Genomic DNA, 270,817 nt, shown 5'->3' with positions numbered 1-270,817 from the left:
GTGTGTTCAAAGCCCTGCAACGGATGGATTCCCTCTCTGAAATTTGACCTTTCCTTGCCTGAAACCTTTTGACTGCCAGATGGAAAAGGAGAAGGCACAGGAGACACGTGGCAGTGGGGAATGCCTGCCTTTTTGCTTGATACAGGACCCAACTGTCATGTACAGTCTTAGTAGCATAAGCTAACCTGAGAGAGAGAAATGCCAGCAGTAGCTGTAACACAGCATTTTGCTGGATTCAGTTCAAGAACTGTATCTGAAGAACTGCACAGCCTAGAAGGAGGCACACACTTTCCCCATCCTGAAGCCTGTTTCTGCTGCAAATGGAATGTTTTTGTCTGTGCCACATGTATATGTTTAAAAGGAGAAAAATAAATTCATCTCTCCTCTAGGAACAAGTACTATCTCTCCCACCCTTTTTGAATAGCACAGGGTCAAGAGGAAAACCTCTGTTGTTTCGAAGATGAAGAAGGGCACATTTGAGGCTACTCAGCCTTGCAGCAGTGGGTGTTTGTCCAGATGTCATGGATTAGGCAAGGAGCAGGTGAGACTGCTAGGATGAGATGAGCAATAAACTATCCTTGGTTATACTGTGGCTGCTGCTGGCCAGATCGGGACTTCCCCTTCCACATCTTGTTTGGGAAGGTTTTAGATTGTGGCTAGGGAAGTCTTGTGCTGAGCTGATAACATCAGAGGTCACTGAAAGTCTGGAGGCCCGGTTACCACGTTTCCTGCTCAGCCTTCTTAGAGATTCTCCAAGAGGAATCGAGTTGCCTTTCAGGATTTCCTTGTGAACCTACCACTCCTCAGAGAGCTCTGTGTATGCCTTAAATTGGCTTTCATTCTTCACCCCCCCCAGCCTCCCTCTCCTCTTGCACAGAAGCTTCCAAAGGGGTCTTTATGACCTCGATCTATCTCTTAAGGTGAAAACTGTGTTTTGGGATTTTAATTAGGTTTTGAATTGGTCTTTTTTTCTTCTTTTTTTCTTTTTTTTTTTTTTTTAATAAAAGTGTCAGGAGACATTTAAATACCCTAATTTCTCCTTCCATTAGAATTGTCGGCAACCCTTTAAAGTAAGTGGCAAATCACTGTTAATTCCTTCGGAATTCACTGATAAAACATTTATAGTAATGAATTCCTGTAGAAAAAAAAAAAAGGGGGGGGGGGGGGATATTCCTGATAAAAACGCAGCCGGTGGAGGATGTCCTTGGGGAGGCTGCTCCATCTGGTGGCAGCTCAGGCAGCCTGTCGCTTGGGGGGCACTCCTGCTTGCATAAGTCAGGTGAGGTTTCTTTCTTGTTTAAACCTATTGGGCATCACCCTCTCCTCGGTAGAAGGGCATACGTATGTGCACGTGGTGGATATTGGAACGCAGGGTTTGCATCTGCCACAGAGTATTTTCACATTCCCATTGCTCCTGGTGCAAAAGACACTCATTGCCCAAAGCCAGCTCTGAACCCAGCTCACCAAGCATGCAGGAGGTCTGCAACCCAGTGGTGGCATTGGAGCTCTGGGCTGAAATAAGCCTTGTCTCAAGGAGTTCAGCAAGCTCTTGAAGGGAGCAGTGCTAGAGGAGCTTCACAGGACTCCTGTGATGCCAGGTAAGCGTGCTCACATGAGCACGGGGATGTTGCAAGATTGCAGGTAAAGTGGCGCCTGGTCAACCTAAACTGCATTATAGTACAGGTTGTGTAGTCCACTCTATCTCAATGTGCCTGGACACATCTCACCTAGAAATGATATCACTGAGGAAACAGGATTACGATCAAGTTTGGTTTCCAACAGAAAGAAATGATGGTGTTAACCAGCAAACTGTAGACAATGACCTCCTCCACCCCTCAGTAATGGTGTGCAGTCAATGCGAGTGCTCAAGGAAAAGGGCAAGGAAGTCAAGCACCTTGCAAGAACTACCTTGCTGTCCCAAAATAGCACAGTGCAGGGGAGAACAGAACAAGCTTGTAGTAACATCATTCAGCAGAAGCCGGGGAAGCAGTGCCGCCACCAGTGCTGGGTTTTGCACAGCCCAAGGAGCCGGGTGGATCTGTGCTGCATAGTTCCAACTCCTACTCATTTCACACCAGCTACTGAGCACCTGCTCACTAGAAGCATCCTTATGGAAGAGAAACATAAGCCTAAACTTGATTTTTAGTTTTATTTTCCTTTTTATCCCCCATTCTCTACCAAGCCAGGAAATCAATTTTGGAATAGAAGAGTGAGCAGCAAACAGTGGAGCACAGAGAGATCAAATCATGAGACAGCTGAAACGAGCAGCAAACAGGTGAGCCCACGAACCCAGAGGCATCCTGAATTTGAAACTCTCTTCCCTGCCCTGCAAGTCACATCACCACCACACCGGGGGGGTAAAGAGGGGGTTATATTTGCAGAGGAAAGGGAAATGGAAGAGGCATATAGTGTGTACATAAAAGACAATCTAACATACATAATTTAGCTCATACTCTAATACAAAATACTAGACGTAGAATATATAGTATGCAGTGTATGTAGTATAATTGCAGGGAATGAGATAGAAAAGAAAGGAATGGCAGGGGATTACAAGGAAAGGCAGGAAATGGTGGAGAATGGTGGGGAATGCTTGTGAATTGCCTGGATATACACTACATAATACATGATGTGGTATATGTGCTGTATCTACTATCTGTCAGAAATGTATAGTCAATGTATTTTAGATGGTATAGTTTAAATAATTATATACTTGACATACCCTATCTAATTCAGTTACCTAACCTTTGTACTCTATAGAAAACTTGGTTTAGATCAAATTTGGTTCTACACACCCTGAAGGCTGTAGCATAGAGTAAATATATAGTATCCTGTATGTAAATACATGTAACCTATACCCTACAGGTACCATCTAGTATGGAGTTAATATGAATCAGCAATCTACTACAAATGCTATGTTCTAGACCACATATTATAGATAACATAGATACCATGTATTGTTTAACAGTCAGTGTATGATATAATAGTGGCATTTTATGTAGTATGTATGTAACTGGTGCTATGTCTGTACAGAACAGTCTATGTTATGTAGCATATTATCTCTTTTCTATAGTATTCTGAGATGTGTACTATTCCTATATATTTTACTGGTTTCATTCAATGCAGTAATTATATCATCATACTACATATGATAGATATTATATATACTGCACATATGTAGTCTGTGGTAAATGCATACAGCCTGTACTGGATGCATAAACATGGTATATATGTGTAGTAGGTAAGTCTATTGAAATTGATAGCTGAGAGCGTACACAAGATACAGGCTAGCTGTAATTCTTGATGTATGTATATAGACACTCCATACATACACTCTACACCATATACATATGTACATAAGGTGTATGTATACAGGATTCTGTGTGTGTACCTACTATGGAGATACATACTGTGTACATATATGTGTACCTGTCCCAAGAGGTCAGCGACTGTCTGTGCATCCTGATATCTGGCTGACATTGAGGGGTGGAAGAGAGACCCTCAGGCTTGGGTAATGAGGGGGGAGTAATGGTGGGGAATGAAAAGAGAGGAATGCGGGGAATCACAGGGAATGGTGCAGAGTTGTACAGAATGGCAGGGAATGATGGGGAATGGTGCAGAGTTCCAGGGAATGGCAGAGAATGGTTGGGATTGGCAGGAAATTTCAGGGCATGGATGAGAGGAGAATAGCAGGGAATGACAGGGAATGGCACACTACAGTGGGGAATTGAACAGAATGGTGAGGAATTGCAGGGAACGAGATGGAAAAAAAGGAATGGCAAGGGATTACAAGGAAAGGCAGGAAATGGTGAAGAATGGCGGGGAATGTTTGTGAATTGGGTGGAATTGTGGGGAATGCCAGGAAATAGCTCAGAACAGTGGGAAATATAAGGGATTGGCAGGGAATAGGACAGAATTCAGAAGATGGCAGGAGACAGTGGTGGGGAGGGTAAGATTCCCCCTCTTCCCTCTTCATCCTCCTTAAGTACTCTGATTTTACAGTCTTCAAAATCTAAACATTAAGCCCAGATTTCATTGTATGATTTTACAGTTCATTACTACACTTGTGAGTATCATTGACAGCAGCTTAGGACTGAATTACATCCATAGCCATAGGTTCCTTATGGCAGAGGTCATAACCACAATGGGTGGATCTTGCTGTTTCTCTTGGGTGCCCAGCACTCCTGCTCCAGAGACCATACCCCACTGTTAGAGCCATCTCTGATCATGCAGAGACAGCCCAGGCAGGGCTCTAGAAACAGTTTGCTTGGACACCTTGTTTATTTTCCCATCTCAAGGGCTCTTTGGGAGATGAGCTGCTTGAACCCTGAACCAGGACTTGAGCAATAAAGATTTTCACGTTGTTACAATTACTCATCAGTAGCCCTCAAGCCATAGCACACAGCACTAACACTCTGGGAATCAATTGTGCACCTTTGCAGGATCACCAGTGTTACAGATCCAGCCTCCCGCTGAACACATTCAACTGCTGATACAGGTCTTCAGTCCAAGGATCCTCGGTTCTCCAGTACTGCTGGAAACTGGAATGAAGACATTTCCTTCTGAAAGGATATAATCTGATATTTATTAGCAGTTTCGAATACATAGAAAGTTCCGAGAAGCATCACATGCTATAGTTTCACCACATCATGTATTCTGTGGTGTATATCCAGACAATTCACAAGCATTTCCCACCATTCTCCACCATTTCCTGCCTTTCCTTGTAATCCCTTGCCATTCCTTTCTTTTCTATCTCATTCCCTGCAATTATACTACATACACTGCATACTATGTATTTCACATCTAATATTCTGTATTAGAGTACGACCTAAATTATGTATGTTAGATGAATAGTTCTATGATTCTATGTAACCCATGGTTTTAGAGAACCAGCAATAAGATCCTACTCTGCCCTGGAGGCCTGAGGAACTTGTTCATGCTCCTCTGTCAGGAGGTGAGAGCCCTGAACCCCACTGGGACCCATTGAGCAGCCCTTATCCATGGCCCAAGTGCCTCCTCTCTCTGCCCACAGAAAACCTAGGGTGGAAAAACCCCACTCCAAACCCAAAGCAAAACACTCCAGCAATTTGACACAAGAGCATTTTCCTTTTTATGTGTGGGCTCGTGGGTTGCAGGCCTGTTTTGCTGGATGAACCAGTGCTTCTGATGAAACCTCAACATCCCTCTCCATCAACCCACAGATATAATGCATTGGGAAGCAGACAGCGCTGTACAGAGTAGTTACAAGATAGTGACAGAAAGAGAAAGGATCGTACAAATGGAGAGCTCTGGGCTCTACAGCAATTCCACAGTCTAAGGGAGAAAGGGAGAAATAAACTGCCTTGCAATCAGGTCAGTTCTTTGCACAAAATGGAGGGGAAAGCAGGCTCTGCTGCTGCATTTCAGCATCCTCTTCACAAAGCAGAAAGCAGCAACAAAAATCTGCCTCTGAATTGATGTGTCTCCAGTGCAGACCCAACAGGAACAGGGGGAGCAACCTCTTGCTGTGGCTGAGGGCTACCCTATTTCATTCCTGCAGTGATGTGCCTCCTGCAGTAATACAGAAGTGGCACAGTCAGTGCTGATGGGCACCTACTTATCCTGCACAAGGCACCCTGCACCAAGGGCAAGGTGATAAGAGCCAGGTATGAGGCCTCCTGGTCCTGCACACTGTTCAGGGAGTGTTGAGGCCAAGAGGCTTTTGGAAGCAGCCCCTCAGCTGAGAGCAGGGAGGCAGAAGACTGTTCCCCAAGCAGCTCAGTTGGCATATTCTCCATAATCAAAAGGGAAGGACTGAGAAGGGGCCATGCCACCTCACACATCCCCATACCACCACCTGGATTTTCAGACCAATGCATGCATGCCATCTGTCAACTACAGTGACTGGCCACCATAATGAAGTCCTTGCGATTAATATCTAGCCCAATAAGTACCGAGCACACACTGCAGAGCAAGTGTGCATGCACACATGAGTCTGTGGAACCACTCCTGCGAAGTCATTCAGTGTGTTTGGTCCTTGCTGTCTAGACATCAAGACTTACCCAATCATAACATATTGCTGCATGTGTCCACTCCACTGCCACATGCAGAAATAAGCTGCACAGAATGGCAGCCCTCCTACCAGGCAAGTAATAAGCAAGACTGTTGATGCCTACCTGGAAGAAACTTACTCTTCAGCCTCACATCAGCCAAAACACCCCTGTGGATCCTGGTGCTTCACCATGGACACAGAGGGGGGGAGTTGCAGTGACAAATCCCTCATTCCCCACCTCACAAGACCTGATTCAAACTGCAAAACTCACCAGAACATCTCAAGGTGCTGCACTCCACTGCTGCCAAGTGTCTCACCACAGTCCTCAGAGCCCCGGCCATCACTACAGGCACTTTGCTCTGGACAGCAGATGAACTCCAGTCCCCAGCCAATGGTCTCTGCACCATAGAATCATAGAACAGTTAGGGTTGGAAAGGACCTTCAGATTATCCAGTTCCAACCCCCTGCCATGGGCAGGGACACCTCACACTAAACCATGCCACCCAAGGCTCTGTCCAACCTGGCTTTGAACACCACCAGGGATGGAGCATTCACAGCCTCCCTGGGCAGCCCATTCCAGTGCCTCACCACCCTCACAGTAAAGAACTTTTTCCTTATATCCAATCTATACTTCCCCTGTTTAAGTTTTAACCCGTTACCCCTTGTCCTATCACTACAGTCCCTAACGAAGAGTCCCTCCCCAGCATCCCTAGAGGCCCCCTTCAGATACTGGAAGGCTGCTATGAGGTCTCCACGCAGCCTTCTTTTCTCCAGGCTGAACAGCCCCAACTTTCTCAGCCTGTCTTCATACAGGAGGTGCTCCAGTCCCCTGATCATCCTCGTGGCCTCCTCTGGACTTGTTCCAACAGATCCATGTCCTTTTTATGTTGAGGACACCAGAACTTGAATAGTGGGTATTTATTTGAGCTAAAGCTATAGGCATTGTGGGTTTGTTGCTTCACATCTCTGGAAGTGAGATCCATGTCTGCCTCAGTGTGGTTAAGTTGATTCGTGCCATCATCTACAGACAGAAAACAAAGCTTAAAAAACCTGGATAACAAGAAACACTTTTTGTTTGTTTCCAGTCAAATGTAAAAGAGAAAAATACAAAACTCTTGCTGACAAATGTAAAAGATAAATGTAAAGTTTAATTTAAAAACAAACTAATAAAAAAGGCTGCAATCCCCTCTGGCTTTACCCTGTCACACAGAGCGAGTATGACAAAACCTGTGATAAAGAGAAAATTGTCTGGCAAAGCTGCACACTTGTTTCTTCCCCTGCTGCAAAGGGGAGGCTGTGGAGTGCCCTTTTTTCCCCTGGGCTGTGTTTGTTAATACACAGTTGGACACGGGGACAGCAAAAAATTATATAGGCTGGTGGGTGCCACAGCAGCCCTTGAGCTCCAGGCAGCCAGCCACGAACCCCATCCCAGAGCCAAGGGCTCCCAGACAGCAGCCCTTGCCCAAAATTCAGGCCAAAGGCCCATCAGGAGCCTGGCAAATCTGAGCAGGAGGCGGATGTGAATGGCTGCGTGCCTGGGAAGAAGGGATGGTGGAAACATGACAGCGGCAGGAACATCGATCCGGCCGTGGAGCTCGCATGGCAGCCCAGCAGCGTGACCCAAGGAAAAGCAGAGTGCTTTTCATTACCTGTTAGCTGAAAAGAGATTTGGAGCTGTGAGCAATGGAGGTGCCTCCTGCTGTTTTAGCCTCGCTGTGGATGGAGAAAATAGGACTGAGATGAATCGCTGCTTCCTTCCCTACAAAGGAAGAGCCCGGCTCGCCAGCGATTCCTGCTGCTGGTGGAGACACTCTGCAAGACCCCCCCCTGCACTGGCTGACCTCTGGTGTCAAGCAAGAGCAATGCCATAACTGCAATTATTCCTGCTAAAGCTCCAGCTTGCACTGCCGAACCGCCCGGAAAGGGAGGCTTAGGGATGGGTTATGTTGCCAGTGCCTGAGCCAAGGCTGACTCCAGCCTTCCTGAAACAGGGGGGGACATCCTGTGCCGTTCCCACATAGCTGCTGTTTTATCACCATTAACCCCAAAACTACAGCTAAAATTCAGGAGCTCTGTGTGTTTCACCAAGTTGGATTTGGCTGTATTGCTTCTATCCAAACGTGCTTAGCAGACTGAGCAGGTATTTCAGTTTTAGCCCCATTGACTTACAAAAGTGTCTAAAAAGAGAATAGAATCACAGAAGTTCTCAGCATCTCTCAAGAAGTGTTAGGAAGGGGCTGAAAGCAGAAAATGCCAGTTTTGGTCTAGAATTGCTGCAGAGCAGATCCCTGTAGTCAAGCTCCCTATCCCTAAAGACCTGCTGGGTGAGGTGATGTCCCCAAACCATCTGCAAATGCTGGGATGCCCCAGTTATGCTGAGCTCCTGTGATCCTCTCTTCCTCATCTTGAACCTGAACCTCAGGGGACAGGGGGTGCTCTTGTTTAAGCCAGCACAAAATGAACAAAGAGCTTGTCTTGCAGCCACTCATATGGCACAACCTAATACTGTCTGCAGTCAGCTTCAACGTAAACCTGTTGTTCTCAGTGAAGCCCCAGCACCTTACACCAAAATAAGACACAGCCCCGTATTTACCTGGTGCTGTCTTTACATCCTTTCTCTAAAGCAGCTTGTTTCAAGGGCATGAAATATTTGTTAAAGAGAGGTATCAGGAGCACCTTCTGGTCCCCAAAAATACCATAAAAAAAAGATTGTTGAAGCACTGTGATAATTATTAAACAAACCACCCAAAGGCAGCCTTGTTATGGGCAGGATAAGCACAAGCAGGAAGTGTACTTGACAGCTGTGAAAAGGCATATACTCAAGCAAGACTGGAAGGCAAAGATGCAGGGGTTTGCAGCCCCATTATTAAACAAAGAGGGATAGAACTGAGCAAGCTGCATACACAGCCCCTTCTGACAGGACAGGCTTGATGAGTACCACTACAACTGAGACTGAAAGCAGCACCAGGGCCAAAGACACCCCTTGATAGCCACATAAGAGGGAAGCAGCAAACAACAGCTCCAGATCTGGCTGAAATGGATCCAATGCACAACACTGACCCTGGGCCCTCTAAGGACAGAAGCTGAGTTGCTGTCACAGAAAGTGATGTATTTCACCTGAAAGAGAGAAATAACAATGTGCTTATGGATGTAAAACAGTGAATTAACAAAGTTTGTTAGCAAATGCAGTAGTGACTTAACAGATCAGTTAACCTGAGGTTGGCAGAAGAGGATGCATCATCACAGCTCCCATCTTAAACACAGATCCTACACCAGACCCTGGCCTAACTCAGCAAGATAGAGGTCCAGGTCCTCCCCTAAGCCTTGTACCAAAGGGACCACACTCAACCCCAGTTATACTCCACTGCAGCTGAGCATGCTCGACTTAACCCCACAGGCCTTTTAAGGATGCTGAAGGTACAATTAGCACCACGCTGGTGCTAAATCTCCCCCAGCTGTGGCCATCTGGCCCCACCCTGCCTTGCCACATGCTACCTTGTTTGAGGCAACCACTTACACATGTGGGGCATGAGCTTTCCCAGTTCAAACATAGGGGTTGGCTGGTTTGTCTTCTCCAGGAGATAACTGTTCCTTTTATGGATTACCCAACAGCAGCTGCAAGTGCATCCTTGGGGCTGAGAGACCCCATGCTCCTCTACAGATGCCACGCTGCTCCAGGCAGGACTGAAATCCTGCAGGAAACCTTCCTCTAGACTAATAAAAGGGACCTGCAGAAAGATGGGGCTGAAAGGTTTGGCCTGTAGCTGCACAAGGGACAACTAGAAGCAAAGCAAACAAGCTGGCATGGCTTTAACGCACACCCCAGAGTTAAGTCCCACCTTACTACCCCCAAGGGCACCCCTGTGCCTTGTCCCTGCTGCCTGGCAGGGTAATTACAGGGAATCAATGGAGCCACCATCATCAAAGGTACCAGGGAGGAGGAAGAGGCAGGACCAACAGATGTGGATTACAGTCTCGGTGGCTCCTGTATGGGGCCAAGGGCAGACAAGGGTGTGCAGAGCTGGGAGCTTGCTTCATAATTATATGCCAGATCCCATTGATCCATAATGGCCTGTGCTGGCATTTCATCTCTCGTAAGAAAAACCCCACACACAAAAAAAAGCCTTTTCCCTGGCAAGTCTGTTGTTAGGAATGTATCCAAAATAAATACTAAAATAGCACATTTTCTTCCATAAAATTGCCTCTGAGGCCATGCAAAGCCAAGTGCATTTGTGGAATAGGAAGGGGAAAAAGATACTGCAGTAATTACAGCTTTCTTTGAGTGGCTCCGCTTAACAGGAGATTAAAATAAAGGCATATTGAAATAAATCCTCTTGACTCTAACCTCTGTTAGAGCCCATCTGCTGCTTAGTTAACCCACCCTGCCCTGTGCAGGGGAGCTGTGGTGGCAGTGCCACTGTAGAGGATTACTCGGTCAGGGTGACAGGATGGATCTGATGTCCCCACAGCATTCCTGGCTGCTCCTCCTGGTCCTGGTGCCCTCTCCCCCCAGTCTCACACTGAATGCATTAAAATACCCCTTTAGAGTTAAAACTGGTGTTTATCCAAAAGGAATAGTTTCAGTAGGAGACTTCTGTGCAGAGGAATCCCAAATGCTTTGTTTCAGGCACACGAAAAGAACTCTTTATAGGTGGTTTGTTTCTCAGTTTGCTTGGTTTGTGCTTTAACTTGTCTCGGGCCACTAACTACGTCAGACCCCATCCACAGGCAGCCTCAAGTGATCTGGGGTCACGCTGTAGGGCCAATGTCCCATGCATAACCCCCAACCCAGGAGCATCTACCTGGCTTGCCTTGGGTCCCTCCGGTTCACATCAGCTTCCACTCACAGCTAAACCTCCTCTGGTCCCCCTCTGGGACATGGGCTGCAGTAGCCCAGGACACCAGAGAGTATGGACCTCCACCAAACCCATCCTCTGATCAGATTGTGCTGCCAAGGAGGCTGGTGGGACAGAAGAGCATGTGGAGGACTTACTTAGGTTCTCTAGGGAATGAGCCCAAAATTACAGACCAGGTGTAGCAAGCACCTCCTTACTCACATGGATCACAATACCAGAGTCACTCTCACCTCTCCTATTACGGCAATACAACAGTTGCATCACTTATGAAAGCCTTTACACATTTCCCATGCATGTGTGTGTCCAAGTGTTTCATACATCCAACCTTGAAGGGTGAGGGTGTGCAATAAGAGGTGCAGGCAGCTTTTCGTGTCCCTGCATACCAGGGACATGCGCCAGCTCTCAGCAGCAATGCAAGAGCTGGTGGTTTGTTTGTTGCCTGGATCTTGACACACTTTGAACGTATTTACTCATGATTTTCAGTTGACCTTTTCATTTTTTCCAGGAGTGTGGAGGGACCCAGAGGGGATTAAGAAAGGATGTGCCACAGAGGAAACACATCTTGAGCCAGTTCACCATCTGCCACCCGTTATGGTACCACAAAACCTCTGTTCCCCACAGAGCTACGTGGCTTTGCAAGACATCCCCCAACTCCACTGCAACAGACACATCCCCATGCTTATCCCGGTTTTTCCAAATTTATTTATCCCAAATTATGAACAAACAGGGAGGATGTGCTCCTTTTTTTGCTGAGCATAAGGGTGTGTGGGGTGGGTGACCCTGTGACAAAACATGTCTGCCTGAGAAGGAAGCTAAAATTTCCCATCCCAAACACCGAGAGGGGAATTCAGTGGGATGAAGCCATGAATGGAGTCAGTTTTTACCCTGGTCCATTCCTCGTGCCTTCCCACAGCTTTTCATCCAGGACAAGGAGGGGAAAATAGTGGGTGGCTGATTTTATTAACATCAAACTTCATTAATAAAAGCAACTGATAGGAATTGGAGCTGAATTGTTTTAATCTGAAAGGTAATTTATCAAACAACTGGTGCCTTGGCATGCTTCGAAGGAACCACACATTCCCCCATTTCTTACCTCAAGCCCTTTGTGTTATATTCCCCACCTGTGAGCCCAAATCTTTTTAGGTCCCATCCCACCTCTGGTACCCAGGCTCACCCTGGCTCACCAGCTTAGCAGATGCAGTCTTAATTCCATGAATTGATGAGGAATGTTCCAACCAGACACAGAGCATGAGGAAGATACAGGCAGGTTACAGGTACTCCACTGGAGGGTCTGTATCATCACATGCCCGTTGCGTCCACAAAAGGCTTCTGGGAAGTTAAATTATCATCTAAGTGACATTGCACAGGAGACAGCAAGGCACAGTCGGACTCCATTTCTACCCGGTGTGGGATCATAGAATCATAGAATAGTTAGGGTTGGGAAGGACCTTCAGATCATCAAGTTCCAACCCCTCTGCCATGGGCAGGGACACCTTGCACTAAACCATGCCACCCAAGGCCTCATCCAACCTGGCCTTGAACACTGCCAGGGATGGAGCATTCACAACCTCCCTGGGCAACCCATTCCAGTGCCTCACCACCCTTACAGTAACTAACTTCTTCCTTATATCCAATCTAAACTTCCCCTGTTTAAGTTTTAACCTGTTACCCTTTGTCCTATCACTACAGTCCCTAATGAAGAGTCCCTCCCCAGCATCCTTACAGGCCCCTGAAGAGGGAAAATGTAATGCTCTGGAGCACACTTCTGAGGAGGTTTGCAGTCTGACAGATACCAGGATTAAGATCTGGTAGGCAGATACCAGGATTCCTGCAGCATGGTCCAGGAGGATAATGGCTGCCCAACCAGCACCAGCAAAGAACCATCTCCCAAATCATCACAGGGGTGATGATAGCTGAAGATCAATGGCAAGAACAAATAGAGGGGCTGGGAAATAAATATTTGAATGTTATTAATACAGTCAAGCTATAGACAACATTCATCTGAAACAATTAATGGGGATCTGGGGAAAACTTTAGCTATTCCTTTCTAACCCTAACTATTCTGTGATTCTATGATTCTATGAATATGCCTCAGATTGCACACTGTCGATGCGATAGCAAGGTGGTTCTTAACGCTGCTGCACTGAGGAGCTGTGCGAGCAGCAGACTTCAGCGCTGCATCCTTCCTTCCTTATGTAGGATGCCCTTTTTCTGTGATGGATGATTTACCTCCTTGCCCCGGGGTAAGAAAAACCTATATGTGTTCTTTGGTTTCTGGAAGGGAAAGGAAACATTTTCAAACTGTGGAAATCCAGAGAAGTTTCAGGCATTTCTTGAGTCTGCAGAGCCTGCGCTCCAGTGTGGTATGCCAGTGCTTATGTATGCAATTAATTTACATAGTACAATCTTAATGCCTGATGAGTGATCAGCTGTGCTTTGCCCACACGAAACTGGGGAATCTGTGGCTAAACATCCAGTGCTAAGCAGTGCAGGCATTAAACCAACTCCACCAGGACCAAGCACAGGCTCAGACCCAGCGCTGGGCTCAGGCCTGGGCTTTCCTTGCATCACCTTGGGCAAAAGTGGGGATGCCAGCACCCAGGAAGCTCCTCTGGAGGTGGAGACCAACAGGTGCCTGTGCCAGGGCAGGAATAGATGGGAAACCTGGTCCCTCACTTAGAGATGGGGCAGCAGCACCAAGGTCCCCCAGACCCCTCTGCCTCAGGGACCACTGTGTTTCAGGGCACTGGGAGCATTTATCATGCTGTGGAGATGAAGCTCCTGGACTTATTCCCCTACCATTAATAATCCTCAGAGCACAAGGATGAGGAAAGGGAACATTCGTAAATACTGTCAAATAGACCAAGTTAAAATAAACATACAAATGGGCATCTTACCTTTATTCTATCTCTTCTTTTTTTTTTTTTTTTTAGTTGGTTTTTGTTTTGTTTCATTTTTTCACTTAAAAAAGTGATTTCAGTGCAGGTCAAATAAATGTTTGTTTCATTGAGAAATGCACCGTCTTCTCCTGCAGCCATTCACAAGGACACATGAGGCAGAGGTCTACTCACTGATTACATCACTATCAGACCATAGCATGGAGAATGTAGTCCAGGACCTGAATCCACTCTCCCCTCCTGCCTAAGGGCCTCTCCTACATCCTCCCTTCTACATTTCTGTTGCTCTCTCTCTCACCCGCTTTTATACATCTATGGGCAAACCAGAACCACCCTCTGGGCATGTTCGCCCTTGCAGTGAGCTGAACAGCTACATTGGGTACCTGTCCTGACATGAAATGCTCAGTGAAATAACCAAGTCATCTCTAATTAAGTACAAGATGACTGTATTCATATAAAGGGGCCACATCGATCAGAGCTAACGCTGCGCCGGTCAACCACTCCAATTTAAACTTCCTGCCTCTCCTGGAATCAATACATGCAAATAAAACCACCAGAGAATTTAGATTATTTGATTCTTAACAAAACCACTGTGATCAGGAAGACCTCGAGGGGAAAGCCAGGCACAGGCCTGACACCCACACTCCAGAGGAGTGTTTCATGATGCTTCTGGTGATGGCAGCTTAGGTTTTATGGTTTTGGGAAGGGAGGTTAGGGGGGGATGCAAAGCTGGTTTTCACTCGACTTTGTATGATCTCCACCAGCCTCAGGAGGAGCTGTGCCTTGGGAGCTGTGTAATCTGCTCGTGATGGTCTCCTGAGGGACAGCCAGAGAGGTCTGGTCCTACTGGTGGGCAATGCCTTGCAACCGTTGCCCTCAAAAAGACCCATGCTCTCTCTTCTCTGTTGCCTTCTGGACAGCATGTGGTGTGGGAAATACGACTCGCTGGTGGATAATACAGGCAGAGCAGAGAGGTTATAGCGGGGAAGAGAGAGAGAGGAGAAGGGATGAAAAGAGGAAGAATTGTATAAAAATACCTCTTAGAAAAGGCTGGTTTGAAGTCCAAAACAGCCGGGGAAAAAAGCTTTTATAACTTCACAGGGTTTTCAAGCCATTACAATGAAAGAAACATTCGGAAGTCGCCACCGTCTCATCATCACTCATCTCCACTGCTCATCACTTTCAGGCTCGGTGCTGGTAACCTGTGGGTGAAGGAATCCCATTTTGAAACAAAGAATGGTCTAATTTGATCTCTTTCTTCTTGGAGAATGATGGCAGCCCCATTCTGATGGCAAGCCTCTCTCTTTGCTTACCTCAATGATTGTTCTGGTCTCAGAGATCACTGCATTTTGGGACAACATCCTCACAATTAGACAGCCCCTAATTAGATCCCCCACCACCCTGATGCACATTTAAATACCAACAGGAGCCACTTGAAATCTCCAGCGTGGTGCTGAGAGGCAATTGGAGGTTTCAAATTCTGACATGTCAGCAATTAAACCCAGACCAAAACAGGGAAAAGCTTTTTGTCCTTTTCTTTCCCACTTTTCTGAGTTTTCTCACAGAAACATGGGTGCAATTTAGGGAAGACTGGAAGCTTCAGCTGTGAAACCAGAAGCAGAAGTAGTCAGCAGGCAGCTCAGGCTGCTTTCTTAGACGTTTCATGCTGGCTGCTGCCCAGTACCCCCAGACAGGCTTCTGCTACAGCTTAGCCATGGATTGTTGCCCTTTTTATATTCTCTTTGGAGGAAATATGCCTTTGTGGGGGTTTGGTGACACTGGGGGAGGCTCTGAGAGCACTCACAGCCAGGGATGGCTGAACAGACTCAGCTGCTGAGAGGGGTTAAGGCTGTATTTAGTATAAATATATATATAGCACCTATATATATAAAAAAGGCTCCTTCAACCAACAACCAAATGTCCTGTTTTGAACTGCTTCTTCAGGCAGCAGACTGGCAACTAATTGCCAGGCATCAAGCTTAAATAGCCTTGTGACAGGAAACAAACCTTGTGGCTAGGTGTGCTAACAGCCTAAGCGATAGGCTGTCTCAGCATGCTCGGGTTGCTGCTGGAGACATTTGATGCAGATTAACCTCGTCTGGGGTGTTATTAAAGACTAGAGGAGTGGACAAAGCCAAGGGTTATGGAGCTCATTTATCTTTGCATGCCTCTCTGGATCCATTCATCAGTTGCTCTCTTGCAGACAGTGTTTCTGCAAATGCTCCCTGCACTTGAGCACGGCAAAGCCATATCTATGAGCCAGACCTCACTCTTCCCCCATGTGAAATCTAGCATCTCAGTTTCTATACCTACCAGAGAGATAGGCCTTCTACTTTTTCTCCCAGATGCATCCTTAGAAGAGAACAACAATTAGGAAGAACCCACTATTGCTCATGTGCTGTTCGGAGGGTCAAAGACATTGCTTTGTCCTGATTCTGGATCAGATTGTCCTGATCTGGATTTTATTGGGTTTAGACACCTGAATCAGAGAATTGTAGAACCATGGAATGGTTTGGGTTGCAAAGGACCTTACATATCATCTAATTGCAATGGTCAGGGACACCTTCCACTAAAGCAGGTTGCTCAATGCCCCATCCAACCTGGCCTTGAACACTGCCAGGGATGTTAAAGTTCTGGTCTGGGGCACCTAAGACTCCCTCAACCCTGTGACAGCAAGGTCCTTTGCTCCTCCTTTGTACCCAAGTACTTCAATCCTGCGTGATTAATTCATTAGCACATCTCCCTGCAGGGACAGCAGATGGCCTTAGCAAGCAGAAACCCCCTTCAGGCACCTCTGGCGTGTGCTGGAGAGCTGGCTAATTGGAGAGGCTGCGAGAACCCCACAAGACATGTGTTCATCAATCACGCTGCTGTAGGGCATTGCTTGGCATTTTATAGTGACATTAAAACACCACGGTACAAATGGAGCCCTAAGAAAGGGTTAGCCTGGATTTTGAGATGTTGTCTCTGTAACGCTGTGCATGGTGACAGCCGGTGGAGTGCTGGAGGCTCTGCGGATGCTTGCAAAGTTGCTGCTGAAAGCCATCTCGCAGCGCCTCTTGCTGACCACTGGTGATGGAGCACTGGAGCACAATGACCATGCTCTGTGCACTCTGTTCATTTACGCCCCTATGAAGAAAAAGAAAAGTGTTTTGGCTGCAGATTAAGCTTTTATGTCAAGCTTTGCCCAAAGGCAAATTCTGCTCAATCTTAGCCCACAAAAACACTAAAGCATATTCACTAAAGCAAACAGCATAAGCAAATACAGAGATGAGGATGCATATGCATAAAACAAAGTAAAGACCAAACAGGTCAGTATTTCCCTTCTTAAGAAATTACAGCATTGACACGAGCATTTTACTGATTTGAAATACTAAACAACCGAGTCACCTCTAATTAGGTGGAAAGCTGCAATATTCATCCAAACGTGCTGTATCGATTATGGCGTGCTCTGAAACCAATCAATCGTTCCATTTTAAGTACCGAGCCAGGAGTGAAGCAGCAAACACAGGCAATGCTTCCTGACAGCTATTGATAACTTCACACCCCATTTCAAACCCCTTTCAGGCATCCAGTGACCAAAAAATTGTTGATTCCATCTTTCCAGTCCTCCATCGCCGTATGTTCCTTCCAGTTTCAACATCCCTCTGCCCGCCCTCCTCATTCCCCTTATTTGGGGGGATTTGCAATGAACCCAACACTGAATCAGCCTCAAATGTGGTGAGAAAACTCAAGTATGACTGCTGTGCTGTGTGGATGCTTGAATGGCACTTATATGCTTTTTTCAATACTGGAAGAAAAGCTACAGCTGTAAACAGCTCTCAAAAGAGGATTTGTTTTTTGATCTGCTTTGTGCAGTGTGTGCCTCCTCACCAACAGCACTAAGCAGAGGTGGTGCAGTGCTTCCCTGGAGGACACCCCAGCTTATGGGATAGGCCTGTCATGAAGGGTTGACCTTTCCAAACTTGGCTAATTTGAGCAGGTTCGGGATTTTCCTGGAGCAAGGAAAGGACTATCTCATTTGCTGTTGGTGGTCTAGTCCTTACTTGTTTTGCCTGTGACACTTGGCTTTCAGGAAAACGAAGGAGAGTCTTAAATAGTCAATAAAAGTGAGTTTCCATTTCAATCTGTTTGGCTCTATTTCCTGGAGAGCTATGATCTCAGACTCATGGGGAAAAGACAGGCTGATAAGCCAAATCTACACTAATAGATTTCCCCCTTCCCAAATCTCTGTTCTTTAAAAATATATACTAGGCACTAGGAAAAAGCACACATATGGTCTTTCCGTTCTATCTGAAGTTTAAGTAAGAAGGCAGACCACAGCATTTCTTGGACACAGGCTAGAGAAGGTCCCACTGCACATGATGAGCATTTTATGGCTGTGCGCTACATGCTGGCACTGTCCTAATGCCACCCAAGTGTGCAGTGTGCTAGGCAGGAACAGCATCTTTCAGACTTCAGGATAGCTTTTGTCACCCATGCTGGTGGAGTGGACACAAAGGTTTTTCCTTTGTGCTTTGAACTGTTCCAGATCTGCAGATGTCAGACAGTGGAAAAACAAACATAAAAAGCCAAATGCTCTCATATACATCTTTACCGCTTTAGGCCAGTTGCCCTGATTTGGTGGGGAGGTGAATTAACATCTTAGTCTGAAAATGTGGGAGTGTTAATAACAAAAATATCACCGTCTCCCATCAAGAAATAATTTACCATTTGGAACTTTTCTCTAGCTCTTTTCCCAAGAATCCCGAATCTTACCAATTGCAAGTACATGTTACACTGCCCCAGCATTGCGCAAGCCTTGACGTCCGGAAAAAAGAGTGACACGTTATGATTTAACTTAATGAATGCAGTTCCCTCAAAAATTATTTTCTCAGTTGCAGACTTCAGTGAGAAACTTGCAGCAATTGTTTAGGAGTGCCAGACAATAAAGCAAAACACTGTGATTAACCACACAGAGAAGCAGCGAATGTTTCGCTCAGAACGAGTAAGGCACGTTATCTCCCATTCATGAAAAGCTGGGAACTAAAGAGAGGAATTACTTTTCATTTTTTGTAAGAGTCATGTTTGCTGTCAGAGATGAAATATAAAAAAATCAATATTAATGAGAAGCAGAGAGTGGAAATGCTATAAATCTGATTGTGCTGTCTGCACCATCTTCCTGAAATGCTGTTACCTCCTTTGAAAAATGACAATGAAGGAGAAGGAAAAAAATAACAACCAAAGAAAAAGACAGGGAAGAGGAGAAGAGCCCCCAGCACAAGGACTCTGCTCACAGATGGGCTGGTCTCTTTGCTGCTAGCTTGGATGAGAGCGACAGGGCTCCATTTGCCAGGCTATGAACTTCTCAAACACTTGCACCATATGTGTACTGCTGATTGGGTGCCCTCTTCCAACAAAATGAATTACAGAGACTCCCCATGGTGCAAATTGGATGCGTTCTTAGGTTTCTTTAACTTTCAAGCCTTGTGTTTTCAGCCAAAGCTGGTCCTCAAATACTTGGTGTGTTGAGCTTGTAGCAGAACAAAGAAGCAAGAAGTCCAAATGGTGAAATGGCAGCTCCCCAAAGAGGCTCCTCCCTGAAGAGCTCTTCTGCTTGCATTAGCCAGTGTCTGCAGGGAGCAAAGCTGATAGCTGGAGAAGTGGGGAGTGAAGAGACCAGAGGCCCTTGATGCTAACCAAGCCCGCATTCCAAGTGATGCCCATTCAAGAAACCTATAGGAAACTGAAAATTGGTAAATTTGCTTAGTCTGGAAGAAAGCTTTTGCATGTATTGCCTATGGAGACAAGATGCAGATAAAAGTATCCTGCAAGACAGACCTAATTCAGACCTAATTCAGAACATTTTAAAAGCAACTGGCAGATTTATCTGGACTTCACCCATTCTAGATAAAGTCCCTGAGAAAACTTCTTTAAAATGCCAGTTAGTTCCAGACAAGTTCTTAGAAAACCCTTCTAGATGATTCATTTGGAAAATGAGAAGCTATTGGTATGCTGAAATGAGACACCCTGAAAAGATTTAATGAACCTCCTGATGGAAAAGTCAATCTTCAAATAAAAATACGAAATAGCAAAAAAAAAAAGTTGGGATCACATTTAAAATGCTCTGTTTTTCATGGTCTTTACAAAGACATTCCAATTTCATTGCTAATCCTTCCATTAACTGCCTGATTTTAGACAAGCTATAATAACTTGCTACACAAGAAAACATGCTGAATTATTAATATAGCAAAAGCCTTGAGGAGCCTTTCCTAATGGAGATTTTGAGTTGTCAGGTTCCTCTGAACCCCAAAGACACATGAGTTATTATAAACATGTCAATCCTCAGACTAGAAACTGTCTCTTCTGGTTCTACAGAAAGCTATTGAAGCATTACAAGAACTATTTAGTGATCCAGTTTGGATTAATTGTAGCAATTGAATCTTGTCTCTACTGCTGTATTCTGTGCAAAGTACATCAGATCTAACAATGTAGTCCCTTTGGACATCCTGAATTGGTACAGGTCCTTTGGAGACAATAATCGTACAAACCAATATACACCAACCAATGGTAGATTTGTGATGTTTTCCTCCAGATTTGGAGGAAACTGGAGTAAAGAGATCTGAGAATAAACAATTTGGTCAAGCAAGTACCTGCTTCAGGCACGTGCCATCCCAAGTCAGAGGAGAAACCCTGACTCTGTTGACGCTGACTGCAAAGCAACTCCTGACATCAGTGAGGCCAGACATCCTGCAAGAGATCCCTGGATTTTTGGAGTCTAAGGAATGAATAACCACTCTATTAGCCATTTCCCAGGATCCTCTTGTATCTGACAGCTGCCAGTTTGCCTGGGATTCATTTGCCACTTCTCTGCTCAGCTCTCCAACAGTCCCAATGGCACCCTCCCTGGGTTCTGTTTCTTGTGTGCTGTAGGATCTCAGATCTTCTTTTACCTTTATTTATCCCTGTCTTTGTTCCATCCCCTACTTCAATAATCCTTATCAAACATTGACGTTTCTTTATTTCCCCACTGCAGCCCATTTCATCATTTCCACTCTGCTATGTTTTATATCTGTAGCCCCCTTCCTTCTATTTTCTTAATTGCTACAAAAAATAGTCAATTACTTACTTCACTCACACAGATATATCTTTTTATTCCCACTATATTCCTTTCTGACCCACATGATCAGTGTAGTGCTTAAGGATGAAGACATTGCTCCTAAGACACCCTTCCTTTCCTTCATGTTTTTGCCGTTCAGAGTATCTCATCTACACATCTGCCTCTCTTTATTTTCCACCTGTGTATATTGAGCTCTGGATCACAACAGTATGGACTTTTCTTCACTCTAGCTGATATTATTGTTTGCTGCATAACCCACCTGGCAAATCATACAGGAATCATTTCGGAGGGTTGGACTCCATTTGCATTGATTATTGAGAGCACAATGACCAAACAAGATAATTCATAAAATGGTAATTGTGGCCCAAATGCCATCCCTTGCTCAGACTGTCACTGTGCATCAACACATCAACAAGAAGCCAGTTCTCACAGATCTACTTCTGGGTAAGGTGCCACCTTGTCAACAAAATAAATAAGGTAAATCTTGGAAGCAAGTCTTCATAAACTGTGTCATGGTTGTACACGGATGAAAGTTTTCCAGTGACTTGGTAATACTTCAAATCAGGTCCTAGCTCTTTTCTTTTTTCACTATTTTCCTACATCCTTTCAAGTGGCTAATTCATTCTGAAGTGCTAGAGCAATGCTTAGTGGTACATAATAGCCGATACCTTCAGAAGGCAAATGGTGTAGTGCATCCACTAGCATGACAGCTTTCTGAAGGGAAGAGATTTTAATGAACATAAAATATACCCATTTCCAGCAGGCTTATAAAGAGAATTCAGAGGTTTTGAAAACACGGGACTTCCCAGAAAATAAATGAAGAGGTTTTTGTATCTTGGAAAGTGCTTTACCCCCCTTTCATGTGGAAAACTGCAGAGAAGAAACCGCAGTGGGCCACAATGCAGTGCTTCCTGCAGGCAGCACCACGAAATGAAATCGCTGCAGAAAGACAGAGGAAGGAAGTGCCCAAGGACTGTAATAAGTAACTTTTCTGCAGATGTAATGAACAAAAGATGACAGAAAATCCCCCACTTTTATCAACTGTTGTGATTACTGCAGGTTGTGAGGTAAGAGCTTCAGCCAAAGGGAAATTTCCAGAGGTAAAATTTGGGCAAATTGAATTTCTTCACCTTCCCAACAGGAAGATCAAGGATTGGGGATGTAGAATTGCATATTTCTCCTATTTCCCTTGGTTTCAACTTTCATATCATGTTTATAAAGTCAGTTTTAACAGTGTCACATTTAGGCAAGCATGCTAACACAAGCCAGAGAGACAACAGAAGTGCGGCAGAAACGTAGAGGCAAGAGGTCCCGTGAGGACGCACTGCCTGATCAATACCCCAGCAAGTTAGCAGTTATTAAGATAAATGATTATCATGAGATTGGTCTGAAAGTTTGTGATACCTGCAGAAATTTAAAGGCCTGCTTAATTATGGTGTCAAGATATTACTGTTTCAGAAAGATTCTTCTAACAGAAGGAACATAAGAAGGAGGATATATAGGGAAAATCAATAGATACCTGTGACCTAAAGCTGGGTTTTCAAATTAGTTTTAATGAGGGCTTTTTTAAGGCATTTGAATCTTCAGCTTCTGTTGAATTGCAGCTGTTAAAGCATTAATGTAGTGATAACCTGGTTCTACAAGGAGCTACAGGCACAGGGCAAAGCTAAGATGTATTTGATAGGAAATGAATCCCTATGAAAAGGGTAAAAAGGTGCTGGAGGTTTAAACCTTTTCTATGTAAGGAAGTAGGTTTTAGCTTAAAGAGATGGGGGGGGGGGTGCAAATTCATGAAGCCCAATAGCCTTTACTGTCCTTGTGATGCTTTGTGCTGTCATTACAATGCCATTGACAATTAACTATTTTAAGTCCCCAAATTATTTGAATTGGAAAAAAAAGTCATAATTCTGTGTCTGATGAGACACAGGTCAGATTCGTCTGAGTCTGTTAATCCCTTTTTATTCCAGAGATAAAGTACACAGCTATTGAACTGCATTGCCACATGCAGTTCTCCCTTTGTTTTGATGAAGAGTATTTGTCCGTAACATACTTAAAGTGGGACCTTGCTTCTGAGCAGCCTCTCAGTGCTAACACAAGTCCTGACAGTACAGATTCTCGTGCTGACTGGATATCAACCACTACCTGAAGCTTGGTTTGGTCTAAACAAATCCCTAGCATGGTAAACCACTGCATTTTGATGTACTGTTAAAGAAAGGGTATCACAACTTCCACTGCGCAACAGAAATACCCCACTTCTTTGTAACCTGGAATGTGATGTAGCCTGAAGGTTTAAGGTCAGACTGGAAGCCATCGGGTTAACTGGGTTTGAGTTGCTTTCTCTTTTAGAGCTGGGTTTTCAACACAAATCACTTCTCCCTTGTTTTGGTGGCTTGGTACCTCCTGACAAAGGAAACCCCTTCAGATAACTCCTTTCTTGTGGCTCATGCACAAGTGGCTTCTTAACATTTAATTAGCTTGGGGTACAGTGTTTGGAGCAGGAGTTTTCTCCCCAGCCTTCCCTTCAACAGGTTTGTAAATGGGGGCATGGAAGGACATCTCTAGAATCAGCTTTAAAGCGTGCATAGTGGCGTCTCCTGCACTCTCTGGGATGTCTCAGGATGTCTTTTCCAGGATGTCCTATAGACCCTATCCACCAAAATAGATCTCTCCATAGAGAGGAGACACAGAAGAGAACCTGATAAAACTTTTGGAGATAAATACTGTCCCATGTTTTCAGCTGAACAACAATAGTTTAAAACAGTATCAGATGTGGTTGTCACAAATGTTAGAGAGGGCAATTTAGGGAAAGGAGAACATCACAAAGGGATCCCCCTCAGGTAACCAAGCAGTGTACAGGCTGCATCTTGCAGAAGAAAGAGTGTTTAATGAAAATGGTTTTGTGGCATACAGAGCAGGCATTCACACTATAACACTGCCACAAAACCCCTGACATTTAAGTAAGGTTGCAGGAAGGAACAGCAGGTTTCTCATGGTGCAAGAGCTGCTATTCAAGGTCAGTGAGAAATAACTCCTGTGTTTAGGATATCAAAGAACATGCAGGACTAGAGATAAAATGAAATTCTGTGGAAAGTGGATCTCAAGCTCCTGTGGATATTACAAACCGATGATAACAACAAGGACTATACTCATGCATCTTCCTGGGGAAAGCAATTGGAGAGAAAACCAAAAAGCCCCAGGATATTTCTTTGTACTGGCAGAGCCTCTATTTTATATCCTCTGCCATCAAGAGGATGTTCTTTCTTTCAGCAGAAGACCACCAGGACTCACCATAGAAACATTGTTCCTACCTGATTAATCTGTCCAGAGGATCATTTACTCAGCTATCAAATGTATGAGAGACTGACAGGAGGTTCTTCAGGACTTCAGATGAGAGGTAGACTATCTACAACTGAAGGGAGGACTGTCAGGGTGAGCATTGACCTGAAGATGGTGTAAGAACGTGAGACATTAGCACATGAAAACAAATGGTGAAAGTTAAAATAACTTTGAAAACAAATGTTTGAAAAAGATTGGGAAGATCAAGTAGAGAAGACAGAGTGAAAAATGCAACTGTCAAGGAGATAATGAGGCATAAATGGCTGTCAGAGGATAGAAAGCTCCAATGGGTGGATCAGATGCTCTGGCAGAAAAGTGAAAACAGCCAAAACAACTGATGAAGGGGGAGCTTAGATCTTCAAAGAGTGCCAGGCTATTCACTGGAGAACTGAGATGCTTTGAAGCAAAGGATACAGTCAGGAAGGTATTCAGAAAGGGGAGGGAGCAAGTGGGAAGGAGACAGAGATGAAGTCAGGGGCCAAAGACAAATGACGCATGGCACAGGCAGAGACCAAAGGGAGCCTAGGTTTCGTGTGCAGGAGCGGGAAGTGCCACCAAAGCAAAGGGTGCAGCATTGGCTTGTCAATGTCAGATACCAGACCACAGGGAATGTGAGCTTCAGAGCAGCAATAAAACAGACCCTCTGACTGGCAGCAAAGTTTAATGGATCAGTGTCCAGCCAGGAAGGGGGAACGAGTGACACCAGAAGTCTTGAATTTAACATCCACTTGCCTCCTCTGTTCCCCTGCTTTCCCAAGTGGCCACAGCAGGAGTACCAGGAGGCCCGGCATCACTACAGCCTTTATGGCTGGTGTAGTAAAAACTCGCTGGAGTTCTCAGGAAGCTGTCCCGCCATCATCCTGTAATGAGACATTTTTACAAGTGTTGATTTTCTGTCCGCTAATTTTACCCAGGCTTAATTAAAAGCAACTAGAGAGAGCAAGAGAGACAGAGGGAGGAGGAGAAGGGGGGAAAATGAAGTCATTGGACTTCCCGTTCCAGGGACCCAAGCACGATCTGGCAACAAAGTGAGGCTCTGGAGAGGTTTTTCCTATTTTTTTTAGCTATTTTTTTAATGATATGTGCTAAGTTTATAATTATAGAGCTGCAGCTCCCTGGCACTGTCATTTCCAGCTAGTCTCATTACAGCTCTCTCAGTACATGGCCGTTGATACTAATTCCATAATGACAGTGGAGCACTGAAGTAAAATTTAACAGTTCCTCAGTTAATCATTAAAATTAGCCTATCTCAGTGGATGCTGGATCTTCTAATATTTCGGTGCAAAGCAATTTCAGGTAATAAATGAGGTGGCAAAAGAGGGTTTTTAATGTGTTATCACCCCACGGAGGGCAATAAGATCCTGGCTCGGAAATGCTGGAGAGTGCTGCATGAACTGATTCCTTTCCGTAGTGGTTCACCGGGCAATATCTAGTTGGACACGGCCATGAGGGTTGGAAAGGTCAAAGATGGTTAAGCAAATCAAAGCTAGCCAGAGCATATGGCAAGCAAACAACTGTGCCACGTTTTTCTAATGTACTTTCAGTAATGATGTTGGGGAAAGGGAAAAGAAAAGGCAGGCACAATGCTGGTCAGGTTGATCTGCACTGTGATTAACCTCACCAGGCACAGATTCTTGGGTCTTTTCTCTGGTTTCAGTCAGAACTTTTTGTATTATCAATGTTTGTTATTTTTTATTGTATTATTCCCGAATTAGATGGTCTTGCCTAGGAGATGAAATGCAGTGGCGTGACCTAGGAGTGAAGCTGCCTCAGAACCTGGAGGGGGACATTTGAAATGGTTCAGGAAAGGGACAGCTGTCTTATCAGGTTAATGAGGAATTCTTGTCAATGAAGGCTTTTCACTAGGAGGGAGAAAAGAAAAAATAATTGAAAAGACAAGATTGGCAACAATAAAAGATGAAAATTTTGTTCTTGTTCACACATGGGTGACTGGTAGGAAATAATTATTAGAGATACTTTAGACATAATCACCATCGTCTCTTCTCAGATGTTTCTTGAAAGCTGCAGACGGGTTTCCTTAAATAATGGCCTCAAAATCTTTGTTCCTTTCTAGAAGAAAAACACTGAGCTAAATCACTGCCATTCTAATAAGTGCTTTAACTTTTGGTCTAGTTGCTCCTTTAAGAGCTACCAGCTTTGATACTGTTGTCTTGAGTGCTGTGGCCACACAAATCTGTCCAATGCTCCATGGGGGATGATTTTATGTTGGAAAATCTTAAGTTAGCTCACCCTGTGGGGCTGGGGCCCATCTCTGCATCCTAACTGTGGGTGTTGCTTGTGCTAGTGATGGGCACTGTTTGAAGGCAGCCCTCATAAGTAAGTGTAAGTTGGTGCAAGCCAGTACCACTGAACCCATTTTGATCTTTGAAGACGATTTTAGGCTGAGAAAGTTGAGGCTGTTCAGCCTGGAGAAGAGAAGGCTGCGTGGAGACCTCATAGCAGCCTTCCAGTATCTGAAGGGGGTATATAGGGATGCTGGGGAGGGACTCTTCATTAGGGACTGTAGTGATAGGACAAGGGGTAATGGGTTAAAACTTAAACAAGGGAAGTTTAGATTGGATATAAGGAAGAAATTCGTTACTGTGAGGCACTGGAATGGGTTGCCCAGGGAAGCTGTGAATGCTCCATCCCTGGCGGTGTTCAAGGCCAGGTTGGACGAGGTCTTAGGTGACATGGTTTAATGTGAGGTGCCCCTGCCCATGGCAGAGGGGTTGGAACAGGATGATCTTAAGGTCCTTTCAAACCCTAACTATTCTATGATTCTGTGATTCTATGATTTGTGAGACAATCATGGTCCTGCTGCTGCCCTGTGCATCCTTTTCTTCCTCCTCTTCCTCCCTCTCTGCCTCCTGCCAGTAACAGCCCAGTACTGCTGGCCAAGCAAGGGATTTCTTCTAACAACTGCTGTGAGTTCGTGACCAAAAACAAAGATCAAATATTTTGAGCAGACAGATGCTGGTACATGTTGACAGAGGTTTTGAGTGACTGATAATACCACATGCTGTGCCCATGTTTATTCAGCAATGAAGCTACAAGGAAAAGACAGCATCAGAACAAAAGCTGCATCTTCTGGTGCTGGTGTTCTTGCCTCTTCTCCTCAGCGTTTGCAGATACTGTTTTGTCTTCAAGAAAATAAGATCCGCTCTTCATCACAAAAGGGACTGCAAGAGCTCAAGAAGAGCTTTGCCCTTCTGTCCTCCAGGAGACACTCGGGCCCTCTCTTTTTCTGAACAGAGTGCTGAACTGGAGGCATCTCCTTTTCTTAAAAATGAAGAAAGGAAAAATAACATTTTAATACCTGTGAGTGTCTATGAGAGGTCAAGGCCAAACACAGACCTTGTTTAGCTGCGCGGCATTGCTCAGTGCCAAAGCCTAGTTGCCACCTGATATTCCATGTAGCTATTTATTCCGTACCATTAACAGGGCAGAAAAAGCAAGTGGTGAATGGCATCACTGCAGTTTTAAGCAGGCTGCAGGCAGGGAGCGGCTGTACCTGCTCCATGGCACAGCTTCACCAGGGACTCATCCTCTGTGGCTCCTGTACTGCCTGTGCACAGCCTGCCTTGCTGCCCAGATTGCAGTAATAAATGCTAATCCCCAGCACGACCCAGCTTTGCTTCCCATCGGCTTGTCCACTTCTGTGCTGTGTTTTATCCAAGGTCACAGCTCCAGGCGAGCGAGTCTTTGCAACACTTCCATAGCTATTTGCAAGAGATCTTTTATTACTGGAAATAAATCTTGTCAGGGTGTTAATTGACCTCCATTCTAGTGTTTATTATCTTATCCTTCTTAGCAGTTTACAGAAAGGAGGTGTTTGATGTAATAGATATTGCTTGCTTTGCTTTTGAGTTTCTGGAGGCAAATCCAGCATTATCTTTAAGCCTTCCCTATAGCATCTGCTCGTAACAAATCCGAGCAACATGCAGACTGAAGCCAACCTCCCCAGCAAGGCAGAGGGTTGCTCTCTCCCTTCCAGGTGGCTGCTGCTGTCTGGCAGCAATCGATAGACACAAAGCCATGAAATGAAGCTTTGTGGAGGGGCTGGAGAATTGCCTGCGAGTGGGACTGGATGCTTGGTGGTTGGATTTGCTGCTGCAGATATCAAGGGAGATTTCCTCATTCTGCTCCCCCTTCTCCCCTGCCTCCCACTGCTCTTTCCCTCTGAGTGCCAGACATCCAAAATGATGCTACACCACCAGCAATGGTGGTAAAACGGTAATGAATCAGTGTATTTAATGAGAAAGGAACAAGATCAGAGATGATGGTGTAGCTGTGAGGCCTTCTTTAGGCAGCAAGAAGAAAACAAAAATATACTGAATAAGGTTAGTTAACTTTGTCCACCTAAATGAACATTATAAGGACAAATATTCTGTTCACATGTACCCTTTCAGCAGTATGTTTAATTTGTTAAGCCCAAGTGGATTCATAAAGTGAGCCCCTTTATCTTCATTAAAACTGATGAGAATGAATTACAAGATGTGGCATTATTATTCTGGCATGATTCACTCCTTGTGCAAGCCTCCAAAGCATTAAAGAGTGCAAACAGGCACAGCCATGTTGGGATTTGCCATTGCTGCCCTTGCAAACCTGAGCCGTTCTCTCCCTCACCTCAAGATACACAAAAGTAATGCAGTCCAGCAGCAGAGGCAAATAAAGAAAGGCAGGAAGCTCTCTCTTTTAAGGGTGAATCAGACGAATCAGTTCTCTCTTTTCAAAGAGAGACTGCCACAAACACAGCAAACAGATGCCAAAACAGCTCTTCAGCCTTTGCAAAAGAATTGTTTCATGTCCCTCATTATATGACAAAATAGGTACTTAATTTTTGAAACTGCTCTTTCTGGGCTTACAAGGGTTTTAATTAACATTTTCTTCATTATAAAGAAAGAGCTGTGTCACTTCCTGCTCTAGGATTGTCTGTACTATGTACTTTTCTTCTGGTCTCTCTCCATGGCACTGACATCGCTTCGGAGTTCTTCAAGGCTTTCAGAGAAAGCTCATTATTTGGGCCATCAGTCTAAATTAGGCCAAAAAGAAAAGAAATGTAAGAGTAAGCAAAGCATGTAGACAGACTACTCCAGCTACCGGTGCCTACGGGCTCGGCAAAGGATCCTTGACTCATAACCATGAGCCTTTCTTTGTATTGCAGAAGATAGAGGAAAGGACTTACAGGAAATGGTAATTCCTGTCAACAATGATGCTATGCATCATGGCTTCAGGAAAAGGCATATAGGGACTGTTCAGGAATTTACATTATGCAGACACAAAAGCAAAATGCTATAGCTGAAGCAGGAGACAGCTCTAGCAAACCCTTGCTTTCCTGATGAAACCCTTTGGTGAAACCCTACATGAATGCTGAAGTCCTTAAACAGAAAGAGTCCACCAGGCAGCACTGTGAGTGATTTCAGGTAGGCATCAGGAGCTCACTGCAGGAGGGCAGCCTTCCCTTGCCAAGTATGCAGCTGCAGCAGTACATTATTTTCGCCTTCTAGGGCACTGCTATGGCCTTGTCACCTGAAGCAGCTTGAAAGTGTTTGGTCTGATATCTCATCAGGACAACAGACTTACCACTATTAGTCCAGTGTCACAGCTACAACCTCTGGCTTTCTCAAGATGAGCTTGAGTTCATGAACAGATGTCCCAGAAACAGTCAGTACCAAATGCAATGCACCTATAGATTAGATCTACTATATTACAGTTTCATTACATCAAATCCATATTCTCATATGGGCACAAACAGAATGATTGTCTTTTAAGAAAGACTTCTTCTCTTGGCCAAAAATACATCTTATCCCCAGACTCTCAACCAGACCACAATCCTGACACCTTGAATCAAACTGTGAACCCCTAATCAATACCTCTATGTGCTTTCTAGCTAAGGCTTCACTCTTGATTATACATTCATTCACCAATCATCTCCTTTTGTTAGACTTGTTGCTTTGAGATCCTCTGGGGGAGTTGAGGCCTTTGTTGAGCTTTGAACATGATCCATACATACCAAATTCCCAGAAGAAGCTTTCACCCAGCACCACTGCTACTGCAATTCAACAAGCTATTGCCATCCCTCCTACCCTGGATTTGGGTCTAGGGAGGGTTAATTCCTCTCACATCAGGGAAGCCATAATCCAGCTTGCTTCACAGGTTAAATTCAAGACCCTGCACTGCAGTAGGAGCAGCACTGAGCATAGGGCCCTCACCTGATGTATTTTCAGCCCATCTTGGCTCCTTCAGCTGCTCACAGACACAGCATGAAACAAAGCCACAGCAGGCTTTGGGCAGAAGTCTGAGGACAATGCTGCTGTAAGGGAAATGCAGTAGTGGAGAGCCTGGAGACGTGTCTATACCCAATGCTTCCTCGAGAGACATGCAGACATTACTGCATTACAGCTGCTCCGGCGGGCATGTAACTGTCAGTGAGCAGAAATGAATCCAGTTCCTCTGAGGCTCTGCTTCATTTTGCTGCTGAGAGGGCAGGCGTCCCACCAGATCCCGACAGTCAGATCCTGACTAGCTCCTCCATGTGTTTCTTTTCCCTTCTCCCTCAGTTCTGTTAAACTCCAGACAGTCGTTGCTTATCCACGTGTGTCTCGCTGGTGCAGGCTGTGACATCTGTTTAATGTGCTGTTGAGGAAGGATGGGATGCGAAACAACCCCAGTATATTGGTTATTAGTTTTTCAGGAGCTAAAGGCTCTTTCTGGCATTCCGATGACAGAAGGAGACAGCTCTGTTCTTCTTCAGTGGGACTTATAAATATGGATATGAGGAAAACTTCAGAAACAAGAGGTGGGGAGAAGCAAACAGGCTGGCTTTGACTTCGGGGCAGACACTTGCTCACTTTGCTGGGTGTATTATCTGTAAATAGATTTACATAACCAGGGCAAGGCTTTTCCTTCATGTATTTGCTTTTTAAAACAACAGGTAGACAAACCAAATTATTGTTTGGGTGTTTGTTCAGCCACCGCATGACTCCTTAGGAGATTTGCACATTAAAATCTGTTCTTTCTGTGGGAAAACTTGGCTGTAGCTTCCCCACCAGCACCTCTGGGCAAAGCTGGGTGCAGCCCTCAGGCACCAAGTAACAGATGAAGGTTTGACAATGCCATGTCCATCCACAGAGGGATAGTGAGCGGCTGACGGGACAACAGGAAGCACAGAAACCTCCCATCCCCTGAGGCAAAAGAGCAGGCAGGCACGCAGATTAACTTCCAGGAATTAATAGCTCACTGAAAGACCTAAAGGCAGCATTTAGTACATGCAGGGAGAAGCTCATGCTGGGGAGCTTTAATTAAACCAAGCAGCTTGCAGAATAACGTTGCTAAAAACTGGATGAAAAGTGCACCGTGCCAACGAGTTATTACCATAAACCCTCACCTGACATCCCACCAGGGATGCCCTCCTTTCCCCTCTTTGCAGAAGGCACAGCTCCTAATCCCCCCAAAGAGCAGATTTAGGATGCAAAAAATTCCATGCCAGCTGATGGATGAGAAGAGGGCTGCCAGAAGGGATCCCTGTTCGGGGCTGAGAGCAGGAGCACAACACAGTCAGGCAGCCAGCTTTCCTCTCATTACTCCATCAGCGCTGGCTGATGGCCAGGGCTTTCGGCACTGTCTTGCCCCTGGCTGGGAGCAAAGAGCCAGAATCATTCCATCTTGGGTTTCCAAACCGTCTCCTCTCAGCACAGCTCAGCTCTCTCCAGACAGTATAATTCTGTCCCCAGGTTTTTCTGGGCAATGTTGTGGCATTTGCTTAGCATCAGCATTTTTGATGCCCTTGCCTTGCCAGCTCGCTGGAGACGGGTGCTCTTGCTCTGATCCAACCTGGAGCCCCAGTCTGAAAACTTTAAGCTCTGGCTTTGCTGTTATTTCATTAAGTTTTATGGTCTCTGCTCAAAAGGAGATTTTCATTCAGAAGCTGACTCCTTTTCTTATATAAACAGGGGGAGAAAACCCCACATTTCTTACAAATAGAACCCCATGGTGTAAAATAAACACATGCATTCACACGTAGTACACTTGAATGTACCCTCTTTAGTACACAATATCTATAATTTAGCAGTGAACTTGGTGCTTTATACTACAGCTCCTGAGTGAGCCTGTGGATTACATGAGTCTTCATAGGTGGGAATGGACACATGAATATTTGACACAAGCCTCTAAACTGATGGATGGATCAATACAAGTGAATATTTTACCTCTGCCACAGCCACAGAGTATCATCCATTCCAGCTCATGATGCCCTGACTGCTTGGGTTTGTGAGCCGGGGTACTGGCAGAGATATCTGGCGTGAGGGTTTGTAGAGTGTTCAAAATTCATTTCAGGGTTTTCACTGGTATTGATGGTCACAGGGGGAGGAGTTCAGACACAGCTGGTTCAGAACCAGCATGCGAATGCTGCTGCTTTCCGCTCCTCTGTCCTGCAGCAGGGTTGACATGTCACGCTTTTCAGGGTTGAATTGCTCTATAGCACCAGTGAGCAGATGGCAAAACACTGGCAGCAGTGTTCCTGCCCCATGAAAGCACTCATGCAAGAGATGCCAAGCATCAAAACCATCTCCTCCATTAGACCCTGCCACGCCATGTCTGAAGGCAGAGACCATAGAGGATGCAGATCATGCTGCTGAAAGCCCTTGGTGTTGGGTGTTGTGATGTGTGGTGTGAAATTTCTTCCCACAGCATGTGGACCTCTGACATGATAGAACCATAGAATCACATAACAGTTTGGGTTGGAAAAGACCTTAATATAACCCAGTTCCAGCCCCCCGCCATGGGCAGGGACAGCTTCCACTAGGCCCTGCTCACCCTGGCCTTGAACACTGCTGGGGATGGAACATTCACAGGCTCTTTGGGCAGCCTGTTCCAGTGCATCACCACTCCCACAGTAAAGAATTTCTTCCTTATATCTAGCCTAAATCTCTCCCGTTTAAATTTGAACCTATTACCCCTTGTCCTATCACTACAGTCCCTGATGAAGATTCCCTGTCTGACTGTGGGCCTCTGATGTGATTGATAGAATGACAGAATGATAGAATGGTTTGGGTTGGAAAGGACCTTCAAAGCTCAACTAGCCCAACCCCCCTGCAGTGAGCAGGGACATCTTGAACTAGATCAGGTTGCCCTGCACCACATCCAGCCTGGCCTTGAATGTCTCCAGGGATGGAGCATCCACCTCCTCTCTGGACAACCTGTGCCAGTATGTTTCACCATTCTCCCTCATCGTACAGATTTTTTTCCTCACATCCAGCCTGAATCTCCCCTCTTTCAGTTTAAAACCATCACCCCTCCTCCTATTGCAACAGGCCCTGCTAAAGGGTCTTTCCCCATCTTTCTTGTAGGTCTCTGTGAAGAACTGAAGGGACACAGTAAGTTCTCCCTGGAGTCTCCCCTCAACTCTCTCAGCCTTTGCTCATAAGAGGTATATTCCATCACATGCATGATGTAGAATAGATGTTGCTTTGGTTGCAATGGGGCATGTCAGACACAAGGGACCACGCCAGGCGCCCTCTCCTCTGCTGCTGGCTTCCACATGGTCCATGCACCACATGTTGTCAATCCATGGGAAATGTTAAATAATCAATGTTGGAGGGAGGGATAATTACCAGCTTTTAGCTTGCCCACTGACATCAATGCTATCAGAGAAGCCTAAATGCATGCTCTCTTTTCTGAGGAATTATCACCCTGTTAAGCAATACCTTTGGCTGGTATTGATCCACCCGTGGCGGATTATGCACAGCTGTTGACTGATAAGACTGAAAATATGAAACAGCCCCCTCAAAGTGCTGGTGCCATACAAAGCCCTTATTGAATAGCAATCTAAACATTCAGGCTGCTCTTCTCAGATAACCTAATCTTTTCCTGCGTTAACACCTCCATGCTGAAAGGAATCAATTATGTCTATCAGTCCATATAGATTGGGTGCTGCGTTTTTGGAAGCTTAGTCTTGTTCCTTCATTATTTGGTGATCAATAAACCCTTTCAGTCAGTGCTTTCTATGGTTACGTAATGAAAACCATCATATAAGTCTGGCTTCAGCTGATCCTCTATGTTGTTCTCTTTTTGAGGGTTGGATTTATTTTTTGTGTTGCTTTGTTTTATGACTATGAGTTAATTACATAAAGCAGTCCTGAAACAGAAATCCAATCTGTCCTTTCACAAGCTGGGCTTATAAAGGGGAATAAAAAAAAGAAAACTAGCAATAACAAAACAGAAGTCAGCCATAAATATTTTATGTTTTCATTTTCCCTGAATTAAATGTTACTCTTCCCTTATTAATAAGCTACAGAAGAATTATCATAGCAACAGTGGCAGCTCATGGAACAAACTACAAGTGAAATGTATCCCTGGTCATGCACAGGTGGCTTCAGCAGTGCCCAGTGCAGGTGGGACCGGAGCAATGGTCCAGCTTCTAAGGATGCTCCGTGAAAGTCTGTGCTCGAGAAGAAAGGTACAGCAAGCTCATTACACACGTGTTTGGGGCAGTAGATGCTGCTTCTTGTTCTCTGGGGGATTCTTACCTTGCTCCCCTTCTCTTCGGGGAGGTCTGTCTCTTTCACTGCTTGTTATTCTGTGATTCTATGCCCCTGCAAAACTTCTCCAGCACTTAGCTGCAAAAAAAAAAAAAAGTGAAGACAGTGAATTTAAGTGAGAATCTTCAATAACACATACTCTATTTTAAAAAATCATTGGAAAGTGAGTTTCCAGATTCCCCTGATAATTTTCCATATTTCCCCAAGGTCAGCACAAAGCAAGTTGGTTTTTTACCTTTAAAACCAAAATATGCTGCAACATGTCATGGGTTTATCTGGTTTTCAGAAGGATGTTCTCCGTTTATGAAGAAACTTTAAGTGATAGAAAATTGTGCCTGGAGTTTGGATTGGAAAATTCAGCATTCAAATTTCGTTTGAAAACCAATTACTGGGTGGGTTATGGTATGGTTTTTTCACAAATATTTTCTGCAGAAAGAGTCTAACCAGTTCCGTGTGGGTTGCTTTTACATTGTGTCCACCGAAGCACTTCCAATCCCAAAAACACACACGAACCCATGAGTCAGACATTCGAACCATCATAAAACTAGCTAAAAAAAGAGTTTGCTTGAGACTAGGGCTGCCACAAGGTTTCTGACTTTCAGGGTTTATTTCAGCGATGTTTTAAAGCTTTTCTATGCAAACATGAAGAGTACAAACCTGAAAGATGCGGGAGATGTGGCCACTTTTATTTTGGTGGCCAGTCATTGATTACACGGATTTTGTGGGGTCAGCTAGCCACTGTTTCCTGGGGTTTGAAGACATTTCTGTGCCACCCTTCTTCCCCTTTCAGCTGATCACCTCTGTTAGGAGAGGAGATGCAAAACCTGGGACGATTTCCAGACTGTTTTTTCACATAGGTGAGATGCTTAGTGATGGCAACACCGAATCCATGCCCTCTGCCTTCAGCAAGGCCACCAGCAGCACTGAGGATGCTCACTTAAGACAAGCCAGCTCAGGTGCTGTGCAGAGGAGCCATTTATTTTTCCAGAGCTTTTCTCAGTTTCAGATAAGCCAAGGGAATATCTGCACACCTGCAGAAAGCAGTCTGTGGGAAGCATCCTGTCAAGCACACCACTTAGCCAGGTGGTCTGTATCCCTGGTCTCCATTACTCAGTATACATTTGTGGGCCAGATTCAGTGGAGGCGGAATACCCTCACCTCCAGTTTCACCTGATTTGGCTGCTTTAGGTTTACATTTGGTGACATGTAGAAGATGCACTTTGCAAAAGTTTCTGTTGTTTCTTGTAGTACAACTGCTCTGAAGGGCTTCAGCCCAGTGCCAGCTCTAGCTGCATGCACCCCTAAGGGTCTTTCACCATCAGACCCAGCACCACGTTGTGCCCCAGCACAGCCTGCCCAGCACTACTTTTTCACACACATGTTGCTAATTGCTTGTTTGCTCCCAACCTATTCATAAAGTTTTACAGACCATTCTGCCTCCCTTCAGAGGCTGAAAATAGAGGACCCCATTCAGATTTCCAAGTGTATCTTAAAGTGCTTTCAGGCTTCATGTTCTGAAATAAGCCTGTGAACACCTGGATGTACGAAGCTGTTGTTGCCAGCAACACACCTACTCGTAAGATGACGGCGACTGCATGCAGGTGAACATTAAGGTGTAGAACAGCCACGTGAAAGGATGAATATCAAACGAACACATGCAGCCATAATAATTACATCACACTAAAGAAAAGGTCAGGAAGACTCAATGAAGTGTTAACGAAAATGGGTTTCCAGGCTTTACTGCACTAAAGCAAAAAAGAGACTGAAAATGTGGCCCAGGAGTAATCAATGCCATAATAATTTTCTAATTCTCCCAGAGACCCTGAAAGAATGGGTCTGGAAAGGACTCTGCATCCCAAAGGTTTTCAATGAGCGGTGACACAATGCCCTACATTCCTCCAAATGGGAAACCTGAGGCACTCGTGCACCAAGTTAGGAACTGATATTGATATTATATGTACACTATTTGGAAACACCACAATAGAGCTTGAATAGAGAGATGGGGAAAAGGTTGTGTAAATAATGCTCTTCCATAACACCATCCACAGCAGGTCATGCACAGTAGCAGGCTGTGCTTGAAGTAACAAGCCTGTTGCAAGTCATGTTTTCCAGGAAGGGTTAAATTACTACATGATGCTTTTCGGGCATCTAGCTTCATAATGTGCCATAAGGGATGGATAGGATAGGATAGGATACGATATGATATAATATTTCCAGTTGAAAATGACCTACAATGATCATCCAGTCCAACTGCGTTACCACTTCAGGACTGAATACAAGCTATAGGATGTTATTGTCCAAATGTTTCTTAAAAAATGATAGGCCTGGGCATTGACCACCTCCCTAGGGACCCCGTTCCAGTGCTTGACCAACTTCTCAGTAAAGAAATGCTTCCTGATCTCCAGCCTAAACCTCTCCAGTTTATGCCTACAGCTCTGCATTCCTCAGGATCCCTCTTTGGTAATGAAAGTATTACTCATGTATGCCCAGAAGTGTCTTCAACATCTTGAAGATGCCTGTATCCAAAAGGAAAACATGATTAGGGAAAGAGAACCTGAATCAGGTGATAAAGATGTGTGTGAAACATGGCAACAACCCTGAAGAAGCAAGTGAATTCCAAATACAAATGGAAGTGAGGAGCCCACAGACGGAGTTCTCTGCCACACACTGTGGGGCCATGGCATGAAATTGGTATTGGGGGGCCACAGGGTAAAATCTCAGGTGTTGTTGCAACTTGGGTTGTTTTCCTGATTTTCTCCTATACAGTTTCTGTTTTCTTATATTTTCCAATTCTACAATCGGATGCCCAATGCTTTACTCTAAAGAAAATAAATGTAATGAACCTAAAGGGCTGCTTGCAGAAGGATCTCAGACATCTCTGGGAGCATCTGCTCCCAACCCAGACCAGGACAGCCCTGGAGCACTTGGCCAACAGGGATTTGCAGCAGAGTCTCATTCCTTCACTTTTAATAATGGTTTACATATCTTCTAGCCAGCTACAGCAGCATGTGGAAGGGCAATTGATGAGAAACACTATGGCAGAGGAGAAAATTCTCCTTAGGTGTAGAGAAGCAGGACCTCAGGTAATTGACAGAAAGAAATGCAAACCTCAAAGAGACAGCCTGTCATTTTTAGGTTAAATGCTTAAATTAGACTCTCCCTCTACACACCCTCAAAGCACCAAGGTGTGTCTCCAACAGGTGCTTCAAATAGCAAGTTAGATGCATCAGATCCAGTTCATAGTATTCCCCGACTCCAGCACATTTATCAATCTCCTCTTTTCTACTGCTCATGATGTAATTATGGCTAAATAATGAAATACATAAGTATGTGATAAGCTAAATGCATACATCTAAACCAGAAATATATAAAACTTAATAAATACAAACACTGTATTATGGAATCACGGTATTATATAGGAAATAACAACATCCTGAACACAAAACAAAGTGACACAGTGGCTTCTCTGTAGTTCATAGAATCATAGAATAGTTAGGGTTGGAAAGGACCTTAAGATCATCAAATTCCAACTAGTCTGTCCATGGGCAGGGACACCTCACACTAAACCATATCACCCAAGGCTTTGTCCAACCTGGCCTTGAACACGGCCAGGGATGGAGCATTCACAACCTCCCTGGACAACCCATTCCAGTGCCTCACCACCCTAACAGGAAAAAATTTCCTCCTTATATCCAATCTAAACTTCCCCTGTTTAAGTTTTAACCCATTACCCCTTGTCCCATCACTACAGTCCCTAATGAAGAGTCCATCCCCAGCATCCCTATAGGCCCCCTTCAGATACTGGAAGGCTGCTATGAGGTCTCCATGCAGCCTTCTCTTCTCCAGGCTGAACAGTCCCAACTTTCTCAGCCTGTCTTCATACAGGAGGTGCTCCAGTCCCCTGATCATCCTCGTGGCCCTCCTCTGGACTTGTTCCAACAGTTCCATGTCCTTTTTATGTTGAGGACACCAGAACTGCACACAGTACTCCAAGTGAGGTCTCACGAGAGCAGAGGGGCAGGATCACCTCCTTCGACCTGCTGGTCACGCTCCTCTTGATGCAGCCCAGGATACGGTTGGCTTTCTGGGCTGTGAGCGCACACTGAAGCCGGCTCATGTTCATTTTCTCATCGACCAGCACCCCCAAGTCCTTCTCCGCAGGGCTGCTCTGAATCTCTTCTCTGCCCAGCCTGTAGCTGTGCCTGGGATTGCTCCGACCCAGGTGTAGGACCTTGCACTTGGCATGGTTAAACTCCATGAGGTTGGCATCAGCCCACCTCACAAGCGTGTCAAGGTCCCTCTGGATGGCATTCCTTCCCTCCAGCGTATCAACCGAACCACACAGCTTGGTGTCATCGGCAAACTTGCTGAGGGCGCACTCAATCCCACTGCCCATGTCAGCGATGAAGATGTTAAGACCGGTCCCAACACCGATCCCTGAGGTACACCACTCATTACTGATATCCAGCTGGACATTCAGCCATTGACCACAACTCTTTGTGTGCATAACATACAGAATCCTACACTGCTTCACTGAACTGCCCTTCAATCCAGAGTGATTTCGTGCTTTTTGCCCCATACTGGGTTACTAGTTTGCTTGTAACAGCTGAGTAGCTGTGGCATGAAATACCTACAAACCATTAGCCTTCATAAAGTGCTTGCAAATGCACTCTAGTAATTTGTAGTCACTTTGTTGGAGAAAACCTTACCATGTCTACTAGGAGCATTTCTGGCTCATATTTGAAGTTCATAAATATTTGAGTGCTGAAATGTTCTCTTCCCAAACTCAATTGCTCCAATGCTCATAGTAAGTGAACTCCAAAACACTGGAAGCATTTATTTTTACCTTAGGCAATAAGACAATGTCCAGCTATATACACCTAACTCAACCTCATAAAGATGAAGTCCTTCTTCCCCAGGCTTTGATCACAGTAAATGTATCCTTCCCGGGGTTGCTGTCAGGGAATGTTAACTTACAAACCCTTGCCTCTGCAATTCACTCTGAGGCTGGGCATGCATACAATCAGGAAAATGAAGTCATTAATATGAACTTAATGTGTCTGATTGTGTTTGCAACGTAGCTTGCAGGTAGGAAATTCATTATACAAAATAAAATGGAGGAATTGGTTATGCTGCTGCAACATTTGTTCAGAAAGCTTCAATCACAAACAAGCCTGACCCCATTATAGCCTGAAGTATTTCTCAGTGCACGAGGAAACTCAAGTACTGGCAGAGTGATGGTTATAGCTGTTGCTGCCATTGGTGTACACTTGTCAAAGAGGAAGGGCTAAATCAAATTATTAAACAAGTCAACAAGCTGAAAATTAACCTTTTCCTCGAATGCTTCTGGCAATGGCTAAATGAACTCCTAAATCAAACACATCATAGCAAATTAGCAAAGTATGTTACAGCAGAAATGAAGTTTAATGGCATGCAGCAATTGCCAAGATTTTTAATCAATTCTTTGCAGCCTGGGTCCTTAAATGTTAAACAATGGAGGCACAATATAAAGAAGATTAGCTCTGAAAACAACAGGAAATTCCCCACTGAAGGTAGCAACACGGAAAGGATTTCTCCCCCCTTCAGGACTATCTCTGCAATGCTACTCCATTTTCACACTGATTTCAATTTGAGCTCCAGTACTGCTTAAATTAAGCCACCAAAACAAAACATAGCTGCAAACGAACATGTTAGCACACATCCCCCTACATCTTTAAAGGTATGAAATGAAAGGCAAGGAAATTACTAGGAGATAATCAAATTACGGGCTCCCCTTTCACACCAATAAGTGCTCCTCTTTAGAAGAAAAACAGCATATTGTGAGGTTCCTAAAATTGCTACAGCTGTTTGCAAATTTTATGTGCTTTTTTATGTCTCTATAGAATATGCAATTTCTTTTAGATGCAGTGTGCTTTGAAAAATACTGACTTTCCTGAACCATTGGGGTTCTCCATTGAAAGAAAAGGGATTTCTGGTGCCCATTTGGCTCATCTGAAACCATCAAACACGAACGTAGACTTTAGGGGAGCAGGTAAAACACAACACCAGACAACAGGACAGTCTGTAAAAGCTGTGTTCGGTGCACTTCAGGTCCTTGGTCTCATTTCATGCTGCTACAGAGCAGAGGACATTAACAATGCCTCCAGCAATTAATGCAGTTACATTGGAGAGAGCAAAAGGTGGAACTAAACAAAGTGAAGAGAAACAAGAGAAGTACAGGGCTGGGGGCAGAGGTATTTGTGACCAATTGGGCAAAGGAGAGAGATTATAAGACACATATTTGCAAGGATGGAAACACAGAGGTGACTGCCGGGACCACTGCTGAATGCCTAAAGACAAAAGCATCCCTCGTAGTGAGACAGGGCTCCAAGTGCTGCCCTCCTGCACCTGCTGAACTTTGCAATCTGCCTAAAAAGCCGAAATTACTATAGTGTCCATGTGACCAAAAGCTGCTATCCCAATTTGAGTACTGGCAAAACAAAAACATGGGATGAGATTCAGCTGTTAGCTTACGTAATGTAGCTCCATTAAGGTCATGATAACATCAACATTGGTCAGTAACATTTGGCACTTGCCTGTTTGTCCTGGGATTCGTTTTTGGTAGATCTATGTTTGTTTCCGCACAAAAGTGGCTCTGTGCTATGGCAGAGGTGAGCCACGACCTGCCTTGTGTCCGGGGAGCAGAGGGTGGGATGTCCAGGCAGGCTGATGCTTTGCTTTAAGTTCACCCCACAGCCCCAGAGGCAGTGTTGACTCCTCTGCAGATGAGCTTTGCCCATGTGGTGCTGGACACTGAAGTTTTGCATCTCAGCCACCATGCTGGGCCCTGGAGTGTCCCCGGTCTGCTGAGCACCCTCCTTATGAGGCCTGTGTTTGCTCATCCTCATGCATGCACCAGCTGGGGTATGAATATTGCATTGGGTTCACTGAAGAGTGATTAAATACAGACAACAACTGTAAGTGTTCTTCTAAAGAGGGGAAATGAGGTTGCCTGACTTCACCCACTGATGCTTGCAGGGATGCTACCTGGCACTGGGCTGTACTACAAGGCAAGGGAGGAAACCAGCAAGCAGCTACATGATGGGGCTGCCATAACATGTCCAGAAACACCAGACAAGGAGAGGAGCAAGAGATCTGAGACCTGCACCTAGCACAGCACCCTGTGGTGGGAGACAAACCCCAGTGCTGTGGGTACAGTGCAGGATGCAATGGGACCATAGAGAGGGTCAGAGCTGCTGGGCAGAAGCTACAAACCGTGGCACCCAGGCTTGCAATAATTCATTTCACAGTATCGCAGTATCACAGTATGTTAGAGATTGGAAGGGACCTCAAAAGATCATCTAGTCTAATCCCCCTGCCGGAGCAGGAACACCTAGATAAGGTTACACAGGAACGTGTCCAGGCGGGTTTTGAATGTCTCCAAAGAAGGAGATTCCACAACCTCCCTGGGCAGCCTGTTCCAGTGTTCCGTCACCCTCACTGAGAAGAAGTTTCTTCTCAGGTTTAAGTGGAACCTCTTGTGCTCCAATCTGTACCCATTACCCCTTGTCCTTTCATTGTTTGCCACTGAGAAGAGCCTGGCTCCATCCTCGTGACACTCCCCCTTTATATATTTATATACACTAATAAGGTCACTCAAATTTCACACTGCCTTTCTCCATGATGGGACCATGAAACAGCAGGAGCATTTCTCACAGGGATCCTTAATTACTCATTATTTGTTGTATTTGTATTATCTCAGTATCACCAAGCCCTGAGGGGTAGGACTCTGTTATGTGACACTGTCCTGAATACAAAACAAAGCATTATCCCAGCTGCAAGGAGCTTATAGCCTGTGGGGGAGATGCTGCCCAAATACTTTAACACCTTGGAGTAAGGATAAGTTTTGCTATCAGGCATGCTTCTCCTAAAGCACAAACCAATGCTTTAATCAGCAAACGCTCAACTGAAATGCAAAGAGAGTATTAAGCTCAGCATCCTCCAAGAGATCCAGAGGGAAAGCACTGTGAAGTGCAGGCACCAGGTCTACCTAGCTGATGTACTGTGATTACATACTTTCTCACTTTCTTCTGGAGACATCAACCAGGGGATGTGGCCCTGATGATCCAGCAGATCAGCCCAGCTGAGCCCCACGGTAGCCCTGGGGCTCCTAGACACCAGCAGGCAGAGTCTGGGACTGAAGAAGACCGATGTCTCCATCTTGGAGCTCTATTGTCCTGAGGAAAAAGCGACAAAGATGCAGCCCGCGACAGTGATTGTCTGGCTGTAGGTCAAGAAGCAGGTCGCCCTGTGCTGGACCACACATGAGGATGTGCTGGAGCCACCAAAGAACATGTTTGGACATGAAGGCCTTCAGCCACAGAGACATTTACATAAAACTGAGCCAAAAGCTCTGGGTTGCTATGCTGAGGTGCATTTATCTCACCTTGGCTTGTGGGGAGGAGCACTGGGATGATGTTTTGTTCATCCCTTGACTCTTCACCATGCACTGCAACCCTGCTGGCATTTGAATTCCCAACCAAGGCAAGGAAGAAATGGGAAACATAGGAGAAACATCTTGGTGAAGCCCATCTGATGATACCTCCTCACTTCCCAACTAACCTGCACCCTGGAATGGGAGCTTCATCTCACCCATCTTTCACTTGCTCATTTTGTCTCCTGTTTTGCTTTTCCCCCGTACTCTCCCTCCATTTAACCAGTTCACACTGTTTTAAAGCTAGTATCAGAGAACAGAGTTTAAATTAATATTTAAGAAGAAAAAAAAAAAAGCCATTTTGAAACAATTGATTGTTTTAAGTGAAAAAAAAAAACTTTTCTTCATCTCAAACTACTTTCCAATTGTATTCAGAACGTGAATATTTTCTGTGTTCCTGAAAATATTCCAACTTCTCCATCAAAAATCCCCCTGAGGATAAAAAGATTCCCAAACCAAACAACAAACAAAACACCACCAACAAGAAAACTGTCTGTTTGAATTGCTAATTTTAACATCTCTTTTACATTTGTAGCATTACTGACCACAGTGTGCCCGGCACATGGGAGCAGCGCTACACCATCAGCGGCACCTGGGGACATCCCAGCTGTGTACAGGCAAAACCTAAAGGGCTGGGCTGGTCCAGAGCAGCTAAAACCCCAAAAGAAAAGCTGCGAACTGCCTATATCTCCCTCTCTTTGCCTGCCTCCTTCCAACGTATCCACACATGCCTCAAGGCCCTGGGGTGGGCTTTGACAGGAGCTCAGGGCACACTTCAGCACAGGGATGCTCCTTCTTCATCATGCAGCTGAAACCTTTTTTGTGTATTCATTTCCCCCACTGCTAATAGCTTCTTTTTATTTAAGCAGATCCTCAGTTATGCATTCTAAAGACGAGCCATGATTCACGAGCAACAGATGCCGGCACTGGCGCGAACAGAGTGGCATTACTCGCTGCATAGTTTCAGGTGCCAAAATAACAACAGTTATTAACCATCTCTACTGAGGCCTTAGGAGCTTAGAGGTAGGTTTTATTGCTGGCACACTGAAGGAGAAACAACGACAAAAGCAGTGAAGGTATCATTAATAAAACATTTACAAAATGTATGTCAAAGCTTAACTTCCCCTCAATGCACAAAATAACAGAGGTGGGTTGTTTGGGTGGGCTGCCTGGGTGTTTATTTCGTGTTGATTTGTTTGGATTTAAAGACTTATTATGGGACTGGAGATAGCTTTAATTCACTAAGAAATGCTTTGGTGCTTTTTGTTTATTAATTTTAAGGCAATTCTAAAGGTATAATGACAGGTTTTAATCTTATTCCAGAGGTGTAATTAAAAAAAATCTCTGCTTCTAAGAAGGCCAATATGGGCTGCTGAACAACATTGATTTTTGGAATATTACTGATGCACACAGTGATTTCTTTTTTTAAGATAACTTCCATCCCTTCAAGAACTGTGTCAGATATAATTTGATTGGTAAATACCTCGTCTAAATTAAACTCATGCAGTAATTACAGGTGCCTCATCACAAGTTATTGGAAAATGATTTAAAGTGTTGAAGCAAATCTGAGGACAACATAACAGATTTTCCTCTCCTTCACGTTTTGAGCTATTTCCCTGTGAGGGTTACTGGGCACAGGAGGTCCCTGAAGTGGAAACTTGATGCTACTGAACATCACAGGTCTCTGAACATGGATTTGCACAGTACAAGGATTTTTGCTCTGTTTTTTAGTTTAGGATCTTTGACCAAACTGGGGCTGACAACACGCTGTCTGTCTCATGTAGCATCACTGCAGTTAATGCTTAGCGAGCACTTTAGAAACTTTAGTTGAAAGGGTTGGGGTGCTTTAATTAATCATCATTGCATTGCCTGCAGAGAATACCAAGCTTGGAGGGGGGACCACTGTTATGGATTAGCTGTCTGGTAAATCTGTCCCATTGATTTCAGTTTTCCTTAGCAGGCAAAAACTCAAAAGACTTGGGATTAGTGTTCTGCAGGGGTGGGTGTGAGGACAAGCTTGCAGCCAGTGTGGAGAGCTCACTCAAACGGAGCACTTGGGTATCATTCAAACACCTTTAGTTTCAGCCTATTCTGATACAGGTGGGGATAGAAGGTCTGACTTGACTAAGCCCTGCTTTGCAACCAGAACAAGCAATTATCCAATGGTAAAACAACTCTACCAACACAGGAGCCTACCTACTGCATCTCTGCCTTAGCCCTTTCATTTTACGGCTTATTTAAACAATTCCATAGGAAACACGTTTGTGGCCATACCTTTGAGAGGAAGGAGAGATGAAAGCATCATTCCACCAAGGTGAGGGATTCCCAGCAGTAGAGCAGCCGTCATGCAATGGGGACACCTTGTTAGCAGCTTTCATTAAAGAATAAAGCACAGCTTTGTCTCCCTTCAGTGATGTTGTGCCAATGGATATGGATCTGGAACATCTTTATTTACTCATGGTAAATAACACATATGGTTGCAATGATCCTAAAATAAACATCTGCCCAAAGGATGTGGCCTTCAGGAATGCTGCCTGAGAGATGAGGCCCAGCTGCTGTGCACAAGCATCAACCCCTGTTTTCAGGGAACAAGTCTGCTTTCAGCTCTCTTTGCATGATCAAGGATTACCAAGGATGCTCCATTAGCTTAAGAAGTAGACTCAAAGGGATTCATTCCAGTGCAGCAAATTCATAACCATAACCTTCACTTTACAAAGGTGTTAACAAGCACTGAATCAGGTTAAGAAGCTACCTTGTGGCTTTATACAGCAAATGAGGTGCCAATTATTGCTCCAGTTTTCCAGCCGAACACAGCTGCTTTTTCTCATTTCAGTGAAGCTGGCTTTTCTTTTTACACTGTTTTTTTTTCAGCACACAAGTAACAACAGCTCCAAAGACAACTCCCAGCACGCTTGCAAACATATCTGACCTGCAAAGATCTCCTGGCTACCGTGTCCAGTGCCGGGAATAGCTCTTTACCTGAAAAGGCTTGCAGGAGAGAAGGGAGCTCAGGCACAGATGTGTACATGGGTCCTCTCTTCTGGGCTCCATGGGGATGCCCCAGGATGGGGACACCTGGAGTCCCTGGAGATGGGGACTCGAATGGGGCTTTCCCAAAGGAGTATTCAATGGTGGGGCTACTCCTGGGCTCACGGGCATCTGCTTACACTCTCATCCCTTGAAACATGCTTTCAAGGGTGCTGAGGCACTGGCAGAGGGTGCCCAGAGAACCTGTGGCTGCCCCATCCCTGGCAGTGTACAAGGCCAGGTTGGACGGGGCTTGAAGCAATCTGGTCTAGTGGAAGGTGTCCCTGCCCATTGCAGGAGGTTGGAACTGGATGAGCTTTAAGGTCCCTTCCAGCCCAAACCAGTCTGACTCTATGATTCTATGTTTGCTTAGGAAACCCCCATGCCCAAGGGGCTGCCTGTCCTCCCCATGCACCAAAAGCTGCAGAGCACCCAGGGTCTCACCTCAAGGGACCCCCGCGACAGACCCACGTGCACATGAGCACCAGGGGAGCCCTCACATGGGTTGTGCTTGCAGAAGCTGCTATTCCTGCAAGAGACCAGTAACAGCCTTTACTGCCAACAGCAAAATTAAATCATCGCTCGAGACACATGGGAAATGAGGCTGCGGCATTGCCTCCGGGCCACTGAATCTCCATGGACGTGCAGCTGTGTACCATCCCTCTCCTACATGCAGCCTCAAAGCAAGGCCTGGGGCAGAGTTTGAGTGTGGCATTTCACAGTCAAAAATCACCCCCCCCCTCCAGTCATACACTGGGAAATATTAGAGAAGCATCGGAGGTGTTGCTTTGCTGCAAATGGAAACCACTAATAGCTGTGTGCTCTTTGAGGTTCACGAGGGGGAGATGAAGCTCACCAGAAACAACACCACAAATGATAGTCCACATTGGGTAACTCCTGCCATTCCCACAATAAATTTGGAATAATTCATATTCCACTCATAACATGCATAAAGGTGTAAAAATGTAGCTTGTTATCTGGCATTTCAGCCTGCTGTACAAGCACCTGTCTATTTGAATTGGAGCATCTCCACAAAATACAAGGCAGGAAGCTAGGAGAAAACCTGCCAATATCTGGTTTTACCTCATGAAGGGGAAAACATATTGTCACTGTTTGTACAATGCTTCTTTCTGCTCGTAAAATGTAAGTATTTTTAACCACCTTGAATACTAAGTCTCAACCAGAGGGATGCATATAGGAGTGGTGGGTGTGTGCACACACACATTTGGTCCTGGAGTGCATCCCAGGGAAAAAAGGTTATTCCCTCTCACATAGCAAACTCGATTCATCCCTGTTAATAGAAGAGGGATGAATTAACTTTCGATTGGCTTCAAGATTTGAGGCACAACATAGGATATGGCTGTGAGAAGTAACACTGCATTAGACAAAACTTTTCCATGTCACCCTGAGATACCTGCAACTCTCTTGCACTGCTGCGTATGCTCGAGCTCCCATTTTCCCCAAAGTGCTCAGGTGTCATATAATTCTAATCACTCCAGCTAACAGGTATATGGATAACTGAGAAGGACTTCAGGAGCAAAGCCAAGCTCTGTGTTATGTGATAGGGGCAGAATCAGGGTGACCTGAACATGCCCCCTTTTCCCAGGGGGAAAATAGGACCAGCATACGAGTCTGACACAGTGAGGGAAAGCAGCAGTCAAGCCTGGTCCTAGGTTTATCTAGTAATTACACGTCTTCTATTCTACCTGTTCAGCCTTTCATTCACACTGAGAAAAGAGGTTTCTGTCAAACAGTTTGCAGCACTTTTTTATTCCCTGTTTTTGATAAATGAGTTCAAAGAAAACTTAATCTTTTAAAAGACGGTTAATTCCCTAATTAAGCATTCGTCTCCCTCTCTCATCAGTAACACCGAAAACATACCAAGACAAATTACCCATACGCAGATGCCTGGCAATGGCATCTTTTCTTCCTAAATCCCCTGGACAAACTCAGTTAACTGCAGCACGAAGTACGAGAGAGAACACCTGAGCCCCCTCCTGACTTGCAGCAGGGAGCAGAGATGTCTGTTCTCTTTGCAAAGATTTCCATCTGCTCTCTTTGATCACAGAGAGAAGACAGAGAGGGAAATGCATAGTGCAGATGAACTGTAACTTACATCCTTGCATGAGGCTCCACTTTCAAATTGGGGTGAAAGGAGAGAAAAGAATAGGACCACACACCAGAAATACAGATGCCCTGGCGGCACAAAGGTGCTGGGTGGTTTTGTCCTGGAGGAGGGGAGAGCTTGAGTGGTTTGAGTTTCCCTTGCCTCAGTTTTGCTTTACAGTGGGCAGGGGCTGCTTTTGCCTTGTGCACCAGACTGGGACAATAAATGGGGCTGAATCCATGCATAAGGCATCAGTGGTTTTGCAGGTACAGGCCACATAAGAAACCCCACCCTTGTTAAATTTTGCTGCATAATTGAGTGAGACATTTCATACAACCATAAACAAGATGTTTGGTTTTGAGACTTCAGGAAACATCGTGGAAAATATTCACCAGGACTGGGAGCCTGATACCTCCATGCAAAGGCTCCTGTCCAATCCCTCCTGGCTGGCCATTCCTAAGCCATCACTCAATGAAGGTGAGTGATGGCTTGGGATACAGGAGATGCTGCTGTCCTGTCACTACCAGGGTTTGGGGGGTTTCTCTGGTGAGACATTCAGCCCCTGGAAGACCTTTCTGACCCCTTCACCCTCAAATGGTCCCTAATACCCCTCACCGTGGCCTGGGAAGGCCACTCTGGGCACTGAGGGTATATCCTGGTTCTCCAGCCCTGTGCACAGTGTCAGGGCAATGTGCTTGCCTTGTCATCACGAAGCTGAGCATTGTGCATGGGGTCCTGGATTGCCAAGGAAACACACTCATCAGCCTGCAGATCCTTCCCAGCAACACTTTTATATCCCAAGCCATGCTTTTATTTAGAACCATGAATTAATCCCCTCCCAAATGCCTTTCCCCACTGCAGAAGCCAAAGTTCATCCAAAGGGCCATAAGATACAGCTACACAACAGAGGAAACACCATAAAGGAGTATGCTTGAGCAACAGGATAGTCAGTGAATACTCCCTAATTATGTCGACAAAAGGGACAAAAAGCACACACCAGCTGACACTTGGCTGCATCTCCACTGTGCTAACTGGCTGCGATTAATGAGATGGCAGCACTAAAGCTAGATGGAACCCAAGCCAGAAAGAACCTCACTGATTAATTAAAAATTAAGAGAGACCCATAAGAAAATCTGCCCCCACACACTCTCATTCTGCTCAGAAAAGCTTTAAAGGGGAGGGGCAGGAGAAGACTGAAAGGAAAAACAACACCAAAATTCAAAGTGATGCTTCAAAACTGGTCGGAGCACTCACAAGTTGTCCATCAACTTCAGACACATTATAAAACTCAGTGGCAGGTGGCCAGTGATGGCCGGAAAATGAATAGCACATCTGTGCTGTTAACATCATGGGAGACAACTTGCATAGATTTATGCTCTGCTAATGTAAGTAAGGTGTTGCAAAGTGGTGAGGATAGATAATACCTTTGATGAGCCAAGAGCTGGAGCAGGGTGGGACCAGCCCCAAGAGTAGGAAGGATCCATAAGGGAGAAGCAGCACACAGGCAGCATCACTTCTCAGCTTCAGCAAAACCCTTGTCCTGTGAGATGCAAACCTTTGGACAGAAGCTGGGATACAGAAGGAGAACAGCAGCCTTTGCTCAGCTCTGATCCTTATCAGGTCCTTTACTGAATCAAACCTAAAAAGAACCATAAACCAGAGAGGAATGTAACATAAATGGGATTGAACTGCCACACAAATTGTTTCCAAGAAAATATTAGGGTCTGATCCAAAGCTCAGGCGTCAGTGGTCATCTTTTCACTGTTTCTAATGGCCTTTGGATCTGATCACTGTATAACTTATCTTGTTCATTTCTTGCCAACACAGAAAGCTATAAAAAAGCCAAGAGAAATCCATTACTTTTAAACAACAATAGGGCAATAATGCTCACTGACTTCACAGCTGTTGTGGAGACTAGCAGTATCTTCAGAGCATTAAAGGACATAAACCCTGTTTTAACCACGAAGTACCGTTACTGAAAGTACATGGACATCAGAAATAATTTGCATTTGTATAACTCTAACCTGCTTCAACTCAGCCATTAAGATCCCAAACTCCTTAGTATGTCAGATTCAGACAGGAGACACATAGATGGATGTGTGTGAGTACATATGTATAAAAATATACAAATTACAAAACAAAATAAAATCCTAACTAACTAGCCAAAGCTCTTTTGTATAAAGATGATGGTTTGATTTCCTCCTCAGTTTGCACCATTACAAATGCAATTACTAATCACTCACACATTGAATGAGTTCTGATTGCATACTTACTTAGTAAGTCTTATTCCTTGTCCTGGGATACCTGTGTCACACAACTGTAGGTGTGTGTGTTTGTGAGGGCAGGGAAGCATCCAGATGGGAGCAGAACTAAACAAAGGGTACTACAACCCCTATTTTCAAGAAGGGGAAAATGGATGACCCAGGGAATTACAGACCAGTCAGTCTGGCCTCTGTGCCTGGCAAAATCTTGGAGCAGATTCTCCTGGAAGGCATGCTAAGGCACATGAAAAACAACAAGGTGCTTGGTGACAGCCAGCATGGCTTCACTAAGGGGAAGTCCTGCCTGACCAATTTGGTGGCCTTCTGTGATGGGGCTACAGAACTGACGGACAGTGGTAGAGCAGTTGATGTCATCTACCTGGATTTGTGCAAAGCATCGGAGTATTGTGTACAGTGCTGGTGTCCTCAACATAAAAAGGACATGGATCTGTTGGAACAAGTCCAGAGGAGGCCACGAGGACGATCAGGGGACTGGAGCACCTCCTGTATGAAGACAGGCTGAGAAAGTTGGCGCTGTTCAGCCCGGAGAAGAGAAGGCTGCATGGAGACCTCATAGCAGCCTTCCAGTATCTGAAGGGGGCATATAGGGATGCTGGGGATGGACTCTTCATTAGGGACTGCAGTGACAGGACAAGGGCTAATGGGTTAAAATTTAAACAGGGGAAGCTTAGGTTGGATATAAGGAGGAAATTCTTTCCTGTTAGGGTGGTGAGGCACTGGAATAGGCTGCCCAGGGAAGCTGTGAATGCCCCATCCTTGGCAGTGTTCAAGGCCAGGTTGGACGAGGTCTTGGGTGACATGGTTTAGTGTGAGGTGTCCCTGCCTATGGCAGGGGGGTTGGAGCTGACTGATCTTAAGGTCCTTTCCAACCCTAATTATTCTATGATCTTTCTATGATCTCCTAGCTCTTTTGCCTCTTTGGTACCACCTCACAGCTCTGTGCTCTGTCCTGTATTAGGCTTGGGAAAATGGAGAAGTTTGGGTGCAGTGGGAACAGAATTAGGGTAACCACACAGCAGTGGGTCACTTCAGCTCATGCAATTGTTGCCAAACATGGAGGTTCTGCAAGGCAAATATATACGGTATGCGTTGGCTGACATACACCTCAAATATGTAAAACTAAGGGGTCAGTCAGGTAAGCACCAATGCACCCATCATTCTCAGTAAGATGCCCTGCAGACCTTTGGCAGTGGGACATCTCCAAGCTGGTGTGGCAGCATATCTGGCACTACTGGCTCGCTTGATCTGCAGCCTGCAGTGCAAACGCACCGGTCACCATGAAAATGATGGACCAAGCATACTCGGACTGGAAAATAAACCAAATTCTGACATTAATGTTATTTTTTTCATAAGTGACTCAAAATTCATCCCCTGTAGGGTTCCGCTGTGCAGTCAACTTCCCGCTTCAGCTTACCATACCTGTTTCATTAGCAGAATTAGTATGAAGATTTACACAATCTTTAGAAGACTTTCTGCCATAAACTGAATTTGCCTTCTCTGTCACTCGTGGGAAATCAGGGACTGAAACAATCAATGAAGTTCACAGGAGCTCCTGAATCAAAGAAGTCTTGTGAGAACAGAGTTTCTGTGCCAGAATGCACTTAGGTGTTAATTCAGGCAAATGCATTATTTTTTTCAACCGTGTGCACTCACACATTTGGTGATAATAACCTTCATGTTAGATTGCTTTGACCCATCACCACTGCTCAGGATTTGGAGAACAATAGATTCCAGTCCTGGCTTTATGCCACATCAAATAAAATGAAAAAGCAATTTATACAGCCTCTTGGAGGAAAATGACAGTGCTCAAAGGAAAGGTGCTCAAGATATAATTTAATTTCAGTGTGATGAGCTGCACACATCTCTCCTGGGTAAGTCAGTCAATGAAGTTTCCAACTCATCCATTAGGTAGGTTAGACTATTTAAAACTCCTTTTTGTTAAACTCTTACAGAGCAGGCCAAGAGATAAGATCAAAGATATCAATAAAGGTAGTTAGAACAATGTAACACCTAAAAAAATGGAGGTACCATCAGCCTGGGACACATCCAGAGGGAATCTGTACCAGAGATCAACAAGATTTCCATATAGCTGGGAAATGCCATTGAGGCAAGAGAGCTGCATGAGGGTTCCTTCCCCACTCCCAGGATCTGCTCCCCCTTTGCTGACTCTACTGGACATCACTTCATGCTCTTGTAGCCTCCATCACCTCGGTGCAGCCCTGCCTCATGTAACCTCAGGACATAGAAGCAGATGTGCACAGCCAGCATGAGGGGAAAACCAAGGTACCAGTGCTGAGGAAACAACCTCCCTTACCTAAAAATGTCATTTTGAGAAAGATGCCTGGAGAAGCAGAGAACCAGGACGGGTATGTAAAGCCTCTGCTGCAAAAGCATACATGGGAAATTTGGGCATATGCTGCCCCGTGATAAACATCCTTCAGCATGCAGCAAACTAACTGAGGAACCCCCTGTGCCCAGATGTTTAATTATCCAACCTCTGAATGAGCCCCTGAGGGTAGAAAGCAGAGCAGAGCAGCCTAAACATGGCAGCAACCGACAGAGCATCTTCTGTGAGAGTGAGGTCACCAAACACCACAGGTCACCGATGGGCTGGCACTGCAGGCTCCTCACCATGGGTTGGAAGGCAGCAGGATTGGCAGGCGAGAGGAGGAAGGTGCTTGGGTGGTTTCTACCAGGAGGGTGCACTGCCAGAACCCTGAGCTACTTGCATCTGATTTTGAAAGTGAGCAAGCAATAAGGCTTTGGGTGCTCTGCATAATCAGAGCCCAAGCTAGAGATCACAGACTAATGTCGCTTTGGGATGAGACAGGTCAAGAAGCAGAGGTCTGAAATCACTTTCCCACAACTCTGCCAGCAAAACTGGGCTTTTTTCCTCATCCCATTCGGCCTCCAGAAACTCCCAGATCTTCCACTTGTATATTTAAGACAGCTTTTCCTCTGTCAGCCCCTTGTAAGGACCAAAGGTTGAGCAGCTCCTTTGGCTGGTCTGTGCCACAATAGGAAACCTAAACATAGTAAAGAAATAAGACTTGGTTCATAGCAAGCAAAAACTGATGTTCCCTGTTTGAATTTCAGGGCCATTATCTGACTGAATCAAAATACACTGCAGTTTAACTAATTAATTTCTTCACATCCATGGAAAACAAGAAAGAAAAGGCTACCGATATCCTGGCTTTCAGGAGGCTTGAGGTATTTGCCTGCTCTCCACGCCACTGGTTGGTGTTCAATGCTTCAGGCATAAGCTCAGTTCCTCTGTGCTCTGGGGAAGTATTACATCCTCACAAACACATTTTCCTCCTATTTATATTCTTAGAAACAACTTTAAATTGTAAAAAGCTGATTTGCCAAGTGTCCAGAGGGACAACAAGCGCCTGCCTTGAGGTTTGCAGCATTCCTCAAAGACTTTGGTAATTTCCCAGGAGACAGTGACTAAACAAATTCAGCCTTTCATCTGCAGCCTGGAGTTAAATTGCCTTCAATGTGCAAACTTGGGAAAGCAGCCTCTAGTCTTATCTCCCTTGTTTTCCCACTGCAGGCTCAGCTATGCAGCAGAGCAAAGCCCTGTTTCAGAAGCACCTGTTCTAAACCAAGAACTTGGCTTCAAAGCATCCCCGTTTCTGCAAGGGAGAGCATTCTGACCATGTTGGCTGTGGAGCTGGGTCAGCTTCTTGTAAGGTTTGTCTTCAGCTTCCAGGCTTACCTGTACTTAATGCTGCAGTTCCTCCAAGGTGTAACAAGGACAAGATGTGGGTCAAACCTTTAAGCTCCTAAATGAAAGTCATTTAGGAGCCCACAATAAACTCCTGGAGAATATCTTTAATTTTTTCAGAATTTTAAAGACAAACCTCACAGGCTAATTAAACCTCCCCTCTTGAGCTCTCTGACTCTGGATTTTTATCAGTCCCCATGCTGGATTCCTTGCTGTGCGCGTTAATGGTCTTCTTGGGAAAGTGTGCTTAATTCTCTTCACACTAATTCCAAAGCATTATTTTTGAGTTAAATGTACATACTGCAATAATGAGATGAGCTCAGAAATGTAAAGTAAGGGGGGGGAAGTTGATACAACAGGACAGAAGGAAGTATCAGTGTCTCAATGATTTCCAATCCCAGCAGTGTGAATGCCGCTGCAGTGATTTACAGTCCTGCTGCACAGAGCAAGGACACGGTTACATCCCTGGAAGTGAGCAACACAGTGCAGCCATGAAAAACCTTGGCTCCCATCCACAGGGCGGGGAAGGGATTCAGAGCATCCCAATGAACCTAAATCAGGCTCCTGACCAAATCACTAGGAAATATTAAAGGGAAAGCATTCACTTTCCTCTGCAACCTCCCAGCACCGAGGTGAGCGTGACAAGGTAGACACCAACTGCAACCCTTCACTTCTAGCAGGATAGCAAAGCCTTTTACCAGCCTCACAGCTAATAGCACTGATTCGGAATTCACACCACCTGCACAATCACTTCCCTTCTCCTTTTCTTGCCTCGGAGTCATTTGCACAAGCTTTTCAAGCACCAGCATTGCTTATTTTTCATGCCCTGCTAATTTTGCTGTTAGGTGAAAGGCTTGGCTGTGCTGTCAATCACGCTTCCATTCATATGGCCCCAGTGAGGGAAGCCTGCTGCATTTTAATAGGCTCAGGTAAATCTTTCAAAGTCTGAGGATTTTATCAACTTCTGTGCTTCATCTGCTCACTGATCTCATCCTTTCATCTGGTCCCATTCATTTGCTGGGAGGAGAACTCCAGCCTTCACAACTCTCACACTCCTATCTTTGCCGCAGCTGTGCTGCTCTCTCTGCTGTTTTCTCTAATCTGATTTGGTTAGTGATATTGTTCACCTCAGGTGTGTGGGCAAATCACAGCTTAATCTTGGCAGATAAAGGGAGGTTTGCCCAGCTCCCACCATCTCTGCCTTGTGCTTTTGTCAGGAGGAGGTTCAGAAAGGAGCAGAGAGGTAGCGATCGGAGCGCTCTGACGAGTTGATTTTGCAGGCTGAAACTGCTTTAATTATGCTCACACATGAATTAAATATCACCCATTCCCCCAAGCACACCTTGGCTCAGTTTGCCAGCTGGGTGTGGGGAGCCATGACTCACATTTAATTGCAAAGAAGAACACCTCACGTTCACGTTATTAATGGACTTACATTTCCATGGGGGAGCACACATATGAACCAACTCCTGGGAGCCTAAATAACATATTCACACATACATGCATCTTGTGCATGTCCTTATAAACCAGGTGGCTTGTTCAGGGTCTATTTATATGCTCTGAGGTGGGTTGATTCAAAGCATAATCCTAAACCTGACAAACACACTTCATACTTCTCTAACACATGCCCAGGGCATCGCTGCATAAATCCCCTGGCAGCATCCCACTGCAATTTCCTGCACTCCCTCACCAGTGCCTGTATTTGGGACACTTGAGGGACAAGTGGAGGCAATCGGGTTTGCTCAGCAGACATAATACCCATAGAGAAGTCAGATATGAACTGCAGATCAGAGGCTTTATCAGCATAAAGGTGGGTCATAGCATTAAAGGGGAAGAATGAGAAAACTTGAAGGAGAAAGAACCTCAATATTGCAAAGAGAGGGTCACGCATTTGAGGATTACTGAAATATTTGCTCAGTTACGGGAGGTAATGCAAGGCAAAAGACAACAAGACTTTGGCAAGGGATCTCTGCTGAACCCCCATCAATTCACAGCTATACAGGAGGGAAATTTCCTCCTAAATACTAGTAGAAAAAATACAGCGAAGCCAGAGGTGCCAATGTCAGTGTACAAGCAATTGGTGCTACACGTACCACACAGCAGTGAGATTTCTGGGGTGTACTGCTAAGCTCTTAGTGCTGCTGTGGTGCCCTATAAATTACCTCTTAGTGTCTGTTATTTCTGAGCAAGTGGGGAAAGGAGACCTACATGATGAGATGCTAAGTGATACTGGCCAGGGGATTAGCTGCAAGGTTGAGTTTGATCCCTTCCAAGCCTTCCTGGGCCAGTGTTAACTCACAGAGACAACCCCAACCCACCTGGAAGCAGACTGGCATTACTCAAAGCAAAGATCATTCTGAAAGTTAGCAGAAGAAAGGCGCTCTGTTTTGCTCCTAAACTCTATATTCTCAAAGACCTGTGAGCTAATTCAGCTGGAGAGTACATGGAGCTGCTCTGCTTCTGGGGGATTTCTTTGCTAGGTTTCCTTAATATCACCTCTTGTTTGTCAGTTCTTTTCTGCACACATGCCCTTCTCCAGATTACCTTTGGGGCAGGTGAAGTCCCCAGCCAGATAGTTTTGTGGTGAAATCACTGGGTACCGCAGGGTTCTATAGATCCCAGCAAGAGCAACGTGTATGCACAGCCCATCACTCATGGGTGAGTGAGACAGAATTAAGAAAAATCACCATAGAAAAATGAGACCAAATTAGCTGGAATTCACAGTCACAATCTATCACAAGTATATCACAGGGGAGAGAGTTTCACATCTGAAAGGGCTTTTCAATCCACATCTGAAGGGTAGTATATAAATGCTACAGGTTATTTAAGTCGGCCTTTCAAGTAGTATAAATCGGCGAGTCAGCCCCAATATTAATCACGAGATAAATGTGAACTCGAGTTCTTTTTGTTGGGTTTTTGAGCCTGCAGGGTTACATTTGTGACCATTTTTCTTAAGTCATGAGAACTAAACAGAAAACCAAAAATGCTTTTTTAAATGAAAGGTGATATTCACAGGGAAGGGGAGAATTCCAACACCACGAGCCATGCAGTAGGGGCTCACAACACCAAAACTGCGACAAGGCTGCACCTCCACTCACAGGCAGAGCCCTCTCACCCTGGACTAGAAACGTTCTCCTGCAACATCTCACACTGTTCCTTTTGAATGCTCACTGGTCAATGTTAGGTTGTGTGGTAAACCATGATAACCAAATGCAGTGATCTTTGTTTTCCCCTTCCCAGAAAGCTTTTTAACAAGAGCATAATGAATTATTCACACGATACAGCAAAGCAAATTCATTCTTAGAGACACATTCGAACATACAGAAAATGAACTCTGAGAGTAGTTAGTATGAATCACCCTCCTCTCCAGCCATTTAATTACTCCAGGACTAGGAGTAAATAAACAACGGTTTGTACTTTTATTAATGAAAACATCCATTATTATTCTTTTATGTGGAGCAGTGGTGCACTTGGAGGCCTTCTGCAGCTGAGCCCTTTATGCTGGCACCCTGGCTTAGCAAAAATACGCCCTCAAACACCTTTGGATCATGACAAATTCAATTGTTAGTGATCCTGGTCCAATCATAAGGCAATTCTGGAATACTATACACTAAAAAAGTTAAGTCAAGTCATGCAAGAAAGAGGCTTTGAGCATATTCAAGTGGTAGGGGTGAACACGTCTTGCTGAGAAACAGCACTCTGAAATTGCTCCCAACTGGATAATGAATGATTAAGAGAACAGATTAGTTAAGCCAAGTAAAATGCAAGGTGTGCCCACAGCACCCTTCATCTCTGGACCACACTGGCTTTGTAAGACTGTTTCAAAAGGGAGGAAGCACCTCCATGCAAAGGAGCACTACATACCAGATCTGCAGACTGCTGACAGTGCTCAAAACAGCCCGTGTCAGCTTGCAACCAAAGTGCTGCTCTGCCTGACAAACTCAATGCCAGATGGATGACATGCATCAAACATGTAGCCCTGGGGTAGGAGAGGCATTGTGTTCAGGTAGGGAAAAGGCACCTAATGACTCATATCAGCCTTGTAGGTACTATGTGGGAAGTATAAAAGCCACTCAGTACACAAGCACTTGCCTAATGGAAGAAAGGTTCAGGCCAAGCCCCTCTCCAGTCCCTCAACACCATGACAAGCTTTTCTAGTGGTGCTGAGAGCAACAAACAGGCATGATCTCTGGTTCCTGATTTAATTCTCATGTCCCCTGCAAGGCTGTCACCAATGCGGCAATTGCTGTTGCACCCTTTTTCCAGGCTGTGCATCATGCACCCAACTCTGTGCTGTGCAATGGCAGTGCTGGGAAGGCCTCTGGGCTTCTCCTTCCACCCACACAGGTAGGGCAAATTCATAGCTCATTCCCCTGGGGGTGATCTGGGAAGGGATTTCTACTTGGGAAAGCCTCCCTAAGTTACACAGCCCCTGATGGAGCAATCTAATCTGAATAGATAATTAATTACACTGGAGAGGAGACAGACACTGCCTAGACATAAGGGCTTTTCCTTTTTAAAATCAGGGGATTGCAATGAAAAAAGAAATAATGATAATAAGAACTGGGGACAGAAATGGTAGATACTGCCTGCTGAGCTCTGTGGATGTACAAGATTCCCAAGTCACCTGCAGAAACACCTGAGAGAAAAGCACATTCAAGAACCAAAAGCAAAGATGTTTAACCCAAGAGGAATTAGATGCAAGCTACAGGCACTCCAATCTGAAAAACATCCCTTGAGAAAGGATACCAATAGCTAAATCCTCTATTTCAGTTTGACATCCCAGCTTCCACATGAGAGTGTATCCAGAAAAAGCTTGCACTGATCTTAGCAACAGAGGAGCCGCAGAAGCCCATGACATCCATTTTTTAGCTTTGGACATTACTGTGTGACTGTGAGCAGCAGCAGGGGAGTTATAAGGAGATGGCATAATGCTTGTTTGCAGAACTTTTATTGCTAATTGACATCTCTGCAGGGATCCCCAGACAGCCACACGCAGTGCTGGCTGGCCAGGCCATGGAAAGCAGCCTAACGTCGCATCCTGCGTGGTACCCAAATGGGGGCTGTATTGCTGACAGAGACTCCAGCAAAGAAGGAATGGATCTAAACATACCTAGATGTGCTAAATCTGAGCAAAGGCACTTGTAACCAATCTTTCCTCAAACAATATGATTGTCTTACAAATTGCATACTTCCTTTAAATTCCACATTTTATGGAGAGATGAGCTAAATCCCTCAGGGACCATCAAAGCATCTCATTTAAGAAATACCAATATAGACAAAGGGAAGCTTCCCTTTCAACCAGCAAGAGCAGCTTCAGAAGCTCATGAAGGTCTTTTTCCTGTTTTGTTATTCTCCGTGTTTAGTGCGTGCATCCAAGGAAGCAACAAGATGTGAAGAAACTTTGGATAGCAGTGGAATGTTGTTAATAATTTCCCTTTCAACTGCCTGCTCAGCTTTACCTTTGCTAGGAAGGATTACCTGTTGCTGACAAAAGGTGTCGTCTCCTCTCAGATTGATTGCGCTCACATTTAATTACTGGCATGGACCAAGGCTGACCATGTGTAACATTATTTCAACACATTACACCTAACAAGCTTTAAGTACAGTTTGCTGTAATAAGACAGTATATGGTTCTTCCAGTTAGGTATAGAATTGCTGACCCTGTTACTCGCAGCCAAATAATCCTTTTACTGTGACTCGAATCATGATGGTTGGGTTTTCAAGCCTTTTCTCTCTCCTGTTAGTTCTCCCTTTATGTCTGCTTTTCCTTCCTTCCACCATGGTACATTCATGGCATGTTGCCCCGAGCTTTATCAGGTGACTTGTGGCAGCCCATTTCCCAGCTAAGAGCCCTGCAGGAGCAATGCTCTACTCTGCTGAAATTGCAGCCCCTAAAATACGTTACTTTCAGGATTGTATTTCCCCACAGCACACACTGAGTGCCTCAAACTCTGTAAAACATCACAGCACCACTGACTCTGACTGTGACTGAGCCCCAGCAGTAGGCACGGGCTCAGGATCTGAGCCAGCCTCAACAGTCCTGTAGAAGATGCAGTGAGGGCAACAAACCCATCCAGCTACCATATCCAAGCAAATCCATGTATGCTGTGCTGGTTGCAGCCTTTAGCTGACACACACAAGTCTTAAGAACGATAAGCCGGTGCCATGCCAAGAGGGAAGTGACCACAATTTGGTCTCCAAGGTTTCCTGTTGCTGGAATTGGGGTTAGCACCATCAGCAAATTTTTACTTGGTTCAGCACCTGCTTAATTAGCAGTGGAGATAAGAAAATTAAGAGAACCTGTACCTTAAACACTGGATTCTGTCTGTAGCCAAACTCAATACTGCAGCAATGCTGCAAGAGCTCATTTGCCACCAGCCCGAGGGAGCATGCCAGGCCTGCAGGAGATACTTCCCTTCCCAGCAAGGTTCAACCCAGAGATCAGAGGAGCAGAGACAAGGAATCTGCTTTCTTCGCCTCCAGCTGCACTCTGCTTCGAGAGGCACAGCACCGCTGAGCATGGCCAAAGCTCTTTACAGGCTAAACCAGCAGTGCTGGGCCTAACAGCAATGCTCACAGAGGGCTTTAAAGGGGCTTTTTCCGCTAAGCTCCGTGCTTGGTAGGACAAAACCAAGAGCTGAGTTCATGGCAGGCAGAGCATCCTGCGAACAGGGAGCTTGTAAACTTAAATGATTTCTCATATAGCCGGAGGGCAAGACACAGGGATTAGACCAAAAAGCTTGGCATTTTTCTCCTCTAGTTTTTCTACCTTATTGACTCATTAACTTGCAGTGGCAAAAGTACATCTGGCTTTTGCCAGACACCTCTGGGGTGTCTGATGCCTCTGGCCATACCCAGACCAGCCTCACAATCAGGAGCTCAGCATGACACAACTGCTCTGCGGAGCCCCAGGCTTCAAACACAACCTCACATGTGGATCTGAGCAAAACCCATCCACACACATCTCCTCCTGGGACCAGTCCTGGTGACTAGTTAATAGATCAAAGAGCTGAGCCTGCCGTCTTTATGCAGGGCTTAATAAGGCAAAGCTGTCTTACATACCATACGTGCTGAAAGGTCTGGGGTGTCTCATAAGTACAACCCACCCCAAAGCCCCAGAAGACATCCATGGGGTTGAAGGAAGCTGGCACCCACCATGATCCTATGTGGGCCTCTTCCCTTGGGCTGCCACCAGAAGCCCAAAGAAATCCAAATCCCACAACACCCAACTTCGCAGAACTCAGCTGCTTCATGATGTCCATGTAGCCCTGTTACAACAGGTTTTGTCAATACACTGGTAAGCAGCAAGAAGGTTGAATTAGTTCAGTTCATACATATTTAAGCACCACGACCTGCATTATCAAGCTCAGGCTCAAAATATTTGTAATGGCACAATTAGCCTCAGGCACATTATCTCACTAGTATCAGCCACTGTATGCATTTGTTTACAAATGACACAGGGGGGAATTAAATGGTGCTGTCGCTGTTGTCAGGGAAACAATCTACTTCTAAATTTTTAATATTTTAATTTAAAATGTCGTATTCTGAGCAGGGATAGTCATTAAAATTGTATGAGGAAAAGGGGAGAACAAAACCTGGTGTATCTACCTATGGTGGGATTGATGTACACTGTAATTACAGCAGGTGACAGAAGGAAGAAACGTAGCTTTCATGTGAGACCACGGTTACGACTGTTTCTGCATGTTATTTATGATTACTGTTGCTCAAGAAGGAGAAAATAATTTATTCTGCATGTGTATATCCCCAACAAAAATTGCAGGTTGGAATACATAATTTACCTTGCGTACTGCAATTTTTATGTAAATACTAGGATCATCACCATAAAACGGTTGCCCAGTAGAGAGAGATTTATAATGATATAAATGGTAATTTGTGTAGTTGAATTTAATAACTAATATCCCAATTTACTACTTTCACAGAATTGGTGGCACTGGGAAGATGCTCTCCTTGAACATATACCTTCTAAAGCCTCTGCAGTAGAGATGGACTATCAGATCTGTTGGGAAAATTGCTGCAATATCTTGCCAAAGCATTCCTGTAGAAGAAAAAAACAGGCACCAGTAAGAGGAAAGGAGCGCATTTCAAATAACATAAAGCTATCCTGCCAGTCTGCAGCCTTACAGACCACAAGGATTACTTATAATCAGTGTTTCTCCAAGGAAGAAACAATACATGTGAATCTTATTTAAGCCCACTCCTCAAAAACAAACCCTGAATGCCCAAAGATACACCATCCTCTGCAAATCCAACCTCAGTGTCCCATTTCGCTGCCCATCTCCCTGTGTTAGATCATGTTCGCTTTTTGCTTTTTAAGCTAACCTGTGATTTGTGCAGCTAGAAAACGATGCTGTATTCCCATTCTGTACCTGAGTAACGTGAGGAACAAGACAAATTGCTGTGCAGAGCTGGGAGCAGGGCGGGCAGCACTTGTCCTGGCTTTGCTTACACCCTTTGGATCCTCCTCACCATCTGGCCAGGGCTCTCGTTCCCACCCCATGCATTGTGGGGATGGAGCAGTTGGTGATGGAGTCCTACAAAAAGCTCGGTGTTTTGCTCCCTGGCCTATTTGTGTTACCTGAGCTAATAGCTGGCAAGGAGGGGCTCTCGTGGGTATCACATGCATTGCAGAAACCCTGGCTTTGATTTCTCAAACATACAAACCATCTGTCGACAGCTCCAGTGCTGGGAGCAGGGCAGGGGGGTGCCTCCTGTGTCCTGGTGTGGCCCTTTGGAGCATACAGACAACATGCACTCATTCCTGTGGTCCCACGTACACCCAGTCATGCAGCTGGACTTGGTTGCTGGGGAGAAACGTGCCTGTAGCTGGGAGATCCGTCAGATACAGCTCAGCCAAACCCAACAGCCCTCCCATGGGCAGCCACTCCAGACCAGTCTGCCCAGTCCCCTCCAGCCCCCATGGTACCACAGGTACCACATCCCTCATCCCAACAGAGCTGCACTGAGATTAGAAACCTGGAGGAACCTTTAATTACCAGTTGTTTTTGCCCCAAGGCTGTTGAGATGGGATGAACCTCATTACTGCTGCTTTCCACCCCCAGGCCCTTTATTTTCCTTTACAGCTGTGAAGTTGTTTGGTTTTTCTCCCAAGTCTATCCCTAAATAAAAAACCCTAATAACACCAGCTCTTGGACAGTTTTGTAGAGGGGTTAGTAAGTCACAGCACTAGCTGTGATTCTGTAGATTTAACCCCCCTGGTGTCAATAGGTTCCCAGCTTCACTGACTTCCATTTGATAGAGTTGGAAAACCCTTGACATTTTGCACTAAGGGGTTAATTTGAAAAGGGATGAGAGTTTGGTTTCAGTTACAAGCTTAGGTTTAATAATAAGGGAATGAAAAATTTAGGTTACCTGGAGACTAATCAGAGTGTAAAATTGTCCTTGAAGGTGTACTTCTATGTGAAGGTGAAAACGGGATTTTGAACATCATAAAGCCGGAGGAAATGAGAGGAAATACAAAAACAAATGGGGACTTCAGCTTTCTGTTTTTCCCCCATATCTCTGGCAATATGTAAGAGCACAGCAAACAGATTACACCAAGGCAGTAAAAACAGATCAACACAACATATGCATTTAATCTCCAAAATAACTGAAACTGAAACGTGATTTACCTTAAAAAGGGCTTGGGCAAAGGAACCAGAGGAACTGAATGTCACTGGAAACCCACAGAGAAACCACAGAGCAGCTCCTCTGCCATTGGGTGCAATCAGGGATGCTGAGCTTTGTCAGGCAGGTTAACCTGGGGAAAGGGCTCTTGAGGGACCTTTCCTGGTCCCCGTCTGCCTCTACCCTCCTGCCACCTATAGTAGCCTGCATTCTGAATGGGCACCTACCACAGACTGTAAAGTTTCCACCTGAGCAGAGAACATTGGCCAAAGTGTAGACAAATCACAGGCTCACAAAACAAATGAGTTATTGTAAGTTCAGCATGGTTTTGGCTAGGATAGAGTTACTCTTCTTCCTAGTAACTGGTATAGTGCTGTGTTTGGATTTAGGATTGAATGTTGATAACACACTGATGTTCCAGTTGTTGCTAAGCAGTGTTTACAATAAGTGAAGGACTTTTGAGGTTCTCTCACCATGGCACCAGCAAGGAGGCTGGGGACACAAGACACTGGGAGGAGGCACAGTGAGGACAACCGGGTCAGAGCAATCCCAGACACAGCTACAGGCTGGGCAGAGAAGAGATTCAGAGCAGCCCTGCAGAGAAGGACATGGGGGTGCTGGTCGATGAGAAAATGAACATGAACCGGCTTCAGTGTGCGCTTGCAGCCCAGAAAGCCAACCGTATCCTGGGCTGCATCAAAAGGAGCGTGACCAGCAGGTCGAAGGAGGTGATCCTGCCCCTTTATTCTGCTCTCGTGAGACCTCACTTGGAGTATTGTGTGCAGTTCTGGTGTCCTCAACATAAAAAGGACATGGAACTGTTGGAACAAGTCCAGAGGAGGCCACGAGGATGATCAGGGGACTGGAGCACCTCCTGTATGAAGATCGGCTGAGAAAGTTGGGGCTGTTCAGCCTGGAGAAGACTGCATGGAGACCTCATAGCAGCCTTCCAGTATCTGAAGGGGGCCTATAGGGATGCTGGGGATGGACTCTTCATTAGGGACTACAGTGACAGGACAAGGGGTAATATGTTAAAACTTAAACAGGGGAAGTTTAGATTGGATATAAGGAGGAAATCCTTCCCTGTTAGGGTGGTGAGGCACTGGAATAGGTTGCCCAGGGAGGTTGTGAATGCTCCATCCCTGGCAGTGCTCAAGGCTAGGTTGGACAGAGCCTTGGGTGATACGGTTTAGAGCGAGGTATCCCTGCCCATGGCAGGGGGATTGGAGCTTGATGATCTTAAGGTCCTTTCCAACCCTAACTATTCTATGATTCTATGATTCTATGAACTGACCCCAACTGGCCAGAGGGATATTCCAGACCATAGGGCATCATGCTCAGTAGGTAAACTGAAGGGAAAGCTGCTTGGGAACTGTCTTGGCACAGGCCAGTGAGTGGTGAGCAACTGCGATATACATCACTTATTTTGTATATTCTAATCCTATTTTATTATTTTTTTCTCTTCCACTTGTGTCTTTATCTCAACCCAATTTTTCTCCCCCCCCCCCCCCCCCCCCACCAGTTTTCTCCCCCATCCCACTGGGGGTGTAGGGAGAGTAAGCGAGTGGCTGTTTGGTGTTCAGCTGCCTGCCAGGTTAAACCATGACAGTATCTCCAAGGACAGAGATACTGACCATTAAATTTCCAGCAGAGCGCTCTGTGCAGCCTCAATAGCACCGTCCCAGCTCCTCTACCTGGATAATAAATCACTCAACCTAAGAAAGTCCTGTTCTTACTGATTTTCCAGGACATCACTGATGCAGTCTCATTTAGCAGCCTTGTCAAGTTCCTGCTGGAAAGGTACTACAATGACCTTCATAATGATATAGTGAAAATTATTACATGCCCTTTGTCCTGCAATGTGCAGGATGCCAGATGGGTGTTAATAAAGCAGCCGAAACTCACCCTGTAGAATTTCATCCTGAATTTAAAGGCCAGACTACTCAGTATGACTTTCAAATGCCACCCTTGATTTAATTCACGCAGAATGAAATACATGTTGCCAACACACCCTAACAGAGTCCCAGTTAAGGCTGGCAAGCTCTCAGCATTTCTCACTGACACCCTAAAACCTTGCTCCATCACTACAAGAGAACGGGGGAAGTGAAATCCCCTTGCATATGAGATAAGCTGTGATGAAGGATGCTCTCATTTGCTGGACTTGCCACAGTTGAGCAATTCTGGTACCACTCAGTAGATAATGCCATGCAAATGTTATTGTTACCACAGATAAAGAAATTAGTGATAGATGTTTTTTAGAACACTTTGCTTTGTTTCATTTGTTGTTTTTAATTTCTTTGCAATTTTGGGGGTGTATTTCCATTCTCCATTGCCTTTTCTAACAACACCCAGTGCTACTCGTACAACAGATAAAGCCAATGTCTGGCATGTAATTAAGATGTTAAGAGGTAACTTCATCTGGACACATAAACCTGAGCACCTGCTTATGAAAGCAGCTGCCAGAATCAATAAGCTCAGGCAGCCTGGAAGCTTGTCCAAGACACTGATTTCACACACTATTAAGCAATTTTTCCGTGTTGGAGCACAGAGGGCATCCACTGTAACTTCTGGAAGCTCTTGCTTCCCAGAACTAGCAATTTCTTTTATCCACACTGCACTAATGAATACTCCCATGCTCAAAACTGGACAGATTTGAAAACAGGACAAACTGAGATCTGCATCTAATTGCTCACACAGTTTTATGCTAACCTTTCAGAGGGCTGTTATGGCCCCTACATTGTCCAGCAGTTCTCCTGTTGCTCAGCTACTAAAATGATGAGAATTAGAGGTGGTTATGGATGGAAATGCGCCATGGCTTGTTTTTTCAGCAGTAGTGCATTACCTTGTCTGCTGTTAAACTGAATGGGAACAGCAGCTGATTTGCTACATAGATGTTTTCAGTTTCCATAGACAATTCTTGAAGCATTTGCTGCTGGTATGTCCATTTGCACCATGGAAAGGAACAATTTCTAACCCATGCATCTCTTAGCTATCCACATAAAAGACAATGCAAAAGTGATGTAAAAGTCCTGAAAACACATTGAGATTTCCCAGGTCACATAATTCCCCTCCTCATTTTTGAGATTTGGATTTCTCCTGTAATTCACAATACCAAAAAGCAAGAACATTGATTGTAACAGAAACATGACTAGAACCTGATTTCAATCAGTGATCTCTGATCCATATCTTAAGGAAATGGAAAAATGAGGCATTCCTAGGAATGTTTTAACATCATCTCAAGGTAATGTCAAACAAAACAGGTTAACATGGAGAAAATACACTGCTGGGCAAGAATGGTGACAAAAGGTTAAGTCCTACAAAGACCTACTGAACCTAAACAAGGAATTCAGCAGACCATTAAGTAGAAGGCTCTCTGTCCTCAAGCACATCATTTGAAGAAAGGCTGATGTCAAATGTTAATTACAATGGAAAAGAATACAGCAGTGATCATGAAGAAGTATAATAACATCCCCAAAAGCTGCAGCATGTGAGGCCTTTGAAGGCTCAGAAGTTCACAATATGTAAAAAGATCAAAAACTCGTGTTCCACTTTGCTAGATCAGAAGATGATAACTCCCTCTTTTCAGATAATAAAGAGTTTCCTTTTTCTTCAGCTCTCTTCCCAGCATATTCTTCTAAACCATCTGTAAAACAAGAAAACAGAAGGAAAATAATCGAAAACTCACAAAGAATAAGAACAAGCCATTCGGACAAAACCGCTCTGAGAAGACAGAAGCTATCAAAAGGAACTGAGGACGCTGAAAAAGTCTGTAGACTTTATTTCTTAGACCTGTTTCTTTTTCTGAGACCAGTATTCCATAAAACTCCAACAAAAACGCTGCCGAAACTCTGTGTGAGCGCACAAGCTGTGCTATGGGGAGCTGACACTTCAGCTGTCAGCATGACATTGGAGAGAAGTGGCGGTGTTTATAAAGAAAATAGATTTATAAAGAAGAAAATACAAACAGGGCTTTCCATGCTGCCACTGGCAGTTCTTGCTCCTAGGGCTTCTTATGCACCAGTCACAAGGCTAAAGCTTCTAGCTGAAAATCGCCTCCATCTTATCAAACATTAATGCGATCCCTTAATAAGGCTTCCCCCCACACACACTCCGTTTAAAACTGTTTTGAAAGTCAATCTCAAGAGCCCAAAAGAACAGTATCTTCTGTGATCTGGTATCTTCATCCAGTCGAATGAGCTCTGTTACTGATTTAACCACGGTAGACAGGATGGCATCAGGGAAGTTCACCTACTTCCTACAAAAACCATTTTCAGGCCACAGCTCATGTTCCCTACCTGTTTCTTCATCTTTATTTTCCTAAGTAACTTTGTTGTCATTGTGATGTAATTAGAAAACAAAGTGCATCTCCAATAGCATTCAGGTCTGCAACCATTATAATAAATTAGTCTAAAGTAATAAAACAACAAAAAAAAAGGTGGCAGGATCCAGTATATCGAAAATTCACTCCAGAGGTCTGACAAGAAAATAAATTTGGATTACATCCAATCCACTGGATCTCAGGGCCTATGCAACTCCATAAATCTTAATTGCTCATGAAGTCTTTCCTATGGAAACATCTTTCATTTTCCTTGACGGGGCTGGAAGCCAAATTTTTGCTTTTCAGCTTATCAAATGTTTGAGGCTTTTGTTCCCCAGGATCTAAGGAAACACGGAGAAAACAAACCCAGTGCAGCCATAAGAATCCTGCTAAGTTAAAAATACTTAATTCCTTCCATTTGGGGGGCTTTAGTGAGCTGTTAGCATACAAAATTTCAAGCTTTATCACAGTCTAGTACAAATGTGTTTCTTATTGTTATATACAATATAGGTGGCATGGACAGTAAAGAGGAAATCCGCAATAGCTTTTAAAGGCCTGCTGATGAAACTGGAAAGATTGGGTCTGATTGTCTGGAGCAACACATCTCCAACAGCAGCATCTGAGCATCAGGTTTTGGACTGACTCTGTGGTCTCTTGGGAGAGAGGGACTGTCAGTAGCAGTCCCTTTATCAGCAGGGCTTTTGGGGCTCCTTTCTTATGAGAAACAACATATTCAGAGGAAAAGCACTTTCAGTTAAAGAAGTAGAGGCTCAAGACCAAAAAGAAGGCTTTGCTCAAAAGTTTTCTTCATCTTGATCAAGTCGTCATGCAGAAAAATAGCCCAGAACCACCTCCAGTGTGCTTTCTGGCCTCTTTTATGTGTCCCCATTGATAAAAAATTGCTTTAGGGTCAGCAAGGATGTGAGCCAAGTGGTTTGGTGACTTAGATGGAGGCACAACTTCAGTTGCATAGGTAACAACAGTAGTCCCAATATATATACTATCTTACCTAAATGAACACTGCTTGAAGTATAAACAGTCCTGATACGAGTTAGGGTTTCACTGAGCTACAGAGGCACTGTGAAAAAAACCCACAAACCAACCAACCTGGACCAGCCCTGGAGATACTTTCACAATGTTTCTGGAAGTGACAATACTTGGAAAATAAAATTTATGGAGAACTTGAGAGCCTGAGGATATCTTCACAGAAACTCAGTTCGAACGTCTTGAAACTGGCTAATAATTTCTAAATGCATCCCAGCTTCTATTGAAAACTTCTCATGAAGTCTGGGTGTGAGGACCGCAGGTTATAAAGAACCATCGTATTTTTTACTGATGATATTATTAAAAGATGCCTCTTAGTTTAGCCTGATCTTGCAGTCATTGATTAAACTCCGGATATCGTTGAAGGGTAGATAAGAAGGTGGGAAAAGCTAGTAGCCTGGGGCTGTACTCCTAATTGCATGCTTACACTTGCATTTCTGTAGCTTTTAACTTGATGACATTTTAAATGGAGAGATTAATCGGCCTTTACTTTGTTATTTGCGATGTACACGTTCAACGCTGCAGGCCAGATAAACCAGGCAACATAAATTAGTCACCTTATTGGCAGGTTTATACCACCAGAGCATCTGGTCCTCCCTGAATTAATTTGTACTGCAGACAGGAGCCGAGTACAAGTGCTCTTTCAAATTCATGTGAAAAATACGAATATTCATCTTTTTCACTCAGCTCTCTGTCTGGTTGTGTTTTTCTCAAAGAGATTCTCCAAATTCACAGTGACACGAAGCATGGGACTTACCTCTGGGAGTCTTGCACGCTCAACCCTTCTCACAGACTAGATTTGCTGTGTGGCAATATGGAGTTCTGCTTGTCAGGCACTGCGCTGCTTACCATGGGAAAGTGCTTGGCACTACCGGTTGTTTTTCAGGTAGGACATCTGTGGAAACTGGGTTTGTGCAGCAGATAAAGCAGCTTGCCAATTCCTGGCCTGCCAGGTCCTTTCATAGAAGTGGCACACAAGAAAGAACGCTCTACATTGGTGTAAAATTCACATTTTAAAACTCTTGAAGCATTAATTCTTTATCATACTGAATTATAGTGATGTAAGAAGGAGAGGCAGGCCAGGGAAGAAGGAGAAATGGGAAACTCTCATTTTGAAGTGAGATTTAGGGATGGATACGAAAACTAACAATACAATGCCCATTTCCGCCCTCTGAAGCACTCATATGGGCATCAGGGCAATAACAGCCAAGTGAAGTTACTAATCTTCCATTAACATGTGCAGCAACACCAGATTCCAGTTACTCAGCTCACCATAGAAACTCAGCAAGCACCCAACCTTCGCTTTCTGATTTGGGAAGCACTAGCAAAGCCAAATGCTGGGGTGAAGGAGGAAGAGAGGACATGTCCCCCTCATCAGGGGCATGATAAGTGCACAGAAAGGCCCTGGGAGATACTATAAAGGTGTAAAATAGGTACAGGGCATGGTAAGGATCGCAGGGTCAATGATGAAGCGCAGGTGAACTCAGTTCTCTAGTACAGTAGTGTATGAGGGAGACTGGGAATGGTTTGGGAATCCACAGGTTTGGATTTCTTCACTATGAGGGTGGTGAGACACTGAAAAAGAGAAACTCTGCATGTCCCATCCCTGGAAACGTTAAAGACCAAGGTTAGATGGTGCTTTAAGCAGCCTGGTTTAGTGGAAGGTGTCCCTGCTCATGGCAGGGTGGCTGGAACTAAGTGATCTTTAAGGCCCCTTCAAACCCAAACCATTCTAAGGTTCCATGATTGGAATACTTAGCTTAAAAACCTGGCTCCCAACCAAAGCTATTAAGATGCCCAAGTTAGACAGTCAGATACAGTCAGACATATTCAGACATTAAAGTCTACCCAATAATAGGGCTCTGGTGGTTTAGAAATTTTACCCTAACATTTGCTTTTACTGAAATGAATCAAAATAATAAAAACACTCTCAAAATTTAAATGATCCAGTCTAATATTTTTTTCTTTTCTCCCCCCCTCCCCCTCCTCTTTTTCAGTCAGAAGTGCTTATAGTAGCAGACTAGACAGTAATAGAACCCAGTTATGTTTATACATCATATTAAATAGGAAACATCACTGTTCTTAAAATGTAGGTTATGAAATAAAAATGTCACCAGTGTTGTTACTTTAGGTTTTAATGATCATTTTCTACAACATGAAATAGTTTGATTACCAAGACTTGCCGGTAGTCAATGATGGCAACTCACAAATAATGCTTCTCACACCGAACAAACATCACACAAAACTTACCTTTCATTATGTGTTTTAATAACTGGAAGTAGTTTGATTCTGATTTTTATACAACCAATTATATATGAATATGTACACATATTCAGTTCCAGTCACAGTGTGTGTGTATATATATATATATATAGATATATTATATTTGGATCTGCAGCAATACAAAATGAGCTTTACCTGTATATACATGTGCAAGTCTGAATGAGTCCTGAGTAATTTTAAAGCACTGTTAGTCAAATCCTGTAAATTTCAAACCGATGCAAATGACACTCAGGTTTTACAGTGTTAAGCTATTGTGAAGATGCTATTTTTCAGGAAAAAAAAAGAAATATAGCACTTTGCATTAGCTTTATGCATAGCTCTGAGCTCTGTACAGTGAGTGCACAGTATCCACTTGCAGTCTGGGTTACTAGAAAATCTGAAAAGATGCTGACCCCATTCTTCAGTAACTATTGCTTCCTCTGCTTCTTAATTAATGGCAAGTGATTCGTTCTGCTCCAAAACAACCAAGTGTGGAAGACTTTTACAGGGTTTAAATGATATTCTTTCTGCTGCATATATTTCTGTAAACATTCAAGTTACCCAGGCCCTTTAATTATACAATTATACAGTCAAATAGTTAAAATACATGTCTGGGAGGGAAAAAGAAATATCAGTGGAGTATGAGCATTACCTCAAACATGACAGTGTGCTGTAAGGCAACAGAAGAGGAAGTGTTCTTTAAGAAACAGCTTGGACAGAAACCAAAAGGCTGCTCAGAAACCCTCTGTCAGCATGACACACCACCATGGTAAACTCGAGATGCTCTCGCACCATCAGAACAAATTGTCTGAGCAAATGGGAAGGAAGCACTCCTGCTAAGGAGCGGTTCCAAACTCAGCAAGAGAATACAGTATTAACAGAGCAACTTACACAAAAAGTCTGTATACCCCATGCCAGGAAAATGCAGGCACTGATATGAGAGCTGGTAAAGGACACAGGCTGGGCTATAGATGTCTTTAACTGGAGTTGTTCTGATGCAACTTCCCAGGTATGAAGGAAGATAACTTTTCTTCTTCTCCTCATTTCTCTTGCATGGCAAAAGTGAAGGCACCACTCCAACTGTGCTCCTCTGGCATAAAGGTCCTGGCACAAAAGTTAGCTGGTCCCATGGCTGCTATAGTCAAAAACGCCTTTCCTGAAGAAGGGTGAGAATTCGCAGATGGTGTATTTTGACAGAGTTAGCCCCACTTTATCAATGTGCAGTGGAGACGATGGAGAGTTCAGCATTGCAGAGAAAAAGCTCCTGAGGTATTTCTGTGGAACGAAATGCAAAATGTTATAAGGTTTATTTGCTCAAACTGATCATGACCTCTTTAAAGAAATAAAACAACAGTGGTATAAAACTAAAAGTGGTATAAAAATAAAAGAAGAAACAAGATCTCCATGGACTGTGAAAATTCCTTTTAATAACCATCAGCTTTTAAATCCATCCATAAAACAGGTCTACTGAAATACCTGTATTAAGCTCAGGAAAAGCAGAGAAGTAATATTTTCCACTTTCTTCCTCTGCCAAGCTTACTAACAGTTTTATTCTGTGCTTGTGTGATGTTTTCTGGTTTATTCCGTAGTCATGTAATGCTTTCTCCTAATCATGACCTGCTAATACTGCTGTCTAGCATTACCAAACACTATAGCAGGTGGAAACCTCAAATCCATTCTGCAGGAATTTCACTACATATGGACAAAAAAGGACTTCAGAAATCTTTCCCTCATCAAGCCTCCGTAAGCCTTGCATCAAAAGGGATTTGTTTTGATCAACGCCATCTGCACAAGGATTGTATGAGTTCCATATTCTCTCAGAACCTACCAGCATCTTTTCACTGAACTACCCTCTAAATTTAAGTCTTTTTTTAAAGTCACATAATAAGCATTCCTCTTCCCTGAAGTTAATACCCACCAACAGCTCTGCAACTCACATCTATTTGTACCTAGAGAACTCTGACAGATGTACATTAACACCCAGCTAGTTTTCATGAACCTGATGAGGTTTCCTTCACACCTGGGTTGAATTATTATCACTTAGCATGATTTCCTAAGTTGTATTTATAAATTTTGAATGAAACACAGTAGGTAAAGCATTGATCAGACAGGTGCTATAAAGCACACAATGTCACCCAAAGAGAGACATTTCATCTGGAGTACAGGGATAAACTCCTTTGCTCCGCTACAGACTGACCACAGGAAAAGGCAACTTGAGAAATTACTAATCTTAGATTTAGTGGGAAATATATCTGTAAGACAGAACAGCACAACCTCCTCTAGAGAACACAAAGTTTGCTTATTTCAATACAGCAGCTTTTGCATAGTGGAAGCAGTTTGTTTGGGAAGCAATCCTAATTATTCACTCTCAAGGAGAATTCCTCCATGCTCTAACAACCTGTTATCTACTGAAATACCTTGGAAACCAGCTGTATTCATACTACAGAAAGCAGGATAACAAAAAACAAGGGGAAAAAAAAGGAAAAGAGCAGCTGGCACATCAGCTTTTCTCTTGGCAGGACTGGTGGATTTTCTTTTTCATTCAGATCTCCCACAGGTTGTATTAATGCTCATGGAAAAAAAAATCATTATAATAATGCCTTCAAGATGAATTCTAATGGACCAAGAGGTAATTTAAAGTGAGCAACAGATGTCAACATTTGTCATAATTAGTTCAAAGCAGGGCCCTTTAAAAAAAGTCCCAATCCAGTAATGCCTGAAGGATGAATATGGGAGAAAATCAAATGTAAAACATGGCATCCCGTTAGATTTTAAGCATTGTGCTGAAAAGTTACTGTGGTAGCTCCAGTTTATGGTTACTGAAGACTCAAAATTACCAAAATATCTCCCCGGAGCCATTACAAGACCTATTGCATTCACCTTGGTATGTGTGGCCAGATAATTGACTGTCATGCCTTTTCTGTACAGCCATTACTCATTGTTTTGGCATGATAACTCTAATGGCAGAATGAAAGAAATCCTTCTGCTATAAGATTATACTTATCTGACAGGGAAAAACTAGGAACAGCAGGTATACTTATCTTCCCAGATCTCCACACACGAGTTGCTCAGTGAATATCACAGATTCTTTGAACATGAAAAAGATCCTTGGGAAAATGGCAACAAACAGACCCTACCAGATTATGATGGAATTAATTTTGTATGAAGGTTTCCAGCCATATGGCTTGGCATTATACACTCTTCAGCAGCCGCCTCTGAGAAAATTAGTCCTCCTATAAAATCCGTATCTGCATTTGCCCTTGTTTGCAATGCTGATGTGTTGGCCTAACACAAAGCTGATGTGCCCTTGACACAAAGAAGCTGTTGCTTCAATGAAATAAAGGCTGCTCTGCCCAAATATGCTGGCTAGGATTGAAGTCCTGTAGTGAGGGGAACAGTGACTAACAGCAGAAGTGTGTGCTTGCACCACAAGCATATGTCTCGATTAAAGAGCTGTGGCTAGGCACTAAGGGGGGAAAGATTGCTCTGTCCTGTTGGCTGCAATGTAGATGACAAAGTGGAAGGAAGAGGGAGGACAAAAGGAAGGGTGGTCCTTATCGGTGCATGGAAAGATGCTTCTCAAATTCAGATGGGATGGGAAGAGGATGAGGGTCACATCAAGCTGGAGGAAGGGCAGAAGCAGCTCAACCCCAAGTGCTAGAGACAGTGGAAAGAAAATTTGCTCATAGATCCAGACAGGACCCAACATGGATTTTGTTGCAACCCGGGAGGCCACTGCAAGCTGCTGGAGTGGGAGCGATGCTAGACGAAAGGAAGTCCCCTGTCAGGACTCAGTGGGCAGTGAAAGAGTTGTTTTTCAAAGCTTTTACACTAAATCCATTTCCAGCAGCAGATACGTTTTTTCTTTATTTACACAACAGTGTTACTGGTGCTGAGTAAAAGCTAGGTGGGAAGCACTCTAGTACTGTATCTTTTGATACGTTCCCTTAAAAAAGCAGAGACTGGCGAGCTCAGGGTGCCTCATGGAAATGAGCAAATTTTACACAAATTAGTGCTGTGGCTTCCTACCAGCACTTCACCCATAGCATCTAAATCACTGTCCCTGATATGCAAAACGCTATGATACAGCAGCCCTGCTTCTGCTGGGCTTGCATGGATAACTTGGAAAGAAAAAACTAGACAACTGCTACAACTACTCCAAAAGGCTTGGGTTTATTGTCCATTTCTGTTTGTTAGCCTTTCAAAACTCTAGCCATTTGTTCTGGATTATTTAGCCTGGTAATCAGTGTTCTTCCAAATGCACTTAGGAGTTTCATTTCACTAATAGCGCTCAACCTGCTATGTTACTGGTTTGCTGGAAAATATCCTGATTATACATGTGTAAATGTCTCAGTGTAAGGGCACAGGACCCTGGCAACAAGGATGTAAAATGGGTAGCAAACAAAAATCATGTCAGTTCCTCAGTCTAAACACATATTCAGGAATAGCATTTTAGAGAATGGAAACACTCTTTGCATGTACAAAATGCTTAAAGATAGAAAAAAGATAGAAAATATAGAAAGCCAGGGTAAAAAAACAAACAGTCTGGAATAGGAAAAGCAGTGTTTTTTCTCTTCTCTGCATGCATTGAAAACTTCAGGGCCTGTAACTTAAATTTTATGGCAGCCATACCTGAAAGTTTTAACTTTGCATTCTGCATTCAAGTGTTTGCAAATGAAATAAGACCGGAGAAGGTGTTGTGAAACCCAAAGGTTTTACTTTACTTATGAGTTTGAGTAGCTTTCCCTCCCTTTTAATTACGTAAACAGCAAAATGGAAACCATTTCAAAAGCCTATTAACAATAATTTGAACAGGGTTCACCTTTTTAGCACTAGGCCAGCGTTCATCTTATGCTCAATCCTTCACCAAAGCAAAGTCATTCTAATGATTTTTGCACTACTTCGTGACGTGGGACCTCATAATTTTATACGTTATAATATAAATCCATAACTTAATTTAGATTTATTACAGTTATTACAATTAAAAAGCTTCCTAGAATGCAAAAGTGTTCTTACCACACTTTCAATTGTGGCATAAAAGAGGAATTCAATTCAACGACATTGTTCTTCTAATCCATTACAAACAGCCACAGCCTCAGAGACCAACAGCAGAGCTTAGCAAGAATTGGATTTTTTCATTAAACTTTGGTGTGCTTAAAAACTAATCAACTCTGGGACTTCCAGAAGGCAAAGAAAACTCTGAGCTTTCTCTCTTCTGCCACTTTTTCTAGCAATTAAATAAAAAAAACCCATGTGTTTTAAATTCTTCAAATATCACACATTACAATTAGCATTATGAACATCACCTGCTCATATCTGACAGAGCTGAAAGCATCACAAACTTGAGTAAGTTAAATCTTACAAGGCTTTGGGGATTCTTGAAACAATAGCTTCTTTTCTTTGGAACAATACCTCCCTTTCAACATCTACACATCAATGTGGCAGTCAAAAGCTTTACCACAAGGGCACAGAAGGTCACTGGTGGCAGAGACAGGACTAATTGACATGCTCATCTAACTTCCAGCACCAGATCCACTCTCCCTTCAATATAGATGCTAGTTTCTCCCAGCACCAATCATATAATTATCCTGTTGACTGGTGTTAAGTGCTGCAAGCTTTAAATCAAATCTTGATTTGAATTATTCATAGAGCAAAGCATACTCAGGTATCAACAGCTGTCTTCTATAGGATAAGAATTTGATTACAAAAGAAGAGACAGATTGAAGCATATTCCCTGTCTCTGAAACACCACATCATGCTGCTATTAGGTACTTGCAAAGTAAGATCTTCCCAAGGAAGACTCTAACACAAAACAAGCAGACAGGAACGTGCTTCACTTCCAATCTGTGATCACAAAAATAAGGATCTGCTTAGAATACAAAGCACGCAAAGGAAGCCCGCTGTAATGCAGAAATGGGAGTGCATCTCCTGCCTTTGTCTCCTAGAAAGAAATTGTTAGGCATATGCAAAGAAAAATGAACATTTGGGGATCCTTTCCCAAATTAACCAACTTTCTCTATTTAGATCACTGGTATCTTAAAGAGAAAAAACAAATTACTTTCAGAGTGGTTCTTCAAATAGGAAACACTGCAGCAATGCCAGCTATCAGTACTAACTACAGTCTATGGCAAAAAATAAAAGCTCATCTGAAACGGCGCTGACAGGCAACGGTGTCCCACATGAGATTTCAGGCTGGCGAAGGGCCCTGTTTGGGGAGATGCTATACATAGAATCTGATGAGACAAGATTATGCATCTTCCAAAGAAAAACAGGATTCAAACTTCTCATTGTATCTGCTTCTTCCTTGTGGTTTTCATTGGGTTTTTCTTCCCTTACTGGCAAAAAGTCAGAGGGAATGAACACACTGTACAGGGAGGTAAACTAGGGCTGGAGTGCACAAGACAGGGACCCTTGGGAAAAGGGCTGCAAAGCTAAGCCAGCTCTGCTTCATCCAAGACACACACATCTCAAACACCACACAGGACTGGATTACCTGGGTCAGGTGTGGAGGACAAGGAAAGCCATTAGCCATGATATAGGAAGTTTTATGAACTGAATTCCAAGGGAGCGAGTTCTCTCATGCCAAATACCCCAGCATTACAAAGCAAGGGGTACTCTAGCTATCCAAACTAGATGCTTTGTCCAGGCAGGGATCCCAGCAGGCTCCTCCTGCAGCCTGCAAGAGTAGCTTGGTCCTCCAGATCACAACTTGGTTCACCCTAGCTAAGCTTCTGCCCTGTGTCTCCCACTGAAACCGTCTCCCCTTCCCTTAGGGACCACCTGAAGCTAAACTGGATAATTAGCAGTGAGTAACTGCTAGCATAATCATAGAATAGAATCATAGAATAGTTAGGGTTGGAAAGGACCTTAAGATCATCAAGTTCCAACCCCCCTGCCATGGGCAGGGACACCTCGCTCTAAACCATATTACCCAAGGCCTCATCCAACCTGGCCTTGAACACTGCCAGGGATAATGCTCTGATAGCTCTTGAAAAGTAGATTGAGATTCATTTCTGGATTTATTAAATTTGAGCAAGCAGGAAAAGAATTGGCAGACAACAAGAATATAAAATATGAGGTAACACTGCTTTGGAATACAGCAGCTCAAAAGGATGGGAGACCACATACAGACTATGACTATTAACTTCACCTCCAGCAATTCAATATTCAGAACAACTCTCCATTAACCAGATATTAACTAGCTCAGAAACATTTTGGTCTCCTGTGGAGTCGTCTTCTCCTTTTTTTTTTTTTAATAAAGAAAACACGATGCTTCAATTCTTTTCCCCAACACCTTGACATATATTACAAGTTATCATAAGGCAGATCTGAGTAAAATATGTGAGCATGACAACATGTGATATTCAACATCTCGAGATCTCAAGTGATATTTCAGCCCCTTCAGGGACCTAATGTCACTTCTGGATCCATACACATTTATCTCTTGCACTCACCCTTAGGTTATTACGTGCAGCTGTGATTTCATAGCAATGAGAAAAAGACTTACTGCCTGGGATACTACCTGGTGCCTGAAGGATCTTATTTCTGTGAAAGATTTGGAGAGAAAGCTGCTAAAATTATGACATGATCACCTGGGCCAATATCTCTTACAGAAAGGCCAGGATGACTGGGTTCTCCTTACAAAAACCTACAGTATTAGGCCACTGTCAAAGCTGTGCAAAGCTTCCTTGAGGAGCCAGGGGTAACAAATGCCTCCAGAATGTATGTATCCCACAGGAACCCAAGACCTTGCTTTAGTTGCACAGGATGTGTGTGAGCAGAGAGATTCTTCAGAAGAATAAAGACAGATTCACATGTTTGCAAATTACAAGTCACCACCACATTAGTCCTAATATTAAAGGGGGGGGGGGAGTTATTTGCTTCAGATTGGCAGACTTTAATTACACCCAAGTCTGGATTAAGTGGCTCCATGTTACACAAGCCAAGAATAAAGGACTGACTTGTTTTAATCAAACCCTTCCTGTTCACTTTGATTAGGCCTAATCAGAAGTGAGGCTGTTTACAGATAATGCCTAGGAGTCACTGAAAAAAGAGATAGAATTAAAAAAATCCAGAACTTCCCAATCAGTATCACCTCACCCAGTGTTTGCAGGTCTTCTATGTATACATACAACTGCACCCCACACCACACCACTTTCCATCCAAAACACATTTAACATACAGCCATGCACAATGTACATGGACCAGCTTTCTATAGCGTGCCTATGTCAAACTTCCAGCTGCCTCACCAACAGACTTTGCCTGCATGAACGTCCTCTTACCAAGGGTGGAAAGCAAGCCTGGCACTGTAGTAACCAGTGCTGCTGGGGATGCAGCAGCCAGGCACAGCTTTGGGGAGAGCAGAGCATTTGCTGCCTGTGCTGTGGGCTGGCTACGTTTCCTGAGAAACCAAGATGTATGGGTTTCCCTTAACAGAAGTAATACAAGCATGGCAATTTATGCTATGTTATTAATTATTAGCAAGTATCTTGCCAATTTGACTGTGATGCACATATGTGAACTCTTAACTTCTTAAACTGAACTCGTTTGCTAAGGAGCTAGATAGGAGATAAGATTGAAAGCTCCTACCAAATATATAATGAAGCTCTTTTGTTAGTGAAAGGATTTAGCTACACAGCTCCAAAATGTTTAACATGGCTGTAAATGCTGGATCTGCAATACCAGAACTTTACTTTGATAACAAAGAATTTAGCCTTTGCTATTGTTAAAGCTACAAAACTATGGAGTTAGTGGCACTAACACTGCGGCAGTCTGTGTTGGTGGTGGACTTAACCCAAAGCAGATAGAGAAGCAGCAATACCACACACATCACTCCTCTGGGCATGTTTAGAGGTACTTAAATGACTTTGGAGCTAAGTGGTTAAGAATCAAGCTCTCTAAGCAGCTGAATTCCATTGAAAAACAGGACTTACATTTTTAGCCCCCTGGGAAACTCTCCCTATGGTTTTCATGTACAGCGTAATGCCAGTTCCTCGAATCAGGGTTAGCTTCCTCCACAACTACGCAGGTGAAAGCAGATTTTACCACTACATCTCCAGAAGTGTTTGAGTGCCACTAAAATGTTAACGTTACCCAGGGTGGTACTGAAATTTACTTGAATTCAAACACCTTTCTGAATTTTCATAATGGACAAGCATTCTGAGAGATGCCAGTTATGATTCAAGGTGAAATTGCTCTCCTAGGCTTTCAAAATCCAAACTATTCATTATAGCTATTTAGAGCGTTTTTCTGTGCAAGTCTAATGGCATGAGTACATTATGTTGAATTACTATTATGCTGCATCAAATGAATTAACTTCTGAAGTCAGTCTACGTCCCAAATAACAATATTATTCTGCCTGAAATTAATTTAAAATCTACAGGACTTAATATTTCTTACAACGCCTGCATGCTAAAAGCTCATATTCATTGGCTTTAAGTAGCTTCAATGAAAACCGAACTGTTGGCTGGCAGGAAAAAAAATAACACCAGGCAGCAAGGGCTATGATTTACAGGTTCTCTATCAGTGTGAAGTCTGCTTTTGGAAGTGAACAGCCATATTAAAAAGATCAAAACAGACCTGACTAGTGAAGGAAACCAATCTTTTCTCCGGAGCACAAGTCAAAACAAAGTCCTGCCAAAATCTATTCAGAAAGAACAACAACAGGATTGAATTTACCACGCATCCCTGGGCCAGCAGCGAGAGTGTGTAGTCTGCTGGAGTGGCCTTGGCAAACAGCTACCAAAGCATTTGACATGCATCACCCTCTACTACCTGTGGTGAAATCAGATACTGGAGGATGACTGATATGTTCACTTTGAAAAGGGATAGCACCAAGTTCAACCCAGCGTCCTTGGTCGAGTGCTCCCTTTATTCATCTGCTTCCATCTGAAAGTGGAGAGCCATTACTGGAGACTGATAAAGGTACACAACTCTGAAGCTTGATTTGTAGAAGAATGTTGGGAAATTTATTCTGAACTGACAGCAAAATACATTCAGATGTGGAGCTAAACTGGAGTTCGCACTATATGCTGTCACATATTCTGAACTTACTAAATCACGATAAACATACCTCCTTATTTTCTGATACTCTGAAACCTCTCCAAGGGAAAGAAAAATAAAAGGCCTCTGCATTGCACATCTTATTTAATTCTTCAACTGTAATGGAGTAAGCATTTTATCACAAAAGATCCAATATCTAGTGACTATAATCAATAAGTAAAACTCATTTTATTTATTCACTTTTTGAAGCCAACAGGGCCCCACATGAGCAGCATCACCACCCAAAAAAGATGAAATGCTTTCCTGCTCAGAGCTGCTACAGCTCCTCTTTGAGAGTGCCTCTTTAAGAAAAGCCAGGTGCCTTGGGCAGCCCCAGTGATGCTCTGCAGGATGGGAACCTGGCATGTGAAATTGCTCTCAGATGACTAACTGCAGTTTTACTGTCTGCAGGCAAGGCAGACATCAGCTGAAAAGCAGTTATTTTTGTTCTTAATTTTTTTAAGCAGTTACTAGAGGTTATAAAAGGGACTTGGTGCAGACTAGCTAAACCTAATCCAGAAAATGATTCATGGCATGGATTTCATATAATTGGTATTCACAAAAAGGCCCAACTGTACAAGCTCTTGCCTTTGTGGATGTGTCGATGTTCTTTCCTTCTGTGTTCCCATTGCATCCAAATTCCTTTAATGGGAAATTAAAATCATCACTCCAAGACTCTGTAGTTCAGACTATGGGTATGAAACAATCTTCTTTAGGATTACCAAATACTGACATTTGCAGTGGTTTGCTTTTGCACCAGCAGTCATACCTGGTGCATATTCATATTTGTGACAAAAGGAAAAGCTTCCTTTTATCTTTCAATGATCACCAAGTGTATTCTGAATGCTCTCTGAAGTCTATATCTCACTGAGATGCTTCCAAGAACGGTATTTACAACTGCACTGTCACAAGCAAACATTCAGTCTGCAAGAGCCAGGCTAGTGAGCAGCTGGCTTTAAAGCTCTTCTTAAAATGCTTTGGTATTAGGGATGTTGTTGCAAGTTAAGAGTCTAATAATTCCCTTTTAATAATCACTTTGAACTGACACATAATCAGTAGATTTCAATAGTCTCTGTGACTGACATCAGAGCTGGGAAAATCAACCCCCATTTGACAGGGGTTTTGCAATAGAAACTCCTGTTACTAGCGTGTAGCAGGTTGTCTCCATTAAACCTATTAAAAGATGAGGCTGTGTAACAAAGGCTGGTAGGATGTACTCATGAAGTTCATACTGAATATTCAGATGATGAATCATCTGCTCATGGCAGAGGGTTGGAATTAGATGTTCATAAGGTCCTTTCCAATCCAAACCATTCTGGGATCTCCAATGTCATTAAAAATGTTTCTGCCCTCATGACTTCAAGCAAAACCTCAAGCAATGAGGTCTCAAACAGACTAAAACGTTCCCTTTGCCCAAATTTGTCAACAAATACTTTGAGATCTTTCCCCCCTCAGGTGATGCTTTCACTGTTTGCCACCGAGGTGTTAATTCTGAAACTAACTACACATTTAGATAGCAAGAATGAATTCAAGTTCAAGGAAAGATGCTATTTTTATTATTTCACGTTTTTCTTAAGAACCAGATTTTTGGAGCCATGCAAAACCACCAGAATCTTACCAGCTTTAGAACCTTTTACCCCCCGAAAAAAAATCCCCCAGAAACTACCACCTCCAAAGGACCTCAAGTGAGAATACAAACTAAATACAAAACAAAGCATTTGGCTACTAAGTTAAAGAGACTTTTTTTTGGAAGCTTAACTTTGACTGTAGGTAACAGCACTATTTCAGTCAGTTCAGTGTCTTTGATGCTCTCCCCTGCCAGTTCCACAGATTTGAGAGCAAAATTGAATTATGAAGTTCATACAAGATTTATTTCTGCCTCTTGCATTAACACCTATCATTGAAAACCTCATCAGCAGACATTAGGAAGTGAGGAGGTTAAGGACAACTGTATTATTAATTTTAAATAAATTGAGCGTGTCTACCTTTTAAAGAGGTTCAACGTACCAGAAGAATAAAAGAAGTGCAGAGACAACGCCAGGAAGATGTATGTGCTCCTACAAAACTTGACGTAAGCTTACCCTACCATACTGTTACGGTTTGACCTTTCATTCTCTGAGTGGCAGCAAAAGGAAACACACGACTCCTACCGACCACTGAGCTCTCTGATCATGCATCCCTGATCAGGGATTTTGTTTGTTCCCCTTTGCTGTCCACAAACAAGCATCAGGAAATGCAGCAGAGGGGATAGGAAACGAGAAACAGGGAACAGAGACAAGGAGACAGGCCAAGGCTTTGAGGAACTTTTTGCTTTCCTTTCAGCAACAATCTACTGGGATTCTGTCAGCATGACACTTGTTTTTTCCTAAGCATGTTAATGACAGCAGGAGCAGAAAAGAACGCCTTGTGGGTCCATGACTGCGAGGCTTCTGACCAAGGAGTCAAGAAACACAACTCGAACTGCTATGTCAGCTTAGACTCCTGCCCAGCTTTTCTGGCTGCATAATGGAAAAATGGGGCTAATAATAATCTCCATTCCTACAACAAAGTCTGAGCCTAAGAGAAGAAGAAAAATGATCAGGAGAATAATATGATACAGAGATGCAGTACCTAAAGAAGTTGGTATTTCAGGAAAACTACTTTTTACTGTCATTCACGGATCTAACAACTCACCAAGGAATAAAAGATACTCTGCAGTTAAAATGGGAACAGGTACACTCACCGAATGACGGACCTCTTGTGATATGCATTTCCTTCATAAAGTTTTTGCTTAAAAAATAAAAAAAGGAATATACACCATCTGATTTAATTTAAAAAAGAAAAAGGATCTTGTATTCTTATCTACTGATTTCTAATTGCACGAAGGGATAGATACACACTAACGTCTATTCATTAACTTTAATCAAAAGAATCCTTGGCTGTTTCATTTAAGGCGGATTTAATCAAGCAAGGTTGGCTCTGAAGTGAAATTACAGTCTTTAGACTGTGGAACAATTAATTCAGAGTTTTGCCCTGCAACAGGTCCCTGATGAAATACTGAATTAGCAGATTGCAATAGGGCATTTTGGATAGGTAATTTTAAGCACAATTTAGGTGTTTTCTCTTAAGACGTGTAGGCAAAACATTTGTGAAAACTTGCATGTAATTTTTCCAAACCTCTATGGAAATGTAATATTGCTCAAAAGTCTTTATACTACACAAAAAAAAAAAAACAAACCAAAGTGTTTGTATCACACTACAGATCAAAAAGACTTCTCCTCAGGTTAATCTCACAGAAAAACAGTACTCATACTGTGCTTTCTTACCAACAAGGACCAAGAAGGATGGGGAAGCTTTTGGTTATTAAGCATTTGTACCAGCTAGGATAAATAAAAGAACTTAATGTTTTACATGAACTTTACATTTACTGTGATTTTAAATCACAATCCTCGTAAGTTGGCGCTCTCTGGAGTGTTTTACTTCAAGTAATTTAACTTCTATTACAGTGAAATACGTCCACTTCCAATCTCAAGCTGAAATGAGGTAACTCTTCATGACAATCTTGAAACACATCCTTCAGCCAGCCCCCCTGCCTCCAGTTGCCTTGAAAGGTACCACAAACCTCACTGCTGTCCTCAGCACTTCTACTGTGGCAAGAACCTGAGAGGTGATGTGTAGGAAAAAAACAAACTCTTCCTAGAAAACTATCCCACAAAGAAGGTTTTAGACAAATCATAATTAGACACAAGGAAGATTTCCCTGACTAAAGCCGAAGTCACTCACATCAGTAACAGCTTAGATATCTGCAGCAGAACCAGATCTCTGACTGTTGTATATTTTGCTAATTGGAAGAGTAGTTTTAACCTACAGTGACTCCCAGACTATTCGCTTCATTTTCCCAGATCAGACTGGAAAGCTGCAATTTAATTCTGATGTCAAGAAAAGAGCCTGCAAGGCCATTTCAGCAACCGACTGCTAATACCAGCAAATACTCTAGGCAGGCTGTTTGACTGAAACGACAGCTTAAGCTCTTACCCCTCACACAAGCATACACTGGAGTTCGAATGTTAATTTTTATGTGAATACTTAACAAAGAAAAAGGAAACTACAAAAAGAAACTGCTGTTGCTCAGAGATGTCCTGTGGAAAGCACTGGACTATCCGAAGCTGTACTACCCTGCTTCAATCCAAAAAGTTCATGGAAAACACAACATGAAGTCACAGCCTATTCAATATGTATAAAATACCTAAAATAAAAGCTGGAAGAGCAGAGTAATTTCTTTGTCACCCACCATCAGGATAAGACTCTACTAATGAGTCTACAATACAGAACATTTGTTCAGGACACTTACTAGACTGATGTTTGTCACGCTGTCATCTATTTTTAGTCAATAAGGTCAGCTCAGACACTGGATAAGAATATACATTTTTGTTGGCCTGGAAGCTGTTTTGACTTTTCTAAAAATGCTGTATTAGCTCATTAGCTCTTTACTAACCAAGTGGAACAATAATATCAGCTTCTATACCATACTATAGCCATTACAACAAATCACCTGTGAGGCTTGAAGGAGATTACAAAGGGTTTTCAGCAAATTGAGGTACAGGATCAAGCATGAAAATCAACTGAATACAAGCCATGTTTCTGCTTGTTACCAAGGTCTAATGCCTTCACATTTTACCTGACTGAATTCCCACGTGAGAAATACACTATGGTCAAAGGCTAAGAAAACACATCTCTTACAGAGGCAATCCATCCATTTACTGCTTTCTGGTTAGTGCACTGAAGTGTGCTCAAGGTTCATACTGGACTGAAATCCATGAGGCAATAACAGCCAGTGTTTTAAACAGAACTGGTGGCTGGGCCCTCTTCCACTATCACAGTATAACTTCCATTTTCACAGTGTAATTGAAGATATGCTTTAAGCCTTCAAAGCATTACATGACTCTGGAAACCATGAATACTTAGGTGGTTTCTCTCACCCTCCACCAGGAAGGCTGCAGCTATGTTAGCTGAAACTCTCATGCTGCTGGCAAAGCCAGAGAAAACCACCGCAAAACATATAGTGAAAATAAAATACAATGATTAGGGATCCAGACATAATGGAGTACTGATCAACTTGGTGCATCAAATTCCTCATGGCAAGGATGGTAACATTTGTTTGGCTCCTTATCCTCTTTATCTAACTTTCCCTTAGGCCACAGGGTATCTTCAGTTTCTCCAACACTGACTGATTTGTCAGGATTAGTGAGTGGCATGGCCAATTGCGCTACCAGGCACATGGCAAAACACACTCATGTGAACAGTGGTCATATTATTATGTTTGCAAAATATATAGGTAATGAAGTTTTAATGACTTAAACACATATAATTTAATTTTAAGCTAAAAATCTGGCTATATAGAGAGCTGTAAGTACCATAATACCATGATTAAAGCATCGCTATACACAGCAGTTTTATCATCTAGAAACATTACAATAAAATCTGTTAGTAAATAAATTAAAGGTCAGAAAGATTAACAGATTAAATTTCTAACTGGTACAAAAATATGCAGACTGAGTACTAGACTGGAACATGGCCATGCCTTTATGCCTTCTATAAAGGACATGAAGCAAAATAGCCCAGATTACATTTTGTACGTGTAAGACAGCCTCACATCAAAAGTCAGTGGGAGGATGTTCTGTTGGCAGATCAAAGAAAAGGTGAAGTACGTAGAAAAAAATCAAAACATGCAAGAAAAGATTCCAGTTGGAAGCAATCTACTTTTATATTAATTTCTCTAAATCTCTACTTAATGCTACTTTAGCTCTACAAAGAATATGATTTGTAATGACTTGCATGATCAGGCAATCCCCATGTGGCTACAATAGAGTTGCAGGGCGTATGGCTTAGTCTTTGTTCACGCCTCTTCTTTCCCCAAACCCCACCTCCTGCCCCCCGGGCTGCAATAACACATTCATTAACATAGAAATTTGAAGACCTAATGTGTGATGGGAATTAAAATTATGTCACTCACACAGCACTGCAGAACAACCAAGAAAACTCCACAAATCCTCATTAACTCAGTAACCTTGTCCACAATAAAATTACTTTTTAAAATTAATCAAAAGGGAAAAGACACCCAAAACACTCAGAAAGCTGGGTTACAAAATAAAGCTCAAAGATGCCTAAATATTGCTTTCCTTCTGTCATATTTGGATATAGTAACTATGATAAAATAGTAAATCTTCAGCTAACAAACTGCATTTAAAGTAGCAATATTTTTTTAATCTTGTCTTTAACAGCGACCATCTGTCTACAGTGAACACTTACCTCACCCACAACCTTTCCCCCTTAAATAAACATACTTCTTATGAATATCTCTAAAGAGATGGGTTTTTTCATAGACTAGGATTAATTTCTTTTGTTAAGGCATGTTTCATTACTTTGCAACCTACTGCTGCCATCTCCTGTGTTAAACGAGGCAGCAAGTAACTTGATACTTACAAGCAGGCTATTTAGCTTTGACCATATGGAAATGGTTTCTGGTGGTCAAGCAGAGAATTCTCCACCTAAATACTCAGCAGAAGCCTGTTAAAAAGTTGGCGTTACCTCTAAGTGACTCCGTCGCTCTGCAATCACTCGCTCATCCTTGTTTCCAAAGAGCTTCTTTGGGGGGAACTCTAAAGTGGCAAGCTGGAAGACATTAAAGGATGAATCGGTATCAGAAGTGACAGGCTCAAATGAGAAAAATTCTCTTTAAACTTCGAAGCAACTGGGAAGAAGAAAATGCCAAATATTCATGAGCTACACCATACGCTATTAGCATATATCACATTACACATTTCTACTGATGTTATTACGATCTGGTCTGTAGTACTGCTAAGTATGTATTTTGTCACCAGTGAGAGACAGGAAGTGAATTTAGCAATCAGACTGCCACCGTTTGCCCTCATAAAAGATTACAAAGGTGCAAATTGAATCTGATGTGACAGCACCCACTAGGAAGTGAGAAAGATCTTAAAAGACTGCTTTCAGACTCTTAAAAACTGTGGTCTCCAACTGTACTGCTGTGCAATTTGTCTTTTCTTATGTCGTATTGCAAATGTAAGATCACTGGATCTAAGCACTATCACTGAAGTTATGGTGTGGAAGATGGCATTGCTGGACTCCAGTTGACACCTGAGCCAGACCTAAGCGACCTTCTGTTGTGTCCTGAGCTACAATTTCTTCCTTCACAACAGGCACAGGCTAAGAGCATGCACCTATGCTGAGACAACAGCTAAGATAACGTGAAGTGGGACTTCTTGAGCTGTAACGCAACTGTGGCTCAATCACATTCAAATGTGTATCCACGCTGGAAGTGATAGCTTTAATTTCTGAAGAGAATCCCCATGAGCAGGCAAAATCCCATGTATCTCACTGAAAATGAGGCAGCAGCACGACTCCTAAAAACAGCTATTCAGATCTGTCCTTTTAGGAGTTCTTCCACAAAGGTGTTCAAAGTTACCTTCTCATTTCTTTTTCATCCTGTAAGAACTGTGGCAAGTTATGGTGGTAAGAGAGAACACAAAATAACTGTCTGACTTTTTTGTACACCAACAAATAAAATGCTTGAACAAATTCCTGCCAGCTGTATCTGGAAAATACACAAAAAGAGTAAAGACTTGGTAACAATTACTGGTGAACTTGGTTTGCTAAGCCAGTGCTGCTGGGAACAATGCAGAAGAAAGCAAGTCCTCTCCACATAGTTTGTGTTAGCACTTGAAGGCACATCAAAACCTATTTCTCCCTAGCTCTCACTGTATGAGACAGAAATGTGCAGCCTCCCATTGGCATTGCTGGAGTTGTTTTGCAGGCAAAAGCCCTGTGTAGAAATGCCTCCTGCATGAATTCTCCTGGCTATTTGATGATATTGAACTAATAAACAAGATATATCATTTTCTAGTATATCAGCACATACAGGACTGTAGAGAATTTACAGCTGGTTACAAGGAGCAGCAATATACTGAATTAAATGAGGAGCTCCATTATCAACATTGAATGTAAGCATCTTTAAAATGCAGAGGAATTCTGCAATACAAATAATTTATTCCCATTCTCTGGTCCAAGTCCAACAAGGACAATTTTAAAGAAATGCCTAGACATCTTCAAATAAGTGACATAAAGTGATGTGAAGCACCAGAGGAGACAGAAGAGTTGTCTGCTCTGTGTCAGTCTCGTCAGCACACCCCAATTATATTCCTCAAACTTCTCTAACCGTGTCCTTCTCAGTGTGCCTGCTTCTTCATGTTGGCAGGACAAGCAGTCCACAACCAACCAGTTTCCTATAATTATGTCCTTGGGACTTATTTTCACTGCATTACTCACTCCTTACCCTATATAGGATTATAAGTGCTAATATCTTCAAGGAGCTCAAAACCCCATCCCTGCAGAACTTACATTTCATTAAATAGTACTGCACCATGTCATTACCAGCAACAAGCAGATGAACCAGCTACCACTCCAATCCCCTCCTGGCTCTGAGGGAATTGTTCTTACATTTATTTCCTAATAAATACTTTCATTATAAAATTTTAAAATAGGGTCTCTTAAAAAACAATTGGCACAAATAAAAAACCTACTGCTACAACGTCCTCAGACATGCTCTGTAAAGGCAAAGCAAGGGATTACAGCTAAAATCAGGACTGAATTCTTTATCTAAGTTTGATTTTAACAGGCTTATGGGGACTGACTGAACAAAACTTTGGGACAGGCCAGTTGCTTTCCTAATCTGTTAGCTTTCTGCGTACATCTTAGGAGAAAAACAGCTGCATTTTCTAAAGCCAGTAAGTTTTCCTAAACCCACTGAAACCAAAAGAGCTACTCACAGAGTTTTAATATTTCTTCACTCCCAAATCACTACAATGCACAAACCTTTGAAACCAAGCCAATGAGAGACCATTATTACAGTCATAAATTTAATATACAAGAGAAATGCCTCAGCCAGTAAGCTCAGCTCTGAAATGTTCAAAGTCACAACATGTACCTAAATGAAAATCATAATTTCATTGCTGGTCAAGACCTGGATCTGAACACTATTGACATAGAGAATGATATATAATAAAAACCTCCAACCACTTCAGCATGCCAAAGGGCCAAACCATACCTGGCCCACATATATATGTTACTTATGTTTGTAATGCACATATGTGCACACAAAATACACCTGTATGTACATACATGCAGCTTGGGAGGATTTTGCATCCTGCAGAGGGTACATTACAAAGGTCTAATCACCTGCTGCAGTCACCATCTCTACAGAGCTGGATGCAGAAGGCGCAGAACCTGTGGCCTGCTGGAACACTTCTCTGTTCCACTCTTTTACCAAGGATCCTCCGGCTGCTCTTTTCACTAAGTAACTGGCAGCTGTTCACCTCACAAATAACAAATGGAGACCATTCCTGTCACAGATGACCACCCAGCTATATGACAGAAAATCTTCCAGCCATAGATTTCATCACTTCAGCAGCTCTTGGAAACCCTGAATTATTCCAATGTGTTCTATTTCACTACATGCCAAGAGTCTAATCCCCACCAAAATGAAAAGAGAGACATTCAAAACTCTCCAGGCTTTAGTTTCAGGCTGTCCGAACACTTAATGCAGACATGACAGCAACAGTTTCCACCCAGTTCACAGCTTGAAAATCATCTTTGCAACATGAGAACTAGAACCATTCATGCGGCAATGTGACTTATGCAGTCCTCTATGTGACTGCGTAATTTCACTGTAATAGGAAGCTGATCCATTGTAGTATATTTATATAAAAATACAGTATTAGTATATTTAGCAGAGGCAGTGTGCACATATATATATATATACACACACACACGCCATTGATCTCTGTCACTCCGCTTTATAAAGGTATCCCTTTAGTGTGGGGAAAAACATGCTGGTGTAAGAGTTCCACAAATACACAGAGTGATGATAAAATGTTCTCATCCCATCACAATTCTGGTTTATAAAAGAAGAAAGAAAAGCCCAGCAATATAAATATACTGAAGTAATGATGTTACAACAGTCTATAAAGGCCCTTTGTCCTGATGTATTATTTGACATACAGACTCTGAATGTAATTATATGACTCAGAAATGCAATGATTCCCAAGAATGTTGAGGTTTATCTAAAACACTCATTTAAGTCAAATTGCAGCAGCAAATATTTCAATAAATTCAAATTTTGTTATTGCTACTGCTACACCACCTCTAAGAAACTGCACAGCAACTTCAGATGAGATTACCACCAATGCACACAACACAGTATGTGACCGAGACGCATTTGTTCCATCACCTAAATATGTAAGAGATCTGCAGGTGTAGATTTTGCATCAAGATGCTTGCTTTGGCTCAAACACTGCAAGAGAATTTCACACTATCCAGATTCAGCACTATAAATTATTCTTTTAGAGTTAAATAGCTATGTACCCTCCGGCTCAAATTACTTCTTCAAAGGTCACACCTGGACTATGAGATCAGCATTTTGCAGCAACACAAAGTGTAACGGTGGGACTCTACAGGTAACTTATTTTACTCCCCTGAAAGGCCTGAAGCGCACCCCTCCTCTCCCTGTACCCCTTGCTGCAGTAGCAATGAAAGCATTTGGCAGTCGGTCTTTTTCAGCAGGGATGTTTTGTCGTTTTCCAGGGTTGCTGATGAGGTGATGTGTTTTCTGTCAGGGGAAATTAAGAGGCATATTCCCCAGCATGGCAGGAAGAGAGAGCCTGAAAGATTTCCTGAGAACCGCCTGTATGTAGCATGCAAGATTTCTAATTCTTATTTTGGCTGCAGAAGCATTTCCCTACTATACTTCACTATAAGCATCGCTGCAATACGTATTCCATTCTATACACAGGAGCACGCACACGCATACACATACTGTGGCCAAGGCTGGGACTACTCTTAGACCCAAAATGAAAAGTCAGATAATATCTTAAAATAGTACAGAAACACCTCGAGACCACACGTCAGCACTCCTAATGTCTTTCAGACATTAAACTTTCTGCTGTTAATGATGTTTATCCTATCTGGCAATCGTTGCTAGGCAGTAGCAGTCTTAAGGAGAGGCAAACAGTCATTTGCAATTTACTCCCTAATTTCTTTATAATAAATAAAGACTGTTTTATTTCTGGGTCTTGTATTACGTGTGGGTATGTTATTTGTCTGTGTCTCAGCAGCCTTATCTGTAAGAAATGATGCTTACTTACCATAATACAGTACTTGTGAGATTAGTACAGTCAAGCTTAGACAGTACTAGCTCCAGTCCTCAAGGGAAAGGTGCTTCAAACCTAGCAAGTGTTACTCTAGTACATTTTAAACAGCTTAATGGATCCCTGTACACCTCTCACATTTCAGCCAGGGGACTGGTTTTAACACGGTTATCTGCAGGTTTTTAATGCTGGTTAAGAATAGATGGCAGAACAGGAAGTGACCCTTTCTTTAGTCCCCTCTTCTATCTTACATGCAACTTTTTGACCTTAGGATTCACCTACTTCTGGAAACAGCATATACCTAACAATATCTGTATGGAAGCATACTCTTTTACAGTGAAACCATACATCTTCATAGCCCTCAACTACTGATCCTCAGGAAGAGATGCAAATTTGGAGACCGGCCTTTTGGAAACCAAGAGAGTGCAAAAGAAGGCTCCAATACCACGAAAGGCTCAGCCTAGAACACAGTGCACCCTCACTTCAGGACCTTCAGAAAATGAAGTCATCAGTATTTGAGAAGGGTATCCTTTAGTTTCCACTATATTCAGTTGGAGACTCTTCACTGACATTAACTGAAGTTTGCTAGGGACCTGCTGGATTGAATTCAGTTCACGGGTTTTATGGTACAGCAGAATATAACATGTTAATAAAAAGTCTTGTACTGTACTTTGCAAAAGATATTTAAATATGTAGTGGACCAAAGTAAAATACCACATAATATAGTCATATAGGCTTGTCACTTCTGAAGCGTGAAATAGCTCTAAGTGTTACGCTCCCCTAAACATTAAAAAAGTGTCATTTTCTAACATCAAGTAAAAATCTACAGGATTGAAACGTCTCATTATTTCTGATGGGCAAAATCTATGTTTTAGTGCCTATAATATGGTAAAAGATTTTTTTTTTCTAAGAAGAAAAACAGGGCAGACGTTGATTGAGACTGAGTCATCTTTAATCTTTCATCCCAAATTCTCTTTGTGCTTCAGTGTTTTGATATATTTAAATGGGGGGAAAGAGGGAAAAAAAGAAAATTAAGGAAATGCTAACTATTAAAAAGTCAGTCTTCTTTAACTCTCATGTTACTTTTACAACCCTGAATTTTCTCATTTTTCAAAAGGCATGTCTGACTTTTGATCTTTTGTACCAGAAATCTCTGTCACAGATGAGAAAAATCAAAGAGAAGAATGTGGCATGGTTTTGCAGCCAGTGCGGCTGCACCTGACTTGATTTTGCAGTGAGTAATGAAAGAAAAAACTGTCCTACTTTTAGTTTTTGAAGTTTAAACAAAGTAACTTAAGCCTCAACTTCTCAAGACGTACTAAGACTCCCAGAGTTTAAAGAAATCGGACAAAAGCTGTATTCTTAACTAGGAACTTGCACTAAATATTTAGGGATTTGACAAAAAGGTGAAAGAAAAAGGAAAAAAGCTTAATTTCTATATTTTACTAAGATTTTGTCTGAAATAACCCACCTGTTCTACACAATTTCGTAAGAGACCTTTACGCAAAGGGAAAAAGTTAACACAACGAACAGATTAAATGTTACTTTATTTATAAAGTAGATAAACATCAGAGATTAAAGATAAATAATTTGAACATATACTACCCACTAAAAAAGAAATCAACAAAGTAACTTAAAAAACACCTACGTCACATTTTCAGTTAATACAGATCAAACTAAAGTTCAAATGTTGCTTTTCCAAATATGACTGAATGAAGACCTCATGGAAGCCTTCCAGTATCTGAAGGGGGCCTATAGGGATGCTAGGGAGGGACTCGTCATTAGGGACTGTAGTGATAGGACAAGGGGTAATGGGTTAAAACTTCAACAGGGGAAGTTTAGATTGGATATAAGGAAGAAGTTATTTACTGTAAGGGTGGTGAGGCACTGGAATGGGTTGCCCAGGAAAGTTGTGAATGCTCCATCCCTGGCGGTGTTCAAGGCCAGGTTAGACAGAGCCTTGGGTGACATGGTTTAGTGCGAGGTGTCTCTGCCCATGGCAAGGGGGGGTTTGGAACTGGGTGATCTTAAGGTCCTTTCCAACCCTAACTATTCTGATTTTATGATTCTAATAATCCAAACCTATTCTCCTTTAAAAATTAGCAACACAGTCCTCCATTATGTAAACCCTCCAGTGCTTCCCCAGTGTGTACCCTATAGTAAGTGTCCCCCAGAGGACAAAAAAAATTAAAGACAGTATTTTCCATTATCAACTAATCCAGGGGATTCTTTCATGGATATTCAGTTTGTCATCTACTTTTCCTCTTCAATTTCCTTGGAGAAGACTGAACAGCTTTTAACAACAATAAAAGCCACAATTTATTATAACAAACAAGGATAATTAACCTCCTAAACCAAAGAAAACCCGAGTGACCAGGAAACAGAACTGGAAAAAGGTTATACATAACCTTCCTCCTACACAGTGCCCCTGCAGAAGCTCCCCAGCCAGTTCTTCACTGTCTTTGAGTAGACTCTGCTCCAGCTTCTGTCCCCCAGGTCTTTGTAGTGTTTCTGAGACCAGAAAATCTGCTCTAGGCTCATCCCTGGTGTCCCTGTGAATCCATCAGAGGTGCAGGCTTCCAGCTTTCTGCGTTGTCTCTCCTTACTGCTACAGCCTGCAGTGCCTGGATGTCAGGCAAACACACAAAGGAAAGAGCATCTCCCTCCTTCCTTAGGAAGTCTACTCTGAAAAATCCTAAATAAATCAGCCCGCAAGTATCTCCCTTTGGACAAATACAAGAGAGGTCATATTGCAGAGTGATGCACTGGAGTTTTGTTTGGGGGGGAATTTGTTCTGTTTGGGGTTTGTGGTTGTTTTTTTTTCGTTTGTCTGTTTGTTTTGTTTCGGGTTTTCTTTTCTGGTATCTCCTGAGTGCAATTATACCACAACTTGGTTTCGCATCCCTTTACAGCACAACCTTTTCTCAGACAGGAACCTGTTTTGCTCCACGTACACCAGAATGCTCTTTTCCTCCGACTATCCATCCTTTTTGCTCTATGCCAAAGTTTAACCTGCCCACAGAACTGATTTAACATTTGCATTTCTGGCCGGCAGAAGGAACTCCTGGTTTGGATGTTGCTTCTTGTTGGCCCCTAGTGCAGGAAGCCTGGTGAGCAAAGTCTACTTGATACCCTCTAGAACACATCCCATAGAAGCCAGAGTGTACTGGAGACCCTGCTAGGGTTAACCTGCCAGGCAAACAATACTGCAACTTCATACTGTACTCAGACCAACTATAATTGCCTGACATTTTCCTACTTGATACTCTGCAGCATCACCTATATATATAAATAGGTACCTCATTAGCATCATTTCCCTGCAATACTGGCAGTAAGACACGCAACAAAGAAGTGCTTCCATCTCCTCCCATAAGTATATGCAGTTCTATTGTGAGTCCCATCAAATTCTGGATGCTGCAACTAACCCCCACAGGTCATCTCCTCCATATTCACCAGTTCTTCTCATGATGCACAAGGTCTCACAGCTCTCCTGTCTAATTCCAGGTAACTCTCTTAGAACTTTTAATATCTTCCTGGCATGCTCACCAGTCACCTTTCTCAGACAGGCATAACTGTTTCTTCAAAGAACATTTCAACTTTTTCTGTCACTGAAGAGGGATAAGAACACAAAAAAGAAATTCACCTCCTGTTAACCTCACTCTTATGATGCAAAATTACCAAGTAGCACTGGACACCAAAGATTTCTCTTTTGCATTTCACTGACTGTGGCTCACTGTCTTTGAACTGTGCCCATATGCCTATCAAGCAATCACCTGTAATTACCAAAAAGGGTTGAGAGTTCTCATATCCAAGTTTCTCCTTTTAAAAAGCGGGCTAACCTAGACTCGATAAGTATTTTTGTAGCTATGGTGAGACGTGGAGTCCACACTTTATTGCATTATTTTACCTCTATTTAGTCTGCCTCCTGCTATTGAGAAAAATCAAATTAACTGCAGCCAAAGAAGTTACCTTGCATTACAGGAGTGTTTTTCTTTTCCTTAAAGTACTTTTGAGACTAGTCGGAATAATAACATACCAAAATGGAGCCATGAACGATGGTCAAGATAATATTTGACAAATTACTTCATAGTTTTGCTCATTATAAGCAGTATGATAGCATTTAAACACAGAATAACTATAAAAATGAGCGATAGGAAATATCAAATTCATGCAAACCTTTCACAGTTCTATACAATTATGCAGGCTTGGGAGTTTAATCTCTCTTATGAAAACAGGAAACTAATATAGCCAGGGCATCTTTCTAAATATAAACCCCTACCTGCATAGTTCAGGATTATCAACCAAAGAAAGAGCAACAAAAATTGGCCCAGACAGCAAAGCAAATATATTAAGTTCTCTATGCAGGTTGCAGAAAGGCAGAATAAGATGGTGCAGAAACTGCACACCAACCCAAAGTATATAATTATCTCACATATAAACCAGACAAATCCAAATTAAAATAATTAAATACACTTGGAAAATAAGCATGAAAAAATTGTAACATACATGTCCTTGCAGCCATGATTTTGCTCCCTTGCTCACCTGTCCCTTGCCCCAGGATAGAAGTCTCTGGGGAAAGAAACCCAGTACTACATGGCAGACCATGGTCTAGGAAAAGGGCGCACGCTGACCTAGAGAGTCTATGGACAAGTTTAACACATACACTCTATGCTTTTAGCTCATGATCTTGCAAACTAAACATTAATTTTTTTTATGTAGTTTCATGTCATGGTGCTTGGTTATTTCTTTAAAGAAATGACAACAGCTGCTGGGTTTGCAAGGTCATGTCTCCAAAGCTCAACACATTAATCAGTCTTTATCAATGTGTGGCTAAATCCCACTTCTCAAAAAGAAGGTGAAAAGGGAATTTTTTGGTGCTCTTTCCAGGGTTTATTTTGCTTTCAAAAATGATTTGGGATTTGATTCATTATCTTCCACTGGGAAGATATGGAAGTGTCTCTGCAACAGAACAAGGTGGGCCACACAGCAGGCACCATTAGTACTGCATTCTTGCCGATGCCTCGTTTGCTACCATGCCACTTTGATTGCACACCAAGAACTCACAGTACCTTTTGATTTAAGCAACAGAAATAGGTTGAGAGGAGAATTCACTGTAGCACTTTCACAGCTCTTCCCCAAAAGATGTGCTTGCTGCATACAAGCTCATCTCAGTGACATCTGGCAGCATTTATGAAACATCCCCGTCTCGTGAGCCCAACTGATGCCGTAAATTTCAGCCACCCTTGCCTTTGGGAAATGCTAATAATGAAAACTCATCAAAGAGCAGCAATGATTTCTACTGCTCACTAGATGGATGCCTTTCTGATTGCTCAAAGTTAATGGCAGATCTCAGGGTTTTAAAGAACAGCTGTCAGAGAGAAATACACCTGCAAACAAACATGCAGTATGCCACTAAGTTTGATTTGTTATAGATACAAAGCAGCAACTCTCATAACAAACTGGACTGATTATATGGAGAAGTTAGCTAGCCTTCTGCATCATTTAAAATGATAAAACTAGAGAAAATGCAGTCCAAGTACACAAATGGGAAGATTAAAAGGAACTACTGAGTCCCCCTTCCAACAGTAAGAGTGATGGATAGTCACACAGGTTATATATAAATTTTCACTTACATCTAGTCTTAGAGATATTGTAGAACTAGTTACTTTATCACAGCTGTAAACCTCATACAAACTTTGGATTTTTCTCCCAGTATCACTGTTGTCCCTAAGTAAAGCTTAAACCAACAGATAACTAATTAAACTGAAAAGATACATTCTCAGGAGTTTGCTTGGCAAAGGATTTTGAATTTGCAGGACAGAAGCAACTATGGGGGACTAGAAATAACCCTGTTATGATCAGTTTCATGAGCAATACCCTATTTACTACTCTTGAGATCCTACAGTCGTTGTGGTGGTGGAGAACAGATATTCGCTTCCAAGTATAATACAATTTCTTGATCAGGCACTTGAGGGTCAATGCTTAGAAAGCAAGATCCAATTATACATATACACATACAAGGAAAACTGAAAGACACACTCCATTAAAACATCATGGTATTGAAGCCAACATCATTATTTGGGGCAAGGGAGAAAACAGGGATGTGCTTAACTATTGCAAGTATTTGAGTTTGGATTACATGTACATGACAGTAAATTTCACATTTACTGTCTGCCAGATGCATTCTAGAAGGCTAGAATATTTGTCCTCAGCAAGCACTACATCACTGAGCCTGCGTACAAGTGATGCTGCTCCTACACAAATTTTAGTAACCCAGGAAAGCAAGAAAAGCTCTAGGACCACATGAAATCTTTTTTACAGCATCCTTAGAATGAGTTATAGGACATAAGAGCCTGCAGGTACAATCAGAATGGAAATTATGCTACTCTACATACGTAAACAAAACCCTACAATACAGCAGTTTGCAATTACTTTAACAATACTGCTATTATTCGAAAATCGAACTGAGCTTAAAAGTAAAGGTATTCTTATTTATTCTCCAATTTAAAAATGAAAATAAAATTGGAGGTAGACTTGAATGTACAGTGAGTGATTTATGGATTTAAAATACTGCTAAAGCTTTGCTGCCATTTTTTTCCAAAAAGGACATAAGAAGACTAGGATATGCAGTGTTCATCATCAGTTCTATCAGTAATACATCTAAATGTATAAGGCAAACATGCAACAGGCAGCACAGCTGAAACAAGACTGGTTTTGCTACTATCTATGCTATTTGTTCAAAATTAACCTCAGTATTTTCACAATAGATTTAGAGCTGGGTCCTTGTGTCCTAAATCAACTGAAACCTAAAGGGTTCTGCTTAAAAGTCTATTTAAACTAACTGCATATCCCTGACCAACACAGTGAGAACATGCTGTTCTTCACAAAACCCTCAGAAGACGAGACTGTCAATAACAGCTAATGATTAATGAAGCACAAGTCTTCGAGTCCTCCGAAGTAAGGCAACCATGAAAAAAAGAAAGAATGAAAACTCCAGTCATCCCCTCTGCCTTTCACCAAGCAGGAACAAAATAGAGACACAGAGCTGCAGCCTAAGATGTTCCCCCAGCCTATAGATAGAAGCAGTTAAGAAGTGGCTCAATCTCAGTAAGCACCTAACTCTTGTTTCTTTGTCTAGGAATGGCTCTTCTCAGAGACATATCTCTCTCACAGATGGCTGTTACCCATCTGAAACTAGTTTACTGATGAAACAACATTAATATTTTGATATCATGCAAATTCACTGGATTATTGAGCAGAGCCTTGAAAAATCAGATTATCAAATAATAAAAGCAATCATTCTGTCAAATGGTTTGTGAATTATGAGATGCAGGCCTCACCCTTCTCCAAATGCTTCTTTCAATTTCTATATTACTAATGTGTAAGACTTTTGCACAGCACAATCAATGAAACCTGGCAATCAATGTCTGCCTGAAAGTTAATCTTGTCTCATGATGAATTTACCAGAAGACCTATAAAGCTAATGGTATTTTCCCAGAGAAATGAGTGGAAACTCACAGGTTTCACTGGGACAGACCAAAAAATCTAAGTCTCATCATTGACCAAAACACTGGAGGGAGGAAGGAGAAGGAGGACAGATAAGAGAAAAACTGTATTTCTGCAGACTTCCTTGTGCCAAGCCAAGAAAACTTTGCTGCACAAATCTAGCAGCCCAAACCAACAATAATCACAAGTTAACCCATAGCCAGGCTTTCATAAGGCTCTTACACATTCAGATTCAGTTTTACAACAAGAAAAATTCACACACTGAATTCATTTTCCCACTAGAAATACATTGGGAATTGCATATTATGCTGGAAATGTATATGCCAGGGGGGCTGCTGTGTCTCAAATGCTTCAGCCCTGGTTAGCAACTATGAATTCAGAGGGACCACATGGAGTAAATACATTTCCCCATAGTCAGACTTGCACTGAACTACATTATACCATCAGCAACTGTGTTTTTCATACTTTACTTATGGGAACAAGTTCTCCTCTTCATTTGTAGATTGTAGTGAGCAAAGTCCTAAAATTTCTTTTAAAAATAACCAGCAGACAAAACTCTCATGCTGCAGAAAGTCCAGATTAAGCATTTAAGGATCTACCTCTTAAATCACTTCTGTTGCTAGTGGCAAACTAAAGCTGATAATGGAAGTACTACATATATAAACCTGCAGGCTATCAGAATGCTCCGAATTTAATATAATTGGAATAGGAGCTGGAAATGTGTATGTGACAAAACATGCTTCCTGTGTGTGCACTTCCTGGCTGTTAGAGGTGACAAAAATACGAATGTTAAAATTATCTATACCACAATTACTGTAATCTGTACTGAATAAAGGTGAAGGCTGTTAATGACATGCTTCTATAATACTGTTATAAGGCTTACACACAGAAATGCGTTCTAAAAACTACTACTTTATTTTTCCTTCAGTATTTATGTAAAGATACATGACTAAGGCTAGCAAAGTTCCAAAGTAAAAACTAAGGTCTGCCATTAGTTTGGGATTTATGTTTCAAAACCTATCATCTAAATGCTTTCATACATACTTTTCATTCTGCCAGACATATTATTTTAATACACATCATGGCAAGCGCTATTTACAAGTACATCAATGTTGCAAACTATTTTCATTTTAATCTGTGCCCAAATATAGTTACCTCAAAAAAAAAAAAAAAGAAAAAAAAGCTTTTAGAGTGCTTATGCATTCTTGGTGCTTGCCCTGAGGTTGTTATATCAAATGCGTTATTTCTATTATGTTTTTCCATTGTGTACAAGCAAAACTACAGTACATATTCTTGATTATGAACAACAAAGTATCCAAATTTGCTAGCTAATATCCAGAAGCATCCTTCCAATCCAGGCTGAACACATCATTTACTTCTTCACTGCATCAAATTTTCAAGCACAGAAATACATCTTTAAATATTGCCATGGACTGTGCTCACCAAGGGTCGTAATGCTCCTATAGTCTGAAAGAACCTGAATGAAGTTTCCATATACAGACAAACCTAAACTTTCTACAATAATGAGACAGCAAAGTTGCAAGATTTGTACCATCAGGTTCATTACTATATGCTATACCGTTCTCTCCCTAGTGCATACAATTTTAAATTGCATCTTGGCCACAAACATCCTAAACATCAATCTCAACAATCACTGAACCTGTGAACCGACTGGGACTTCGATCACTGCAGAATGAAAGCATTACAGGTTTCAGAACAAACTCATTGTAAATATCATCTTAGAAGTTTTTAGTTACAGAACTTTACAGTATTTGCTAATTGGACACTAGAAGCATCCAAATGTACAGAATTTTGCATTCAATGTGAGCATACTACTTAAACACCATATATTAATTAAATGTACAGTTGCTCATGTCAGTAAATGAGAAAATCCAATGGTAAATCCAGCAGAGCTTCAGGCCAGCCAGCTCCGATGCAACAAGCTTTTGACTTGTGCTGCCAGAGCAGCTCCTAAGCTCCAGGAGCTCACTAGTTACATGGCAACTGGCTTGCCAGCCCTGCAAGCCAAGTACCTCAAAGTTATTGCTTCTTCATCCTTTTCCCTTTCAAAGTAATCCCAGGAGACTAACATGAATTTCCCATTTAATGAAACACTACAGCTGCACAGTTACAGACCAGAATCAGAGCAGCCAGACAGCCAAGATCCCAGACGAAATGCTGCCCTACGGGCTCTGCACATGTCTGCTGCCTTAGTGCTCTGTTCCTGGTTTAATTTCTCTGTTCCTGAGGAGGGAGAATTCTGCATCTCTGATAAGACTTTCTAAAATCATTTAATAATTACATAAATAGTCAGAAATGATCCTTGAGGCTAACTGGGAGGGGAAGGGGAGAAGAATAAAAATCCACAAACCCCCAGCAACCATGTCTTGAAAGTTAGTTAACAATTGCATTTCTCTGTCTGTCATCCTGGACACTGAACCTGGAGAGAATCTTTTCCAGAATCCAAGAATGCTCTCCTAAAATTAATGGCATCACCTCAGACTCATCCCCTCTACACTGTCTGTGCCAATGCTTCAGGTTGAAGGTTTCTTCCACTTATTACTTATCAAAAGCACCAGATGTACGGACCACTTAAAAAGGAAAAGGAGATCCTTCCCTGGCAGTCACCCAAAAGAGAAGTAGAGAGGCAAAAGGAAAGGGCAGTGAGATCAGTCAGCGGTGGTTACTTGAATAGTTCATGCCTCTTGATTCATCATTAGAGAGCTGAATTACCCCTAACCAATAAGTAGTACTAGAAAACTACCAAAACACAACTTAAAGAAAGGATATAAAAAGAACTTAAGAAAGGATTACAAACCTGGTATCTCTTCTATTTTGATAGCGAACATATACATAGTATTTTGGGTGGTTGCAGGGAGTATGGATGGATAAAACCAGACCTTGCTTTCCTGAGATATTTCTTGTCCCCCTCTTCAAGAAGCAAAATACTTCCAGTAAAAAACTGACAGACTACTTTTGAGCTTTGAAAAAACTAAAACTATTTAAAAATATTAAATAAACTTGCAAAAAATGTTTTTAAATTAATATATTTTCAAAAATATTCGCAGTTTCTGAAAACCAGAAATTTTGTGCTGAGTTTTATGCAATTCTTATAGTATGCAAAGCAAAGAGCAGCCTGCTAACTCCCAGGTGACAAGAGCCTCGAGTTCACCCAAACAGAATGATACTCTGTCAAACAAAGAGATGCCTGATAAGCAAAGGATATTATCTTCAGAAATGAAAAGAAGGAATATAACTCTCACCTCTCATTGACATTACCAATGAGAGCCTTTCCTCCAGAACACAACACTGCAGCATTATTTCCTAACAGTTATAAAATACGATCTTTACTGTCCCATACTGTGTGTACCTGAAAAATCCTGTCACCTAAGCAACAGTCCCTAATCCATGATACTGAATCCATCAAATGGATGTGTTACTGCAATACATTGTGCACACTCTTTTCCCTCTTAGGAGTAGCAGACAGAGGTACAGGCAGATGACATGGGAACTTTGGCTTGAAGGTTTAAGTTTATGTAGATGTTCCTGCTGTTTCAGATATGATTATTATACATCCATTCAGTCATGTAAGATGACAAAAACCAAACCAGCAGAAAAGGAAGCTGGACCAATTACAGCTTAAAAATCTTTAGAAAATTATAAATCATCCTTTTGTATTTTAGACTGTGAAAGACACAACTATGTGTTTATATACAGACCTCCATACATCAAATACAAACACACAAATTATTACATTCTGTTAAATATGTTATAATTCAATAGCTTTGGCACTCCTGCAGAAATCTTGCCCACATAGTATGTCCTTATCTCCACGAATGAATCTATAAATGCAAGCATACCTCTTAGCTTCTCCTTGGCAGCTCTCCATGAATTCACTGATATTTTAAGTCAAGAAGCTCTATTAGGAATAGAAATGCCTCAATTGTGTTTTCCTTAACACTATCTAGATTTTTATGCACATGGAAAGAGGTTTTAAGAAGACTGGTGGGGTCAATAAGCAGAGTCTACAGTGAAAGCCCACAAAACCTGCCTTAGATGCCTGGATGCAAGTGGGAATTAAGGACTCCCACACGAAGGAATGACTTCATAAACACTGGATTTGGGTAGGGTAAGACAGACAGACAATTGTTCCTCTGGTGTCCTTTGAAACAGGGAAAAGACAAGAAAATACTAAGAAGAGAGAACTGAACATCACAAACATGAACTGCTAAGAGAAGATTAAGAAGGAGGAAAACAGAGAATCTTACTCTCAAAGTTCTCTCTTCTCTATCAAATACACCATTTACTCCTGTTTCTGACTAATAACAAACAAAAAGTATATTCCTTTATAAAGACTGAAACTGAAAACCAAGTATGGTCTTAACTGAAGTTCCAAAACTAGTAAGAGAGTCACTAACAATCTAGCTGAGGCTGGGCAAGTGACAATCATACAGGCAGAGTTAAATGCTTCTTACTTACTTGCCACTGGCACAATCTTACCCTGCTGCAGCTTCTTCAGTCTTTCAAAATTTGCATGTGACACATTTCAGTTACGTATTCAGTTGTCAGCAGCCACTTAACTACATTAGAAGAAACGTGCAGGTATATAAAATATATGGCATATCGTAAGACTGGAAGACATGAGATAGTTTCTGCTTCTGAAAGAGATACTTTATTTTTTTTAAACCTTCCTAATAAATCAGTTTGCCAATACATTCCTTTGGGAACTCAGTGGCAGCAACACGAAATGCAAGATCAGCAAATTATTAAAATACTGATGTAGTAACTCAGAGCTGAGCAACTAATGAGCTGTAAAGTTCACTTCTAAAAGCAGGACACTCATACATTAAACACGTCCACAGTATTTTCACTGTTCATTATAAATATTAATTTAGAGTTGGATGGTGAACTATATGCAAAATGAAATCCAACTCTGATGAATTCTGATAGCATTGCTTTTAAGGATCAACTTTCTTTGGAATAATACACGGTAACTAAGGATGTAATTTTGCCAAGTTTGGTATTAAAATGCTTTTCAGTATCATGGTGATTCCCAAATTAGATCAGTGACAGATGAGCAGAAGCAGACAGATGATTTTCAATTTACCAAACAAACCGAACTCTTACTCATGTTGCAAACCCAATCAAAAAATTACCATGTATTAAGGCTACTTTAAATAAAGGTAAAAATACAGGAAGCCATCACTCACATATGTGATACTGATGACGACATTCCTTCAAAGAAAATAAACACCAAATCTTTACTACAGAACATGATACTTCATCCATCACAATGTACTCCCCTCTGATAAACAAGGACACAATCATTTGCAGAAATGCTGATGAGTAGTAGAAACCAAATGCATGTTAGGTAGGTTTCTTCTGCTCACAAACTCGCCATTTCCTTGGGGTGTCTGAAGTCTCAAATCTGAGACACAACACAACGCCCTGTACTATGTGAAACAGAGAAGACAACATCAGGGTTGCAAGGGTTTCCAGAACTGGTACTTAAGTGACAGTACCTATATATAGGCAGCAGACGACATAATCAAATGTTAATCTTACTTCTTGTGAACTTTAGTGTGCTTTGGCCCTACAAAGATACACATTCTTGAACCTTGCTAATAATTTATTGAAGGTTGTTGTGGAGGCTTGATAAAGGCTGAAGAAGATACTACTAAAGCTACCTATCGTTTCAGAAAGTAACATGACTAAGCATTTCTTTCAAGCATATTAGAAGCCAAAACACGTCACAATTCTTCTCCGAAGTGTATCTTACTGTAGGGAAAGTTATATTGACAAACTTCTAAGACTCGGTATTTGCCCTGACTTAAAAAGTTGTTGAGAATCATAGAATAGTTAGGGTTGGAAAGGACCTTAAGATCATCAAGTTCCAAACCCCCTGCCATGGGCAGGGACACCTCGCTCTAAACCATGTCACCCAAGGCCTCATCCAACCTGGCCTTGAACACTGCCAGGGATGGAGCATTCACAGCCCCCCTGGGCAACCTATTCCAGTGCCTCACCACCATAACAGGAAAGAATTTCCTCCTTATATCCAATCTAAACTTCCCCTGTTTAAGTTTTAACCCGTTACCCCTTGTCCTATCACTGAAGTCCCTAATGAACCCTCCCCAGCATCCTTATAGGACCCCTTCAGATACTGGAAGGCTGCTCTGAGGTCTCCACGCAGCCTTCTCTTCTCCAGGCTGAACAGCCCCAACTTCCTCAGCCTATCTTCATACGGGAGGTGCTCCAGTCCCCTGACCGCCCTTGTGGTCCTCCTCTGGACTTGTTCCAACAGTTCCATGTCCTTTTTATGTTGAGGACACCAGAACTGCACACAATACTCCAAGTGAGGTCTCACGAGAGCAGAATAAAGGGGCAGGATCACCTCCTTCGACCTGCTGGTCACACTCCTTTTGATGCACCCCAGGATACGGTTGGCTTTCTGGGTTGCAAGCGCACACTGAAGCTGGCTCATGTTCATTTTCTCACTGACCAACACCCCCAAGTCCTTCTCCGCAGGGCTGCTCTGAATCTCTTCTCTAAGAAAGGAACAGATAACTTAGCAAAACATACCGTAATGCATTTCCTTTGTGGAAATTAGAGATTTAAGCTGCACAGTTAAGCAGATAATTCCACTCATGTACTACATGTGAGTCTCAGTAAGTTTACCTAAGACACATGGCAATACAGAAGTGTTAACAAGAAACAAATGGGCACATTAAACTAGAGAATGTATTGACCTTGCAAAGCATGACCACAGAGAGAAGGTAATGAAAAGAAAAAAGCAGCAAAAGAAAATTACCTATATAAGCTACCTACGAAGTGAGTGTTGTAGAGAATGGAAAACATAGATAATATCCACAGGAAAAATATTAATCTATTAATTACAATGAAAACAGCTTCAGCTGGGAAGACTCCAAGATGAAGAAAACTATGTACCTTTGCTCTGTGCTGAGATTTTTTCTCAGTTATATGCTGCTCTGTCTGTTAAAGTCCCTCTGGATGACAGACTTTATTTTGACCTAGTAATAGCACTCCTATGTTCTTATGATTCTTCAAAACAAACAAGTAATCCCCCTAGAAACCCACTCCCCTCCTCTGAGACCAGAAAAGCCTGACTTTGTACTGTGAATCACAAATACTTGATTCAAAGAGGTAACCTTACTATGCTGCAGCACACGGGACGTTTTAATAGTGACTTTAAGGACATTAGATTCCTCCTGAATCTGACTACTCCATCCAAGAAAGGTAATCTCCCTCTGACGTAACTAAAAACCAAATTCAATTGTTTCTTAATGGGTTGTCAGTACTGATAACAGACTGAAAAAGTCTACACAAATACATTCTCCTAAAAAAGGGAAGATCAGTCTGCAGAGGGACTCAGGTGGTCCTTTTCTATTTCAGCTGGATGAGTGCCTAGCTGTTTTTTCAAGAGTTAGATGCAATTAGGATATTACTGTTGACAGACTATAACTCTACCGTTGAAGAGGAAATGGCAATTCATTCAAATCAAAAACACAAGACCATTCACAAGTAATATTTTTAAAAGCATTTGTGGAAAGAGAACATTTAATCTTTCCACTCAAAACTCATTTTTACCTTTAAAAATGTTCTGACAATCAGAAAAGATGACCTGATTTTCTTTTTCTTTTCTCTTTCTCTCTTTTTATTTTCCTCCAAACTTTCCTCTTAGATATTTGGGTCACGATAGTTTCAGTCTTTGCTTTTCAATTTGTTTTGGAATGGGAATGATCTTACATACCAGAATCTCCACAAAACACAGATCTACATATTTTACTCCTTAAAATTCAAGGGGTCAATTAGATTTTAGCTCAAAAAAAAAAATACATCAATGGAGACAAAGAAAGCATTTGAACACTACTGCACCTCTCTCTTTCTTGAACCATGTTAGTATTTTTCAACATGTTGCCCATGAATAGGTGACTCAGGCTTCTTTACTTGTGCAACTCTGAAATCAAGATCATTTCCATTGCTTGAATGATTTCTTTCTTTCAATATCCAAGGCAACAAGTAGAAAGGAAGCAAAATGTTAATGATTAAAAGTTAGATGTGAAACCAAGAACTGTAATTTGAAACAAAAGCTCAGTGCAATGAACTAAAGCTCTGTCAGGCACAGCTCCTCATATCCTCAATACCCAGTGTCTCTGAGGTGGTCAGAAAGATCAATTTTCCATTTTGCAGAAACCTGGAAGCCACTATTACAACAGGGTATCTGTGGAACAACGCTTTTAAATGAGGAGTTGTCAGGATGACATGATCTGACTGCAAGTATCTTGCAATGAACAAAACAGTAACCTCCAGGGAACACCAGTCAGCAGTAAAGGGAATTAATGGCTAGAAGCAACACATGGAGTCGCAGTTTCATTGCAACATCCATTCTGCACCTAGCAGCTCTGGAGTTTTAAGCTGCTGAAGGGGCTGCCAATCTTACTAGAAGCATCAAGCTGAGAGGAATCATAGAACGGTTTCAGTTGGAAGGGACCTTTAAAAGTCTAGCACAATCCTCCTGCAATAAGCAGAGACATCTTTAACTACATCAGGTTACTCAGAGACCTGTCCAACCTGATCTTGATCACTTCCAGGGACAGGCCATCCACCACCTCTCTCAGCAACCTGTTCCAGTGTTTCACCACCCTCACTGTAAAAAAATGTTTCCTTCTATCTAGACTAAATCTCCGCTCTTTTAGTTTAAAACCATCATCCTACGTCTTATCACAAGACGCCCTGCTGAAACATTTGTCCCCACCTTTTTTACAGGCCATCTTTAGGTACCGGAAGGCTGCTCTAACATGTTCCTGAAGCCTTCTCTTTTCCAGGGTGAACAAGCCTGACTCAATCTGTCTATACAGGAGAGGTGCTCCCACCCTCTAAACACCTCTGGACTGGCTCCAACAGGTCCACACCCATCAAACCCATATCTCTCCACTTCAGAGAGAAGGATGCTGTGGGGGACCATGTCAAACGTTTTACAGAAGTCCGTACAGACAGCAACTGTAGCTCTTCCCTTGTCCACTGATACAGTCATTCCGTCATAGAAAGCCACTAGTTTGGTCAGACAGGACTTGCCCTTGATGAAGCCGTGCTGGCTATCTCTAATCACCTCCCTTTTTAAGTAAACATTGTCCAAAAAACTTACTTTCAAGTCTCTACCTCCAGCCTTTTGTACAAAAGTAGTTTTACCAAAACTTACCTCTGGGTACTTCATCTTTAAAGTTTTATGCATTTCTCGAAAACGGCTGTACCGCCTGAATACCGTCCACGTCTCATCCAGGACTGTTATCTGTACCAGACAATACAAAAACAAGAAACAGAAGTAAACCCACACAACACAAAAAACCATGCAGTATACAAGCTTATCAGATTAAAAGAGGCAATTCTTAGTTCCCTTAAACCCATTAGGACTTACAAGTTCACTTAAGTTTTTATTCATTACAGTGACAGAACTGTAATTAATAAGGAGCACTGATTGCAAAGCAAAAAATACCGCACAATGAATACACATTTCTCGGACAGAGCTCATTGCTAAATAGAATGGGATTCCGATTTGTAGGGTAAATAATTATATATGCCAGCTTTCAGTAGAAGATATTCTTTTAAAATACTCCTGGTCTGTGTCATCATTATAGAATCATAGAATTATAGAAGATTATGTTGATAAACATCTCATTTATCCAAGAAGTTTCATTAAAATCAACAAAATTGCTCCTGTGAGTAAAGCATACAGCAGCAGGAGTGAAAGGGGACAGCAAGCCAACCTTAGCAACGGCTATTGACAAAATCCTCACTTGAACTGAGAAACCAACAAAAATACCACGGAAAGGAAAATTTTCAGTGTCTGAAATAAAATGAATTGAGAGAAATATGTAAGTGGGTCATAAAAATGCTGTGACTGAAGCCTTTGATTTTACAACAAAGTCCTTCTATAGCTCCAGTGATCCAAGGCTACCAAGAAGCAAAGCTGCAGGGATTTTTCTACACCACCTAGCAGCAGCCAGCATTGCCTAAACCTGGAAAAAGTGTTGCTTTTTTAGCCTAACAGGCCTAATACGTGATATCACCTCTGCCTACTTATGATTTTATGCAGGAAGATCAAAATAAGCATTTTCATAAAACACATCCCATGAAGACACAGGCTTTTTTATCTTACAATGACTTCTAAAATTAACAAGCAGTTCTTCACTACTGAGCCTATCAAAAAGTTATGGAGGTAATGGAAGTTGCAATGGAGCAGGATAACTCAGGAGGAGAAAAAGAGATCAGAGCACAAGTCCAGAGGAAACCAGCATCAATGCATCACTGTTGACAAGTGCTACTCTGTGCTTGCAACAAACTCCATCCCCACTGACTTTGCTGCTGTATACAGAACATGAAAATAGGGGAAGTGTTTTGGAAACCAGAAATTGTTCTGTATCTTATGACATCAGGAACCAGGCTTGGATTTCTTTTTCTCCTATTTTTGCCTCTATTTTTAACTAAAAGATGTAAGTAAATAAAACTGGTTTGCTCAAAACTTTCCACAAACATTAAAACACAGGTTCTTCTAGCACATGTCCACAAAGCAAATTCATTATTTCTGATAAAATTCATCTTTCCTGCCACCAGCAAGCTTAACTGCACTAGCACACTCGCATGAAAGACTATATGTTGTTAAGAGTGTCTCAAACTACAAATCTAGTGAATGGATTTAACATGCACAGGCAGGTTTAACTAAAAAAGTAACTATTCAGGAATATGCATGTTACACTGACCTCGATCAACCAATTCACCATTTTGTTCTGAATATCTACTTTGATGTAGCTTAGTGATTTCAAAGTAAACGTAAGAATGCAATGGATAATCTTAAATACGTTACTCATTCCTGCTTTCTTTTTGCTCTAATTCTGTATTTTAAATTTTCTGAGTGGTGGAATTTTGCTGCAATAATTTCATTTGTACATGACTGTTATTTTTCCCTAGGGTTGTCACAGCAGCATGCCTTTAAGGGAGCAATCTAGCGCCAAGCATTAAGGACTTTTCCAGCTGCACAGCCTGGGGAAGAGCATGTATGCCAGCTTGCCAATGATGTTGTTGGCTGTGCATCTGACAGCTGTCTAGGTGATAGCATGATACCAAAGTTACCCAAATCAAGCTGCCTGCAGCCAATTATTTATTAACTTTCTTCTACAAAGTTTAATAAACAACTTGTTAGAGACAGAAAGGAAGGGAAACACCAAAGCCATATATCTGTGCTGCCTAACTGAAGGATTTTCTCTGGAGTGTTTTCTGGTGGCTTGGTTTGATCCTACTCGGTCCCTGTTATCCTCTTTGTTTTCTTTCCTAATTCTTGTAATGGGAGGTAATGCATTGCAAAATTCTATTGTTACCACTCACATTATTGGTGAGTGAGTTTCAAAGCTAAATAAAATCTTCACTAGTCCCCAAAGCTCAGCAATAATGTTATTAGGACAGACAGATCAAACTCCACTCACATAATGAGGAGAATTACAGCACACCTGGCAGAGCAATAGCATTTCTAGAACAAGGCCTTTTATTCCTACATCAGTTTGGGCTGGGATTCTTCTCCCCATTTAAAAAGATGTACATGCTCTCTAATTGTGGGATAGGGATATATGCAGATCTATGAATACAGCATCCGAAAAGTTGCAAATTGCCTAAAAATATCCTGCAACCTTTATTTGTTGTTGAAGACATTAATCTGATAGAGTTGAGGGAAGATGGGGCTTTTTCTTTTTTCTAATTTAGGTAGATATAGGGCATGCATTGTTTTCCTTACAAACTACACATCAATGAGCACTGCTCCTGTTTCACTCCAATTCTGCAATAGTTCACTGAGCTCAGAAAGAAACTTAGACTAGAAACATGGACATTTTGAGCAGACACACCACAGCATTTGGCTGAACAGAGCTGCTACTGGATATGGAAAAGCACTGCTTTGGGGTGCATCTGCGTGGATCATCTCCTCTAGAGAACTCGCCAGAGATAACTGAAAGGCTTGAAACAAGAAATAGCCAGTTTTGAAAGAATATAAAACAGGATAAATAAAATGAGAGAACTGAGAACAACGAGGGAAAGAAGAATAAAAATGAGATGGCTTATCTACAACTTCCCCTCTTGCCAGAGGATGCCCTGCAGGGCTGTGCTTGATTCCAGGCTTTGTTTCCATCATCTGCTCTCCAGAGACCTTGCATGCCTTTATGTGAGCTGGAGTTCCCCCTTCCCTCCTGCCTCGCTGTTTCTTCTGCTGTTCTTAGGTACTCTCTGTGACCCCAGGCACTGCCTGGAACAGATACCAATGGTCTTATCGATACAAAAACTCTTCCCACATGCCATTGCTAGCACAGCAATATTCTGCATATCACAACAACATGAAAGGAAGGGGAGAATACAAGAACAGTTTTCTGGTATTCTAACTCAGCTCAAACATAAATATGTTTAGACCTGATTAAGTTACTACTGTTCCATCGTGTCTTTAAAGACAACAATAAAACTATCACTCAAATGGAAAGGGTTTTGGAAACATAATCTATTCATACTGAATACTTAACAGCAGACCAGCACAAACAGCTCCATGACATCTTTTGCTCGAAAAGGAGAAGGTGTTAACTTAACTGTTATCTTAACTGTAACACAGCATGCATTTGTTTCCATTTTGAATTCTCTCCAATAGGCTCTCCTGGGACTTGCTCAACATCTTAAAGTAGGATCTGTATCCAGTGGAAGAACCCGAGTGGACAAACCATCTTGCTGGCCTGATAACAAATGTTATGTATGTCTAGATGCTGAAGCTGCACTAAAAGAAAGTGTTTTTGGATGGCATGTTAGGGTTGAAAGACTTATGAGCTTTCTGCAATGCTGCCAAGAAAAGTGCAACTCACTCTCTTTTGGCATACAAAGGAAATAGTCTTTACTATTGCATGTCATGAGAAGAAATGTATATGTTGGTTTTATTTAGAAATTTATTAGATTTGTTCCTCTACACAGCAATATGCCAGGATTTAACTACAATGACTAGAAACATCTGCTAAAGAAAACACTTCTGAGATGCCTGGGATTCAAAAGTTTGGGAACTGTCTTACAATTCAACTCAGTCATCCCCTGTTTCTGTCAGATTTCCAAGAGCTGTTACACACAAACAGATCAGCCACCCATTTTCCCCAAGAGCAAGAGGAGCATGAATGTAGATGGCTTATCTGAGACATAGCAAAGGACATGAGATAAACCGTACCTCAGCCCTTCCCTAAGTCTGACACATTCTGGGACCACCTGAAAATAAACCTGAATAAAATAATGCTGAAACTGGGAAGTACTTCAATAACTTGACATTGTACGCTGACCCATAAGGAAGGGATGAAATAAACAGATACATGTTCTCTCCTCCCTGCATGTCTTCCTATTTTCCTGATTTTTTTGGGGGGAGAGGGGGAGGAAAAATGGGGGGGGAAATCACCATTCCATGTATTCTGATTTCTCACAGAATAACCATAGCAGCAGCTGAAGATTAATACAGATCAAGGCAGAGCCGAGAGATCTGCGGGCTAAAGGTTTAAAATACAAAAGTTTGTGGAAAGTCTGTGGATTGTAGCTTGGAGCCAAATCCAAAAGCAGCAAAAGCAGCCCACTGTGACACACAGAGACCTGGAGAGCAAGGTAAGAGCATAAACAGTTGGTCGACTTGTGTAAGGGAATAGCGATAAGAAGCAACCCAAACACTGCCAAACTAAGGTCCACAGGAGCTTCAGTAAAATATTTAGTGCTCTAATGAAGTTGACAGCAATGAAACACAATTATTAAAGCGATACCCCTTTCCCTACCCCATGTGTCATCCTTTCTTTGCTTTGAACTTCATCAAAGCAGTTATTTAAGCTGCACTTTCTTTATAAGGCAGCCTAGAGATGGCACAGGAGAGAGATAGAAGACTGTAGTGGCTAGTATGGTAGAACAGCCATTCCATACACATCGCTCTTAGCTAGAGCATCTGTCCATTCCAGGCTATTACTGAGGTTAGTTAGCAAGTCTTGCTTCTCACAGAAACAAAATACAAGCAACAGAATGCTGGTTCCTAGTTTGATATGTATTTGTATCTCTCCCTAAATATATCCTCCTGTTCCTTACTGGTTATGACTCCCACCCCCTTTCAACACTTTTCTTCCACTACATTTCCTTCCAAGTCAGTCCAAGTCTTTATGCACGTACATTTTTAAGTGTCCCTTCATCCTCAGATCTTGCAGATGCTTACATGTGTTTTAGGGATGAGGAGAGAATACTTGAAAGAGAAATCCACCAACTTACTAATAAGAGAAAATACCTTTCTACTTTTTCTACTTTCACTAAACATTATCCAGTTTAGTAAATCCCATGTGCTGAAAATAGTTGTAAAGTACAACAATCCTTGGGGAATTTTCATATGCATGTAATTCTTCTCTCAGCACCTCTTTGGCTCTGGGCTTTTGCTGGCCCAAGGAAATTCAGTTCAAGGTTCAAAAGGGAAAGGGAAGTGCTGCATCCATAACGTGTGCAGTACGTTTCAAGATGAAAATTTAATTAGCACAGAGCTAAGATCCCCCATCTTAATAAAAGCCTTTGTAAAAGAGAATGTGAGCATAGTTCAAAAATGGTCCTTCACATCACGAGGGCAGGTCACTCATACAACTTTCACCAGCTAATGAAGCATCTGGCAGCACATTCAGTGGAGGTGGCTGCCAACTGTCCCTGATGCCATGTATGTCAGTTATGCTACATGTCCACATGCACTGGGAACACATTTCCAATTAGACTTCACATCTTGCTTTAAAAAAACACTGGCTTAGTACCAGAGGAAACAAAATGAATATGTATTTTTTTCAGCATTTCCGCACAGATCAACTGAGGAAGCCACTAGAATGGAGGAGAAACAGTTTGGAGAAGTGAGACCTTGGAAATGTAGCATGGGAGGAATCAGAACAACAAAATGAGCCTGCAAGGAATCAAGTATATGTTGCGGATACGTGTAAATACTTTGATTATGCTTTCATTATTACAGGTAGCTATTTCAAGTCTAATCATTTGTATACCTGACACATCTCAATAAAGGGCTTCCCTTCAACCAATATGCATTTAATCCTCATTTCTGCAACACTTTCAACTGAATTATTTGACTTTGGATCTGGAACTGCTCACCCCAAGAATCTGACCACCAACCTCCTGTGTACAATCGATCCACTTAGACAATGGAAAGAGAACCAAAAATTGCACTTAGTGAACAAAAAATACAATTCAATGGGGTCAGTAAGGTGATTTCTGGAACCTCCAGATTCTCTGGTATGTTTCCAGCTGCTGTTTCTATCTTCACTAACTGTGATGCCGACAGTGAACACCAACAGTTGGACAGAGCAAACCAGCAATGACTAAACAAAAGGCATTCATCTAGTAATGCTGTTACTATGATGCTACCATTGTACAAATGCAAGCAATGTGTGTACAGGACTCCAAACATTAAGGAGAAGCAACTGAAAAGCACTTACCTTTATTTCAAACTCATAGTGTTCATCCTTTCCCTGCCCACACAGGACATAGCGTGGAATACTAATTTTAATAGGGTCCTTTAGGTCATCTGGATTTGCTCCCAGTGAACGACAGACCATCCGCTTTCATGTGCATACCAAATAGGGAGAACAAAGGAAAACCAAAATCACTACATAAGGAAAAAGAGAAAAGAGCTTCACTAAAAACGAGAAAATGTTCTTGGCCAGAAGAGCAGGGAATGAGAGGATGGAGGAGGCAGAAATAACTTCTAAACTGAAGGAATTATTTGAAAAAAAAGTGGTTCTCCTTTTAAAAGCCAGCCTCAGCATTGTTTTATGCATGAAAAAATGAAGGCAAAGAGTTCTCAAAAATACTGTTTCTCCTTTGAAAAGGCATTTTCAGCTTAGATATCAAAACCGAGGGAGAGCAGACTTTGTGTTAGTCTCTTAGAAAAATTATATATATATATATATATATGTATATAAATCAAGCCTTCACAGACAGATATGGGTTTTTATGTCTTTATATAAGAAACATGTTTACAGTATCATGCATACCTGCAGGGGATCTAGGCAAATCAGAAAGCTCTTAGGTTTTAAAAATCCAAACTCATTTTATAATTAAATAAGGGAAAAATAACATAGCAATCCACTGTCAGAACAGCTTCCTACTATTTCCTTGAAATCACATCTAATTAACAGAACACTCAACTATGATAAATTTGCATGGTCTGGACAAAATGATCTAAACAGGTATCTGCAACGAGGGCACATTCCATGGACTAACAGCCAGATGGAATCTGTAACTCTGAGTTAATGTCAAAACCAAAATATGTTTGCAACTGAAAAGATTAATGCTTTGCAGTGACTGTGTCCAAAAGGAGCATTAAGCATTTACAGTGAAGAAGTACAGAAATTGCCTTGTCGGAAGTCCTCCACTTTCTCGATTGAACATATTTGGTCTGAAAACCTTAATGAACTTGTACTTAAAAAATAACAGTACCATGACAAGTGTAAGTTAACAATAACAAAAAAAGATTGAATACTACCACTTCAAAGATCTAACCATGTTACATATTTGCATTTAATGAAGCTATCCATCACTTGATCTGTAACTGTATTCTCAACATTCATTTTCAGTCCTTTAGCAGCTACCATAAGACATGTTGCTTAGTCAAAACTCTTCTGCCTTGACCAACATTATCTCCAAATGTGAATACGGCTCATACTTCTGCTAATCAGTGCTTGGGTTCTTTGTAGCAATTCCTGGTGATTTCCAGTACACATGATACTGTGTAGGAGCTGGAGAAAAGTCTGAAACTCATTCATAAATGCCTCTCAATGCTGTGTGTTTCAGAGAGCTTTTTGGCATCTTCACCTGGCTCTCAAGGAGAGGCTGTTATTTCATTACCAGTCAATTACAAATGCCAATGTCAATTCCCTTAAAATGAGCATTAGTGAAAAAGAAAATACAAAGCAAGTGAATTTTAGTTCCAATCTCTAGAGGGTGTTTACCACAAACTTTCTTTTTTTTTTTTTTTTTGTGAAAAAAATAAGAAAGCTAGTGTTTGAATGGAAAAATATTTTTAGAGGCATCTATTTAGACAATAAATATTTCCGCTTCTTCATTTTGCCCTTATTTCACTTCTCCTCACTTTACTGGCTTTTCAGCAAAAACCCATTTCTGGAGCATAGAAATGTAAGCAATTCTTTCCTTGGGGGAAAAGAGTTCTTCACTGCCTTGACAACAATATCATCTGTTTTAAAACAGCAATGAAACCATAAACACACTATTATAGCCAACTCTGTCAACAAGTAATTTATTGGCAGTCATTTTCAGAGAACTCTTACAAACACCTAATAGAGAGGAAAATAAACTCAAGTGTTGTGAAAAACATGCCCTAATACATTAAATAATGGTTTGATCTTCATAAACATTGATTATTACATTATACTTAATTTACAGTAGAATAAAAGCCATTGCTGTGAAGTTTGGGTTTGGTTGTTTTTTTTTTTCCCTATAAAAGTGCAGAATATTCATGGATCTAGATTTGAAAGCAAACACGAAAGAGGAAAACCATGTTATCAGAAACACAACATTTAACTTTGGAGTATAATCTGAAAAGGAGTAAGTTGCAGTAATTGCCTTCCTTTAATAGTCTTGATTAAGACAGTCTTCCCAAATAGCACCACTCAATGTTAACTTTCAGCAAGGCTCAGAGGAATTGCCTTTGTGATTTCAATGAAAGAGCCACTCCTGAACTGGACTGACACGATATTGCACTTGAACTCATAACTAGTCTGGCTACTCCATGTTCTGAGAGGTATTTGTGTATACTTCTTTTGTTAAAAACTAAATCCATACTTCAAAATAATGTGACACATTTTGCTCATCTTTGGACTCCCTTAAGGTAATAGAAAATTTTGTTATGATCAAAAATCCCTTATAATTCTCTACCCAAACCAACATTCATCCTTTCAGACATAACTTCCTCATCTAATGCAAGTTATTTCTTTTTAAATCCCACGTGAGTTACATTATCATGTCTTAACATATGGTAAGAACAAATGGGAAATGTTCTTATACTAGTAGAGAGACTGGAGTCTAACTCTGTCTAGTAGAAGATTTCACCTCTACTGGCAATATGCTTACACAATTTAGAATTTCAGATTAGATACCACTGTTTTTTCTGCCAAGGACCATCTTCCTCAAATAAGGCAGATGGCACATTGAAGCAACAGGATTTAAAAGGTATTCAGCTCCCTTTACAAGGGAAGAAGAAAAAGATGGGCTACCACAGCTTATTTATTATTTGAACACATGACACTGATGACTGGTAAAGAATAACCTTGTACCTAAAGGCATGCCTCGACTAATGGAAATATTTTACTAATGATCGATTGTTTCATTATTTCTTGGAATGTAATATTAAAGAAACCATAAGATGCAATCTCGTGGCATCAACAACCCCATTAGTAAGCAAGCAAAAATAGAGGAAACTCATGCCAAACCCATTGTACAAAGAGAACTCTAGAGTTACTCAGGTGGTATCCCCAGTTGCTAACTATCCATTTAACCGCATGAGAAACACGCACGCGTGTGACAAACTCCAAAGCATTTGTCTTACTACAAGTATAGTGACATGACCAAAAGCTAAAATGCTATTTAAAGCACAAGTAATGTCTGTTTACACCCTTTAAAAAGTTTATTTTTCGCATCACATTTTCTCAGCATCAAGGGAATATAAAGACTTACTCTGTTGTGGATGAGTACAACTTAAATATTTGGACAAAATAAACAGGAGTTACTTAAAGCCATGTATTACTCCCTTCAAGAAAAGGAGGTAAGGGGGAAATCTAAAAGGAGTACTGGATGTTCTTGGACATTCTCTGCATATATTTTTTTTGTTCTATTTCACTGATTCCACACAGCCTGTGCTCTTTTAGCCCTGGGCAAAAAGGGCAAACCCAGGAGAAAAGAGATATGGCAAATCCATCAATTCCTGGTAACTCAGCCAACAAGCCTTTTGCACTTGTGAGAAATTTTAATGCAAGAGTGAATTAATCCTTAAATGCAAAGCTCTGAAACAGAAAAGAATTGCCAATGCTATTCTTACAAAACTGTAAGTCTAAAAGCTACAAACATCCTCAGTATTAATAGCATACAATGAATGTAAGATAAAAATAGTATTTTGAATGTTTTGAAATACTGAAATCAAGGGCGTGAAATAAGTGAGAAGCACGAAAAACAAAGACACTCAGAAAGATTAAGGAAAAGGTCACTAAGGAGGAACACGGAACACATTAATGAAGACAGATAGTACATGGAGGGAGCCAGAAAACAGAGCCAAAATGGAAATTAGGGCACCACTGTAATTATAATTTTGATCAACCTACCACGTATGATGGAAATATTTAGTTTCCTCACTTTCCCAAGGAAACTTATGTACAGTGCATCACAGACCCACAAAAAGCAAGCAGTCAAGTAATAATTATTTTTGCTAAGATGTGTGTATCCACCCTACGGTACTCCCTTCCCAGCCCAAAGGACTCTTTTGCCTATTGATTAAAAAAGAAAAATTATCAATATTCATTAGCCTCTTATTCTGAATGTATCTAAACGTATTTGGATTTCAACACCTAGTCAGATGCATAATTAGCCAAATGGCTTCTTCACTTGAACTGAATGTTAATTTCCAGACTTCCGAAGGGATATGCAAACTGCTTTGACGAATTGATGGGATGACTGTCAGTTGAGTATTTACTTCTTTTTCACAGTATTTAGAAAAATCGATTCCTGAATCAGATCCAACCTTGCTCTTTCTAGAAAACACAAGTTCAAGTTGTGTGAAGTTCTCTTTGTCTGGCAAAACTACACAACGGATATCATTCAAACTGCACAGCTGAAGCCTGTCAAATTGTGATTCCTGGCTTGAAGCATCCAAAATGTTAGGTGCAGGATAAAAGACATCACTTTCCCTTAAGAGACCTATATGAGTAGTTGTAAGAACGAGAGCTCTATACACAGTCTGCTTATCACAGTCTACTTTCACTGAGGTATACAGCAGTACATGAACATCACCTAATGCAGGTTTATTATTTCCCATATTTTCATGGAGTAAGTAAACCAGATCGACTAATTCAGTTCTAAATTTACAGGACAATCGTACTCCATTTGGAAAAACTAGGTCATTTACATCCGATGTCCAGTCAAGCGAAATCTGCATCAAATCATCTTTCAGGAGCTGGTGATTTAAATAAACAACATCATCCACTGCAGAAATCAAAACGCTCATTATGTCATGGCAAATTCTTTGAGTGAAGTGTTTGTTAAAGGTAAATATCGTGAGTAAATCATCTTCAGCAGAGCACAGAAGATTAATATTCTGTCCAGCAAAGCCAACTTGAATCTCCTTTACAGTGATGATGGGAACCTCAAGGAACATTGCCAAAGAACTGTGGCAGACGTCTTGTTCAACTGATAAAACAACAACATACAGAACAGAGCTGAACAAAAGCAAGCAAGCAGGTTCTGGTTCAGGTTTTTTACAACTGCCAACAGCAAGCCAATATATACCTTTCAACTCCTCCATTCTAGTACAAATTTGAGGTAAGGCACAGGTCAAAAATTCCATTACTTTTTCCAGGGAACAGACCTGAAGCTTCAAAAAGACATCAGGAAATTGCACAAATTTCTGCCTTAACACAAGACTGTTTTCCAGCTCTTCCTTTTCACAACAGCCTACAAGTCCTTCAGAGGGCTTTCTTGCACAGGCATCAGAGATTTCCGTTCTTGCACACACTGTGATAGCCTCTCGTACAGCGGATTCAGGCTGAGCAACATTTTCAGTATGAGATTTGGCGTCATAAGTAGAGGCGGACACATCTCGATTCACATCTGACTTGAAGAATACATTTACTTGCAAGTTTCTTATAAATGACAGATTTTTTATTAATGATACTGCTTGTGCACATCTCTCACTTCTGTCACACAAACTTCCCAACTCCTTAATTGGTTTAGAAACCACTGTAGTGTTGAGCAGCTGACTACTGGTATCTTTGTAAAGGCAGGAAAGCTTGCTGAAAAGATATCCTAAACTGTAAGTGTGCTCTGGTCTCACATCAAAACAAGAAGCTGTTGACTTAAAAGACATCAAATCAGAGGCTTCTTGTGTTGCACGCTGAGAATTACTAGACTGGTCTTCAATTGTTGGGTGCACTGTCTTAAATGGACTGTTTTCTTTACAAGTTATTATTTCTGAATGCACATTAGACTGCGAAAAGAGAAAGCATGATGTGCTGTTAAAGCCAGCGTGCTCATTAGCACCCATTAAGGATCCTACAGGAGACAGCTGTTTCAAGTGGGAACACTCAGATTCAGTTCTTGAGCTGTCACAATCCGGAGAAGTAATTATTTTATCATCAAAATGATGGAAATTTTCAACCTTGCAGCGTGAATAAGCCACATTATTTAAGTCATGACTTTGTAAAGAAGTAGATAAAACATTCTGATAAGGAACATTTTTACTCTTTAAAGTATTAATATTTTTAGAGTGAATTAAACTACTTTCAGTGTCACGATGACAAGCAAAGCTCTCTGAATTACTCCTTTCATTCTCAAATGCCTTCTCTGATGTAAAAGGGGAGGAGATTCTTCCAGAACTGGAAAATAAATCCCACATCTCTGTATATGCCTTCTGTCTTTTATGGTCTCTTACTCCTTCGTTTTCTCCAAACAAGTTGTAAGCACAAATAGCATCTTTAGAAAGAAATGGAAAGCCATAATGTGGCTGCCACTGTTGATTTTTCTGTTAAAAATTTCAAAAGAAGAAAACAGAAACGCCTTTATAAAACCTGATTTGAATATTTCTTAACTCGAGGATTGATTTTGATTAGATTTGTACAATCATTCAAAACTGATGCAATCATTGTACAATCTCTCAAAACCGGAGAAAGAAAATCCAGCAGAAATGATTGAGGTCTGATTCAGGAATGCTTGATCTTCCCAGCTCACCACTGCTTTTTCTTTTACAGTATCCATTTCACTCAGTTTATATTTTCTGTACTCGAAAAACACAGGAAAGTCAAAGGGTGACACAGAAATTTATAAACCCTTTACTGCTTTCCACACATGCACAAAAAAACTAATCCTGTACTATCCGAGATAGTGTAAGAAGTCGAACATTGTTCAAAAATAACAGTGTAAAAGCCAAAAAAAGTTCAAATTAGAGGTGTTGCAACCCTGCTACTATTAAGGTTTAAATCCATAAAGGTACCTAGGATTTACACACCAAGACAGGTAATTAACCATGTTTCAAGCAAAAGTTAGGCAACCAAATATGGTGGGAGGGGTCTAAGCCTTGGTTTAAAAATACACATATGAATCCTCCATGACAAAGGCAAACTTACCCGATGCTGCTTGCTAATATTACAGACACACTCATAGTTCATCGTGACTCAAAAATGTGAAGTGTTACTCTGAATTCAGGCAATCTCTCCTCATTAAATGCTTTTATCCTCTAAAAAATCGGGAAAGGGATACTGTTCCAAATTAAGAATTGTGTCAAAACAAGGAAGAAAGATCCACAATAACACCACACCGTCCAAACAAAGAAAAAGCTATGCCAAATCTGAAAAATTAATTCCAGCTGACAAAAAGCACTGCTGCCTCTTTAAGCCATTAATCTTGCCTATGAATTCAAAATTCTAATTATGCAGCTAAACATTAAGAAACTTAATTACAGGGCATGCCATAATTTAAGACAACCACTTCATTCTGACAAATTATGACCTACCTCATACTTCAGCTTGCGTTGAAGAGTGCCATTATTAAGCCTCTCATTATCCTAAGAACAAAAAAAGTACAGGTGATTATTAAAAAGAGTGCCTTTCTTGTGCAAGTTCATTTAAAAGTACTCATAGTAAGAGACATTCTTTTTAATAGCCACAAATAACTATTTTCTTCTTAATATTTATTAAACCACTAGCTTAGAAGTCAATCAACCCAGTCTTTGGATTGATTAGATTACCAGTTCTCAAACGAGCATTTGTTTGCAAGTACACACAATTGCTGTTCTTCTTGGATGGAATTTTATCACGGTATTTTACAGACATAAATTAAAGATATTTGTTTTATCTGCAAGCTTTCTATTGCCATTTATGCACTGTTTCCTATAAAAAAAAGAAAAAAAAAAAGGAATACAACATAAAACAGCCACTAGGGGAAATAAAAGCTATCAAATCTAAAACTGATGGGATTGGGACCAGATGATCTTTAAGGTTCCTTCCAACCCAAACCATTCTATGACTCTATGATCCCTGATTTATATGTTACTTTGTTTAGTAAATCAAATTCAAGTAAGTATAGGCAAAGATGAAAATTACTGAACAACAATATAAAACAAGTGCCTACACAAGGTTCATGGAAGACAGGATCTCCTACCCATCTCTGCTCACCTTTAAACTTTCTGTAGACCAGGATAGGCTAACATCATTATCCTCAGCTTTATGATGAATATTCCGGAGCCTTCTCTGCACTTCTTGTTCAATAAAGGCATTTATCCTTCAAGGTGTAGCAGGGAGCAGGGGGGGAAGTATATTGTTAGATAAAAATCAAGAAAGGCTAAAGGGCTCTCTGAAATGCTTATGAACCCTACATCCTGCACAAGTCTTAATTAGCAGGCTTAACATTAGACCAGGTTTATCCCTCCTTACGGAATATGGACTTTCACGCAAGTGTTCAGTTAACAGACAAAGCTTAATGATTTGTTATCACAATTTAATGAGCTACAGGTTAAGCCACTACTATGCATACAGCTGTGCATACAAGTGGCATTGAGGGTTAATGCACAGAAGAAGAAATAGAAGACTGAGGTGGCAACTTTAGTTACTTAATGGTTTGCTTTTATCACTTTTATCACGGCAACTTGGACTAACAAAGGTTTGATCTTCAAACAGAAGAAATGTTCCAAAAGTTCATACTAACAACTTCATGTATAAGTGTAAAAAGAACAGATATTAAATAGATTTTAAGCGATAAAAGGCTATTAAAAAAGGCTGAAGGCAATTTAATTTACTTTGTTGCTTTAAGTGTATATGGAGGAATACCATATAGGCAAGTAGCTAACTGTAAACATAACACAAATCTAAATACATTTTATACTAAAGTTTTCCAACCCTCTATTCTAAAACAAACGGCACAGGAGCAACAGATCAGGCTGTTGGTTATTAAAGTAAAATAGAGCAAATTAATTTTATTTCCAGACTAGTAAAGTACAATTACAGTATTTAATTAATAACCAACCCTGGCAGAACGATCTTTCAGGTTCTTTTCTAAAGCTATTGTTTGCACTCCTACCAAAGCAGTGCAGAAACGCTGGTTACCTACCTATCATCAACTAGCGGTGCAGCAGGTGGCTGTGTCCTTGTTGGAGTGGTAGGGGAGGTTGTATGGGAGAGTCTCTCTTCTAATGTGCCATGATTTCCTTTCTGACCACCATCACCCTCATATATTTTTTGCTTCAGCTGCTGGATTTCCTGGTCCAGGCTATAAAGAGATCTTAAAATGTAATTTGCTTTGATTTAGAGTTAATTCTTTGAGTTAGAGTTAGTTCTTACACAAAGTACTGTACTTACACTGGGATACATGTAAGATTGTAGGTATTCATATTTATGAACATGTAAAAATCCTAATTTTTCTTCAAGCACATTCAGACAGGAACACAGACACAGCCCAAAAAACACATTACAGCAACAGTACTATTAAATAAAACTTCAATAGCTTCCAATACAAAAGGTATCTAACTCAGCACATTAAATATTAAGACTATTAAGACTTAACCTTATTATGATCACTTGAATAAACTCTCCTCATTACAGAACTCTGTTAATGGCCTCAGTTATTAGTTTCCAGTGTGAAGTAAACAAACAAATGGGGGGATAAAATATTATAAGCTCAAAATACAGCAATAATCTGAAAAGAAAAAAGACAACCTACAACAAGGATGTGGCAAAACACATTTGTTAGAAAATCTGTGTGTACTACACATATAAATCTTATTTTTCAGTTCTTCCTTCAGTCTATATAGTTGGTTTTGAAAGTTTACTTACAGAATAAAAAATCCAGCATTTATTTTATATATACCTAATAAATCATCTTTTGAAATGAAAACCTCCTCACTTTAACAAACAAATGCCCTACCAGACAGATTTATGCACAGAATAAAATATGTAAAATTGGAGCTTGGATTTTTAAGTGAAAATGCTTGACGCACCTAGTATAAAGCAAGATGCACTTTTCGCAATATTTATCACTTAGTCAAATTCAACTGTCTTATAACGAAGTAAGCTGCAGAACACACTCTTCACTTGTAACGTCACTAAGGTTACTTTTGTAACACAGTAATAACCTTCCCCATTTCCATTACAAGCTTTGTCTCTAAAGGTAATTATTTTTCTAGAAGTTACTTGAAAACTGAAAAATAAAAGAAGTTCCTGCAAAAGCACGTGAAACTAGGCAAAGTTGGATTCTACCACTTACCCTACAACTGCATATATCTAAACTGAAGTAAAACGCTAGAATGACTTTATTCCATCCTGGAGGTTAACACAGAAAATTGAAGTGATAACAATTGCTGAGGCTTAAACTGGAGTAAAGCAGGCTGAATTGTTACTTCATTTTTAGAGTACTCTTTGCAGCAATGCCAGAAGCTATCTGTTTCTTTTGATTAGCAGCAAAACAATCTTGCATCCTGAGGGAAACTGGATGGGAGATGGCTGATGCATATAAGAGAGTGTTTGCATCAACAGAAAATCAATTTAACCACAAAAATCAGAATTACACTAAAGGAAAAAAGCTTGTATCTTGATTTGTATGTAAACATCCTACCATCAAAAGTTATCACTTCCTGTAGCTATAAACTTATCCAGCCATGTGATGCATCCACCAGTAAATACACTAAACTGCACCTTGCCATGTGTGAGTGATACATCCCATTGTTTCAAAGGCTCTAAAGTTGCTTTATTTTAATTCTATTGCCCCAAACCTCTGCCATTAAAGACAACACATATATGCATTATTCCAGTATAAGTTAACTTCAAATTATCATTTTGGGGGTCATCCCTGAAGGTGAAAGAATTTGATCTAAAATACTATTTAAACTGTAAAAAAACACCATTTTATCCAGCTATGATGTACTTATACTAATAGAGCATTTCAAATCAATATTGCATTTAAACATCTTCAGAGAGTTAACACTGTTCTGGACAAGAGCACATCATCCCATAATGGTATCTACATAAACAATAAGAAACATATAAAATTCATACGCTTACTATAAGATCAAAGACATTGTGTACTGTGAAGTGTAAATTCAAACAGAACAGTGATAAGCAGCCTGAAATGTTTAACTTACTATCATGTATCTTAAGATTTTCTTGTGCCTCAACATTCGTAAAAACATTCTGAATTGAATTTTTCAGGCCCCTGGGCAACTGACTGAAAGACTTCAAAGTTTTATTCAGTTTGTGCAAGAGGGCTTTCAAGTAAACAAGAAAAAAAATCAAAAGGGAAAGAAAAAGAGACCTTTTCACTTCCTTGGTATCTTTTCTAAATCCCAGTCCTCCAGCTGACAATGTATTTTTTTTACTTATCACAGAAGCCAGCAATCTTGTGAGGGCTCTTTTTGTGGAAACTCCAGTTGTTTACAGCTGACTTCAGTCAAGTGAGATGCTTAGAGCAGAAAACGAGGTGTTTGTGTTCAAGGCAATTTTGAAAAATAATGGCAATATCCACAACAAAATGATGAATCACTACTGAAAATGCTTAACTAAAATCCACACAATGTAGCTATGAAAAAGTGACCTCTACACAGGGCATAGAAAAGAACTATTCTGACAGTGGTTTAAAATGAAAAGGATACAGAAGAGCTCTTCAATTTGGCTATAGGCAAGTTTCTTTTTTTAGGTCGTTTTTCTAATGAAGCATCTGTTTGAAGGGCTTGTGAAAGAAGAGTCAGATAATTACTGGAATATTAAAAAAGCAAGTGACAAATGCTACCTCAAGAAAAAACATGCAATTGTTTCATCAATAATCACAGGTTTCAAAGCTCTAGTATTAGCAAACTAGATAACACATTTAAAAATGGCAATTATGCCCTTTTTCCATACTTCATGGGTTAAATGTATTGATCCCAGTGGCCGTTTGCTCAGGCTAAAATGAAAAGAAAAGGTCTCTTCTTCCTCGTAGAATGCTCCTTCCTTACCTGAATCACTTTTCTCTGAGCCTTCCATACATAGGCTGAAGGCTAAGTTACCAGATATGGGTGTAACTGATGACACTGCTTCTGTACTTAAAAGGGTTTGTCATCACATAGGGCTGTATTAAAGGCTCTGTATAGTATTCCAATGAGCTTAAAAAACACCATCAAATTTTACATGGATGTAGGATGGTTACTCTATTTATTCAGCCCTGAAACTAATACCAAAAAATTAAACACCTGTTTACTTTGAATAAGAGAAGTGTTGAGTACATCATCAGCTGAAACAGTTGGCAATCTACTGTAATAACTATCAGTCTGAACAAACATCTAGCTCGTCACTGATAAAGAAACAAAATGTAGTACATCAATATTTTAAGAGAAAAACATTCTTAAGGGCAGAACATAAAGTTGGCAGTCCCTTCTCAATAGGTAAAACCATTTAAGTACTGTGATGGCTAATGCAGATACTATACTGCTGAGGATGGGATAAATATCTGAACACAAGAGAAATTAAAGAGCGAGCAAGAATCCTTTAAGAAGCAATAAAGAGCCTCCATTCTGGGCAAACTACTTGAAACTGATCAAGAAACTCAAATACTGGGACACGGAACAAGTCACTTTCTCAACATCTACGGTAGAATCAATTTATACTTTTAGTGGATAGGTTCTAACAAACAGAAGCCACCACAATACTCACCGTTCCCGGTCTTGTTCGAGGGCTTTCTGCTCAGCTTCTAGACTAGCCTGCAGACCTGCCTGTTCACTGCAGCTATTGTTCAAGGTGGCAAGCTTCTGTTTCTGCTCTTCGATTTCGAAGTCTATCGTCGAACGACGTTGCAAAGCAGAGTGCCTCCTTTCTAACTTGGCAACAGCTTGCTCCAGTGCCTCTCTCTGCTGCTTTTCCCTTGATTCAAGGATTTCTTTTTCCTTTTTCCGTACCTTTTCTTCCTGACGAGCTATGTTGGCTGTAAATTCAAAGGTTTCTTGAAGCTGCTGCAGTTGATTTGTGCTAGCTCTATACTGGGCAAGCCGCTCTTCTTTTTCTTCTATTTCTTTCTCTATTTGATAGAGAGTATTATCTAACCCTAACAAGCCTCTATCAAGGACTTCAGAAGCTCTTTGTTTTTCTTCCAGCAGAGCTGGCAAATGACTACTCTTCAGGTACCCAAGCTGGCGCACTTTGGATTGGAGCCTGTGTTCTGCTGTCTTTATCTTTTCAACTTTTTCAGCCTTGAGTACAGCATCCACAAAATTTTCATCATCTCTCATGAGATTTAAATGGTCTTCCTGTGCAAATTTTAAGTGTTCCAGAGCTCTTCTTTCATCTGCTATTTCCTTTTCTAGGTGATCCATTTGTTGAACTAAGTCTTTCACCAAAATAGTCAACTGCTCCAGTTGTTTCCTTTTAAACTCTACAAAATCATGCTGGGCTTTTTCTAACTCTTCACATTTTTCATCACCTTCAGATCGGGCCTCCTTGACTTTCAAAAGAGATTCTCTAATATCTTCAAGATCTCTTTTCTCTTCTTCAATTCTTTGTACATCCCCTCTTTTCAAGAGCTCTATCATGACCTGCTTCTCTCGAAGCTGTTCTTCTAGATGAGCCACCAGCATCACCTGCTCCCTTTCTTGTTCTTCAAGTCTCTTTTTTTCTGATTCCAGCTTAATATACTGTTCATCTTTTTCCTTTTTAAGTCTTTCTAGTTCACGGAAAATCTGCATTTTCTCTTCCTTTTCATTATGATTAAGCTCTTGTAGTCGCTGCAATTCCTCCTTGACCCGAGCAAAAATTTCTTCCTGCTGCTTTTTCTTTTGAAGCTCTATCTCCTGTTGTTCCCGTAATCTTTCTTCTTCAAATTTTTCCTTTTCAGCCAACAAATCCTTTAACCTGCTCTCTATGTGAACACTTCTTCGTTTCAGACTCTCTTCCTGTTTTCGAATTTGCAGCTGTACTATTTCTGTCTCTTTGCGTTGTGATTCTACTTCTTGCTGCATTCTTACGAGTTCTGCTTTGTCAGATCTTTGTTTTTCTTCCATCTCTTCTATTTGCTTCCTACAGTAAAACAATTACATGCAATACTTCAAACTTTTTTTTTTTCCCAAAAAAGATAATATAACTCTTAGAAGTTAAAAAGGTTTGGATAAGGACTTTGCAGGATATATAATGCTTTTTTAATAGTTTTGTTTTGCTGCAGGTTAGGATCTTACACTGCTTAGAAGTGACTCAATGAATGAGACAAATGGTAAAGAGACTCAGTGTATTTCAACATTAAATGTTCTGGATATATGAAGTTAAAGGAAGACATGTTATATATATAGCACTAATGTTAGTAGAAAATAAGACTCTTAATTCTGTCAAATCCAATAAAAATATTCATAAAACACATAAACACATACAGTGAAGAGGAAAAATATGTATTTTTATATATAAATACTGTCTCATATAAACAAATTCGTATAAAATTACTTGATCAGAAATTTGCCTCACCAAATTCAAGCCAACAGACGAATTAAAACCACATCATTGCTTTAGATGAACCCAACTGAATTACTGATAAACAGAATTATAAGATTAGGAACAGATGCATTTGAGAGACAAATTACTTTAAGACAAACCATGATACCCTATGCAATCTCTCTTTTACAGGTTCTAGTGCATTCTAAATGAGGACAGACTGAGACATGAAGGTCACTATTACCCCTGTCATAGAATCACCTGAATACATGTAGAGACAACCTGCAAGCCAGTTGCTTGTTTTGCTTGAAGTTAAAGTCAAATAAATTAAAGCACAAGCAAAACAACTTCAGCACAATCTGAATTCAAGTCCTATAAATGTAACGAAGAGGATAAACATCAGTGATTCTGTTGCACCATTTTCTGAATAATATCTTCTAATGATTCAGATTTTCAGGGTTTTTCTGAGTTTACTTAACTTAGTCCAAGTATATAAAAGCTCTTTCAAAATGGAGCAAACAGTCTACAGCAGAGACGGCAGAAAGTGTCTTTCAGGTTATGAATCTAATCAACACTGCGATCTGCAATAAGGTGAGAGCTATTACTTCTAAAATCTTAGCAGGCATGATGAGCCAGAACAGTCAGCTCAGTTTGCCTGCTGACAACAATACCTTCTTTGTACTTCAAACTGATTTTGAAATAACGTTCTGATGAGTGTGACTGGTATACCCATACCAGAACCACAATTTGAGAAGCAGAGTTTATAACATGAACATATCCTATCAAGATTCAAACCAAAGGCAACTAAACCATAGAAAAAGATACGAATAAAGAACGTAATTTGCCATCCTGAGAGGGACTCTTCATCAGGGACTGCAGTGATAGGACAAAGGGCAACAGGGTCAAGCTTAAACAGGCTAGATGTAGGCTAGATACAAGGAAGAAATTCTTTACTGTGAGAGTGGTGAGGCTCTGGAATAGGTTCCCCAAAGAGACTGTGAATGTCCCATCCCTGGAAGTGTTCAGGTTGCACAGGCCCTTGAGCAACCTGTCCATGTGTGAGGTGCTCATGCTCATGGCAGGGGGCTGGAACTAGATGATCTTAAGGTCCTTTCCAACCCTAGCTATTCTATGATTCTATGATCTTCAGGTCCTTTCCAACCCAAACCATTCTAGGATTCTATCCTTTAAAATAACACCATCAAAATTAAGAGTGAGAGAAATATATTATATTTGTATATTCCATCCTCTTCATACCTTTATGTTTGGTATTTTCTTTGCTAAAGGTCACAGTTGGCTATCTTTCACTAATCAGTAAGAATGGACGATTCAAGAAAATAAACCAAAATCTTCATAGATGACAAAACAAAATAGAATTATTTATATTCAGATCTTCTGCTTGCTGAGTAACACTGTGCCTCCAAATTAATGATTTAAATGAGTTTATAATGCGTATATGTCCATATATGCACATATAAAGACCACAGAGAATAATGTTACCTTTTACTTTCTAATTTTTCAAGCTCCTCCCGTTGCTGTCTCTCAAATTCCAGCCTGATTTAAAAACAAATAAAGAGCACAGTTAAAACGCTATTATTTCCTGAACAAAATTGGAAGATACGGAGCATTTCTGTAACAGTGGTACAAATCAAAAGTTATATAAAACTACTTTCCACAAGAACGAAAAATATCTCCTTCATTAGGGTTACAAATTAGGTATCATGCTGACACAAGTAGAAACAAAAAGTAAATGAATTTTGGGGGGGGGGAGGCAGAGGGAAATACTTAAAAAGTTAAACAAGACAGATAAGTGATTAGCATAGCCTCTGCAAGTTAACTACATGCAGGCATAGCAATCAATACATAGAAATTGAATTTCTCTACCTTAGACAGATCGGTCCTTTTACAGGGAAAAGACTGCCATTGGAGGCAGGGGGAAACGGAGTGATCAATTAAAAAAGGAATTGATAGAAAGAACATATTAGCAGTGCAGAATATTTAAAAGTCAACAACAGTTTGCATTATTAGAAGTTAAATTCGTTAGTTCCATAGAACATTCATCACATTATAACTACCAAGTAAAATTTAAATACTTATTCTTTCTAAACAGGCATTTGGAATGCCAGTAATGGTTAAACCGATGCTCATCATCCTATGGTTTATTAACTTGGCCACTTCTGAGAAGGGAAAAAGGTATAAAATCATGCTAGGGCATGCTTGTAGTTGTTCTTCCTTTTCCTCCCAAGAAAAAGACCCAAACGTCCCCATGGTGTAATCAGGGCAACCTTTCTACAAAGTGCAACATTCAAGCACATAACACAGTTCAAACCATTTATATAATTGGAGATTTTAATGTATTTAGTTTGATGAGGTTCTGAGTAATTGCGGGAGAGTATTTTATGTCATTTTTAATATCAGCTTATTACAGTTGTACAGAATTCTATTCCTTTAATTTCCATTGCAATATTTATGAAGTTTTTTTAAGGAAGTTTTTCAAAATACATATTGAAAAAGCATACAGAACCTGTATATGGACTGAAATATTCAACGAAATATATAAATAACCACTTATTTCAGGCATCCTGAAAGGTTAGTGAGACAGGCCATACACACACTACAAAAATGCAAGACTGCACCACAAGTTAACCTCAGCTATGATGAACTGCAGTTGAAGTTGTCATGGCCACAAATATGTAGACAGGTTTTTTTAAAATAAGGTATTTTTAATATTTCTTCCTAAAATCATACACATGCATAGAGCAAAAAGGAACTGCCCTTGGAAACACGCAAAAAATACACCGATCATCTCACACTTCTAAAGCAATTTAAATGAACTTCGATTCCTACATGCTCAAGAAGCATCTTTATAACCACTGCGATTCTGAAGGCTAGTTTAACAGATTACACTTTTGCCTATTTCTCACAAATTCATTTAAAAAAAAATGCTTTCTACAATTCCTAAGAGATAAGCAAATGCAGACTTTTTATACACCACTCCAGATATTCAGTTGTCATGTAAATGTTTCACCAAGAGTCCCTTCACATTTGCATTAGGACAATGGCTAGGAAAGGTCCTATCTCAACATTACAGCACAAAAAGACATGACAACAACTTTGTACTTCTAGTATGATCACAATTTCTGCAGCAACAATGCAAAACCCACAGTGTTGAAAGAGAACAAAAAGCAATCTTAAAGGAACTCCAGAAAGCAGAAGCTTAATTCAATGGTTACCAAGAGCTCTGGTTCTCCCCTCACTCTTTTTTTAAGCTATACCTCAAAAGCTCTCTCTTTGGCTGTGGTCTGCCTGTGGAATTCAAAGCTGTTCATTATCACTTCTTACCTAGGGCTTGGCTGACAAATGCCACTATATTCATCATTACTTCTGTCCAAAATAATAGAGACCATGGGGAATACAGCTCTGTTCTGTGGAAATGCAGATGTCCATTGGGCACTGTCAGATGTAGATCATCTCTGCTTACACAGTTGGCAAAGATGATTTACAAGTATTCCCATGGTTGGTTAACCCTTAAATGAAATAAAATGTTTCAGACTGGCTAGCATAATGCACAAAACCCAGAGCAAAACTCTTCTGATATTTTGACTGTCCTATAAAACACATAATTTGGCAAGCATATTTTATATAAGCATAAAAATGGTAATGAGCTTTTGGCTTGAGATCTGATACAAGAAAAATGAGCCATCACAGCAATCGGTGACACAAAAAACAGGTCACTAGTGAAAACTCTATGTTTTTCTCTTTAAGGTCTGTAACACCTTAAACAGTGGTATCATGACAATCACGTTCACCTGACACTGAAATTAATCTTGGTGGTGCTCAAAAGGTTGCTCAGGAAAGAGGAACGAACTATGAAAAACTGGTCCTTTCTTCAGTGAAAATGGCTACTTCACAAAGCCAAATATGGATCATCAGCAACAATCCAAGAAACAGCTTCCAAACACTACCTAGCTATTTTAAAATGCACATTTAATGCATTTTACGCAACCTAATACTCCTATAAAGAGAAGGGCTAGTGCAGCCATGTGTTTTGCTGTCATGTAGATTCAACGGTGCCTAAGAAGGTCTGAGCTCCACTGAAGGCTCCGCTACCATGAGGATATTCAGTGTCTCTATTCTCTAAGGCACTCACACTGCTGCCTTTATTTCACCAGGGCCAAGAATAATGCCTGTCATCTTTAGTTGACTGCCTATTTTCTCAGTGTATTTAGGAATTCTCCACTTTTGAGACCACTACCTCTACAATATCTGCTTCAAAGTGGTTATGGGCTCAAGGTTCTTTGACAACAGGAGAGAAGTCAGGGTTAAGGAGCCAGGCCAAAAAAAATAAATCTCAGCATCACCAAAAAAATCACCGGCTATAGCAAATCACTGCCAGTTTTACAAACCACAGATGCAAGACTGGGGTTTTCCAGTTTAGTCTATCTGTAATAAAAATCTTTTTCACATAACCTCTAGTCCTTTTATTAATGTGAGCACTACTGTGAACAGACAAAAGTATAAGCTTGAAATTAAAAAGAAAGAAACACAAAGATACTAAAGACTAGAAGCCACTCTTTCTTCTTTTGTAGATCTACCACAAAGGAACTTAATCTGATCAGTGTTGAATTAAATAGACACCATTTTCCTGGAAAACCTGGCATATCTAGTGATAAAAGCAGTGTAGATAAGCTGAGAGAAAGAAAGTCAGTTCTACTAGCACAGTACTACAGTAGCTTAATTTACACAGCACAAAAGTGCGATCTGGTACTACATCTGTTAGGAAAGACTGAGGACTGGCAGGAATACAAAGATGTTACAATGCCATTCAGTAGCACAATTTATGAGATTAATTAAAAAAACAAAACAAAACCCCTATGCTAAATCCATGACAAAACCAAGGTTTCTCATGAGTGGTTTTAGAGTTATAGTATAATGTAGTTTACAAAAGGTCCATAAATCTATGCACAAAATTCTATTTTATCCAAAGCTTATTATCTGAAGCAGTGTTGCATGACACCAGATTAAAGACAAAGACTGGGAACAAGCAAAACAAAGAATTTTGCATGTTAAGCCAAAAATTTATGCAACTATATCCACATATGGGAAATCAACAGCCAAACAAAAGCCACACACACCCACCCCACAAAATTCATGCACAAAGGCCACCCATCTGAAAACACAATTAAAGGTTAACACTGATTTTCATATGGGAAAGACAGATATAGTAAGCAAGATCCATCATCCATCTTCTTTCAAAACAACCAAAAGTAATACCCCACAGGCTTTTCTACCACTGGCTGCTAAAGACATGAGATCTTTCAAGCTGCTTAGTGTAAGCTATAGAAATTGCAAACTCAGCTATGGGTCTTTAGGTTATCAATACTGAAATTGGAAAAAAAGGTGGTCTTGAAAGGGTTAAATCAACAACAGGCAGAAGGATAGTCAGCTGCGGAAGTTGCACAAAAAACCCCCAGAGAGCCAGCAACAGAATCTAAATCTACACTGCTGGTGGGCTGTACAACCTTATGTTATGAGAAACTATGATAGTATAGATACTGCAATCTATAGCAATAAAGGATCATACCAAAGGATCACATCTTGCATTGTTCATGGCTAAAAAAACAAAATACAACCCAAATTTACTATAGAATATTCTTTTCCATCTGCACCTCTCCAGGAAGCAAGGTGCTCACCCACATCTAACACCTTGGTTATAAATATCCTGCCTTTGATAGCCAGACATCAGATTTATTGAATGTTCTACCCAGCCTGAACACAATCACCACTCAGAACTACCACTGTAGCACTGGACTTGCTAAGCAGCATTCCTAGCTGGAAGTACAGAGCTCAAGTTTTCTGCAAGCCATCTAACTCTTTATGAATACAATGCCATTGGCTTTGAGTTATTACTAAAGCCTATATGCTTGGGGTCTGCTGTATTGAAAACATATTAATTTCTTTAATTTGCATTGACTCCAGCCACTTGCTCTCCTTAAAGCAACACTTTCTGCTGAATTATCCATTTTGGACAAGCTCACCATATGATCAGAAAACCTCCTGTGCTGTCACAAAGGAGATGGACAGAAAACAGTATTAGCATTAACATAAATATAAAATTGTCGACTCCAGCGTAAGCTGAAAAGCTGCTGTTGCCAAATTGCCAGCCCTAAAGATGCATCAATTACAGAAGATGCTTTCTTCTACTGATTTGTAAGATCTGGGCTCAGCTTAACTGCAATGCAAACAGCAGAGCCTACCTTCTCTTTGCAGCAATTGCAAAAGCAGTAAAAAAAGACATCTGAGGTTTGTTGGGGTTTGTTTTGTTGGGGTTTCTGGTGTTTGGGGGTTTGTTTGGGGTTTGTTTGTTTGGTTTGGTTTGGTTTTTTTTGTAAATCACTGATCTAAGGATGACACCTGCCTTTGCACTGCATGGGCAATGTGTATTATTAGGTATGGGAGCTATAGTTTTAAACATAGTTAAAGCCTCTGAAGAGAGGGGTAAAGGTTTAGATTTTGAATATGCAACCATTGGGAATAGTATTGCTTAGTATCTTCATCAATGACATAAAAAATGGAACCTGGTGCACCCTCAGCAAATTTGCAGATGACAACAAGCCAAGCGGTGCAGCTGACACGCCTGCAGGACAGGATGCCACTCAGAGGAACCTGGACAAGCTTGAGAAATGGGACCATATGAACCTCATGAGGTTCAACAAGGCCGAGTGCAAAGTCCTGCACCTAGGTCAGGACAACACCTCGTATCAATGCAGGCTGGGGATGAAGTGCTTGAGAGCACCCCCTCACCTAGAAGGACTTGGGAATATTGGTGGATGAAAAGCTGGGGTTATTGGTCGATGAGAAGCTTAACATAACACATCAGAAGAAGCACGACCAGCAAGTCAAGGAAGGTGATTCTACTCCTCTACTCTGCTCTCATGAGACCCTAACTGCAGTACTGTGTCCAGCCTTGGGGCCCCCATCATAAGAACATAGACCTGTTGGAGTAAGTCCAGAGGAGAGCTATAAAGATGCTCAGAGAACCGGAGCCCCTCTCCTGTGAAGACAGGGTAAGAGATTTGGGCTTTTTCAGCCTGGAAAAGAGAAGGCTCCAGGGAGACCTTAGAGCACCCTTCCAATATCTAAAGGGGGACTGTAAGAAAGATGGGGACGAGGCTCTGTGCTATCTGACGTAGTTGAGGATGTCCCTGCTCATTGCAGGGGGATTGGACTAGATGACCTTTAAAAGTCCTTTCCAACCCAAAAGATTCTATGCTACGATCCATAGGCTTCCTCATTTAGGAAAACATATGTAGAGCAATCGGTACAGCATCTATGGATCAACCTCAGATTTATTGATCACAAACAAATGACAGTCATGCAGACCTACATTCCTGCTTTAACATGAGCCTTAAGCATAATCCTTTCTTGTGTTTACAAATTATGCAGGACAAAGCATCTATTTCTGCAAGCCAGTTCACAAAGATTAATTGAATGCAGGCTAGCAGGAAAATATCAATAATTAACCCTCTGCTTGTAGTCTGCAGTCTAACAAAACACAGACACAAAGTGTTCAGGAATATGCAGAGTATTTCTCCTAATCTGATCCTCAATTTTAAGAGCAACCATGCTCTCATAATCACACCCAAGAACAGAAAATAAAAGTCACAAGAAGTGTTAGATAGGAAAAATGGCAGTGTTTCTAAAAAATGCTGCATACTATGATAATTTCATTTTATTATTCATACTGTTCAATTTCCAGGAAAGCAAGGCAAGATGTTTGAAGAACTGATAAGGGAAAAAGAAGCTACAGTCCACTACACTTATCAGTGAAAAAGTGGAATTTGCTGCAGTCTATCCCATCAGAGACAATCAAGCAACTCTCCAGACTCTCTTTTTTTCCCCAGATGTTATGGGAAAAGTCCTTCTCTATAAGATACAATTTGGCATTATCTGAAGAGTACGAACTCCTTGGACAGGGAAATCATTCTTAAGCCCACTTTCAACTGGGCCTTGCCCATGCAATTATATTTTGCTGCAATTTTGAAGGACCAGAAGCAAAGCAATGCTGTAACAATCTGTTCTACTCTATGCTGACTGCAAAGTCCAGGTCCATACTGTGCAGTATAATGCAATTATTAATAACAGAATTGTAGCAGAGTCACATTATTAGTCAAGGAAAAGCTCACGGTAGCTGATCAATAACCACAGGTAATAAACAACGCAAGGAACCCAGAAAATATAATACTAGAAACTGTCACTACATGTTTTTAGACAGAACTATTTGAAAAGCTAAAGAAATAGAAAAATACATATATAATTTTTTGCTCTTCTCTCTCATCTCTCTCTGAAAACAGATGTAATTTACCAGCAACTAGCTCACCATCTTGAGATCTCTGTAGGTGGATCAGCAGCAAAAGAGTAACAGTCACATTTGCAGCACTGTTATTGCACATTCACTGTATTTAAAACATTGTTTAACTTGAAGTTATTGCTTGTGCAATCTTCCTAAATTCTAATGGATAAAGAGCAACTCCACAATAAAACACGGGAATAAAGCTGCACTATCCAAGGCTATAATTCAATTTACAGCCAATTTTTCAAAAGCCCATAGGTGGTTAAAGTGCCTCATCTCATACTCAATTGAAAACACAGGCACTAGCTATTGAAAACAAAAAATTAGAACAAAGCACCATCAATTCTCTGTAAATCACTTTAAGAACACTGGTAAAAATATTAAAAACAGCCTCTCTCAATAAGCAGAGTCTATGTCATTGTAACTATAATGAAACTGTTTTCCACACCCTAACTTGGCCACATACTAGGAGGTATATAAGTGAGAACATAAGACATAAATTTCCCAGCCTTTTTATGCTTGTAGTGGGGTTGGAACTAGATGATCTTAAGGTTCTTTCCAACCCTGACTATTCTATGATTACACAAACTAAAAAAAAAAAAAATCGTAATTTTTCAGTTTAAAACGCATTTTTCTAAGGAAAAATAGTTAATTCTGGGAAAGTGTAAATGTAAAATTCGCCATGGTATTATTGTGCTGAACTGCCTTGCTACAGTGCAAATGTTGTCTCCTGGACTCCAGCTTCTACAGCTGTCTATCGGTGTCCCTTCACCCCATTTTCTAGCATGGAGTAGTTCAGATAACATTTCTGAAAAGTTCTGGCTTCGTTCAGGAGCCCATTATTTAACAAGCATAACCTGAGAACAAAATATTGTCTATTATTGACATCTGGAACAAAACAATAAAATGAAGAATGGCTGGAATTTTAACAACCACATTTGGGAATATACTCACCCTGGATTATAAAGCATAACTGCTGACAGGTTCTCACAGGATTTTGAAAGATCTGTCATAGACAAGCTGAAGGAAGACAGCAGTCCACTCTAACAACAGACCATAAAATAAATGTATTAGACATACACTGATGTGCTTACAAACTCTTCCTTTGCCTCTCTTGGTGAAATATTAACTAAATGTGAAGCAAATAATAAAACGTATTCTACAATAATCAAAGAACGTCTATATGAGCAAGAAAACTGTGAAAAGGTTTAAATTTACCAAACACTGATTTAACCTCACCTTTCTTTTCTCCCTTAGTTTAGCAGCTTCTTTGGGGTGGTTAAAGCGAAACATATTGGTTCTTCCAAGTAATATAACAGCACCTGATATAGAAAAATAAACAGCATTCACTGACAACATTGTGTACCTGAAAATGCCATGTAATTTTTCAGACAGACTATATAAGCAAAGAACTTCATTAAGCAAGAACAAAATGAAAATGCATTTTGATAATTCAAGTGTATGATGATGCATGGCCACGGCTATGCTAACCGAACTATACAATTTATTCCTTCCTTTTCCTACTTAAGAAAATAAACCACATATGTTTACACACACAAAGGTCTAGCATGTTCATGCAGTTCAGTTAGAGAATAAATATAGGTAGAAGAAGCAGTTGCCCCAGTTTGATCTATATACTCTTCAACGGTGTTACTTTGGAAGCCATCAGTAGGTACCGGATGCAACAGGAATGTCCACAAATATGACTAAGAACAAACTTGTCCACCCGCTACTTACTGCAGTCAGGTTTGAATCCACCTCCACTAAAAGCTCCAGATCTCTGTAATTTGCATGCTCATTTACCTTTTCCTTCTCTATGTGGAACAACACTGAAGTTTATTGTCACTCAAAATGGGATTATTATTATTAGACTTTTATACCCAATAGTTATTTTCTGAGAGAAGAACCTTGAATAATTCATATTGCTCAATGCACATGCATTACTGTATTTATCAGTTAAGGTACAGGTCACAAATAGAGAGATTCTGGGCAATTCTTATCATGTTTTAAAGACAATGGCACCAAAATTAATACTTTCCTACTAAGAAGTGCATTGTCAGTGATGTCTCACTACTGTCACATAACATGAAATTCTTCCAAGTTAGCAACTAGAGAATCAAGCATTTATTTGTCAGTCAGTATGAGGCATTTCTAAGAAGAAAAAGGTCTCCATTACACTCACAGTATTAAAAAACTGCACTTCAGAACACTTGTTCACTATAAACAAATTATTACCATCTGAGACTGAAATGCTGTCCTTAATAAGGAATGTTCCTCTTTAAGATTTGCTTGATTAGGAATATCAACTTAAATAAGGTCATCCAGTCTTGGCAAATAAACAGCAAAAGCCCTAAAGTTACGACATCGCTTCTTGATACACAACTCATCAACTTTGGACAATATTAACAGCCTAATCTTAAAAAGAATAACCTTTCATAAATCTGTATGTAGGTTTGTATTGCAAAGTCATTTAGAAATGACCTCTAATTCATGTGATGACCTTCCCTTCAAGTGCACTGGGCGTATTTTTTATGTGAGCATACTAAAAAGGATCCCTGATGGCCATGACTGCTATGGCAAAAGGGCTAAAACTGGTTTTAGCCTGCCACTGCTTCATATGCTCACAGTTCTCCCAAACATTTATCCTTGATGACTGCCTGGAGGGGGATTTTGCAACAGTGAGGATTTCTAAGAAACTCCTTCAGTTACTTTCAAATGAAGATTAAAAAAAAATGATTGTAAACATTTTTAACCACTTTACTAGGTAGAAGGAACTTTAATTAATTACCTAACATTTCAGATTGAATACAGTTACATATGTGTCCCTAACTACACGAATTTAAAAGAAAACAGGAGAGAGAGGCTTAACAGCAAGGACATGAGAGTCAAATCCCAATGACAGATCATACAAACAACTCCTAGGTTTCTCTTTTAGTACTGTGAACATTTTGGTATTATTCCACCATTAAAAAAAAAACTCTCCAATCTTAATTCCCACTTAGCAGAGCTTAAAAAAGCATCAGCATCAAAGCCTCTTTCAGGAAAAAAAATCTGGATGAAAGCCTGCAGTCGAATATTTCCTAAGCACCAGGTTCAACTGGCCACTGTTGTGTAATGCAGCTCTCCATCAGAATGCAAGGGTGTGAAATGCAGTGTAAATATTGTCATGGAAACATAACTGGATTTGTTATGAGGTTTGCTTTTCGTTTATTTACTGTAAACAACAATTCTTATCCTCCTTGAATGTTAAATGGCTAAGAATAAAGGTTTGTCAAATACAGATAGCACCAAGAGCAACAAAAAGTAAGCAAAAAGGACTTTATCATAGAATCATAGAATGGTTTGGGTTGGAAAGGACCTTCAGGTCATCCAGTTCCAAACACCCCCCCGCCGCCATGGGCAGGAACACCTCACACTAAACCATGTCACCCAAGGCTCTGTCCAAACTGGCCTTGAACACCACCAGGGATGGAGCATTCACAACTTCCCTGGGCAACCCATTTCAGTGCCTCACCACCCTTACAGTAAAGAGCTTCTTCCTTATATCTAACCTGATAATTTATGAAGCTCTGATCTCACAGTTTAACTGGTTGGCTCCAACACATAAACAATCAGAGAGCATAGGGGAAAAATTATATATACATACATATATATACACACATACATACATATATATACACACATACATACATACATATATATACATACATATATATAAAAAAACAATGCCTGCCGAATATTATCAAGCATCTTGACTACACAGAACAATATTTTGGAACTGCGCAAACAACCGTATCTATAATTAAGATCTTACCAATTTCTAAAAGTAACTTCTATATTTTAAAAAGTTTTTTTGGTTTTCTTTCATTAACAAACTACAAAAAACAAGCAATGGGAGGTTATATTAATACCAAAGTGTTGGCATTTTGGCCTAAAAAGCTGGAAACTTGATTTAAAGTGAGGTTATATTGAAGATAAAAGACAGACTCTAGTTGTGAATGTCAATCCAGTTACCTCTAGAAGTCCTACCACATGTTCTTAAGAGTAAATAAAATACTGTAGTAAGTCACATTTACACAAAAAGGCCACATTAGCCAGTATTCACAAATGCTGGAAGCAATCTGTAGAAGGAAGTGGTAAATTAATTACTATGCCTCTTTTTTTTGTAAACTCCATGACAGTCTAAATACTTCACACATTTTCAAATGAACAGTTATTAATGATGAACGGAAACATTTAAATATATCAGCAGTTAATCAGCATTACCTAAAGCAGACATTCAAGGAGGCTGGCACTTCCTGCTGTGTGACTAAATGCTAGCACAAGCTTAGGATACATGGATCAGGCACAAGTCGTTAAACTAGTTATTGCACCAATTTTGCCCTTCTGATGTCAGAGCTGCTGCCTTGCTCTCGGTCTCAGTCTGGGTGCACAGTCTACAGGACAGCTCACGCAGCTGTTTTCCACAATGTAGTTACTCTGAGCAACTCTTTCCCCTTCTTTTGAGTCGCAAATCTCTTTAGACAGAAATTCATGACAAAAAGAAAAAAAACATGTTTCTGCTCTTCACAGTACAAAAATCAAGTTGTTACATATGTCTGGAAGAGGGAAACTGAATCCAAACTCCTACTTTCTTCTGAGGCACACTGAGCTTCTACTGCCTTTGAAATGCAATGAAAAGTAAAGATGAGTCATTGCAACTCAGATTTATTGTTTGCAGTGTTATTTGATATCAATGTCAATGTTTCTATTGCTAATAACTTATCAGTGGGATTTACTCAAACATAAGACAAAGGGAATGGAGCTTGCTTTCCCCTCTCTCCACCCAGTATCTGCAACAAAAATGAGTGCATACACTTTTTGCTCTGCAAGAAGAAATAAGATACTTTACAAAATCAGTGTCTCCTCTCTACAACAAAACTTCTCTTCTGAAAGCAGTTTTGAAGCACTTCTTTGAGTTCAGAAAAGATGCAAGACTTCTTTTGCTCAGCACTGCAGTCTTCCTTCGGTAGAATAAGCTTACCCTGAAAGCTTCTTTTAGGGAACATAAAGTGAGATTGTTTTCACAGCCTCACTCCTGAACAGGTCTTCAGCTCATTGCTAAATGGGAAGATATTCTGGGTGCTCCTGGAAGATAAAATATCCCGCCCTCTTCTGCAGCACTTACCAGATTACTTGTCAACCAGTCCCTTCCAGGCCAACACAATACACCTTTGTTCCCAGCTGCTTTTTCATTTCCAGACTTTAAAGCTTTTATATTAAAATTCTAATTCTCTAAACTTCCTCCATAATGGTTACCCTTCCCCTTTCTGTCATTTCCCTACAGCTGCAGTGAACAGATACTCCAGCTCAATCTCCTGCTGTACAAAAGGATTTGGCAACAGAGCACTAAGTATGACAGGTCTGAAGCTCAAGGGAGGGGGTAGGGGTGTCTCTAACATTATCTTAGTCCTTTAGAAACCAATATTCTTAATACTAAAGCAACCTGAGCAACCTGGCATGGACTTCATCTTACATGTAAAAATTGAACAAAATCAAAGGGTAACTATTAAATAATGCTCAAGATTATGAAGTGGCCTAAATTAGTAAAGAATTCTTGTCACCACATGGCAATTCTTTGACAGGTAAAACTCTCTGGTTCTCCTCATGCTTTTGGGCTGTAGTTGAGAAGACATGGAATTACAATTAAATAAACAATAAGCCCTTTATATACGCACAGATTTTTTTGTGCTGCTGCCAGAAAGAAAATCAGAAATGACGTTATGCTAGGTAATACCTTGGTTTAGGTGTGTGGCCTCTGTAATCTGAATACCATTCACAGAACACTGCGCTCCATTCAGCGGTATTAGATTCACAGTACCATCAAGATTTTCAAAGATGCAATGCTCACTTTCCAAATCAAGGCCATGAAGAACTAAACACAAAGAAATAAAATAACTTAGTTAGTCCCAAACAAACAACAAGATTACCATGCTGATATTCATTTATTCAGGACACATTACACTACAGACTATTTTTTCTCTTTATCTGGACAATGTTTTCTTCTTTCCGTCATCACATTCTGCACACCTTAAAGTTGATCCTGCTTGTTGTTCTATTGTAGTGGATATAAGGGTTGGTTTTAGGTTTTTTGATGAAATGTCCTTGCCTCCTAAGTTTGGCACCTGATCAGCAAATGCTTTTTTCCTTCTGATAAAAAACAGAAAAATAAAATTTATGTATTTGTAGAGAGGGTTTTTGGACCAGTTTCACTGGGTAATAATGAAAGCTTCTTGACCTTAAAGCAACCATGCTTAAATCTGAAAAGACAGGGCATAATACACAATTGTAGACTAGCAAAAATGGCTGAAGCAAGGTTCTTACATTCTATGACATTCAGGCCTTTTATCAATCAGTTCTGCTACTTCCTATTTCTTCTTCAAACTAAGGTATGACTATCTCTACCTGTATTGTTCAATAACATAGAGCAATGCAAGTTTGCTACTTTAATGGAATCTACATAGAAATTTTAATTCAAGCATCTCTTGACCACACAAATATACCACACTTTTATACCAAACAAAATTTACCAAACTAAGTTACTTGACTCTCAGTATGTCACCTGAGAATTAAAAGAATGCAGTTTATTTAAGGAAACTGCCTTCAAGCAACATGTGACAGGGCAGTCCAGGTCTGGCAGTTGGTTACTTTGGTAAGAATTGAATAAGATAATCAGTAGAAGCAGCTACTTCCAGATTTTACCAACTTCCAGAATTTTCTTCAACTCACATCTCAAGTCAAGGACTGCTTTAGGTATAACAATATAACAATACAACAATCCTGTCATTATACAAAGGTTAAGAGAATGACTGTGCAGTAATTGTGACAGGTGCTGCATGAAAAAGGATGCTGTGTTTACAGGATGCTATTTCAAGAGAAGCAAGAAATAAATTAGTAACAAGTTTATGAATATACATAAATTTTAAGCCACAAGCTGTTAGAGAAATCATGCTCTTTGAAGCAAATCCCACATAATTCATCTCTCACATTTTCTAAACGTTAAAATACTCAAGAACACAAAGACAACTGAAAAAGGGAAGAAAACATGAAGCTTTGTTCACATATTGGGACATTAAGAGAAGGAAAAACAACTGAAGAAAAAACACTAAAAAAATGCCAAATTCCATACCAATATCCTGTTCAGTCATAGCATCTTCTCTGCCAACATGTGTTTGGCCCTCCTAATTAAGAGAGAAACATACATTATTTCCATTTAAATCTCCCTTCTGCCCCAAGACAGATATAATTTACTCTCCCTCTTTCTCAGAGTAACCTGAACAAAATATATGTTTACACATACATGAAAAAAAAATCAGGCAGCATTTTTAGAAACTTCTCACAGTCATTACTATACAATATTAGTATTAGCAAATTCAAGTTTCAACTATCCTGTGTAGAACCACCATTGTGGTTTTGAGGCAATTAATATAGATTTGGATTTCAAGTCAAGCTTTATAACAAGGTGAATAACAAACCATATACACGTGCACAAATGTTAAACATCCACCTCTGGATAACCTAAACAAGTAAATTAACAGATGTTTTAATTGAATCAGTTGCAACCTCGTAAGAGCTTTTCTCGCATAGCAAAGAAACATAATGAGCTTTTCTAACTATAGTGGAAAAATGTAAAGAGCACCAGTTTTAGATAGAAAATTAATATTACAATTTGTCTACTGAACAAAATGACAAGGCATATAAAGGCTACTTAAATACAGGTATGTATTTACCTTCAAGTGGTACAATATGATACCAGTACTGAGAAGATCATCATCAATGCCAATTAGATGAGGCAGTTCAGAATCTAACACAACACCTATCCCTTCTTTCCTCAGAGCCAACGTTTGTTCCTGTAAAGGACAAAAAACTATTTATTAGGATATGCAACAAGTAGCAATCTTCCTTCTTTTTCTAGACTACATTTAATGTAACATATTCTCTGAAATATCACAACCCCCCCCCCCCAAAAAGGCACAGATTTTTTTTTCTCCTCATTTTAAATGCGACTTTTGTAATTCCATTTAGCATTCCACACCTGCTGTTCAGGACATCTCAGTTATTTGAAAGAAACCAGATAAACAGCTGAATTATACCAGATAAGGAAGATCAATCAAGAGCATAACAAAGCAATGTTGTCTAAAAGCAAGCTATGTACCACCTCGCATAATGGTAAGGAGAATATAAAACTCAGAATTCAGTACACCTAAGGAAAACTGAAAACTCTTTGGCAGTCCTTTATGTAAACTGAACCTTGCACAGTAAACCCCCAACATCTCAAAATCTGGTAAGCCTCAGCAATTAAAACATCATCCAATGTAAATGAAGCATTGACAATAGCAAATAAATGTAAGAACTAGTTGCAGCACATAATTTAAATTCTACAAAATTCCTTTGGACCACATTGTACAGCCATGATGCTTTAGAAGCATCATTTAGAAGGACTACAAGTGTGAGACTTCAACCCTGGATAAAACATCATGTGATTAATCAGTTTATGTCATAAATAACGAATCAATTATAGCTTCAAAATTTGTTTTAGTATTTATAAAGTTTGTTTCCCAAATTGAAACAAAATCATATGCACTTCTAGGCCTGGAAGATAACAGCACTAGAGACTGTGAACGTGTACACACACCACCTTTCAAATTGAATGTGTTTTTCTATATAAAACACCTAAGCCTTTAGGAGTCAAGGAAGACTGATGACCCAGGAAGGAGAGGCAACATCAAGATGTACCACTGCTGTGTATTATAAAGATGCACACCTTTTTCCTGGAAAAAATGGAAAACAATTTTTTTGACAGTCACATGACTATTCCTTCTCCAAGTCATTGATACGCCTTCTCCAAAGCCAACCAAGACACTAAACTGTTTGCAAAAAGAGTACAACAGATAGTTAGATGTATTTTCCCAAGTACAGCAACTTGCAAATGAAGGAAGAACACAGATATAATCTCATTCCCTACACATCAGAAAACACCGTCAACACTGATTTGAAGAAGTTTGAAGTACGGATACACCTAAGCAAGGGAGACGACACAATGTACACAATGATGACACTCCAAAACAAAAATGGGAAACCCCACTTTGGTCATGGATGAATTAAAAAGTTCTCCAGCCTTCAGAAAGAAAGAAAGAAGCTGTGATTCATGTTGGCCTGCCGCCCTCTGACATTCAAACTGCACCCAACTATTCCTTGATATTATAAAACTGTCACCGCATAAAACCAAAAAATACAGCTTAAATCATTGTTCAAGTGATAAAGTAATTTTAGTCAAAAATACCTGTAATTTTAAATATTTATTGAATAGCACATACTATTATACATAATTTATAATGTTCCCATATGATGAGGTTGAAGACCTCAAACACCAGTGGCCATTTAAAGAACCACTGGCACCTCTGGTCCAAAGGAACCAATAAATTATTAAGAGCTGAACATTTTTTCTCCAGCATAACAAAGCATTTGCCAGCATCTCTGGCTGAGGGAAAAACAGACATCCCAGGAGGCAAAGAAATTACCATGGGGTAAGAAAAATCTCTCACAAATTATTGAGACTAAAGAAAGAAACTATTTTTTAATTTTCCAGCCTTTTAACATTAACACCTTTTTTGCTATATTCAGAAAAAAAGCAAGTTACAACTGTGATTTAAAATAGATGTGTTGCAGATGTAAAATTAAAGAACACAAATTAATGGAGTTTCTAAACTTGTATTTGTAAATGACTACCGTTCACACACAGAATGCATGCTGTTGATGAAAGCATTATAATAAATGCAACAGACAGTAGCTGCAATTAAGTGTAATATTTTTGTCTTTAATCCTTGCTGTAATTCAGCTTTTATCTTCAGATACAACTGACTAAAAATTTTGAATCTTAATCAAAAGCTCCTGCAAGGATGCCTCCAAATGCCAAAACGTGCCCTTTTGCCCGAAACTGAAATCACACAAACCTCATCAATAGCAAATCTTTATTACTCTGTTATCCCACAGAGGAAGAAAAAGAAGAAAAGGGACAGAAATAAGTAGGGAAATTGCTCCTCTTTCTTCCTCGAGAGCATAGGAATGATGTTTGCAAAGAAGGAAGGGCCTCTTTTGAAATAAATTGAAGGTTTATTACCTATTATAAGGCAGCAAAATGATTAGGTTTATTTCATCCTTTGAGCCATTTTCACTTGTGCAACACAATTTTAAGGAGCAGTGAATCCAAAAGTCAAATGACAAGAGCAGGAAAGGTCACTGTCCCTATTAAAAAAATATTAATTCAGGAAATTTATGTAATCCTCAAGGTACAGTTGAAGCAAGTTGAATGTATCACACGCATCTTTGCTTGAATTACCCTTGAACAGAGAAGCGTACACCGACTCCCTCAGTATTTAAGATACATTCATAACCTGTGGAAAATAAAGCCAGCCAAGTATTACCCACACGGGAGCACTCCGGTTAATATAAATGGCTACTGCATGAGCAGGACAAAAAGAAGTTGCTACATCAAATGGACTCATTTGAAGACTCATTTTCATTGACTCAGAAAATAATTGAGTCAGTACACAAGAAAACACTTCCTTGAGTCAAAGTTAAAATAAGGGGATTCTATCGTGCATCTAAATGATGGTCTCTTTGAACTTAGCTCTGATTCAGCAGTCAGAAATATGCTGATACAGTAAATTCATTAGCACTTCTGTGACAGATATAAAAGCTATTGTGAAATCTCATCCCTTTTGCACTGATAATAATTTGCTGTATTAACTGATTTGGCAGTATCTCACAGCTAAGATATGTTCTGGTAGTTTAAGAACAAAATCTTTGTTTAAAGTACTTATTTAGGCTGTAGAGTTACTCATTATATATAACTGCCCTTGATAAAGAGTACCTATAAGATACATGGGTTTTCTTTAACAGTATTTCTTTAAATGCACACACAAAAAATGGAACCACATGAGTTTACTTTTCTAGCAAACGGGATGTTGAATTAAAAAGAAAATATGCCCAAAAGACGTTGCTAATATTCCTTGACCAATCTACAAATAGACTGACACTTATGCTGTTACTGCTTCAGCAAGTATTAAAGAGTACACGTAATTAATACACTGCCATTTCAGTAACACAACCTCTTGTACCAGTTTCATTTCTATTACACTTCCCAATGCAAAACCTCAATTGTTTTAAATACTGAACAGTTAGCTGCTGGCACAGAGTCCTGAGAATACACTGTGCAGAGTCTTTCAGTAAAACATGACAATTCACTTAGCTAGCGCAATGTTCAGATGTCTACAGTTAAATTATGCAAATAACATGTAATTAAAGAAATTATGGGTAAAAATGCTCAATGGCAAAAGTCTTTTTTATTACTACTGAACCACACTATACTAGACTAGATTCCTACGCTAACAGATAATTTGGGTGCATTTGATTTCATTGGAAATAAACTATTATATTCTGAGTTCACAAAAATGTCTGAAGATACCCAGTAGCCTGGCATTAACATTAAGCTCTCTATAAAATAAGTAGATGTAAACTGTACACAAGGGAAGTTACTCATTCTTAATCTGCTCTCCTCCAGTTATGTATTCAGTACACTTTATATTCCCGTTAAATCACTGGAGACAAATATTTTACACCTGCAGAAAAAAATATTCCATACTGCTATTGAATGACAACCAAAAAGATACACCTATACCAGGTAAACCTAGTTCATGCACATGTGCTCTGAGGGCTACACTGCCTGAGCTTCCAGATTTAACCCTTTCAAAAAAGGGAAAAAGTCATAACTTCATGGCAGGCCCATGATGAATGCATATTAAAACCTGAAAGGAAGAATTCCCAAATATGCAGCGCTTGCTTGAATATTTGCAAGGGAGGAGAAAAAGATGCAGCAAGATTTCAAAACCAAAAAGCAACCCCTTGTTAAACTGAATGACACTGCAGACATCAATAATTTAACACAGATACAAGAACTTAGAGAAATTGTGAGAAAAGGAAAGGAGGTATTTGTAGACAAAGGTACAGGGCATCTAAATACCACAGACACAGAAAGCATGGTAAGGTTTCTGGGGAAGGATTCCTATCCACTTGCCCTGTTTATAGATTTGAAAATCGAGTACTGCTGTATAAACCATACTTTGCCTAAAGGGCCAGTAAATACTTTCTTTAACAGGGTCACAAAGGACACGAATGTTTGAAGTTTGATTTAAAACCACATTTCCTATTGTCTTAATGCATATTATAGGTAAATAGACCTTAGAAATCAGTGTTATCAATACAAATTCTCATTCTCTTTTGATCCTTATACTTCAAAAATTCTTAACACAATGAGTTCTTTAGATACTTTGCACAAAAATCAACGTTAAGAAAACATTTCTTATTCACATTTACTGCTTTTTTGATACAATGAATTGCTTTGACACCCTAACTAAATTATCCAATAATCGGGAACTCAGATCAACCAAATATTATCCTATTATTGTGTGCACCATCTGTGCATTCCACACAAGTCTAATATATCTTTAGAGTTGCAAGATTTTCAAAATATGACATTGGGATATGTGATGCTTTTATTATTCCTATATCAGCCTCCATACAGTGGTACATTTATGAGTTTACCTACATTAATCAAATACCCCTGTGAAATATGAAAGCTTTCAGTGCAAATGAAAAAATACTTGTTCTCATCACTTCCTGCTCTTTCCTTTTTTTTAAAACAGGGGAATATTTTTCCTACTTAGATGAGGCAGATGATCTTCTAGCATGCAACTCCCTTCTTATGGAAGCTTTGAAAATGCTGTTTGCAAAAGTATTAAATTCCATATGGCACTGGTAAACAGAAAGTTTCCTTCGTGTAAATGACTCTCTAACTGCAGTCCTGGACTCGCACACAATTCTGCACGACTCATGTAATTGCTGAGATCTAAAGTCTGCTGCAAACCCCTTGAAGCCTTTTTACAGTATGTTCTTTAATGTTTGGGCAAATGCCTGCAAAGCAGCAACCCATTACCAAGTTGAAACTTGTAGGAACTCTGACAAAAACTAGTCTTGTGAATGACTATGCAACAAGATGACCACCCTTATACAAAACAGCTGTAGACCATGGCCCAGATCAATTACTACGTTATTTCTTTACTCTTCTCCAAACAAATAATTCCATTATTTTCCATTCAAAGCTTATTCCTGTTATTTGGGTGATAGAGCCGTAACATTTTGAGAGGTTTTTAAGGGATTAAAAATAGCAGGATTTAGAATCATAGAATAGTTAGAGTTGGAAAGGACCTTAAGATCATCCAATTCCAACCCCCCTGCCATAGGCAGGGACACCTCGCTCTAAACCTTGTCACCCAAGGCCTCGTCCAACCTGGCCTTGAGCACCATCAGAGATGGAGCATTCACAGCCTCCCTGGGCAACCCATTCCAGTGCCTCACCACCCTAACAGGAAAGAATTTCCTCCTTATATCCAATCTAAACTTCACCTGTTTAAGTTTGGACCCGTTACCCCTTGTCCTATCACTACAGTCCCTAATGAAGAGTCCATCCCCAGCATCCCTATAGCCCCCCTTCAGATACTGGAAGGCTGCTATGAGGTCTCCATGCAGCCTTCTCTTCTCCAGGCTGAACAGCCCCAACTTTCTCAGCCTGTCTTCATATGGGAGGTGCTCCAGTCCCCTGATCATCCTCATGGCCTCCTCTGGACTTGTTCCAACAGTTCCATGTCCTTTTTATGTTGAGGACACCAGAACTGCACACAATACTCCAAGTGAGGTCTCACGAGAGCAGAGTAGAGGGGCAGGATCACCTCCTTCGACCTGCTGGTCACCCTCCTTTTGGTGCAGCCCAGGATACCGTTGGCTTTCTGGTCTGCAAGCGCACACTGAAGCTGGCTCATGTTCATTTTCTCATCGACCAGCACCCCCAAGTCCTTCTCCGCAGGGCTGCTCTGAATCTCTTCTCTGCCCAGCCTGTAGCTGTGCCTGGGATTGCTCCGACCCAGGTGTAGGACCTTGCACTTGGCATGGTTAAACTCCATGAGGTTGGCATCAGCCCACCTCACAAGCGTGTCAAGGTCCCTCTGGATGGCATTCCTTCCCTCCAGCGTATCAACCGAACCACACAGCTTGGTGTCATCAGCAAACTTGCTGAGGGCGCACTCAATCCCACTGTCCATGTCAGTGACGAAGATGTTGAACAAGACTGGTCCCAACACCAATCCCTGAGGGACACCGCTTGTTACTGGTCTCCAGCTGGACATGGAGCCATTGAGCACAACTCTTTGTGTGTGGCCATCCAGCCAGTTCTTTATCCACCAAGTGGTCCATTCATAAGATTGATGTCTTTTCAATTTAGAGACAAGAATGTCATGTGGGACAGTGTTGAACACTTTACACAAGTCCAGGTAGATGACATCAACTGCTCTACCCCTGTCCATCAGTTCTGTAGCCCCATCATAGAAGGCCACCAAATTGGTCAGGCAGGATTTCCCCTTAGTGAAGCCATGCTGGCTGTCACCAAGCACCTTGTTGTTTTTCATGTGCCTTAGCATGCCTTCCAGGAGAATCTGCTCCAAGATTTTGCCAGGCACAGAGGTGAGACTGACTGGTCTGTAATTCCCTGGGTCATCCATTTTCCCCTTCTTGAAAATGAGGGTTATATTCCCCTTTTTCCAGTCATCGGGAACTTCACCTGACTGCCATGATTTTTCAAATATGATGGCCAGTGGCTTAGCAACTTCATTTGCCAGCTCCTTCAGGACCCACGGATGGATTTCATCAGGTCCCATGGACTTGTGCACGTTCAGATTTTTAAGATGGTCTTGAACCAGTTCCTCTCCTACAGTGGGCCCAAGGTCTTCATTCTCACAGTCCAAGGTCTTCATTCTCACAGTGAGAATACACTGGAGAATACACTGCAGGCAGACTTCTGTTTCTATTTACAGAAATTATCTGAATAATTCTAGATATAATTCTTCTGAAAGTGCTACATAAACAGATGGACTCTTCTTTGAATTTTCAACTGCATTGAGTGTTAATTGTTATATTTATAAAGACAACAGAGCCAACTATTGAAGTTGTACTCACAGGTGAAGTTGTACTCACAGTATTAAGAGGAAAGCATACTAAAAGTACAGTAAAGTTGCCAGTAAGTTCTACACAACACCAGAAAGCTTATTTGGTTAGTTCTACAAATTAAGCAAAATTCCAGGAATTTTACTTCTGCTTAAACACTAGCAATGTTTCTCTTACCTGAGGGGAAAGACCTGAAAGTGACCTCCTATGTTACCAAGTGCAGCTCCCAAATACCGTAAGTCACTTTATAGATTACACTCAGGTTCTCATCCCTTATATAATGTGGGTTTTTTTCAAATATTTGGTCTGAACTTACTAATAATCAGTTCATACTCATGTATTTTGCATCACCATTGACACTCAGCTGAAACAATTATTGTTCTCCAGCATTTATTCATTGATGCAGTTACTGACAGCAGTCAGACTCTCTTACTACGGTTTCACCAGACCAAACTCCGAGCACCTGCTTTCATATGACCACACTCGTCATTCCCTGGTGTTTAACGCATCCTCTCTGAAGGTCACCTTCCTTGACCTTGATGAGTTACATACCATGTTTCCAGTGCATACGCAATTTTGCCAGCACCATGTACAATGGCAGCTGAATTTTCCACTTACACCATGAAGCATCTACCTGAACTTTCTGTTCTATTATTCTAAACCTCAGAGTGAACCTGTCCTCTGTCAGATGCTCTGCTAGACAAATTATAGCTCCCCGCCTTAACATCAGCAAACTTCAACACTTACGATGCTTAAAGATACCATCCAACATGATCAAGCCCAAAGATGAGCTCAAACACCATCCTCCAGAAAAAAAAAACCCACCACCACTACTAACATCCCTCCCCTCTCAGTACCACTGTTTCCATCACATCCTCTAAATAAGGAAACAGTTTCCTATGTGTCTAAAGAGTCAAATGCTTCACTAGCATCCACAGAGATGAGAACCTGTTTCTAGCATGGATCATCGATGGACAGAACCAGATCCAGAACATACTGAGCAGACAAACCACGACCAGCTACCTCTAGAAACAACCACAGACTACAGACATTATAAATATTAATTAAATAGTAAATTACTATTTAAAACCCCACAGATTTGCAGGAAATAAGGTAGTTATGATTGCTCAAATTTTTTAAAGACATATGGCAGAAATAAATATACCATTTTAAAGAAAAGCACTCCTTAAAATTAAAAGTCTCCTCACTAGTCCAGCAAATCTAAGCCATTCATAAGGCATTATTAGGCAAGGTTTTGAGTCCCTCCACAATTTACTTCAGCATAACAAACATAGGTCAGAGTAGCAGTTCTCAATTTAACATTTGCATTTAGCTTTAAATGTTTAGTTCTGCTAGGCAGTATTGCAGCAGACTATTTGTCTTTCATTACGTTTTGAGAATGGAGTTTATAATGGCTTTTCTGGTAATTAATGAAGGTATAATCACCTTTCCCCCCCCCTCGAAATAACATGCTAGATTCTACTAGGTCAATGACAGCAAACATGAGTTGTCACTTATGTGAAGTTTTTAATGCAAATTGAAGGACTATTAAAAGGTCAAAAACTGCAAAAAATATATTCCCTTTGATCTCAAAGCAAACATTTGAGGATGCTACAAAAAGACAGAATAAAGTGCCCTTTAAAAACTATCAGTTTGATTTTGTGTACCCAAAGCATAAAATAATTGGTGCTTTAAGCCGGCAGAAATGGCATTTGCAACTGGTTGCACCTCATGAAGTGACTAGGGTTGTTGATACTCTTCTTTTGTAAAGCTGGTTAACTCAGTTGAGGAAACTAAACTTTCCTTAGCAACTACACACATCTTCCCTCAATTCAAATTCCAGTGAAATAAACTCTATCTAAAACCAAACTCAAATTCTATATTAACAGTGAAAAAGATATGTATATCACAGAATTACCGAATCATAGAATAGTTAGGGTTGGAAAGGACCTTAAGATCACCTTGTTCCAACCCCCCTGCCATGGGCAGGGACACCTCACACTAAACCATGACACCCAAGGCCTCATCCAACCTGGCCTTTAACACTGCCAGGGATGGAGCATTCACAACTTCCTTGGGCAACCCATTCCAGTGCCTCACCACCCCTACAGTAAAGAACTTCTTCCTCCTTATATCCAATCTAAACTTCCCCTGTTTAAGTTTGAACCCGTTACCCCTTGTCCTACCACTACAGTCCCTAATGAAGAGTCCCTCCCCAGCATCCCTATAGGCCCTCTTCAGATACTGGAAGGCTGCTATGAGGTCTCCACGCAGCCTTCTCTTCTCCAGGCTAAACAGACCCAACTTTCTCAGCCTATCTTCATACGGGAGGTGCTCCAGTCCCCTGATCATCCTCGTGGCCCTCCTCTGGACTTCTTCTAACAGTTCCATGTCCTTTTCATGTTGAGGACACCAGAACTGCACACAGTACTCCACGTAAGGATACTCCAGAGCATGAGTATGTATCAAGATACATATACATATGTATGAACATAAATAAAAGCTGTACACATACACATAGCATACTGTCAGTTGCCTTGAATTCTCTAAATTGCAGCACTTACAGTACAAAGATTGAAAGCCAGCAGAAGGGACACAGGAAGTGTCCATGCCCTTTAACTGCACTTAATGACACTACAGTTTATTTCACAATTTTAACAATGAGGTAAAAATGAACAAAATGGAACTGGATGATCTTAAGGTCCTTTCCAACCCTAACTATTCTATGATTCTATGATAGCAATTTAACTGCTTTAAAGAACAGTATAAGAGGACATCAAATGCTTGAACTGTAATTGTAATTGTAACAGAAGGACCTCAATTTTCATTAGAAATAATAATTGCATCACATGTATAGATGCCAAACAAGATCAAACCACCCATTTTTTAAAAAAAAAGAGCAGGTCAAAGAGGATAAACACACATAAAATAAGTGGAAATGGCAAGACGACAAGAGTATGAGTCCCAAAATACAGTCATGAGAAAGAGGTACTATTTGTTTCAAAGGCAAGTGTCCTTTAAAATTAAATAAGACCAACTTATACTGAGAAATCTATAATCTGGCACCAGTCCCTCACACCGAGGCCAGAAAAAATATCATATTTAATTAAAATAAATAATAATAGTAATAAAAAAGAACACTTGAATTGTATTTCATAGCCAAGACAGATGTTCCAAATACTGAGTGAAGGTTAAAGTTCCCATCACATTTTTTATAAGTTCAACTAAAATTGAATGGGAAAAGAATCAGAAGAGGGATCTCTTGCACCATAATCTAGACTGCAGTATGTTATTATATTATGGCATCCTTGGCAGAGTGCAGTTTTGCCAGACTTGACTATTTTAAAAATGTAGGGCCCATTTATCCAGTGAGAGTAAAGTAGCGCAGCTTTGCCAACTACTAATAGCAAATAACACTTCCTTTAAAGATACGAACCTGCTGTATCCATAGGGAGAAAATGCAAAGCAACCTACTCAAACCTCAAGAAGCAATCACTGACCTCTGCGTTTTGCTGACTGACCTGAACCCTAGCTTGGAGAGCTGTCATCTTTTTTGCATTCTCAGACAGACCTCCAGGGGACTACTTTTTGCCAGCTAATACAAAACAGTAAAACAAGAAAGTCACGTTCACCAAAGGAGGTATGACATTTGTCATATTCACAATACTGTAAAAAATGAGGCAAGTTTCTCTTCTTCAGTGGCAAAGCTTTACATTATCTATATAACCTGACTGAGATTTGAGAACATGAGGGCACAAATGCTGTGTATCATGGAAGCCTTGCCTCTCACCTCAATCCTCAGCAATTCCACTACCTCAAAATTATAGATTTAGTGGACAAAATTCACCCCACTATGTAAATGAAATCAAACTAAAAGACTGATGCACTGACATACAAGCACAACGTAGCACTTTTCAATGACTTGTAATGACTGGCAACTAAATACCACCAATCAAACGAGATGGAGGGCAAATCCACTCTTTCAATCCTAAGCCTGTGAGGCAGCCAAAACACTAATAGTTTCATATTTTCATGAGGTAAATAAGACCTCGTAATGGGTCTAATTTTAACTACTTCCAATAAAAAGTAGACTAGGTGTTAGAAACATTCATTTAAATGCTTCATTAACATAAGCCGTCAGAAGCACATTAAAATTATCTCTTAAAAATGTTGCCAACCAGGGCTATGTGACATTGAAGTCAGCTTGAATTGAACATGTACAGTGTCCTTTCTTAATTGAAAGTCACTTGGCAAGTAAATTAAGACCAAAAAGATCACTAGCAAACAAAAGCTATGACTTCCGAATACTACTTGTTGAGTTCAGGACAAACTTTGATATTGCCCTACCAAAAGCAATTTATAGTATTAAATATTTAAATATGTCATTTTAAAAATAAAGAAAACTAAGATTTCCTATTTAATGCAGCCTACACTTGGACAGACATTTAAACTTAACTCCCACTATAGGATCACAGAATAGTTTGGATTGGAAGGCACCTAAAAGGTCATCCTGCAATGAGTAGGGACATCTTTATCTTGATCACGTTACCCAGAACCACAACCAGCCTGGCCTTGAATGTCTCCAGGGATGGTGCATCCACATCCTCTCTGGGCAACCTGTGCCAGTGTTTTACCACCCTCATTGCAAAGAATTTTTTCCTCATGTCCAGCCTGTATCTCCCCTCTTTTAGTTTAAAACCATCACCCTCATCCTGTTGCAACAGCCCCTGCTAAAAATTCTTTCCCTAACTTTCTTATAGGCCCCTTTGAAGAACTGAAAGGCCACAATAAGGTCTCCCCGGAGTCTCCTGTTCTTCAGGCTGAACCAAATTCTCTCTCAGGCATATTTCAATTAAAAGTATTAATGAGTGTCTTAAATTCAGCTAATCATTTCAGGCCTCAAGAGAGGGGCAACTGTAAAGGAAAATGGCCAAAAGAAAATTCCTCAGGAATAAACCCTCTTAGATTTCCCTGAGTTAGGGATACACACAGATACAATTTCCCTAGGCAAAAAGAACCTTTAACCTTAAAATATTCCTTCTTTCTGCTATGCTCACTACATAGGACCCTGAAACTCATCAAGATCCATCAGACCATAGCCTCTGTCCTCCACATCTCAGAAATCTGTGGTGGATTTTGAAGCCGTATCTCCAAAGGCTGAAACCAGAAAAAGAAATAATGAGAGACCATGAGCTGATCACATAATTAAAGACTGTGTAAATAGAGGTAAATGGCAGGGGGATTGCCGTAATTCAGCTGGGCATTTTCAACATCTACATTTCAGCTGCCCAAAAGTGTGACTTTGTATTTGCCACATTATCTGCTCCATTTCTCAATGTAAAAAGCTTTCCTTACAAACATTAAGTTGGTATACGTAACCAAGAAAGACAAATGGATGCGTGCTTTCCTATGGGGCCAATTAACAACTCAAACACCAGAAAACTATATGCTCCTCTTTAACACAGATAATTCTTGGTTATGTGATAGTCAGTCTGCCTAAGGTTTATTTAAAAATAAAATAAAATTTGAAGAAATTCAGAGTGTGCCCGTGTAATCAGTAAATAAACAAATATGGCAATGCAATTGCCATATCGATATTCCAAACTCTGGTTTTCTTTGAGTTCTCATTAAAATGCTGTCGCCACAGAAGCTACGGAAGCACAAATGACAGGTAGATCCCACTGGGGAATGAAAAAAAGAAGTAAAATAAGGCCATGCCATTCCTTCATGTGAAACATAATCCCCAATTAGGTATCCTGATTTTTTTATAAAAGCTTTTGGACAGCTTATCTTGTTCTTAGAGCTACAGAGCTTCTCATGATGACGAGGGCACGGATTTCAAATGGTTTCCTCTGACTAGAAATTATTCTTCACAGAAAAACAACCCCACGTTCGACTGCAAAAGCAGGAGGCACCAGTCATTGCTTTTCCAAAGCCTCAAATACAGTATTTTCTTGAGGCATGCCAGTACTCTTCTTGGCCCACCATCACCTTGTCAAACCTTTGCGCTGAGCATGCCACTACCCAGGTGAGATTAGAAGTCCAATACTGTAGCCTGAGTTCAGGAATGGAAATGAAGGAGGACAGTAAGAAGGTTGTAAGTGCAGGTAATAAACCAATTTCACTCCTTATAGCATCAGGCTCCTTCTTCACACAATTAAGGTCTGAGCACATTTGGAATGCTACAAAATGTAACAAGTTGAAACACAGTTCTTTCTGTTTTCAAATGTAGCCTATCTCTGGATTTGTTTCCTTATGCTGTGTGAACACAGCCATGAAATAAGAACACAAGGGGAAATGAAAAACAGTTGAAAACAAACACGAATTTCCAACCTTTGACAAGTGAAGATTTGCGGAAGTGCTCATGCAGGAAGGTACCTTTTAACAGGAATGTGCTACCCAGAAAATCCAAGAATTTAATGAAACACATTCAGAACAAATCCTTCAGCAACAGTTTCTCCAGATACTGCAGATCAGGCTTTTAAAGACATTAAATCTAAATATTTAACAAAAAGCTCTATAGAAGTTGACATTTTGAAGATAAGCAAGTCCTTAACTGGTCTGTTGTGGATTAGCTGGTCTTAATTATGCCTTCCAGATTTACCTAAGGGTAAAAACTCCAGACATAGAAATGGCGATATTCATGGATCAACTATTACTAGGTCAGAAGCTGCCTGAAATCACAAGTATATTGCTGAAAAAGTTCCTGCAAAACAATCAGACCTCTTTCACATAAAAGGAAGTTGTGATGGGGAAAATAAAAAATCAAATGCCCCATAGCATTTTGTCTAAATCCTGTGTTTATAAGGTATTCATACCGACAAATCCAACTGAAAGCACATGGGAATTAGGCGCCTAAAATACCTTCAAGGACTAACTGATGTTTCAGTACCTAAAAGAGGGATAAGCTGAAACACAAGCACATTACCCTGCAACAAATAAAACTGAACCTGCATTCTCTTTAACAAGACTATTGGATGAGTCAGTCACTGCTGACAAGATTTTACTTCCTTCTGGGAAGACTTGAGTGGAAAGAGAAGGATATTAAGTCACATCAGATTGTTAAGGCTCACACCGTTAAGAGTACTCATGCTGTTAACATTCTTTTACTATCTCACTAACATCCTCATACTCAGAGCGAAAAATACAGAAGTTTGTCAGAAAAAAAAATATATTCTGCATAATAAAGCAATGTTGCTGTGGAGTAATTGGAAAAACCTACAGTGGTATCAGAAAAGTGATTTGGAAACAACATAGGTATATTCACAGAGCTGTTTGTGTTCGCATTGATGGGTTAAACTACCCAGACTACACACTGAAGAGATGAACAGACCCACTCCTTATTTCTGAATGGTGTATTGCTTTCTGGAAGACAGGCTGACATTTCATCAACAGTTTTCCAGACAGCTAGCATACATGTAGTCCCCCTGCCAATATTAGGAAATATTGGAAATGCATGCCAGGAAACATGAGAAATACCAGCATTAGGAAAGTTACTGATACAATGGTTTAAAACATAGGAAGATTTCTCAAGGAGTAGTATTACTCAAAGAACTAAGAGGAACAAGGATCTTCTGCTGCGAAGCATGAGGAAACATTCACTTATGGATGAGATGAACAAGAGGTAGGAGATAGGAAAAAAAAGACTTCAAATGATTGTGAAATCTGACTTGGACTTAGTAGTAGTAATTCCCTAAATGATGAAGGCAGAAGCAGAGCTGAGTATTTATCTTGTAATGTTTTGTACAGAAACTGGTTATATGAACATCCACCTTGCTCTGCAGGCTGGCTCTCTTACAACATACTTATCACAAAGAGATCAGCCAAAACAAAACACTGAGCAGCAGCTGGATGAACTTCAATTGTGTATAACTGTGATTGACAAGACAATTCCAGGGTAAAAAAAACAAAACCAAAACAACCTGTTCCAAGAAAACAACTTTGAAATATTAGAGATTATTTGAGATTCCCATTAAACTGACAGCCTGCACGTTAACTAGGAAAAGCTGTTTTGCTCTGTATTGTATCAGTGACGCCACTCTTCCAACTCTGTCAAACAAGCTTTTTTTTGCATTCTATAAAGCTGCATATACAACACCGAATTTCTGTCCTATGTTTTACTATGTTCAGCTTGACACATCTATATTTTCTGAAGTAACAAAATGAATTTTGGATCACCAGGCACAAAAGCAGTATTTGGGAGGCAAAGAGAAAAAAGGAGGAAATAGAGAGGTGTATGCTTCGGAATCTATGGATATGCCATTGAGGAGGTGTATGCTTCAGAATCTGTGGACATGCCAAAGCTACATTTTGTAACATCCTAGGAATTTAATAAAATCTTTTTGAAAACTAAAAATACACTCTTCTTTTATAAGCAAGAAATTAATTATTTATATAATCATCAATTATGAAAAGGGATATTGATTCCCTCATGCATACATATGTTAGATAAGGCACATATTCCTATTACTACTTCTTCTAGTCACTGGGGCAAAGAAATAACACCATCCTTCTAGCTGCCAGAATCACTTTCAGCACAGTTAAAAAGTTTAGCACAATTAAGACACTTTAGCCTTTCAAAAGGAAGAAACTTCTACTATCCAAAGCCACAAAGAAAACCACACCTGAGAAGAATCTTCCAGATCAGATTTTTCCCCATTTCCTAGAGCATTACAGCACTATCATCGATCAAGAAAAGCTATTCAAGCCTGCAACAACCAAGATCAGAATCACAGAATAGTTTGGGCTGGAAGGGACCTTAAAAAATGGTTCCAATCCCCTTGCCCCATGGTTAGTCCATGCCCTATCCAACCTGGCCTTGAACACTGCCAGGGACGGGGCAGCCACAGCTCTTCTGGGCAACCTGTGCTAGTACCTCACCACCCTCACAGTGAAGAATTTCTTCCTTATACCTAATACAACCTACTCTCGTTCAGAAAACTGTAGCTTTACTGTGAACAGCTTACTGTGAAAGTTCAGGTGCTCCAGCAGCAGCCCACACAGGGCTCAATAATAGCTCTCTGAAATGAATGTCAAATAAAAAGGCAGATGTAGAACTGCTTAAATGAGCAACTGCTATGATAGCAAAGCTAAAATGATGGAAAATTAATGATGCTATTCCTTTAAAGAATAAGGGAATTACAGGAGCAGTCCTTAACCTCATAAGGTCATCTTACCTCTTCCATTTTTTACTGTTTCTCTTTCCCCCTCAGAACCAATTGCCACATGCTCACTGCTGACATGCAGCTGTCTAATACACAAAAACCCTATTATAGTAGCACCACCCCATAGCACTACTATTCTTAACACGCTGCAAGGAGTTCCATCAGAAGCCTTGGCAGATTCAAAGTAATTTTTCCAGTAATTTGGCCTTCATTCCTGGAATTACAAGGACAAACTTAACAAGTTGAGATGCCTGCTCCTTAATACTTCAGACTTTGTACAGACAGAACTGCACAGGATTTGGTTAACTCTAAGTAGAGGTGCCTGTTTGGCTGCTCAAGCTTCCTGGACACTAGCTTGTAAAATCCTGCTTTCCAGTGGCTTATTAAAAAAAAAAAACATCAAAACTGCCATTTTTCATGCTGGAGCATCTGCTGCAAGCTGGTTTCTGCAGCTAGTTTGGGTTTAAGGGAAAACAATCCTATTTAAAACCAAAAAAAAAAGGGGCACAGAGCATTTTGCTATGTCTCAAGTGGAGCAGGCTTCACTTCTTCACAGCTTCCTGCATGTGACCACACTGAGCATACATTAGTCTCAAAGGAAAAATAAGTTTACATATAGCAGTGTTGACATTCGGGGCAGAGAACCAGACTTCTCTTGCCATTTGATCCTTCCTAGTAGGAGGTACTATACCTTCCAGCCAAGAGACAGCAACTCTGCCTTCAGTATTCTTCTTGCTGGTATCTAAGAGGAGGAAAGGGCCTGGCTGGAAGAGAAAGAAATAGGCTATCTTAATTCATCCTCTTCCCCCATATGTACTGCAATACAGTCTTTAATTACATGATCATATATTTTCTACAGGACCTGTGAATGATTCATTCCACAGACTGGACTCTGGGAATGAATCAGAAGACTGCAGTGAACTAGACTATTATCTACAGGACTCCTACCTCATTTGCTGCTAAAGCTGGATGACAAATCAGTCTTGGAATCATACAGGGGAATACAAACACTGGTCTCATAGCTAATATATTTATTAGTTTTAAAAGCTGGTTTGATTTTTTGTGTCCTTCTTGGAAGATGGGAGAATTAAAAAGTGTTTCACTCATTTACAGTTCTGGTTTATTATTTACCTGGGAATTCACCTCTACTTCTGTAGAGATGAAACTAAAGTAATAGATTACTTTAAACCTACTAGTCCCTTCTTCAGGGCCAACATGTAACCCTTGCTATTGAAAGAAACTGAAGAAAGAAATAGGACTATGGTACTAGTAAGGAAAAGTTACCAAGGAGAAAAAAGAAACTTCAGGACTAGCAACACAACAGCAAAGTATTCTGCAGTAGAAGATGCACAGGCATGGCTGCCAGCACGTTCTTATCCCTCACAGCCCAGCTACTGAAGTACAGTGAATGAACCTGAAGAGACACACATGGCAGTCAGAAACTGGACCTGCCCTGTCCTTTGTTCAGATACTGCAACAGCAGCAGATTTGTGCTGCTATCTGCATTTCAGACATCTCTTGGTGGATTCCATTAAAAATATCATCTCTGTAGCTGGGTAGAAAGAAGAACAAGCACATCAGTCCAGTGGCACTTCTATCACAGTATGGCTTTATGAATCAAAGCTATACTCATTTGCCAATTAAAACATTAAGTCAGGTGCACAACATCACCATGTACTCAAAGGCTATCAGAAACATGTGGTAATACACTCCTAAATATGCTGGTATAAACACTTGCAGAATAGAGCCATTCTAGCATTTCATATCCAATACACATTGCCATCAGAAACAGTTCCTTTGTGAGACTCAAGATAAATTCTTTGTTTTTGTTTAAAATGTTGGAATGCTTCTTTACCCTCCCATAACTAAGTCCAATGATAAATTTACATTCTGTCCTTTCTCCTTCTCACTCTCAGCTGATCCTTTAGAAGAAACAGCTTTCGGGGTACGTTTCTTCTGTTTTCTGCAGACTAAAACAGGAGCTTCCACTGCTTTCAATTTAGTTCCCTTTCCTGCCACAAGAAAATTAATAGAAAAGCAGACCAAATGCCCAGGAGGAATTGTTGAACAAGTGGCATCTGAGCTGTAGAAAGGATTTCAAAAGCAACTCACTCTCTCTGACTCCCTCTTATTTGAAAACCGCCTATGAGCCTTAGGGATGGATTAAAGCTAAGAGTGGCCTGGATAACCTACAAATGCAGGGCCCCAGTTGTAAGGAGGATGGCAGCGAAACACTTGGGGAGTATGGTTATTCCTAGAAACCAGAGGGCTTCTTATGGAATGCACAGCCTGGATCAACCAAACTATTCAACCCTGCCTTAATCTGTGGTTGGTGAGCTCAGGAGCAGCAGCCCCCAGCTGTGCTTCTCTGATGGTTCAGGTGGTTTCAAGTTGGAAAAATGGTTTAAAACTGAAATAAAAAACAATCAGTAGCCTTAGGCATCTTCTGATTGCAACCTTCTAGCAGAAACTGAAAGTTAAAAGTGGTCAGTCCACTGCAGAGGCATCACAAGCAGCTGAAGAGGCAGCAAGAGAAAGGAGGCTTCTTAACAAGGTGAACACAGGTGGCAGACAGACCTGAAATCAGACAACCATCCCTTTTGAAATCCACTTTTGACTGCTGCACTCAGGGTTCCCCAGGTGGCTGGGATCCTTTCAATAGTGCTTCCTATTAGGAAAAAAGCTACAGTAGATCAGTAGCACCACTTCCCAATTAAGTTTTTTTTCTTCCTCTGAGAACAGCTAGCCAGTGCTGAGAGCGGACAAAGCACTGAAAAACATCACTGGTGAGTGAAGAGCAATGAGACCTGCTCTCCTGAAGAAAAAGCAATTTGTTTCTTGGGATAACCATATAACCCCTTCAAAGTCTGTGTTTGTTTGCTTTTGCAGCAAATTCTCTCCACTGTATTTACTGTCTTCTAAGTTTGCATTCACCTAGGCATACTTACCAAACTGAAGCAAGAGGGATGATGAAGTATAGTAATAATCATCACTTAGTAACAGTGTCCAGTAATACAGTATGAAAAAACAATGTCTATTAAGGTAAAATGAACCATGTTTGGACAATCTTTGACCAAACTCAAATTCCAAAGCAGAAATCTGTGTGTTGGCCAATAGCATAAAGATCCTGGGATACAAATATATTCATTTTTTACCTTAATGACAAAAAAAAAACAAAGTGCAGAGGGAGATACAATATTATGGTTTCATGGCCCTGATTCTGAACCAACCCCCAAAAGAAGAAAATGTCCATCTGTAAAGGCTTTGGAAGAGGGAAGCTGTGTGGTATTTCGTAATGACAATTTATCCCAACTTAAGTCTTGTGACCAGAACAGATGATTTAACAGACCACATCCACTGCCACGAACTGCTACACTTGGGAAATAAATAAATAAATAATGCGCAAAGCCAGGTACAAGAAAACAAACCCTAATAAAACTGAGAGCTAAACTAGATACTGCTTGCCATCGCTGAGGAGGCAGGATTAAAACTGTATAAAGATTGAGAACAGTAAACATTCCCTTGTTGACAGACAATTTCTCCAAAGAAAGATGGAAAAAACCCAATAAACTTATTAAATTTTAATGTAGTGAAATTCAATTACAAATCTACAGAAGTGATTAATGAAGAGGAAAATGTTAAACAGTTATAAATAGCAGCTGCATATCATTGCCACTGGCTTTTCAACTGCAAGATCCATTAAAAGAGAAGGCAAATAGCAGAAGTGGGCTGGTGAAAGATCTGTATGTCCAAAAGCCTGTTTGCTTTCTCAACTGTTACCTCGTCAAACAGAAGGTACTCCCTCTCCCAGAAACTGTTCTTTTATAGCCATAAAACATCAGAGCTACAAAGTTAAGAAAATAAATATGTTTTAAGGGCTATAGCTAAAATAATTTGACAAACATTACAGATACACAGGCGTTTGAAGAAGAGCACTGAAAAACGTACTGCCAAATAATTGCAATAATTTGCATGTACATAATGACTTTACACTGCAGTCCACCTGTGAATTGCTGTTCACAAGCATTCCTGTCAGAACAGTTGCTCAGGTTCTTCGGGACCTGCTCCTAAACCAACGTTTTGGCATTTTCATAAACTTATTTCAGTAGATCCGCTCAGCAATGAAAGTCAAGATACTGCAAATCATTTCGCCTTAAAATATCTGAATTAAATCTGAATTAAGCATGCAGAAGGACACGATTTTTGTATGTGCAGTGACATCTAGTGGAAGAAACCAAAACCACATATAAACGGGCTTCTAGAGAAAGAGACGCTATTACCATTTCTTGCGTGATTTCTGGCTCAGATAAAGAATTATTAACACCAGCCCTTTCAAACCTTTTTTAGTATCTTGTCTTCTGCACAACACTCACAAGCCAGCTGAAGGGAATCCTATTAAGCATAACATGTTAATAAGACTATTTAATGCGAATGTACATTTTTCCTTCCCATACAAATTCCATTTGATAATGTACATTTCGTACATAATTGTTGGAGGGCAAATGATTGTTGAGAAAGCAAACATCCCCAGGAAGACAGCTGTTATTCTATTTATTCTATCCACTTTTCTAAAGAAAAGGAATTCGGCAGCAACATCTGACTTGAATTCTTTCTGCCAGCTCCATAGATATGCAATCCAACTTTAAGTTTGCAATGATTCTTAAACCTCTTCCTTAAAAATTCAAGCAGAAGACACAGCTTGTAGAAAGGAAACAGAAATTGGAAGTATGCAATGAGTGTTGTCTAATACAGATGACAAATAGAGGAAGTTTTAAGATGACAAATAAAAGTTGTTCATATGAAAGTACAGATTTAAGTCTCCCGTTAAAAGCAGTCATGCTTCAGACACAGCCAACAACAGACATTCTAACCAAAATGCAACACCAACATGTCTAACTAGCAACAATTTTACTAAAATGATTCACTTACTGAAATGTGAAAAAACCTTAGAAACAAGTGTTATTCCTGCCAAACATACAAATAAACACATATGCCAAAGCTGAAAATGAACAGTTTAAATACAGTATCATGCATACATCGTTTTGTATATAAATGCACACCATTGCTGTAACTCCCTCTGTTCACTTGACCTGTAAATACAACCATTTTAGAACCTGTGTCAAAAGTCACATGTACCTTTTAAGGGCAGGATTAAAGCCTGTACTGGCATCTTTTGTAAAAAATTCGTAATAGGCTTTTTTCCAATACTGGTAACCAAAATGGTAAAGTTATGAGGTTGATACAAACAATTACAAATATCAAGATGTATTTTGTGTTCATCAGATAATTTTATATGATTTACATATTTCTAAATTTAAAATTTTAATAAAGCACCCATTCACTAGTGATGTAGGACTACATTATGCATTAGGTTCCTAATGTTCTAATTGTCTTACTATGGAAAAGTAACAAACCCCACAAGATTCTGTTGACTGATAATGGCATTAAATGGGGAAGTGTCACAAATACTGGTTTTTGTACATGATGCACATGTTAATGGACTACTAGCATTATTACTGATACAATAAGTACTTTTTAAAAGTTCTAAGGTTTGCTCTTCAGAAGCCCAAGAGCTTGCACAACTTCTCTACCCTACAGCCATCAAAAAGTGGATTTCGCAAACAATAATTCTATGTGTGAGCAGCAGGTGTTAATTGAGAGCACTTCTCACCTGAGGACTGAGGTTGCTAAAACAAAGACAGACATTAAAAAAACCATGAAAGAATGAAAGAAAAAAACAAATGCTCCTTAAGGGCAAGGTACTGGGGTAAAACACAAAAGTGAGAAGAGGAAAAGGAGACAAACCAGTCAACGTTAATAAGAAGTAACAAAAACGCATAAAACAGGATAACAGTGATGTATGCCCAGCCTTCAGGCAGAAGAACTGAGATAATGGTGTTTAAACGCTATTCAGCAACTGTGGTTTCAAAATTACCTGGAAATGCAAATAAATGTAGACTAATGCAGCATTTATATAGAACACAACAAACTGCTCTTGACAGAGTTCACTACGGTATTCAAGCCAGCATGGAAAGGAAATGATTAAAATCAAAATCTATTAGCTTCTGCCACCCTAATCAGAACCTCACAAAGAGCAATACAATTACTTTGAGTTTCAGTCTCCTAGTGTTTTTGCTGGGTATAGCCAAGATTTCTCAAGAAAGAAAATTCCCCTGTTTAGAGAAGTATGTCTACCAAAATAACTATTTGGTATTGGTCTGTGTTTATTCATTGTGGCGACTTAAGAGTATTTCATTTCCCCCCAAGAAGGCATCATATTAAAAAAAATTATAAATGTTAATGCTTGAAGATAGACATAGTTGTCTTCCCCAGGTAGGAACAACCAATGCTGTGGCATAAAAATGTACTATTAACCAGTACTCGAGCAAAGGGCACAAAACTCAAGATCAAACAATAAACAGAGTTCAGTAAAATATTTACACAACATACGGTAGAATGCTGCAGCAGAATTAGTATTATTGATGAAAGAGAGGCTATGTCACTAAATCCAACAGGACAAAGCCAGCTGAAGCAGCCACTAGTTAAACTATTGATCATGAGAATTAGACACACACACAGAGAAAAGATCCTGTCCTTTTAATAGACTCTGTGAAGCCAGATCTCTGCATCCTTTGACATCAGTTGAGCTCTGCCACACAAAGCTAATGACATGATTAGAATCAAAATACAGGATAACAAAATAAAAGGTAACTCTAGATCTACTTCAAACTAAAAAATAAAAAGGATCATCTAAACACCTTAACACTGGGCACAAATGAGATACATCAAAAAGGCAAAAGCTAAAAGTCAAACCAATTTCTACACAAGCAGTTAAGGGGAGAAGAAACATAAAAGAAAGTTGGGAAGAAAATACAGCAGAGAATTACATAAAGAAGTATACATTTAAAAAAGATTAATATAAAAGCTGCTAAAGGTTAGGGAAAGAAATTGGAACATGAACAAAAGATGACAAAAGTAAGATGCCAGTAAAAGAAAAAAGATCTCTAGCAGAATGACAACACATGCAGTCAAATATAGCAGCCACATCAAAAGAAGTTTTGTACCAATTAAAGCCTCAAAGGAAGAGAAAAATCGAAAGTTGGTAGGTTACCCAACATCTTAGAAAGCATCCAGAGAAATTACAGACCCCAGGATTGATCTTTAACAGAACAATACAAAAAGGACTAAACTAAGGAAAAGAGCAAACAGTTTTTCTTCCCTCCTCTTCTTTTTGGGCTTGTGTACGGAAGAACATTAACAGAAATATAAAGAAAAAAAAAAGCACAGAAAGATTCAATAGGAAGGAGATGAAAGGAAAATCCTAGAGTTAACTAAGTGCCGAGGCTGCAAGAGACCTGAAGATAGAGAAGCGATGTAAAATGGTGCTGTTTTGTAAAGTGCAATTCTTTTGACAGCTGGTGACACTTGAGGAAATAATCCAAAGCCTATGGGCTTCACATCAACCATATCACTTTGTTTTTCAATGCAGCATCATTCCACATATTTATTAGATTTATTAAGTAAGATAATATCCTCCCTCTGATTAAAAAGAGGGACATGGGAGAGACTGTAATAGTAGGTTAGTAAGGTTCGAATGTCATGTTGTATTATAGTGAGGAGGTCAAGGATGAAAACAAACATCACCACTGGAAACAATGCTTGTCACTTCAGACCACCAAGAAGAATACTTCATATAGAGTCAGCACAATTTCAAAACCCCAATGTCCTATTCTTTGTATAATGAAAACAGGAGGATTTGGGCTTTAGGTGTGAGTTGACAGGAATTCATACTTCAGAGGAACCCAGACAGCTGCTCTGCAAAAGGGCTTTATTCCAAATGTGACAAAGAAAGAGAGACACTATCAATACAACCACCACCAGTCCAAGATACGTCCAATCTGACAACAGCATCCATGAAGGGTTATACAAGATGTTCACAGCTGATAATGGCATTCAGCCATACAGGCTCTGCACCAAATTCAGAACTGATAACACATATAGATGACATAGTCCAACATAGTCTAAAATACTGAGGGAAAACCACAACTTCAGATGGACTACACAGACATAAACATCAAAGCGGATAAAAGCTACAAGCAGAAATAAGGAAGAATATAGGGATGTTCACATCAGCTGCATACATGGCACTGTGCTGTCTGAAATAACTGAATTTTAAGCTGCAAAATCAAAAACTTGCCTTCACACGGTATTCTCTTCCTTAGTATTTTCTAGCTGGATAGTATTGGATAGTAATTTCTATTCTCTATGAATTATTTTCAAGGTAGCATTTAGATGTTGCTGGTCTAATTTAAAACAAGGCTCAAAATAACTGGCAAGGGCAAACAAGTTTGAGGAATATCTTCCCTGCAAAACAGTATGCATCCTACTTTGTCAGGCCTGATGAAAGCACTGCATTCAGTAAAAGCCAGGTAACTTTCCAGCAGTATTTGTTTATCTAGCAGATGACACCAATGTGCCCTACGAATCTGGCTTCCTGTATTATACAAGGCTTATTCAAAATCCTTTCAATTATTTTGGATTTAAACATTAACAGATTTCCCATCAGCCTGTGAGAAAAATTCAAAACCATGTGACCTCTGATATGTACAGTCTGAAAAAGCATAACTACATGTAACAGTGTGAAATCCCAGTCAGCCACTAGTAAGTGCACTTGAATCTGGCAGGCATATATGAATAGGTAATAGACAGCTGTTTACATGAATTTTCAGGATCAACTGCCTAAAAGATTTGGTGCAAAAGGTGTTACAGACCTAAAAGCAAAAGGTTTTGAATTCTCCAAGCCTGCTGTAGGGCAGGAACTGAAAGGCAGCAACTATCTCAGGACTGCAAGCCCAGAGGGAGGCAAGAAGGAAGCAGGTTTTCAACATAAATACAAACATGAAGTTCTAAGTACCTGAAGGAAGAATGTCCTGAAAGTTACTGAACTTCTACCATGGCATGGAAAAAGCTGCAGCTGTGACTGCAGTGACATCCATGAGAACAGTCTCATTTCTCAAAGGGTGCAAAGACATTCTAGTTTTACAAGTGAACAATGTGTATGGTCTCTGTGTGCAAGGGGGGGTACATCAATAATGAAACAAAAAAGCCAGTGAACTTCTAGGAGTCCATTACAAGAAACACCACTGCTCTCTGTAGTAAAAATCTGCTTTCCAGCAACTCAGCCTGGCAAGCCTCCAGGTTTTTCCACTCTTACGCTGGCAGAGATTTCAGGAATTGCTAAACAAGAAGTGAATAAAAATATGGATAGCTTCAGAAAAACATGGTAAAATAAAACAGTACAACCATGAAATCTCTTGCAGATTTTCAGTTTTTCAGGGCCAAGAAAGATTTATCAACTGCGCTTAACCCAAAAGTGAAATACAAGCTATGTTCATGTACTCACATATCAGCACACAGAACTGCAAAATACAGAAGCTGTATGAATTAAACTAACAAAAGCTAAGTACCAGAAATGTAGAATTACGACTTCTGTGTTTAAGCCCTTTATATTCAGCTATTAACAAATGCAGCTTTCCCTTTATATGAACTGTTCAGTTAACACCTCATGCAATTATGTAATTTCTGTGCAAGAATAAGTGCATTTCCAACACAGAGCTTTAAAAACTTCCCATATGCTACATCATGTTCACTTTCAGAACTAACAAAAATTCAAATTCTCCATGTGACAATGAACTCCCCAATCCAGATCTGAGTGAAGCGATGTACGTGTAGATGCCTCAAAATAACGAAATAACACAGAAATTATATAACCCAAATTATATTATATTGGACCCAAAACATCTCTGAGGAATATGCAAACGCTAATTCCCAGTTCAGTATCTAGACAGACATTAAACAGTCCATTCTGTCACGCCATCTGCTCAGCAGTTACCATCCCTGCTCTGTCTCCATGCTGTTTGTGCTTTATTCTTATTTTTAAGCATGGAGCCATTCAACTTACTTGGAAGTCAGATAGAAGACACGGTGGTGAACTTAAAAAAAAATAAATAAAGTAATCAAAAAGTGATACACAGGAAAAAATTAACTACATGAATCAAGTTTCAGGCCATTGACAAGGAGAATTAAAAGATTACTTCTAAATGCTTGGCGGACTTGCACTCCAAACGTGGTTTTGCTGAGCATATACAGCAAGTCATGAAAGCTTAAGCTTCATTTTCACAATTTTTATTTAACAGAATAGTTAAAAATTTGGGGAAAAAAAAATCAGGAAAATAAATTGTGGGAATTATTCCTCTGTGTGTGTGTGCATGCACATACGTGTGCTTGTATGCATGTATGGAATCGCTTGTATGCATGTATGGAATCATAAAGAGGCCCATTAAAGTACCACCTCAGATTATGACCTTTACCACAAGCCAAATGCCAATATAAACTCTTACCAGTACAACTGGACAGCAGGAAAGCAAAGATACATGAAGAGAACACAAAAGTTTTACTCTGCTCTTGTGAGACCTCACTTGGAGTATTGTGTGCAGTTCTGGTGTCCTCAACATAAAAAGGACATGGAACTGTTGGAACAAGTCCAGAGGAGGCCACGAGGACGATCAGGGGACTGGAGCACCTCCCGTATGAAGATAGGCTGAGAAAGTTGGGGCTGTTCAGCCTGGAGAAGAGAATGCTGTGTGGAGACCTCAGAGCAGCCTTCCAGTATCTGAAGGGGGCCTATAGGGATGCTGGAGAGGGACTCTTCACTAGGGACTGTAGTGATAGGACAAGGGGTAACGGGTTCAAATTTAAACAGGGGAAGTTTAGATTGGATATAAGGAAGAAGTCCTTTACTGTGAGGGTGGTGAGGCACTGGAATAGGTTGTCCAGGGGGGTTGTGAATGCTCCATCCCTGGCAGTGTTCAAGGCTAGGCTGGACAGAGCCTTTGGTGACATGGTTTAGTGTGAGGTGTCCCTGCCCATGGCAGAGGGGGTGCAACTTGATGATCTTAAGGTCCTTTCCAACCCTAACTATTCTATGATTCTATAAGTCTCAGTCTACATCATGCAGAAAACATTATGGAAATCTCCAAGTTGCCCTCTTGGATCTGTACTAAATCTACAAAATATGAGAGAGCACTGTGTGGATTTGACTGCTGCAGAAGTAGTCTGAAGTCATCCAAAGGACACAATACGGGCCAGCTTACATGCATCAGTTGCAAAAATCCCTGTGCTTGGGGTTCCAGAGTATGCTTAGGTCAGATGCATCTGTTTGGTTTGATGAAGACCTACTAGAGGAGACTCCATTGAAATCCCTTTGGAAGTTGCTCAAGTTCACAAGCCATTTCTGACCAAAACACGAATCTGAAGGTCAATGCAAATATCTGTATTCACTCTGTACCACATTCACTGAGATACCAAGTGTAAGTTAAATGGTGATTATTCATAGGGCTTGTTAGTACAATACAAATACCAAGGAGATGAAGGATCCACTTGCCCTTGCCCCAGGTAATCTCCATTTGCAACTCAATGAAAACATTCAGTTATTTAAAGATTAGTGAGAAATAAGCTGTTTCATGCTGTGAGGTCACTACAGTGAAGAAAAAATAAAGAGTTGTGCTAACCCTGATTAATATTATTTAAAAACTTCTTCAAAAATACCACTGTGCCTGAATATTTACCCTTAAAAGCCCTCAAAAACTAATTCCCTGGAATAATCTAAAACAACACTCAGAAAAATTTGTGTTATTAAATAAAAAGCCAAAGAGGGTGACTTAGAACATGAACTTTTTTTAAGTAAGACCACTAAGGCTAGTTCAAATGCCAAGTTGAAAATTTATTTATTTGCCTTACTTTCAGAATATCCTGAGTTTCATTCCACTTGTTTGTCCACTCTTTGGTCAGTTCTTGTACCTAGAAAAGAAAACAAAGATCAGAAATGATCACATCTCTTCCAAAGTCCTTGAAAACACATTCTCAGAGAGGACTAAATGTTCATGCAGTTCTTTGTGAAGTTTAATACTTAGACATTTAGATTAAACATATTGCTCCTGGACTAAGTAGCCTGGAGAAGAGAAGGCTGCATGGAAACCTCAGAGCAGCCTTCCAGTATCTGAAGGGGGCCTACAGGGATGCTGGGGATGAACTCTTCATTAGGGACTGTAGTGATAGGACAAGGGGTAATGGGTTAAAACTTAAACAGGGGAAGTTTAGATTGGCTATAAGCAGGAAATCCTTTCCTGTTAGGGTGGTGAGGCACTGGAATGGGTTGCCCAGGGAGGTTGTGAGTGCTCCATCCCTGGCAGTGTTCAAGGCCAGGTTGGACGAGGCCTTGGATGATATGGTTTAGTGCGAAGTGTCTCTGCCCATGGTAGGGGGGTTGGAACTGGATGATCTTAAGGTCCTTTCCAACGCTAACTATTCTATGATTCTATAAGTAGCCATTCCTACAATAGCCCACAAAATTCTTATCTATAGTATGAAATGAAACAAAGGAGAAGGAGAGCCACTTCAGTGAAAAATGAAATAGCAGTCATTTTCAAAGAAATTTAATAATTCTATGAAGTGCTTCACCAGTCTTAAAAAGTCTACTGCCACAGATTGATCCCTTAGCTATAACAAGCTCCTTTCTTATGGTTCCTGAATATGCAGGCAGGCATGTTCAGGCTAAAATGCCCTCCAGAGGATGGCAGGCAGAGGAAGAAGCACACAGGCAGCCTTCAGGAGAGAACCAGAGCAAAGTTTGCTGCAACTCAGACATCACACCCCTGGGGAAAATGAGCACAGAACTGAGAAGCTGCTTGCAAAGGCCCTACAGACTGGGAGAGGGAGAGCACTGGGTGTAGTATCACAGATTCATTTAGGCTGGGAAAGACCTCTAAAATTATCAAGTCCAAACATTAACCCCAGGACTGCCAAGTCCACCAATAAACCATGTCCCTAAGCACCACATCTACGCACCTTTTAAATACCACCAGGGATGGTGATGCAGCCACTTCCCTGGAAAGCCTGTTCCAATGCCTGACAACCCTTTTGGTGAAGAAATTTTTCCTAATAACAAATCTGAACTCCCCCTAGCATATCTTAAGGCAATTTCCTCTTGTCCCTGAGAGAAGGGACTGGCCCCTACCTCGCTCCATCTTCCTTTCAGGTGTCTTTAGGGACCTATAAGGGAGGGATAAGGTCTCCCTCCTTTTCTCCAGGCTAAAAGGCTCCAGATCTCACAGCCACTCCTCACAGGACTTGTGCTCCAGGTCTTTTACCAGCTTACCAAGATTTCAACAAAGGAAGCACACTTCCCAAGGCATCATTATCTTTCCTAGTCCTATTAAGGGGAATGGTAAAACAAAAAAACGTATTGAAAAGATTAAAGAAAAATGTGAAGGTCTATCCTAAGTGTATTCACCATCCCAGAACAACTTCTATTCCTCACAAACATTTAAAAATTGCTCTTATATAAGGACAAATCAACACATTAAAGAAAGCCACCATATATTTGTCAGGTAATTTAAATATGGTGATAAAAGTCTTTAGATCTGCATCAACAAATTAATTATTGCACTCATTCGATTATAAAAAAAGCTATAACCACTGCAGTATCTACTAAGAATTTTCAGTAATTATGTCTATTGTAATTATCATGACTAGCAATCACACAACCTTCTAATGAAGCTGACAAGAGATAATAAAATATGCTCAATATACTACCCACACAGAGGGGCCAACACTTGTGTGCAGGACAAACAGTGATTACTGTCAGAGAACAGAGTATCATACTCTCATTAGCATATAGGCAGCAGAGTGTATTACTCAGCTACTCTTAGATAAAAGCCTTGCATTTGTGCAACAAAAAAAAAGAACCTGTACCAACAGCATGATGATTCACCTCTGATTCAGCTAAAAAGTTTTAAAAACCTAGTATGACTATGACAAAATCACCTTACAACTGAAAGCTCACACTGAGCTTATGTAGGTCCTACCTTAATTATGCAATACAAGAAAGTAAGGATTCCTGCGTGCACTAGAGTTGTAAAATGCATTCCTAGCAGAAACTTGGCTTATGGAGATGCCCAGAGTCCACTTTGCAGCCATAGCTCACACTAATACACATATTTTGTCCATTTTTGTCCTTAATTTTTTTTTATGTATCATTTCACTGAAAAGTATTTCAACATGCCTTATAAACTGGTATTACCAATGGGAATCCTGAAGAGCGTAGACAGATACTATGCCAATTACTTAGGTCAAAACAGGATTCTCAAAGAAATGCATTCACTCTCTAACTGTAAAGGTGTAAGCAGCACCGGTGTAAACGTTCCAATTTAAACCAGCCAAGAAGTCCCTGTTTTTTAAAGATGTCATATCTACATTTGATTGGCATCTTGTTGACAGTATTCAGAACTAAGCATTTGCTGCCATGTAGCTGAATGATTCCAAATACTTTCCTTTCTTCTTCCACAGTCTGAGTAATACTATGTTTTTAAAACAGTTTGCAGTAGCTTTAAAAACAAGCAAGTATATAGAAAAGAATTAACACAGAATGGTAGAATAAAGAATGAAAGACTAGAAATCAGATGAATTAGAGTACCATTGCATCTATAGTCTTTTGGATCCTACATCAAAACTGCCTGTGAATTCTTCTCAGACTACACTGAGCTGGGCGATTAGAACAACTTGGGATGACTACACTAGATCTTAGACCCAGAAAAGACAGCTTATTAGGCACTGAACATACTTGCAAAGATCATATTTAAAGACTGGAATTTTCTGAAAACCTACCCCCACAACACAAGTTATTGATTACTTGAAAACATAAAAGTTGACCATTTTCCCCATAAATCTTTTACTGTATTTTCTACACAAGGAATGCACTGTTACTGTGATTACTGGGTAATGATTACCCTGATTTAGTGGCTTCTTCCTCTCCATTTACAAATATACTTTTCAGTAAGGCAAGCTGGCCTGAGAACATGTATTTTCATTAAATAGAACTGGCATGAAAAGTATTAAAGAAACACTTTGTTCTTGCTTAGAATCATAGAATAGTTTGGGTTGGAAAGGACCCTAAGATCATCTAGTTCCAACCCCCCTGCTATGGGCAGGGCCACCTTCCACTAGACCAGGCTGCTCCAAGTCCCATCCAACCTGGCCTGGAACCCTGCCAGGGATGTTATAACGTTATCATACGTTAATTGTATAGCAAAATTACAAGTTCACATAGTTTGTTGTTTTGTTTTGTTGGTTTTGTGGGTTTTTTAAAAAGCACCAAACAATGCTATTTGATGGAAGAAAATTAAGTGTATAAAAAAAAAATCCTGAAAATTATCAAGTCTCACATTGAGGCACCCCTTCTTTTTTTTTGTTTCTTTGGGTTTTATTTAAAAACTACTTATGAAATTATTACTTACCCTTGCTTCATTCTGCTGAAGTTTTTCTTCCATACTTAAAGCTGTTGGAGAATCCAACAGTGCAATCTAAAATTGTAAAAAATAAACATCATCAAGTTAAAAACAAAACAAAAGAAAGTAAAAAGTAACAATTTCTAGCAGAATCAAATGAAAGAAATGTAACTTCTTTGATTGTTTCAGATGAAGTATTTTGAACTCCAGTATATGTCATTTTACCTTGAAATACTGTAAACACAGTAATCAAAATCTTGTCAAAGCAGATATTACAAATATATATGATAAGTTTAAGAGCACTATTTTCATTCCCCATGTACACACATGGTCATGCAGTTGCAATGACTGAAACATGGCATAAGTTTATAATGAGTAATTCCTCATACATCTATCTTTATATTTCTGCTAAACATGAAAATTTATTATGCACCAATAGTTTACCATTTTGCCATGATACATATTTATCTTGCTTATCTTTAATAAATATATATGAAGGTGACCGGCCTTAAAAGAGGAAAACTGCTATACAACACGTACACATAACCAACACTCATTATTATGTGACCTACACTGAACCCAGCACTGTATTTTGGTAACCAGTATCTTCAGTGACCTACAGAAGCATCTGCAATACAGTATTCTGGGAATATAAAGGAAAACTACAAAAGAAATTATACAGAGATTTATATTCTACTCTGCATATATAAAACCACCTGCTGTTTTATCAACCATCACAAATTCAATTAACTTAAGCAAGTTCTCTATTGCCTCCCACACAGCCGTGTATCACATCCTACAACTGAACCAGATTTATTTTGTGATATTCACTCTTTTACAGCCTGGAACTAGGTCAAAGCATTAGATCTTCAGAGGGGTCCAAGTTACATCTAGTTTGCTAACTCTAAATCAAATCACACTTTGACAATAAATTGCATTTTCCCCTCCTAAAGAATATGAGAGAAACACCAGTATAATAGAATAATTCAACCCCATAAAGCTTTCTAATTGTTTGTAACAAAGCAGAGCTCTCCAATCACCTGCAATACCTATTACTGCTTCCAACTATGGTCCCATCTTCTTTTTCAGCAAATGTTTTATAGCACAGAATTTAACTGAAGTACTACCCTTCTATTTAAAAAATTCTGTGCTGAACTGACATTTCACATTGCGCAGCCCATCTAAAATAAAAATAGATAGTTCTAGAAATAAATGTGAAGTATCATTTCAGATACTTCCAACTCGTATTTGCTCAAGTATGAAATACAGCAGTCCTGAGTGACATTATTTAGAAGCGACGACTGGCCTGAGCCAATTGCATATTCCTTATTATTTGGTTGGCTTCACCATCCTGGAAAAAGAGATATTAAGCCTAACAGAGCTTGTGCAGCAGATGTTTACAGCTGCTAATACCAAGAGAAAAATAGAAGTGAATTATAGAGCGACACATTTTCTTACACCACCTCTGACAATATGTTTACATACTTAGCATGTTACATGCTTTCTAATGTACAGCACAGCCAAACAAAAACAAAATGCATTGTTCAAACCTATGCATACTCCTACATTTTACATTTGCCCATCTTAAATATTTTATACCTTTCTACTTCTTTTAAGATATGAGTTAAAGTACTTCTTTATCCACCAGCTAGACCTAGGAAATATGTTACTGCTCAGCTTCCTTATGCTGTGGTGACTACCTGTTCCACAGCACACTGCAGTCAAGCTCTGATTATATTAAGAGAAAGCTCGGAGCTTTGGGATGACAATTTTTCCCCTTATGCAAAAAGAGGTAGTCTACTGGCCATATGGAAACTGATTCAATCAGGAAAATAATATTCATTCATAGCCTCATAGAGCTTGTTTACTCAAATCAATATAATGAAAGATAATTATCTCATTACATTCTAGAAATAGATGTTATAACTCAAGGAAAATTACACATAAATTTCAAGTAAAGCTAACCTGATTCCCTTGAGCAAGCAGGGCTTTTAATCGGGCTATTTCAGCTCTCAGCTCACGGATCAGTTTGACGTTAGGATCCTCATTAATAGTAGGCTTGTTGATGATGTTTTTGGCTCTATTTGCATAGCGAAGTGTACTTAAAGTTTCTCCATAATTGACATCAGCAGGTGAAATAGCTAAGGAGATGAAATCAGAAACAGTTCATCCAGCACTGTATGTTTCATTCAGTAAAGTTAGTTTATATTTTAAAAGTCAGATAAACTTAATGCAGATGAAGAGACAGAAGTACATGATTAACCAGTATGGCTACAATTTGCACCAGTGCTTCACCTAGTTCCACTGCTTCATGTTATTGTAACTCTGCTTAAATAAACACTCTATTAGAGTAGTGTATTAATCAGCTCCAACAACCAAGTATTGTAAAGTAATCTTGCTGTCAATCTACTTAACATTTACATTTCTCTGCTAAGCATCAATGTCCTATATGATACTTTACAGGCTTTCTTGCTGTTTTTATTTTACGAGTACAGTGGATAAAAACTGAGTATGTAATCATGAAATGGAAAAGTTATTCCACGTAAAACCACAGCAGGCTCAGTCCAAGTTTTGAAGGGAAATTACACAGCATTCAAACAAAAAGCTGACACAAGAACCAAAACAAGAGAAGAGCTTCAGTAATTTACAAACCTCGCTGTTCCACTGAGCTGCAAACATCTGGCAGCACACAGAACTTATCTGATGCCTCAAGAAAAACCAGTATTGTTTTTTCAGGCAACTTAACCAGGAAAAAACAATGGAGTTTAAAAAGAGAAGGGCAGCACCCACAGAGATAAGCAAAAAACACAGAAGAGAACACCACACCGAAATTATCCAGGACCAGAAATCTTAATAATCAAACTGAACAAGAGACCCAGAGAATCAGATTATGAAAACACCTGAAAAAAATGATCAGGTAACCAAAATATTCTGCGCCCTTCCTCATTATCTCAACAGTAATACTCTCTTTGTGGTAGAGACTCCCTGAATTAGGAGAGATGAACTTGGCAATAGACTATACTTCCCTTAGCTCACACTCTTACTTCCCTACTTCATCTACTGTCTCCACTCCACTACTCAATTATTCTCTTTCTGGAAAGAAGTTACAATACATTATAGACATATAAAAATACATTCAATTCTGTTTTGTCATAAAAGCCTTTCCTACAGTTTGAGATGATCTTCCTGCTTTTGTTGTGTTTAGTTAAAGAAAAGGCAGGCCAAATGTGTCCAGGCAGCTTGTCAGGCTCTGTTAGGCAATTCAGCCACATTACCAGTAGAGTTACTGTTGGAGAAAAGATCAACCATCAGGGCTCTGCCTAGGAGAAGCATCCTTAATAGACGAGGAAGCAGCTGAAAAAGTGGCTGGGTTTTGTAATCATTAGTACAGGCACTGAAAGCTCATGGTGTTTCTAAAACCTCTCTTCCCAATCCCTCTGTCAAAAAAGGCAGGTTACTCAACCATTAACTGAAAAAAAAGCATCAAGAAGAAAGACACCAGCACACTGTTACTTAAACAGACAGAAAAACGAAGCAGAGTCTGGTCCAAGATCCTCTTTTGGTACTACTATGATCAGCCTGAGGAAAAAAGTGGCACAGTTTCCAAAACCACCCCCAAAATCATGTAATAAGGGAACTGCTATCCGGAGAATTTGACTGTAAGAAAACAACTGAAGAACCAGAATTGATCCAATGTATTTTAGTCCCTTAATTCTGTTCTCCCATCTTTTCAAGAGAGGACTGTGTCAGCTGAACTGCATTTTATTTGACCGGGAGAGAGTGAGAAATTTCAGGGTTGCTTTTCTCTTCACTCCTTACATTTCCAACATCCAAAACCCTTAAACATCCCCTGGCTTCACTTTTGGGGGGAACAGAATTCCCATTCCAGTTCACTGAAAAATCTGAACTACATATGCCATAAGTAGGTTTTTAAACCAAGTAATGCTTTCAGAGCTTCCTCCACATAAGAAGGAAACTGCAAGTTTGCCTGACCATAAAATTGTAAAAAGAAAAGATGACTGATCATAAATGAATTTAGGCAAAAAGTTGAAATGTTGTGTGCATTTAAAAAGTAGGTTAAATAAAAATGACAGTCCTATATAATGAATGTCAAAAGAAACAGGTTGTTTCTGCTACTAATGCAACAAAACCAAACACAGTTTTGGAAAAATAAACCGATTCACGCATTGTTATTGACTGGATATACCAGGCTGGAATTCTTTTTTCTACTGGGGGTCAATGTCTTCAAGCCTGGGGAGGAGAAGTATGAGGGAAGAGAAGTACCTGCTTTATCTAGGTCCAGGTTTGAACATCAACAATGAGTAACAGCTGCCTGAAAAGCAAATGTACCTCAACAGTAAGCAGGAGCTATTACTTGAAGTTTAACTGGTCAAATCAGCTAATCATTACACTGTGCATGAGTCAAAGGAACACAGCAGTGAGGCACAGGTCTGAGCAAATGCAAGAAATTAGGCACACACATTCGAATGATCCTTACTTACGCAACCAAATGTCTGGCACTGTACATACACAACCTGGGTGCCTTGCTACATTTGTGACCAAAGAGCCAGCGATATATGCACCCAAACAGACAATCTGCAGATGGAAAATGAAGCTCTCAAATTCAGGAGGCATACCTGCTGTTGTTCATGACATCACTAAACAACTAGTCTGTCTCCATATACACAATGAGACCCTATATATAGTTCTACTGGTGGAGGAGATATTCTGCAGAGTGCAAAAGCAGTGTTACTAGAAAACTTAGAAAGAAAAAACCCCATTAATATGTGTAACCAATGTTCTGCCTTAAGAAAGCATCTGGAATCTAAATATTTACAGCCACTCCTATTCAGCATGAACTCTTCAGGATGCAAAGAAAAGTAATTTAAAAACACTTACTGGCAATCATTATCGTTTTAGAGTTTCCTCCTAGGCTATCCTTTAACAACCAAGTCAACACAGAGTCCCTGTAAGGCACAAATACTTGTTTCTTCTTTGAAAGAGGATTTGTTGCATCCTGAGATAAATCAGCTGTGATGTGGAGGAAGGAAAAAGAAGCTGCAATTAGGTATATTCACTCATTTTCAAAACGAGGATGCATTAGGCCATTATTTGTATAAGTAAAAATGAACAGAAGTGTAAATAAATAAACAGAAAGGTATTTAGTGACTAAAAAAAAAAAACCCCAAAACAGCCAAGCCCAAAAACCTGAGACTTACCTAAGGCAGAAATTACATTTCCCAGAGTAACTAGGGATTTGTTAATATTCCCTCCTTCCTTTAATCTAACCCCTGTGGCACCAGTGGCATCTGCTCTCTCGCTTCCAGCAAGATCTACCAAATGAATCTTGCTAACAGTTTCACAAGGCATTTCAGAATCAAATTTAGCCTAAAGAAAAATAATACAAAGAAAAGTATGTTAATCTATGAAATTCTGCAATTTTACTGAAGCCAACCTAGTGGCCTTTTCCATGTCATGACTGAATTTAACTTGTCTACAATAGCAGAGCTTCAGAAGACAGGTATAGTAGAGGTGCCACAGAAAAAGCAATCATGAATTGCTGCATAACCCCCACACAAGTAGTTATGTCTATAAATTGTAATATTTGCAACTTTCTAGCCACTTATGGACATACACCAACTGTGAATTGGTACTTACATGATGCACAGTGAACATGTGTGGCATTCGTTTTATTAAGCTTTCAACATATTATATTTATATTTAGCTTTCAACAAGCTATAATATACACAGATGCATTTACACTCACTTCCTTCCCTGCCTCCAAGTTCTAGTAAGCAGCAATTGCAATTTTATTCTACAATTTTAATGAAGGCTTCTGCCTAATATTTACCTTAATTCATATAAAACAACTCAGATTACCCTATACCAAACTTCCTTCTACTTTTACAGTACAACAGTGGAACAAAACCTTTTGCTGCCTGCCACTTGTCCTCTTCAGAAAGCCCTGCAATGAGCAACTCATCATTAGCAAACAGCACAGCATTTTGTGTCTGTATTTCTGGTAGGGGGGAGACATGAAAAGTTCCATCAGAAGAGCAAACCACCTCCACACTACCTTCCCTTCACCTAGCAGGTTACCCATGGACAGTCTAAAAGCCCTCTCCAAAACAACAATGAAGACCATGAATCATTAGAAAATGAGTTTACTCCAAACAGATCACTATTCCCTTGGAAAATGTGGTAAATCTCTCCATTATTCCATCAGTATAAAACAAGGAATATAAAGAGCTTTCCAACAATAACAGATGAAGACTCAGCAAGAAAACACTCAGAAAACATTTCTCCACTTTACGATTTGGGCCATGGAGAGAGATTTTTCCATAAACCTTGGAGAACACCAGAGTATAAAAGATAGCCCATGTTCAGACCTGGCTGGTCTCACCCAACAGGCTCCTCACTCACTCCTGTCACAGCAGTATCATGAAGCATGCCAGCGCTGGTCACTGTTACTCAGCCTAATGTCCCAATAGTTATCTCCTCAAAATCTATTAAATATTTTAAGTAATCACATTACACTGTAAATTTTAAATATTATAATCACTGATAAATGTACTTGTAACTCTCAAACCAGTATTTTTTACGTTTTCAATTTTCTCGATCACAACCACGTAGTCATTACCTACCCATACTTGCTTACTTGACCTTATTTTTTGTCATATGAATTACTGAATTTAAACACATATTAAGACAGAGGCTTTAGTTTTGTTACCTGAGTGAAGTTGATTGTGAAAATGGCATGTGACCTGCTACTGACATCGTTCATTCCAGTTGCAGCCGTCGTTCTATTTATATTTCCTGCGTCCATAAGTTCCTCTACATCACCATAGTTTTGCACTAAATGTTTAGACAAATCTAAAGAAAAGCAGAGTGTTACAGCACGCTCGGATGTGCACTTGACTGCCTTTAGAAAAAAATATTCCAATCACCCTCACTACTGCAAAGTATTGCTGCAATTAGGGTTTATTGCCATACTTCATTATCACTTACGGAAAGGAATGAGGCCTCATGTGAACAATGGACCACTTACACATTTACAGTAAACTAATAAAAAAACATGCAATCTTACTAAAGTATTTAGTGCAATAAGCATAATCCCTCAAGAGACAAACCTTCCCTGGTAGAGGACAGATTAAGACAATTAGATCTTAATAGGTACTTTCCATGCAAACATTAAAGATTTATAAATTATAGTCAACAAATTCTTAAAACCAATTGCAACTGTTAGCATTACTTAAAAATGTGTTAGAAATTTACAAATAAAAACTGTATATGTATAATAATCTTAGAATTGGGAAAGTGAGTGTGGGTACAAAGTAAGAGGCTATTCTCCTTTAATACTTTTATATCAAAGCACTGTATCCATAATCATTTCTATTTTAAATCATAAAAATACCCTGTGCAATTAGACACCACATTTTAGAACATATAAAGGTAATAAAATATCCAGTGCTAAACACTGAAAGTGTTTTTACCCTCAACATAGGGCCCTTCTTTTGGATGTTCTCGTATTCGTAGATTATTAGTTTTTGATGACTTCCGTCTCAGAAGATCTCTCACACGTTCATTATAAATTTCCAGATAACTGAAAGAAAAAGCATTAGAAAAATCACTGACTGATTCAAGAGCCTCTCAAAAAAGGAAATCCATGTTAATGCTGTGTTTGAAAGCAAGATGCCTGGAGAAGCAGAGATGTCCCTGCCCATGGCAGGGGGGGTTGGAACTAGATGATCTTAAGGTCCTTTCCAACCCTAACTATTCTATGATAATAGACCCAAAGACAGTAATGACTACAGTGTACTGGTATAAGGGAAAAGGCAAAAAAAGCAAGAAGCATGCAGAAAAGAAGCCATTAGCAAGATCAGGATCGCTTAATGTCAGCCTGAAATAAAGGATAACAATAAAGAAGACGCTGATCAGTAGCAAAGGCATCTTCACTATCATTTAAATTAAGCAAAATGCACAGCTATTGCATTGAATTTAGAACTATTGTGCATTTTTACTAGGACTGCCAGCAAAAAAATCAATTATAGGACTGAGGACAAGCATAGAAAGTTATCTCTCAGAGATAAAGTGAACAAAGTGGCTGTAACTGAAACTAGTTTGATAACCAGCAAACTATCAACATGTCAAGACCTACCTGACTTCTGTTCGAAAGGATGCCTCATTCCGCTTTGTTTTCTCACTTATTTTGCTGAATAATCCTTCACAGATTCGAGGTATTAAACCAGCATCACCCTGGAATAACAACAGTTCTTATTTCCAAGGGTATATACACACACATATATTTTAAAACAGTAAAACCCAAGATCACTAGTTGAGAGAGTTCCAATACCCAGAAAAAGGGGGAAAAATCAAAACCTTTCAGCAAATCCTCTCTTGCCCTTTATTTAACTGCAGTCACCTTGCCCCTGTAATCCTTCTGTGTGTGCTGGAATGTATATTCTAGCTCAAATTCTTTTCTATTGGGATATATTTTGCCCCTGTCATGTAGCCCAAATAATCCCAGCTGCTGAAGGCAGAAACTGGCTCGTCAGAGCAACATATGCACTGCCTTATCTCAACATTATCTTTTCTAACTTCTTCTATCTCATTTCACTATGGACTTGGCAACATCTGCAGAAAATGGGACAAGAGCCAAATACATGCACCCTTAAGCCATTCTTATTCAAAGCCCTAATCCCCAGCTCACAGTTCTTCCTGTCTTGAAAGATGCAGCAGGTCCAATGGATAAATTAGCATGCAATAACAAAATTAAAACTCCACATTCACTGTATCCCACAACGCAGCCAAATTAAATTGGATATTTAACTTCTAAATGCTCAACTCTGAAGTTAAAGAGTTTTTATGCATTAAGTGCTCAGTTGGTTTAATAAAGCAAACTGAAAAAACATATTCCTTCTCAGAGATCCCTATGGACTATGTGGTTTACTAGCAGCACTATGACTATCCATTACAGGGTTCTTGCCACTTCAGCTAACACAGCAGCCAGCAGCAGCAGGATGTCATCTTCTAGGTTAAGCTGGCACTTGAAAATTCTTGAGAATTAAGCCTCATCCCAGTGAGGCTGCTGCTCCACCACCGATGTCAAACACATCAGGCTGTGAGGCAACAGCTAACAACACTGAGATACCCAGAGACTTAGCATGCAGCTCCCCTCTTCCTTTCCAGCCAAGCAGCAAGGTGGTAAATCAAAGACAGGGTTTTCTGTAGCAGCAGAGAGGAGCAGGAGAGCGCCATGCAGCTGTGGCCTTGGCTGACAAGGGCTGCTTGCTCCCAGCGGCCCCATTCCCATAGAGTCTGAGCAGGTATATGAACAACTACCTGCTGAGCAAAGCAAACAAAGCTCCTTAAGAGCTCAGACGAGGGAACATGGCTCCCAGGAATGAAGAGAAAGGACATACACATATACAGAGGAGCTTTGGGCTCAGAGCTGCAAACTCAGAAGTAGCTGACAAAACAGTCTGTCAGATGTGATTTGCCTCCAGACCAAAACCACGGAAGATTTGATGCAACAGACTAATTCTATGCACCGCTGAGACAAGAAGTGTTCTTGCTTAGAGTTAAGGCCCTTGTAATTAAGCAGGAGGCAAATTAGGACAAACCAGACCAAACATCCAATATAAGCATAGCTCAAGACTCAAGGCACCCAAGGGTTTGCCTGGTGGGATACCAGGCAGCAAAAAAACCATGAAGACAGTAGACTGCCCTGCAGCACACTCCTCCAGCAAACATTTCTCCTCTCCTCTGAACCCCACATAAAATCTGACCCTTTCCGCCCAAGCTCATTCCATTCTGCGCCCATGCTGGTCCCCTCTGTCCCCGTTCTTCAGTTTCCCCTGCATTCTCTGTCCCAGAAATCTTCTTCCAGGTGTCATTTCTGAGCTCCTCTTCCTCTTTCCTTTGTCCAGATACAATTTCTGATTCATGGTGCTGTCTTGTCTTTTTTTAATCATACGCTATCCCTCCATTTTGCCCTTTTCCAGTTACTTCCTCCTCTTAATCAGAGCTCTCCCCAACCACGATTAGTTTGAAATAATAATCTATTCTCTCCTCCTATCACAACTAGCCCTTCACCTGAGCACAACTTGGTTTAAAAAGAATAACTCCTAGTTTAAGGGAGAAACTTGCAGTTAATGATGCTGCTTCTGAGACGGCTGGTTTAGTAACAGAGGAGCTGCCTTTCCCAATATGTATCGATCCCTACCTCTAGGTTCTCAAAATCAGTATCTTCTTTGCTTGCAAGCTGAGCATAGAAAATTCAGGGTTCAATGTTGGAAATTCCCACACACATTTTATTTCATTAAGGTTTTTTTTTTTAAACACGGGAAAAGGAAAAAGACTTTTCTTTCATCTCATGCTTGGAAACACCTGAATAGTTTTAATTAAAGCTTAAGGAAAAACCATGAAAGATCCATCACAAAGTTTTAGGCAAGTCATTAGTGTCTGACATAATCTAGCAACTGCAAAGAGAGTCTTAAAACAGGAAATACTAGCTTTAATTGAGTAACTTCAACCATAGCAATACAGTGATGAGAAAGGAAGAACACACTGTTCCAAGCATATTTTATCAGTAAAATGTACATCTTACAGAATGTACATTCTCTATTAGAAACTCTATTTAAACATTTTCACCCTTTTGACCCCCTATAGCTCCAGAGCAGGATCAACTACATCTTTGATGGTTTTTTTTCTGGGTTAGGGTTTCCAGTCATGGAAATCTATAGAACTAAAATAACTAGTTCACTCCAGAGCTGAATTTTCTCATGAAAAGCCTATGTTACTTCTGTGCTAACCAGAAATTGATATGTATTTCATATTTATATGAAATTTTATTGCAATTTATATGTACTGTTTCTTATCCATCTACCTTGGGCATAGGAAACAAATGATTCCCTTTCCTTTCTACAGCAGCCTTTCACATCTTGGAAGACTTTTGTTCCTCCAGTCTTCCCTTCTCTGCATACACAAGTCTGATTTTCCTTACAGACCATATTTTACAGATCTCTGATCATTTCAGTATCTCTGTTCAAGACTCAACTCTAACTGGTCCACATATTTCTTGGAATTATTGCTGCCCACAGTACTGCAGAAGAATGAAGAAGCCTTCAGAGCCAAGAACAGATAGGAAGTAGGGAAAAGAAAAAACGTATTTCAAATTCAAGTTTTCTTACAGCACTATAGTCTCTCTGACAGGGCCATCAATTTTCAAGCATTTAACTTGGTGGCTGAGTATATTTTATACACGTTCTGTACAAAGCCAGATTAAAGTATTTATGTATCATGGCAAGAAGATTAGACCTTTATTATTGAATAGTGTCAAACAAACTTCAGCACCTATTCATTTGCAAAATGCCTTGATGATTACAGTCATTATATATAGTGAGGCAGCCTCATAAAAATGTCACTTTTATAAATTTCTGAAACAGAAATCCACAGCTAGGTCATAAGATCTTTTCTGGTTACAAAAGTCTATTTTGTTAAGTATAAAGCTACTTATTCTGTGACAATGGAAAGGGAAAGGTTTGCAGTTAATTTACTCTCCTAAACTAAAGGAGGTGCAAAGTGGCCAATCTTACATTTCAAAAGTGATCTATCTAAGGACAGACAAGTGGCAATATTCCCCTTTTCAATTCTGCTGGAAGAAGACATGATGTATTTTTTCCCCATGATCAGAGAGTGAAACCTATAGAGGTTGCCTGGCAAACAGGCTTCACCAGCCAGCCTTTTTTGAACTGCTCTACTTCCAAGAGTTTAGTGGGATCTTTCTGTCCTTGGACAGGCATGGAGATAACTGCAAGAAACTACTCCCATCCTTTAGTCACAAAATGTCAAATACTCCTCCTGTCACATTTTTCTCTTCCAGGGTCTATACTGAAGCACTCAACAAGACTTAATCCTGAAAACTGAACTTACTGCATCATCTCACCATGGTTTGCTGAAACTTACATTTACCTGCTCTCACCCTCCTTGTACTCCTCACTTTCGCTAAAAGGGGTTAAGGACCTATTTTAATCTTCTGACCCTTCAAAAGACATCTATAAAACAGATTCTTCAGAAAGGGTTGATCATTTGCGTTCTCAAATCAGTATCTTCTTTGCTTGCAAGCTGAGCATAGAAAATCAGTAATTACATTTGAAATTCTGGGGTTGGTTTGTGAACAAAAATTATTGCTTTGTGTCTAACACCGCAGAGCGTCACTTAAACACACTTTTCCACCTAAGTATCTACCTATAAAAGAAGCATCTCCTAATTACTACTAGAAGGTATGATACATGATGGGTCAGTAGTATATGGACAGGATCAGTAATTATTCCATAAGAACATGCTCTTCTAATAGCATAATTTCAATTCATTCGTGCAGAAGGAAAAAAAACCCACCTACTCAGTTGATGTGGGGTGAGCAGCAGACACTGTATTTCTCTAAAGCTTTTGATTCTGTTTCCCACAACCTCCTCCTAGAGGAACTGATATGTTATGGTCTTAGAAAAGTGGTCCGTGTGGTGGGTGGGGAACTGGCAACAGGCTGCACCCAGGGGGTGGTGGTAAATAGCTCCTTTTTCAACTGATTACCCAGAGAGATGGTGGATGCACCATCCCTGAAGACATTCAAGACCAGGCTGGAAGTGGTTCTGGGCAACCTGATCTAATTGAAGATGCCCCTGTCCATTGGACTAGATGGCCTTTGTACGTCCCTTCCAACCCAAACTATTCTGCGATTCTAAGTTTCGGCTGGACAGAAAGTTGGGCCATCTTGTCTAACCCATGCTTCTACCAAGAAAGGTTGGATCAGATGATCCTTGAGGTCCTTCCAACCCGATATTCTATGATTCCATGACAATACAACATACCGCATTTCCCATCATGGTGTAGGACTTCCCAGATCCAGTCTGGCCATATGCAAAAACACAAGCATTATAACCTTCAAAAGCAGATTTAAGCACATCTGTACCCAGATTTTTGAAAACCTGAAAACAAAGAAAGTTTTTTAAGACAACAGAAGCTTGGGGAAAAAAGTTGCCATCAGTCCAGCATGGTAAATATTAAACAATAAACTACTGCAATATAAGCTATTGACATCAACCAATGACATTTACTAGAGAACAGGAAATTAGTACTTCAAATAAAATGCTAAATTTTACTCCCATACTTAGTTTACAGCACTGCAACGATGTATTTTCTACTCCCCTTTCTGACAGAGAGCTCCTTGACACAGAATGAAAAATGTTACCTTCTTTTTATAGCTTCAGTTTCTTTCAGCAACCTCAAGTACTTCATTCCCTTTTCCTTACTGTTAATATCTCCTCACTTTTTGTATCTTTGCCAGTTCTCCACGTTCTACAAATACCCAGCCCCTTCTCAAAGGAAATGTTTCAGTGATCTTGTCAGTTCCTTGTGGTTTTGGAGGGTTTTGGTTGGTTGGTTTTAGGGTTTTTTTGCTTCAATCAAGTGCAAGAAAATTACTCATTTTCTCCGTATTTCCTCCCTAACTGGCTTTTATATACCAATACTTCTTAGGCTGGCAAATGTGTTTTCCATATGGTAAGTGACTCTCCTTCATCAGCTAGCCCCTTCCCTTTTGCACTCAACATTTACAAACAGGTAACGATCCCTCCTCCACATCCCATTATATAGGAGTCTGTTCTCACCTAATAACTTCAGCTCTCACCAGATGCTTTCACAACCTTCCCCTGTAATATTGGTTCAAATATCCCTCCCAGATTCCTGACCTTTCGTTATCATTACCCCTCATTTCCAGTCATACCCCCACTGGCCCACTGGGCAAGGAGTAACACATTTCTCTCAATGAAAATATTAACCCGGGTCTCCAAATCCAGAGATGACTTTTAAAAACCTCATAGATGTTTCACATAATTTGGCTACTACTCTGCAGTATATGTGGTTTAAATTAACCAGGGTCTGCAAGTCACTATTAATACTGAATGGCACATACAGTATAATCATACACTCCTCCCTTGAAGGAGTGCTGGGCATTCGCTTTAATCATTAATGCTCAGTTGCAAGCGTGTCTTTGGAATACTTAACTTGACCTTCCCTTGAGCAAAGGAGTTGCAATGCTGTAATCAGTCATACTCAAAAAGGAAGAGTATAAAGATCAGCTAAAGCACAATTTCCCTTTCACTTGTCATTTGAAAAGTGGCATCTTAGTTGAATTCTCCCCCGTAAGTAACTACTCCTATATTTGCCCCCTGCCCTTTTCCCTTTCTTTATGTCCATGTTTTTATCTCACCAAATCTTTATAAACTACTGCTATGACATTTTCCCTTTAAATATTTGTCTGTACCTTGCAAAGTGATTCAAGTTAGTAGTCAGTGTTTTCTGAACACAGAGGCTTAACACACAAGGTTGGAAGAAAAGACATTGTTAGGATGGGACTCTGACAGAACCAAATGGCTGGGATACTGGTCTGTCACAAAAGGGCAGCAAATACCAAAATTCTACTAGTTTCTCTTCCAAGAATACAAAGTAAGTAGCTTGATTGTAAATTGCCACTCCCACTCTGATTTTTGAACACTAAACCACATCTTGCATCTAAAAGGCATATTAATGGGGCACAAAGTATTAGACAGACTTCCACCTATTATTTTTTTGCCTTTCAAATGGAAAACTGTAACAATCATGAACAAAGCGCACGAGGCAACCACATTAACAACAATCAAGATCAATTTTATTCCATGGCAAGATGAGTATGAATGAAAGACTCCCTTCTTCTATGCCACTGGTGCAGTAAACTGGAAATTCTGCAGCAACTTGATAAGAGCTTAACTACAGTCTTCCAATTAAATATGAAATGAATAACACCAGCAAAACAATAGCTTGTGCAGCACTTGTTTAAAAATTGCACTCCCATGGTTTGAAAACTCCTTTTGTTTTCAATGTGCTTCACCCATTGTAATTAAAGCAATGCTTGACCCAGGAGCACCAATGTTTTTGTGGCTGAGAAAGCTCACACTCTTACTAGGAAGGATGAAGGAGGCAGTCTGGGGTTGTGAGACACACTGTAGTAACAGAATATTGAAAGTGGACATCTAAACCATGTTTAGGATTTATTGTTACCATCTTATTACTACAAACCATAAAGCTCACGGCTTAAAACAAACAAACATTACTCAAGGCTGCTGCAGCAATCTCTGTATGGACATTTTAAGTTTTACTTTTTCTCTATAAGCTCCTGACATGGGCAAGTGATGTTGCCTCAGTCTGATCCACCCTGAAATAGGCAAAAGGGCACCAATATGGAAAAACTTAAAATATGAAAAAAAAAAATCACTTTTATATGCAAATCAGACATATCCAATACACGTTGGATATCCATTTATACTAATTCAAGTTTCTTCCATTCTTCCAGTGAGGTCTTGTCTAACATAGCTTTCTAGAAGCATCTGAAATCACACAAAAAGAAACTGCTATCTAAAAGATCCAAGAATCATATACTCATAAACCTAAGCCACAATTGGTACCTAAGAAGAATTTCTGTAACTACTTTAGAGTACATTTTGCAGGCTTCTCCAAACATGCAGATACATCATTAGTACTGCTTTATGGAGTTGTACTCATCTCTACCAGAAAGAACTCTGAATACAGTAATTAGTTATCATAGAACTGTATGCATTTTCATGAAACTAAGTAATATTAAACTGAGATCCTAATCAACTTGTATGAGAAAACTTAAGGCAACCTTCTGTTGCATCTGCAGAACCACAACCAAAGTCCCAAGCTTCAACAGAGCTGAAAAATACATGATCAAAACTGCTTTAATTAAAATAAATAACTCAATCTCTGCCTGGTCAGCTTCAAGCATTTGCTGAAGTTCTAGTGAAGCCACATTGCCTGAACTGCCTGCTTAAAAGCATCCACAAGAAACAAGGGTTCCAATCATTGCACTCAAATACTCTGCTTCTCGAATTATGATATTTCTACATCAATGCCCCAATAAATGCGTAATTCTTGACATTTCAGACAATACAGCAAAACCAGTGCTACTTGTAAGAACATCGTCAAGAATTAACAATCCAGAAAGTTTAAGAATATACATGATCAATTTTTTTGATTCAATTCTAACCGATAACTCAGTGAACTAAAAAAGACACTTTCAGGAAAAAAGAGAACTTAATGCTTACACTGATGGTTAAATAGAAATTTCAAGTAGAAATTCCCTATCAAACAACTATACCCATTATATATAATGGCAAAGCTTGTTCTTCTCATAAATATTTTAAAATAGCTTTAATTTATTGCTTATTACTGTTAGTTTTAAATCTGAGGCTTTTTAGGATTAGCGATACCAGTCTCCCCGATTTGCGAGCATACAGAGCACATCTGGTATATATCCAACTGCCTTACAGCATATTCAAAGCCTTGCATTATTTTAAGGGGAAAAAAAACCATTCTCACTTGAAGCTTAAAGCATCCCAAGTTCCAAAAAACAAAAAAACAAGGTAACAATCACGAAACACTTGAATTTTACTCAATAAATTTATTTGGAAATATGAAGTAGCAAAAAAAGGTTCAATGTTCACATGAAATGCAAGGTCAGGGAGGGTCTATCTGTTCACCTGAACAATGCCTATAGCTCTGAGTTTGATTTTCTGAGTGTGCAGGAAGAAAAGCAGGTTTGCCCTTCCCTAAACTGAATACTCAAAGGAGGAGACTGCACAATCTTCAATGTACACCAGGACTTTTGGACAAAAAAAAACCCACTCCTACTAGACAATAAAAATGTTTTGAAGTGAATTAAAGATATAGCCTCGTTTCTCAAAAGTGATTTCTTTCAAAAAAGCTTTTCAAAAGCAAATTTAGTGCTCAGAGAATTCTTCTAACTTGACCTTACAAGCCAAATCAAACAAGAAAACTAGAAAGAAGGCATTTAACCTGCTGTACTAGAAAACACAGCACTTCATGTTAGATAAGCTCGAAAGAAAAGAAAACAAAGCAGAATTCAAATTCTCAGGTACCTAGGGATTTTCTAAATTATACAAGAAGCACTTCCAAGGGAAGGACGTTTCAAAGACCGCTTTCAAGCCAAAGAAAAAGAAAAGGAGGGAAAAAAATCAATTATAAACATTCAGAAATCCTACCATTTCTTGACAAACAAAGCTGGGACTTTTACTGTCTGCTGAGAAATAGGAAAAATCATAGGTAAATGTCTTAGTTCTTTCTCGTCCTGTATCTCCAGTACCACCCTCTGGCACCTATTTAAAAAATAAAGAAAAAGAGCTGGTACAGTACATCCTAATGAAGTATCTAGAAACATTTTACAATAGATAATCAGAAAGCAAATTTAACAGAAGGCTATACACACTTAGAAACCTGTACAATGACAGGTTAGCCTATTATTCCCACAGTGAAAAAATTAACAACAGATACACTTCATCATAAAGGATAGTCACGTCACAGGACAGCACAGCAGGAATTACTTGGATTTAAGCTTACTGCTCCTAACGCCACAGTACATTTTTGTCACCATACTTATGTTCAGTTAAATCAGTCTTGTGTGTGCAATTCAGATTACAATAAAGGATTACTCTATGCATATAATTAATAGGAGCCAGAAAGACCTTTGCACTGTAAACAGGATTTCATCGTGGAGCCATAATTAAAATGGTATTACTTACATGCTGCTTAAGGTTATCCTCATGCTCAAGACATGACAACTAGCACTATATTTCAGCAATATGCACTGCAATCTGAATCAATCTAAACAAACTACACACCGAAACCCATTTTCACATATTTGTCATTGGAAACCATCCTGCAAAAATCTATTTGCTGTGCATGATTTCCCTTGCTGACAGAAATGTTAAAATATACCATCAAAATATGATAGCAAGTGATGGGTACTTTGGGTTTACTTCGTTATCATGGGAATTCAAGAATTCTACACATAAAGCAAAGGTTTAATAGCTACCAGGCGTGTACCTGTCTTCTATTGTTGGCTTTCATCTTCCAGCTAAGTAATGACCGGAGTGATAAACCTTAGAAAAACCTCCAAGATACAGCCTACAGAGTGGTTTTCAGAAAACTCCAGTACAGCAAGTTAACACTTTAACCTGCTTCCCTGAAGAATTACTTCAACGCTGTACTTTAAGAGCTAAGGACTGTTCTTCATGGTACAGTGAGGACCACTCTTTAGTCCAGTCTTATTTTGGCAGCCATTCAGTTCGGGCTTCCTTCTATAAATTGTGTTTACTCACCTTTAAGTTAGTGATTGTCGTTTTGTTTTTTTCCATTGAAATAATAAACTTTGCATTAAGGTCTTTCTCCCTAAACAAAACAAAAAAAAATTAGAGAGACTTGAATATGTTAAAACAAACATCACAAACATCCACAGTCACATTTCCACTTGACAGGTTGCTTGACACAGCCAACTATCAAGTGAATTCATTTTTATTTCATTTTCCTGATTGTCGTGACCAATGTTTATGTATTGCTATGGGATATAATTGAAGTACTTGGGCTTGTCTCCAAATCCCTTCAACTAGAAACAGAGCAGCAGCTTGGGGAAACCTGCTTCAGAAGTTTGACTCTGCAAGTCAGTTACATGGTTTGTTCTTAATTTGACGTACTCTGATCCAAAGCCCAATGAAGTCAATTATGTGGCTCTAAGGAACTGCGAAAGAGAATGTTGCAAGATACACCCCAGCCTCTTACCACCAGCCTTGCAGCAGGAGTTCCCATTTACCCATACAGCGTAGGTAACAGGGACTAAACATTGAAACCACAAAAGAGTATTTTAAAACTCTCTTAGAAATGAGGCACTGAACGTATTTTTTGAGCAGTGCTGTATCATAGCAGTGCAGGAGAGGACTCTGCTACCAAGGGAGTGCTACACAGGTTTGCTGCTTCCCAGAACACAGGGATTCCAGGAAGAAGTCCAGCTGTGCAGCAGTGTTTTCATGCACTCAAATCTATTTCCCATCAGTTGTGTCTGTTTTCAAAACTCTCATAAAAAAAGCTTAGTGTCTAAAACGAGCACATACCAACTTGCTTGCTAGAGATGGGATTTCATTATAGTTATAAGAGTAATACCTTCAGCATAACATCTCCTGTGTTATGAAAAAAATGCACAGGAAAAAAGAGCCAGAAGAGGAGGACTACTACACACATCACACAAAACCTTGCTCCCCAAATGCTAACACACATGCCTGTTCAAAAACCATCTGCTAAGTCACCCAACAAACTGGTGTGCCTGACTGCTGTGAAGGAGAGGAGAGGGCTTTAAAGCGATAAAGTGCTGCTCTACCATATTGCACAGTATCTCAGTGATTATTGGATATCTGCTTGCACCAACCAAAAATGAAAAGGAGAAACTTCCTAGTACTAGGAGACCCACATTCAGGATTTTAGCATGACATTTTCTTCCTTGTGGTGCACTAGATCACCCAGCTCTATACTGTGACTGTGCACCTATCCTCTATTCACACTGTTTTCCAGTAGAAATGCTAAAGAAAAGCAAAATCCATTTTAAAAACTACTTTAATGAATAAAGATTAGGCAAATAAAAGTGCTTATTTAAATATCATGGAATTATAGAATGGTTTGGGTTGGAAGAGACCTTAAAGATCACCTAGCTCCAACTCCCCTGCTAAAGGCAGGGACACCTTCCACTACAGCAGGTTGCTCCAAGCCCCATCCAACATGGCCTTGAACACTGCTGGGGATGGGGCAGACAAAGCTCCTCTGGGCAACCTGTGCCAGTGTCTCACCACCCTCACAGTGAGAAACTTCTTCCTATCAAATATCAATACATTATTTTTAAGCTAATAAAATAGTTAACTGTAATGATTTGACCATTAATTCTATGTCTGAATTTAGATTTACCATAAAAAAAATCAGAGTCATGCCTTAAGAGATGCCTCTTAGACACTTCCATGTCACCCTTATTAGCTTTTACTAGGTTTTACACTTAAGAGACTGAAATCCTAACATACAGCTATGGGTAACAGATACAGTAATGGAGAAGAAGTTTTCAATGATATTTTTAAGTAGGAAATAGATTCTGGCATCGCAGTAACACAGCCTGTAGATGGCTACTATTCATCCTGCTTCCTCAATAGTGTCTACCTACCTGTAACTATATGCTCAGCAAAGGTGTAATAGGTAATGTGGTCCAATTAAATGGTCTATCTCACTACAAAATGTGTTTCAAATGTTAATTTCTAACCTACTTCCTCTAGAAAGTTTGGGACGACTCTCAACAGGTTGAAGTTTGAGTCAGAATTACTGCTTTTTTTGTCTTGATTTCTTCATGCTTGACGGGTATGAGGGGAAACAATACCATATGTCAGTGTTTTCTTTCCCAGACATAGCCAGCTCTCCATGCTATAAAACCTAAAGCTACTAAATAATCAAAAACTGATACAAAATGTTTTAAGTCTAACACCCGTATATGAACTGAGAAGCCTAGAGTCATCACTTTGGGAGATAACACTGATAATATTACTAAATACTATTAAATAAGGATTTAAAAGTAAAAAATAGAACAAAAGGGGTGGGGGGAGGGAGAAAGCCCTTGTGAGACACCAGCCAATAAAAAAAAACCTTATGAATAGAATTTTGTTTTTTTTGTAGGGAAAGGAATAGGGAGAGGACAATCTGAAACTGGAGTACAATGATCAGAATGAATAAGCCAACCTGAGAAAAGTGAAAGGAATTAACAGGACTCAAGTGCTAAAGCTTCATTTTAATGAGACAGCTAAGTATAATGTACACATAAAGGGCTTAAGAGGATCCCATAAAAAAGTAGTTGCCTGCATGAGGCCAGTTATTTCCAGGCACTCACTCAATGCAGTTCAGCAAGGGCTGAATCCCTTTCAAGCTCCACCTTAAGCAAAGATTCAGGCTGTAAAGAGCTCTCTTGCAGCACTGGGTACCCTCCTGAGGCCTTTCAGAGCTAGCAGAACCCTACTGCAACAAACTGCTCCTCCAGCATCCATAGGAACCACTAAGCCCTACCTCAGCCCAGAGACAAGCCCCACTTGCCCCTGCAAGTTCCAGCCCCCTCCCTCATCACAAAGCAACATAAAGGGGCCGGCTGCCAAAACAAGTTCACAATTAATGTTTTCATGATTTAAGAAACATTGCTTCCCTCCCAGGCCCAATCTGCTCACACAGCAGTGTTCAGGGACAGCCTCCAGGCTGTTCTCGCTGCTGTTTCATATACCACGTGGAGTTCCAGGATCACAAGGGAAGGAAGCTCATAACCCGTGATCCTGTGGCCTCTAACCAAGCCACAAAGTGATCAAACAGGCAAGTTTCTTGGCACAGACACCAGGAAACAATGAGCTCACTGCTCTTGTTAACTCTCTACTATTGCTAAATTCAGACAGTCACACAGCAACTAATTTCAAGAAGGAGAGGGGAAAGAAGAAAATTTTAAAAAGGGGAAAAAAACTTGAAAACCTACTTTGAATAATACTGACACTTTATTTTAACATAAATAACACCAACATTAGTACCAAGACAGGCTTAAAAGAACTAGTGTCTTTGTCTTGTAATGGGACAACTTGAAAATGGCTTACTTACGCAAAGTTACAATTACTTATCTTCATCACAATGGGCATGTGGGTCCCCCAGATTGAAGAGGATTCTGCAGTTGTATTAACACACAGCAGCTTCATGGAAGAAGCTCCAATACAGATATCTCTGCGTCAAGTTTCTTTCTCTCCTTCCCTTATATTCCCTATTTTCAGGGCAAAGACCAGGGCAGTTTTTGCACCTCCATGGGCATCTAGTCAAAACCAATGGCAGCCAAATTTTGGTAGCACCTCCAGATTTCAAGGCAACTTTCAATGAGCCCTGCTCTTTATGTTACTTACCCAGTCCTCCACAAGACTTTCTGAAGATCCTCCCACAGAGAGAAAGGGAGAAGAGCACAGAAAAGCTCAAATATAAATTAACAAGGGAAGCTTTAGAAAAATCCCTATTAAGATGTGTTTGGTCTTTTGCCATGTTCATCTTTAATTCCTTCCTTTAAGGTCCTCCAATGGAAGGTTCAGTTATTTAACAAGTGGTTTTTTATTAATCCATTTTGAATTGTCCAGACACTAGAGCCTTCATTATAGCTTATCCCATTAGAAAATCATCATATTATGTTTTCCATTAATTTGGTACTATGGGAATCAGTTGTGACTATCATAATACCTGTCAGACACGACTAGGAATAGAACACAAAGAATGAGACATACTTCATCTGGGGCACAGGAGGGAGAAACCAAGACGGACAGGAGAGAAAGTGCAGTTTTCACAAACAGTGTTTCAAAAGACCACTTCAGCAAACCTCCCAGGATGGACAGACAAGGACACAGGCACCACCTGAACTGCCTGCAGAGCACCTCTGCATCAAAGCAGAAAATGGGTCTGTAAAACATACTCTTGGAAATTCACTTCACTGTAGACATCTAATGGACCTTCTATGGGAAAAGGATTATACTGAAGAGCAGATGTGTGATTTTGCTTTTCAGCTACTCAAAAACATAGCTTGAGCACTTGTAAAAGCAACTCAACCATGCTCAATGGCTTTTCTTTTCAGCAAAGTGCCTGTTACTTCTTTTGTTCACATTTTAAGCACAATGTTACAGATTTCCTGTTTTATCACTCTGCTTGTTCACTACCCAGGTGTATTTCTGGGGTCACAAAATGAAAGCATAAGGGCTGCTTAATGACCAGGAGAATTCAAGGTAGATTTAACTGAAAAATAAGCACAAAGTGTGTCAGAGAAGGAATTTGGTGTTTTCTTGTAGCGCGGTAACATACTAACTGTACCTTTGCCCCAGTGTCCCATTGACCAGGGACACCTCCTTTGTCCGAGTAACTCTTGAAAGAAGAACACTCAGTTCAAACATATGCTTTAAGAAGTCAAACGAAAATTCTCCTACACAAGAAATTCTTTGTTACTTTCTATAACAACAAGAAAAGTAAAGTTGGTGCAATGTGAAATATCACACAAATTCTCCTTCCTATCCAAAGGTTTTTCTCTAGTTTTGTGCTTTGGAGTTTGTTTTTTAACTTCTTCAGTGCTTACCAATTCATTTTGTATAAAGTACACTATTTTTAAATGTGATTCCATATCTAGCTGCAGTTAAAAACATAAATCTGGTGATTCGTATGTAAAACATATTCATTATCCTTTGGGTTAAAGTCATTTTTTCCATAAATACCAATTACAAGTAGTTTCAATGTAACGTTGGCTGAGACCTAAAACAAGAACAAGTCAAACAATCCAATTTTAACACAAGATTCTGAGAATCCACTGTGGTTTGAGTCACTTGCACTACATGATCACACTGTATAAAAATCACAGTTGTCTGCACAGCAGGGTGATTGCCCAGCATATCCTGAGCTCAGAGTGCCTGTTGCTGTTGACTGATACAGCTACAAGCCCATAAATAAATGACTGAGGCCATGTTTACACTAATTAGTCTAAAAGTTACAACTACACACTGTAAATCAAGCAGCACAACTGCAATCAGATGTCCTTCAGTCTCGGTTTGAGGGAAGGTTCCTACATGGATCCTCTGATAGCTGATAAGGGCTGCAGCCTCCCCCTCTCTCAGGGGAGCTCTGCAGGCTCTTTTACAGCCACCCATTTCTCCGAACAACATCTTCATTATCATCGAGGCCCCTATAAGCTGTCAAACCTGGCTGACATCGGCCAACAGATTCAAAGCTGCCAGATGAGGCTGGATGGGCTGACAGACGGGCTATGCCATCTCCCAAGTTTCACCTCAAGAAGACAGACAAGAAAACAGCAGAAAAACATCCTAGGGACTGAAGAGAAAAGAAACAGCTTTCTATGGATACGACTGTGATTGTGTCTGAGAGAGAGAAAGAAACTGTGCACATAATTGGTACTTTAAGAGAGAGTCATGCTGTAAAGCACATTTTTGTGTGGGAATAAGGTTTGCTGTGATAAATGTAATCTTACTGATTTTCTAATGCAGACTTATAATGATACCCACATTGCCTTTTGTCATACAGTTAAATGGGAGATTCTGCTACTCCCAGAGCTTCCTTTGTAGTGCAGCTGAAACCAGAATAATAAATCCAGTGACAGAGAATGCAGAAACAAGGGAAAATCTTGTACATCTCATCAGAAATATTCCCTAAATTTATATACCAGCACGGACACCTCAGTTCTTATATCATAGAATCACAGAATTATAGAATAGTTAGGGTTGGAAAGGACCTTAAGATCACCAAGTTCCAACCGCCCTGCCATGGGCAGGGACACCTCGCTCTAAACCATATCATATGAAGGACATACATATGAAGGACAACCTAGATTAAATGCCTTTACCTACAATACTGAAAGGCAGCAGTTTAATCTACAGCAATAAGGCTTTGCTGGAAAATAAACAAGGGTGTCCTTGTACTACCTTCTGTCAAATGATATCTAGCTTTTGCGGGGGGGGGGAAACTATGCACACCCATAGTAACACATACACACTGGTCACTACATTAAACCATGTACTTGACCTGCTTTTTAAATTTGCACCTTTAACAATATTATAGGTAGACTTCACCTCCCAACAGCTCAGATCAGGATGGTGGGCAGCCACCTAAGGCAATTTTAAACCCCTCAGCAACAGCTAACTTTAAAAAGCTACTGTATCATCCATGCATAATAACCTGAAAAATATTTACTCTTCAGTGAGCAGACCACCTCAACAGGGACTTTTCTGCTTCACCTGCACAGATGGAGCATTGAACCAGACTCAGTAAGGGTCTTACCAACAGGAACTTGTCCTGCATAGCTAAGTTTTAAGATACTTATGTGATCCCCCTCTTACACATTTCTGATATTGGCCTTTAATGTAGCATATGCCCATCTTTGGCAGAAGCAACAGAAAATACAGCTTCAGATATGACCAAGTTGATCTGAATTACAGCCTGGAGCGTTGTTGTAACTATCACGATGCTATAAGGCTTCTCTAAGACTCCTGGATTTTACTTCACATGTATTTTAATATCTTGTTTCTTCTGATCTGTTCTTTTACTCCTGCTATCGCAAGTCATAAAGATAGCATTGACTTAACATCCTGTGTACAGCAAAGTACAACTCAAAGGAATCGCACTGTTTACCCGCAGTTTCTTTGTCTTTTGGGGCACGAGGTACTCAAAATTAGAAACACAGGGAAAAAAAGAATTGTGCCTGACCTCACAGATCTATTATCCCCTCATAAGGCTGCTGTTCTGTCACCCTTTTCCTCTATTGAAACACATAGGAGCCATCTGGACTGAACAACAAACTACCTCAGTTACCTAAGTACAAGTATCTTTCAAATATATAAGTATACAGAAAAAAATGATGGGTATACTCCAAGTTTCTTTATCTCTCTATTGCTTTTTATTCACCATATAAACTCTTTGAAGAAGAGTCTTCATAAAGGCACTATTTGAAGTGTCTGAGTCTTCAACAATAGGAGCTTCTGCTCATCAGCAATTAAGATACTGAGTGCCATGTACGCCCTTTTTCTGTTAGATAACTCTGAAAAACCCTCTCTCAATAAATAACCCTGGCTTTGTGTTCATAGCTACTGCAAAACAGAGGACTTTGCTCTTCAATTCAGTCAGCTGTTCTTACCAACAATACCTGCTTTCAGATACTCAGACCTTCAAGAGTCTTCAAGTCCAAGAGCTCAGTTAGGTTAAAACAGCTGAGTGCTAATCCCATTTATTTCAAACTGGTCTTAATTTCAAATAAACAAAGCCTGAGAAACCAACAGGCTCACCTTCCTCTCACATCATTTCAGCAGGAAAGCTACTATACAAAGAAACTCATTACTTTTTTTCTCTGCTGGTTTCTGGGAGCTCTCAACAAAAAGCTGAGTTTAAAAGTATTTTCTAGTTCATCATTTTCGTGACGTAACATGCCAAGGTAACCTGACAATGTATTTGATAATACTGAAATAAAAGAACCAGGAAACGCTATTAAAAGCTAGGTTTTTAAGTCTAAATGGTTAAGACTGTACAGTTTGGGGAATTAGAAACTGTAAATGTGGCCAGTTTAATTATGCTGCCCCACACATACCCACACTGCCACTGTGCTCTGGCCCCACTGGCACTGGAAGGTCTTTGTTCTTCAACACTAGGGAGGAGGACAGACAAAACAAGGTAGTGATTGTGACAGATCCCACAGGCCTGAAAAACTTTTGAAGCATTTGCATGAAAGCACTAAAAAGGACAGAAAAATAAGCACATGTAAACTGAAGCTATATGTGGGCTTCCTGAGCTCTGCCAGTCCCACCCATTAACTCTTCAGTTAACCCAGTACACATTGCTGAAACTCCTTAGAGCTCCTTCTGCAGCAGTCAAGTCTGCTCCAAGATCTGCTGCTCATCAAGACAAGAATAAAGCTGGTGGGACTCTCTCTCCCTGTTACACCTTGCTTGGTACATGAAAATGGCAAGATCCTGCTGCATACCCTGTTTATTCTCTTTCCTGTGTATAAAGCTGTGCAAAAACCACAACAGAGGAAGTCAGAGCTAGAACCACAAGTGCAGGAGCTACTTAAAACTCACCCAGACCTGGTCTCACCTTCCCACTCAAGCCAGATTGTTTCCTGTAATGAGCTGCTTCTTCAAGCACATTAGCTCTTCCCAACTGCCTGGGTTTTCATTTCCCTGGGGAAGACTTTTCCACAACCTGCACTATCTCATTTCTACTAATTCCTTAGACACATTTAAGCTGATTCATTATAAGCTTCATCCCATTACTTCCAAGACGTTATGGAGGAGCAATAACTAAATATTTAACTCCTCTTTTCAGCATTTAAGCCCCATAAATATTTCAACATTTGTATCTCCTAATCTATTCCAGTAGTTGTAACACAGACTGCACATGTATTTTTTTTTAACCAATGATTCCCACAATTTTTCTTGATATTTTTTCAACATAATTCAGATAATGATGTTCCAGAAACAGAACTTTAGAAGATATTGACTAAGGGGCTTGATGGAGGAAACACAAGCCACAGCTTCAGTGTTCAGCTCAACAATGTATTTGTGAACAAGAACGGCACTGTGATTGTAGCACGCTTCTAAGTTCAAATTCATCAGTTTTAAGCAGAAAAACTGCAAAGATTAACCACAGAGGAAAATGGCAGAACAAAAGGAGAAAAACAAACCACTGATGTCCAAAGACCACACAGTTTAGCACAGGTGTGAAACGCAGGAGAAAAAAGCCACCTGAGAGTGCCGACATTCTCTACTGCTTGTACCCTGAAGTTTCAGTTTGCTTCAGCACTACTGACATTTGCTATTGTGGAAAAGGCTAAGGAGAGGCCAACAAGTTTTTCTAGAACATCCTGACCTGTGGCATCCAAACTGCCAGCCATCCATCAGCCTTGGTGTTGGATTCTCTATTTTGCCTTTAACTTCTCATTTTAGCAAAGGCCATACTTGCATTAGACACCACTCCTTAACACAGCTGTCCAATACAGCATTTTACCACCCCTTAAGAAACACATAGCTAGACCATCTGCAACTTAAACTCTTCATGAGAGCAACTGTTCTGCTTTACATTTGCGATGTTCTTCTTAAACTACTGAGTAAAATAACTTTGGCATTTTTTCACCCCCACCCCATGGCTGCTGCATCTTCCATGTAGCCAGGCCAGGACTATTTATCTACCACTCATTACCCTTATGCCAAAAAAACCTTAAAACCCAACCACCTCCCATGCCACTATACTGATTATAAGACTTACATCCCCTCTTACTTATTCTTGCCACTGACAACCAAGACTTTTCTGTAAGTCTGCAAGGCTCTTCTCTGTTTTATTTTCCTTTCTCCTTTCCTATTCATTATAAGTTTGAGTCAACGCTCTGCTGTGAGCAAGCTGTCACTTCTACTTCATTTACTTCAGCAACAGGTTCTCCAGCCTTTTCTTAATTTTTAAATGGTCTACTTGCAGCCTTATAACATAGCCTACTACATCCCTTTCTTACATATATGATCAATGTAGATATCATTTAGAGGAGCCTCACAATACATAGTACCTGTGTTTCCTAGCAAACACTGCTAGCTCAATTGCATCCTTCAGAACTACAACATCAGCCACATCTACCACCACTGAGATTTTTGAGGGTATTTTTCCATACTTACAAATGTTTAGGTCACAATTTATTGTTGGTACCCGTGCTAACAGAACACACATTCTTGCTATGCTGAACAAGCAGATCCCTCCTCCATGCTGGTCAAGAACAGCTCCTTTAGAACAGGCACACGCATGCCGCCCATCCACCTCTCCTGTCTTCTCTCTCAAAATCCTACACCTTAAACACATAGCCATACAACAATAACTTCATTTTACTTATAGGGAAACACAGATCAGATTCTACACTTCTTTCTCACAACTGAACAAGCAAGTGTGCTCTCTCATGTCTGGCAGCCTCACTGTGCTGCCAAGGCCAAATGAGTGAAACAGCCCACGCAAGAACCTAGCCATGCTCCCTGGGTATCACCAAGCCACTGCCAACTATAATCCATCTGTTAAAGCACATCCTCACTCAGGTCACACAAAAGGCAGTGATTATTAAAGGGAGGTAGTGTGTGCATCCTCATGCTCACTTCTCTGGTCCTCCCTATACTAAAGGGCCTCTCCTGAGAAGGTGTGCATGACCATATTGTAGAATAAAAACTCTTTCTACTGTTTGCTCCTTTTGAAGAGATGTGAGAGATAGAAAATAAAACCATTTCTTAGCGCACCTTACATAACTAAAAACACTTTCACATCAGACTTCAAGTTCTCTTAGTATCAACTTTATACAATCCAGGAATTTGGATCAGAGCCTACACCTTCATGGTCTGATCCAATGCTAACACACTGATGAAAGTATGAAGGTTCTTGTATATACACATATGTATAGCTTGCTTCCAGGGAGAAAGGTGCACCTGCTCTAAACACTTCTCCAAAGGGAAATGACCTCCAAAGGGAGGTCATTATATGGGTTCAAGGTTCTGGACCCAAAATATGGCAAGGTGAAAAAGCCACATTCAGAACAGTTAGCTTATCTTGCCAACCCAGCATCAAAGTAGATTTTTATTTGATTCAGACTCACCCACTCACCAAGATAAAGGAAAAGGCAAGAGAGAGGTACGCTCACCCCTGGCACGTCAGAGCCTCACCTATCCTTACAGGTCTTTCAACTTCTCATAAGGAAATTGTATTGATTATAAAGCAAATAACAAGCACCATTATGAAAACAGGAACTTCAAACAGTTAACATAAAAAACAGCAAACTCAGCTTGCTAATAAATGGCTTATCCTCATCGGTACTGTAGTTGAGAAAGTGACAGTATTGCAACACTTGGCCATATTTAAGCTCTGGGTTATCTTTCTGCTATCACTCTGGATGCTGCTTAAAAGCTACAACCAGTGCTCAGAAACAGATGCCACAAAAATTTCATCATGCACTTCAGAGACAAATATGAGATTTAACTACGGGTGTCCTTGCTTGTAATCACTGCATCTTTTCTTACTCTACCTGTGTTACCCTGATGTTATACACATTCTGCGAAAACACTCTATAAATTCATGAAAATGAAAAATATACACAGTAATCTATATTTTAGACACAGCAATTCATCATGAGCCAGCAATTCATTCCCCTCTTCCCTGCATCAGAAATTCCATAATATAATATCCACATATGTCTCTTGCTTCTCTTGTCAATTCGAAAAAGCATGGATAGTTAATTATAATTTTTATACTCCCAGTAAGCCCCTACCTAAATCACTTGTAAACATCCTGAATGGAAAGGAAGACTCCAGCTGGATCTTTACTGTTTACTTGTTTATCTCTTTCTGCTGCTATAAAAACAATCTAGTCACATGTTCCTTGTAAAATGAAACAGCTTATTTTATATCCCTGTCCTTTGCATCACCATATTCATTTGAGCTGTTGAAAACTCTGCTGTTGATACTGAGGCCTGGATTGTGCAAGCAGTTATTTTTGAAAATCATGTAATGTTGGTCCTAATTTCCCTCAGGTCCTCTGACACCAACTCTGCACACAGAGGGGTTACTTAGACTTATGAGCATAACTGAGAAGTGTATTAATGTAAAACCAAGAGAGCTAGCCTTACATCTAATGAATAATCACAGAGTGTATTTGTGGATTAAAGCATTGGCATGACTTTTAATCCAAACAAATCCCAGAGTCACACAAAAGCCTTGTCTAAGCAATAAAACATATTTTCCTCTATCTCCCCACTATCAAACATAAAAGCTGTTAACCTTTATGTGGTAACTGTGAATAACTGTGTAACCACATAAAGCACTACAGCCACAGACACAAGTTTCTGCCAGCCCCATCAGTCACTTCTGTTTCGAGAGTGAATCTAAGGAGTGTGTGCACACAGGGTTAAAAATCGATCACTTAAAACTTAAACCAAATAGGAATTTTGGTTTCATTTTATTGGAAATAAGAACAGAGCTATAAGAAAGTCTACACAGCTCATTTAAATAAACAGAACCAGAAAGAGCACTGGATAAGCACAGGGAATGAGAATTTACTGCAGTGCAAACCCACGTTCTGATGCCAGCTGCATCCTCTGCAGGTGAGGACAGCATAGCATTTGTTCAACCAGTTAAATACTATGCAAACACAAGAAACAAATTTAAAAGGCTAAAAAAAAAAAAAACAAAAACAGAAAAAAGCTTGTTTTCCTTTATTACTTTGTGAATTAAAAGCCAAGTAGAACAGAGTAATCAGGTGTAAGAAATGAAGGGGCACAAGAATTAGTGATAGTATCTGAAAGAATCAAGTTAATGTTTCCTTCATTAAATATCAAAACATTTTTTCTTATTTAGCATACGTTAGATGCTTTTACCTAATTGACAAAACAAGTATAAAAATGCTTTTCCTGAACACTAATTGAATTCTAGTTTTCATGCAGAGAAAACATGACATAAAATAGAAGAAAAAATTACTCCCTCATTCTTCTTAAGACTCTGAACAGATGAACACAAACCAATGTATTTATTTCAATGGTGCAGATGCAGTGCAAAAACCAGAGAGCCAGAACTGGGTTAGGCTTAACAGGACCCCAAATATCTCACGCTATACAGAAGACAGTGACTAGTAACCAGTAACCTGAAGTCATCTATTGAGTAAGTGATCACGAAGGTGCCTCAAAGCTGATTACACTTCTCTATAATCCCATCATTTTGCCCAGGAAATGACCATGCTGAGGAATGACAGCATCTTGATGAGAAACTGCATTTTGTGGGACCAAATATAGGATTCTCCAGCAAAGTCCTCCAAATGATAATACAACAAATGAACTCTTCTAGTGACTGTTTTGGAAAATGAACCTTAGAAGTAATGGTGACCAAAACCATTAACTTGCCCAAACAAAATACATCAACCACCCAACCTCACCTCTCTGCAGATTAATACTCAATGAAGAAAACACAGTCTTCTGTCAGCTGGCAGGTTTTTAGCCACTTTCTAGAAACATTAAACCATAAGCACAGACTGAAAGGCTGTCATTGCAATTCATCATTGAATCAGGGGAAACCAAAGGACAGACAGAGACTCGCCAAGTAAAAGAATTTTCTAAGTTCATGCTCATGACTGGTTTCAAAGCATAACTGTAAAGCCCATCAGACATAACTTCTCTTATGTTATCCAGAGATATAGTCAAACATCTCTAGTGTAACCTCTGTGTAACACGATTTGGGATGTTAACTACTTTACGAACGGTCAAGGGCTTTGACAACTGCACCAAAATGAAAAACTCCTTCCAGGTCAAGTCAGAGAACAAGAAGACTAAAAATAAATCACAGCAGGAAAAAAAAAGCTAAGGTTTGTCACCTAAGCAATGGAACAGCAAGTAATCCTTAAACAATAACCCCCTCCCTAAACAATAACCCCCTCCCTATCACATGATTCATTCCAAGATGCATGTTCATGACTTATTACACAATTAGCAGGGCTATGACACCACACAGTGCAACTGCTCTATAATGCAGGAGTCTTACCATTAACCATTCATTAACTCTGTCTTCTCTAATTAAAAATGACTCATGGAATAAGCTGTGTTATATGATTAAGCTTTGAACAAACCAAAGCTAATTTAGAGAGACACAAAATTAAGTTTAATTCTATACAGGATCATGCTAAGGATTTTGAAAACAAGTGCTGCAGAACAAACATCTAAACTGGAAAATTCCTTGGAAAGGAAGACCTTTCCTCTGTAAAACGCTGCAGTGACCCATGAAGAGGAAGAAAGCATGGCTGAGAGAAGATAGAGAATCGTAGAATGGTTAGGGTTGGAAAGGACCATAAGATCATCTAGTTCCAACCCCCTTGCCATGGGCAGGAACGCCTCACACTACACTATGTACAAGGGGAACTGATACAGTCAAAATATGATTATTGCTCCTGGCCTTTGGTTCACCATACCTTCACTACTGCAATAGGAAAAGCTCTTAAACCCTCTAAATCTTACAGTCTTTAAGATGAAGACATTAAGACGTTTTACACTACACAGCACATGAGTCCAGCACTGACTGAAGGAAAGGAGCACCACTGACCCCAGCACTGCTCCCAAACTGCAGTACCGGTACCACACCAAACAGCAACCATACCTCTGAAAAAGATCGAGACTTAGAAGCAACTTCCCATAACACTGATTCCAGCTTCCTGGTATTTTATAAACATCAAGCACCATCCCATAAACTGCAAGGTTTTAACAACTTCAACTGGCAGGCTCTACCCAATATGCTTATTTCCACAGTCAGATGATTACTGGTTTTCAGAGTAGGTTTATGCAGAGATACTCACTGTTAAAGACCACTTTTTTACTGCTGTGACCACACCAGGCCTCCACCTGCCCTGGTCTTTGGCTCCCTCTTTTCCATCACATCACAATTTCCATAGTTTTCTAGGTATGCTCTGATCCAGCTCTATCCAAGTTATCCTCCCATGTGCAATACAGGCTCAAGGTGTAGAGTCATTGTGGTACATTTTTACCATGACGTTCGCACACTTTAACTCACACTTTATCAGTTGGTCTAGCACAATCACCAGCCCTTTTCTGCCATCTGCTTTCCATTTCCCTCCCTCTTCTGTCTCACCAGATCACAGTTCTAACCCACAAACAAAACTCCAGACTACCAACACACTACAAATACCAAGTCTTACCAATACCTGGAAGACCTGCTGTCAGAGAAGGAAAAATCAAGTGTTTATATGGAATCAGTTTAAAAATGTGTAAGAACTATGTGGTCAAACTCAGGGGTGGAGCAGGAGGAAGCAGGAGGGTACGATGAGATTATTCACCAACCCTAACCTCTAACCACTCAACTCCATCAAACTGCCTGAACCACTTGAAACCAACCTGCAAGATTTTCCCCTTCCTACCTTCATCAACTTTATTTTTGTTAGGTTTATTTCCCCACAGACACTGAAAAAAAGGCATCAATTGACTGATTTCAGAACCTGGTTAATTATTATTAGTATACCTGCATCAGACCAAGTGAAAGGAGCAGTGGGAGCCTGACTAGTTCTTGATGCTTTTAGAACACTTTTCTTTTTAACTGGCTATGTCATTCCAGAACAAGAGAAGTCAGATCACTGCCAGGAGAATTTGATTGTTTCCTAGCATATGGTTCTTAAATGATATCATCAAAACTTAACTCTATCGTTAAGTTATCGTTGGCTATTATGCACTTCTTTCACCAAAGAAAACAGTGTTTCATTCCCAGACCCAGCTCAGGAGGTGGGTGGTAAACTCCTGTCACTATACTAAATGAGGCAGACTGCTTCTTTTATACTTTGAGGTTGCCTACTAATAACCTTCATCGTAATGTCTCCTCCACAAACTCTGGTGTTGCAAGCGAACCCGATAACAACCTCTCTGTTCCAAGTAGGCATAAGTGATTGCAGTTTATAGATGAAGCAGTTTGCCTTCACAGTCAGAAGCCGGCTGTACACCCGTGCCAGGCCCTTGCCCCTCAGCAGCTTCCCATCTTCCCCAAAACAACCTCTCTGTCACCATAAAGGGCTCAGCCAAACCCATGCTCCAGACTACGGCACACTGACAGCCCCGGCGAGCCCCACACCTCCCAGCACAAGGGGGGCAGCTCCACCCGAGCCCGCCGGGAGCAGCGGCGGTGCCGGCAGCGCTCCCCCGCGCAGAGCCGCTCACCGGAGCGCCGAGAAGCTCCTGAGGTCCAGGCGGAGCTCGCCGCGAACCTGCCCCGCTGCAAGGGCTGTCACCGTCCGCGCAGGTAGGACACGGAGCTGCCCGGGCCGCACTCACCTGCGGTTCATGGGCCGCACTCGCACGGCCACCTTCACCGAAGCCATGGCTCATCCCTACCGGGCCACGCGGGCCTGCACCTGCTCCAGCTGCCGCCGCCGGTCCGGCCTCGCCTCGCCCCGCCCCGGCCCGCCCGGCCCGGCCTGGCCCTCGCCGCCGACCCGCGCCCCGCCCGCCGGGGCCGAGCGCAGGCCGCCCCCCCCTCGGCCTAGGCCATGTCTCTACGGCAACCGCCGCCCGCCCCCCGCAACGGCCTGCGCCGGCGGGCGGCTATGGGGGCAGTGCAGGGACAAACAAGGTCGCAAGGCGTTGCTCCTCCTGGCCGTGACACCCGCCCTCGGCCGCGCCGGGTGAGGCGGGGAAGGAGGAGGAGGAGGAAGAAGAGGAGGAAGGCCGGGAGTGAGGGGCCTTCGGGAGGAGGGGAGTGGTGGTACCGACATTACTGGGGGTGGGAGGGGGCTTCTGCACAGGGCTGTCCCCCGCGGTGTACAGTTAGTTATTTACCTGTTTATTCATTCATTTATTTATTTACTGGGGGTGTGTATATGGCTAGATATGCATATATACACATATATATTCAGGCACACCCCTATAAATACATATCTTCCCATTATATATTAGAAGATACGTATAGGGATGTAGATGGGGTGTCTATATATCCACATATATGCATATACCCCTATATACACCCTGTATATATCTCACTTTACATACATACCCCTGTATATATGCATACCCCTATACATAGACACCTATATTACCTATATATGGTGGAGAGAGCTGTCTGTATAGATATATGTGCAGATAATGTCCACATATATGTATCTACATATATATATGTCATATATACGACATATCGTACCTTTTTTCTTGGTTATATAGGGGGCCTATAAGGATGCTGGGGAGGGACTCTTCATTAGGGACTGTAGTGACAGGACAAGGGGTGATGGCTTAAAACTTAAACAGGGGAAGTTTAGATTGGATAAGGAGGAAATTCTTTCCTGTTAGGGTGGTGAGGCATTGGAATGGGTTGCCCAGGGAGGTTGTGAATGCTCCATCCCTGGCAGTGTTCAAGGCTAGGTTGGACAAGGCCTTGGGTGAGATGGTTTAGTGTGAGGTGTCCCTGACCACGGCAGGGGGGGTTGGAACTTGATGATCTTGAGGTCCTTTCCAACCCTAACTATTCTATGATTCTATGATTCTATGATATAAGGTATAACCAGTATTACGATTATTTAAAGCAAGATCACTTTCTTATTGGCAAAAAGTTGTGCATATAAACACATTCTGGTTTGTATTATTTCTAACAGGAGTTGGAACTGGATGATCTTAAGGTCCTTTCCAACCCCAACCATTCTATGATTCTATATACACATATGCACATACATACACAGATGTTGAAGAGGTGTGTGTGCAATCCCTGTACACTCTGCCAGGGTGCCACCAGTGAGACACCACCAAGGCCAGGCAGCCGCCACGCTGGTACCATCGGACTGGGGACAGGGTCTGGATCTGACACCCCACCCTGTCACCCTGCTCGGAGGGATGCGCTCAGCAAAGCACAGACGGAGATGGCACTGTCTCAGCAAACAGAGGGAACATTTCCAGCAGAGAGAAATGGTGAAGCAGTGGGCATCACAAACAATAATAATGCATATTTCTATATGTATGCATATAACATCATAAATTTGGGTTATTTTTTTTACTGCTTATAACAGGGCACACAACAGCTCTCCCAGTAGGGATCAGCACTGACTCCATTCTTATAGCAAGAAAAAGGTGATTATGGTCAGCTTGGAGAAAAAGGGAGTTAAACAATGTAAATTCAAATGCAGGCTAAGGTGCAGCGGATGATAGAGAGCCATGCCCTCATCTGCTTGTGCAGAAACACAGCCTGGGCATCCAGCCTGGCACATCCTCCCTTAGGGAACAGCCAGCCGCAGCAAGACATCTGGCTCATAAGGGGTACTGTGTAAAAGACAACATAAAAAAGCAGGATAAGTAATATTGTCACAAATAATAAATATTTTGTTTGTTTGGAGTTGTCAGTGCCTGGACACTACACCCAGGATGGAGACATCATTTAAATGCTGTAGAAACATGGTTGAATTAAAGTCATGAAGGTGTTACTGGCGTGACAAGCCAAAAGTGGCCAATACACAGAAGAGGGTCTCAAATCCAAATTCCTCATCTTTAGGGGTGCCTTGTACTAACAACTTATAGTCTCCAAAAAGGGAAAGAAGTGAGGAAGGGCAGATGACAGGAAAACGTCAGTTGATGAGCAATTAGCACTGGTGGCAACAGGCATGGATGAGATGCAAAAAGGATGGGAGCAGAGAAAAGAAAGAGACAGAAGGGCCCCATGTTTACACTCCAAAGGTGGGGAAGCACTAGGAGGCAGGTCAGAGGAACAAAGCCAGAACAGAAGAGATTTGGAAGATGACTTGACTGCTGGAAGTGGTCAAAAGGTGGAAGCCCATCAGATGTGGAAACACCTGGAAACCAGAGCTCCATGGGGTGGAGAAAGGAGGGGATAAAGAAGGAAGCCAGAAAAGTGATGTCCCCAGCAGTGCATCAGATCACATGAGAGATAAGGTGATGCCTGAAGAGAGAGGTCAGGTGCAAGAGGTGGTTTTATAGCAAAAGAGAAACCATTATGTGTTCAAATTGCTCAAGAAAGAGAATAGGAGGGATGAGAACAAGAGCGGTCTGGGGCAAGGGGTTAGAAAATCACTGGTGCAACAGCTTAAAGGAGAAGAATGGAGGAAGAAATAGAGGGCCAGTAATAGGAAAGAAGGAGGAAGGAACAAGATTTGGAGAGAGAGGAGCACAATTTTGGAGACCCAGGAAGCTTTCAATAGCCAGACAGGACCTCTGGCCTAAGAGTCAGACATTAAAACAGTTCTGAAGGTTTGGCAATGGAAAAGAAAGTAGTGAACTTATAATGTGGATTTTTCCTGAGGTTTTCAGCGATGTGAGAGGACAAGCATAGGAAAGATGCAAGGAGGGAGCCGGTGTCTGTGATGCCAAGACAAACTCCAAAGGGAAAGAGTCAGAAGTTTCAGCACCAGTGTCAAGAGTATTGCAAACTGGAGGTCACAGGAGCACTAAAAAGGGAAGGAAAGGATCAACTGTGCTGTGCCATAGAGGTGCTACAGTGGGAGAGAAAGAGCTGGGGGCACTGGGAAAGCACGGGGGGAGCAGTAGTTGCTTAAAGATCATCAAAGGACCATGCTGGTGAGCACAGGCACTGACACTGCAGCAGCCAAGTGTGCAAATGTGCAGGCGGGGGGACCCCTGGCAAAGCATCAGGTAAATTGATTAAATCCTACTGAAAGCTTTAAAGAGGATCCAAGAGATGTGCGACGAGCTGACAGGGAATAGCACAAGCACATAAGAAAGGTAAGAAAAAGCTCAAAAGTGTGTATAAGAAAAAAGTAGACATGCACATGCATGCATAATAGGATAAAAGAATAAAAGCCAGTGGTAAAGAAATACAATAAAATGTAATGATTTTCAGCACCCATTAGGGGTCCTAGAAAAGCCAACCAATATGTAGCCTAATTTGTAGAGCATCTACTAACTCCTCTCAGACAGTCAACCTTCATCTCTGATTAGCAAAGCTATTGAAGAAATATATTGGGCTCAGTAAGTACATCTCCTCATGCTGTGCCTTGTGACACCAGCCACTGCAGGATACAATGAGCTTCTCAAACCACACATATCCTCCTGTGAAATGGAAAACACTTCTTCACTTACGTAGTAAGCGCCCATTGAAGATGGGAGCTGGACCAGCTAATGCAACTGTAACACACCCGGCATGAAGCAGCAAAACATCCCAGGCTCCCCCATCCTCCTGCAATTGTCAGTGACTTGCTATTTCACAACTAACTTTCCTTTCCTGGGCCAGGACACAAATGCTGCAGGCAGTCAATGGAGAGTGAAGGCAGACCTGGTTTTCTTAAGCAGCATTGACAAACCTGTGTCTTTCGGCTGTAACTATAATGTTGAGTGCTTGGGTGATTGCAGCGCGGCCCGGCAGCAGGGGCAGAAGGGCTGGCTCCACTTGGGTTGTAATTCATACAGTGCAAATTCTAGCCAGGAAAGTAGGATCATAGAATCACAGATTGGTTTGGGGTGGAAGGGACCTTAAAGCTCATCCAGTTCCAACCCTCTGCCCCCTGCCATAGGAAGAGGCACCTTCCACTAGAGCAGATTGCTCCAAGCCCTGTCCAACCTGGCCTTGAACACTGACAGGGATGGGGCAGCCACAGCTTCTCTCATAGCAAGTAACGTTGTCCTAATGTCTAATCTCAATCTCCCCTCTGTCAGTTTAAAGCCATTCTCCTGGTCCTGTCACTACATGCCCTTGTAAAAAGCCCCTCTCTAGATTCCTTGTCAGCCCCTTTAGGCACTGGAAGCTGCTCTATGGTCTCCCCAGAGCCTTCTCTTGCCCAGGCTGAACAAGCCCAGCTCTCCCAGCCTGTCAAAATTTAGCTGATAGATCACTCTGTTCAGTAAAAGTAAGTAGAACTCAGTTCAATATTGCTCAAGTTGGACACGTTCAGCATCCCCACTATCTGCTCAGCTTTAACAATACACCCACAGGCAGCATAGCATTGCTCCTTTGACCAGTTTCTGTGTCAGCATACCTCTCTCTTCTGCCCTGGGTTCAGCTATAAGTTAATACTCTCACCAGTTCAGTCTGCCCCACTGAATTATTACACACCATGTGTAACATCTCCTGCAGTTTCAATAGGGAGCAAGTTTTACAAGAGGAGGATCCAGGAGGAAGGCTGCTGCTTCCTCAGGGCTGCGTCCTGTAGTTAAGCTGCTTGGTGGATGTTTGAAGGGTTGAGGCTGTAGGAAAGTCACTCTGTCCTCAGCTCGGCTTCTGCAAAACTCGCCAGGAAAAAGATATTTTTGAGACCTTTACACATAGGTCAGTTTGTAGATATCGACCCCCAAAACAATATGTAAACATACCACCAAAAGCCTTAAAACCCTGCTGCAAAATAGAGCTGTCAGTCTCTAATGCTAAACATTACACTCAGAAACACCTGGCAAAGTCTGCAAACTCAAATAAAAGCCTAGCTCACAGCACATGCATTCCCAATTACTCCTCTACTCCTTTGGTATAAGTGTCTGTAACAAACACATGGCTCAGAGATGGTTAATGAAGGATTTCCAAGGTTTTTCCATGCACTATCACAAAGACCCTCCTCTCTATTGCCTTCACTCAGAGCTGGGAAAGCCAGTTCCACCTGTGGTAGAAATGATCCTTGGGCTCAGAGGTGGGATCTATGGCACTGCTGTAAGTCTCCAGCCTGCTGGCAAGGAGGCAAGCGGGGCTGTACCTGACTGATGCCTGACCACCACCTTCTGTGCTTCCTTCTTGCTCTGAATTGACCTCTTGCAATGGACCTGCTCATTCAGAAACACCTTCAGGTACATACCATTGTTTCCTGGGGTTGCAACCAGGTCCCAAGCCCAGGAGATGACAGGCTGGACCTTACTAATAACAGGTCTTTCAGTCCCTTCCAAGGCACACTTCCCAGTGACAATGACCAGTTGCCTTTCCTTGTGTTTATATGTAAATAGCCTGGAAGGGCAGGAATTAACAACCAATGGTTACATATCACCTGCTGTAATGCTCTTTTCCAATTGCAGTCTGAAATACGTTTTTAAGGAGACATCAACCAGGATCTCTACCTGAGTGTTCTGAGACACTCTTCTAGTTGGCAGACAATGGAGGGGACAGATGGACAGGCATCCCTCCCCGCTTGCCATCAGGCTGGAGCTTGTCACCAGTATTTGCTAATTTGATGCAGAAGGCTCAGTGCTGGCTGCTAAAGAGATTAAAAGGGTCAATATTTGGGAGAAGGTATTCTCTTGTCACAGATGGATCCTTCTCTCCACTGCTGGAGAACCCCTTGGAGAAAACCCTTGGCAACCATTGTCCTCCCTCTTCGGGACTTTTCACACCTGATGTGCCACGCAGAGCCAGATCATTTCTGCTGTCCCCAGCAAGATGTGTTATGAACTCCTCTACCTCAGCCAGGGCAATCTTCCACCTCCTCTGGATGCTCTGATTTTCCAATCTGTCAAAATCATGAGGCGTAAACAGCCCAGCAGCACACAAACACAGCCCTTTCAATCCATACACGCAGCATGCTTTCCTGAGCTCAGTCCCAGGCAGTGTCCTGTCTGTATTCATACCCACTTTGCACAAGACACACTTGCACATCTCCAGTTTGACCTCACACTTGTATCCAGATGGAGGAGCTTGCTGTGGATAACTTCTCATGGGGATGAGTCCCAGAGCTTCACTACAGCTTCCCAATGGAAGGTACAAATGGAGCCGCCTGATGGCTGAAAAAGAAAGGATGTCACTGTATAAAGAATTAAACCAAGTGCTGTGAGAATCCACACTAAGCAAGGAGAATTATCCAATTTCCATCAGGCCTCAACATGCAGTTTCAATAAGCACCAAGCTGTCAGCTTGAAATTCTCCTTGGGAGCTGTGCAGTGTTAATGAGCTACCACCAGTGCTGATTCATATCCCCCTTTGCTCTTTGTGCAGTTGCCTTATTCTCTTCAATGAAATGCCATGGACATCGAGCCAGTGCTGCCGGGGTTGCCTGGAGCTGGCACTACCAGCACCATCCGTGGCAGTGGCCCAGAGAAAGCAGCAGCAGCAATTGCAGAGGATGTGGCAGGACCTGGTGCCTTTGGCAGCAGTGGCAGTGAACCCTGCTGTGCCAGGCTGCGTGCCAGAGCTCTGTTTGCCACAGTTTGGGAAATTAAACACAATGGTAGTGGGTCCATTTCGCTCGCATCTTTATCATCTGCATCCAGTTTGTCACCTGCATCCAGCCCTCTTCTTGGCTTTAGCATCGTAGAACCACAGAATGGTTTGGGTTGGAAAGGACCTTAAGATCATTGAGTTCCAACTCCCATTAGAAATAATATAAACCAGAACGTGACCATTCCTCCCTTGCTTGGCAAATGGACCATCAACAGGTCGCCTGGCAGCTGGATGTCACAGTCTGAGTGCTGCCCATCTGTCCAGGTGTATCCCTTCCTGGTGTTTGACATTTTCCTATGCCCAGCACACGTGTTTGGAGACTGCATCATGAGAGGTTGGTGCAGGGATTAGTGACCTGTTTCCAGTGGAGAGAGTACATGTGCATGGACCCACCATATTCCTGGCTGGAGAATATAGGGAGAAGGATAGCTGGGTTGAAGCATGTCCTTACTGGCAACCGCTTACACAGACCTTCTTTTGAACCATAAGGAAGGGTACAAAGGGTTTACAGCCATACTGGCTCTTGAACTGGGATAGCTGGAACACAGCTCCTTGCCGCACCACGGAGGGACCCAGGAAGCCACCACAATGCAGCTGTGACAGGATGGGGAAACATCAGAGTCCGCATTAAACATTTCCTGTGATCTGCTGGACCACACAAAAGAAATTTGTAAATAGCCTTTGCGTTTCATCATCTGGGGGAATTAATGAAGCAAAGATTCAAACCGCTGGGTACACACCATTTTCAAGTTGCTGCGTTAGGCTTGATCCGGAACTGAACCACAATGGCTTCAGCCAAAACTTAGTTAGAACTGAACCACAGAGTCACTGGGTTGCCTCTGCTGCTTTTGATCTACTGCTAATTGCTTAATTAATTCTTCTGTGAGCTGGTTTTCCTTTTGCTGTGCTTTCCACCTCTAGTTTCAAAGCGTTTTAAGCATACTTCATGTGGGAATAAGCAAGCGAGGTATAGAACAACAGCAAAACAAAGGTACTGCTTTTATTTGCATAGATATTGTATAGAAGGCGACTTTCTCCTTTGACATACAATTGTCACCTTGAACTCTCAGTGTAAAAACACAGCCTCTTAATCTCTGTTTTCAAATATTACTGGGAGATGGCTTTGCACAACAGAAGTTTGCCCTAATGCAGAAACTTTTTCTCATTACAAAAAGCACCCACAAGGTTCACAGGGTACACTCCAGCATTTTAATTGTGTTGTTAGCTTCTTAGAAATGAGGTTGGTTTTGTCCCCTTTCCTGCTTCACTTTCAACTAAGGAGCCTGACAAGAAAAAGTGTGGTACAGAGAAGTGGAAATGAAAAATAAGTGGTTGCAGTTGACAGTTAATTTCTGCACAGTTGGAAAGAGAAATGAGATTGTCTATTGTTCAGCTCATTATTTTCCCCAACCACCCCAGAACGCAGCAATTTCTTGTTTCTTTATTAAATACAACAGGGAGATGTTCTGATAATTTTTTTCCTTATTGGGTTCTGATGAGTTACAATTCAGGGACAGTGGCTGAGCTCCCTCGTTTGCTGTTTTCTGGTGTATCATTCAATTAACACAGAGGCAATCTGTTTTGTCCAAAAGGTAATACAACAGGGCTTGATAGGCAAGCAAGCTGCAGAAAGACCTAATAACGTTTAATGAATTACCACAGTGTTTGGAGATGTTCTGTCAGCAGCACCCTGGGATTTACACAACACATCAACATGTCCTGACTGACCAATCTGGTGGCCTTCTATGATGGGGCTACAGAACTGATGGACAGGGGTAGAGCAGTTGATGTCATCTACCTGGATTTGTGTAAAGCGTTCGACACTGTCCCACATGACATCCTTGTCTCTAAATTGGAGAGACATCAATTTGATGAATGGACCACTCAGTGGATAAAGAACTGGCTGGATGGCCGCACACAAAGAGTTGTGGTCAATGGCTCAATGTCCAGCTGGAGACCAGTAACGAGAGGTGTCCCTCAGGGGTCGGTGTTGGGACCGGTCTTGTTCAACATCTTCGTCGCTGACATGGACAGTGGGATTGAGTGCGCCCTCAGCAAGTTTGCCGATGACACCAAGCTGTGTGGTTCGGTTGATACACTGGAGGGAAGGAATGCCATCCAGAGGGACCTTGACACGCTTGTGAGGTGGGCTGATGCCAACCTCATGAAGTTTAACCATGCCAAGTGCAAGGTCCTACACCTGGGTCGGAGCAATCCCAGTCACAGCTACAGGCTGGGCAGAGAAGAGATTCAGAGCAGCCCTGCGGAGAAGGACTTGGGGGTGCTGGTTGACGAGAAAACGAACATGAGCTGGCTTCAGTGTGCGCTTGCAGCCCAGAAAGCCAACGGTATCCTGGACTGCATCAAAAGGAGCGCGACCAGCAGGTTGAAGGAGGTGATCCTGCCCCTTTATTCTGCTCTCATGAGACCTCACTTGGAGTATTGTTTGCAGTTCTGGTGTCCTCAACATAAAAAGGACATGGAACTGTTGGAACAAGTCCAGAGGAGGACCACGAGGGCGGTCAGGGGACTGGAGCACCTCCCGTATGAAGATAGGCTGAGAAAGTTGGGGATGTTCAGCCTGGAGAAGAGAAGGCTGCGTGGAGACCTCAGAGCAGCCTTCCAGTATCTGAAGGGGGCCTATAGGGATGCTGGGGATGGACTCTTCATTAGGGACTGTAGTGACAGGACAAGGGGTAATGGGTTCAAACTTAAACAGGAGAAGTTTAGATTGGATATAAGGAGGAAATTGTTTCCTGTTAGGGTGGTGAGGCACTGGAATGGGTTGCCCAGGGAGGTTGTGAATGCTCCATCCCTGGCAGTGTTCAAGGCCAGGTTGGATGAGGCCTTGGGTGAGATGGTTTAGAGCGAGGTGCTCCTGTCCATGGCAGGGGGGTTGGAACTTGATGATCTTAAGGTCCTTTCCAACCCTAACTATTCTATGATTCTATGATTCTATGTCACTACTTGGGATCAAGAATAGCCATACATTGTTAGGCTGTGTCAGGGCGCAGCTCATGGGGATGCCAGTGTAGTTTTATCCACGAAACCAAGGAAATGCCTTACCTACAGCACTGCTGTTTACCCCTGGCTTGTTAACACACAGGCAGTGCGTTCCCCTTGTTCCTCACTTCACAACTCCTTTCATCACCTTTATTGGCATTAAATTGGAGGGGGTTTGGGCTGCAAAGTCTGTTCCAGAGAAGTCTCTTCCAGACTTTCGGTGGGACAGGAAATTAAGCACCTATGTATTGGCATCTCACATCTCAAGCCATGCTGCATCTCAACAAACCACAGTGCTGGAGGGACCGCATTTGTTCACTCTGCATCCAGAGAAGCAAGACAGATGATGCTGATGCTGACATCCTCATTGAGCTATGAAGGCTCTGAAGAGCATCGGTCTGGCATGTTAAACTCAGGAGCTCAGCTATGGTTGCTGTTAGGGTATCTAGGTTTAAGGCAGGAAAGTGTCCTTCAGGTATCCACCTTGGAACACATAAGCCTGCAGCGCGAAGCCATGAGTTGCATGAAAGATATTAAAACACATGAGAAGCTTTCCTTTAGGCCAGAGAAGTTTTGGTTGATGGCATACATGAAAGGAATAACGATTAACCTTTCTGTATTTCCAGTGTCATTTCTGTTGCTTCTCATGGCAGCAAATCCCTTTCCTTTGTTGATAGGGAATTAATGAGCAATTTATGTTTAGGGGTTTAGGGTACCTGATAACGCATGGCTGCTTGAGGCTGGACACTGGAAGGTTGTGGGCACCAAAAGTATCACTGCATGTATTTTACACTGTCTGTTCCCTGATTTTTAGCAATTACTGTATTTCCAATGGAAATGAAGGGTAGTGTTATAGCCAAGCTCAGACTAAAGTAAGAACCTGGGAAAATATAAATTGATGCAAAGCCAAAGGTAAAACATTGAAAATCATTGAGAAATCTTGTACTGACTTCAGTGCAATTTGATCAATATCCACAGGGAAAAGCAGACAAACATATTCTTGGAATAATGTTCCCTGAGAAAACATTTTAGAGGATTTGGCTAAGCTAAATTTGGAGAGAAATAAAGAGATTACTGTGAGTTAGTATAGAGCACATTTATGTCCTGATACACTGCTTCTACGTGAAATCTTGTTGTATTTAATGTTAAGATTAGGATCAGTGGAAAAACAGACTGGAGTACAGGTCAGCCTTCTTAATAAGATAAGGCTTTATCTGTAATCCCTAGGGAAAGAGACGGTGTAGGTCTGAGCTGCTGAATATGGTAATATCCATAAGAAAACCATTTTAGGAGGTACTTGAAAGGCGGCGCACACATCTTCAAAGGATCTACAGATTCCTCTCAACTGGAATGAAATATTTAGGCAGTCTGGAAAGCCGTTTTCCTGATACTCGCTTATGAAAATAAACATAACCTTCTCTCTAATGGGGCCAGTAAGCCAAGACCACCACCCAGTGTGCCGGCGCGCGAGTCCTGCTGTGAATTTCAAGGGGCAAAAGAGACATTGGGAAAAGAAATAGCAAACAGAGGCAAGGAAGGGTTCAGTAGGAAACTGCTGCCCAGGGCTGGGGAGGGCAGGCGGGCTCCTGCTGAAGGAAGGAGCCCATAGGAAGCATTGGTGCAAAGAGAGTAACTGACTGATGAATACAAGATGTCTTTCTGTATGGGGTGGACAAGGGAGGGTTCAGCCCATCAGGGGAATCATAGAATCGTTTGGGTTGGAAGGGACATTAAAGATTATCTATTTCCAACCCCCCTGCTGTGTCAGGGACAGCATATCATAAGAAGCCCACTGCTTACATCAATCCCTGTAGTTCCTGCCTATCCCCTGGAGACCTATTGAACTAACTCTAGTCAGTTCAATAAAATATGCTTCATCATTGGCTTCAAAGGCTGGTTTTGCATGAATAAGGAGTAAGAATGGCAGGACTGAACCGCTTTAGAAAGGCAGCTGGATGGGTGCAGTTGGTGTGCTCTCCAAAATCCCTATCCGTGTTGCTCCAGCTGCAGAGCAGCCTCCATAAGGAAAGCATCCCTTCATGGCGTGCCTGGGGAGCAAGCCCATGAAACACGCTCCCGGACGTGGTCCCTGGCAGATGGCTTTAGATTAATCTCTTCATTCGGTGATGCAAAATACACTGTCCATGAGCAGGAAAGGGATGTTCAGACAAGGTCATTGAACCTTGAAACTGAAGATTTGGGAAGGGGTGTATATTTTTTAAAGTGTTTTGGGGAGAATTTAGCACAAAACAAAACCCCATCGGAAAGATTCTTCTCTTCTAAGTCACCGCTGTTACCTCGTCCCAGTTCCTTTCAAGAAACAGCCCTTCCTAATAAGAAATGACTCATTTATGATTAAGTAATCTTTAACTTGCAACGTTATTTTTTAATACTATCCAGGGCATCAGGCAACGCTCACTGCAACTCCCACTCAAATCAAACCAAGCGAAGTATTTTTAACAGAACTACAGCTTGTCATTCTTACTTCATTGTGTTTCTGCGATGAGATAAAATCAGATTAGGATCACACAAAGCGGAACAAGAAAAACAGGTTTTATGTGTCAGTGACTGCATATAGAAGATGTATTTAACGTGAATAAAAAGTATGTACGTCCCAAGCAAACGCAAAACCGATTCTCCCTCTAGTGGCCACTGATTCTCCATAGAAAGAAAAGAGGTGGATGGAGATAAACCATCCCACGCTGGAAAACAGAGAAGAGTGAAGAAGACCTGAAACAACTTTTCATTTCAAGTGGCCACTTTTCTGCTTAGCAATGTCTCACTAACAGATCTAACATTGCTGGTCGAAGGCAGAGGTCTTGCATATCCTTCTGCATGAGCTACAGGGAGAATTGTCTGGTTTAAACCCACGGTCAAAATGATTTTGTTGGAACAGGGCCAGCTGGCTTTCAATTGCTGAATTACTGATCCAGCAAAAAAAAGTACAAACCCTATTTCTAATCTGCCCTATAATACTACATTAAAAAATCACCGCTTGCTACTAGAGCTTCAACATAAAAGAAACACTAAGACACAAATGTGGTTTTGCCAAGTATTTCTATTGATACAATTTTCTATATGTGATATAGGGACTGCAGTGATAGGACAAGGGGTAATGGGTTCGAACTTAAACAGGGGAAGTTTAGATTGGATATAAGGAAGAAGTTCTTTACTATAAGGGTGGTGAGGCACTGGAATGGGTTGCCCAGGGAAGTTGTGAATGCTCCATCCCTGGCAGGGTTCAAGGCCAGGTTGGGCAGAGCCTTGGGTGACATGGTTTAGTGTGAAGTGTCCCTGCCCATGGCAGGGGGGTTGGAACTTGATGATCTTAAGGTTCTTTCCAACCCTAACTCCTCTATGATTTTATGATTCTATGATATGAGGTATAACCAGTATACAATTATTTAAAGCAATATCACTTTCTTATTGGCAAAAAGTTGTGCATATAAACACATAAATCACTAATACAGTATTTCACCAATACCTGCCTGCATAAAAGCCCTGCTAGCATTTATGTTGGCTGTGAGCAGCATCATTGCTACTATAATGATGATGGCATATTTAGAAATTTCACATGGGATATTGTTGTACACACACTTGCAGGTGATAAGCATTGCCAGACAGAATTTGTGTTCCCCCTCCTTGCCTTGGAATAAATAGGGTAATACTATTATTGGCAATAACAATTTATATTGCTATATAAAATGTCTGGAGTATCCACTCAGTCATGCCAGAAAGCCTATGGTAGCAGATATGCTGAAGCCTAGCTCCTCCAGTACCAGGGATTTGCAGCTTGAACAGGGAAGATAGGGAAGAAGGAAGGGAAAAGAGATGCATGGAGTCACACAAAAACTCAGTGAGCACCTAAGAACAGGGGGTTTCTGAGCAGAGGTTTTATGAACCATATGCTCACAGCCCAACACCTGGATGCCACAGACTTGATGGAAAGGGCGCAGGCAGAGCTCGGTGAACAGTGTGTTAGAAAACCAAGAAACAGCCCCTGCATCCCTCCATCTAATCCTTCCACTGCTCAAAAAGAAGCAAAAGACTAACAATATAATGCCATGCATGCATTCTTTATCTCGTCTACCTGCCCAGTCTGGCATGCCGCAGAGAAATGGGCCCTGCCTCTAAACAAAAGCCAACCTGCTCATGTATGAAATTGAGTCTAGTAAATCAATACAGTCCTGAAATGTAAGTCAGTGCAATTTTAAGGTGTATTTACCATTCAGAGGCTGAAATGAAACACCTCATAACAGTGTTTAGTCAGAAGACACGTTGCTAATCCTACATGGAAAAGCAGCAGTAATCGGTATGTTCCTGCATGCTGATAGCAAAGGAGAAACAGCCCTGGATGGTGAAGGTCCTTGCAGGATAAACACAGATTGCAGTTCTCAGGTATTGTTTCTAATGTGGCCTTAAATCATCTTCCAGTTACCAGAGACCCAAAAGATGTCCCTTTGACGAAGGGCAGCTTGCATGGTCCCTCCATCATAGACATCTTCCAGGTGTCCACCCACCGCCAAGCCAGTGCAAAGCCAGCATTCATCTCACTGAGGAAAGGCACCTTCCTGAAGGCAGGGCAGTGGGCGCCTGCCACTGGAGAGAAGCAGCTGTATCCATCATGCCTGTTTCACAGGGATAAAGGGCTTCCAGGGAACTATCTCACTTTCTCCCTGAATCTGTTTAGAAGGGGCCACTAAGGCAGAGAGCTTGGGGCTCTGTTTTGTTCTGCTTTGTCCTCTGTCAGAAGCTACCCTCCATGAACAAGCTCTGCCTCTTTAATCTCCCCATTTTCACATCCCATCACCTGGAAGAGTCAAAACAACAGGAGCACTTACCAAGGCTCCCTCCTTCAAAAGCCAGGCAATACCTTTCATAAGATTGTTTTTGCTACTCTCAAGGAACATTTACCAGAGGTTAGGACACTTTTTTCCTTTTGAGATGATTGCTGGCAGCCCTGGAAGAGCTTCCAAAGATTGCTGAAAGGAAATACCTTATCACAGTATCTAATTTTCAAGGCAATGGCACAGAGCAGCCTTTCTACATGCAACCCCAGAGCAGCACTCAGGAGTTCTGCATCATTTTGCATTGTGGGAAGTTTTTTGTATTATTATGAATTTAAACATTTCTCAGAAGTACTATTTGAATAATTAAGAACAAAATACAAGAGAAGGGTCCAGGGACACCTTAGAGGAGCCTTCCACTACCTAAAGTGGGCCTGCAAGACATCTGGAGAGGGACCTTTTATAAGGCATGTAATGACAAGATGAGGGGGAATGGCTTTAAACTGACAGAGGGCAGGTACAGTAGGCATTAGGAAGAAATTCTTTATTGTGAGGGTGGTGAGGCACTGGCACAGGGTGCCCAGAGAAGCTGTGGCTGCCCCATCCTTGGTAGTGTTCAAGGCCAGGTTGGATGGGCAGCACAGCTTCTCTGGGCACCCTGTTCCAGTGCCTCACCACCCTCACAGTAAAGAACTTCTTCCTTATATCCCATCTAAACTTCCCCTGTTTAAGTTTTAACCCATTACCCCTTGTCCTATCACTACAGTCCCTAATGAAGAGTCCATCCCCAGCATCCCTATAGGCCCCCTTCAGATACTGGAAGGCTGCTATGAGGTCTCCACGCAGCCTTCTCTTCTCCAGGCTGAACAGCCCCAACTTTCTCAGCCTATCTTCATATGGGAGGTGCTCCAGTCCCCTGATCATCCTCGTGGCCCTCCTCTGGACTTGTTCCAACAGTTCCATGTCCTTTTTATGTTGAGGACACCAGAACTGCACAGAATACTCCAAGTGAGGTCTCAGGAGAGCACAGTAATGGGGCAGGATCACCTCCTTGGACTTGCTGGTCATGCTCCTTTTGATGCAGCCCAGGATACGGTTGGCTTTCTGGGCTGCAAGCGCACACTGAAGCCGGCTCATGTTCATTTTCTCATCGACCAGCACCCCCAAGTCCTTCTCTGCAGGGCTGCTCTGAATCTCTTCTCTGCCCAGCCTGTACCTGTTTGCAATTGCAATTGAAGACACAGTAATGGCAGTCAGCTAAGGGAGAATGAGCAAGCTTTCCAGGGTGATGGGCACTGTTAATGGCAAGGGGATGTGCAGCTGTTGCTGACATTGTTACAGCTGAGCTATAGTTTCCACTGAGCACTTATAAAACACACATGGAGCCATTTTAGAAGAGCCATACACGAAAAGATTGGTTTTCTTGAAGATTAAAGGACAGAAGGACTGAAAGCAGGCTTGAACTTTCATTATAATCAGCCCCTTGACTTGCACAAAGTCTCCTGTATTAAGAGTCCAGCAGAGCTCAGGGGCACTGTGATTTTCCCACTACTTCGTGGGGCTTTTCCCCACCTTGGAAGTTTCAACCTAATTACAAACAATAAGTGAGTGAAAAATAGCTGTTGCTTTAAAAAACACCCTACATTGTCAGTTTCTCTGAAGTCTTTGCTATAGTTCACTATGCTCACTATGTGTATTGGAACTAATTATTATGAAAGAGTGGTAAAAAAGAAACAGAATCATAAAACTTCACAGGATTTTACTACCCTTACTAAGGACTGATGCTAATCCCTTGAAAGTCAGCAGGACAACAGAAAGTGCTCTCTACGGGACAAAACATTAAAAAACTCAGCATTTAATGAGTGCACAAATATGAACCTGATGTGTTTCCCACTGAGGGAAGATATTGCATGCAAAAAAACAAAACTATAAGGCTTCAAGTTTAGATAAAATGCTGACCACTGCATCTCCACCCTCGGGACTTACCCAAGTTTTGCCTTAATTCTGCTCACAGGCAGCTCTATCTAGAAAAGCTCCATCTTATTTTATCAGATTCTGTAAAAACACGAGCATCCCTCTGCTTATTGACTAAGGTCAACATTTGATGGTCCCTGACCCTCACAGAGGCAAATCATCTTAGTTATGCTCTTCTTACCTAAAAAACAAACAGCACAAATACATTACATGAGTATAATTACAGAATCATAGAACGGTTTGGGTTGGAAGGGACCTTAAAGCTCATCCAGTTCCAACCCCCTGCCATGGGCAGGGACACCTTCCACTAGAGCAGGTTGCTCCAAGCCCCTGTGTCCAACCTGGCCTTGAATACTGCCAGGGATGGGGCAGCCACAGCTTCTCTGGGCACCCTGTGCCAGCGCCTCAGCACCCTCACAGGGAAGAATTTCTTCCTAATGTCTAATCTAAATATACCCATGATAAAAATACCCACAAAACTGTATTCTGTGGGGTAGAAGAAGCTTTTCAGAGCTCTAACACGATGCTGTTGGTGGCTTAAGCTTTTCTGACATTTCACATTTCCACAGAACCATTAGCCAAACGACCTTCCCGAATTTCTGACAGCCTGTGCATGCATTCGTGTTTGCAAATGATAGAGATCTCGTGTCTGCAAAGCACAGGATTAATGCCTCCGCCCTGCATCCCTATCATCAAGCTGGCATCCCTACACTTTCATTACCGTTTCCTGGCAACAAAGCACTGAGGCACTTCCATGAATGCTAACAATCCATAGTCATCCTGCTTGGAGACCTTTCCGGAGAGCCCTGCCGAAATGAGTGAGTGGATCAGTGGTATCTGCTCCTGCAGTACCAGACTCAAACACAGAATCATTTTTCCTGCATGGGAAAGCATTATTAACATGGTTTTGTATTTAAAAATCTCTTCTATCTTTCTTTCTAGGCATTTGTTTTTGGAGTCATACCATATTATTTCACCCAAAGTATAATAAGCCCATTTCTATTCACATTGCATAAACAAACCTCATTTATCAGTTTGGTTAGCAAACAGCCGAAGTTTGATGGTTAGGTGGGGTTTATTCCCAAGGACCAAGGTGTGGTAACATGACAAATCCAATACTGGGCATGTATATGTATGTATTTTTAAGTGGCAAATGATGAGTGTTTCCATTTTTAAGCAGAGAGGTTGTTTCATTGATACCAAGACTAAAAGATAGAGAGCCATGTCCTGGGATGCTGTGCTTTCTATGATCTGAGTGATATAACTGAGCCTTCTTAGCACTAAGCTAGGCAGAAGTAAATAACAGCAGAAGAGCAGCAAAAGGAGATGCTGTTCATAATTTACACTGTTGTGAATGCACAAGGAGAGAGGACTGCTCCCTCCGAGAGTAACTCCTTCTTCATGTTCAAGCAGGCAAGAGGTGAGAAAGGCAATGGAGGAAGAGAGACTTACACAAGTGTTTTCAAATTACAAATGTATTTGCCCTTCTTTTCCCTGCCTCTCCATAGTTACCTGCTGTTCTGGAGGCTCTGAACTGAACCAAAATGGGAAGGAAAGGGGAAGGGGAAAGGAAAAGGCAAAAGTAAAGGGAAAGAGACAAGGAAAAGGAAAAGGAAAGGGAGAAGGAGAGGGAGAAAGAAAGGGAAAGCAAGTATTCTGAAACCAGGAAGCTTCTCATTTTCCTTTCCATTAGGTTGGGTATATTAGATTATGCAGCGTATCTGCAGTCCTCTGATGAACATCTCATTTCTCTCTCACTCCTTACAACCTCCCTCCCCAGCCCTGGTGAGGCTTTAGTTAATGTTGCAGTGTTTAACTAATGAATGGACCCTTATGCACTGCGTCTGCCTTCCCCCAGGGCTTGCTCATGCTGAAATGCTGCCAGCTTCACAGCATGTGGATACAGAGAAGATATACTGCATGGTCTTATCAAGAAAAAACACTGGATTGACAAAGAATCAATACTCAGGTTTGTACTGATGCTGTCAATATTGTTAATGCTTTAATGTCCTAAGGCAAAATTTGATTTGAAAAAGATCTGAGTGTGCCCTGGAACACTTTATTTTCTGTGCTTTTCCCTCTGGCAGCTGGCTCTTGTTTGAAGTTAGGGCAAAGAATCCCTTTGGATCATTAACATTGCTCTGTGACCATCAGCATAGCAAGTTTTCCATCCCCAACAATTGTTTTCTTGGATAAAACTGTCCAGGTAGTGAGAAAGTGAGTAATGGGTTTCAATCACACTTGGCAGATCTAAAGGGTTAGCTGCCCCTTGCTGTAATATACGGTTCTGGCTATGTTAGCCTAAAATGAGTTTAAGATGGATTCCCTGAAGAAATGGTTCATGGCATATAATCTGGCTGCCAAGCAGTATTTCTTCAGGTGACAGCATCCCCAACTGACTTGCTCAGAGGCTGTGGCTGTTGAACAAAGTCAGCCTGGGGACGTTTCCTGTGTATAAGCAGATATCCCACAAAACATTCTTGAAAGACTCACTGAAGAAGGGCAATACAACCCCCGACATAGGAGCTGGGATGCAATCCATGGCTGAGGTCATTTATGCACACGTGTGGTCTCAGTACACAGGGGCAAGAAGTGACACTATTACAGCCACAATGGACTGGGGAAAATCACACAGGGTGCAAAGCACTGAGGAACAATATTCATCCTCTCCTCACCGACAGACCCATGTTAGGGTGAAGGACAGGCTACTCCCTCCCCAGGGTAGGGATGTCTGCCTCTGAAATTGAGAGTCCAAAGGGGAAATGACAGTCCTACACCTTGTTTGCCACTTAGCTATAAGGAGCAGGTATGGATGCAGCATGATGAAGTCCAAGGGCAACTGATAGCTGACTCTCCCTCATACATGTTCTGGATGGCAGCTCATACCCACAGTTCCTGTTTTCAGGAAGTTAGAGGCTGCTATACCATAGCTGAGAAGCTACAGGCTGTCCCTTGCAGGGCTGTCTGCAGATCAGCAGCTGGTGCCTGGATGGAGACTGAGGCAGAGGGAGTCTGTACTGGGAACACACAAATCCAGTAGAGGAGAATGGGATCTGCAGTGGATGTGTGCCTTTATTTAATATTATAACATTGCATAGGGACATTTCTTCTCTTTCACAGAAAATGCATTTTAAAGCATCAAATTTCTACTTGTCATTGCTTGTGAAAAGTTAACACTGCTTTATTCCTAGCACAGTGTTAGGAAGGATCAAATATTCAGAGTGAGCAATGGACTAGTTAAAAGCTTGAGAAAACCAAAACCAAACCAAACCAAACCAGACCAAACCAAAACCAAACAAACCTAAAATATTTTGCAATCAGCAAACAGAAAGGGGCAACCCCTTCTCTGTATTGTTTAGCTGATATTTTATATAATGTGGAAAAGATAGTAGTATATTTCTAACACTTTACTGCATGTTTGGGAGAAGGGAGTGTAGAAGGTGCTACCCAGTAGGTACCTCTTCAATGCTAAACTCATACAAGCTGGCTCTGCCCTGCCAGTCCTGCGCCATGCTCTTGGATGGAGGAGAGGTGGGGAGATCACTTCTCTCATCTGCTTCCCGGCTGCACTTCTCCAGGTGTTCTTAGATGGCTTCAATACCCACCTGTATCAAGCAGGGGGGGGGAAGAGCAGTGAAATGCTGCCATCCATGTACCTGACATAGAATCACAGAATCATAGAATAGTTAGGGTTGGAAAGGACCTTAAGATCATCTAGGTCCAGCCCCCCTGCCATGGGCAGGGACACCTCGGTCTAAATCATATTACCCAAGGCTTTGTCCAACCTGGCCTTGAACACCACCAGGGATGGAGCATTCACAACCTCCCTGGGCAACCCATTCCAGTGCCTCACCACCCTTACAGTAAAGAACTTCCTCCTTATAGCCAATCTAAACTTCCCCTGTTTAAGTTTTAACCCATTACCCCTTGTCCTACCACTGTAGTCCCTAAAGACATCACAAGTGGTAGCGCAGGAGTTGGCCTCCTGTGCTTCTGTCACCTTGCTGTTACTGCTTCATGAGCTAGCTAAACTACTGTTAGAGCAGCAGTGTCTCCCTGTGCTGGAAATCACACCTTTGGCAGCAGCACAGATGTACCTTCGGATAGCAACCACAAGATCACATTTTCACATTGAGCTGAAAAACGACTAACCTCAAAGTAAAGAAGTTGTGTTGGCTGAATGGGATTCTCCAGGATAAACTATCACTTCACGCAGAATTAAGGAGGCAGCAGGAGGTGTATGGGAAGAGTTCATAGTTCCTCTGTCTCGCAAGAAAAAAACAAAACACCTTCTGTAACAGTGCTTTTTCAGTGCTTGAAAATGTTCAAGTGTTTCATCCATTTTATGAAGAACAAAAACCTTTCCTAAAAACTGAATATTATTTATAAAAATACCCTTAAACAAAAGGGGGTTTTGTCACTACTAGTTCTCTCCTGCAAAATTATGACCAGGTCTATGGGAAATAATTGCCTTTTGGGCTGAAAACAGGACATTTTTGTTTGATTTAGGATGTTGACTGCTTAATATTGTACAGCCTTACTTTGTAACCAGAAGTGCAGCGGGAAGGATTGTCTTAATCCACCTGCGCACTTCATTTTAAGCCAGCAGATTCATGTGTTCATATATTTGAGCACCTGTTCTCATTTCACTCTTTGGAGGTGGGAAATTTATTCATTCAGAGGCAAGATCTCATCTCGGAGAGCTGAGATTTATTTTTACATTACTGAAGGCAGGATGGTGTAAATCATAGCTGGAACGGAGTCTTTTAGAAAGCCAGCAAGCGCAGAGCTGCTCCATGTGGAATTCTGATGGAGAGGAGATTGACGCTGCATTTGATGTCGTTCTTGACCTACAGCGTTTGGTGATGTAGGGTGTTTATTTTAAAGGGATGGCACAGGAGAACCCTAATACTTGGAAAGGGCTCCACCACACTGAAGCTAAATGAGAAATAGGCACCAAAGGGCTCTCCGACTCCCAGGACGGCTGCAGACGTAAGGCAGCACAACACATGCAGTCATTTCCATAGCCAGCCAAGCTTTAGGAGCACTGAAAGGATTTATAGCCAGCTTGAGCCTACCAGATATGGCAGATTTACAGCCAATTCAAGTACCAGAGATGGTATGATTTACCAGCACCCCAGTGCCTGTTGTGACTGAGAACTAAATGATTTAAATCAATAAATGTTTAAAGGAATGAGACAATCAAAATAACTCATGAGCTTTATTAGTATCCATACAGGGAACTGGCAGAGTTCAACACAAGCCCAGGCAGAACTTGTTAGAGGAGCTTACTACTGCTGTTTGCCCAAACTGCAGTAATTATTAACCATAAGACTAGTAATAAACAAGGTTATTTATGGCTTCATAGCTTGACGCTGGCATGGGTATTAGCAATTTCAAGGCTGAGCTGGCTTGAGAAAGAAGTGTTTGGAAATCAAAGAGCTTCTTTATGGAATCCTGTTGTTTATAGAGCCCCACACTTGATGCTGATGGTGAGCTGCCAGTGAGCGCTCTGGATACCCTAAGATGGGCAGACCTCCCTCCTCAGGTAGGACTGTTGTAACCAGAGATCCCCCTTCTAGGCAAATCTGTTTCCCTGTCAAGCCGTGTTTTCAAGGGCAGGTTTGCTCCTCCATCCAGGACATGCTGTATTCCCTCCCCATCTGGGGACAGGTTTCTTCAGCACCACAGCGGTGCCACCAGCTATTAGAGACCACCATGCCCACCCACTGCCCTCCCTTCCAGCCCATGAATGCTGCTTAAAGCAGGTTAAGCTTCCTCCTCACCTCTTTGCAGCAGTTTATCTGGGCTGCTGCAGACATCACCTCCAACCTCCTATTTCCCAGCTGCTGCAAGCTCAGCAATACAGGTAACATTCCCAGCACCCATCCTCACCTCACTGGTCCCTCAGATGTCTGCAATTTGCATCAGGACATATCCCTCTAAGGTGCCTCGCTGCTTAAGCTCAGGACCAGCATTGACCTGGGGCAGCTTGACTGGCTCAGGCTGCTGTGACACAAGGGCTGTGAGGAGCTTTGCTAGGGCTCCTCTTTGCTTAGGAGCTGTGTTTAGGCCCAGTCTGTGACGTCTGGTCCTTACCCGAGCTGCACAGCAACTGTGCCTGGCCAGGTACCTCACAGAGCCCAAGCTGTACACTTGATCTCTAACCTTTCTTGTTGCTTCTGACTTGTCTGGTGGTCAGCAAGCAGCAGCTGAGCTGATGGATTTAGATCTGCTCTTCTTGCTCAGGTGCTGTGAAGCTGTGCCATGCTGGTGCAGTCTGTCTGACATGCTGGGCTCCTGGCTTGCCCTCCTTTATGGAACCACTTGCCCTTGCTGCTCCCTGACAGCATGATGTTACACCAGGTGCTTTTGGCTTCATGGATGACCCAGGCTGGTTTCTCTGGTCATGATTTACAGCCAGTTCCTAGTTTCCTAGCTCTGCCCTGGACAGGGCTTCCTGCAATATGAGAGCCCATCCCTCCTGCACCCGCTGCCCGTTGTGAGAGTGTTATACAGAGCACTGCTGCTCTCCTTTTACCCAGCGTTGCAGCCAGGACACCACTGGTGGGCTGAGAACTCATGCACCGGGGAAACTCTGCAAGAGAAGCAGATAAAACTGGTTTGTATTGATGTGGGTGAAGATGTTCACACTGGGGGACTGGTGGTTTGTGAAATTCAAGAAAACAATGATGGAAAGAACCAGGCAATTTTATACAACTCAGCAGGTAAGTCTTGATTTCATTATAGTACAATGTATTAGGATTCAAAAGTATTGAATTTCAAATGCTCACATCGCTTACACTACATTAGAATGCTGATACCAGTAAAACTAATAAAGTTAACCCAGACTGAAAGAAAAAGGGAAGGAATGTGGCTACTCTTGCACAATCATAAATCAAACCAGTGCATTGCTATTCTCCCCAGTGAAGAGTTACAGCATGGACAGATGGCACTGCCACCAATTAGTACTAATAAAAGGACAACCCCCAGCACCCTGAACTAATTTGGAACCATCTGTATGGAATTAAAAGCACTACCCGCATTTTACCTCTTTCAGTATATTAACACACCAAAAACTAACTGGGAACTACCATGATGATAAATACGAGGAGTATGCCATCAAGGGCAGTGCTCAGCATACTTGTGATTTCAGAGAAGCTTTTGCCCCAAGGACTGAAGAGATGCAAGGCCCTAAAAGTGTCATCTGCTAAAGGTCTGGCATGTCCTCCAGGGTGCAGAGCTTTTCTTACTGGGGTTGTATTTTTTTTTGGGGGGGGGGGGGGGGTGGAAGGAAGGTGGTCTTTCACTGATGTTAATCGCAGAGTTTTTGTATTAATGGAGCAGTGATAGCTGCTGCCACCTGGTGAGCACTAAAAGAAACAGAGCTGAGATGGGAAAGAGAATAATTCACTGGTGAACTCAGCTGGCTTCTGTTGAACAAGCTCCTTGTGTGACCTGTGCAGTCATCCTCCAAGTTCTGCTGATTATTTTACTCTTATTTTTGTTCCTTAGCATGCTTGATAAAACACAAAGATGAAATACACTCATTTCACAGTTTATCACACAATCACAGAATGGTTTGGGTTGAAGGGACCTTAAAGCTCATCTCGTTCCAACCCCCTGCCATGGGCAGGGACACCTTCCACCAGACCAGGTTGCTCAAGCCCGTCCAACCTGGCCTTGAACACTGCCAGGGATGGAGCAGCCACAGCTCCTCTGGGAAACCTGTGCCCATGTCTCACCACGTTCACAGGGAAGAACTTCCTAATATCTACCTTACCTACCCTCTGTCGGTTTAAAGCCATTCCTCCTTGTCCTGTCACTATATGCCTTACAAAAAGTCCCTCTCCAGATCTCTTGTAGGGCTACTTTAGGTACCGGAAGGCTGATGTAAGGTATCCCTGCAACCTTCCCTTCTCCAGGCTGAACAATGCTAGATATATATGCTGGACACATTATTCTGGATAAAAACAATTAAATATGAATGTCAAGTATCTAAAATTCAATCCTGGTTCACTTAACAATGGTGATATTTTTATTATTTTTTTTAAGCAATGCAACTATTTTCTGTTGCCATAAACTAGAAGTCTATCCAGAGAAACAAAATGCTGTGCTGGTTGTTCCTGTGGACTTGGTAAGAGAGAAAGGTGACTTGGTCAACAGAACAAGCAAACAGTTGTATTAATCATGATAGACTGATTTTCCTCTGAAACACTAGTAATAAATACATGGTTGTGATGGTGTACTGTTCCCTTGCCTGGTGAAGGTCCCTAAGTTACATTATCTACCTGAGAGGTCTGTCAGGCAGAGTATTTAATAATTAAAAGTATAAACTGCCAATAATAAATGTCAGATGAATGTGTGGAGGTTCTTCTAGATAAAGCAGTACTACATTCAATCATCTTAGTGATTACAGAGTAGCTTTATTAAAAGAACCACAGTACATTTTTCCCTTTCCATATGGTGTTTTTGCTTGCCTCTCTCCCTACCACTGGGTGTTTTATTGTCCCCCAACAGGGGTCAGCTGGGTCCTCTTTCTGAGCGGTTACAGTTAATTCAGGTGGTTCAAATGATGCTTTTCCAAGTGCTTCACCACACACTTGTCAATACTAAATTTCTCCTGCCATCATGTTGTCTATTCACTTTGCTTTGTTAGTTTGCAAAGGTCGCGTATCCTGAGCCTGTGAACAATGATCTGTAAATCACTGCAGGCTCCTCAAATCCTTCTGGCAATTTACACTGGTGGAAGGCAATCAGGACAGCTGCCCAGTAACTGCTGAATTATAGGACCCAATTCCTTTTCTTTTGCACCTTCTAACTGAATATAGATCCTGAAATTGTAAACCCTTCAAAGAACATATTCTGTCTTAAACATGAGGTTTCACATATACTGACATTGCCAGTGCTCACAGCACTGCTTTTGTGCTTCCTAGGAAATTTCCTTATTTCCTGCCATTTTGTTCACCGTCTTTGTCCATGTTCCAATGTTTAGGGAGGTATTATTGTGCTCCTTGAGACAGCAGAAAACAGCAGTCAAACACTGAAGGTCAACCCAACCATATCACAAAGCATTCACAGAATCACAAAATAGTTAGGGTTGGAAAGGACCTTAAGATAATCCAGCTCCAACTACCCTGCCATGGGCAGGGACACCTCACACTAAACCATGTCACCCAAAGCTCTGTCCAACCTGGCCTTGAACACTGCCAGGGATGGAGCATTCACAACCTCCCTGGGCAACCCATTCCAGTGCCTCACCACCCTTATAGTAAAGAATTTCTTCCTTATATCCAATCTAAACTTCCCCTGTTTAAGTCTGAACCCATTACCCCTTGTCCTATCACTACAGTCCCTAATGAAGAGTCCCTCCCCAGCATCCCTATAGGCCCCCTTCAGATACTGGAAGGCTGCTCTGAGGTCTCCACGCAGCCTTCTCTTCTCCAGGCTGAACAGCCCCAACTTTCTCAGCCTGTCTTCATACAGGAGGTGCTCCATTCCCCTGATCATCCTCGTGGCCTCCTCTAGACTTGTTCCAACAGTTCCATGTCCTTTTTATGTTAAGGACACCAGAACTGCACACAGTACTCCAGGCGAGGTCTCAGGAGAGCAGAGTAAAGGGGCAGGATCACCTCCTTTGACCTGCTGGTCACGCTCCTTTTGATGCAGTCCAGGATACGGTTGGCTTTCTGGGCTGCAAGCACACACTGAAGCCAGCTCATGTTCATTTTCTCATCAACCAACACCCCCAAGTCCTTCTCTGCAGGGCTGCTCTGAATCTCTTCTCTGCCCAACCTGTAGCCTTGCCTAGGATTGCTCCGACCCAGGTGTAGGACCTTGCACTTGGCATGGTTAAACTTCATGAGGTTGGCATCAGCCCACCTCCCAAGCGTGTCAAGGTCCCTCTGGATGGCATTCCTTCCCTCCAGCGTATCAACCAAACCACACAGCTTGGTGTCATCAGCAAATTAAACTTACTTGTGTCTGTATAATGTCATAATGAAAATGTCATACTTGTGTCTGTATAATGAAAAGCACATGATTTTCATTACACATACAGGTGAGGTGATAACATTTCTATACCAATAAATTAACTTTACTTATCCTATGACATTCATACAGGAAGATACCAACTGTGAAAAGTGTCAGGCATCATGTGCATGTTGACCAAATTAATGCTGTGGGGACTGCAGAGGGGTGTGAAACTTCCACTATAGGCAGCTCTGGAATGTGATCCCATTTTAGTTTGGAGAATCTCATTGGATTTAGAAAAGGAAGGCAAAGGAAAACCCCTCAGTGTTCATTACAGGTTTCATAACAAACAACAGCAACAATAATGAAACGCTAGGTTTCCTTGACCTGAGCAAAGGGCAGGAAGATGGAAGACCAATTTTGAGAAAGGTATTTTCAAGAACCCTGTGCCCTTTGTTTTGTGTCTCCAGTGCTGTTTGACAACCTGTGATGAAGGAGCTACCTGTTCAAGCCGGAAGCGTGTTCCCAGCCTGTTATATTGGTGATAAATTATAACTGCTTCCTAAGTTGCTATGGGCACTCTTGCTGAGAAACTTGAAGTAATTTTTGCAATACTTCAAGCTTTCAGACTTTAACAAATGACTGTTTGAGTGAATATGAGAGCACTGCACCTCTCTGTTAGGGGATTAAGAAAACAAAAGTAATCCAAATAAACCTTGGGGAGGAGAAAGGGGAAGCCAAGCTGAAGAATGAATGTCACTTCTATTGAACTGGCAGGCAGACTGTGAAATCCCACCTGAGGAGCAGGCAAGACACAGCTTTTCTGCTTTACTGCATTCAAATCCTGCAAGAATAAATCAGCTGTGCTTAAAGTGACACAGAGCAAGCATGAGTGTGGCATGCTGTGCTGGATCGATTACTGAAGCCATGAATTCCTCCTCACTTTGTGTCAGGGTGAGGTTTTCAGTGCGTTTCTCTTCTCTAACATGTCTTCTCTGTGAACAGCCGAAGGGCTGTACTTTGAAAATCATTTATAGCACATCAGTATTTTTGATTCCGTGAGAAAAACTCCCTTAGCTACGCTCACTCAGTAACAAGTAAGTAGCTTTTGAGCACTGTTACTAAATTATGAACTTACATGGACTACACTGATCAATGCATACTGTAGCACAGTCAGTGTTTCTGAAAAACGGTGGTTTAATGCATTGCTCGTGCTTGGATTTCAAAGTTAGACTTTATTATAATAACTACTTCTACAACAGTAAACCAAGGAAAATAATTACCCCCCCTAAAACTTGCCTGGAACTGCTGCTTATCCCGTTTTAAATCTGGGGCATGTATGCATTGCATATGGCATCACACTGGCACATAATTCCCCATTCTATGCAATGCTACAAACAGCTGAGGAGCTTGCTGTTCTCTTCCACCTGGAAATAACATCGCAATGAACAGCTTTTTACCCATTTATTTATATTCAACTCACTTTCATCCATGTTGTTCTTTTTAGGCTTCCTAAATACAAGATTTTCTTTTTACTCAAACAAACCCTAGAATCTGGAAGTAATGGTTTTCTCCTCAAAATGTAACTGAACTGAGAACTCTCTAACATTCCTGCTTTTACAAAGCAAGATCTTATTGATTATATTCTCTTTTCGGTATGTTACCAGGTTAAACCTTCACAGCTCCAAACTGGTTCCGAAAAAGCCTCATTATTATTCATAGAAAAGAAGGTATGCAGCCTGCAAAATTATTCCAAAAATTGAAGGGCCACAAGCTCAGTCTCTGCTGTTTATTTACCCTGAGCTGCCACTACCACCGGGATCCTCATAGCAGCCCTCCAAGAAATTATACATGCTCAGATACACTGCCCTCTCAGCATCATAGGCTGAGAAAGTTGGGGCTGTTCAGCCTGGAGAAGAGAAGGCTGCGTGGAGACCTCATAGCAGCCTTCCAGTATCTGAAGGGGGCCTATAGGGATGCTGGGGAGGGACTCTTCATTAGGGACTGTAGTGACAGGACAAGGGGTAATGGATTAAAACTTAAACAGGGGAAGTTTAGATTGGATATAAGGAGGAAATTCTTTCCTGTTAGGGTGGTGAGGCACTGGAATGGGTTGCCCAGGGAAGTTGTGAATGCTACATCCCTGGCAGTGTTCAAGGCCAGGCTGGACGAGGCCTTGGGTGCCATGGTTTAGTGTGAGGTGTCCCTGCCCATGGCAGGGGGGCTGTAACTTTATGATCTTAAGGTCCTTTTCAACCCTAAGTATTCTATGATTCTATGATTCTGTAAGTAAAACCAAATCCTAGCTAATGAATGTCTATGGGCATTTTTAAGTTACTGCTTCCCTTCATTCCTCACAAGTTGCTGTGTCAGCTGCGGTGACAAAAACCAAGCTAACCGCTTATTGCTCCATTGGTACCGGGCACAGCTGAAGCCTGGGGCAGGAAACCCCCATCTCGGGCAGTTCCAAGCCCCGCTGTGATTCCCGAAGAGCCCCGACTATGACCCCCCCCCACCCCCCCCACACACACACACACAGCGGGGATGATTCAGAGGGAAACGGAGCTCTCCGAAGCGCTTCACCGGCCTCCACAAACCGGTGGTTTTGGTAGCGAATAAAGGCAGCTCCGGACCCCCAAGCCGTCGTAAGACCGTACGGAGAGAGGCAACAGAACGGTTGTTACTGCGCAGGCGTTGCCGGACATCGGCGCTCGGCACATCGATTGCTGCAGGAGCGGCTTTGCCGCCTGCGTCGCCGTTACGCGGGGCGGGACAGGACCGGAGAGGCCGGCGGCCATCGCGGCGGGAAGAGGTAAACGTTGTAGGTTTCTCTGGCGGGTGGGGCCGGGCTGATGGGAGGAAGAAAGGAGGATGTGGGGTATGGCGGGATGCCGCGGGGCTGCCTTCAGGAACGCCCGCCCTGCCATCCTTGGGGCGGCCCGCGCGGGGAGGCTGGGAATGAAGCGTGTGTGTGGCCCAGGGGAGGGTATTCCCCGGCGCCCGGCACCGCGGGGTACGGAGCGGCGCTGGCCGCACCTCGGGTGCCGGTAACGGGCCTCACGTGTGTTCTGCCCGCAGGCAGGTGTGCAGCCGCCGCCGAGGATGGACATCAGGCCGAACCACACCATCTACATCAACAACATCAACGATAAGATTAAGAAAGGAGGTATGGGGCCCGTGACTCGTCTCTGGAAAGCGGTCGCTGGCACCAGCGGGGCCGGCGACCGGTCTCTCGTAGCACCAGGCCCTCCGGCAGTGAGGTGCCGGGCAGGCAGCGGGTGTGAACCGAGCTCTCAGCAAACGGCTGCTTCCATTGAAGCTACGGCTAAAGTCAGTAAATGCAGCACAACGTTTGGGTTTCTTTTTGTAAGGTAGGGATCTTGTTTCTAAGGCAGCTTCTCGTTGTCTCCCAGCTGCATTTGTGTAGCTAACTGCACAGGCCAGGTTTGCTTCTCAGTGGATGACCAGTGATAATATCCGATGGATGCTAACAGGGGTGTTGGCATGTGTTTTGGTGGCCTTTGCAGTCCCCTCTTGCTGTGGTGTGGGGACATCTCTGTGTGCTCCTCATTTGTTCAGTCCAATGCACAAGCGGTGGTCATGGCATGAGCAAACCTGTTTTGTGTTGCTGCATTGGAGGCGCTGCATTGGAGGCACTGCGTTGCAGTTGGTGCAGTGCACTCCAGGGAGATGTCTTCGTGCTGAGGAACTTCAGCTCCTCACAGTGTGCTGGAAATAAAAATCTTGCCCTTACCTGGCTTTGTATTCTGTGTGTAGGCCCACCCACTTTATGCTTATGCTTAGTTTACAATCTAAGGTGATTGTGGGTACAATCACAGTAGTTTATTTACTGTTTGTGAGCAGAGTGCTGGACTCAAGTTAGCATTACTTAAACGTTTCCTCAAGGTATTTCAGGAAGCTCTGAAAGTGCAAACAGCTTTACTGGGAAGTTATTTCTCTAACTTGGCAGGATGGTTTTACTGAGTAAGTTTAACTTAGGGCTTTGTTCTTTGTAGCATGTTAAAGTGTCCTATAAACTAGAAAGTCTCCTTTATGACACTGTATGCTTATGTTTTTTAAATGGAGGGTTTCCAATTACCTATGAAGCTTACAGATTTGATTTTTTTAAATACAAGTTTAGAAGTTATTTTTAAGGAAAGTGTTTCAATAAAGAAAGCTTAAAAATAGAACAGTTTGGTTGGTCAGGAGCAGCTGGAGGAAGTGACAGTGGGCTGGTATTACCAGCTAATTATTACGAGTTACTGTTGGTAATATGGGTTATAACCAGTAAATAAGAGAGAGTGCTCATACGTTGCTGAAGTATTTCAAATGCTAAGATTTGTGAGGTAGAATGATTATACAATACATATTATTTATTTATGATTCTATGATTTAGTTTGGTTGGGTAAGATTATGTTTTTATTTGGTGTATAGTCAGGTGATTTTAAATAATGAAAATAAATCCATTGCAGCTGTAAGGTACAGTGGGATCATATAAAAACACACTCGGATACAGACTGAAAAAACATTTCATGTGTGTGAGAGAACTGGTTAAACAGTTACAAACAAAATTTCCAAACTGAATTAGCCTTTAAATAGTTATTTTGCTGTGGTATTGTTTTAAGTCATACCTCTTTAGTACTGGGTCTTATGGTATTGGTTTTCTAATCAGCCTTTCATGGCTGTCGTATATCATACTTGAATATGTGAGTGTGTGTGTACATATATGCACATGAAAAAATATATATATACCCTTGTATAATACTCTCTTAGAATGTAGAATGGATGGCAGTACAGCTTTTTCACTGCATTAATATTTGAGGTGTGAAACCAAGTGTTACATGCTAACTTACAAAAACTGGGCAAATAAACTTGGACTCATGTAACAGTTTAGACAAAACTGGCATAACGTATCGCTGTGTGAGCTAAAGTTGCCAAAAACCATTGTCGCTGAAGGACAGCAAACTCTGTGGAGGTGGACATTTGAATGTAACCTGTTATAATCTGTTTTTTTTCATATGATCAACAGAACTGAAGAGGTCTCTGTATGCGTTATTCTCACAGTTTGGCCATGTGGTCGACATTGTGGCTTTAAAGACTATGAAGATGAGAGGACAGGCTTTTGTTATATTTAAAGAACTTGGATCATCTACCAATGCTTTGAGACAACTACAAGGCTTTCCATTTTATGGGAAGCCAATGGTAAGTTATTTTATCAGCTTTTTGAAGAAAAAAGAAATGCTGTGGTATGATACAAGGGTGGTGAGGCACTGGAACAGTGTGAAAGTATTTATCAAAGAAGTGATAAATGCTCCATCCCTGGCAGCGTTCAGGCCAAGTTGGACAGAGCCTTGGACGTCATGGTGTAGAGTGGTGTCCCTGTCCATGGCAAGGAGGTTGGAACTAGATGATCTTGAGGCCCTTTCCAACCCAAACCATTCTGTGACTGTATGATAGTTTTGGCACTTGCACCTTGTGAGTTGACTGTTGCGTATACTTGTACTGTGTAACTCAGTTGTGTCCTGTCTTGATGAATACGTGCAAGCTAGGGGGATACTGGAGAGGCTGTAGTTAAAACACAGGGGTTGAACTTTGCATTTAAGTTTCCTAAATGATGGCTGCATGTTTTTCTTTGCTGGATTAAAGCTGTGAACATCTTAAATACTTACATTTTATTTATCATGATAATGATCATGATAAAACGTTTTGTTGAACCAATCAAATTAATTCAGTAATATTATTAAAATAAATAATAAATAATAATTAAAAATAAATAATAAAACTGTAAGCATCTAATCTCCAGTAAGCTTGGTTACTATTTCATTTGTAATAAATAGAATATAGTGCTTCCTTTTTGAGGTAACAGTGAGTAGGATGAAAGAAGTTTTACTTTCCAGATGTGACCAGTGATTTGTGAATCAATGGCTAGTTCTGTGTGTGCATGTATCACATCACCGAACAAGTAACTGAATTTCAGTATAACTTGAGTGAAGCAAATTCACTGGGGGTTGACAGAATGTGATTTAATATTGTACTTGTAACATGTAGAATAGCACAAGGATTGACATGTCGTTGTTGCCTGCTTGGATAATTAGGCACCTCTTAACTCCGCAACTATTTGTGAGGCATAATGATACATGAAGTGTATGATTATGGATGGGTGTATATATTACTGCTGGCTTTCAGATCATGGCTTTGAGCATTTAGGAGAGCACAGAGTTTGTGTTCCTGAGCCACAAGTTTTTTTCATTAACACTCTCAGATTCCCCACTAAAATCCATGATGAGGAATTGTGCAAGCTCAGTTCTGTCATTTACCCTTAATAAAGGCTTGAGCTCACTAAAACGCAATAGGAAATAAAAAGATCAAGGCTTTATAAGCTTTCAGGTGTACATCCCTCTGAATATTGCCTGCAGCATGCATGCTTTGTCTAAGCAAAAAGCATTTTAAAAAATACCTTCAACTGCTGTGTAATTTTGTGTTGAGTCTCATAGTCTCTGACAGTAAAAGTAATAGGATTGTGTGTGTATGTAATACTGCACACAAGTATACTCATAGGTGCATCTGCATTCCCTGACTACTGCATTGGGCAGCCTCTGTCAGAAAACCAGCACCAATGTGCTGCTGGCACAATCTGTGCAACTGGTTTGGACTGAGGCATGTACTTGCCTCTCTATTTAAGAAGTCTGAGTTTTGCTGAACTCTGAGATCTGAGAAATAACTATAAAATTTTAACTCCCCTTAAAATGGGGTTAAAAAAATCCTCCTAGGGTTTTTAATAGAAGATAGTTAAAATTTTGTCACGTCCTCACATCACTTTGTACATCTCTTACCTTGACAGGTGCTAAAAAGACGCTGTTAGATGAATAGAGTGCTGATTTCAATGAGTTAAAATTAGTAATTTCCATCTTAAGGGGTTTTTTTTAGTTCCATAGTTATGCTCAGAATTAATCATGAGGATTAGATACTCTAAGCATATCTACAGTTTATAACAATATTTTTAATAATATAAAAAATGTTGGGGAAAAATGTAAATGCACAGAACACAATTAATGAAAATGGTGCAAAATAATCAGTATCATTAACTGCAGATATCTTGTTCTGTTTTGTTTGTGGTTTTTTTCCTTTTTAAAAAGCGGATTCAGTATGCAAAAACAGACTCAGATATCATCTCTAAAATGCGTGGTACTTTTGCTGACAAGGAAAAAAGGAAGGAAAAGAAGAAGGCCAAATCTCTGGAGCAGTCAGCAAATGCACCAAATAAAAAGGTTATCCAGGTAAGCTGCTTCTCTGGTTAAAAAAGAAAAACACACAGGGTAATTATTTTAATTTAATTTTTTTTTATTTTTTTAGGACTAAGTTTTGTCTTTTGATACATCTCAATTCCCTAAATTATGGTCTATTGATATCTAGTACTCTTGTGCACTCACTGAAGGTTAAGGAGAGGCAGCTGATGATACAGTCTTTCCTGCTGGTTTTTTCCCCCCTCCTTTCCTATTACGAGATGAAAATAAAGATGTAGGGCAAAGGTACGATAAACCAAAAGTGGAGGTAACCTCTTTATAGAAGAGGTAAAAAAGGAGGGCTGTGTACTTCTTTAATACCAGCTTCAAGTACTCAAACAGCTTTTCCCTTCAGTGTTTTAGTGCCTTGTTTGCTCTATAAGCACTGAATGGTAAATGGGAACAAGATAACTATCATAGAATCATAGAAAGGTCAGAGTTGGAATGGACCTTATGATCATCTAGTTCCAACTCCCCTGCCATGGACAGTTTAATGAAGAGGCGTTGGCTTGAAATGTATCTCCACTAAGGGTTGGCCTGGCCTAAACTAATAACATCTAGTAATTTATGTGCTGAAGTGTAGCAGAAAATAGTCAGGCACAGAGTTTGAATATTGTGTTACTTAACTACATTTCCTGCTAAGTCACAAACTGGTATCAAGGAGAGATAAGAGTGTTCATAGACAGCAACATTTTCTAGGTAGAATTTTTCAGGTTTTATTAAAAAGTCAAATCATAATATAGAAATCTCTTAAGAAATAACTGCTAGTAGCTAGTAGTAATAGTAATGGCTTCAGTTATCCTTGCTACAGCAGAGTCCTTGGTGGAAATGCCTATTTTTCTCTTATTAGGTATGTCCTGTCTAGGCCTTCATTTCCAAAACTACTTACTTCCTGTCTATTAAGAACATTATAATGTGGAGAAATAGTGATTTTCTGTATCTGCTGACTTGGCCACTAGTTATATCAGCTACTACTGATGGTTTGGGTTTTTTTAATTTTGATTACCTGGCTTTACAGTACAGCAAAATTCACGAACTTTATGTTTACTGTCAGGAATCTTATAAACAACAAATATTCCTTGGATTGTAGCTTAAAAAAACCTTAACATGCTTCTTGAGTTGTGCAGAAACATGGTGGTGTGTGCTTACATATTTCTAACTGAACACCTTTGTAAAACTATTTTGTACTTATTCACTAGGGGGCAACACAAAATTCAGCCAGTGCCCCAGGGACTGCAGCACAGAATCAGCAGGTAATGCTTTTTGTGTGTGTGTGTGTGTGTGTGTGTGTGTGTGTGTGTGTGTGTGTGTGAATAAAAGCACTAATGTGTAAAATTATTTTATTCTCAATCAGTAAGAGTTTTACACAAACTCAAGGATCTATTTTACAGCTTCCTTTTTGTTCTGAGACATTTGCCTACCAGCGAAATCACAGCAAATGGGCAAAAGAAATTCCACTTTTACTGCATCTCGCTGACATAAGAATCTGTAGGTTCTAATTATTATATAGAAAACTCCATTATTAACAAATCTCACTTAATTCTTAAAATTTGGACTGCCCTTAGTATCAGTTGAAGGATACTTAGGTTTGGGGTTTTCTTCATTGTTAATAAATTCACTTTAAATGATTTTGTTCTAGTAGTACAAAAGAAGGAAGACTGCACAGGGTGCCAGAATATCTGTGTAAAAGCTTCCTTTCAGGAGTTTGAGGGTCCTCTGCTCACTTGTTTCTTACAAGTGTCTTATTTTCCAAAGGATTGAGTAGAGGTGTAGCAACAACTCCCTTTGCTTCGCTCGTCTTGTCTGCTGAGTGACCTTCTAAATGATTGACATGTGTTAGAGGTAGTAAAGAGGCAAGATGTGCACTAGAGCAAATATTATGGAAGAGTATCTTTGCCTGCCCTGCATCTCTTTCTTGAATACTATCATTGAGAAGTGCATGCATAATCCACAGGGGAAACGTCTTGCTTCCAGTCTGGGTTTTCTTTTGGATATTTGGATTGTACCAAGGCACAGTATGTGTATGTGAGTTTGCATCAAAACACAACCCTGAGTAGGTTATTTGTTTGAAGTTCAGAAGTTTATTTTGTAATGGTACTGCCTGGAACACTTCCATCAGCTGAAGGAAATTATTGTGCTGAAGCATTAACTTCTTTGGCGCCATTATCAGAATGTTTGAAGTTGTGCTGTCCTGTTTATTTTTGTAATCTCCTCAATGACTTGGGGAGATTCTAGTCTTTCAGTTCAGTGTCAGCAAACTGACTACTCAGCCTTGTGTCTGGTGGGCTGCTACATATTCGTATTAGCAGGCACATCTCTCAAAGACTCTAGGACTTTAATGGGGTTTCTAATTAATAAATTCAAATAGAGTACTGTAGTAAAACCATATGGGTTTTGTGGGCTTCAGTTGCCAAAAAATATTCAGTATTTCAGTACTATTGCAGGTGAGCAGGGTATTTATCATGGGATTTATCTCGCTGCTCTTTCAGAAGGATGTGATTCTTTCAGAGGTTCTTCCGCTGCCATTCAGGTGTCTTGGACCAGCACTACAGACGGAATTTGGGCACCTGGGTCCCCTTGACAGTGCTGAGAGTACTGCAGTATCAGCTGTTGACAATCAGAGTCTAAATGTGACATCTAATACACCATGTTACTTTTGTGGAAATAAGAGCCTCTGCAAATGAGTATATCCTTGTAACAGAACCAAGGGGCTCTGTCTGCATATTGCATGAAGGTATACTGAAGTCCAGCGAGCAGTATTATGAGTAGGATATGAGAGCCTTGGTTCAAATAATCATGGAGACAGATGCAGAGGAACAGATAGTTGTGTGTAATCTTCTGAGCTTTGATCTTCTGTTGTTGCAGGTGCCTGACAACCCACCCAACTATATCCTTTTCCTTAATAACTTGCCGGAGGAAACAAATGAGATGATGCTGTCCATGTTATTCAATCAGTAAGTTTTGAATAAAAGGACTTCTTTGCATTTTTACCTGTATGCTTTTTCTCAGTTGACAAAGCTGACTTTTTAGAAATAAGAGTTTCTTCTGAAGGTATTTCAGTTCTTTGTCTTACTGCCAGGATTACCGATGTCAGTTCTGATGACTTTGTTCAGAAAGCAAATCCGATTTTAATTTTTTTTTTTGTAGCTGGTTTTGATTGTGTAAGTTATCTACCATCAATCTGCACTGCATTTAAGCTGGCAAGTGTAGTATTAAAGACTTTACAACAGCAGAAGCGGTTTTAAAACTAGCTTTAGTTGCTTCTGTATGTGCACAAGGCTGATTAAATTGCTTTCAGATAATGATCCTTAATTGAGGCATGGTTCTAAGACTGGACATGCAAAACAATTTAAATCTTTCACTAATAGTTAACTATTATACTAGTAGATGCTTATGATAAGGTCTTACAGCTACTGATAAGAGATGTATTATCAAACTAGGAAATACTATCTGACTCTTTGACCTTATTTTAAAGGTTTCCTGGATTCAAAGAGGTTCGCTTAGTGCCTGGACGCCATGACATTGCATTTGTGGAGTTTGAAAATGAGAATCAAGCAGGAGCTGCTCGAGATGCTCTCCAAGGATTCAAGATTACTCCATCTCATGCCATGAAAATCACTTATGCAAAGAAATAACCGGATGCTCCTATAAAGGAATTGTGTAGAAATTTGTTGGGTTTTTTTAATGCAGTGATACTTTACTCTGCAAACATGTTTGTTGTTCTCTGCAAAAATTTAAGACTTGTGTATGATTGCCACAATGGCCAGGAGAGACGTTGGATTTCCACAGGTCTACTGGGTAGTAAATTTTTGTGTTGAAATACTGATTTTTATAAAATAAATGAAGTTTATGCTGTTCTCAAGCCATGTTATTCCTCAAATCTATCTTACTATTGATCTGTTAGGCTTGCGGGGCTTACTCACTATATAGGCTTAACTACTTTTAAGGTGACACTCATTTCTCAGAAGTAAGCGCTGGAAAAATAGCTGTCTCTGCAGAGAAAATGCGTGAGCAGGAATGCTAAATGCCACCATACTGAGAATAAATGCAACACTCAATCTTCAGCCTCATTACCAAGGGGGCAGCTTCTTTTCAGCAACAGTAATTTTGCCACTTAAGAAAAACAGCTTATCATTAGTGGACTCTTTTTTTCTAGGCATGGGTAGAAATTGATTACAGCACTGCTTGACAGCAGTGTTAACTTGGTTTTGTCTTCGTAATGTTGGCTGGTAGTAGAAACCAACAAAGTTCATCTGTTGTTTTCCTTTCTGCTCTTTCCAGCTCTGTTGATTTTAATGTTTTAGGATGAGCTCTCTGGCTCTTTACAAAGACAACACAGATGAGCCTGATGGTCTCTTTCTAGGCAGGTTTTTCCAAAATACGTGTCCTAATGCTTCTGGGTTTGTTCAGGGGTTTTTTGGGGTTTGTTTTTTTTTTGGTTGTTTTTTTTTTAATTGTTTGGTTGGTTTGGGATGTTTTTGTTGGTTGTTTTTTGTTTTTTTTTCTCCATATGTCAAAAACCTTTCTAGGCCTTGTGTGACATGAAATACACTGACTGACCAAGAAGGCAAATGGTGTCCTGGGCTGCACTGAGAAAAGCATAGCCAGCAGGTTAAAGGAGGTGATCCCTTTTAATCTGCCTGGGTGAGACCTCACCTGGAGTACTGTGTACAGGTCTGGGCTCCCCACTACAAGGGAGACATGGAGTTCCTGGAGCAAGTCCAGTGTATGGCTACTAAAATTATTAAGGATCTGGATTATCTCTCATATGAGGAAAGGCTGAGGGAGCTGGGCTTGTCCAGCTCAGAGAAGGCTCAGGGGGGATTTGATCAGTGTGTATAAATAGCTGAAGGGAGCTATCCATCAACTGGGTGGGACCAGATTCTTATGGGTGGTGTCAGGCGACAGGGTGAGAGGCAATGGGCATCAACTAATAAAAACTTCAAGCAAGCACATTAGCTTTTATATAAAATCTTGGTATACTTTGTAGTTCTGGCACAGTCATTTCATTTCTGAGCAAATGCTATATGATCTTTAAACAAAATAGCTCCATAGCCCACCTTTTTTGCACAAGACCTGAAAAATCAAATTCTTATCTTCTGCTCCTAGAGTATATTGCAGGATGTTGCCCCTTCCACAGTCATCTCTGACATCTCAGACAATTACTGTCCTATTTTCATATGCATATGTTTTCTTTTTTTTTGGTGGTTCTTTCTTGGGATTTTTTTGTTGGGTTTTTTGTGGGTTTTTTGTTTTTGTTTTTGGTTTGTTTTTTTTTTGGGGGGGTGGGATTTCACAAGTATTCTAATAATAAGTGAGAGTGGTTTCCATGTTCTTGTAAGGGAGCAAGGTGACTGTTATTCCATCGTGAACCTGAATGTTTTTTCTTCTACAGTCATACTTTCATAGGTATTATGCTGTCCTTGCATCCCGTTAGTCTGTGTACATGAGACTGCCATTGCATACCACTGCTCTTCACCTCTACTCGGAAGAAGGGTTTGTGTGGAGCTGTCTGTAAAGGAGGTTAGACACTGCATGCAGGAGGTTGAAGGAAGGAGTAATGGGCTGAAAGATCAGAGAAGATTGTGAAGTCAGCTGTAATAGAAAGGGAATGCTAGGAATTGCAAGATGCTCTTTCTTTAAAAGAGTGTGGGATTTCTCATGGCAGTTGACAGCTTCCTCTGTTCTGCTGAGGACTGAAAGCTGGTACAGCCAGCAGCTTTTTGGGCTGCCTTGTGAATCAGAATGGAAGCACTGGCACTCTGGAGTGCCATTTGGGGAATCTCCAAGTGTACTTTTGGTCACTTTTAAGGATTGATTCAGACCAACCTTCTGTAACTCGACAGCAGTGATGTGCATTGCTTACAGTCCAGTAACTCTAGTGGTGGTTCCCTGTGTGCATTTTTTGATTCTAATTAAAATATTCCCTACAAGTTTTGCCTCACGTAAGTTAGGACAAGGTTTTGGGAAGTTAGATGAATTCTAGATGTCCTCTCCAAGGTGTAAAGAGGGCCTTTTAAGTCAGCCTGTGGCACTGTATGTTTTCCAGCATCTTGCATCTGCAAACTCTCCACTGAGTTCAGTGAAATGTCTGCTGTCCTGGCTTGACCTGTGTATTTTGCTCTCACGTCTCCCCGTGGAAGGGATCTTGCCTAGACAAGTATGTGGTGCTTGGCCTCCTACGTTTCAAATTTAAATTGCTGACCTGCAAAGCCTTTTTACTGGGTTTCAGCTCCCTCATGCACTGCTTATATTTGCAATTGGTTTGTTTGCATCCATGCAGACAAGGGAATCTCTGCCACAGGGTTAACAGTCCAGTGAAGATTACACCTGTCAGTAAGCATTTGTGAAAATTAGTATCTTGAGGATTTGGAAGGATGTAATTTCCTTTACTGCTTACCAGTGTCTGACTTAATTTTAATTCTCAAACTTGGCTTGAGGTAAGATTAAGACTATGGACAACTACAGGAAGGCTTAAAACATTTAAGTAATACAGTTGCTGATTGAAATGTTAATGCACAATGGCTCTGGGAGGTGATTCAATTTTGTGATTGGACTCTCAGGTCTTCCTCCTGCCTGCAGCTGCTCTGGTGGGGTGGAATGTCACCACAGCCCCTTCCCATTGGCCTGGTGTGTTTGTCCAGGTGTCTGCCTCTGCCATAAAAGACTGAGATTGCTGGATCCCCTGTGCATTCGGCAATCACTGCAGCAAAAAAAATGGCACAAGGTGTCTACTTGGTTGTTTTACTTTTGTGTCTTGGATTAATGTATCCTCTTGTAACTGGGATTTTTATGGACAAGCTTGCCAGCCAGAAGCTGTGTGCTGATGATGACTGTGTCTGTAAGTAATTCTGCTTTACTTTTGAGGACAAAGTAGTCTCAAAAATGACTGTGAAGGTTGGATGCAGAGTAGCGTGAGGGAAAACTATGGTTAATAGTTATTTAACTATGTTATGTTTGCATTGTTTTGTCTACTTTAAAAGCAGAGTGGGAGGTTTTATTAAATGCAGTTTTGCTGCAAAAAGGGTTCTGTAAAGGGCATTTTTCACTCAGGTGTAAGGTAAGTGTAAAGAGAAGGATTTTAACTTCCACTGTCATGAAATGGCACAACTTAAGCAGCTACTTTGCTTACTGGAGAACAGAAAAATGAACAGAAAAGTATCTTGAAGACTTTTATTAATGTAAGGAAAACATACTTTTACCTGTAGAAATAGCTTTACATGTCCACACAAGAACACACACATACTTACAGTTCTCTCTCTAAAAGTATATATGTTTTTCAATTCATCCACCTCATTCTTTTTTTATGATTTTTTTTTTCCTAGACACCATTTCCCTTGCCAGAGCAGAAGAGGATTATAACGCTCCAGACTGCAGATTCATTAATATCAAAAAAGGGCAGTTGATTTATGTTTACTCAAAACTAGTAAAAGAAAAAGACTCTGGAGAATTCTGGGCTGGAAGTGTAAGAGGAGATTCTTGTGTATATGAGCAAACCAGAAGTATATTAACATGTTATTTCTGTCAAGAAATGGATTCTAATGCTGAGCGATTGTGGGTTTTAAAGCAGCAACTTAGTTTTCAAAGGGAATGTTTAAGCTTAAAGTGATTGAGGAGTCTTGAGGGATTTGGGAGGGGGGATGTTTGTTTTTTAATGAAATATCTTCAATAGCTATATGGTAATTACGAGCTGAACCTTAACAGAAGGGCTCCACAGTTCCTTTCTGTAGCAGCTGAAACTATGGAGAAAAAAGCTTTTATCACAGTTCGTCATGAAACTTTTAAATTTAAGGGAAGCAAAGATAAATATTAGCTGTACTGATTAAAAAAAAATATAAACTATAGATGGCATTAATTTCCTTCAAAAAATGTATGCCTGGATCAGAACTTTTGTTAATGGTTCCTTTAATGTGCCAGCTAATTGGAACCTAGAAAATCTAAAACCAGAGTAGGAAGCACTATTAGTAACCGCCTTTGACTAAATTATGAACTAGCTCAAACCAGATGAGGACTGTTTTAAGGTACCTAATTATACATCTCCTTGCTTGAAGGTTTATGGAGAACAGTATGAAGACCATATGGGGACAGTTGGTTATTTCCCAAGCAGTTTAGTCTCAGAGCAACATGTCTATCAAGAAGCAAATAAGACTGTTCCTACAACGGTAAGGAATTTGCAAAAGCCCAGCTGGCTACATAATTATACTTGGCTGTGTAATGCTAATTCGCTGTAAAAACAAATCATAATGGTGGCAGATGATTGTAGCGTATCACAGATGCTTAGGGATCCACTCTTTGGACCTTTATACAGGCAAATAGCTTCAGTAAAATCCCTAACATAAGCTCTGACATTGCAGATGTTACAAATGCTGCATTAAGGCCTTGATCCTATTAGAGCTTCTATTGACTGGAATAGTATTCGTTCAAGGCCACATAAGTTTTACCCAAAACTTTCTTTTTTAGAATCTGGATATTGTGCTGCATACTTCAGTAACATATACAACTGCTCTGTAATTGTATATACAGATGGACACTGTTATATAGAACTTCTGGTTTACTGAAAGCATGCTTGTATTCTCCTAACGCAGTTCCTGGTATGTCAGAAAGCTGAATTAAAAGACTTTGGAAACACATTAGTGTTCTGTAAGTAGACTGTATTTCTGAAGGGATGATTGCCCCTCATTATGTCCAGTAGTGTCTTGTGCACCAGACAATTTGTCACCCGAAACACTTCACAGGAGTGGAAGAGGAGGGTCCTTTCTCAGAGGCTGGTAAGGTTTGGCTTACAATCAGTGCTTACCGGTAGCTTATTTCTGTGCTTCAAAAGAAATTGAGTGGTAGGTTTACAGCAATTACCTCCATCAATACTGAATATTTACCCATTTTGAAGCATATGGCAAAATATGATTAGTGTGTCAATCTTAAAATCGTATCTGGAGTCTTTAATCCTAAGATTAAAGATTATGAGATGTTTCATTAACACAAAGGAAGTAAGTGAAAGGAAGAATTTTGTTTTCATGTTAATAGTCACTAGGATTTGTGTTACAATGTATCAGGGAAGCTTTGTTTGAGGAAATGAAAATCTCGGATAAGTGATTGCTTTTCTTGACATGACATTAGGTTATTCTGAATTTGGCCCAGAAGCATTGCAGCAATTAATCACTGAACATGAAAGAATGACTAAAATATGTTTCTAAGCTCTTTTCTGTACCATATGACAGCCAGCTGCCACATGACAAGCTGGGCTGGAAGCAGAAGTAGGTTAAAGCGGTAGCTTAGCCTGCAGGCTGAATTGGGGCCCAGAATAGGCTGCTGTCAGGCTGCAATGCAGGACTTTTAACTGGAAAATCATTTTCTTTCTCCAGACTAGTGACAGACTTTCACAGTTGTTTCGCCCTTCACATTCTCACCATGTGGGAACTTTGCAATAGAAACAAAGGGTAATTCATGTACAGCCTTTTTTTGTTCTACTGCTCTCAGCTGTATGTTGCAAGTGTGACCCTAAGGATCTCACATTTAAAACAGCCTACAGTGTGTCTTGACCAGTCTGTGTATGGGCATCCTGCCTGCTCCAGAAATATCCCTTAAATGTGCTGTTTTATGCAGAGCTGCTGTTGCACACACCACCACAGATGCCTCTAATACCACCACCCTTCCATCTGCAAATCAGAAGCCAATCTCTTCCTTGCAGCTCTGTAACCTTCCCCCAAGCCACCAGCAATCATTTTCCGCTGCTTTCCTGGCCTTGCACTGGTAAAGCCCAATGCTGATGTTATGATAGGTTCTCTTGGGAAGGGGCTGCCATTTATATGAGGGGATCTGATGATGGCCAAAGCTTAATGACTGATCAGATGCAGCACCTGCCCTTAATTGAAGCACTGTGTGACAGACAAAGAGCACTGGAAGAATGACCAATACGGACTTGGATGGGGAAAGTATTAGGAAGAGCACCTGCTGCACTTAAAGAGAACATAAGCTTGGGGGTCTCCAAGTGTCTCTGCCCTTTATTTTGTTTTTCCCCAAAAAAGTCACTTTCACTGTTGAAATCAATGTACACCATTAGCTACAGAACCTGCAAGTAAACACTTCTGTCTGTGACCTTCTCTCAGCATCCTTTTGTGAAGCACTGGGTAACCCATGCCAGTTGGTTGCTGTTTGAGCAGTAATCTTAGGACATTTCTTTTTTTTTCCCTCTGTGCTGCTGCTTCTGAACCAGTGAATCACACTTAATACAATAGACCCAACACAATAGACTGTATGTATTACAGAGCAGTGTTGGATTGCCTGCCTTCTCTCAATTGCTTAGAATTGGCCGTTCGCTGGCTTAGATGAGTACTTTCATTACCAGTAAGCATCTGTTCTGGAACAGCTCCCTGTCTTTGCTTCCAGTGGACAGATATATGCGGTGGGCTGATGTAAATGTACAGTTTGAGCACCACCATGTAATAATTCCCTGCAACAGAATCGAGACCTACATAGCCATGTAAGATAATAGCAGAAAGTCAGGTCAGAGCAATATGCTGTGGAAGTCTATGCCATGCTGGAAGTTTTCAAGCAGAATACTGGGATTTATTTTCTAGTCACATTTCTCTGTAGCAAGTGGACTGCATAGTCTCAATCTGTTTAAGGCATCCTTTCATGTTATGCATGACTAATAAATCCAGGCATGGATGTGAAAATACAAAAGTTAGACAGAGGAATCATTTGAAATAAGAGAGAAGTTGGTATTGCCTAATTCACTTTAAAAGTCTATGGCAGGAACAAATCAACCCAGCTACACAAAATGAATCAAAAGACAAAAAACCTTTTTGTTTTCTGCAATACTGTAAGACTATTATGGTGCACTTGGAGTATATTATGCTGTATTCTGTGTTTGCATCTACTGTACCTTTGGGGGGGGGTGAAAAGGGAACGCTAATCCTTCAGTAATCTCAACACATCTTTCCTTTTAACTCTCTTTTTCAGGACATTGATTTCTTCTGTGAATAGCACTGTCAGTGGTTGGGTAAGGTGTCAGCTGCTGCCAGGGAAAGCTGACAGGGAGAAACCTGGACACCCTCCCTGAACACAGAGCCCTTCCTGTGATAGATGTTTGTGAAGCAAGTAATCTTTCTTCAAAACAAGGGAGTTTTTATTTAAAGGAGTGATTTAGGATGGGGAAACAGTCCTACATGGGATTTGCTCTTTAGAGATTTTTTACCTGTGTGTTCTTTGTTACTTGTTAATAAAGCTAATAGCCTTTGAGTTGCTGTCTGTGTGGTATAAATAAGCTCTGTGTGGGATCCTGACCTGCATTTTCCTGCCATAACTTTACACTATGCTTTAGATCTTAGTGATACCTTCCTTGGGTGACCCATCTGTGACACTGGAATAAATCATTTTTGTTGCAAGAGCTATCCAACAATGAGAAATCACCAGTAACTAAGTATGGCCTTTAACCGTGTCAGAAAGAGCATCTCACCCATCTTGTGTGCTGGTGTAGGGCAGGTTCAAGCAGGCACTGTAGCTCAGAGGGGTGGGCTGGAGTAAGGCTGGGGATGGCACCCACCCAGCACCTACTCCAGCTTGAAGGCAGTTCTATATCCACTCACTCCCCTATCCTGCTGCTCCCTCTCTGGCTCCAACAGTCAGAGCCAGCACTGAGATGCCTGTAGAGCCTCACTGATAGAATGGGGTGCACTAGCAGATGAGATTTCTTTACGGACAAGCACGTTTCTGCAGCCACAGAGCAGAGGGGGGTGTCACCCTGCCTCAGAAACAAGCACAACACGGCTCCCACCACACCCTCACAGCTGCCGGCCATCAGCCCGCCACCCGCGCCTCAGCCAGCGGAGAACCTTCCAGAAGGGCGGGACCGAACTCCCACCAGCCAATCAGGATCGGGCATTCTCCGCCCCAAGGGTCTCGCAAGGATTACCTCAGGCAGGATGGCGGCAGGGGTGGTCATGGCTGATCGTGGGGGGCTTTGTCCCCAGCTGTCTCCGCATAGATGGGGTGTGTGTTGCCCGCTGGGCTGAGCCTCACTCCCCCTGGAACAGGAGGTTGTGTAACTCAGTGTTAAACGTGCCTAAGGGTGAAAGTGGTGGTGATGACGACAGCGCTGAACCTCTGTGCCAGTTCCACCTCAAAAGCTGAGTTCTGGTAAAACCTAATGACTCTGGGGAGGCTGATTGACAGAATGTTGTAGGACTAGATAAAGATCTCTGGTAGGGTGGTCTGTGAGCAAACAGTTACTTTTTAAACAAAAAAGAAAATGCGATTTGTTTGTTCCAGTTTCTCTGTGGCACAGCTTTCTAATATGAGGTGTTGGCAATTGTGCATGTTCTTTTTAGGTGGGCCTGCTGCTTCATGGAGATGCACCCTACACCTGGGCATCTGTTAGGAGCTGAGAGAAGCAGGGTGGTGTGTGCAGCAGTAGGTGTTTGAAGACAACACAGCAAAGACCATTAAATTGCCCTGGGAGTATGAATAAAAACTCTGAAGTGAGGTTTAGCACTTGCTATTGAAAAATAATGAGGTTTTCCTCAAATCATAATCTGATATAATTGCTTACAGTTATTTAAGTACTCAGTTCTACATAGATGTATAAGAGTCAGATGTAAAAAGCTGTATATAGGTTTCTCCACAAAGTTGCCATCCTTTTCACTAACAGTGCAAGAGTTCCAGGTCAGAAGTGGACATTCTGTGGTATAGAGACCAGTGTTTGTTAATCCTTAACTCATGTCCTCGTAAAGAAAACCTTGCAGACATAACTGGTTTCAGTTCCCGTTTGCTCTTTCACCAGCTTCTTTGAGCTACGGATGCTTCAGGACAGCAAAACAACTATAAGAAGAGAAGACTTCCTGTGCAGGATGCATACAACATGGAGTAGGTATATATAGATGTTGTCTTTTTTGAGCTTGCATAAATGCAGTGTTTGGAGTATCAGTGAGAAACAGCCTATTGTGACTTCTTTGGCAGTTACAGTAAGTCTGGGGCCATAGTGGCAGAACATGGGCAGCGTATGTTTATTTCTCTTTGCTTCTTCCTTAGCTGCCATCAGAGACCCTGTTCTGCAGTGATCTCTTCTGTGCAGTAAAATAACACAGCAGGCTTTCAAGGGGCATCAAAGTTTGTCTTTGCTACTTGAAAATCTAATTCTGAGGGAAGTAAGATAAGGGTTCACTGTGTGGTATTCATCAAGCATCTGGCTGCAAAGCAGCATTGTACTGGCAGAGATACTTTTCTACTAAATTCAGTCTCTAATGTGCAATTTTTGGATGGTTTCCAATCAAATGAAACTTTACAGCACTTTTTGTCCGTACAATGTTGTAGGTACATTTTTTTTTGTACGTTGACATTGTAAAATGTGTAAAACTGTCATTTTGCAAACACAGGTGACCTGTGCTACAATCTGAACTCTGGTATGATAAAAGTCACTGGGGATGGCATGATTAAGGGCTCCTGAGAACCCTCAGGACCCCTTTGGTATGACACAATGAAGGGCTTCTGCAGAGCAGCATGATGAAGGGTTTATCTGGCATGGCATGATGAAGGTCTTCTCCAAAGCACCACAATGAAGGGTGGCTGTGGAGCAGCACAGTGAAGATCTCCTTTGTTGCAGCATGATGACGGGCTCCTCAGTTGTGGTGCAATCAGGAGCTGCTCCAGGACGGCATGATGAAGAACTCCGGAGTGGTGAAGAACTCCTCAGGTGTGTCACAATGAAGAGCTCCTCAGGAGCAGTGCAATGAAGGGCTTTTCTGGCAAGCTGTGATGAAGGGCTCTGGGGTGGCATGATGATGTGCTCCTTCAGGGTGAAGCAGCGAGGAGGTCCTTGGGCACAGCACAACAAGGGGCTGGAGGAAGTGCCAGGCTGCACGATGAAGAGCTCTTGCAGGGCACCACAACAATGGTGTTCTCCATCACTGTGTGATAAAGGGCTCCTCCAAGGCAGCAGGGAAGGATGGTCTGTCTGTAGGAAACATTTGAGTGCTTGCAGTTTGCAGCCCTATTTAGGTGAAGTTGACAGTTAAAGATCAATAGTTTTAACACTGAACACAGATCTGTTTTCTGCATTTCACATTCTTAGGTGAAGCTCGTTTCAGAACACAGCTTGCCATTCAGACCCCTAAGTGTTCATGCTGTAGCAAACCTCGCTGAAATAAACAGGAACTGACTTTTAGGAGAAGGAGAGGAGAATCAATATTATGCTAGCAGGCAGTGGAGGATGCTTTTGATTTTCTGGTTTATTTCTTTTTCCCCTACAGTGGTTATTGTCATTGCAGTTTCTTTATAGAAATCATAGCAGTTTCACAGTTACTGTTTTAGTAGTATGTACACAGTCTTACATGCAGAGTGTGCTATTTATATGACAAGATCTTATAGTCTGTTCATTTTATCTCAGCATTGGGAAAATACACAGCTTGATGTGTGTTTCAGTTTTGTGTTTAAATAAGGTTGTATATGACTCTTGATGTGGCCTTGAGCTGCACTCTTAGCTTGCGATCTTGGCATTTATTTGGCTGAAGTTAGCATTAAGTTTTCAGCCTTAGGTGGGGATTCAGAAGCTTTTAAACTCCACCGTTGTGTATATTTCAGCAGGGTTGGCTTTGAAGAAGTGTAATACTCCTAAGTCATTACCTGAAGTAAAAAGTTTGTAATTAAGAAAGCCTCGCTGCAATGGGATTTCATCCTCTTTGCCTATGGGGGAACCGCATTGTTAGGTGAGCGCAGGGTGACATCCAGCGGCTGTCTTCTGCCTGGCTGTGAGAAGGAGGCAGCTGGTTAGTAGCATCACAGGGACACTCTAGCTGGTAGGTCCTCTACTGGTCTCCTGCCCAAAGCAAGTCAACATCAGAGTGCTTATGGATTCACCCTGTATTGAAAATCTCCAAGGACTCTAGGTAACTTGGTCCTTAATTAGTCTCATGGGGAAAATGAGTTTCTTTGTCTAAACCCTGTTCTCATTTATGTCTGTTGTCCGTCTCAATAAAAAGCCCTAGTCCATCTTCTCAGTAAACACCCTGTAGTTTTGGGGTGGCTGCTTTTATGTCCCCCTGAAACTGTTTCTTCCCCAGGCTCAAGAAGTCCAGCTTGCACAGCCCTTCCTGTCAGGGTTGGTGACCCCTACCCATACCAGCGTCTCTCCACAGAACATGCTCAAACTGCACAGCAGCAGGCCAGGTTTCTGTTTTGCTCCTAGCAGAAAGAATGACTGAGTTCATGAAGGATTCACACATGCTTATCTAATTCTTGTGATCGCACTAACTTTTTACAGCACAAATGTTTTCTCTGGTTACATACATTGCTGTAAGCATCTTGTTAGCTATTCTACTAACAATAAACATGCCCCAGGGCTTATGAAAGATCATAGAATCATTTAGGTTGGAAAGGACCTTTAAGATCATTAAGGCCTAGCACGGCCAGGTCCATGCCAAGATGACAAGGTACTCACTCAGAGCTTTCCTGCAATGTGTTTCTTTCACAGAGAACATGTTCTTTCCATCACAGCTTTGCCTGTGCGCTCTTGACAACAAGAGTGCTGTGTGTTCCTGAGGTATGCTGGCCTGGTGGTGATGTGCCTGTACCAACAGTGGGGTGGTGTTACCACTTCGTCAACCAGCCACATACAAGCTTCAGTGACAGAAAACACCAGGCAGCTGGTAAATGCTGAGTTCCTTTTCACACACAATTTGCAGCATTGTTATTCCAGAAGTGGGATCATTTACCCATCATACAAAATACCAGTATACACACGATGTCAAGATATTTTATTTTTCTGCTGTTTTGTGTGAGATAGGGTGTTTGGTGGCAGCTCCACAAAGCTAGGACCTTAGTTCTGCATGCATGAGGTAATGTATGTTTTTCAGAACAAAGAAATTACTTTTCATTGGTCAGAAGTTACTAAATATATTATTGGTTAGTACTGTATCTTCTATTAGTTAGATTGTCCTCCCTTGCTGTGTAAAGTAGGGCACATACTCTTGGGGGAGGAGGGGGGGAAGGATCAAGCTTTTTCTGTCCTGAATTGAGTCAGGGGTCATGAACTCCCCATGCCACTTTTACCTTTCACCCAGTTACTGCTGTTTTCTGTTGACTTTTTGTTTTTCTAGTAGTTGTCTCGTCATCTGTGCCTTCTTGGGCTGGACATTCCCCTTTTATTAGTCCTTTAGTTTTTCTTTCAATGTTAAGGTGGTTACTAGGGAATGTGTTGCTTATACAAAATCTGTTGTTAAGGGATATTAATACTACTTTGTGAGCCAGGCACTATGATCACTATGGCAAATTCCAGTTTCACTAGACATCGGCATGAAGGCTTTGAAGGAGGGAAAATGACATTGCCAGCTGCCCTGGTGCAGGGCTAATGAGGGGCTAATTGCATCCCTGACTGTGATCTAGGGCTGGAGGGAGGGGATAAGCAACAGCTGGTATAAAAAAAAAATCACCAGCTTGGGCATGGTAATGGAGAAGTGGGGGACTGCAAAAGCTAGGCTGAGACTGATGTGTATGGTAGATGCAGGAGAGTGCAAGATGTGGTGAACTGTCATCTTAAATGTGGTGGCCTGTGCTCTGCTATTCCCTGACACCCAGAATACTTTATTTGAGTTGGCTGTTGCAAGAAGGTGTGCTTCTGATATGAATCTGAAACTGCTCATGATCCTTGAGATTGTAGGATAAACCCCTTGGTATGGAGGAGCCAAGGTAAGGAAAAGAATAACTGGAGAATATTACTGCTAACTTTGAGGCCTGGGTCATTATTAGAACAGTGCTTGCTATTAAACTATTCCTGATTTATGTTTATTTATGGGAAATACCTGGTTGGAGCTGAAAGATGGCTTATCTTTATTTCTTCTTCCCTGGCAAAAGAGAGGTGCTTTGTCTTCCATTAGCTGACACTGACTTGTTTGCAGTGGGCTTTTTTTTTTCTCCTTACAGTTTCCACCCCTGCTTGATTTTCTTGAACCAGCATTGTATGGCTGTCACCAGCCCTCAGAGGTTACTGATGGGTTTGTAGAAGAAAATGGCTTTAGGCTTAGAAATAGCTGTTTTTTCAGGGGTGGGTTAAAAAAAAAAATGCTTTGGGATAGATGAATAGTGTTATGTCAATACAAATCACAAGCAACTGGTGTGAGGCTGATTGCTGTTCTGGCTCAGACTGAAATTACACTGCCAGCCCATGGAAAAAAAAAAAAAAGAGCAGGAGCTCAAAATATATGGTATTAGGTAAAACTGCATAAGTATTTAGTACATAGCATGGAATATTTGTATGTGTAATATTTGGGTTTCTCATCATTGCTCAAACAAAGCTGTGAATGTCTCTAAAGTGTGTAAAAAGGAAAAGAGCACTTAGTCTTGAACAAGTACACAAACTGTAAAGCTTGTCTTACATGCTAGTGTGGTGAGAATGCAGCTTAAAGACAGCTCTCCTGTCTGTATGGTAATGCTTGTTTTCATAAAGGCTATAGCAAAGCACTACCCATAGTCAGGCCCTTAAACAGTGGTAGTGATGTTAAGATTTGTTACAGGGTTTCAGATGGGGTAAATTCCCATAAAAGGAGATTAGGCTCCACTGCTGTATTTTTAACTGATTAAAATCAATTGGTGGACTACTTTTGGGTGTGTAGTACCTCTACTCAGATTTTATTTCTTTTTCCTCCTCCCGTATGGTACCCTTTTAACAGCAATGTGGAAGAGAATAGCTGCTACTCCATCTGCTAGTGGTTGTATTGGAGTACAGCCCACACCAGTCAGTGTTCTGTTAGGAATCAACCAGTTTAAGTGATGTTTTGTTGGCTGAAGGTTGCTCAAGGCACAGGCAGACTTTCTCGAAGTCAGAGGTGGAGAATTCCCTCCACATGCAGTTGGATTGGATTTACTCGGGGTGCTGGACTCTCAGCTGTGGCACAGGAAAATGCTGTTTCTGATTTCTGGTGTTTGAAACTGAGTGGCCGCATCCTACCTGTCCTCATTTCTGAAGGTTACTGGGGAAGTTACTGGTGACAGAAAGGGATGGTTCCCAGTTCTGGTGCAAAATAGAGAAAGTGTCCAGTAAGAAAGCTTCACAGAAGAAAAGCTTCTACTTTTCTTCTCAGTTGTAATGGATTTTGGAAGTCTTTGAAATGAGTTGTTAGCTGTTCCAATGAATGGCTTCTTGTAAGCAATGTTAACTACCAATGCATTCTTTCTTGCTCTTCTCTTTGGAAGCAATGACACAGCTTTGTGTCAACTAAATACAGCTACCCTGATGGCTGGGTTCTTTTTATAGGCTCTCTGCAGGACTTCGAGCTACAAAGGGTAAAATTGCTAGCACTGATCTGATGTTGGGCTAATACTGTATAGCATGTATTGATCATGATGCTAGCCAAAGTATTAAACTTCCTTGTATCTTCTTTGATATGCAAATGGTGCTCTGCAGTGTTCCACATGCTGTGTCTTGAAAACTCTAAAAGATGTAATAGAGAAATGATGAGCTGTCTGCTTAAAGTATATCTGTAAGTATCCTCATCATTTTATATTGCCCCTTAAAAATAATAATTGGCAGTGATTCAAAAGGCAAGGCAGTTTTGAGAAGAGGGACAAGATAATAATTCCTGGAGAAAGCTGAGAATAAAGGACTGCAGCAGTATGGAAAATAATAGGAAAAGAGGGAAACTCAAAGTCACCGTGAGGTCTTTAATATGTCATCCCACTGCACTGTATAATGGGGAACTGTAGAGAGTTGGCAAAACTTTTTAATTTAGGCTGTAGCTCCTTCTCAAGACTGTAAGTAGAGAGCCTAAGCAATGCATGGAGAAGTAAACCTTACCCAAGTAGCTGACATTTATTTTCCAGTTCTGCTATAGACCTGTTTTCCTCTTGTCTTTTGCTGCATAGTAGATATGGCCTCTTACTGTCATGTTGCGCTTTCCCCTTTGAATATGACTTATTTTGCTGAAGTTGATATTTTTGCCTGGATTTTGTGAGAGGAGATGGTGAATGTTAGAACCTGAACTCGGTTTTCATGGGGCATGGGACATTTGGTTGCAAAGATAAAATAGTAAATGTTCAAAGTAATTCAGGATCATGAGGAGTACTCTATCCATCATGATCACAGTTTGAGAAAAGCTCTCTCTGAGATCACTGCTGTAACTGAAAGCAAGAATAGCATTGTAAATGTGGGAGTGTACTAATGGGTTGAAGTCTCCTGCCTCAGATGATACCAATGGGGGTGAAAGAACTGTGGACTGAAAGCAAGCAGTGGGAGATTGGGTAGAGGACTGGAACAGAGAGATGCATGAAACCTCAAAAGAGCTGAGAGAGGCAAACCTGACATGGGAGATGTTTTACGCAAAGGGAACAAGGCACAGATGTTGCAGCTTGGTCTTTCAAGAATGCAACCATCCCGTGTTTAATGACCAATTCATCCTTGAAGTCCCTGGACCAGAGGGTGATGTCCTTGCATTTAGTAACTCTGATAGAGTGTGTCTCCTTTCACAAGTTTGCTTCGTTGCTTTGTGAAGCACATCCCAGTCACTGTTGCTTAATCTGCTTAGTGTATCTGCCTGGTTCCATGTTCTGTGTTGCAAGAAAACTCAATGTGCACCAAACTTAGTTACGTCTACATGGTGCAAAATCATGTTCGAAGCTATGGATGTGGCTCCTGAAAGCTGCTTGGCCATGTGAAAATGTCGTTGTACCTGGTGTAAATTATCCCTGTCTTTGAACTCAGCAAGCAACTTTTGAAGCACACAAGTATTGTAACTCTAATTCTAGCAGCTTGGTTTTAGCTAGCTCAAGGCTTTCCTCCTTATGCTGCTTTTTGCAGTGTAGACAGACTTGTGGATCTTGCTGTTAACTTGGAAGAAAAGGTCAGAATGTTGTGGCCTGAGTGCCATGCTTTTCAACAGGAAAAGCTGCATATACAGCAGCTTATGTCATTAAACCAAATCAATAGAGAGAAGACAACAAAATCACTGTCCCTAAGGCATTATCACCATCTCCTTCCCTGGGGGAGACATGTTTTTTTTTTTGCCAGGACAAGTTGATTATGCTTTCACTAGCTTGTGGTTTGTTTATACTGTAGAGTTGTAAGCAGATGCTACTTGTTCTTAAGGGTTTGAACTGCCACCTTTTGTTACAAATAAAGTTCTGTTTAAAACACTGCTTTTTCTTTTTTTTTTTTTCTTTTTTCCTCTTTTAAGGATGGAAGTACAGAAGGAAGTAGCTATTCAAGGATATTCAGAACAGGCATGGCAGAAAACTAGTAATTCTGTGGCTCAGGCTGTTAAGCTAGGTCACCCTGTGTTGTTTGCAGCGTATGTGTAAAGTCATAATGTACTGCTGAGCAAATTCTTCTGTTTAGCTTTTGTTTTCACTTGTGTGCATTAGACACAGTGGGGAAAATAGGAAAATATTGAGTGGATTGGAAGCTCATACAGTGTCTGAGTAAATGTTAGTGTGTGGTGACACTTTCTGGAGTTGCTTCAAATTCCCTGCGCGTGACCAGTGAATATAGAGAGCCTTGCAAGCCAGCTCTGGAGCTTTCTCAGGAAAGGTGATGTAGCACTAATAACCAGCTATTAGAGTTTATGGAGAGGAAAAAGTGTACTAGTAAAATGCTTATTTTAACTCTTTCTGCAAACAGATACTGATCACTTCCCACCCTCTACTTGTCAACTAAGTATTACCCTGTTTGTTGCACAATAAGTGATGGATACACTTCCTTAAAAATTCCTCATGCTTCCTGTTCTGCTCTACCCTGAGCTGATTGTGGCACTTCGGCTCTAGCTGTGATGAAACTTAAATCTGTCAGTAGCAAGGCCCCTGCCTGCAGGGTGCAGTCAGTGGCTTTCTCATTCTGCTCAAATTGGTAACTGCTGATGGCTGGCTGTATGTGAAGAGCAGTGATTGGGAAGATTGGCAGCTTCTAAAGCATTTCTTCTTGTGGGAGGCACAGTGCAGCATGAATTAGATGTCTCCATGATGTAATGGAGCTCATTGCTCTGATTTCCAGTTGGTGTCGCGATATAACTTAAAGCAGAGTTTAAGTTGGTGAATCTACTACTGTACTAGTTTGTAAGAAGATTTTTGCATGCTCTTGAGATAATACACACAAGTAAAGGCTGTTTGCCTCTTGTCGTATCCCACAACAGCTTCTTCACTGAAGCACTGCTGGGATTCACAGAACCATCCCCAGCCTCCTTAGCATGTGAGTAACAAGTTTTCTTCAAGGTATATAGCTTTTTTCACACATACCATGAAAACTTTTCCTACCTTTTTTTGTCAGCATGGGTGCCGCTGGCATCCCACAGGAGTACAGATTGCAGAACCTACAGAAATACAATGAGCCCCATTTTCTAACCTCAGATGTCTCCTTGAATAGATTTGTAGAAAAAGCTAAGCCAGCTGGCACTCTCTCCAAACTCACAGTGCCCAGATGGACATGTACACAAGCTGACCTCTTCCACTTTTCTCATAAACCACTGCAGGGAAGAGACTCTAAGTGAATCAAACAGAAAACTAAATGCCTTTGCAGAGCTGGCTGCAAGCCCAAATGTTAGCAAGCTTTGACAGGTAGTGTCAGCCACCCCCTCTAATTTTTTAGGAGAATGCTTTTTGTTTTAATCCTGGCAGGCACCTCTTCTATTTTTTTTTTTTTAAGTAAATTGCTTTTTTTTTCTTGTTTCTGATCTTAACCGATTGAGGAAGAAGAACTGTTTGAAGGTAAAAGCTATTAATCTTTCAAGAGGTAAAAAACTCTGCTTCATCCAGTTTTAAATGGCTCTGTTTTCTATGTATCAGCCAGCAAGCTGACCCATAGGAGTTAGAAAACCAACTCTGAAAGGTGTGGAATAGGTTGTTCTCGTGTAGAGGTATGGTTTAATTGTGATTCTGTTAGTGAGACTGCCCTGTGAACTGCTAATCCAGTCCTTCAGAGGTGTAGCCTTAGTCTTTACATGTACAGTACAGGATATGCCTCATGGGCAGGTGTTCCTCACCTTCTTTGAGGAGAATAAGAGAACCTCCACGAACCTTCTGCTTGGCTTCACGGTTATGACAAAAGGTTGTGAGTCATACACAATTATGAGAAGATATTTGGTTGCTGGTGAGTAAAATGGATTGTTTTGGATTTCTTACTTTTGAGGGACACTCAATTGAAATATATATTGTTTAAAAAGTCTTGTGATCTGTCCTGTGACACATGCTTCCATCACTATTTGTGAACTACCTGGAGGACTTCTTTAAGGCAAAGAATGAGGCTGTTAGATCAACTGTTAAGTTCTGTTTTCACATCTAGTGTTATTGTCCTCCTTGTGCTGGAGGGTCACCAAATTTATTAAGCAGGCTGTTTATTTCTCTGACTAGTATGTGGTGAGTGTGGTGTCTTAAAGATACATTTTTGTGGGCTGTTTTTTTTTTTATTTCTATGGCTTTTAATATGGCAGTTGATGAATTTCTGCCTCACAGCTGTAGGTGGCTGCGAAGGCTGTTGAAGTAAAACTTGTGTAATCCCACTTTTCTTTGAGTACTAGAGCATAGGAACATTTTGGGTTTCCTAGTGTCACAAGCTACCTAGCTACATAAATGATGCTTCATTTTGCTCAGATAAATGTAGGATCTCAACCATGCTGCCTGCACTCTACAGTAGAGTAGTAGTGTGTACCAACTTTAGAAGTCACATTTGTATATCAGATTAGCTCTAAGGAGAGTAGCTGGGTTTAGAACTTGCCTTGCACTGTAGGTGTCCTTGCTTTTAAACTTCAAGGCTCAAGTAGCCTCCTTTGTGCAAATGAAAGTGAGAACCTTGTAGGCTTACTGCAGGTGATAGGGCAGTTAACTATCATCTTAGTTTGAGTAACTGACTCAAATGCTTTTGGAAAATGCTGCCAGTACACTGGCTTTGTTCTGTAAATTCAAGTGATGTTTTATTGACTGTGTTGCACAGTTGGGGCACTCCCACTTTAAATTCTTAAAGAGACAATTGATTGTGAACCTCTGAAACTGACTTGAATTTGTGTTAGAAATGCCTAAGTATGGGAAAAGAGTTTGTGCTACTACCTGGGGTTCACTTGGATTTTTGACTCATGGATTACTGGTGGCAAAGACTGGGACAGATACAGGCCAGCTGACCATATTTGGTCTTTCTGTGATTTAGACAAGGCCAGACCCACCCCACTTGTTTTTCCTCATTCTTGCCATTGGTATGACATTAGAGTTTCAAAGGTCTGTCAGGGGTTGGCAATGTTAAGGCTAACTGCAGGAGGTGTACTGGCAAGAGCTGTGGTAGAAAGGCCTGCAGCAGCATCTCAGAGTTGTGTTGGTGATCTGAGTCTTGCAGTGGTTTGTTGATATGTGCAGCTTAAAATCTCTTCCTGGAGGCTTCTCCATAACTTGCTTCCCATTAGACTTGCATAGTTCCCAGCTTCAGTAGAATTTCATGGAGCTGAAGAGACAATTTTCTCTGAGAATTTGGAAATGGCTGCTGCTGCTGAAGGCTTTGGGACAATGGAAAAGGTTTCTGTATGAACTGGTATGAGAACAGATCTCTTGGGACACAACACTCTGCTAGCAAAGTGAGTTTGGGGTTTTTTTAACCCTTCTAGCAGGCAGGTTGCTGAAGATTCATAGTTTCTTTGCTTTAACCTGTGGGTGCTCAATAAAGGTGTTTTGCAGGATATTGTAGTATTAATGGATCTGTAACTATTTGCATCTGATGCACTAGTTTACTGCTTGCAAGACTGAAGTCTATTTCATTCATGTGCAGGCCTGTCTCCTCCAGCATGGGGGAAGGGTGGTGATGTCTGGTGGCCTTCAGTTTAAGGGGATTAGGCCTGGGGTATCTGCAACTTTCTCTTATGTTCTGGCTGTATTTGTGTGAATTTTTCTGTGTTCAGCCTATACTTCCCTTTCAGCCTGTATTCATAATGTCACAGCATCAGTCTCAGCTGCAGTATTGATTTAATTCAAGGAGATTAATTTGTGCTCTGCAGTATTACCAGCTGATAAGCTTCTCATAGATGAAAAGAGCTCTTAACGATCTTTCCATCAAATACCTGATAAAAAAGGAAAGTCTATTGGGTGATAGAGTGAAATAATAGCTGCATCAGTTTGGGCACCCTTTTGTAAAACAGTGAACTTGTACATAACCGGCTCTGTGCAGAACCTTTCCTGGCTCACCTGTTAGTGGGACTGACAGGGGTTAGACCTCTGGGAGCTAAGGCTCCTTTGGAAGAAGGGAAGTAGCTGTTTAGATGTAAACCAGGTACAACTGGATATTGGCCTCACTGCTCAATTTGTTTTGTTCTCCGTCCGGGAACAATGGTTAAAGTCCTGGCTAAATGGGAGTTATAACTGCTCCATAGATTGGTCAGAACAGCTGGGGATGCTGCTGGGCAGGATGTAGGAGACTGCTAAATTCTGATGAAGAGCTCTGGTTATGGTCTCGTAAGGCTTGAGTGAAGCCTTAGATATCTGCTTTGGCTTTATTATCCTCAGTGCATCGAATTTTTTCACCTGTGTTTAGAGAGTCCATACTCTCCTCTCTGCCTATATAACTAATTGAGATTAAAGAAGTTATTTGTTAAGGGCTATTTCTCTTTCATTTAGCAAAGCAATAAGTTACTAGT

General features: G+C 41.2%; 3 protein-coding genes and 1 long non-coding RNA gene across 11 annotated transcripts; 2 read left to right on the top strand and 2 right to left on the bottom strand.

Annotated features, from left to right (window-relative positions):
* Window positions 1-71,503: 71,503 nt before the first annotated feature.
* KIF16B (kinesin family member 16B) lies at window positions 71,504-212,538 on the bottom strand. 8 transcript variants are annotated; one of them, XM_061356269.1, is made up of 27 exons: window positions 212,407-212,538; window positions 196,328-196,397; window positions 195,212-195,325; window positions 190,964-191,080; window positions 186,253-186,350; window positions 185,588-185,697; window positions 184,825-184,967; window positions 183,314-183,482; window positions 182,994-183,125; window positions 180,060-180,235; window positions 178,104-178,169; window positions 174,550-174,609; window positions 146,263-146,382; window positions 145,662-145,713; window positions 144,270-144,407; window positions 139,733-139,815; window positions 139,448-139,536; window positions 132,025-132,057; window positions 131,641-131,694; window positions 128,383-129,738; window positions 124,814-124,984; window positions 123,883-123,988; window positions 123,222-123,272; window positions 115,927-116,049; window positions 109,617-109,706; window positions 88,257-88,340; window positions 71,504-72,923 (listed from the first exon to the last, which is right to left on the bottom strand). In XM_061356269.1, the coding sequence occupies exons 1-27, from the start codon at window positions 212,451-212,453 to the stop codon at window positions 72,765-72,767; spliced, it is 4,011 nt and encodes a 1,336-aa protein (XP_061212253.1). In that variant the 5' UTR covers window positions 212,454-212,538; the 3' UTR covers window positions 71,504-72,764. The 8 variants fall into 8 exon arrangements, 7 of the variants coding, with proteins under 7 accessions (XP_061212253.1, XP_061212255.1, XP_061212254.1 ...); XM_061356271.1 differs by lacking the exon at window positions 88,257-88,340; XM_061356270.1 differs by lacking the exon at window positions 132,025-132,057 and having other exon boundaries at window positions 124,814-124,972.
* A 24,848-nt stretch (window positions 212,539-237,386) lies between these two features.
* Window positions 237,387-241,564, bottom strand: LOC133213788 (uncharacterized). Its single transcript, XR_009725893.1, has 2 exons — window positions 241,488-241,564; window positions 237,387-237,991 (listed from the first exon to the last, which is right to left on the bottom strand). It is a non-coding gene; the product is annotated as an uncharacterized LOC133213788 (long non-coding RNA).
* Window positions 241,565-241,635: 71 nt separating this feature from the next.
* Window positions 241,636-250,095, top strand: SNRPB2 (small nuclear ribonucleoprotein polypeptide B2). The gene is made up of 7 exons (XM_061356251.1): window positions 241,636-241,762; window positions 242,029-242,116; window positions 243,980-244,152; window positions 246,087-246,227; window positions 247,433-247,486; window positions 249,099-249,187; window positions 249,709-250,095. The coding sequence occupies exons 2-7, from the start codon at window positions 242,053-242,055 to the stop codon at window positions 249,866-249,868; spliced, it is 681 nt and encodes a 226-aa protein (XP_061212235.1). The 5' UTR covers window positions 241,636-241,762; window positions 242,029-242,052; the 3' UTR covers window positions 249,869-250,095.
* Window positions 250,096-251,573: 1,478 nt separating this feature from the next.
* Window positions 251,574-257,474, top strand: OTOR (otoraplin). The gene is made up of 4 exons (XM_061356250.1): window positions 251,574-253,074; window positions 253,559-253,698; window positions 254,285-254,395; window positions 257,196-257,474. Exons 1-4 carry the CDS (start codon window positions 252,951-252,953, stop codon window positions 257,217-257,219), a joined length of 399 nt encoding a protein of 132 aa, XP_061212234.1. The 5' UTR covers window positions 251,574-252,950; the 3' UTR covers window positions 257,220-257,474.
* Window positions 257,475-270,817: the final 13,343 nt, after the last annotated feature.

The sequence above is a fragment of the Neopsephotus bourkii genome, unplaced genomic scaffold, assembly GCF_033783945.1.
Source record: "Neopsephotus bourkii isolate Nb327-2 ecotype Australia unplaced genomic scaffold, CSIRO-AGI_Nbou_v1 NB_845, whole genome shotgun sequence".
Classification (NCBI taxonomy): Eukaryota; Metazoa; Chordata; class Aves; order Psittaciformes; family Psittacidae; genus Neopsephotus; species Neopsephotus bourkii.
This window is presented reverse-complemented; position numbering and strand designations above follow the sequence as displayed.

Bases quoted from the DNA above. Each gene is read 5' to 3' on its own strand.
- KIF16B (XM_061356264.1), bottom strand. From the start codon at position 212,453: ATGGCTTCGGTGAAGGTGGCCGTGCGAGTGCGGCCCATGAACCGCAG. The intron at 145,714-146,262 runs GTAAATACATAC...TCTCTTAATTAG, and splicing joins TCATATTGTACCACTTGAAG to GAGGGCCAAACACATGTTGG. The intron at 144,408-145,661 runs GTATGGAATTTG...CTTTGTGTTTAG, and splicing joins TATGACTGAACAGGATATTG to TTCTTCATGGCCTTGATTTG.
- SNRPB2 (XM_061356251.1), top strand. From the start codon at position 242,053: ATGGACATCAGGCCGAACCACACCATCTACATCAACAACATCAACGAT. The intron at 244,153-246,086 runs GTAAGTTATTTT...CTTTTTAAAAAG, and splicing joins CATTTTATGGGAAGCCAATG to CGGATTCAGTATGCAAAAAC. The intron at 246,228-247,432 runs GTAAGCTGCTTC...CTTATTCACTAG, and splicing joins CAAATAAAAAGGTTATCCAG to GGGGCAACACAAAATTCAGC.
- OTOR (XM_061356250.1), top strand. From the start codon at position 252,951: ATGGCACAAGGTGTCTACTTGGTTGTTTTACTTTTGTGTCTTGGATTA. The intron at 253,075-253,558 runs GTAAGTAATTCT...TTTTTTTCCTAG, and splicing joins TGCTGATGATGACTGTGTCT to ACACCATTTCCCTTGCCAGA. The intron at 254,396-257,195 runs GTAAGGAATTTG...TCTCTTTTTCAG, and splicing joins ATAAGACTGTTCCTACAACG to GACATTGATTTCTTCTGTGA.